The sequence below is a fragment of the Rhinolophus hipposideros genome (assembly GCF_964194185.1).
Source record: "Rhinolophus hipposideros genome assembly, chromosome: 7".
NCBI lineage: Eukaryota > Metazoa > Chordata > Mammalia > Chiroptera > Rhinolophidae > Rhinolophus > Rhinolophus hipposideros.
Window position 1 is genome coordinate 15,822,498 of NC_138053.1, and position 288,358 is coordinate 16,110,855.

Here is a 288,358-nt window from a genome sequence, read left to right on the forward strand (position 1 = left end):
TTCATTAACAATTGTCACCCCAATAAAAAATAAATAATTAAAACTTAAAAAAATAATAATAATATTTGCAGACTCTGCCCACTGCATTACTGCTAACTCCCTGTTATGTTTCCAGAAGAAAAGCAACTGAAACAATACTGCTTATTTTGGAGTGCTAGGAGCTGTGGGTTGTGTGGTAAATGATGTGCACAAGAAATATAAGACTCCATAGTTGCTCAGACAATGTGCCATTGGTTTGGAATTCAATAAAGTAGGTACGTTGGCTAAAAAATAAAATAAAATAAAATAAAATAAAATGCCTTTATATGTTTATTTTCACAGTTGAAATCAGAATTTCTATGTGATTTTGCAACTTGAGTTTTCCATTTAAAACTATAACGGGCATTTCCCCGTGCCATTACATAATCTTCCTAAACATTATTCTTAAATGTGTAAAAATTACATCCTCATCTTGAATCATCTCAGTGAGAGATCATTCGTCTTGGGGAACCGAGCCAACCCACCCAGGGGTCCGAATGTTCTGAGGGCCCTCCAAAACTTGGCTAAAGGTTTTGATGCGATTCTGGAACCTGGCAGCCGAGGCCAAGGCTACTCCGAGAGCAGTGGAGGCTACTCCGAGGGTAGCTAAGGTCACACATCTCGGCGTGCAAATGGCCTCGCAGACCCGGAGCCATGAGAGTCCTCGACTTTGCGTGGGGTTTAGCTCGCGCCTGTACGGTAAGTTCTGGAGATGCCCCGGGCGCACCCCTCGGCTCCCGGGCCCGGGCGGAGCCTGCCTGTCCCGGGGGCCGTAGCCGCGGGGCTCCCCCCGGCTGAGCCCCGCGCACCCCCTGCAGGCGCCGACCAGGCTGCGCCCTGCGCTGCGCGCTGTCGGGTCCTTAGTTGGGTCGCTGGGCTGAACTTGGGAGGAGCGCAGCCGGTTCCGGCCCAGCCGGGACGGCCCCGGCCCCACCCCCGCCCCCCTCCACGCGAGCACGCGCAGGCGCAGCCCGCCGGACTCCCACCACCCGTGCCCCAGCCTGCGGAAGCGCCGGAGTCGCTGCGGCCACCGCCACAATTCACCATGGGCCCGAGTTCCCGGCTGCTGCTGCTACCTCTTGTGCTTTGCGTGGGGCTCTGCGCGCTGGTGCCGTGTGCGAGGGCCTCGGGCGTTCGCAAGCGAGGCCCCTCGGTGACGGCCAAGGTGACCCAGTGACTGGCTGCCACTTCCCCTCGTGCGGGCCCGGGAGATGGGGGAGCTTTGGGGACGGGGACCTCGGTGAGGGGTGGCGGAGAGGGAGCCGAGGACGGGAGGCGGTGGCGGGGCTGGTGAGAGGGGCTGCCGGCGTGCCGTGGGGGGTGGCGCTCTGCGGGGTGACCTGGGGGCCCTGGCCCGGGTCCCGCCCCGCCCCCGCCGCCTGCTCTTTGAACTTAATCTCCCGGGTCCCCGGTTCGACGTGACCAGCCCAGGGGCGAGGAGGAGCTTCCGGATCCCGTGGACCTTCTCTCCAGGGAGGAGACCTTCCTTCGCGTGGCGGGGACTCGGGAACCCAAGCAGGAAGACTGCGGGAGGGACGCGCGCCGGGCCCGGGGGGCGCTGCGGGTCCGCCCGCTGCTGGCGTCACTCGGCTCGGAAGAGCCCAGGGCCAGGCGCTGTCGCGGTGCGGTCCCCGCAGGCGTTACAATCCGTGCTCCAGGGGGGGCCGTCCTCCTCTGCTGGGGAACCTCCGCCCTCCCGGGAGGGAGAAGCGCGCTTTTGGGCTTCGGCGGCTGCGGGGCAAACCCTGGGCGTGGGGTGCAGCTGGCGGGCTCCGGCCGCACCTGTATAACTGAGTGCCGGCCTGCAAGTGTGGATTGCGGGGAGGGGAAACTTCCACGGGCTGCGGCTCGACAGCGTCGCTTCTTTTTTTCGGCATATTTACCCAAGGTTCTAGAAGATAATGGCAGGGTGCTGGGAGGGAGACGGGAAGGAGGGAATGCTTTGCTACCATTAATCACCCCTTCCAGAAAACTTAACTGGCGGTACGTACTGCCTCGGAATCTGGAAGGAGGGGCAGCTGCAAGTAGTCTCAACAGCCAGTCCGGTGTGTGCCAGTGGAAATGATACTGTCCAAGTAGCAGAAGGCTGACTCCCGCAGACCCCACCCGGGAAGTGGGAGGATCAGGGTGTGGAAGGGGGAGGTTCCGCCCAACATCTAACGTAGCCTAAGAGGCAGGCTTTGCGCTGTGTGTGTGTGTGAGATAAACTTAAGTCTGACTGTTGTGAGCAGAGTCTACTGTCAGCCCCTCGATCTTTTCCACATATCATATCAGTTTGAGGAAACGGCTTGGGAGGGGGGCTTCTTTCCGTCTGCAGATTTGCGTCTCTTAGGAGATAGCCATAAACTTACAATTCGTAGAATTAGAAAATGACGAAGGAAATAAACCCTAATATAGATTGGGTGACATTAAAAAAGACTTGAAGAATAAGAAAAACCAACCTGGGAAAGACTTAGGGAGGCAAGGGAAGTGCCTAAGCGAAGGCCTCCAGACAGCAAAGCCATGTCTCCTGTTAAGAGGATGGGGTGCCTGGGACAGTCTGGCTTCAGCGCTGGCATGAGTGGGGAGGGGCCTGAATGAAGTTGGGGACTGAGCAGCCTCAAGATCAGGTAGGTCACGTAGAGGTCACTATCAGCAGTGTGGGTTTTGAGGCAATTACTTTTAGAATTTGAGGTCTGATTCTAAGTGCTGTGAGAGCCTCTGAAGGGTTTTAAGCGTGGGTTTGACACAATCTCATATATGCTTTTAAACAATTATTGTGGTCGCTCAGTGGAGAGTGAACTGGGAGTTCATTCTGGGCTCCATGCCAGAGTCCAGGTGGTGGTGGTTTAAGATTTGGGTGGTAATCCTGGAAATGGGGAGCCAGTGAAGGACTTGAAATAGATTTTGGAGGTTTAACAAGCCTTGCTGGCAGTTTAATAGGGGTTGGGGGTGAAGAACTAGGCTTGCCAGGTGAAATACAGGATGCCCAGTTAAATGTGAATTTCAGATGAACACTGAATAATTTCGCAGTGTGAGGACATCACCTGCAATATTTGAGAACAAGTTTCATCAGGGAAATGTTAAACCTACCAATGCAGAGACCCACCCCAGAGCAAGTCAATCCAACCTCTGTGGGTATGCCATCTGGGCTGGGAACCTCTAGAAGAGGAAGCCAGGACAGGAGGAAGCTGGTGGCTGCAGGAAGGGAAGAGTCTGAGCCTCTTAACCCCTAGTTTAGGGTGCTGTCACTGAGGAAGTTTTCATGCGCTCTACTCTGGGATTCTGTAGACGAGTCTTCTACAGATTCGACTCTGTTGAAGTAATTACTTTTTCACTGAACTTTTTTAAACAACAAAATCTACTGGCAAATGGAGACACTAAAAATTATTTCTCTGAGTGCAGAAAAGTAGATTAGTTGGCCGCTGCTGTAGTGTTTTGTTTTTCCCAGCTGTCTTTTCCTTTTCCTCTGATTTTGGTTAAAAATAGGAATCTAAAAGAGAGACGTGTGAGATGCTGTCCCCCTGCAGGGCCCTTTAATGGCACTCACCCAGTCCAGGCGTCCAGCTTCCAGGCCACTGCCTCAGCTTCCTGCCCAGCCAGAGGCTCAGTTCTGGGGCTCTAGCTCACTGGTCTCAAAACCGGCCGAACTGGCATTTGCAGCCCTGTTTTCCAGCAGAGTCATGGGTTCTGTACAAAGTCAGGCACCTAGCGTATAAAAAGTAATGCTGTCATATTTCCAGCTGCACTCCTCACAGCTTGCTGGCACTTTCTACACCATGGAGTGGTTGCGAGACTAAAGTGGGGTGACCTGGGGCGTGTTACGAAAGGTCTGAGGCTCTGGTTCCTCCTCCATGAAATGGAGATGGAAATAATACCTATCTGCGTGGGTTTTGCATATTAGATGTGATAAAGCAGGTAAAGTGGTTAGCTCAGATTTAAGTTCCTGATTTGAGAGGTCAATTGTTAGCTTTATTTGTGTTACGAATCCTACTGTAGCGGTGCAGCCCTGAAAAGAATCACGTTTTGCAGATGAGGAACAAGAGCTCAGAGTTTAGTGAACTTGCCCCAGGTCCCATGGCCCGTTCGTAACGGACCTGGGTTTGAGAACAGTTTCTTGACATCGCATCTCATATAAGTGGTGTCTTTCCCAGTGACTTTGGAAATCGAAGCAGGATTAACCCGACAGGGGTTTGGGTCAGGCTATGTGAGTGCCTCTTCCCTCCTCTACCACCTCTGATCACCTCCAGTGCCCCATAATTTTCAAATGACTTACAAGGGCAGTTTGAACAATGAAGGGACTGACGTGCCCACTCCTGAAGTGCAATTTGGAATCCAAGTACCACCTTTTCCAGGAAGCCCACCCTGATTTTTGCAGCTAATCGCTGCCTCTAACACTGACATTTTATCTGTACTTGTCCTCTCAGAAAACCAGATTTCCCATTATATTATAGCTACTCATATATACATGTTTTCTCTTTTGCGGGGCTTTAAACTACATGAGGCTAGGGGCTTTGTAGCTCCCGCCCGGTGTTGAACACAGGGCCTGTTCCCAAGGACACACAGCAGAGGGGCTGTACAGTGAGAGTGTGCCTGGCTGCCACGCTGGGCCACCTTCACTCTGTCTAAGTATATGTTTGCCCGGGTCCTCATTTAGTATCACGTGGCATTGAGCTATTGCGCATTTTTTGAGTCTGTGCTTGAGTCACAGAGTGCTGGGAACTGGGGATCGAAAAACACCGTTTCTACCCCACATGCGTTTCCCTACCTTGATTGAGAGAGACGTATTAATGATAAATCACAGTCTATTTGGATGCAGCTTTGGATTGAAATTTTGGTTTTCACACTCCTGGTTGGGACATGTTGTAAATCACTTAACCTGCCTACTCCTCACTTTTCTCATTTGTAAGCTCATGAGAATAGTACCTACCCCCCTCCCCCTTATTGAGATGCCCCTCCCCTTCACTCCATCCTTACTGTTCCCTCAGCCACTACCCCAGGGCAGGTCATATTGCCTCATTTGTGAACTAGTCTAAAGCCTTCAGATTCCCACCCCCCACCCCACCCCTGCCCCGCCTCCACTTGAGTAATATTCCCAAAATCTCCCCTTGGGTCCTGTTGTTTTACCTTCTCTGTTGCCTAACAAAACCCAGATCTCTTAGCCGGCTCCTCCTTCTGCTTTGTGGAACTGGTGAGAGTCTCCCTTCCCAGCCGGTGCTTCTCTGCACACAGATTACATTTCCTACTTTGGTGCTTTGGTTCCAGAAAGAACTCTGCCAGTTAGGGCTTGTGCCATTCGTGTCCTGGAGGCTGCTCTGTTCTTTCCAGGGCTGCCTCCCATCTACACCTTCTCCAGGATGCCTTCCCTCAGCCCTCAGCCTTCTTCCAGGCCTCAGGTACAGGGTTCTCGGGCACTTGTAACATGCTGCCTTGTACTACAGTGCCTTTACTTGTCCTGTCTCTGGATTTAAGCTACCTCAGGGCGGGCTCTCTCCTGTAGCTTGGAACTTCACATTGTCATTTACATAGATCTTTGAGAAATCCTTGTTGACTACATAAGATTTGACTTTATCATTTCCATTAAAGCTGGGAAAACCTTGCTATATTTCCTTGCCATCACTTACGAAGTTGAAAGACGTGGCAGTTTGGGGAAAAAAACAAACAAACCCATATTACCACATGTGCTAGGCCATGTGTAAGAAAACAAGGTTTTTATGGAAGAGTTATGCTGGCTGACGGGCACGTCTCTTTGTGTTCTCACGCAGCTCTCCCAGATTTCACTCTTTCTGCTTTCTAAACATTCACAGACTTTATTTGCCCTTCTTTATTTTAAAAGTCTGGCAGGTTTTTCTAGTACTCGTACTGCGTTTCTTTAAATTTACGATCATGATTTTTTTTTTCCCGGTGCTGCTTCATTATTGCCCATTAAAAAATTTACTCCTTGGCTTGGAAATCCCTTTGGAGAAACCAGCTCTGAGGGAACAGGCTCACACACTCGCTGCATTGCTCTATACTGCATTGCCTCATCTCATGGTCTTCCATGTATCCTATCAAGTCCTACGATATAAATAATAATATGGTTTTTGCAGCTTTGACCATGTAAAAATTGTAAAATGCCACATGAACACTAAATATCACATCACCCTATGACAGATGCAGTGATGTATTAGCAGAAGCTCTTGTCTTGAACTGAAGCTTGACAGTCTTTACTTTGTGATTTTTCTAAACTGTAAGACATCTTTTTTCGTTGACAGCCCTTCTTGTATTTTTTTAAAAGCCATCTCTTGAATGTCTTTTTTTACCCATTCAAACAGTAAATTGGTTCATATAATCTAAACTCGCGAATGGAAAGCCCTCGACTCTGTGGCCTTTTCAAGTGTTCTGTCTCAGAATCATCTTCACACAGTGATTTGTGAAGCAAAATGTATATGATTTCATTTTAGGGGAAACATTTTTTTTAAAAAAAGTCCAAGAGAACTTTTAAGGTTGGTCTGCAAAAAAGTGACTCACACTCACTTCCGGATATGTGTTTTCTTTCTTCTGTTCTAAAATGTTGTGACAGGAAAAGAACACGTTCTACTTGTATAACATGACGACTGAATCCAATGTTTAAGTTTATAGAGTGAATGGTGTTGTCAGGACCTGAGTGTAAAGGTTGCTGTCCTTTGGATGAGGCTGGGGACCTGGTGCCTTGGTGTGCTTGGAAGTGAGTGACAGGCTGTTTTTGGAGGGCTGCCTTGCCTTTTGATTGTCGTTAGCAGTCCCCTTGACAGCAGATGTCTATTGAGAACTTATTGAGAATTTGGCACTGTTCGTAGTTAGAAGAAAATAAATCTGAATGGTTAACCTATTTCTCTCTTCACCATTTTTTCCCCTCCTGTCAAGATTAGACAGTCTTACCTTTCAGAAGAGCAACAGTTTCCACTCTAATTTTCATTCACAAAGCTGGGAAAAGGGAAGGAGCAGCAGTATTTGTCTGGAGTGTGTGGGGGAGAATTCTTGAAAACTTGACTGTCTAACTCTGACAGTCCTGAGTCAAACTTTATACCCAGTACCGACCACAGTGCCTGACCCATAGTTGGTGCTCAATCAATGTGTGTTCAACGAATATTTGTGAGTGAAATGAACCCACAAAATGGTTGTAGAGCTCCTTTAACTTATGTTCCTTCGTGACCCCTTGTAAAGTACTGGTGGACAAGGCTTTCATACGTGGATCAATTCTCAGTTTTTAATTTTCACTTACCTTGTATTTGTAGCTTTTCCACATTATAACCTTCTGCTCTGCCTTTCAACCACACACAGGTTTTCTTTGATGTGAGGATTGGAGACAAAGATGTTGGCAGAATTGTGATTGGCCTCTTTGGAAAAGTTGTGCCCAAGACTGTGGATAATTTTGTCGCTCTGGCAACAGGAGAGGTGTGTCCCAGTTTTATTTCCTTTGTGCACAAATTGAATCTTCCTTCTTCCAAGCCAAGTATAAAGATGTCTTCTGGGAAAATAAGTATTAGTAGGTCAGATGAACGGGAGACACCTTATAATATTTTACTTCATTTTCCTATAAACTACGTATTGTTCAGGCACTCATTGTCCTTAGGCTTCTAGAAATTGAGAGGAAACAATCAAGTGAAAATGCAAATTGCTCTCTTTTTACTTATTCATGTTAATAGTTTACTTCCATAGTTCATTTATTTACTTATTTATTGATTTGGTCAGTTCATGATAAATTTCTATCAGTAAATATTTTGTATAATTTCCTCATTTTGTCAGTTCCAGATAAACACTGGGGTTTATCTTTCAGTATGGGTTATATCTACTTGTATATTTAATTGACATAATCTTTTTAGAAAGGATATGGATATAAAGGAAGCAAATTTCATCGCGTCATCAAAGATTTCATGATTCAAGGAGGAGACTTCACCAATGGAGATGGCACCGGCGGTAACATTGTCTTTTGCATTTTTCCTTTCCTGCTTACCAAACTGAAACCTACAATGAAGCCAATATATTCACCCAGTATATTGAATTCCCAGGTTTAAGGAACAAAATCATAAAGACCACCAAACTAAATCTTTCGGAAGGATAGAGTTTGGGCAGCCAAATCTTGGTAGATATGAATGAGTGAGGCTTCCTAATTTTGAGTCTTATTGCTTTGGTGTTCATTATCTTTCCATTGTGAAAGTACATTCATTGAGTAGACTATTTTGCAGTTATGAAAATGCTGGACTGCTAGTATGTAGCAGTAGAGAAAGATGTCTGTGATTGGAAGGAAAGGCAGAATATAACACTGTGTATGCTGGTGGAAGAGGACAGGGAAGTGGGGGGCATCCTTCTAGAATGACGAGACTGGTATTTAGGTGGCAGGATTACAGGTGAATTTGCCCTCTTTTGGAAAATTCTTTCATTTTATTGTCAGCTTTTTCAATAATAACAAATTAAGCATTAGGTGAGTTGTCAAAATTGTAATATAAATTAATTTTATAAAGAAAGTTAGAGTTCTATAAAGTACAAATAATTAAATTTATACAGTTTCAGATCACCCGAGTTTACTATTTCTTATTGGGGATCCCAGCTCCTCAGCTCCCTGAACTATTTTCCCTCAGAAATTTAGTGAGTTCTTTTTCTGAATACCCATCGCATAGATGACTACACGGAATTTCAATGTATTTCCGATTTAAGGTTTTTAATGTAGCAAGTACCAGTTTGGGTGGATATTAAATTGCTAACTTTTAAAAGAAACCTAGGCCATTTTCAACTTTATGTTTATTGCAGTGGTTTATTTATAACAAAATGACTACCATTAAATGCTTGGATGTGTCAGGCACTTCGGGAAGATGACTTTAATCCTTGCAAAAATGCTGCAAGGAGTGGGGATGCAGCATGGAGCAGGTTACTTGGGTTAATGGGGTTGGAAAGGATGTTCAGGGAAGCAACTCCAGCCGCTACAGAGCTGAGACTCACTGGGAAAGCCTGCAGCATGAGGACCGGTCCCCTTGGGAATGGCATCTCCCATCCTGCCCTGGGGCCCAGCAGAAATGATGACTGAGCTTTACTGTGCCCCCCTTTCTACATTTCTCTGTCTCTCTGCCCTCCCTGCCCAGTGTGTGTGTGCGTGCATGTCTTGAGTTAAAATTCTCCGAGTTTGGAAGCTAGGATCTTGTGGATCACTTAATTTAGCCCGGACCCCTCTGTGGACAGAGCTCTCCTGCCAAGTCAGCTCATACATCACTGACGAACCAGCTAGGAATTGTGCGCCTTTGACCACCCTGGTCCTAACCAAGGCAGGATTTTCAGGATGGCAACGATGGATAAGGAGCCCTGCGAGAGGCGCGGAGGTGGGCATGACAGGCACTCAAGGTGTTGGAGGATGCAGCGTGTACTTCTCACGGTCTGTGTTGTTGTTTTACGGGGAAGAAGCCTTCTGCCCTACCTCTGCTTTGCTAGAACTCCAGCCCACACGCCTGCTTTTGGTTCTTCTGTTCAAAGTTGGAACATTGGGTGCTCCCAATTGCCAACACCCTCCATATCCTGAGAAGCCCTGAAGTCATTGTACCTCGTGGCTTCCAGGCTGGCTGCTACTGCTCATAGTGCAGAGGCAGGAAAGGGCACCCACTTTAGAGTCGGAAAGTCGGGTGGTCAAGTTCTGTTCTGCGGTTTGCAAGTTTTGTAACCTCTGTTTCCCATTGCAAAATGGGATTACGAATACCTATTGTACATGATTGTTTTAAGAATTAGCTAGGTTCTAAAGGTGTGTATTCAGTGCTTAGCGCACTCTTGTTGGAGGCTGAGGTGGAAGTCACCCAGGACAAGTGCTGAACCTCAGGATAGAGATGAAGCCACAAGGATGGCTTCTCCACCCTTCCATCTGGCTTCACGATGCCATCCTGCCCCTCAGGTCCTTCTCATTTCAGAGGGAATCATCGACCTGCTTGGTCAGGGTTTGGCGCTGGGTTTGAGGCCAGAGGGTGTCCTACTATGTTCTGTCATATTTAAGGCTTGTGTTAGTGTGTGTGTTTGTTTCAGTCCCTGGTGCTTTAAGGAGTGAATTTTTTGCTCTCCTTATTTTTTATGTTTTACCATCTTCCCCCCCATTCTCCACCTCTTATAGGATCCTATTAACCAATTTTACTAAAACTGTATGTTTCCCTATGGAGAATTTACTTTCGTATAACATGTGTTGATTCTCTTGTTTTTGGTTTTGTCTCACCAGGTATCAGCATTTATGGTGAGACATTTCCAGATGAGAACTTCAAACTGAAGCATTATGGCATTGGGTGGGTCAGCATGGCCAATGCTGGGCCTGACACCAATGGCTCTCAGTTCTTTATCACCTTGACCAAGCCCTCCTGGTTAGATGGCAAGCATGTGGTATTTGGAAAAGTCATCGATGGAATGGTAACTTGATATATTCTTTTTTTTTTCTTGTTCAAAGCCTTATGTTTATAATGGGAGGGGTTTCAGTGATTTATTTTCATCTTAAAATGTGCTTGTTAGAGATCCGTATATGCTGCCCGGCCTCTTCAAAGATGAACAAATTATATATGGTACAGCATTTTAATTGTTAGGAACGTTGAGGCAGAAAGTGAGGACCTCACGTGGAGAAGTTGAGTACTTAAGTTAATTTATCTCACTACTTGATATAAATGGAGCTGCTTTTTAATGTAACCAAGTAAAACCAAGGCCCTGTATATGCATATAGTGGAATAACTTTCAGCCTTTAAAGGAAGGAAATCCTGTCATATGCTACGGCATGGCTAAACCTTGACAATGACAATGTTATATTAAGTGAAATAAGCCAGTCATAAAAAGACTGCATGATTCCACTTCTATGAGGCATCTAAAGTAGTCAAATACATAGCAACATAAAGTGGAATGGTGGTTGCCAGGGTTTAAGGGGAGGAGGAAATGGGGGGGTTGGTGTTCAATGGGTATAATGTTCCAGTTTTGCAAGATGGAAAAGTGCTGTAGGTCAGTTGCACAACAATGTGACTATATTTAACACTGCTGAGCTGTACTCTTAGAAACAGATAAGATGGTAAATATTATGCTATGTGTTTTTTACCACAATTAAAAATACAGAAGGTGCCAAAAAAATATATACACATTTTAAGAAAGGAAAAAACGGTATTAAAATGGTAATACTCAATATATATTGATAACAAAAGATGAATACAAGTCATGTGTATACATTTTTTGGCACCCATGGTATTAATAAAATTCCCAGAGCCCCATGCAGTTCAGTCCAGGTACAAGTTTCCTTCAAAATATAGCAATCAAAATCCTAAAGAGAATTCACATTTATGCTGGTATGTCTCAAAAAATATCAAAGGGATCCAATTCATAATACATAGGCACACGTCTTAAAATCCCCATTCTTTTCCACTTTCAATATTTCCTTTCCTTAGCAACTGCCCAAAGGTGCATTCTCAACTCCTGAAATGGCGAATGTAAGGTCTGCCCAACCCAACCCTGAACTATCCTTAACTCCCTTGCCCTCGTCCATATTTCATTTTGTCTTTTTGTTTCATGTGAGTTGCTCCCCCTCCCTCATCCAAACACAAATACACCAATCTTATTCATTACAATTCTTTTGCAACTTCCACCGGCTGTCTTGATTCTACCCAACAGAAGGCCAGGAAATGAGCCCGAGGCGGCCAACTCAGAATCTACTTTACAAGGCAAGGAAGTGTTCTACCTGAGCCATCCAAGATAGAATTCTTGTGAGCAAGTGGGATGGGATGGAAATGGGGCAAACACATATCACTTAATATATCACTTTATATCCCATCCCAATAAACGACATGCCTGTATTCTTATGAGCCATAAGGGTCAACAAGAGAATCAGTGCTTTGTCAGCCCTCCTCAGGGCTCTTACGGAAATTTGCTTTTGAAATGAGCTAAACATGGGCATGCGTATGTTAAACCAGTCTGGGTTTTTAACCACGGGGTCTAACCAGGTTTAGTTTAAATGTAGACCGATTCATTCGATGAGTATTTTTGAACACAACATCGTGCTGAGCCATAAGAAAACTGAAATTTTGGGGTTTTCTTCTTCAGATCGTGGTTTTCCTTCTAGTCCTCTAGATCACATGTCTTATTGCCCTAAAGGACAGCAGTTACTTCCTTCCACCCATTGGCACACCTCCTGGGAGACCTGCTGCCTGGTCTTAGAGGAACAGTCCTTAATGTTTTATGGCTTATAAACTTCTTTGAGAAACTAATGAAAATTATAGACTTCCTCTCCAGAAAAAAAAAAAAGTGCGTATGTTTCATACAGTTTCAGGGAATTTAGAGACTCTCCTGACTTCCATCCCTTGATTCTCCCGAGATGCCCTGGGATGCTTTGTTACCACTGCAGTTTTCTGGACCTCACCTCAGACTTACAGAAGCAGAACCTCTGGAGGTGGGCCCACAAATAAGCATTTTTAAATTGTGACAAAATATCACAGAAATTTCCATTTTAACCATTAAATGAGCATATTTTTTTTACAAGTGCCACAGGTAACTCAGATGTGGAGCCGCTGCTTTAGGTACATATGTGCATGCACACACAGTCTATTTAGAAATCTATATTATTATTAGAAGAATGCTGGCTTTTTATCTTAAATCGATCTAACGCAGCCAGAGGTTGGATTAGTTGGCACCATGTGCAAACCACTCAGACACTCTGTTGCCACTTTTGTCTCAACCCTGTTTGGGAAAACCACCAGAAGCCAACTTTCCTAATCCTTGGCCAGCCCTTCCTACTCCGGTGTGACACGAGGTGATACACAGACCTGTGAAGTCTTCCAGGGTGGAGAAAGGAGCTTTTACACCACTGTGGGGTTGGCATTACATTAGTATTAGACTCAACCTATAGGTTAATGGCTTGGGTCAATTTTAAAATGGGCAAACCCAGATGTAGCTCCATTTCTAAATCTGATTTCTGGCCTATTTTATTATGCCTAGACCTTATTATAGGGTGGAGCTGAACTTGACTCAAACTCTATGTTAACTCTTACATTGGAGTATAACAAGTGAGTAGAAATACCTTTTATTGGAGATCGGTGTTTCCAAGAATATCTGATTATTTTTTTTTAGAATATAAAATTCTAATAAAAAGAAGTGAGGAAATACACACATTTGCTCTAATTAGAAAGGGAGAGGGTACATTTTATTCTGCTACATATAAATTTCCTGAATATTCGAAGTTTTCCATAGTTAGCCTGTATGGTTTTTGTAATCATTAAGGAAAACAACAACAACTTACTTCTCACTTGGGCTTTTAGACTTGGCATTGTTTGCAGCTTTTGACGGTCATAGTTGCCGGTCAGAAGTGCATCTTGGGTCTGCTTTTCTCTCACCAGACAGTGGTCCACTCCATAGAACTTCAGGCTACTGATGGGCACGATCGTCCCCTCACCGACTGTTCCATCATCAACAGTGGCAAGATAGATGTGAAAACACCCTTTGTGGTGGAGGTCGCTGATTGGTGATACGACTGGCAGAAAACAAGGAGCATACTCTATCAAGGGTTGTGTGCGTGCGTGGGTGCGTGTATCTTGAGTCTTCAGAGTTGCTGTTTTGCTTTGTCTTTTTACCTTCTTCTGTTTTCCACTCCGTATCATAGGAAAGTTATAAAAGCAACCGCTCAGAGTTTGCTTTGCATGACTTTCGGTAAGTCACTTGTTTGGGGACTTTGCACAGAAAGACATACCCCTTTCCTTCAATGGTGCTATTTTTATACTAGAAAACTTTGTATGTGCTATTTTCTTTTGAAGAACACAGTCAATTATTTTGCTGAATTAAGTACGATCCCCAAGTTAAGTGATGCTGAAGATTTGTCAGAAAAAGATAGGGACATGAAGTTTATTATTTTATATTTAAACAGAAATTCTTTTCAGCTAAAGGGAGATTTGAGTATTATAATCTGACATATGTCATAGGGACCTTTACCTGATGAAAGGTGCTTTGGTGTTCTCTGTATTAAATACTTGTTATGTAATCAACTCTCTTTGCAAGTCTTTTTTTTAAGTTCTTTAAAAATGAATGTACGAAAATATACACACTCTAGTGTTAACAATGAACAAATTAGAGAGGATTCTGTAAGTCAAAATAATATCAGGTTGGTGCAAAAGTAATTGTGGTTTAAAAGGTTAAAAAAAATCGCAAAAACCACAATTACTTTTGCACCAACCTAATAACACAATTGGATAATTTGGAATGGGAATGCATAGAAATGATGCCCGTCCACATCCCAAGTACTTGAGCTGATTATTCACTAATTTTTACCAAATGTAACCTGTTTGGAAAGTTCCCTTGAGTCCAGTTGTAACTAAAAGAAACATTTTTTTTCATTTACATAATAGAGATGAAAAGTCAGGCTGTACTTAAACTAGATGGGGAGGTAAAATCCTGTTGGGGTCTTGTTATAACATACCTGTGCCCGATCTCTGTACAAATGGGAGTGGTATCTGTTAGAAAATGGCCTCGTTGCTTCTCCTCCAGGTGCCTTGCAATAAGGGTCAAAAAAAGTTTCATCTCTTGAGCTGTATTCTAAGAAAACTGCTTCAACAAGAGAGGAGATGAAATGAGCATTCTTACTGCTGATGGAGTGTTAATCACTACCATCTTCTTGGAGAGCAATGAAAAAAAATTTTTCCAACAAAAATGCATTAAAGGCCTTTGGTATGGCCGGTACCCGTTTTGAATTTTGGGGATGCAGCAATGGACAGCAAGAAAGGGGTCTCATGGAGCTGACATTCTAGTATGAAGGCAGAATAAATAAGGTAACCACTGAAAAGTGTGATGAGCGCTGCGAAGAAAATAGACCCGTGTTTGCCGGAGAGGCTGGGAGGTGCATACTGTTCCATGGCCAAGGAAGGCCTCCTGAGGGGACATGCAAGCCACGGCCTGAAGAAGAAAGAGTAAGCATTGGTGAGGTCTGCCACATGGGCCTTCCAGGCAGAGAGAGAAGAGAAAGTATGAGGGTCCCAAGGTGAGAAGGAGTGGGTTCCAGGACAGAATAAGGCAGCACGTGGGAGCCTGAGAGGTCAGAGAAGTAAGGCTGAGACTGGATCATTTTGGGTCTGGGGGGCCAGAGTAGGTTCTTTTATTCACAGTACAGTGGGGAACTATCAGTTTAAGCTGTGGAGGGGCATGATGTGGTCTGCACTTGAGAAAGATTATTTTGTCTACTATGAGGAGAATTTTCATAGGGGGAGCTAACGTACCTACCAAGAAACTCGATTCATATCCTTTGAAGTCCCGCTCCTGGGAATTTGCTTTAGAAAGTGATTTGACATTGTAATGGGCGTCATTGTTTTAGTCAGTCCAGCATCCAGTCCCCCACGTTCTGGGATGGCTGCCCATTTTCTTTGAGGAATCACACCATTCTCTCCAGCATTTCTTAGGTTTAGGGTAGGCTGACCCTACGGAATCGTACATACCTGGCCTGGCCAACGCATTCATTAACTTACTTGATAAATATCTACTGGGTGCTGGATAGAGCTGCAGCGTTGGACCTCATGGTTCCCACAGAAGCAGACATCATTCACACATACACCACAGGGATATATAGCAGAGCATAAGGGGGTAGTGAGCCTAGGAAAAGGAACAGAGCAGGCAGAGAGGATAGAGTGTCATGAGGTGGTCAGGGAAGTCCCTCAGTGTGAACTGAAGGAAGGGTTCAAGGGGCAGCAGAGAGTCCAGTGTGCATCAGCAGGGTGGTGCGGAGTGAGCGGGGAGAGGGAGCAGGGACGTCCTGGGGGCCAACCAGAACATGACCTTGCCCCGGTCCCTGTGACTGGCTCAGGGAGAGGTGTTTGACTGAGCTTCAACTGTGGGACTTCTGCTGGAGATATTAGGAAAGAGCTGCTGTCTTTCATCTGGGAGGATCTAAAGGAGCAGGCCCAAGAAGAAAAGCAGCACAGAGGGATACTGGTCTGGGAGACAGAAGGATGGATTCCTGTAGACACCACTGAGCCCCTGAGTCCAGCCATGCCTGAAGCCAGTTTCCACCCGTAGCTTTTTCGCTATGCAAGCTAATACATTTCCTTTTTTGCTTAAGCCAGAGTGAATTGATGTTTTTTTGTGACTTGCGATCTGAAGTCTCTGTCTAATACATCAATATTGAAAAAGTTTTATGTATAAAAGATGTGAATTGCAGAATAAATTATGATAGCAAAATACTGGAAGCAACTTGAATGTCCCCAAATGGTTATAAAATATATATCCCATAACAGAGTAGTCTGCATTCATTAGGATATGCTACAAAACTTGAGTAGCATGAGAAAATGGTTGTTTTCAAGATAAAAGTAGAAATTCTGTGTGCGGCATGCTCTCAGTTATGTAAATACAGACTGATAAAGCAAATGCAACAAATGTAAATTGACATAAAGCAAAAGCAAATGGTGGGATTTGTTTTTAAACTTGTACGTTTATGTTGTTTACTTTTTTCAGTCTTCCAATATTTCTCTAGGGTGCATTTCTTTTTAACAATTAGAAAAAGAAAGCTTACTTGAAAATTTTAAGGTAACATGGGAAGAAATTGGAAACAAATGTCTTCTTAGACCTATGACGTGCCTTAAGGCTCGAATGTCAAAGGGCACAGAAGCCACTGCTACCCCCATGCACAAGGTCTTGTACTTTATCCCCTTATGGACCACCTAGTTTTTTTCATTAGTATGAGCATGACATCTCGCTAGCGACAAATCAAAAAGTGGTTCAATTGCGAAGTGCTGATATTCTGAGCCCACTAGCACACAGGTAGTAAACTGGTGGGCTGTCTATTATATCAGATGACCAAACAGCTACCCCCTTGTAAAGGCATTTTATTTCTTGTACACTGAGGGTACATTGATTAGATATTGCTAAAGAAATTAATTAATTTGTCCCCTCTCTAGCGTGTGTTCCTCCTTTCTACTCCCTGCACCTCAGCTCATCATTACATGACTATACACTAGTGCTTTACAAAAAGTCTATGCTTTTTGCAAAAGCTTTTGAAAGAAACAGTTCACTATTTTGCCAATTGTGCTACTAAAAGGACACAGATGTAGGCAAGGGCATGTGTGGAATTGGGGAAATCACACTGGCCACCACCACCATCATGCCCAAATTATTACAATTTCGTCTTGAGTCACTTTAATAAACAGTTTAAACCATTTTGGTATCCTTAGCCATAAGTTGTTAGGCTAAATGCTAATTTAGCTCATTTTCTGGATCATCGAATAAAAATTTAGTAACGTTTATTCTTGGGTTAGATTAATTAGAATGACACTTTGAAAATTACTGTCCAGTCCATTTCTGATGAATTCTTAGGTTTTGACGAGAACTCACCAACTACATTTTTTCAGTTCAGCCGTTTTGAGTTACATCAAGGCAAAAACATGGGAAGGATTTTATAGCAGGAAAAGGATTTGTTTTTGTTTTTCAACATTCCCATAATTCAGACAGCTGAAGAAATCTTTGATCTGGAAGGGTTGGAAATTCAAAGACCCCTCAAGGCATTTTTCTTTTCTTTTTTTTTTAATTAAGAGAGAGTAAAAACAGTATCTGTAATGGAAAATTTTGGTGCTGTTAAGTACATAACAGCTTTTACTTAAGTCTGTAATTCATCTTGTAAATTTAAGATTTTTGGCCAAGCGTTAAGTCTTAGGTGCAATACAACATAACCTACTTGGAGATTTGCTAGTGTTATTGATATTCTAGAGCAATGGAAAAACAACAGGCATTAATGTAGAATCAGAGTGACTAGTCACAGGAGTCCTGTCTTTAAAAAAAAAAAAAAAGTCCATCCATCTGACAAATATTGAGTCAAAATGCATTACAGAATACACAAATGAAGTTTTAATTCCATCGCTAGTTCCATCAGAATGCTCGGGAATCACAAATTTGGAGGGTTTGGAGAGGAGCAACATGCCAAAATCCCTTCAGCTGCCTATTTCTAAAGTTTAACTAGGAGTCATATAAGTTTCCACAGCCATTAATTTTTCAGAGGGTGTGAAGGACTTCCTTCCTGAAGCACAATGGGCCTTGAAAGTGCTATGAAAACCATAGTTGTCGTCTGTCCTAGGTGGTAAATATGTCCTGTTATTTGGATAGATATCTCAATTTGAAAACTTGAACCTTTTTCTTCCAATCTGGACATTAAAGACAAGTCTGCTTCCTGTGCCTCTTCTGGACCTGCACTGTGACAATACCCTGAGGAAAGGAATAAAGCTGGTCAGCCTGGAGCAGAAAACTCAAGGCTTGATTTAACCCCATCATCCTGGAAGTACAGTTCTCTTATAAAGACCTCGGAACTTTTGATTTGGCCCCAAGCCTTGTACCAGCTGCTCTCTCTGCCTTGCAAGCTTCCCGCACCCCTGCTGCTCCGAGCCATCCTTCAGGACTCAGAACGTGGGCTCCCTCAGCGAGCCTTCACTGGAAACTTCCTCACACTATGTTCTAACTGCTTCCTGGGTGTCTCCCATCTCCTCCTTGGACAGGAAGCTACTCTAGGTCAAGGATTAGATTTTATTTCTAGTCTACCCCTGGACAGTGTTTCACGCCTAACTGCTGCTCAATAATTATGTTTGCAATTCATCACCAAAAATAATGTGTCCACATTTATACTATGAGATACTTAAAAATCTCTCAGGACTTATAAAGATGATTAAACATTGACATTTGCCTTTCAACTGTTTCTACACTTTTTCAAAGACTGTTATCTTTTTAAACAATAAACTTTTCCTCTTTATTTTTGGAGTTGAGGTTCGAAGGGCACGATAGAAGTAGACTGGCAAAACTGAGATGAGTGGCAAACAGGAAGAGGAAAGGCCCAGGTGACGTGAGGCTTGAGTGAGTATCTGTGGTGGATGGTAACTGGCTTTGGTGTCCTGCCTTGGTTGTAAGTGTGGCCTGCTGCTGGCAGTTGATGGACGCTCAGCCCTGAGCTGAACAGTTTAGATTTGACCTGAGAAGTGATGGGACACCATTCTCTTTAGTCTTAGATACTGTGGAAGTCATGGCAACCACTTACATTTGAATCCTCTTTGGCGGGGTGATTTATGTGGCCTTCCTGGGGCTCAATGAAGAAACTGTGTACAGTTACAACGCTTACCACTTGTCAACTCAGTCAGGTAGCAATATGATATGCTTTGACTGCGGTCAAAGTCACAGGTTTGCTTTTGGGGTTTTGCTTTGCTCCTGGCTACAGAGCATGTTCCTGACCCTCATGAGCTGAGCAGGAAGTTTCAGATAATTCAGCACACATCTATTACCGCAATGGGAAAAGTCTAGATTAGTTTCCTTCTGCTGGTGGGTCAGTGACTTCCAGTTTCGCCTTTAAACAACTGCAGACATAACTAGCATATGAAGAGTCAAAGTGTCTGAACTGGAGGAGAACAAAGCCCCGAAAGGATTTCTCCCACAACCTGGAGTTCCCTGAAGGGAGGGGTCTTGTCTTAGTTCAGGCTGTTACAACAAAACACCACAGACTGGGTGGCTTATGAACAACACAAATGTATTTCTCACCATTTTGGAGGCTGAGATCCAAGATGAAGGCACAGGTCGATTTGGGGTCTGGTGAGTCCTTTCTTCCTGGTTCACAGACTGCCATTTTTCCACTGTGTCCTGACGTGACAGAAGGGGTAAGGAAATTCCCTGCCCTCATGACCTAATCACATCCTTAAGGCCCATCTCCAAATACTATCACATTGGGGATTAGGTTTCTACCTATGAATTTTGGGGGGACACACATATTCAGTCAATAGCAGGTCCCAACCTCCCATACCCAATGAATGGCACCACCACCTACCCAATTATTCAAGCCAAAAACCCATTCTGGACTTCTCTCCTTTATTTGACCTCCCACATCCAAGTCCATCAGCAAGTCCACTGCTAACTCTGCAAATACATCTTGCATATCCATGTCTCATCCTCTCCACTGCTACCACCCTAAACCAGAAGGTCACCTCTCACCCACATTATTGCAGTGGCCTCCAAATAGTCTCTCTGCTTCAGGTCCTGCACCCATCCAGGCCATTCTTCGTAAGCAGTCAGGGTGATCTTTTAAAGATAAATCAGACCAAGTGTGATAAATCATATATGTTAGCCTAAATTGCATATTGTTTGCTGATGCCTGCGAGCCCTTTGGAGGGTTTTAGTTTAAATTCACGTTTTAAAAAATTTCATGCCTAATAAAGAAAAATAAATGAATATAAAAATAAAATAGATAATTACTTGTCAATTATACCTCAATAAAGCTGGGGGGAAATGAAATTATCAGATCATAGCCCTCCTGGGTAAAACCCATCAATGGTTTTCCATGGCACGTAGGCTATAAGCCAATCTCTCGAGTGCCAGCTCCTGAGGTGAACCCTGTGGGGTCTGGCCCCGAGCCCCTCACTATCCTCCACACTCACCAGGTTTCTTTGGGGACCTTGACTGCAGCTCTGTCCTGATTCAGGGCTTTGGAACCTGCTGATGTCTCTGCAATACCGTCCTTCTTCCCCCATCCTTTGCCCGGATAATTCCTCCAACATCCTTTAGATGTCAACTTCAATGTCACTACCTCAGAGAAGGTTCCTGGTCTGCCTAAATCTTCCCTGCACTTCACACAAGTAAAACCTATTTTTCCTTCATAGCACTTAGACTTTATAATTAATTACACAATTTGGGGCTATTTATCTATCCAATATCACATTATTCTGTAAATTCCATGAAGGCAGGATTCTAGTTTCCTCCAATTCAAATTTAGAAAGATACCAAAAATTTACAAAGACACCATCTTGCCTTCTGTGATAAATTACCATTATAACCAGATCCAAAAGTTCATTTTAAAGAAGAGAATTTCTAAGTGTACGTTTATTACCCTTTACTACATTTTAAAAATCTCGTTGGTTCTGTTGAGTTGCTGATGGGTTTGACTGTTGTCTTAACAGGTGTCACCAGGCTTTTGTAGTAGCCATTCTGGCCTGGTTTGTTTTTGTGCCTGTATTGAGTGGTTTATTTGTTTGTCTGTTTTTAAGTTTAAACCTTTAAATATGTGCAACATGAAAATAATTTGAAATGCCCTAGGGTTGTGGGGCATTAATCCTCAAATTTAATCCTGCTTCAGAATTACCTAGAGAGCTTGTCAGGATTCCGGGCCCCTCTCAGAGTATCTGAGTCTGTAAGTCTGGGACAAGGCCTAAGATTGTATTTCTATACAGTTCGAGGGTGATGCTGACACTGATGGTCCAGGGTCCAAACTTCAAAAACTACTGCCCTGGGATGTCACAAAATCATGGTTTGCAATCACTGAATTAGCTTCTTCATTTGCAAAGAAGGATAGACATATTAGAAATCATTCAAGTGTGTAGTTACCACATGACTACTCTGTATCAAACTGGTAAGCAAACTGTAGAAAATCCCTATTATTTTCAGAACAATCAGGATATAATGAATCACTGCAGTAATCTGGGAAGATGTTAGCAAAGCCAGATTTCAAGGTCATGTGCCTACCCTACACACATTTATGAAGCCCCTGTTGTGCCAGCACTGAGTGGGTGACAGGCACACAGGCTGCCGGCCATTTCCTCCTTCAGCAGTGGGTCCTGCCATCTACTCTGGCCTGCCCTGGAGAAACAGTGTCAGATGCTGCCCCTGCTTTTGTGGGGGAAGATAGATAGTAAACAAATAAACAAACAGGATGATTTCAGATGGTGCTGATGAAGTTTGCTATGATATAATAATGGTGCAGAGTGGGAGTTGGGAGATGGGGTGCCCGAGGACGGTCTCTTTGAGGAGGTGACATTTAGGCTGAGTCCTAATGGGTGAGAATGACCAGTTTTCTGAAGAGAAGCAAAAGGGCTGGAGGGTGGACCAACATTGGCAAGTCCTGCGAACTGAAGGGTCAGTCAGTGTTGCCAGGAAGGTAAGTACCAGCAAGAGGAGTGCGAAGGAACTTGGAGAGGGCAGTGGCAATGGAAGCTATTGGAGGATTTTGAGCAAGAGAGGGACATGATCTGATGGACATTTACAAAAGATGGCTCTGGCTCTTGTGTGGAGCATATACTAGAGTAAAAATGGAAGCCAAGAGACCTGGGAGGAGGCTACAGCTGAGAGCAGAGAACTTGGTTTAATCAAGTGAAATGGGAAAGCACTGAATAATTGTTAATGTAGTGTAGAAATATTAGCAACGTTACAGTACTAGTTCTTTCCCACTTGAGTATTCATGGGTGGTTCAAAAACGTGCATAAATACAAACAGGTCTAACATGAGGCTGATGGGGAGTGGATTAGCCAGAGCTTTGTGGATGAAAGGTTCAAATCCTGATCCCCTTTGTTAACTGGTGGCCTTGGTCAAGCTATTTTGCTTTTGTCTAACCTTCAATTTTCCTCACAGGAATAATAAGACTGCTTACCTCATAAAGATGTTGTGAGGCTTCAGTGGAACAATCTGTGAACAGAATTTAGCCCAGTACCTCTTGGCCCCCAAATTAGTGCTCAATCACTTTAGCTAATTGTTAATTATTAATCTCTCTGATCTTCAATTTGTTCTTCAATAAAAGGTCGTTAAACTTTATGAAGTTATAATGGAATAAAGTATGAAAAGCCTGGTCCAACAACACGGGGTACCCAGGAGGAGCTCAGGACGCAGGAGGATCTAAATGAACAGAATATCAAAACTGGAGACACGGTTGATGTCACTACGACCGATGTTAGGTAATGAAGTCAGAAAATGGTTCATATTTTATAGGTCACTTCTACAATTATACTCCTAGGATATAAAACAAATTTTTTCTCTAGTAAATTAGATGTACTCTGATGGCTTAATATTTCAAAGTACCCTCCATCCCCTCCCACAAAAATCGATGCCTTTTCACCCTCAGCAGAATCCCGACTGTCACTATGTATCTGCATGGACAAAAATGTTGCAGGAATTTCAGTTTTAAGTGTCTGCTATTTCCCTGGGTTTCCACTACTGAATTCAAAATCTGTTTTATCAAAGATGAAAACCAAAAGAAAGCCAACCTGAAAATGATTGTTTGTAAACTGAATAGACTGGAGAAGGTATCCTTAATCACTGAACTTTATATCCAATGCAGTTAAATTGACATTCCCAATAAATGGCCAAAAATTCTAGAAAACAAGGACAATACCTCTATTCTTTAGGTGACTAACAGTGCCTTAATCCAGTGAGGGAACTCAAGTGCATTTCATTGGATGAGTGATGAATAAATGCACATATATTCATATAGTGTGTCAAATTAAGAACACTAGTCAAACTTGTTGGCCATGATCTGAATGTCTGTGTCCCATCCCCACCTTCATATGTTGAAACTTAATCCCCAGCGTGATGGTATTTAGAGTTGGGCCTTTGGAAGGTGGTGAGGGATTAGTGCCCTTATAAACAAGGCCCCACAAAGATCCCTTGCCCCCTTTCTACCATGTGAGGACAGTGGAAAGAGAGCCCTTCACTAGACACCGAATGTGTCAGTACCCTGATTTCGGACTTCTCAGTCTCCAGGACTATGAGAAGTAAATGTGTGTTGTTTATAAATCACTCAGTCTATAGCATTTCTGTTACAGCAGCTAGAATGGCCTAAGGCAAGTCTCTCTCTGAGGCCACCTGCAGTACCTCGAGAGTTGAATCTATGTTCTCTTGATAGTGGGTTCTGCAGGAGGTAGGAAAGCCGATAATGATTAAAGAAGGTAGTTCATAAACCACCTCCCTCAAATAGTGGTTCCTAACATTGGTGTGTGTCCGAATCAATGGGTAGTTAGTCTTTCTAACAATCCAAGGACAGGCCCCCACCCAATTATTGATTTGAGGTCTAGGTAATTCTGATGCACATCTCTGGTTCAGAATGATTGTTTTAGAACCCTAGACTTTGCCAAGGACATTAAAATATTACCTGGGATGTGTGCCAACACTCTTCCTGCACCTTTGGCCACTATCACCAATTAGTGGTCATTATATCCTAACTCACTGAGCCAACACTCATTCAAAATCCTTTTTGTAAAAAAGCTTTCTTATGAAAATTGTGGTAAAATATACATGACGTAAACCTTACCATTTTAAACCACTTTTAAGTGCACAGTTTCAGTGGCATTAGGTACACTCACACTGTTATGCAACCATCACCATCATCCAGCTCTAGAACTTTTTCTTCTTCCGCAACTGAAACAAACTGAACACCACTTTCCCATTTCCCCCTCCCCCAGCCTCTGGCAATCACCATTCTCCTTCTGCTGACTATTCTAGGGACCTCATATAAGTGGAGTCATACAGCAGTTGTCCTTTTGTGACTGGCTTATTTGACTTAGCATAATGTCTTCAAGGTTGATCCATGTTGTAGCATGTATCAGGATTTCCTTCCTTTTAAGTCAATAATATTCTATTGTGTGTATACACCACATTTTGTTTATCTAGTCATTCATCAATGGACACTTGGGTTGCTTCCACCTCTTGTCTATTCTGAATAATGCTGCCAAGAACTTGGGTGTACAAATATGTCTGTGTCCCTGCTTTCATTTCTTTTGGATATATGTCCAGAAGTGGAATTGCTAGATCATAGGGTAACTTTGTTTAATTTATTGAAGATCTGCTATAGCATTTTCCACAGAAACTACATTTTGCATTCCCACCAGCCATGTATAAGGGTTTGAATGTATCCATTCATTGCCAACTTATTTTCTGTTTTTTTTTTTTGTTTTTTGATAGTTGCCACTCTAATGGGTGTGTCAGAATCCTTAATAGAGTACTTCAGGCAGCCATTATCAATAGGTCAAAGGTGAGAAGATAAAGGCTATTTGCTATTTCTAAACTGAGATCATGAGAGTTCTACACTTTTCAAAGCGTAATGACTAGAGGACTTACCAGGCAGCGAATGTTTGGTGTTATATGGGTTGTATACAAGGCTCACTATTTGAAATGGGACGAGGGGAGCAGAAAGGACACCAGGAGAAAGAAAGGACCCCTGGGCTGCCAGTATGTAAAATGGGCAGGCGAGGGAGGTGGGATCTGAGGGAGGCTCTGCATAAAATAGCACCAGGAGCCAAGATGAGATCAGTCTCAGGCAAGTCACCACATCCAAGAACTAGGGGGTTGGAGGGGTGAGAGCTGTCCCCATATCCTGGCTCAAGTGGTAACGGGATTTCTTTCACTTACTGTTTTCTTCCCTCTACTCTTTTCTTCTCTATTGCCTATGAATCCATGCTTTGAAAAATCTATGTTTTGTAAAAAAGGGGAAAATGGAACATTATTTGCTTGCATGTGGATGAAATCTCTCTGGAAGTAAACTAAGTACAGTGGTTGCCTGTGGGAGGGGAATTGGGAATATAGGAGACAGGGTGGGAGATTTTTCTTTCTGACATATCCTTTTATTAAATTTTCAACTGTGGAAATATATTCCATCATCTTACCAATGTGCATTCCTGAGCTTCAGAGACCAAGTTCCAACTCCTTCCCAGACTTCCTTGAAGCTGCGGATTGAGAATAAGTTTCTGACAATTGGACTTCCATGGGATATGGAGTGGAAGATGGAAGTGGTGAATACCACCTTCCTGCTGCTTTGGGCTGTGATTGCTGGCAAGCATGGCCATGGGTGTTGAAAGTCAATTATGGAGTCGGTCATGGCAACTGGTCACTCTGTCCCAGTACCCAGTCACGAGATTCCTGGGCACTCAGTTACTTCCTGATCCTGAGTGCTGATCCTGGATTGTAGCTCCTGGATTGCAGCTACAGTGGTAATTTTCACCTTAGTAGCTCCAGTAGCAGCCTCCTGACTTCCTGAATTCCTGCTTAAGGCAGAAGCTGTAGCTCCCCTGGCACATGGGTGCTGGAGGTTGCTGGGATGTTCTGGAAGTCATTCCTGGACACCCACCAGGAGCTCACTCCCCTCATCCTTTGAAAGATTCTGTACGTACTCAGTTTCTTATTATTCCACTCTGCTTAAAACACCTACTGTGGTTTCTATTTCCTGTAATGGAATTGAAATGGAATATAAAATTATATATCAAACATTTACATAAAAATATGAATGTCATCACTAAGATAAAAAAATAATTCTCAAAGAAACATTTTTTGAGTAGTAGGCCACCAAAGATTCTTGGTCTTTATTTTTTTTTTTTTTAATTCTCACTATTTTGGTGAATCCTAACTATTTAATGAGTATACTGGCTTTCACAGATGAAGTAATTAACACTCACCTGGTCAGATTAGAAATAAATGTCTGTATGAATCCGTGAGAAGTTGTGTGTGTGTGTGTGTGTGTGTGTGTGTGTGTGTGTGTGTAAAGAGACAAGACACAATTTGTGTATCCAATAAAATCTTAGGAGCTGAAGACAAATTCATATATTTCTTGTTCTCTGTTTTTATTTAACTCAAAATAGCTAACAACAAAAAACATTAAAAAAATATCTTCAACACTTGACCATTCAGTTATTTTTGGTTGATGACACTTGATTTAGTTCTTGTTTCCAACATGTAGTAACCCATCTATCATAAATATATCTCTGAAAGTTTGTAGCCGGCTTTAAACTTGTATAATTATATCCTAACCAAACAACATGATTCAGTAATTAGTTTTGAATCTAATTCTCCCACAGAAGCTTATTAAAACTAATAACCATAAATAGGCTACCTATTAATTAGTTTTCAATGAAATGCCCAAATACAGCACATACATACAGGTTGTATCCTCTACTACTCAAAATATGAATGTAAAATGTACAGTGGAGTCATACTATAAACACATTTAACTTACATTAATTCAACATGAGGTCCGCGAAAAGGAAACAGGAAAAATAACAGTGGCAATACCACCTATGCAATGAATGGATGCCCTTGAGTAAACCAAGTTGAGTGTTGACAACGTCAGTGCACGTTCTGTCTCTGAGAGGGCAGCATCTTCAGGGGTAAGTGTGATTCTAGTATTTGAAGTACGTGTTTTTTTAATACAAAATAGCCCCTAAATAAATCCCAACAGCTTCAGTTGGTCTTCAACCAAAGAAACAGTCATTTCTTCCAATGCTGGAGGAAAAACTGGCTGTGGTAGACGGACAGATTTCCGACATAGAGCCTTTCTAAAGGGCTTTCAAGGACAATCTTCATACTCCATTTTATCTTCGTACCGACATTAGACACTAACCCCTGGGTATTATGCCACTCCACTATTATGTAAATTACAATGCCATGATTTAAAAAGTGTCCAAATATTGCCAGTATAATTTAATTTCCAGTTTAGTTCCTTCCTCATATTTAGCAGTGTGTGTTTCTGGAACACACTCCTGGTGCCAGCACTTCAGAATATATCTATCACTGGCTGAGAAAAAAATCTCATAATGAAAAGATTAGTGTGTCACAAACTCTGAACAAAAAAAGCTACCAAAGTTGATCAGTCTCGGTATGATTCAGGATAAGATTTTCAATTAGCCAGTGGTGCGCGTGAAGGCGAGAGTCCCTTGTTTTGTCACACTCAGTGCTCCCGGAGATCCTTCTATAGTCTCCTTTTCGTGGGCTTCTAAATTGGCAGCCACGATCTACTTCTTAAACACTTGGCCTTAACCTCAGCACCGCCCTGGTTCAGTTTCTATTTTTAAAAGCACCATTCTAATGGAAATGTCCCTGCCCTGAATTAAGCTGGGACTGTGAATTTTACCACTAGCTAGAGCTGTTATGTCATAGAGTTTAGGTTAATTTGGTAGCTATCGATTTCCTTGACTGCAACTTTGAAACTTGCTTCAGCTTCTTCTGGCCAGGGAGGATTTCTACCTGGGCTGTAGATGAGGGTAAAATATCCCACGGAGAACTCCTTCAATAACCACATTTGGAAAATCTGAAAAACAAAAGGAAAAGTGTGTTTCTTGTGTGCATCAGTGAAATAGCATCGCATTTTGCAGAATGTAACAAGGGCGACTTAGGAACCTGCATCGCCATGCAGTTTGCCCTGGTTTCCAAGGAGCTATCCGTCATGCTGCTCCAGCTGGAAGCCACTTGAGTGTACCACCGGGTGCTGCAGGAATGCACGGCCAGATTTGTAGCTTATTGATTTAAAGGATGTTCTAATAGTTAATGCTGCTAGGTCCCAGTTCTTTATCTGAATGTTTTCTCACAAGGAAGATGGATTACACCGGCAATTCAATTTCTAACAAAATCTCAATATACTTGAAGGAATTCCAAGATTTCTACTGGGAATACTTTGCTGCAGTTTTTCCATTGTGGTTTACAGCACAGCGTTTCGTCCAAGTGGTCTTGAGTGTGCTTGTTCTATTACAGCAGCTTCTGGACAGCCTTTAAGACGGGGTCCTGTCTTCCTAACTTAAAAGAACAAATTTCCGACAAAAGCCATCCTGTCACATTTGAAAAACCAGCTTCATGTTTATAGGAGATACAAAGAAAACCCAGAGCTGTAGGGTATGTTGTACCACGTTCCAGTTATCAGGGCAGGTAAAAGATGAGTGTGTAACTGGAACAGGGGGCACCAATCTTCACATGGCTCAGGAGTTTATTTTCTAAACTTGAATCTGCAAATAATTATGTCCAAGATTTATGTGAAAGCCAACCACTTGAAATAAATATAGTTATTATAAGGAAATGAAGTGGTTTGGTACTTTAGGACCAAAAAAACAAAAAAGTCCATTTATTAATCCAACCTGTCTAGAGTACGTACCACGTGAAACCACTTAAAAGGGGAGTAGATCTCACCAGGGAGGCAGGAAGGCTCTTGGAGATGAGCACTAGGAAGAGAGACCTAACCAGGTGGGAAGTCTGCGAAGGTGGCAGCCTGGAGGGTTCAAAGACCTAAATAGGAGGCAAGACACCTGCGAGGTGCCTGAGGGCAGGGGGCCAATTCAAGCCTGGTAAGAACAGACAGGATTTCTAGCTTTATCTAAAAAGCAATGAGAAGCTATAGAAGGATTTTAAGCAGAGTAAGACAGAACTCAATTGTGTTTTGAAAGGATGGCTTTGGCAGCCATTCAGAGAGTAGATTGTAGCAAGTCCAAAGCGGTGATGGATTCGATGTAACTGGTGAAGGATTTCATAATAGTACTTACCTAATAGGTTGTTGTAAAAAGTGATGAATGAAACTAAGTGCTTGGACCTGAGCTTGGCACATGGTAAGTACCAGCTACTATTATTACATAGCAAGTACCAGCTAATTACAGGGAACACAAGTAAATTACATACTAGTCAGGAAGACAAGCAAATGAATAAACAAAATGTTTTAAAAATATCTCCAATACATGAGTATTCAGTTACTTTAGTTGATGACACTTGATTTCTTAGTTTTGCTTTTATCCAACATGAATGCATAAAACATATCTTTAGAAGTTTACAATAGGACTGACACCTGTATATGTATTTAGATCCCAATCAAAAGTAACAATGTAGTTAATTCTAAATGTACTGAATTAATAATTTTAAATGTACTGAATTCGTTCTAAATGTATTGAAACCAATAGCCATAAATGAACCTGCTGATTAATTTTCCATAAAATGCCCAAATAAGACATATTACATACATTAGCATATATGCATTTATCCTTTGCCACCCAAAATGTAAGTCTATTGGAAGGTTAGTAAAATTACATCATAAGCATATTTAGCTTAAGTGGATTCAAATAAGTTCAGCAAAAAAGGAAAACAACGTTAATATTGGGTGATTCTGTAGTACTGTAATAGGTCAAGCAGTGGTTTAAGGGCAAAGAAACAATAAAGCAGGGCTTGGGGTTAGAGAGTGACAGGGAAGGGCAGGTGAGGCGGAACCCTTGTGCAGAGGGGCCATTTGAATGACGTGGCGTAGCAGCTGGCTGTGAGGGTGTCTGAGCAAAGGGCATTCCTGGCAGAGGGAACAGTACATACATACATACCAGGCCCTGTATTCAAGTGCTGAGCATATGGCAGATACTAGAGATTTAGAGGGTGAACCAAACAGAAAGACAAAAGGGAACAAAGTTTGTGATCATTGATATAAAGGAAACAAATATAGTACTCTGACAAAAGTGAATGGAGTACAGGTATTTTATAACAAGGTCTACCAATTAGTGACCAACGAGGAGATAATCAGAGGTCTTCTTTCCCCCCCACCCCCATCTATTTCACTCCTCTAAACTGTGGATTTTAACTTCATCATACAATTAATACAATGTCCATTATTGCTTGAATTCCTCAGAAAATGGCCCTTGCCTTGGTTTCCCATTGATGAGGAGAAATGTGATTTCAGGTAGGTTTTGTGGTTATTTTGGTTGGTTTTCATTTATTTTTAAACATTTATTATGAACCTTTAAAAAAAGGGAATGGGGTGTAGGGGCTCGTGGAGGCTCCTTGAGAGGAGAATAGGTGGAGGCTCCTGGAAGTCGCACATGAGAGATGAGAGAACTAGTGATGTATAGGGACAGAAAAGGTGCCCAAGGAGGAAGAAACAGCAAGTGCCCTGAGGGAGAAAGGAGATCAGCACATGTGAGGCCCAGAAAGAAGTCCAGTGAGGCTAGAGCAGAATGTGTGAGGGGTCTCAGGAGGAACGTGAGCCAGGGCAAGACCACGGAGGGCCTTGGAACATAGTAAGAGTATGGAGCTGCCAGAGAAGGTTGGGATGGAAATGCAATCTTGTGACTCAGCTGTCTACACAAGGTAATCAAGGCCACAAGCAAGGGGGAGATTATTCAAAAGAAAGTGTCATCAGAAAAGGGGAGGGTCTATGACAGCCTTCAGGTAAGCTGCCAGAGATTGGAAGAAAAGTGGGAAAGCCAAGGGGAGACAGTGCTGGAGGAGGAGAAAGGGGTCAACAGTGGCTAAAATGATGACAGGGAAGTAAGATGAGGACTGAAAAATGTCCATAGAGTTTGGCCATATTGCAATCGCTGGGGACCTTGGCAGTAGTTGTTTTGAATTTCCCAGAAAAATCAAAACAAAGGACAAAAAGCATAGACTAAGAGAATATTTGATTATTATAGTAGCATTTTATAAGAGGATGGTGTTCAATTGTTAGAACTTAAAAGACAGACACTCCTCTGGTTTTGTGAGGGTCAGTATATCTGTGAAGGTATTTCCATATTCATAGCCATATCCTCTGCAATAGTAACCTCAACATTTGGTCAAGCGGCCTGAGAACACAAACATGTGATGCAAACACAATTTACGTTTAAATTATATGCTAAAGATTTACAAGGATAAATCACTAGTATAATACTTCTAGGACAACAGGAATCTGATTTATGAAATTGGGTTGGCCAAAATTCCAAGAAAATAGAAAATAGAAAATGGAAAATAGGGTGACTGGCCCTATCATACTTGGTTCCATTCTGTCCATTAAAACAGTGATTTTCATTTACTCTCAAACAAGAGACCCCTTTTTGCGCAAGTCATTCATCCACACCAACATTCTACCCATGACACATACTTCTTACTTTTTCTAACTCCAGACATTTGCTTCTGATGTCCTTTCCCAGAAAGTTCTTCCTGTTCTGTGTTGTCAAGCCAGGTGCATAGAACACTGTGTTTAATTAGCTAGATGAACTGGATTTAAGGGTCATACAATATCTTCCCTCTTGCATAAAACATCTTGGCTAGTCTAGTCTGCAGTGATCATTTCGCTCTCTACACTTCTTGAGTAATCTCAGGCAAATGCATGAAATATCTGAATATAAACAATACCATGGAAAATGTACTTGTGGAACCATTTTATAACGATAACAAAAATACTTTATAAAACATTGCCCATTTAATCTACACTAGGTTACATTATGAATATTTATTAAACATAACATTTTGTTAACATAACTGATATAACATGCATATTTGTTAACCATGGGAAGCAAATGCTAAAAGAAAGGCAATGGTTCCTATGAAGCCGTATTCTTATACAGCAAAAGCAGCTCTCTCTGGTCAGGGTGCTAGGAACGACCCCTCAAGAGAGCAGGGCTGCATGCTGCCTAGCCTTCTTTAAAGTGACAGCTCAGTGGGTGATCTGAGTACACGCATCCCTGCTAAACACAACAGTTGCCTCTCTCTTGCTAGGAATAAGGTTTTTACTATCAGAAGGTAGGAATGGTTTCAATCGGTAATTTATTGCTGTTTAGTTGCTATGCTATTACATTTAGTTACTCTCAGAAGCAAAGACTGAAAACTCATTATATGCAAAGAGCACAGAAGGAGAAATTAGGCAACAAGGGGTCCACCCATCAGGCAGGTAAGCCTGGGCAACGCAGGGGCTTCCTTGAGCCCTTATTCCATTAGCCAATGATGATACCTGCCCTGCCTATTTCATATGGTTGTTAAGGAAATTCAATGAGATACTGTCTGAGATGTACTCATGAGTAGCTGCATAACAAGGCTTTGAGAGGGACTCTGAGTAATTTAAATTTCTTGGCACAAAGAAAGGACTCAGGCTAAAATACTGATTACATTTATACTTAAATTGTTCATTATACTTAAATATACAACTTAAAAAATATACATCCAGCCATCAAAGATTCTGTAATCTCAATGGAAACGGAGGTACACAAGCAATGTACGTACACAGCTTTTGGGAAGAAGCATTTTTGAAAAGGGCGGGAGCCTTGGATTCAAATCTTAGCATCTGGATAAAAAAAAGTAGAGGACAAAATTACACTACCCCCAAAATTACAAGCGTCAATACCTTTCTCCCTTATCATTCTAATTCAAAATAGCCTGGTAAGAGAGAAAGAAAAATTATATTTCCTCCTGAAAGGCCTGCCCCAATTAAAATTCTGAATGTCCCTTACACCAAGAGCACTGGTTTATTGGCAGATTATTAAGCCCCGGACCAATGTCACTCTGTTAGACCTGCATTAAAAACGTGGTTTATGTGGTGCAGGGTCAAATCAGTAAAGAGCTGTTAGCAGATGACAGGTTTGATTACCGCTGGCTGCAGGCAAGACGTATGGATCCCTGAGGAACAGCAGCACTGGCTGGTGGGAGAGTTTGCTGGAAAGGTCAAGAACAGGCATGTCAGCATCAGGGGACGACGGTAAACAGAAAACACTACAAACTAGCTTTGAGGGGATCAAACTGCTGTGCAGGGACGTCTCAAGGTTTATGTATCTCACCGTGTGGGTGAATCACAGCAAGCAGTTAGAGGGAACAAACCAGCCCTGGGCTCATCTTCCCAACCTCTCTTTGTGGAATTTGAAGCAGATATACCATCTACACAATAAATCATGGCTGAAAAGTGTTTTTCTTTAATCTTTGAGTACGATTATTGATAAAACAGTATTCTTATTACTTGTATGAAACAATGTGAGGCCCTTCTTCTTTCACTCCTAGATGCTAACTGGTTACTTCTGTAACTTCCTATCCAGTCTTTATAATCTTAAATTCAATTTCAATAATCTTAAAATCAATCTTAAAACCAACATTTATGCAACCGTAATTAAACATTTAACAAAACCATAGCCCTAGTTTTGATTTCTATAACTCCTGATGGACTATTATGAGTTCTTACCTTGACTCTTCAGATTCTGTCTCATCAAAAGATCTAGACATTTAAAAAAAAAAAAAAAGAAAGCAAAAGAAAAAGACAATGTAAGCTGGGTCAATGTTTATACCAACAAGAAAAAGAGCCAGTATTTTTAGGGCTCTGAATTGGGAGACATTCTGAAAAGCGAGTTAGGTATTTTCATAGAGTCACAGCATGGTGGTGATTCCTCTAAGGAATCCTAAGACGGAAATATTCTTGAATTTCAATTTTCCTGAAGATCACTTAAAATCTTAAGGCATTTTTTGTTCTTTTACTTTGGGGCTTACACAATGGAGAAAAGATTTCACTCACTGTCATTCCCAACATCTCTTTTTAAAAATACACAACCACATACGAATCCCCATCGCTCAGTCAACGCACGCAAGTTGGTCAGGACACACTGATAACACATATTATTTGGTGAGCAGGGTGTATAATTCTTATTCTGCGGTGAGTGGAAAGTGAGGGAGTAAACACTACTTGTGAGGGAGCTGTGACAGGTATTTGCAGCCTCTCACTCAGCAGATAGCTGGCTTCAGCATAACTCTGGGTGTAGTTAGCTTCAACGACTTGTAGTTAGTGTGGGTCTTTCGGGCGGGTCTGGAGGCAGCTAGGAAATGGATAAAACCATCACTCCCACTGAGATTTGCAGAAAGTCTGAGATGATGTATTTCTCTGTAAATGGATCTGATATGTCAGGGATACTGGTGACTGTCCTTAGAGGCCACAACAACACAAGTCAGGTGCCCAGAGTTGGGTCAGTGGCTTGTTTTGAGTTAATTCTTCAAAAGAACTTTTCCTAATTGCTGATGAGATCAAAAGCCTGGTTCCTTAGTAGATAGAGATTAGTTTGTGCAGCCCTGCATTTAGAAGTTCCTGAGGGAGAGGCAGCAGGATAGTGGGGAAAGAGCTGTGCTAGAAGGCTTAGGTCTGCCAGCTACAAGGTGAGCAATCTTGGGAAAGGCACTTAATTCTGTGTTGGTTTGCTCAACTCCAAAACGAAGGGAGTTGGGTAAAATCATCTCTAAGGTCATTTATAACTTTGAAATTATATGAATATACATGCCAAGAAGATACAGATTTTGCTCAAGTATACACAAATAAACAGGCTATCTGGATTCAGAATTCTCACAATGTAACATTACTCCATGTAATAGCATAATTTAAAAAGTCAATTCCTAAAGTCCAAACCAGAGTTTGCAGATCATTTGGTCATTTGAGCGCAATGTGGGGATGAGGCTTTAGGAGGAATTCCTTTGACTACAAGCAGGGGACGAGCGAGTGCTGACCCAAGCCAAAAGAAGGGGTGTGGCCAGGCTGCCCCTTCTGGCACCACTGTGGGGTATTTGTAAGGCCAATAAGTGATTGATGAGTACCATAAAATACATGTCCAATATGTAAACAACAATTCTTACCCACAACTCTCCGCCTTTGGTAGAGACGGCAAGTGTCGCACGTTCAGGAAATCAAGGAAAAGTTTAGGAAGTTCTTCATTTTCCAAAATGACAGCCTGTGGAAGCAGAAAACAGAATTAGAAAGTAAAGTTTGCTAGGCAATCAATCAAATGAACTATTTCAAAAAGTCATAACCATCCATCAAAGTTCTTACCAGCATCATTCCCCACCATCAACGTTGAGGAGTGGTCCCCATTTCACCCCCCAAGAATTCAGACACATACTACTCAGTGTCAGCAAATGCTCCATTTTATCTATTCTTTCACCCCATCAGCATCTACTACTCAGATGCTGACGAGGAGCAAGACAGTGGGGAACCAGGTAGACATAGTTTCCTGTCTTCATGGAGATTCTAATCCAGAGTGAGTATTTAAAAACCTGGAAATCTCAGTAAAACTGCCATGGTATGTACGCTGAACTTTCTTTACTGAGAGATCAAGTGGTCTGGTGTGTGTGTGTATCTACAAGAAAACCACTACTGTTCAGGAAACACCACACAGGTACCCATGGCCTTTTTAACTGGAAGATTTAGTCAAGATCCCTCCGCTATCACTTGTTTTGGCATTAGAATCAACTGACATCTATTGCTATTTGGACAGCTCCACTTAAAGGGTCAGCAACAACTTTACCACGAAGTGTAAATCAGTGTAAATCCTGAAAAAAATCCATAGAGTTGTTCCACTTAGGGAGCTTTGCAAAAGAGCTGGCATAATGGCATAACCATGTCAGTTCTCGCATATCCAAATTACTCAATTTCAAGAAGAAATCTAATGGAGAATTATAGAGTGCATTTTCATAACTATCGAATTTTAAGAGTCTGTCAGAGGGAGGGAACTGCTTGTACATTTGCCTCTCTCTTTTTTATAAAGACCATGGAAAAATCATCAAATAATGAAATTAATCTCTGAAGTTAATATAACTATTTTCAAGGCTCATTTTCATAATTTACCATGGCTGTGCCCTCCCTCTCCCCAAGAAGCATGTGCTGCTTAAAGAACAATGAGAATAATAGTGACACATCATTTACACAGCTGATCAGAAACAGCTCTGCAAGGTGATGCATTAGGTACATGACAAATGACAAAACTATGGTCAAATTATGTGTGTCTTTTATATACACAATTCTATAGAATGTATTGTTTTCAGTCATAATTTACATACTGAGATGCCCCATTTCTCACAGGGCTTTGGAATACTGTTCCCCAGCTCAGGGCATGTAAATGGAATGAGCAACTACCCAGGTGGTCAGTCCTAGCAGGCTGACCTCTGTACTACACTACTGCTCAACCTTCCTGATGTTCAGTGCCTGGAGAGGGACCTATTGGAGAGCCAGCCTGCTGGGCTGTTACTATTCCTTACACAGCCCACTGTACCCACTGATGCTTAAGGAATGAAAAAGGGAAGAAAAGTATTTGGGGTTATACTTTATTCATTAAACAAATATTTATTGAGCATCTACCATATTAGGCATTGGGATATGGCAGCGAATATTATGAGTCCAGTAGAGTGTGGACTTTGGAGAAAACAAGCAATAAACAAACAAACATAATTTAACCTTGCCTTAGAATATAGTGATATGGAATTTAAAAACTCTACTACTCGCTAAATGTTTTCCCATCTACTCATCTATCCGTCCGTCCGTCCGTCCGTCCGTCCGTCCATCCATCCATCCATCCATCCATCCATCCATCCACTCACCTACCCATCTTTTCATCTATCTAAAATGTTTACTCTTTTCTTGATTATGAAAGTAGAAAGACTCATAAAATAGAGGAAAAATCTCCTCTATCCAGAGGCATACTTTCATTATGATTTCAGTAAATTTCCTTCAAATCATTTGACTTTCATCTGAATTTTTTTCTACCCGAGGGAAGTTTTGGGATGCCCAGGAGGTCATTACTTCAGTGCCCAGAACTCAAAAGTTCTAGAAATCATCATACCTACGAAGCTCCAAGGAATTTTTGCCATATTGCAATGATTACCTACTTGTTTCTAGATATCTGGTTAAGAGGCTAATGTAATCCTTATTTGAATAATAAAGCTTAATGTTGTAACAAATACAGAGTTGTTCACCCAAGCAATAGTGTTAATTATGTATACAAGTGGTAGCTTTCAGATTAAAAAAAAAATGGAAGGGGGGGTAGTAACATTCTTATCTCCACCCCACCTTTTAAAATAAATTAAATCAATAACACGTGTGGGACACTTTTAATGACCTGAACTACTTAATTTCCAGGATCTTTAGACATGTCATCCATCACAGCAGTATGGAAGAAGACATCTCTTGAGTGTTCAGGGGGGTTACTTTGGTTTTATTAATGCAAGATTTAGGGAATTTTAACAAGGTAAATTGTTTATTTGCCGTGACAGATTGGCTTACAATGCACTGGCTACATCCACGGCATGGTCATTAATGACAAAAGACAGGCAAAAAGCTGTTTACACTGCAACACCATGATAGGAATCAATCCCGCTCAGCCCCCCCACACGGAATATTCCAAACAGATGATCACATTGTTTTAGGTAAGATACATTGGCAAAAAAAAAAAAAAAATATATAGAAAGCTCCAGAAATTTGTGAGCATTTTTGTTAAATGTTCACTGGCTATCCTCAAATAGTATTTTTCCATAAGCAAGGACAGATATGGATTTCAAGATTTACAGTTATAAGAAAAAGCAGCACTGGGGGGTTAGTTAAGCATTCAGTTATGTGGTAGGAGTAGTTCTTGAACTCTGCTAGGAAGGCTTGTAAGAAAATAATTAATACTTAAGCCCAAACACAGATAGAGTATAATGTAGTAGAACTTACCCAATTTAATATAATATGTACAAGTTAAATGACTGTCATGAAATAGTATAGAGATGAGAGAAATTAAATTAGTTCAACCTCTCATTCCATGAGCGATCCAGCCGGAAGCAGGGCCTCACGGCTGTTCTATTTCCATCTTCAGTTTCTTAAAAAGATTTTGGTCAAGAAGAACCACTCCTTCTAGAAGCTGCACCCTGGGCCATCCCTCATGCTTGGGAACGCAGTCCGGTCTAAATCACCCAACTTTATTCAGTAGATAAGCTCTTAATTAAAAAAAAAAAGTAAATACATTTATGAATATCAAATCCTATTTCCCCATTGTTTTAACTTGCTTCTCAGCATTTTTGATTAATCTTCAATGGCTAGTCGTTTTCATTCTTTAGAGAGGCAGCGTGGCGTAGTAGGATGTCTGTGACTTTAGAGCAACATGCCCTGGGCTCGGACACCTCCTCTGTCTAACTGAAATGATTACTGTGAGGATTAGATGATGTCTCCAAGAGTCTGGCACACAATTAACATTCAATAAATGTTAATTCTATTTCCTTTGAATCTTTCTGTTGTATCAATTCCCAATAACCCATTGTATTGGTTTTCGAGTTTGGATTATTGTCCATTTAGCAAACTGAGTTTCTTAGTCCTCAATGATTCATGGATCCCTTTGAAACCTGAATGAAAACTGAGAATCTTGCTTGCTGAAAAATACATATACATATACAATTGTGCTGAAAGTGGCGGAGGGGGGGGCAGTCACAGGGCTCTGACTGCACTACCAAGGACACAGGCTTTTCACTCCGATGTGGCAGCACTACTGCAGGGCACACTTTTCACCTGGTCTGCTGCGCCTGTGCTGTATGCTAGTTCCCCAAAGGACACGTTGGTCTTCTTGTTTCCATTTTCTACCTTTGTCAATCAGAACCCCGCTGGAGGGTGCGTGGCCTTGCTATTAGAATTCATTAGTGTTCTCAGCTCTGAGCTGTGGTTGAAAATATCTGTCTGGCCAACAGTTTAGTGGTTTACCAGAGATAAGGGTTGGGGAGTAGTAGAAGAGGGAAAAGGGGATCGAATATATGGTGATGGAAGGAGAACTGACTCTGGGTGGTGAACATACAATGGGATTTATAGATGATGTAATACAGAATTGTACACATGAAACCTATGTAACTTTACTAACAATTATCACCCCAATAAATTTAATACAATTTTATGTATATATAAAATCTGTCTGGCAATGAGGCTAGCCTGGTGAAGGATTCTTCTCACACACCAAAATCTCCTGCTGCACTGAATTTAGAACGCTGTTCATATTCATGGCTTCTGTGTTTTCTCTATGTAACTCTAGAATTCAATCATCTGGGGTGTTGAGGGGTCCCGAAATTCGCAAAACAGGGAGACAAATATAATTTCAACTATTTTACTGTGGGGTCCGAGTGCAGCTGATGAGGCACTAGTTCGCTACACCTGTTATGAAGGGGTCATGTTGAACTGCTCGGCAGCGATGGGTCTAACTAGTAACGCTGATGGTAGACTTCTGACATTGGATACAGCTGGGAGGCGTGGCTGGGCCACTAATTGAAGCAGTAAAACATCAGAATTCAAAACATGATGAGTTGAAGACAAAGTTGGAAATATATCCCATTAAATTAAAATTTACAGGTATAAGTACTAAGTCAAAAATTATACACAGCAGGATTCATTACCCAGAAATAAGGTGGAGAGTAGCTGTTTCGTACAAGAGTTGTTGGTTTCAAGTGGTGGGTCAGCAAGAAGCGCTGCTTCCACAAGACAGAAAACGAGCTGAGTAATCTTGTCACTTCACTTAATGCACTAGTATCATCTTCCATAAGAAGAGGTCACCAAGTAGTGTGGAGCAGGCAGTGAAGGAGGGCCAAGGAGATAATGTGATCTTTAAGTTAACTAACTGTCCTGTTAAGGAGGGTGGTGATATTTCAAAGCTGCTGGAACAAGAAAGTGCTGTCCAAACCAGCAGAGAAGGAGTCTATCTCTAACTGAAGCCTGTGCAATAAAACTAGCAAAAGAGGCACATGGATGGGAAGAGCAGGCATCGAAAGAGCTTCGAAATATCCTGGGCTCTGAATGTTTTTAGTTACTCTTTGAGACACATGCAGACTGCAGATGCTATAGAATTAACAGAAAAAGGCACTAAAGAAATTTCTGTCCAATTTATCACTTAGGCAGTATGCAGACTAAAAATCAGATTATTATTAAATCAAACAGCTGTGTACCAAGTGTATGATACGCTCTGTAACAGACTTTGCTACTACTATATCCAATTCGGGTAAATATTTAAAACTGGGCAATCAAGTATATCTTGTAAGGAGCAAACAAATTATTATTCTTTACACAATGTAACTCACTTTCAGAAGAATAAATTGCTTTACTTAAAATAGACCAGATATTCGGTTAGAAATATCAGTCTAGAGAAAGAACGGAAAAAAAAAAAAAATCTTGTTCTACAAAAACATTTACAAAAACAACGCCAGAATGGGGAAGAAAAACAACAGTATTGCCATCAGTATCCCTTGCAAGCTCAATGTTTACTCCAGGAGAAATGTCTTTTTTATTGAAAAGGTGCAATTATCATCATGTAACACAAATCACAAAATCCCGATTTTTCTACCTTATCAGCTTTATAAAATCATGTTCCCAAAGGAAACCATTGATTAGTTGCACATGTTCTTTCTGTGACATCCCAAATACTTAATTGTCAGTTATCTTTTCTTCTTCGGTAAGTAAAATGTAGTCACAAAATTACAGAGGGACTTGTTCTGCCTTAACCTTCGCTAGATGCCATCATGCAGTGGAAAACACTGGTAAAATATCACAGGAGAACGCTGTTCGACAAGGGAGACATATAAACACTGTAATGATTTCCCACGAGTTTCCATTTTAGAAAATTGTCACTAAGGCGAGCATAAACGGTGACACATCTCCACTGAGGACACGAGGAAATCGAACGCTGGCATTCTAGTTAGGTCCAAACCTACCCAGCAGCCAATTATAACAGGAACGGGACATCTAGTTGAAAACTTGGACAAGACCACTTTGCTAACCTTCTAAGATCGCCGCACAAAGCTGCATTGTTTTCACCGATTTGATCCTTTTATTCTCTTTTCAAAACATTATAAAAAAAAAAAAACAACACCCACATTTCTTCCCATTGTCTATCAAGGTTGGTTACAAACTGCAAGGAACCCCTCTGTCACAAAAGCCAGGACACTGAAGTAAGTTGGGAGGTTTCTAAGAGTCCATAAAGCCCTTTCCCTAGTCCATCTAGTTTGGTTTGAAACGTCCGATGGTTGGGGTGACAAAGTTCACGACAGTTTTTCCCTCTCTTCACCAGAAAAGATGCTTCATAACACACCTACCTACCTCAGAGGTGCAGCTAAGAACAAGGAGGGAGAAAATCGATACCTGCTCACTGCAGTAAGTGGGCTGCAGTGTCAGTGTCCTCGGGGACCGAAACCTACCCGCACATGGAGGCCTTGCAGTCCTCAGTCTTCCACTTACTCGTTCCCGCAGCATTTGCTACAATTTCACAAAATGAGCCACAGGAGCGCTTTTAAAAAACCAGCCAGTAAACAGACCTAAGAAGGCTCAGGACTTCCTAAAACATAAAAATCAGATGTGCTTCTGAAGAACCTCTGTACCATGTATCCTTCTTTTTGTATGTGACACCATTCCCAAGACATATCTACTCTGTGCCTAGAAAAAAGTCGCGCTATTCCTAGAATTCAAATAGACATCTGCTGTGGTTTCACAGGCCCTCAGAGAGTATCCTGCAAGAAATCTGAGGACCTGCACTAAAAGCTGAAAGCTAATGAGGGGCTATTTAAGATGGTAAAAAATATGAGGAAAAAAAATAATAATGCAATTTGGCTTCAGAACGATTCGAAAAAATACCATTTCTGATAGTACAGCTAAAAAGACAAAACTAACAGTGGAACAATAGAAACTGGAAAACCAACCGCCTTGTGAGCTATTTTAATATCGAAATTTATGTTCTGGAATATTTATTCACATACAAATATTTATTTCACACCTGCTAAGCACTACCACTGGCACAACAGTTAGCCAAACAAACATGGTCCTGCCCTCCCAGGACTTACAAGTCTAGTGGGGAAGATGGATGGTATTCAAAGCATCACAGTAAGGAATGTGAAATTCCAAACTGAAATAAGAACCTTTAAAGCTGGCTGTTTCAAGCATTCGTAACAAATCACTCTTAATAACTTGTGGGGTAAAGGAAAGAAAGCTTCCCTGGGAAGGTGATCCTAGAGCCGAATGAGTGAATAGGGTAAAGGGAGTGGGGTATTTCAGACACAAAGCAGTGCATGCTTAAAGGCCTATGAAAGGTGGAAGCAAGGTATCAGAAAAACAGAAAGGCAGCTGGTGTGACTGTGCCTGAGAAAACAATAAAGCGGAGCACTAGAGGAGGCAGGAGAACTGAGATGGACAGGTTGGGCGGGGCTTCTGGGTCATGTGAAGGCTTTTGCTCTTTCTCTTCAGTGGCTCTGGGAGCCATTGAGCGGTGCTACCTGAGTGGGTGGTGAATGGGTTATCTAGGTACACCTGCCATGATCTGATTTCTATTTTGACTACAACTGGAACAGCAGTAGTGTTCCTCAGATCCAGTTATCACACATTAAACCTTTTTCGGCTGCCTCTAAACTTCTTAATCAAGCCATTGAGTCAACGTTAACAACTCTAATTTCGTTTCCTATTTGGTTTCTTTTTACATATCTGCCTGCTCTGTTTTTCTTAGATTCTTGATCTTTTCTTAGGCCTTCAATTGTTTTAGACATTTTCATTTTCGGTTTCCATTAAATTATCCTCGTACTTGAAGTTCTTGGGATTTAATCCTGCTGTTTTGTGTCTGCTGACACAATCCTCCCATTATAGCTGTTTATTTTCTTCTGTGTTTTACAGTTTTGGTTCATGAGCTCATTGTCCGTCATGGCTTTATTTGTGGGATAGGCCAGGCCAGATTCAAGATATGTCCTCCCTGAGTGGTTTTGCTTCTATTCCTAGGAAGCAGATTTCCACGATTTCGTTAACTTTTTAGATTGGGGGTTATGAGACCATGCAGACACTGAAAATATAAACCCTAAACTCTCACAAAACATGGTTGAGAAGCATTAGAAAAACTTTTGTCCATGATCAGAGTATTTTTTCATAGGTCAGTGGCCTCTAACAAAGTGGGTTACAGGCATGTGGGGAGTTAAGCAAGATCATTAATTGTAATTCAGGAAAACAAATATTAGAATTTCTATTTATTTTAGATTAAAATATAAAGAAATATAACTCCTAATTTTTAATGTATGGATTATAGTAGTACATGTGTATAACTTATTAAATACACATATGTTGGAGTGTTATGCACTTTTTTTTAATAAGGATACATAGTCAGTCCTAGGCCATTAGATTGCACCTCTGACCATAGTGCAGTAGTTTGTAATAGCCAGTAAGGCCCAATCTAGTCAAACTGCACTACTGAAATAGTCTACCTTAGCCTAGCTCATCCTTTCACTGAGGGTGTAGCTCTATTCCTGGAAATGCGCTTCTTTTCAACTGGCCAACTCCTCCTTATCCTTCAAGTCTCAGCTCAAGGGTTATCTCCCTTAGGAAACTTTCCCTAAACCCTCAGGTTGGGCTAAGTTATTTCTTTTTTGGTGAAATTGCAGAATTTCATGTGATGTGATGACTAATATTGGATCAAGTCATATTAACTTTCACCAATTTTAACCTACCAAATATAGCAAATTTCATGTGATCTATAACAACAATATCTATTTCATGCCTACTCTGCACCAGGTTCTTTATCTTATTTAATTTTCACAATACTGTGACACACTATCACTCCAAATTCTATATATGAGAAAGGCAAAATTACCTGTGCAAGGTTTCTCAGAGGGTAAGGGGACAGTCACAATCTTGCTAGTTCCAAAACGATTGATCAACTGATGTATCAATACAGTCATTCATTCATTCATTCATTCATTCATTCCATTAAGAACTATTGACATTTATTGCATGCACAACAGCCCTATACTATATAGTTTGGTTCTTTTCTTACTGAATTTTATTGGAATCCTTTACTTTCCTTATATGCATTTTCCCACTGTATTTATAAATTTATCCCATAGACAAATTTAAGGGAGCTATTGAAATTAAATCCTTTAAAATATATTCCTTCGAATTTAAATTTATCTTAATATCTCAACTAATTCTTACAAGTATATAAAGACTGCCAGAAAAAGAAAGGCAACAAATTCCATTAATCTCTGTCCTATATTAAAACAAACACACAAACAAACAAAAAACAGAAAACAAAGCAAGAGTAAAATCCAATAGTCTGGCTTCATAACATTTCAAAACTTATCCAACAATCTCTGACCAACTAAACTCTTGTTTGACTGGGTAAAATACTTAAAAGCCACAGTTTATACACAATTTAAATTACCTAAGTGTATGTTGAATAACAATGTGACTCAATTACATGTTATAGATAGCATCAGAATTTTTCTTGATGATCCAATAGAAAAAATTCTAAAAGCAATTATAAACTAGCTACGTATCTATAAGTCAAAACTAAGATCAGAGGATTAAAACATTTGAATAAGACTGTATTACAAAGCAAACATAAACTGATTTAGTAACACAAATAATGGAGTAAAACACTAAATTAAATACAAACCATAAAATATGCTTATGGAAGTGCTGTCTTATTACTTTTTAAAAGAAGAAATACTAATCAGAACTAGGCTTGTAAAATATTGCCTGGAGATAGTCTCAAGAGACTAGTTTTTAATGAAAGATTTGTAATTAGCCTAGCCTATGCATGGTGATGAATTGATGTTCTAAAGTTCTGGAAAATAATTTGCTCTCTCAAGTCCCTCAAACATTCCCCCAACTACCTAGCTTATTTCTCTGATTTGTTTAGCATTCCCTTTCTTTACATACTGTGCACTTTGACCCAGCTCCATCATAACTGGGTTTCACGTGGTATAGTTTAGATCAATTAGGCCTTCCTAAGTACACATGTTCTTACTGCATTATAGGGAAGACACATTGTAATGGTCAAATATCTGTTTATTTATTTTTTTTAATGAAGACCTTCAACACCATTTCATATTTGTCCAGTTACAGGTAATACACTGAATCTCCTCTTCAAATGTTATAGTTATGCAATTAATGTGTTACATGAATCAAAAAACCCTGGATGAGCAAAGCTCAAAGCACAGCACTCAGTGGGAACACTTAGAGGAAAATGGCTAGAGAGTGAGATAGAAACTTACTTGAAGATGAGGAGGAAGTCCTCAGAGTAATGATACAAAGAATGAAACGTGGCCCTTGTAGAGATGGTTCATAGATCGAAAGTTGACAACACATCTATGTAGGAAATAATAAAGAAGTGGGGGAAGAGGCCCTTGCCCTCTTGGCTGAAACAAAAAATGTAGCCAATGAAATTGTTCACGTAAAACACACAGGTGGGTTAATAACAGCCGAAAGAGACTACACTTAGGGAGATGAAACACAATGGCAAGAAAGATGAAAAAGTCGGCCTGTATATACATGGCTGTTAATCACTGAGCAGTAAGTCCAAGTAGGAACCTGTTCTCTGAGTGCATGGAAAGAAGAATGTATCTCCTCTGGTCCTTCTCCCAAATCTAACGCTGAAATAAATTCTCCCATATCTTGGAGGTAAATTATAGATGTTTATTTAGGGACCTACATTCAACGTACATTCAACACGCACCCTTTCGTGGGGGATTTCCACATTATACCAGCCTTTCTTTGATAGATTCCCATGTATCCCTGGGAGGTAGGAACAGAATGATTGTGCAGAAGACTACTCCACACTTAAGCAGAAACACTTGAATTCTCTGCCACTGGAGGTTATCGTATAGGCTGCCAGTTGCCTAACCAAGATCTATTCTTCCCTTCTTCTTTATTAATGGAACAGCAATTTTGCTGGGGGTGTAGTAAGATGCCAAGCTAAAAAGAAAAAAAGAAAAAAAGCAAATACCAATGACAGTAACAACCCCTCCCCAAACATTTCCCATATTTTCTTGCCCAGTGACACAGATCTGGCCACTACAATGTCAGTGGAAGTCACTGGATGGGAAAGATCCAAAAAGCTCCCTAAAAGTGAATAGTCAGGCTCTGTTGGCCCTCATCTTTTTGCCCATATCTCCACCCCTCCCTCCCTTTTCTTACCTGGAACATTATCATGATTTCTGAACTCAGCTGCCATCTTGTGATCATGAGGGAAAGACCAAAAGAATCAAAGAATCAAAGATTACCAATCCCTGATAATCTTGAGCCACTGAACCAAAACTCAGAAATACCTATCAATGGTAACATTTGAGAAAATAATGTGTTTGCGGAAGACGAACCCCAGCTTTAGTTAAGTCCTTTTATTTGGGCTTTACCCGTGGTAGTACACAAATGCCTATTGATACAGATGTCTTGCCTCTGTAGATCGTACAGTCCTGTTTTGGGCCCATACAGCAGAGTAGTGGGTAGAGTACTTAAAAGAAAAAGAGAGAGAGAGAGAGGGAAAAAAAACAAATCTGCTGTTCTACTTCTACTGTTTTAACATGGGGTACAATATGTTTAAAAGAAAGGAAGGAAGAAAGGAAGAAAAGGAGAAAGGGAAGGAGGGAAAAATAGAGGCAAAAACAACCAACCCTGATATTCTATTTTTAACTTACTACTTTAAAAAATACCGTAAGATAAGTAGCCTATGAAAAAGCAATTAGGTTCCCACTTTCACTGCACTATCTTTAAAAAGCAAGAAAAGGACCAACACGTGAAAAACTTGTCTGCCTAACACAGCAGGTACCAGGAACACATATTATGGAACAGTAAAGAAATCAAGCATATAGGTAATGAGATGAGATGAAACAAAGAAAAATGTAAGCTGATTATCCAGAAAAATATCCTACCAAATTGGGTCTATTATACAAATCATAGACAGTATCCCTACGGAAATGGAAAGAGTTTCATTAAACGTATTTTACAAAGGATTGTCCAAATCCTTTAGAATGAGCCATGGGGAATAATTGAACATTGGTTGGTGAAAGAGAATACAATTCTACTTTAACAGGTCTTTTTAATCACACATTTTATGATCTTTTAACAGCTTCCAATTAAGAGCAATTAAAGGGAGAGAGCAAAGATTTACACTAATATGCTAGCAACTTAAAACGACTACACACATCTTCAAGCAGAAGTGTTTTTTCTTGAAGATCTTAGCTAAGCTTGAGGGAGAAACACTAATTTCCTCCCAAAATAAATAAATAAAGAAGCAGCAGCTGTGCAACGAACCTCTGGTGTCCAAAGGTAACATACTTGCATTCATTTCTGATTCTTGCCCCTACCTGTCCCCGGTACACAGGCTGCTGAGGAACCGGACATCACTGGGGTGAGAGGACGCGCAGGGGAAACACAAAGGTATGGCCAAATATAATGGCGGGACCAATGCCTAACAACCTGGACAGCCCAGCAGGCCAACACGGTAACCACGCTAGTCAACCAGACAAGGGATCCTAAGCAGTGGTCTCCCCAACCACCCTCACCCCTAGCCTGTCCCAACTGTGCCCTGGAAAGGAGCTAGGGAGGTACCTGGGAGCAGCTGACAGGTGTGCTCGTCTTGTGTGCCAACAAATCTTTTTTGTGTACATTTCCCCAAGGTTCAGCTGGTTGTGATCACCTGCGGACAGCCAATGATCAAGTGAAAACTACAGCTATTCTGTTATAGTTACGTAGAATTAACAGGTAGGCCGTTTCAGTTGACAAGAACTGTATGCGCTCTTGAACGTTTATTTATTTAAATTGTTGAAAACTAATCTTAGGCAAGTTTCTGAGGTTCTCTGTACGTCCAAGAGGGTCACTAACATATCTACCTCAGAGGCTGTAGTCATGATGAAAGGAGATTCATGCCTATAAAGAAGCTGCTACAGTGCCTGGTATACTGTAAGCACCTAATAAATATTATTATTTATTATTATGCTTAGTAGTAGTATAACATGAACAAAAATAATCTGACTATGACAGTAGCTAAATAACTTAAATGTCCGACTTAAAGAAAGGGAACATTTTTTATATGGTTTTACTTGTGTCATTATTAACTTTTTCTTTAAAAATGCTTGTGCTTTGTATGTAATCCAATTATGTTGTAACTTCCTCACCTCTGAGTGCATGTACTAATGCATGCACACAGGCAAAAGTATTTGTTCTATAGACTTTTTACACAGAACTATTTAGTCAGATCTTCAAAGCACTATCTCTGGGGGCCAGTAAGCTCAGACATGACCTAGCTCTTTTTTGAATGGTGCTGCTTTTCTACTATCAGTGAGACCTCCAATCCATTGATTTGGAACTTTCTCCTTCCATCAGCCCCCTCTGACTCTTCTGCCCTCATTGTCCAACTTAAGATTCCATGATCTACCATCATAATCAGTTTCCTAAAATGCCTCTAACACCATCAGCCCCTCTCCCTCTGTTGAACTCAGGACCCCCCAGTTCTGGATGAATCCTGGCTTCTCGTACCCATGCCTTGACCCAAGCTACTGAACACTGCGAGAACACCACATGATACAAACAAACCGGTATCACTTTAAATCTAAGCGCTTATCCACAAAATATCGACTTGCTACTTTTTGCTAGAACAGTGGTTCTCAAACTTTAGTCAGCACCCGAGTCACCTGCAGGGCTTGTTGTAACACAGACTGCGGGGTCCCACCTCCAGTTTCTGACCTGGTAGGTCTGGGGTGGGGCCTCAGAATCTGCATTTCAAAGGAGTTTCCAAGTTCCAGGTGATGCTGCTGCTGCTGGTCCAGATACCACACTTCGAGAACCACTACTCCAAAGGAAGCACGTTACCCATTTCATACCTTCTCCTCTCTCCTTGAATCTCCCTGACGCCTTCCTCCACCCTCCCTCTCAGCTAATAACCACTGTTCACACTTCAGTGAGCATATCGAAGCCACACAGCCCAATGTTCCTCATGCTCACCACTTGTCCACTCCTCAGGTCCATCCACATCATTCTTCCCTCAAACTCTAATCCTTCCTCCTTATAGTAGAGAAAGTGCCCCTCCTTCTATCGGAAGGAAGTGCCTCTCCTATTCTAGCGATACTCTGGCTCTTAGCCCACCATTGACTTTCTCAAATATTTATTTCGTTAGTTATAGTCCTTCTCTCCTGTGCCTATTCACTATCTAATTCTGTTTCCATCCATCCATCCATCCATCCATCCATCCATCCATCCATCCATCCATCATCTTTGCTGAATCACTCCCATCACCATATAAAAATGCTCTAGTATTTCATTTGCAAACAACAGAACAAAATAAACTAACCAAAAATATCCCTCGGATGTACAGCTTATTCTCTGCTCCCTTTCATGGCAAAAATTCTCAAGAGTATTCTACAGATGTTGTTTCCATCCTCTTCAAACTGGTTTTGGACTCCACCACCGTTCTCAGTTTGTCAAGACCACAGATCATTTCATATTGCTAAATTCAATAGCTACTTTTGTCCTCACTCAACTTCTGAGCAGCCAGCACTTAACCAGATAACCGCTCTCCCACTTCCTGAAATACTCTTTTCTTTGTTTCTGCCACTCTTCTGTTTTTTCCTCCTATCTCGTTTCTACTCTCCTTTGTTGCCTCTTCTTTTTCCACCCGACCTCAAAATGTTGGGCTTTTTCAAGGCTTGTCCAGCAGCCTCTTCTCTCCTCACACCCTCTCCCCAACGGAGCCTACCAGCTGCCATGGCTTTTAAGACCTTCATGCCGATGAGGTACAAATTCACATCTCCAGGCTGGACGTGTCTTCTGGAACTAAATACCTTTCTAACATCTCCACTTGAATTTTTTACAGACATCTTCAATTCAAATGTCCAAAGCAGAACTTGGTATTTCCTTCAAAAACAAACACTCCCACCCCATCCCCCAAACTGCCACTCTCTCCTCCTCCATCACCTTCCTCACCTCAGCAAATGAGAGCACCATTCACGCAGCTGCCAAAGCTGAAAGCTTCCTTCCCTCACCTTCCACATCCAGCCTCTCATCAACATCTGGAGCTCCTCTCCACTCACTCCTAAAGCTGTGGCCACGGTGGTCTTCAGAGCCACAGAGGTGCCTTCGCTGCTTCCATCCGCAGCCTCTGCACGTGCTGTTCCCTCGCCCTTCTTCTCCTACCCCACTTGATCAACTTCCTCAGTCTTAGGTCTCAGCCTAAATGTCGCTTCAGGTGTCCTCCCTGGCGACCCGACCAGATGCGAGCATTCACTCTCACTCCCTGGTAACTTTTCCTAGCTCCTTATTTGTTTCCTTTATAGCACCTGGAATTATTTCCTTTATGTGTTTATTTGGTTTTGTCCACTCAACTCCGGCACCAAAAGGGCAGGACCGGGGCTGCCTCTTTCACCCTTTACCTCTGCACCCAAGAGAGGGCTTTGAATGCATGAGGATTGTTCCAGAGACAGAATCAGGGCCAGCAAAGGTAAATACTGAGAAGGGAAATTTTGGCTTACAGTAAAGAGAAACTTTACAACTGAAGTCTCCCATGGAATGTTATACTTTGGGAGCTAACAAGTAACCACTGTAGCAAGTTTTTGACCAAAAGCAGCTGGTGCCCCAGTTGCCACAGACTGTTGTAGCAAGGATTTATAGACAGGTAGGAAATGAAGCAAGGCATTTGCTAAGAAAAAGAGTAATATCTAATACTTACATAATATTTTATGGCTTGCTAAGTGGCTTCACATATACCCCGGTCACTTAATCCTCATAACCACCTCTGAGGTAAATAAGATCAAGAGGATTTTGTGGTTGAGAAAACTAATTCTGAGATGTTAAACGACGTGCTTCCCTTCCTAAGGACAGCAAGCTCAGATCCTCCGAGGTGGGCAGTCTGCCCCTTGGGGTGGATGAGCACTCAGGTCTTGCACCATTTCCCAGTTGCACTGTCTCTCTGAAGGGTTCTTGGGTTCCTATTCTTACAACCTTCTGGTTGTTCAGGGGACAGCTGCTCCTCCTTCATCCACCGGCTAGAGGTGGGCCCACAACCCCTCCCTTAAGCTCTGGAGCAGAGCCAAGGTGTGGCTGAATATTTAAGCCAGACTCAACCAAGGAAGATGACTGAGGCAAACAGACAGAGAGGGTTGACTACATGGTGTGGCTTACAAATTACCAACAAAATAAGCCATTGTTCATCTAAGTCTTGGGGAAAATAAACCAAACAAAACAGTGATGCTGCCATTTGGTGTCAGACTTACCCTGCTACTCCAATGAAACCCTTTTCAACCCCATTACTACAGTTCATTTTACGCTGAACATCAATAAGGATCAAAAGGGAAACTGGAAACGGCCTTTCAGTACACTTTTTAATGGCAAAATGCAGGTTGAAAAGTAACAAGTTTAATTTGTCTTTAATTTTTAAATCTTTTTATCATAAGTGCTAAAAATAATGGCTAGAATTTGAAATTTTAACTTTTTTTTTTTTTTTTTTTTTAACGTAGTACACCATGTTTTCGTTTTGGGAAGAGGAAAACTGCTGCTTGCTACTCTTGTCTGGAGTACAATTTTGCAACCAGAAAACAACTGAACCAGATAGCAAACAGAACTCTTTTAAAACAAGCCTCTGAATAATGAATGCCGCAGTGAGACGCTTCCCAACTGCGATAACTTTTCTTTGTTTTGTCTCACTGATATTTTCTTATGAGGGTTTTTGGGTCAGAGTGTACTCCTGAGGACTGATCTGACATTCCCTTTGAAACTAATTACATTAAACAGCAGGTGCCTACTCCAAGTCGGGGAATTCAGTGCACTTGGGGTTAATGCTCTCATTTTAAAGTAGCTTCTTTATGCTTAAGATATTCTCAGCTCCACTAAGTAGCTGCTCTTAGAATCCACTCCGCATGTTTTTGTGCTTAAAAATGAATTGCCTAATGAGAAAAATCTACCTTTCAAGTTAAGGCTTTTAACAGATCACTGCAATGACCAAGCACATGTACGCGGGGTATGCCGTGACGGGAGAAGGGTGATGGATCTGGACCTGTGTTTGAACTCTCTCCCTGCAACCCCAGTTTTGATAGAATAGGCATTTCTTCACCAAGAAATTTGCATGTAATGCAAATTTAATTAATGCAAATAGGGATGCCTCTGGAAAAAACAATGATGCTTATGCTATAGCAAACGAATGGATCTACAATTTTTCACTGGCTTATGTTATTATTCTGATGAATGGCGACACAATTAATATAAATATTTAGCAAACCCCAAAATAACGCTTTTTTAAATACAACAACTTGACTCGAAATAAAAATAGAAGCAATACAATCATAGTTTTAAAACAATTGCTCATTACTTTGCTGCTTGTACTTGAAGGATGTTGATGAAGTGTGAATAGGGTGCCCTGCTAACGCTGTATGCTAAACTCCTGGGCTTGGCCTGAAAGTCTGCCTTGGTCAGTAACTCAAATGGATTTGACTCTGAGATGAACAGAATAGAAAGAAAATGGCTTATATTTTATGTAGATGATATATGATAGAGCCAAACATTCAAAAATGTTTAAAAATAATAGGTTGTAATTGCAGGCAAAGAACAAAAGAGAAAAGAGACTATATTAGACACCCTTTAGTGACACAATCGTCAGCACAATATGCAAAATTTAAATAATATTCCATTTAAGAGAAAAAAGAAGGGAAGGGAAGTGAAAGTAATAACCAAAATAAAGCCTAAATTATTGCATCTGTGAACAATAATGTCAGGAAAGTTCACTTGAGCTCCTTATTAGGAACAGATAAGAATTTCATTTACTTCTGTCTTTGGGACTAATTTAATAATTATCCTTTTAAGTACTGAGGAGAAAATATTATTTATTGAAAATAGAACCTTCCTTTAGTCTGATTTCCTCAGGCAGATCAATAACTAGTGATATCTCGTGTTATTATTGTCAATACTACTACTATTACTATTGAAATAGCTTTCTAAAAAGAGTTAATATTTTTCCAAATGGAAATATCCAACGCTTAGGCAAATACTTAATGTATTATCCATTGAAGATAACATAAGAAAATCCCATGGATGGACCTAACCTTTGCTAGTTTTATTTTTAAATTTAATACCAGTTTTTATTATATTAACATGCTTTGTTGAAAACTAAGTAGCTTCTCTGAACCACCCACATTAACAAACCAAATTGATCTCCCTTTAGTATTTGGGCATTGCGGTACACATTTCTTTCAAACACACGTATTCCCTTTGAAACTCGGGATATCTAAACAACATTGTAGTTGTTTAGATATCTGAGTGGCCAAACGAAATTCCTCAAAGGCAAGGATTACGTGTCAATAATTTGCTCTGTGCCAGGCAGCTCTCACAGTCCATGCTCAAAAAACCTACTGAATACTGGCATCTTTTCCCCATTTGTTGACAGTATGCTACAAATTCTGATAAGCATAAAACTTCATTCCAGGAGAAATGCTTTTGTTATCACATATCATGTTAGATGACCCATAGGTCTTTTTTTCCAGCAGCACAAATTAAGTGGCCAATAATTCTAAATTTTTGTAATACAAAAAGCATTTTAATTTGCTACAAAATACTATTACCTTTTACACGTTAAATGAAATGTGATCAAACATGTGCTAAAATAACTGCTCAAAACAAAGGGAACTGCAATCTTTACCAGAAGATTAAGTAGCAGTGGAACATGACACAACAGCTCCTTAAGTTCAAGTCCACAAGTAGGGAAGCACTGGAGGTCCATGACACGCAGCAGATACTCAACAAACGTAAGTTTCCTTCCCTTTCCCCTTGGCACTCACTACAGTTAGGGAGTCTGGGGTAAAATTTCTATTATCAACTAAGCCATTCTTCCCTGGAAACTAAATGTGTGTCCCAAAGGAAATGACTAAGGCACAAGCAGAAGGAGTTAAATTGCTTTCTTTCTGCCTTTCCTTTTCCCCCCTTCCTACCTTCTATCTCATTCTCTTGACTGTCTGTAAATGCAGGTTCTAAAAGCCACATGTTAAGATGCAACCATAACCTTCCAGGGTGGTGTACATTTGAAAGACAAGTCACCTTCCAAAATTAAAGCAGACTGATGGGTAGAGATTCAAAAACTAATAAATAAGAAATGGGAGGCACCACCTATGGTTAACATATATTTGATTTTTCAAGTTTATAAAAAAAAGGTGCTCAAACTGTGCCAGCAAAAAATGTAGATTCTGTGAGCATGAGGGAAATTTGGGGGCAGTGATAAAAATGTTCTAAAACTGATCATGCTGATGGTCACAAAACTCCACAAATTTACTAAAAATGATTGAATTGTACATTTATAATGTATATTTTTTATGATATGTAGATTATACCTCAGTAAAGCTATTTAAAAAAGTGCTTCTTTTCTGTCTTTCCATTCTCCTATAGCTCACATTCAAGAGCCTACCAGTTGTTGTGGCTAAGTAAATATTATACGATGCTGACCAAGTTTTTCTTGGGTCAGTTAAAAAGATTGTTAAATACGGCTGCTACTTGGTGTCAGATGTTGCCAAGAGAATGGGGAGAAACAGTTTTTTCCCCTAATGAAAGACTAATTAAACATGCCGTTTTTGTATACATAATTGTATGTCTCGTAGAAAGAGTACTGATCTACTAAAAATATACTAAACGGGCCCAAATTACATCTTTCGCCTGCATTAGGACAAGTCCAAAATGAGGAATTTTAAATGGATTTCAGTAACTTAATGTCTCACTATCTAAATGAGCCAACCAATGCTCACCTTCATAATCTGCTTTAATTTTTTTTACAGTCAACACACTGGCATCACATGGAGTGCTGGCAGCTTGGTGTTGAGGCATTCTAATATTTCTCCTACAATTATCACTGTACCTTCAGTTTGCTGGTTACCTTCTGGCTTCATGGACTCAGCTCTTGTGTGAGACAAGCCATGAGCTATGTCAAGATTACCGTCCTGCCCTGACTCTCCTTTCCTAGACTTATTCTGGGAAAGACAAGGAAGGGAGAGCAGGCAAGGGAAGGGCTTCTTTTGTTCATTTCTTTTTCATTTTTTTTAGTTTGACCAACTGGATGCCAACTAGCCTTCTCTCCCTACCTTGGACCTGAGACCTCGTATTTATTTCATAGGAAAAGCACTGAGTAGGTATTCTCTGTGTCATACTAGATAGTGGAAAGAGACACGGAGTAAATAAATCGTGGTGATCGCCAATAAGGATACACCACCAACTCAACACACCAGGATTGCAGGCATGCCTCCTCTTTCCCCTTATACCCCTTCTGCTCTCCAAGCCTGTCTCTTGTGTGAAGGACTTGAGAAATTGGTTGGGTTTTCTGGGACTAGAAAAAGAGCAGAGAAAGAAATGTGAAGGGCAACTGCCTTTTGTTACAGAAGCAAACAAATTATATTCATATTCTCCTCCTAAAACTTTTATTACCAGGGTAGGAGTAGAGGGAGACGACAGACAGAGCTGAAGTGAAATGAACTTGTCCTGGTCCCCCATACACAAGGAAAACAGCCCATAACAAAATGTTTCCATTATACAGAATGACATTCATGAGAATGCTTTTAGAACAATCATTTGTAGTACCAGTTTATTTATGAGATAGAACCTAATGAGTTCTGCTACCATGGGGGAGCAGCTTCATGATAAAATTTTAAGAGTATTTTACTTATGTTTAAAATTACAAACTGCAAACAACTTAAGTGATTTAGTTGAGCTTGACTAATATGTGTATTACTGAATAACAAATACATGTTTTATTATATAAATATATGTACTATTTGTTCATAATTGGTTTTGACAAGTGGTTTGGGGTCTTTAATGAGTCTGGAAAGGAAAGAAAGCCACAATCGGTAGGTTAGCCTATCCTTCGTTTTTGAGATATAAGTCATTGTTGGATACAGCTTCAAGTCAAATATTTATAAATTCAACATCTGTAACTACCTATCATGGAAAGACATTTCAAAACCAAATGTGATTGCTGACAAAGGCTACGGGTGGACTGTTGTATAAATGGAGATGGCACAACTTGTAAATAAGAAGTGAGCTGTCAGCACAACTTATATACATTTATGTTTAAGGCCAGACGGCTCTGCGGTGGACATCACATGATATCTGAAGATTACCTAATTTTACCCCAAAGGCAGGAGGAAAGATTTTATTTAGTTTTCTTGAAATCGGACATGCTTAAAATTAGTATTCTGTGATTATTCCTCTATGTGTTACTCACTGGAGACATCTGCATAAGTGATGACCACAAATGTTCTTGTTTCAAAAGCACCCACACACATATGATCACATTAATTCAAGTTTCCATTTAAGTAGATATTCATGGCTTCCAAATAAGATTTTTCTTTTTTCCTTAGGATTTTAGGGAGGGTTCGTCAGTCCTTCCTGGCTTCCATCCTGGTCCCCAAATCTACACCCCTTTTCACAATGCAGCGGGCAAGCAGGGTCGCAGGCTGCTCCTTAACTATGGAAGCAAATCAATAGCAGCTGAATGCCATCTGCTTCGGGCCGCAGAACAGAACCAAAGTGTAAGCCATGCATCTTCCCTTATTGAAAGGTTATTTTATGCAAGTAAACAATTCATCGTCTTCTTGCACGCTTGATGCTCATTTACCACTTTGATCAATAAAATATGCAAAACAACAAAAAAATTGAATCCTAAGAGTAGTTCTGATGCCAGCGTGATAGTTAATCAATACCCGGCCTCTGTTCACTAGGGCAAGCGGTGGGGGTACTCTGACTGTACCCTGTGAAATACAGAGAGGCAGGCACAGCTCTTTCAGAGATCATTGTGCTAAGAAGGGAGCTACATTACGTTTACCCTACAGATTAAATAGGAGAACGCACTGTCATTGAATGAAATCAAAACACTAACATCAACAGGCTTGAATGTTACTGATTCAAGCCAGTACTTCTCAAAGCTCAAGAAAAAGTAATCTTGGTTTCCATGCCTTTTAGAATCTCAAAGACAAATACTGGATAAAATCACTGACATGAACCTTTGGACAGCAACCCTTTCGGCTCTTTCTATGCTCTGTCTTATTAAGTCTTGGTTTTCAATGTATTCATGTTTCAGGTGAACTCAGTTTTTCTTCTAAAAACAAACTGCTTTGGGAATTTCTTGTGCACAGTGTTTCTTTTAGTCATACCACAAACTGCCTGATTATAGTAAACCTCTTGACGATTCAGGCAGAATACTTTTCTCCCAACAAAGAAAACTGTATTATTTCACAAATGCTACCGTATAAAAGCCCCAATTTAAGCCTGTTTTTTATCAAAATACAAAGCAGTAAAACAACCTGCAATGTTTTCCCTTTTAACTAGGTCTCTTTAACTGAATTGTAAAGTTTAGCATAGCAAAAGAATAAAAAAAAATAAGATAAATTAGACATCTTTCTAGAAAATCTAAAAAGCAGTTTAATAGAAGGAAAATCATTGGCTGTGAAATAAGAATTGCCCCTGAGAAGGCTTTTGTTTTCGCATGTTTTCTGATTTTCTGTATACTATAAAAATGACAAGAGTTACCTATTAATCAAATACTGTTTAGTTTTCCAGATAACTATTATAACACAGTTTAAAATCTAACTTTTTTATTCCTTACCCTGATCTACTGAATTAATCACAATCACACACGTCTCTTTGATAGTGAGATAAAATCTGTGTATCCACAAATATATTTTGTCCTATTTTTTCACGTGTGTATCTAATGGCAATGTTAAAGATCTAAGTGATATATGGGGAAAATGTGTAATGCTATTTAATAGCATTAATAGCATTAAAGAGAAGGAAAAGAAATAAATATTAAAAGTCTTAATGGGATATCTTCAGTCTGAAAAAAAAATGAAAAATCCTAATTTCTATCCCCCACGTTTGTATTCATTTCACATCAAAGACTATTACAGATATTTTTCTTTACAAAATATTTAGCTGAGACTAACATTTCTCCAAAGTTCTCCATTATGAGACAAACTGAATTATACAGCATTGATTGTGGGAAGTAATTTCCTTGCGACATTTCTAGCTTCATAAAATAGAATTCTCTATTTCTAGCTTTTATGTTAAAATCGTCATTCTAGAACTGTAGCCAACTCATCTACTCAGATTTAAAAAAAAAACCAAAAACGCAGCATATACATAATAATTTAAATATTTATTTAAGTCAACTAACGGTGATGAAATTAATAACAACACCATGACTACAGAAGTGCAGTAGCTCTGAGTCAATGACCCAACCAGCAGCAAGGCTATAATTTAAAGGCAGAAATTTCCAGTGCATGCACCGTTAGCCACAGTGAACCTGTTACTGCTCTAAAGGGAATTGTTTGCCTCTTATTAGATTTTCTACAGCACAGCCATAAGTGATAAATGTACTGCTGTACTCACTGTCAAGTTAATCAATGCTGCCAAAGTTTTGTTGACCTAACAGTAATCCATAAAGTAAGCAGCATTTTCTCCAGCCCTATGACATCTCAGTCCACAGAAGGGCTAAGGCTCCAAAAGCAGCGTCACATCAGAAAGAGCTGGGGGTCGGGGTGGGGGAGGGGTAGAGGGAGAGGGTTGATAGGATAGACAGCTTGGGTGATGTTCAAAATTAGCAGGGATTATAGGTCCCCTGTCCTGATACAAAAAAGCCTCAAAGATCACAACCACACACACACATACAAACCCCTAAATTTGATGTTTGAAACCCTAATAAACGAATAACTCTCCTGATGAAAGCTTCCTTCCACAACCCCCATCTCTCACCTCAAAAACAAAACAAATAACGAAACACCCAAACCTTCAAGAATCTCACAGCAAAATAGCCATTTTTGGTGAATAGTCTATACCGTCTATAGTTCAATGCACTGATCAAATCCAGTACAGGGCACCCGCAAGAAGAATGGCCATGTGGACAGGAAAGAAAGCCCCAGATTTTGCTTCACTGTAAAGCACAGCATGTGAGAGACATGACCATTAGAAATGAGAAAAGAACGGAAACAACAGGAGAGGGAAAGCTGCCCTGCAAACAAACCGCTGCCGTGCTTTCACAAGCAATTATAGACATATGAAATATGAATTGCAATTGATTTTTCTTCTTGGGGTCACTCTCCTCCATGTTTTACGCACTCTAAGGCATTTATTTGGGCTGCAAACTGCCACGTTTTGTAGAATGACCTGAGCAGTGTAATCTTTGCTCAGTCACGGGCTCTTCATTGTGGCTTCTCATCCTTGACACTTGTCCCTCCCAAAAACTTACTGGCAAGGGACTCCTTGATAAAGACATGGAACAATGCAATTACCAGCGTAAAGGGCTGGCAGAACCTGACCAGGGTACGCTTAGCAACCTTTTGTGTGCCGATGAAAAATAAATAGCATCCATCTGGAAGAGTGACTGTCATCCTTATACTTCTACAGCAAATTTTCTGATTTGGCTAGTGATCACACAGCAGGATTACTAACCTCGGGTGATTTGTCTTGCCAAGAAGAAGAATAACAATAGAAGGCTGTGGTTATGAGAACAAATAATACAGATTTCTTATACTTAAATAAGGCTTTTAAAAAGTTCAAACATAAAAAGATCTTCTGTTTGCCCGTTTTCTCTAACTCTGACTGATTACAAGAGTTTCCTGTATTTTGGTCTTCACAAAGCTCGAAATTGTGAATGTTACTGATCATGAGAAAAAACATTACTTAAAAAAAGAAAATAGACAACTTCCCCTATTTCCTTTCGCATCAGTCCATAGGTCTTGGACATGTCTCCCTGTCAATATATACAGAATTACAGTATTCCTTTGAACTGCTGTGGAATATTTTGCATGGCTTTTCACTGTATGGATATTCCAATATAGTTTTAACCAATTCCCCATTGGGCGATTTTTATGATTATATTGCAATGAATTAAATGCGTTATATAACCCAATTATGAAAGAATAATTATAAGATAAACTCATAGAGAGGAAATAGCCAAATTGTTTTTCATAAAGGTTGCCACAATTGGCAGTCCCCTTAAAGGTACATGGGAAAGTTTATTCCTTACCAATGCTGAGTACAGATGTTTTCTTTTAATCTTTGCAGATCTATATGTAAACATCTCATTTCAATTTATGACTCTAATTAATAATGAAATATATTTTCCTCTTGTTTACTGACTATAATTATTTTTAAATAAATAAATTCAGCCTATTTCATATCATGGATAACTTTGTCATACATATTGAGCATATTTTTTCAGTCTATTTGTCTTATGATTTGAATTTGTGATGATTTTTTTGCTGCACAGAATTTAAAAATTTTTAGGCAGCCAAACTGTAAATGTTTCACATTTCAAATGAGACAGAAACACCACTATCAACTCAGAGAATATGTCACAATAAAATATTGCATGATGAAAGTAGACATTACTTGCATTTCATCTAAGATTATGTCTCAAACTATCAAGGAGGAATAAAAATATAACAAAATATAGGGTTAGGATAATATCAAATATCATTAAAACTAAACTATCAATCTGGCAGCCTTGGGACAGCAGTCAGGGTAGGTTGAGTTAAAGTTAGGGGACGTTGGAGGCCACGTCCAGAGGGGTGGCATGAAGGACTCTAAGAGCTATAGCAGAGGGTAAACTGTGATGGGATAATGGTCAAGTAAGGTGCACTAGGGTTAGAGAATACCACATGAGTGTGAAGAATCAAGAAAAGTCTCATGAAAGAGAGGGTACTGGAAATGACCCTTGTGGGGTGCTTTGGTAAACAGAGATGAGAAAGGGGGATGTACCAGACACAGCTTAGGACACAAGCAGGAGCCAAGACAAAGGGACAGGTAGGGAGCTAGTATGGCTGGCACATAAGATACATGTAGAATAAGGCTGGAGGTCTGAATATCCGGCCTAGGAATGTCACAGTTTGGTAGTAGTGGACAAGAAGCCATGAAATCATGTTTTGGTAGGTGGATATGATCAGAGATGAAGTTGAAAAGGAACATCCATGTCACGGGGAACTAGAGTAGCCAGAGGTGATGAGGAAACTACCATGATGATCTTGGAGAAAAGGAACAAAGCACTGAACAATGATAATGGCAGTGGAGATGACAAAAAAATGAAAGTACTCCTTTCACTAATCATGAATGGCTTTCAGGACACAACCATGGGGTCTTTTGAGTGAAGAGAGTGATTTTATAAAGAACCTAAGAATGGCCCAGAATGGCCCAGATTTTTGCAAAACAGTGCAAGAGAGGTTCTGGGAGGAAAATTTCCGACAAAGCAAAGATCAATAATACTAGAAGCAAGGAGTCTCCTGGGCTGAATTCGGTTATGTATGTGGAATATGAAAAAGGTCTCAGTAGGGCAGGAGGCGTCCAGGGATAGTCTCCTACTGTGAATGGTTTAAAACAGCAACAGAGACACATATCAGAGTTCCAACATCATATCCTCTGCTCAGATGTCATTGCCCTGCACTCCTGCCCAAGTAGATGAGGGAGAAAAAGAGAAAATTTACTTGTGTATCTGCTACAGGAAAGGCACTCTGGATTAAGAGATAATGACAAGTCATCTCAAATCCCTATGAGGGTTGGGGAACAGAAAAAATGAGATAAAAAGCCCCAATTCCTACCACGGAAGCAAATATCCTTTGCAGAAAAAGTAGAAAAGGAAAATTAAAAAAAAAAAACAATACCCCTTCTGTAAATGGGAACGAGAAAAGGCAGAGAAGGCAAAACCAGGGAATGTTTTTGAAAAGTATCGGACTTTTTTTTTCTCTTTTTCTTTTTATTTATTTATTTATTTATTTATTTATTTATTTATTTATTAGTTTCAGACCTTAACTGCTTTGCCACAACTAGAATTCACACTGGATTCAGGTATGTGCAGGTGATGCTCTTCGTTTAGCCTGAAAATAACTCACCGCTTATAGATCACAAGCAAGATGGGAGTTTGTCAAATTCTGGGTTGGGGAAGGCCTTTTAAAATCAAACATTTTGGAAACAGAGTACTTCTTTAATTAATGACAAATGAGTACCACAGGAAGAATGTCTTAAAAAAAAAAAGGTTCTAAACACACTGCATGCTCTTTTACTTACTTAAACCACACTGGCATGAATGGAACATGGCTCCACTGAAAACAGAACAATGTCTCCCAAACACTTTCCATCACAGACTTCTCCAATGAAAAAGGCTGAGCCCTCACCCTAATATATACATGTTTATTTAATTATATATATAAAGGTACTACTGTATCAATTATGTACTATAGAAAACACACAAAAGGAAATTGCAGAGTAACGTAAGATGAAAAATTTAATACAAATTTTATTTTACTGTATTTATCAATGATACAAACAACATTTCTGTTCTTACTAAAAATTACATATTTTGCCACTAGAGTAACGTGACTAAATATGCTCTCTAAGGTTGGAACACAGTGATTGCTTTTTATCGTGGTCAAAATTCCATTTCATAAATATTTGGTTTTAATGACTATCTTTGTTGAAAATGGCATCTCACAAAAACAAGTAGATCCAACAGCTGCACTTACTAAATCATAATACTAATTTTTCCAATTCCATCCTCTAATAACACAAAGACTTTTTAATGAGATTTGACCAAGAAATTCCTTCTTCTTGATGACGCACAGTTGTTCATATAGAACAACTGGAAAATGTTGCATTTAGAAAAATTTGGGTCCAAGACCCACTGAAACTTCGTGTGAAAGAGTTTTTTGAACAGGCTAGAAAATTCTGTTTCCAAGTTTTAAGAAAGATAGAGAGAATTTTAGGTTCCACACATTAATTCTGGCAACAAAATCCCATCATGATAGAAACTTCTTCAAACATCCATTTTCAAAATGCTCTCCCAGACTTGTGTTCTTTCAAAAGCCACTTACTTCCCCACTTGGTGTTCAAGGGCCTTGAGTTGGAAGGGCCAGTTTAGTGAGGATTACGAAGAATTTGGAGGAGTCAGGGCAGTGACAACACCACTGCTGCCATCTTCCTCCTGTTCACTATACAAAGGGCTGGTATTTTCCAGTTCAGTCTTTCACCTGTGGTTTCTTTACAGGACTCCTGTGAAGCCATGGGTACCTTCTGTGAGGTTTAGTTGAAAGCAGATGATACAGCCCATGAGATCACCTAATTAGGTGCCGCAAACTACAATAGGCTATGGTGAACAAACAAGCGAGGGTATCAGAGGCAGGCCCCCGATGGTGGACCCCAGGCTGTGTGAGGTTTGGACTCATGAAAGGGCCAGTATCAGTCTGAACAGCAATACCAATAAAGCTTCATGCACTTCTTTATCAGATAAAAAATGAATATCATTGAAATCGTATGGCTGCTTCCTGTACCCAGGTGTGTCACTGTGCACAGAGGGCTGCACGCATGCCTTAGGGAAAAGATTCCTTCACTGGCACTCTTCAAATCCCCTCCCTTGACGAGCAGGTTTCTTTAAAAAGTTCAAACTGATTTGCCTGCTGATTGCTATGTTGTTTACTGAGGAAAATGGAGGCAATTTACAGACAAAATGGACCATCTTTAAGCAGACTGTCTTCAAATACCAGAGGATGTTGCTGGGCTAGGATGCTTCTGAGGGCTGTGAAATAATACATGTAAAGTGTCATGCAGAGTAGCTGGCCCCAAATAGGCCCTTAAAAGATATTTATTTTATGAGTTAAAGAATATGTGAGTGAATGGACAAAAGATTCCAGCAGAACTTCCTAGTGACAACAATCTGCATTGTTTTGAAAATGTCTTCCTTGTATGTCCTCCAACAGCATTTTCAATTAGTCATGGTTTTAGCTGAATTGGTGAGATGGTTCCTGAAAGAATATTTTCTAATTGAATTTTTATGGCTAAATAATTAAGATTAGGCATTAATCCCTGTGGCTCCTTGGAGTCCTACGGATATTCTGGGATTTGGGAAAAATGAGGACAACATGTACGTGCCAAATATGGCCCCGATCTGAGGACAGAACGATAGATACTCTGTATGTCTTTCTATATCAGGAACTGGATGACGCTTCGTGTAGACTAGCTCATGTCATCTTCATTAACAACTCTCCAGAAAAGGTGACCGGTGTTAAGAGAGGTTAATTAACTACCCTAGCTTAGAGAGCAGTGGGTGGAGGTTCAGGCAAATGTAGGAATATAGATGAAATAAGATTGCCCCTGCCCTCTTCTATGGCCCATCCATCCCAATCCGCCACCAGCCTGTAGGTTTCAGGGGTCAATGAGAGCCTGAGGGCTGAATCTGGCCTGCTGCCTTGTTTTGTAAATAAAGTTTTATTGGAACACCTCTCCTTTCTTTACACATCATCTATGGCACCTTTTGTACCACAAGGGCAGAGCTGAGTAGTGTGACAGAGACCATATGGCCCGCATAACCAAAAATATTTATAGCGGGTCTTTTACAGAAAAATTTTGCTGACTTTTGCCTAGTATTAGACATGCTTATGTTTACAACTCTGTCCCTTTCTGTGTGTGGGACAATATACATTTCTCTTTAAATTTATTCACTGTCTCCTTTCTAAATTCAAGGGCCAATTTTGATTTAGACCATATCAAAAGTCCTCATATAACGTGAGATCTGAGAAAACAAACAGGATTTTTGTTGCTAAGAATCATAAGCAATATGGTAACATTTAATCAACTTCCTTTTTTGATTGGCCAGGAGGTGCGACACAGTTACCATGCTCCCAAATTGCCAAAAATCATTAATAAGGTTGGTTCACTTCACCCATTTCAAGGAATCTGGAACTAATTGCTCTCAATTAATCTGCTCCACTCTCTGATCGCTTATTTACCAGACTGGGAAAGATAGATTTAATAGTGCTTGCTTGAAACAGGTTCTTTAATTGGAAACATCACAGCATTTAGCTCACTTTGTACTACAGCAATTAAGAACAATTTGGAAGAGTGTTGTTGATTTTTTTTTTACACTATTGTCTCCTTGATTAGATTTCCGAAGATTCAGACAAAACAAATGACAATACTAGCTAGCACTATTGGTCCAAATCAAAGCCCCACAGCCAGATTACTTACTATGAGAAATGTGAGCCATCCTCATCCATTTCGTCAGTGTCTTACATTCATTTCCCTGTATCCTTGTCTCTTGTGTAGGTAAGTGGCAATACCTCTTATAAAAGGCATCGTTTTGCACCCGCCTTTACACAATTATCTTTTCTCCAAATAAGCCAAATCAACAGAAGAAATTATTTTTCTTGATTAAGCACCCACATTTCTCTTGAGAGGGAACAAAACAAACAATTAATCTTTCCTTATTTGTTCTCAGAAGTCCCTGCCTCCTTAAACGCAGGCTATCCAGGTACCTGTGGCAGCCAGTCAGCAGCAATTAGGCCTGAGCAGAAAATGAATGGACTGCAGGCTGAGGGCCTAATCTGCTGAGAGTCTGTGTGAGAGGGCAAGGTTATATCAGGAAAATTCCCTTGTTGTCGGAGCACCGTTCAAAATTACTACCTGACTTCAGCATAATTAACCAGGCTTGGGAATTTATATGAACTAAGTAATTGGAAAGAATTAGCAAGAGATATGTACATTAATCTTTACCAGTTACACAGTGTTTAATGAAATTAAGGGGCTGGTCCTCATTCTTGCCTTGCTTAGTTTGCACACTTGCTACTTCACCTGTAGAACAAGGAGACTCTGCCAGAGGAAAATTAAAACAAAACAAAAATTCTAGGGAGAAAAATAGAAGCCACCCCAAAACTCAACAGCAGGCTCTTAGTTAAGTAAACTATAATGCCTCCTTAGGATAGAACATTATGGAGCCTTATTAAAAGAGTTTTAAAAAAGAATCTTTATCTATTAGAGATGCATACTGAAATATTTACAGATGAAAATATAATATCTGGGAGTTTTTTCAAAATCATATGGGAGGGTGGGGCAAATATAGTAATACATATGAGATAAGATTGCCCCTGAAACGATAATTGTTGAAGCAGGAAGATGGTATGAAGCTGGATGGGCATCTGGGATTTTATCATTATTCAATTTTTTGTATGTTGAAAATTTCCATAATAAATAAAAGACATTTAAAAAAAATTTGTCTTAGAGGAATATTTAATACATGGTAAATGTTTGTGATATGTCTTTAAATTAAAAGAGGAGTTTATAAAGCATTATAGATGATTTAACAAATATTTAAAGATACATGATGAAAAATACACACAGGAAAAAGACACAGGAAGCACACCATAATTTTGAGCTAACTCAGTTTCTCAGCCTCACCACTATTAACATTTTGGGATAATCACTGTCTGTTGGGGACTGTCCTGTACACTGTAGGATGTTTACCAGCATCCCTACTACTAGATGCTAGTATCATCCCCATCCTGAGCTGTAACAACCAAAAATGTCTCTGTGCATCACCAAATGTCCCCTGTGAGGTAACATACCCCAGGTTCAGACCCACTGGTCCAAGTGGGAGAGTTCCTGAAAATTATTTTTATTCTTTGTAGTTTTCAAAGTTGTTGAATATGCACACATGTGTAAATCAGAACAAGAACAAAAAAATACTATAGTATTAATACTAAAAATATATTGACCTGCAGGGAAAGAAATCTTAATGGGTGTGAAGAAAGAGACTACTTATATCAGAGAATAAACCGACTATGGAATAGATAATATAGTGTTCTTCCTTTGATTAGAGTCATCTAGCTAAAAGTGAACCTCACTATAAAAGTCAGTTCTTTTAAAACTCATGAATTCATCACACACACATCTGACAAAACGCAAATCAAAAGTGTCTCAAGAATAACGTAGGGCTTCCTAAAATCTTCTCTGAATAGAAAACTGCAGTGTTAAAGAGATACTCAAGCCCACAATAGCCACCTTAAAAGAACTGATGTTCACAGAAATAAAATGCTAGCTCAAGGTGTTAAGTGTTAATCGGGCAGAACCATCTACTTTTTAAGGTAAGTTTGAACGTGAAGAAAAAGTCTTATGTGGTCTGTCTTTCTCTCCAAATACATGAAACGGCATCACTAACTACCTGTTTCTAGAAGGGGCTTTGAGCTGGCTTGCCAGATATAAGTGAGGTCTGTGTGTTCTCACCAGTACTCTTTCTAGAAACAGCATGCAGCCGGGAGCCCTGTCAACAAGCACAGCCAGCTCTTGGAAGAGGATTTAACACAAGACATTCACTTTATTAACCTGGAGCTCTAGTTTAGGTCACTGAACCTTAGTAGTGACTATTGAGGGTATTTTTTTAAATCATTACAGATGCCACACCACGTGGTCAACATTTGATAATTCAATAGGTTTAAAACTCCCAAAGTTTCAAATTTTAAATCTGATCATAGCTTTGGGGCCATAGTGAGTAGGAAGGCACATTTCTATTCCATTCCCTTCTTTCACATAGATTCCTCCCCATGAAATGATAAACACTTTTTAGGTTCCTAAAGCTTTTCAAATAGCCATTACTGGTCTCACTTCCACTGACCTGGATTACCTCTAAAGGCTCATTATCCATAGCTCTGATGGTCAGGCTTCCACCAGGCTCAGTTACCTGAGATGAGCAAGAATGCAAGGTCTGAATTTTTAAAATACTGTTTTACTTCCTTCAAAGGAAAGTGTATTGCTTTCTTTAAAGAAACAATATATACGACTGGTTTCAGAAGTTTGAAAAGCTTGTTCTGCACTAAAACTTATTTTATATGAAGTATATGTCATCTTGAGATGAACGGGTAACCCGCAAGTCACTGAGGAAAAAAAATGCATTTGAAATTAAGCAGAATTATTTATAATTAAAACACATAACTTTAAAGTATATGTAATGAGAAGTATCATACATTGTCCTAAGTGATTATTTTAGCCTTCATAAAGTGTTTTTAACTTAGCCCAGAAAAGTCTTCTAGAACTACCATAAAACTTAGGAATCTATAGGTCGCTACCTACAAGAATTAAATTTAGAAAACAGACTTGTAAAGTGCGTTTTTCTTCATATCTTGCCAATTATTTCACCAATTATGATGACAAAGTTGTCTGCCAAATCCTGGGTAAGTGGTTAGGGTTTTCCTGTAAGGAAAACCAACCACTGAAACAAGGTTATAGGATTTCTAACCAGGCACAACAGAAACATGTATGCACAACAGAATCTGAAAACACTAGCTAGCAATGATGGATTTAAGTTATTAACAGATCAAAAAGAGATGGATGGTGGTTTGCTTTTCTTCATCTACATCATCATCTAGATCTATTTAAAGATATGTGGTGCACTAACAAACTTGGTTAAGGTTTCGATAAAATCAGTAAAAATAATCTGCCCCTGTTACACTGAGTCTGTATCGATCAATAAAATCACTTGTACAAGGAAAGTACTGTTAAGTACTGACAATCCCAGCCATTAATATTATTTAACACACGGTTCACAATCTTTAACAAGAACAAAGAACAGTTTGTCGCGTTTTATAAGCAGGGCCTTCATAGATACGGTTACTTCTACAGGCTTCTATGGTGCTGTTTTGAAGTCCAAGCTAAACATCCCTCTTTCACCAATGCACACCCCCACCTCATACACTACGTCTTGCTCTTCAGTTGCAGTTTAACGGTTTAACGGTAGTCCTTTTATAAGAAGTGAAGCTGCCATTGTATCACTTCTTTTTTTTAATTAAAGTTTATTGGGGTGACGATTGTTAGTAAAGTTACATGGGTTTCAGGTGTACAATTCTGTAATACATCATCTGTATATCACATTATGTGCTCACTACCCAGAGTCAGTTCTCCTTCCATCACCACATATTTGATCCCCTTTACCCTCATCTCCCACCCCACTCATCTCTTACCCTCTGGTAACCATTAAACTATTGTCTGTGCATGAGTTTTTGTTTCCTTGTTTCTTTTTCTTGTTCTTTTGTTGTTTTCAGTTTTATATCCCACGTATCAGTGAAAGCATATGATTCTCTACTTTTTCTGTCTGACTTGTTTCGCTTAGCATAATAATCTCTTCTTAATCTGTGCTTTAAACTCAGAATTCTAAGGACCTGAACTAATGGATAAGGTGGCCATTGGGAAAGCCTGGGCCGTCTCGGCTACATTCTGAGTTTCCTCAGAGTCATCAATGTCTTTACCTCGTCAGGGGCGGATTAAATGAGAAATTTTCAATTAGTCTGCAGCCAGAGTTGGATGGCTAAGAAGAATTAGATGTGCCTGACTTAAAACCACAAAAATGGAAAGTGGAGAAAAAGAAGGAACAAAAATATTTTACACAAGAAATATTTTAACTTTGTAAATATCTATGATTATATGAGTGATACTAACAATGAGAAAATTCCTTTAAGAAATGAAACTTAATTCTAATTCTAAGTTCTTAAACAGAAACCTGTTCTAAACTTAACCTTTGCAGTTCTGACTACTCATAATCCCAGCAATGTAGGACGTGTCGTGGTTTGCAATTTTGCTGAGATAAAGCAAGACGGAGCCCCTTCTCTGGTAAGCAAACCTGGAAAATGTTGAAGACCCAAATCTCAGTTCAGTTTAATTGAGTCTATTATTCTCAGCTCAATTATGCCTACTCTACAATTCTCATGGAATGACAAAAACAAAACAACAACAACAACAAAAAACAGGTGGTTATTTAAATTCTAATTAAGATTAAATAAAACTTAAATTAAAAATTTAAAAAAAACAAAAAACAAAAAAAAAAACAAAGAAAAAAAAAACACCTTTGGGTGTCTGCACAGGACTTGGAGAAAATGTCCCCCAAAAGAATATTAATTACTAATACTCTTTAAAGAATTTGTAAAGAAAAGATGAAAATATATACCTAAAAAAATGGTTCTTGGCATAAAATAGATGTTTTCGATAATGTAAAAGTAAAATGTCAAATTTATGTGGTTATAGTCATTAAAAGTAAGTCCATGAATATACTCTACTGTAGAAGAAAATGTGATTCACAAAATGGTTTAAGAGCATGTTCCCACTAGGACAGAAACTGCCTATCACGTCAAAGAAAACCCTTCTGGGAAAACACCATGGTGGTACCAGACACACCTGCCAGACACATAATGCCCATGTGATTCTGGAGACATCTGGGACCTTGTTTAAGAATTTTCATGTAGCAACAGGTGATGAGTCAACAGTGCAAGTGTTTACCCAACAATTTTCAAAATAAAGCAGCATTCCAGCATTTTAAAAGCAGTTTCCATTGTATAATGGGGAAGGGGACCAAGTTGCTGCAGAATCTTTAGGAGAGTAAAGAAGCTAGTGGAAGAGAAAGATAACAGGCTGGAAAATATGCTCAGTGGAAATAGGAAGACAGCCTACTTTGGGAGACATGTCTTGTTAAGCACAAGAGCTGGGGAGAGGTAGTTGAAAAAGGTCAAAGCAGACAGAGAAACTTGAATATACTGTGAACCCAAAGATATTAAGCTTACATACAAGTTATGTAATAAAAAACAAAAAATACCAAAACATCTTTAGGTCTTCATAAAATCTCTTTTAGGACTATCTTGTGGGGATGTTGAAGGTCTATTTTACACCACGTGTATACAAGCACAAGAGACTGCATTTTATAAAGGTGTATGCTCCAGTTTGGCCTGAGTTGTAACACACAATAGGTATGCCCAGTCACCTACTGCCATAGGTGGACCCTCCCAGAGATTCCTGCAATACCACATTCCCACCCCTGAACGAATAGGATATACAGTCGTCTGTTAAATAAAATCTTATGGTCAGTAAAATAATTAAACTTGTTTTCCAAACCTTGCCATGTTTGAAGAATGTACTATAGGAAAGTACGTATGTCACTTCTGACAGAAGCTGTCAGAGCAGATCCTGGTAATATTTGGCTAACCAAGAACAGTGACTTAGCACTTCAACACTAACTAGGGCTCAGATTTTCGTGGAAAGGAATCCTTAGGATCCTAAAAGTGCCATTTATATATATTTACTTATATAAATATATAAATAAAGTGCTATAAATATGAATATAAAAATGCATCACTTAGGTGGTAAGAAAGTAAGAAATCTATAGCAGCCTTAAATTGAATATAAACAGAAATCCTGATAGATAAGAAAGCACCAAGGCTGGCTCTGTCCTGTGGGCAAGTCGTAAACCCTAAAAGTGAGCTCTAAATAAAGCCACTACAGGATATACACCCAGGGAGGGGAGAATGAGAAATAAACCCCTTCACAGGTTTGTAACCTAAATTAATGCCTTTTGTGAGGTCCAAAAAACCCTTCAAGCTAAGAAGTCCCAGTTGACAGTGTTCCCAAGTGATTGACAGAGGCAAATAAAAATTCTTTCTGTATAAATTCAGTTCAACCCTGGACTTAAAAGAGAGAAAAAAGAAAAAAAATGCCAAAGATAAACTGATTACCCAGCCAAAAATACAACAAAGAAAAAAAGAAACAGAAACAAAATACACATGCTCTTACGCATATACTGTGAGAAAGAACCATGAGCAAGAACCAGCAGAAACAACAGTCAGTCTAGACCAATGAACCAATGAACACATTGGTTATTACAATTATCACACTTAGAATAAAGGATAGAATCGAAAATGGAAAAGAAGCAATATTCAAAGACATGATACCTGAACATTTTCCAGAAATGTCGAAAGGCACCTGCATTCAGATACAGGAAGCACACAAACACACACACACACACACACACATACACACACATACACATACACTACTCAAAAATATAAACTTAAAAAGTCTACACCTAGATACAGAATAATTGTAGTAATAAATTTTTACAGTAAAACAGAAGAACACCAAAGATAAAAGGAAGACCCTATGAGAATCAGAGATAAATGACAGATTACTTTCAAATGGCAGAGAATTAAGCATTTCTATTTGTAAGAATTGATATTTTATGACTTTTATTCTTTCTCACCTGTTTTCCAAAAACAGAAAAAATATGTGTCTTTTAAAAATAGAATCAAGTTCTTTCTATCTGATAATTACCATATGGACTTAACTGGATTCTTTTTCAATATACATTATGGAATCTTATGTGATCTTCTTTTTCCTATACCTTGCAACATTTTACTACTTCATGATTTTAAGTATCATTTCATCATTACTCATCAACTGTTCCCAACTATGCTAAGAAAATACTAAAATAAGAAAATTGAAGAATTATGGAATCCTCTAGAAGGATAATGTTCGTTAGCCACATGTGATCAGTGGCTTCCATAATGACAGCTAAATTGGCTGCATTAGACTTCAAATGATATCATACATGAATTTTCTCCAACTCAGGAATCAATGAGGAAAACGGAAATGTCGTATTCTCTTGGAGCTGCTCATTCAACATGAAAAACTTTACGGTACATTATTTTGCATTAAGTACTTAGACTATTTTGTTTTGCTAAGAGAACATGGAACACTGTTCTTTTACTTTTTATGATTTTTGTGCACCAAGATTTATTTGACAAATGCTTCACTTTACTTGACAAAAGCAAACAGGTGACTAGAAGGAAACAGATAATGTAGAAATTTTAAAAATTCATTGATTTAGTCATTCTCGTTGTTGTTTGTAAATCTAAAAATGAAAATATTTTGTAATTATGCAGCAGATACTAGCCACTGTCTCTTCAACAAAACTATTAATCATCAGGTTTTCCAAATTATTAAATTTTAAAAATGCATGTCCAAGAAAAAAAACCACAAGCAATGATAAGCGAGAACCTATCAGAGATGAATTTAAAAACCTGGAATCAGTACTTACAAGATGGTTGATGTTTAGGTTCATGCAAAGTAGATGATGATCAGTTAGGTACTCTGTTCAAAGGATGTTACCCATTTCAAACCCAGGAAAATATGGACTAAGATTTTGAGTTTGCTATGCTGAATTTCTAATCAAAATTCTACTGAAGTTGTCTTTCACTCTCTATTTGAATTTCTGTAAATCATTATTAAAAATCTTAAATTAAAAATGGTCTACTACATTCAGTGGTTAATGGTGATGATCATTGTTTTTCTGGGAAACAGAGAGTTAATGTGCTTAAAAACAGAGGTTTGAAAATATGACCAAAAATACAGGACTATTAAAAAACAAACATGTAGTCAGATTAAAAAAAAAATAAAAAGCAAACAGAACTCCTAGAAACAAAAAAGTGTAATACTAAAATTTAAAAGTCAGTGGATGGACTTCCACTTCCAATAAGATCAACTAGCAGTACTTTTTCTTATTCTGCTAAGTACAACTAAAACCCCTGGATATTATATATAATGCAAACACGAGATGATTATGAAAGGTTGAGGGAAGAAAGGAGACCAGAAGAATGACACAGTGGTGAGTTTCATCTTTCCTGGATTTTTGTTTTGCCTCATGTATCTCTTGGAGCAGAAACAGCCAGCAACCAGTAAATGCCAAGAAATGTAGACAAATAAAGCCCCAAATAAAACCCTGTTTCCTTTAGGAAAAGGACCATAAAAGACAGCCTAGGAAGACAGAAAACTTTTAGACACTGACCACTCTACTCCTGCCAAACACCACAAAAGAAACTGTGGCCACCTCTACTCTTGCCATCAGAGGTCTAGTGGGAAGCCTAGACCTAGCGTGGAAAGCATCCTGAAGCTGTAATGAGGCACCCAATGCCTGGCTGGCATCAGAGAAGGCCAAGTAGGGAGCCAGGATTTTCATCCTTACTAGCCAGTAACGGAGTCAGCAGAGACCACACAGGGAGCTGGAATTCCCATCATCTCAGCAGTAATGAGCATCCCTCCCACCCCAGTATCAAGGAAGGCCCAGTGAGATTCTATCTTCACCCAGCAGAAATGAAGGGGAGTCCCCCACCCCCACCTTCTCTAGACTGAACAGTGTCCAAGAAAGCCAGAAAAAAAAGAATGTTTAAATAAGACCCAGAGTTACATAACATAATGCAAAAATGTCTAGGATTCAACCAGAGCCATTCATTATACCAAAAACCAAGAAGATCTCAAACTGAATGAAAAGGAAAATCAACAGATACCAATGCTGAGATGTCAGAGATGTAAGAATGATCTGACAATGATTTTTAGAGCACCCATGATAAAAATGTCTCAATGAGCAATTACGAACACATTTGAAACAAAAGAAAAGACAGAAGAACTCAACAAAGGAATGAAATATAAAGTCTTGCCAAAGAAATAAAAGTTATAAAGGAGAATCAAGTGGAAATTTTAGAACTGAAAAATACAATAACTGAAATAAAAAGCTCAGTGGATAGATTCAACAACAGAATGGAAGGAAAAAAGGAAAGAATCAGAACCAGAAGATAGGACAACAGAAATTAACCAATCTGACCAATGGAGAGTAAACAGTCTGGGGGGAGAAAAAAATGAAGAGGGCCTCAGGGCCCTGTGTGGACTATAATAAAGACTCTTAATATTCCTGTTATTGAAGTCCTGGAAGGAGAGAAGACAGAAGGAGGAACTGAAAAAGTACCTGAAGAAATAATGATTAAAAACTTCTAAATCTGGCCAGGGAGATAAACCTACAGATTCAAGAACCTGGGAGAGTTCCAAATATGAAAAACCCACAGAAGTACACACCAAGACACATCATAATTAAACTTCTGAAAACTAATGACAAAGATAAAATTTTGAAAGCAGTCATTTTTAAAACTATGCCTTACATATAGAGGGAAAACAATTAATGTGACAGTAGATTTTCTTTTTTTTTTTTTAAATCAGAAATCATGTGAGCCAGAAAGAAGTGGCACAATATTTCCAAGTATTGGGAAAAATAAAAATAAAAGAACTGTCAACCAAGAATTCTATATCCAGGGTGATCAGACTTAAAACATTCTAAGGTCTTTGTAATGTTCAGGAGGAAATTAAAGATATTAGGTAACCACTAAAAGAATATATATAAACTAATGGGGTTGCGGGGATGAAAAGAGAAAAAGGGGGAAAAAACTCTGCCACCAATTCAAAAGCAGGCATGAAAAGGAAGAAGGATGGTTGAACTAAGCCCAATTATATCAGTAAAAATGAAAATATGAGTGGGAAATTCTAATATACCTTTCTTCTTATCAGATCAAGCAACAAAGTTAAGATAGGAAATCTGAAGAGCACACTTAACAAACTTCATCTGATTGTATAAAGCTCACTGCACTCAAGAACTAGAGAATACACATTTTAAAGCATATGTGGTCAATTTTAATAAATACTGTACTTCTGAAAAAGTTAAAAACATAGTACTCTTTGATCCAGTGGAGACTACTGACCCAATGAAATACAGTATTGTATGACTTAAAGAATGAATGAGGAGCAGCTAGTCCAGGTAATAAGCTCTTCTGAAGACAGCACTTGTATCTCGTATCTAACAAACCCCAGCTGTGGAACTGTTTTCTTCAAACGAACCTTTTTTAAAGGATTTACATTAGCTTAGATTATGTTTGACCGTGATTTCTGTTTAGCTCCCAACACTCAATGTACTTTAATCATCGTTCACTCCTTATCAAAAAGGTGAAAATAAAAACAACTGTTGTTCTCAAGTAAGTGACATAAGACATGGTATCTTTCTCAGAAAGGGAAATTTGTGATTATTGCAACAAATGGAACAAGTGATGTATGCAAAATTCCCGTAAAAAGCCTTTGTCTACAAATTATGTCAGCTTGTAATTTAATGTTGCCGATGAGAAATGGAGCAGGGCCTACACATTCAATCAGCCTCAAATTAACAAACGAAGCCATGACTAAACCTCAATCTTGCCCACCACTTGCTTTTTCTTTCTGGAAGATTATGGATCTCTATCTCTGACATACTGAAATGTTGCCAGTTATGTCTAGGCACCAAAATGTTGCTGTCATTCTTTGTGCTTTGCTGTTAGATAACCTTTTCTATCTAAAGGCTCATATCCCCTAGCTTGGGGAAATTTTCAACTATTTTTCCTTGGATTATTCCCTTCCCTACTTTTTTTATTTTCCCCTTATTTCTTTCTGGGATTCTAAAAAGAAGTAAGACATTAGATCTGGAATGGTCCTCTACGTCTCTTGTCTTTTGTTCGAGAGTTTTTGTATGTGCATTTTATGAAACACTGCCCCAAATAGAGAGAACAACTACTCAATGTTTTCAGTTGGATAAGACAACTAATTCAAAAAACTCTTGTGTGTTCTCTGATTGTTCCTTTTACAGTATCCTAGTGTCATCTTTTGGATATAATGCCTTTGTGAATCTCTCTCGATTTATTAAATCAATTTTTAAGATGTATTTTGTGTCCTTTATTATCTCTTTCCTGAAGAGTCAGTGTTTTAGTTCATGTTGGTCTTTTTGTGCATGCTACTCGTTTTCCTCAAAGGCCTGGCGATCCTTGGTTATCAGATCTCACTGAAGAAAGTAGCCTGGGAGGTTTGGGTGGGTTTCTCCTGTGGGTATGTCAGTGGCAGTACCCACCACAGGCCTCCTCGTAAGTGGAAAGACAGTGTGGGTGCACCACGCTGTGTAGTCGCCTTGCCCTTGGGGTCGTCAACTTGGGGTCCCCAATAGAAGCCTTAGCTTTACGCAGTCCCCCTGTTCGATATTTGGTTGTACTGTTTTGCTTTTAAGAAAAAAGCCTTTACAATTTCTCTTTGCAATGTCATAAACATCAGACTATCAGTATTCTGTAGAGCATAAGTAGCCTGGGCAACTGTTTCAGGTATACACCCTGAACGGAACCACTTGTTTTCAGTTTCACTGCTCACCTTGACCCTACCTCACCTGCCGACTCTAAGTCGAGAAGCTCCCACCAGAGCCGTGGGCAGACGGCCTCCTGCCTCCAACACCTGCTCTCTCGGCTGAATTGGGGCGGCTGCTTTCTACTCCCTGTTGCACCCATTCACACACTCCCAGAACATTCCATCTTCCAGAAAATTGTTAAACATTTTTCTTCCTTTGATGATCCTCTCTTCTCCCTGCACATCCACTACTTAACTGTTGGGGGTCATCCCTTAAGTTTTTATACGTTCATTTGACTGGGATCTCAGGAAAGATGGCATGTCATCCCAAATGAGGCGATAAAACTATTAGATAAACATGTTTGATGGTACAATCAGTTTTGGAAACCCCGATTAACTTATTCTTCAGGTTTCTGCTTCCATGCAGATGACTTAACACAGAAAACACATGCATATTCATTGTTTTCATAGGATTCTAGGTATTCCAGTTATAGACTTAAAAGGATCACTGATCTGGTGACCTATCAAGGGAGTTGGGTTAGATTAGTCAATTAAATTGTGACAGGTTCTGATTATAAGGTCTCTTCCTTTACTAGTGTTATTATATCCCTAAGTAAAATTACATGTCAAGGCTGAAAACTTTCTTCCAATTTGGAAAATCCACAATATATAATGAAAAGAGCCTATGCTAGGCATCAAGAGACTAAAATTCTAGTCCCATCTCTTTCATTTGTATACTCCAGAAGTAAGTTTCTCCATCCGGACCTCAGTTTCTCCATCTCTAAAATAAAAGCAGTGCAGGGCCCCTTAGGAAATGTGTGTGTTACATATATCCATGGTCCAAATGTACAAGCTGTTCATTGGACAAGAAAAGAGCTGTCTTCTCTGGTCCTCTCAAGAGCCAATCTGCCTATTTTATGGATGCGAAACTGAGGCCAGAGGAATGATCATGAACATAGCTGAAAGGCAGGAGGCAAGTTGGACTAGGCTACATCTAAGTTTCCTGTGAGCTGACGATGCTACAGCTTTGGGGTATTAATACTTTCTCATTTTATTGGGCCATCCCAGGGCCACCCTCATGCCCAGATGGGTCAGCTGTAGGACGGTACCTGCTGAGAAGTACTGGTGACGCCCTGGAGTACAGTCTCAGGTGTAAGTTCTGAGGGCGAGTGGGATTCTAACGGAATTTACAATGAGTAGAAGGAACAGTAATAACTGTCTTACATCCCAAAAAGATTTAAACATCAAAAAGTTATCAAGAAATGACACGTAAGCCAGGGTTTTCATTTCACTTGGGATTCATAAAGCATTCACACTCATCCTTGCAACTTCTGTCTAGCTGCCACTGCCTTAAACAGAATCAGGTGGGAAAGAGAGAAGAGAAAGCTCCCTTGGGGACTTAATTGACAGGGGACTTAACTGACAACAAATTGAATATTAAATGCACAATAGGAAACACACCCTCTCAGTCTTTCAACCACATCTTCCAATCCCTATTTCGGAGACTAGAAAATTCCAAGCTCAATTCAAGTGTCACCGTAAACTCCTCTCTGTGCCAGATGATTTTATCTGCATATTTATACACAAAGCACAAACAACTTAAAATGTTTACACTGAGTACTAATGGAAGTCATATGTCAAATATAACGGGAGAAAAACGAGTACAGCTTTCTTCAGAACTAAAGCTTCAAGATATACAATATCTATGGAAAATCTGCCTCACAAATAAGAATGCACTGTTTACCTACACCATTTAATTATAGAGAACACGCATTTTTACCCTTTGCATACAGTGTCTGAAGTCTTGTTTTTTAGGGTTTTTTTGGGGGGAGGGGGATTGGTTTTGCTCTGCACTGTTGCCCGAAGCCCTGGAAGTCTCTTAGCTCCATATACAGAGTCTCAAAGCACATGACCACACACTTTCCTGTCATCTGTGGTCCCCATTTCCTTTAATCTCCCACTCCCAGGGAGAGACAGTGAAGGATCCACTACCACGTCGAAAAGCAGAAGAGCAAACACAGTAACAAAAGTCCTCCTCACATGTTCTCAGGGCTGCCAGCACATCAGCTTTCCTGTTTGAGACCAGGAAAACCACAGGAGTCTAGGATGGACTCCTCAGCTTCTTTTTACGGGGAGGGAGTCCCCTGAATTTATCACTAAGTACAAGCCTTTGGTGACAGCTTCTAATCATCAGTGATTCAGGCACAGCCACCCAGAAAAGCTGTACGGAGGACACACCACGTTGGCTTCACACAGTCCACAACTGCCCTCCAAAACAGAACCTACTGTGGGGGTAATGCTAAAGGGGTCAGGAAGGCGACGGTGGAAGAACACAGCCACGGCTGCTGAGTTTTCTGATGTAACATGTTTCAGGTGGATAGATCGTCATGGTGAATTCATAACTCTTAGGTGAAGTCCAGTTTTTCCCTTTGTGCTTTTTTTCCCTTCGAGAGCCAAGATTCCCCAAGCCCTCATCTCACGCCACCCTCAGTCACTGTCACTGTGTCAGCTTCGCGAGCGCACTCAGGTGTCCTGTGTGAACAAGGCTTCCGTGTACCACGCCCACTCCTCAACCTCATCTCAGCACTCGCCCTGCGAAGCGCTCTGTGGATGATGATGGCTACACCGAATATTTACGTGAGGCCTCTGGCCTTTTTCACTTTAAAACTCAGAGAAGCTGACACTGTTCTTTTGCTTTTTCTGTCTGTCCCTTTGCAGGAAGAGTACTTTGGTCTACCTTACTCAGGTTCTTTTGGCAACTGTTCAGCTGCAGAAAGAACAGCCTAATGCATTTTTTAAAAAACAAGTATTCTAATTTCCTTAGAAGTTGGAACTTCATCAGAGGCAATTTTTTTACATTCATTCTCCAGTTGATTCCATAGATGTACTCGCCAGACCCACTGAAAATTCAGTTTTTCTCACTATCTCTCCAACACCCAAAAACCTAAAGGCAGGGAATGCTATGAGGGAGCAATACGATTAAATCTTGGAGTGGGAAACAAAAGAAAACTAATTTGTAGAATTGACTAAAAAAAAGCACAGACCCTTTCTACATCTGTTTTCACCTTTAAGCTGAAATTTCACTTCTCTGGTCCACATAACCAATTTTAAATAGAACCTAATTAAAGCTAAAAGAAACAACCAACAACATATTTATAATTTTAAACTTTCTTTATTTTAATCTAGAATGCCTGGTAGCTTGATATATTCTGAATCTCACCCATAAGTTCTGAGAAAACATATTGGGATACATGATTATTTAAGCTACATTATATTAATTGAAGATATGAACACATCTTACCTGTAAATATGTTTCCAAGCCTTGTCGTCGTTGTTCCAAGACTTTTGGGACCCAGTTCCTCACATGTTTAGATGGAATTTCTGGTGTTTTAATACATTTCTTAAGCTATAAAGACAGAAACAGAAAATGTCTCTTAATTACAAAGACATTATTTTTGGGGGAAAAGCCAATAAAAGAAAGTGAATCACTACTACCTCCAGTAAAAAAATATAGGAAAATATAATAACACTAAAATTTTGTCAAAAAAATTTTTACATAGTTGTCCTAAATGTTCAGATTTTAGAAGTTTTGTGTTTTTGGTAATTATTATTGTACATCATCTAGTGTTTCAGATTGGAATTATTTTTTCTGAAAAATTGTAAGTTCAGTAAATGAATTATAAAGGAAATAAAGAAGTTTGTAATTTCTCAAATCAATTAATACAGTGAAAGTTTGGTTGGATGAAGTGCTTTTCTGATGAAATCTTTCTACATATTTTTCACATAAAAAAGCAAAACTAAATCAATTGTTTACAGTCATCATTCCTGGAAATGCCATATGAACTAGGCCACATCATTTGGAGAGTTTCTTGCAAGTTTTTTAATAGAACAAACTCAAACACAGAGAGACTCATCTTTGCAACATTCCTAAGAAGTAGGTGCAAATTCTGTTTATGAAAACTGAATGATGGCTCTCAGCTAAGCTTTTCTGGGCAGCAGTTTTCAGGGACTATATAAATGAGGAAAAGTTCTATTGCAAGTTGAATTAGAGCTGCCTGTGGAGAGGTATTCTACCATATCCACATCCTAAACCTATGAATATTAACCTTGCATAGGAAGGTACTTTGCATACCTGATTAAATTAGGAAACTTACAATGGAGAGATGAGCCTAGATTATCTACATAGATTTAATGTAATCGCAGACGTAGATTTAATGTAATTGCAGGAGGGTCAGAGGCAAGGAGAAATTGGAAGTGGATGGCTTTGATGATGGAGAAAAGGCCTTAAGTCCAGGTGACCTCTAGAAGCTGGAGATGGGAAGGGAAAGGATTCTCCCCTACAGGCTACTGACACCTGATTTTAGCTCAGTGAAATGCATTTTGGACTTCTGACCTTCAGAAATATAACAAATCTGTGTTGTTTCAGGCCACTAAATATGTACTAGTATGCTCGAATGGCAAGAAGAAGCTAACATACTGCCCCTAAGATGGAGTGCATTTTAATATTCTAATTAAAAACTTGGAAAACATCCTGAGATTGCTCCTTTACTACACATGCAAAGAAACAGCATAAAAGTCTCTAAGAAAATGCACAGAGTTAAACCCCAGCGGCTAAAACTGTAATAAGAAATTCTTCCCATACATAAGCATATATTCACCATTAACCATTTTAGGCTGAAATTTGTTGCATATCATGAAAGAGAAGGGGTCCTTGCATTTCAAAGATCAGCACTCTTAATTCAAGACAGAGGCTGAGTTTGCGGTTCACTCCTCCCTCCATACTACCTGAAGTGTCATTAAATAATAGTGTGAAAGTGCTACCTGCAACTCCGAATCTATTCTTCTTGTCTTCCTCACCAACAGAACTCCTGGATTATTCACAATAATGATATAGTCTGCTAAATTTGCCTAAAACGCTAAATTTTTCAAACTCCCTTGCAGAGAGTGGAAGCCAAAGGTAGTCAGAAGTCATTGCGAAGGGCTTTCTATAAAAACTCTTTAAGTGGTGTAAACTCAGCGGGCTTGCACTGTCTATCCTATTCCCCTTTCACCTGCTTTCTGTCTAGAATGGACCATGATGGCTGGAGCTGCCAGGACCATCTGCCACCATGAGGCAGCTCTGAGGATGGAAGCCAGATGTTCCAGATGACTGAGCAGAAAGAAAGGAGCCAGTCAGTGTGCCTGGCAGCCCCCTGGAGCTGCCACGCAGCCCCGGACTGCCCACCTCCAGACTTGTTTTTTAAGAGGGGAAAAAAAATTTTTTTTTTAAGGTTACTGGTATTTGGACTTTCTGTTTTATGTACTTGAATTTAATCCGGATAGACATTTTAAAGGGAAGAGAGACAAAGGGAATAGTGCAATGAGTAGAATAGGACAGGGAGGAAGGGATAATCACCAACTGAAAGATGAATAACTTTCCAAAAGCAGGGGCGTGCAATGAAGACCATAGAGAAGACGAAGCCCCACCCAGACCACCTCAGGAAGGGGCTCTGTGCTCAGGGTTGGCATCAAAAAGCAATAGGCAAGGCTATAGCTTGTCCCAAAGGAGAGGCTACTGTCCTAGTCCTACTCACCACAGCAGAGTGACAAGCAGCCTGGTTTTATCCCTGGAAACACAAACCCTACCCCCCTCAAATAAGAATCAGGGTCCCTGAACAAAATGAATGAGGTGTTTAGGTTGAACAAGGGTGTTTGCCATTCTAGTCATACTGGTTTTCATGGGGTCCCCAGACTAATAGCTGGCTCTGTCTCCTCATTCCCTACATACAATGAGGCCCTTTAGTAGACACAACCTACGGAAGGACCAGATTTATGTACCCAAAGCAAAAACAACAAATACCCAAAATAATTAATCTAGCTGGATGGGTCACTTTCATAGGAATCCAGGATCACTTTCATAGGAAAGCCAAAACTTTGAAAAAGAACGAGAAAAACAAATGGAACAGATAAATATCTCAAAGGAAACAGACAAATAACTGAAAAGATCTTTAAAAATTCTATTAGTGTCTGCCCAGAGATTTGTGAATATATTGCTTCTATAAAACAAGAACAGGTTGCTATGAAAAAGAGAAAATCAAACAAGAAAGATTTTATAAAGTTTAAAAATATAACAAAGAAGTAAAAAAGTTTAAAGGTAGAATATAAAACCATGGAAGTCTCTCCAAGTATAGAGTTTTTAAAATGAGAGAAAAAGTAGGTGAAAAGATAAAATACATATGCAGCAGATTTAATGTGAAATTAATAAGCCTTCCATAAAGAATAAGAGAAATACTCAAAGAACGAAAAAGTATTATATTTTTATATCACTTAATTTATACCTTCAGATTAAGAACCCATTGAGTATCAGTATAATATATTTAAAAAGACCCACACTTACTGACATTTATTTGTTGAGATTTTGGAATAACAAGGACAGGGAGAATTCAGAGGAAAAAAACATTATGGTGGCAAACAAAGGAAGCAGAACTGCAGTGGCAACTGACTTCTCATCAGCAGTAGTGCATGCTGGGAGAGCAATGCTTCAAAGATCTACTTTGAAAATGGATTTCTATAACCAGCCACACCATCAATCAAGTGTGAGAGAATAAATGCATTTTCAGACATTTAAGGACTCAAAAAATTTATCTCACATGCCTTCTTTTACGCAGAGTTGAGTATGTAATTCCAGAAAACAGATGAAAGCAAGGAAGAGGAAAACTAGGATTGGGACTCATAACTCTACCCCCATGAGCATGGGGAAGGGAAATCTAAGGACAGCTGGGCACAGCAGGCCTAGAGATCCTTCAGTCTAGACTGGAGCAAAAGTTCAGAGGATTTGCAGAGGGGAGCCTCCGGAAGAAGGTTGATCCCATGCAGTAGATAGTATGAAGAAGGTGGATAAATTTTAGGATTTGTTAAATAAAGTACATTATTCTTTTGTCTATTAGAAAAACTAAGTTCCAGGGAAAACAGAGTCCCTGGAGAAGGTCATGGGACACAAGACATTCAGTTCCTCGTATTCTGGTAGTAGAGACACTCCTGCCTCCATGGGACTTACATACCAGGAAACAGACAATGAACACATTCATAAAACAGGGTGAGGGCAGATAGCAATAGAGGAGCTGTGTGTTGGGGCAGACAGCTGGGGAAGCACTGTGTGGGGTGGGAATGTCTGAGGAGTGAGGTGAATCGCGCTGCAGGGAGCCAGGGAAGGTGCTGGAGAAGAAACGTCACAACAGAGAGCAATGGAAAGGGGGAGGGGGGAGACAAGCTTTGTGTTCAAAACACAGCAAGGAGGAGAAGGGCTTGAGAGGTGCAGCATCAGACACTGCAGGGCCTTGGACGCCAAGGTGGGAACTTGCATATTGTTTGAAATGGGAAGCAAACTGAATGTCTTCAGCAAGGGAATGACTTGATATAACTTTCAGAGATTATGCTGGGTTTTATGAGCAAGATGGACTGTAAGGGGACGAGAGTCAAAGCAAGAAGACCAGTCAGAAGCCCCTAGAGAAGTCCAGGCAAAGAATGACGGTGCATTGGGCTATGGTTCTGGAGGTGGAGGTGAGGAGAAGTAAAAGGATACAGGAGTGTGTGACAAGTAGACATGATCAGAGTGACCCCAAGACCCCTGTTTTAAGGTTTCTGACCTCATCTGGCAGCCATATTTTGGGTGACCTATTTGTTTACTGAAAGGTGGCAGAATGCTAACTTTTGCGTAAGTGGCAGAGAATACTAGTTATCGCACAAATCCACTGACTCTCTCTTCTACCGAACAGAACTCCTTATTTTCAGCTGAATAAACAGGACATTTCCCAATCTCCCTTGAAGCCATGCATAGCCATATGACTGTGAATTCTGGTCACAAACGCAGAAAACCGACACGTATGTGCAACCTTCAGGAAGTGTTCTTAAAGGGAAGGGCTCTTCCCTTCTTTCCTTTCCTCCTTTCTGCTGGCTGAATTACCCACAAAATGGCTAGACCTGGAGCCATTCACCTTCGACCATGAGGTGGAAGCTTTATATTGAGAATGCTAAAACCACAAGAGCCTGGGTCCCTGATGATCACGAAACTGCCACACCAGCTCTAGATATTATGTGAGAGAGAAACAAATTTGTGTCTGTTAATGTCACCATTATTTTGGGTCTAGTGTCACTTGCAGCCTAATCAAACCCCACGTGAGTAGGAGATATATACAGCTGATATGCTACCTGCCCACCCAATACTCACTCCCTACTTCTCGCAAAAGCACCCCAATGTCACTCAGGGTGCCACCATGCTGAGCAAAAAAAAATCTCAATTTCCCAAGTTCCCTTCCAATTAGGATGGCCATGTGACAAAGTTGGTAATGAAATGTAGTGTAAGTCTACTGGGTAGGGCTCCTGTTTTCCTCATTAAAAACAAACAAACAACAACAACAGCAAAAACTAGGCTCCTCTTCCTGGAGGAACTGCCTGGAGGAACAGCAGCTGTGTTGTAACAAAGCGTGCAAGTCACACGCTACAGTAAAGACAGTGAAGCAGAAAGAAAAGGAGCTTAGAACATGGATATTGTGGAATTGCCACATCAATGTGGACTGCCTACTCTTTGTTCTCTTGCAATATGAGAATAATTAAACTTTTACTTGTTTAAGAAACCTAGTCAGGTCTCTATGATATCCAACCAAAGGTAATCCTGACATAAAGGTATTCATTGTTCAGTTCTGGTGATTTTAAGCCAGAGATGCCCAGTAGGTACCCACATGGAGATATTGAGCAGATGGTTAGATATGAGCCTGTAAATCTGGGAGTCAGACTACATAAGTGGTATGTAGAGTCATGGGACTAGATGACATGACATTGGGAGTTAGGTACAGATTAAGAAACAAGTGCAATGTCAGAGGGATAGTGGATGGGGGGATGGGGGAGGGGGGTTCACAGTGTGAGGGATATAAATGATGAACGTCTAAGTATTACCTTGTCTTGTGCACCTGAAACTAATAAAAAACTAATAAAAAAATAAAACTGAAAAAAAAAAGAAACAGGACTGTGATGGGCAGGATCCTAAGACAGCTCCCTAGATCCCTGCCTCCTGGGGTATGTACATGCCTATATAATCCCTTCCCTTGGGTGCAGATAGGACCTGTGGCTGTGATGAAATCAGTCATCTTCTTGACTGGGTTACATTATATGACCGGTGACAAGACAGTCGCTCTCTTGATCAGATTACCCTTTATAAGACCCAGTCGTAGGAAGCTTTGAAGAAGTAAGGTACCATGTCACGATGGGGTCGCGTGGCTAGGACTAGAGGGTGCCTCAAGAAGCTGAAAGCTACCCCTGGCGGACAGCAAGAAAACAGGGACCTTGGTTCAACGACTACCAGGAACTAAATTCTGCTTATATGAGGACATGACAATATGAAGAGGACCCCAAGCTTCAGATGAATTCACAGCCTTGGCAATATCTTCATGTCAGCCTGGTGAGACCCCAGGCAGAGAACCCAGTAAACTTGTACCCAGACTCCTGACCCATGGAAAGTCTGAGAGTACATTGGTATTGTTCTAAATGGCTAAATTTGTGCTAATTTGTTATGCTGCAATAGAAAACCAATATAAAAGCCATGATCTGAGACATCAAACTCTGAGGGGCAGGGGAGAGAAGCAGGGCAAGTGAGGAGGGGGTGAATCAGTACAGCGAGTCAGGAAAGTGTTTCTAGAAGGGAAATAATCAGACTGTGTGCAAAGAGAGTAGGGAGCTGGAAAGTGGAGGCTCCTTTTTCAAGGAATTATACTAAGAGTGAAGGAGAGCAAGGGAGTGACCACGGGAGGGAAGCTTGCGTTCAAAGGTGAGTTTTACTTTGTTAAATGGCAAATATAACATCTATTGATGACATTGATTCAGTATTGAGGAGAGGGAGGAAGGAAGGGAGAGGGCGAGAGAGAAAATGAATTTATGATTGTAAGGAAACGTACACCTCATCTTTATACTATTTGAGGTATTTCTCAAACAAGAACAAGGTCAAAAATGCTAAATTATTCGAGGGTAATAAGCTTAGTGAATTTCAATTTAAACATAAAGCAACCTCCTTTAAAACTAATGAATCACAACATTTCTTATACGGTAGAAGAGAAAATCAACTCCATTATCTGTCTTTCTCTCCTTTTTTTGTTTTAATCTTGAAGATATAGTACTGAAAACATTTTTTCTTTGTATTTCTGTCAGGAGTACTGAGGAAGCCAATCATCGTAGCTGCTGGGACCTGTGACAGCATTGGTAGGTGAGTAATGAATTGCTTTAGATGAGGAGAGACAAACCCGAGACGATATGTTTCCAGAAGGGCTCAGCTGCTCACAAGATAAATACCCCTCTGCCACTCCGTGCGATGATTAACTGTTCTGGCCATGCTGCGTCCAGCCAAACGGCCTTTCTGACCCACGCAGATAGCGACCAGATTCCACGATACCACAAACACAGTCCCCTTTGCCTGGCGTGACCGCTCCTTCCCCTTTTTATACTGATAGAAGAGTTTCCACACAGCTTACTCCACACAGACCTCTGCGTACGCATTGCCTATAGAACCATTTTTCCACAGAAAGGAATACAAATACTTTGCCCAAGCACGTGAATAAAAAGATAAAAAGAGAAAAATAAAGAAGTAGGGGACATTTGGGGTAAATTCAATCTTTTACTTCCTATCACCCCTGCCTCCTTGGGGTTCCTGTTAGAGACACTACACATGGTGCTCTGTTCCTGGTTTAACTCCACGTGGCAGTTTTTTGGTTCTTTGGAAATATGTACTTCATTAAATTAAATATGAGAATGCAATATTTTATTCAAGCCAAAGACAGGCAACAAGAAGAATCAGGACAGTTAATTTAGGAATGAACCAGCAACCGTGTTTCCCGGAAACCTCTGTGAATAAAAGGGTGGGCTGGGAATGACAGGAAACAGCTGGAAAGGCATGCAAAATATGCTCAGCAGTGTTTGCAATGCAGGGGAGGCTCCTCTCTCTCAACACCCATGGCTCTGGGCCTAGGGAGGTGAATGTTTGAGGACCACCATTTAAAGTGATACATGACTTGCTGTAGAGGGGTGTGAGCAGGTGGCGCTGGGTACGGGAAAGCATTTACGAGGTTAATATTTACCCCGTGGTAGGGATAGCTTTTTTCTTTTTAAGGACAATAGGCAAAGAGTGGATGAAGACTAGGGTGGGGAGTTTGTTCTGGTTTCAGTGTGGTGGTGTTTGCCTATCTAGCACTAGCAGAGGTCCAAAGAAGTGCAAGTGCAAGCTGGGGTTAAACTTACATTGAATGAACTAAACTCCCACAGTTAAAACTGTCTTTGTGAACGAAACATTCCTCCAGTAATTCATAAGCATGCGTAACGTTCTCCAAATAGCCCAATTGCCAAATACTTATTTAATGCCTAACACGTGCCCCAAATTAATAGACAGTGAGGAAGATACAAAAGATAAGACACGGGCCCTACTTTAAAAAAAAAATGTATTCTAGTTAGTTGTCTATCTCTCAGATGCTTTTAAGTAGAAATCTCTACTCTAAATGGAACAGAAGTTCAAAGAACAAAGAGATTAGAGAATAAAAGAAACTCACATGGAAAGGGGAGAAGTTTGAAATGTTTCAGTTTGGTTTGAATAGATGTGAACACAGAGGAAGGACGTCAGGCACGGCAAAGACAGAGAAGTAGCGATTTTCACACATTGGGGTGAAAGGGGGGAGGGCTTGGCTGCCACTGACGTTTTCTTAGGAGTAGTAGTGAGAAATAAGACCGGGTTTGTGGTAGACAGAATAGGAGTCGCCCCCAAGATGTATGCGTCCCAATCTTGGAACCTGTGAATGTATTACCTACCTTCCATGACAACAGGGGCTTTGCAAGTATCATTAAGTCAAGCATCTTGAGATGGGAAAACTATGCTGGATGATCTGGGTAGGCCCAGTGTAATCTCGGGGGGAGGCAGAAGAGTCCAAGAGCAGATGTGATGATGGAAGTAGAAATTGAAGTGATGTGATTGCTGGCTTTGAAGATGGAAGAAGGGGCCATGAGCCAAGGAAGCTGGAGAAGGCAAGGCTCCAGAAGCTGGAGAAGGCAAGGAAACTGATTCCACCACCACCCCACCCCCCCCACTCCACCCCCGAGTCCCACCCCATGCTGAAGGAACATAGCCCTGCTGACACATTTAGAATAATAAATGGGTGTGTGTTTTAAAGCAAAGTGTGTAGCTGTTTGTTACAGCAATGGGAGAAAACTAATACAGGGTATAAGGTTATTGGTCTTGACTTGGTAGACAATACATATCCACTTCAGTGTATCTGAGTGAAAGAATAAAGATACAAATAGTGCTTTAGGAAAACTGACCTGTGACAGAGGATAAAAAAGGGAACATCAGAAATGACATCAGAAACAGTTAATGAAATACATAAAATGATAAGACTGGATTGGAATGGTAGGAGGAGAAAATGAAAAATGAAATGTTGCATATAATAGAAATTTAGAAGAATGAATCAACAGGGCTTGGTGACAGTCTGGAGAAAGTAGGAAAGACCTCCAAGGTTTCAAGCTTTGTGGCTTCAGCACGTGTAATGGGAGTAGGGGGCTGGGGGGAGGGGGAGGTTGTGTCTAAGAGATGCCTTTGAAAATATAACCAGTCTATAGGAATTCTTAAACATCAGTAGGCATGAAGATTATCTGGGATACTAGTTTAACATGCAGATAGATTACTGGGCTCCATCACAAAGATTCTGATTCGGCATGTCTGCATGGTATCCAAAAGTCTATATTTCAGTAAATCCTGTTCTGATTCAGGTTATCCAAACTTCACACTGAAAAATGCTAATCAAGAAAAACTAAAAAGAAATAGAATCAAACACTCATCACAGCCCTGGAGGAAACAACTAATCTTATGTAAAATATGAAGGGGTGAAAACTGACATATTAGACAACATAAAAATTTAAAACGATTGTAAATTAAAATAAATATCAAAGCCAAAATAAAAAGGTCCTTGGTGAAAAATACTTTAAGCAAATGCCTACTATTTTATTAATAGCCACACAAAACTAAGAAGCAAAAACAACAGAGACCCCAGCAGACAAATGGGAAAGCACATGAACAGAATTCTAAAATGAGGGGCTACAATCATAAACGAACTTACGAAATACCAATTAAAACAGCAGCACAGCAACACACATTGCTTGCAAAATAAACATCATTTTGGGGGGTAATATTCAAAGCTGATGAGATGCTGTGATACGTCTGTACTTGTTGGCTGCATTATACATCTACTAGAACCATGCTGGAAAAAAAAGTAATTTGACAACATACATCAGGAGCTGTAAAAATACCCATATGTTTTGACAGAGAATGCCTCTTTCAGTAATCGAGCTTGAGGGAACACTCTTGAATATGGGGAAAAAATTATATGTAATGAAGGCTATCAATTATTGGAAGTTTACCCTGTGATGTGCATGATTTACTCTAGTCTGTAAAACAATCCCGTAAAGTTAGTACTCTAATTATTCCCATATTAAAAACGGAGAACCCAAGGCACAGAAAGATGGCGTGACTTGCTCCAAGGGCGTAAAGGCAGGCTGGGGAATATTCTGCTTCCAGAGCTCTCACACTTAACTTCTACACCACAGCTATCACCATGTGGGAACACGGTCAGCACAGCAGCATACATCTTACTAAAAAAACTCAAGAAAAGAAGGAACATAGGAATTGCGTTAGGATAGTAAAACTATGTGTGGGTAACAATGGGTTATTTCCCCTGCCCCCAAACTTTCTACAAGATTTAATTTTATAATCTAAAAGTTACTGGAGGGGAGGAAAATAATGCATATTTTTTAAAAAACTGAATTTTTCAAAAGAATAGAAAGAAATCCTAAGTGTAAATAGTTAGGATATTGTTTTCATATTTTTATATCGCCACCTATAAAAAGCTTGGGAGAAATAATAATTCTTAAGAACTTTTTTCAGACAACCAGATGAACTGTCAAATGGGTGATGGTTTTGGATCTGCCTCAAAATTAGCCTGACAGTAAGTTGGGAGACATTTTTGTGTGTTTGTGTACACGGAGAAGAGCTCTGTGTATCTATTATTCTGAAGGTACACTTGTTCATACCGTTTTTCCCTGAAAATAAGACTGGGTCTTCTATTAAGTTTTACTCCAAAAGATACATTAGGGCTTATGTTATGATTAGGGTTTAAATCAAGCTAGGGCTTATTTTCCAGTTAGCTCTTATTTCTGAGGAAACACAGTAACTTATATGTTATTTTAGAATTAACTTGGGACATTGGCTAAACACTTAACAAGTTGGAAATAGAAGGTAAAGGGTAAGAACATCAGGACACTGGTAACACAGCAAATTTCATCCACTAAAGAAATAGCTGAGTATTTAAAAAAAAATTAATGAGACTAGATTTAGTTGCATTTAAAGGGAAAATATTTACCTTAAAAACGTAACAAACTACATCACAAAATTTGAATATGGAAACTGGGGTACTAAAATTCTAATAAAAGGTATAGTTGTGCCATGTGGCAGCAATAAATCAGTAAAGCTTGTGTATTCTGATTAATTTTTTTTGCTCATTTCAATCCTTCTTAACACACAATTTCACAGTCAAGATTACAGATTTATGTTTGTTTTTATACCCTACCATTATTTGGATTTAATTTTTTTTTTTTGGTATTTAATTGTCTTTTGCTATACCTCATAAAATTACAATGAGGCAAGTAAAGGAGATTTATAGCAACTGCTTTCTGCTCTTTAATACATAAAATTAGTGTCTCCCAACTAAAACTTTGCCCCACAAAGCTAATTTTTTCTCTTTATATATGTCCCTGTAAAACATGCAAAATGGAGAGATCTGAGAATTTCTATTCTTTTAACTCTAGTAGGCCTGGTGATATAATTTTAAAATAGCTAAAATTATTAACAGATTTGCAGAAATTGAGAGAAGTCCTAGAAACTTTAGGAATTTTTTCTGACTGTGGCTATCTAAGAACTGGCTACATAATCACTGGGGAAAGAGTCCTCTGACGCAGAAGAAAATAAATTGCATTAGAGAAGAGGACAGGGTGAACGACCCTCCACTCTAAGAAGCTTGGGCGGCCTCTGCTCAGGGCAGGCCTAATTGGCAGCCACCCAGCTGTGTCTCCTGTGGAGTTGGTCCCCGAGTATCTGGCGAGGACAGCTGGGCTGGGTCAGGGTCATGGGGAGCTGGGTGCTGACCTAGGAAGTTAGGAAGGAGGCTTGCATGTGACAGGCTGCCTAGTCCTGACCAGTCATCAAAGGCTGGGGAGGGGGTGGAGTTCTAGTTTTAATCTCCCTGTAAGGAATTATTTCATGAGGTATCCAGTGGATATCTCTCTAGAATCTGTTTCCTTGAAAAACAGTAAACAAAACTGAATTCCTTGAGAAGGACGTGAGACCCAGACTCCCCAGGTTTGCTTCTCTTTGGAGGCCTCTGGGTTGGTAAAATCAGCTGGCAATACAGCGCCTTAATCTGTGCTCACCTGTGTTGTTTCCTTTGGAAGTAAACCTGGATATAACAAAATTTTAACTGGAAATTTAAATGTAAATTATCCCTTGCCATCCTAACAGAAAAGTGTACAGATAATTAACTTAGAGTTCTCTTTAAAAGAAAACAGAGGGAAACAGTATCACTAATTTCTCAATAATATCCTACTAAAGTTTCTACTTCAGACACTATTCTCCTGACTAAAAAAAAAGTGGGAAAATTTAATTTTAAAAGATACTAAAGGACTTTTAATACAGAATAAGCACACTATCATATCATTTATGCACTGATGTTTCCCAGAGAATTTAAGAGGTGTTTAATGAAATTAAAATAGACTCTTTCTGAAAATACTTACTTAGTATCATCCCATTTAATTTCTTACCTAAGTCACAAAGTGAGGAAATTATGCCATACATTTTATATGTGTGCGTGTATATATATATTCACACATATAAAATATATATACACACATGTGAATACACACACACGTATCTGAAAGAAAATAGTAAAATTGCAATAACTCATACATGGTGATTTTCTGGGCAATTTCATGTGGCATTCTAGTTATTAAGGTAATTTGAGCACCTCAATGATGATTTATAACCTATAAGACATTAAATTTTGGTAGAAAATAAGGAAGTATTCACTCTTCCACTCTTTATTGACCATTTTTCCAAAAACTCAGCTATTCCTGTTGCATTCTCGTTTCTTTTATCTGAGACTTTTAATGAAACACCAGTCCTAGAACGTGGCCTTTGCAATTCAAAAGAAGGCTGTGAGCCCCCTTTTACATATTCCCCAAACAGTCCTTGACTATGTGTGACACGTGTATTATCTTTTCCAGGTATGTGTAAGTACAAGTTGATTTTAATAAATTTATTCCTGTTACGTAATCATTTGCTTTTTTCTTTTGCTTTCTGTCAAGTCCAGTAAGTATATTCTATAGACACAATAGGATCTGGGTCTTATTCTTTCTGAACCTACAATACTCAGCACAGCACCCTGCATATAGCTTGTCATTTCATATCTATTTATGTGGAAGATCTTAACAGAAAACCCACCTAGACAGCTCACCTAAATAATTTATTTTAAAAAGAAATTTACTTCATGGTAAAAGAAGTCAGACTGTTCCAAGAACTGTCAATGCTTTTAGGAACCCCAGAAAGCAGTCTTAACATTACACCATCTGCCATACAGAGAAAAGGGGGAAGAAAAAAGTTACCTTTTTGTGCAAGGCATGAAATTCGCTGTACCTTTTCTCCACAAAATGTTTTCTTCCATTCATTAGCACTTCTATCTTAAACACCTAAGGAAAAAATTAAAAAGATTAATTCCACCAGTTCGAAACACTCAATTGTCTGATGTGGTAAGTTTGTGACCATGATATATTTCATCCCGTTAATCACAGTGGCTGATCCCCCAAAACCTAGAAGGCTCTGGAGACCCGTGGCCCAACAGCACTGATTAATGAGCGCTCTAGCAAATACTAACAAACTGCAGTATCCCCGCAAACGTGACGAAAAACAAGAGAAACATAACTGCCTTAAAATGCTCCTTAACTTTTGAATCGGAAGACGATCCTCCATTAATATTATTTCACCAGATGACGGTACTGAGATAAAAGTGTGATGCTACCACAATGGTCTGGTACAAATCACAGCAGGCCCGTGACATGCCATTACGGTGGTTTCAATGGGGGCGGTGGTGCTGTGTCATCTCTAAGACGATCATGCAAACAGTAGTGCATTTTAGGTTAATTTCATCCTAACCTGCATATTCATCCCCTGTCTCAGCTGTGCTTATTCTGCTGTTTGCAAAACAGGGAAAATGTGGTAAAGGTTCATTTTCCCTGCATGATACGAGTGACAGCTTGTGCGTCTACCTCCAGAGGGCTGAAAGGCCAGATGAAAAGGCTCTCTGGGTGCACTAATTAGTAGGCACTAACATGACATTTTCTTGATTCTTAGGTCAGTGGGTCAAGACGGGGAACAAGGGATGAGAAATATTGTGAACCACTCATGAAAACACAGCGTTAAGGTGTGGTGGGGGAGGAATGCTGACAGGAACTGAAGAGAAGGTGCTGTTATTTTCAAGTTTGTCTGACTCCTCTTTCGTTGAGTGAGAGTTTGTCAACATCTAGATGAAGGAATACTATCCAATTACTTAGTAAGGCTAATTTCCTGTTTCAATTGTCCTTTTGGAAAAAAAACACAACCCAAAACTAAAGTCGAGGTCACATGACATGAAGAGAGTTAAAAGCGTGCTTACTTTATCTCTAAAAAGAATTTAAAAGTTAGCATATGAAAGACAAGGTCATACACTGTCATTATAAAAATAGAGCCCTACGGCTCTATATTTCTGCCTTATATGTAAATATGACTCTTTTGGAAAGCCAGAAATTACATCATCAAACATAAAATGAGTTTGTATCTTTGTGCATCTTTGAAGCAGAAACAAAATCTTCTGCTGCATGACTCAGTTTAAGAGACCTGCTTTTATTAAATAAGAGGTAAATTTTTTACCAATTTAACCAACATTTTATTCTAACATTTGGTTTTTCAAGCAATCTCCCTAAAAATACTTTTCTTTGGTGAATTTGTGAAAATAGTTTCTTCCAGAAACATATGCGTGTGCTTCAAATTCTCAAATACACCCACATTATTTTTTAGAAAATAATTCTGTTTACTAATTCACTAATGAAATTTCTTCTTCTTCAGAGACCCTGCCAGGAATAGAATAAGGAAAACACCCTGAGAAATACAAACCAAAGAAGCACAGCTCCAACTTGGGGGCTTGGTTATTAAGAGGATGCAGGGCCTCCTTTTTAGTGTCAGCTCCCAGATTTAAATCAGGACAATGTGGGAGCGATGAAAGAAACTGCCATCTGCTGAGCGGTGTAAAATAAATGAAGTTATGTTCTGAGTCCAGATACTTGGGCTTTCATCACAAAAACCACCACTTTAATTGGCATGTTTGCTGCAGAATCCATAGAAGAAAGTTGAAGACTTGGTAAGGTTCGACCTACTAGGTCACCCCTCAAGGTACCCCCTTTTGAAGGCCAGGATAAGACACATGACAGAGCGGAAGCCTCATGGAATGTCAACCCTTCTATCGACCAGATGGTTCCATTACCAAGTTCCAGGTACTTTTCACAATTACTAAATTCACGGGGACTTGGGGGTAGGGGAGGGGACACACACACACACACACACACACGCACACGCACAAAGTGTGTGATACATGTTATTTCTAATATTTTTATTATGTTGCCATTTTAAAAATGCACAATATACCTAATATTGTTAACATTTTTTTCTTTTAAATTCTGGGACAACATCTTGGAAAGAAAGCTGGTTAATAAGAATTTCCATGACAATGTGAAGCAAGAAATGGAGTCAATTTAATAAATCCTATTTTCCTGAATTCCACACCAGACTGATTTTTAAAAGAGTTTCTGATACATGTTGTCCCTGTGACCTGAAAGACCCTTTCCTGCTTTGCTTTCCTGGAAAACTCTTAGCAGTTATCTATCTAAGGTGGGGGCAGCATGGGGTGATGCTTGCAAAGCTCAAAGCACAGTATCTGGCACGCATTGATTTATTTTTTTAACAGATATTTCCTGAGGGCTTCCAGTGTGCCCAGGAGTTGTTCTAGGCTCTGGGTGTTCAGCGGTGAACAAAACAGGCAGGAGTGCAACCTTTATGGAGCGTACATCCTATCTAGAGAGGAAGGCCAACTATAAATACTGTGTTTCCCTGAAAATAAGACCTAGTTGAATAATCAGCTCTAATGTGTCTTTTGGAACAAAAATTTATATAAGACCTGGTATTGTATTATATTATATTATATTATACCTGGTATATTATACTATATTAATATTATATTATATATTATATATTATATTATATTTACATTACATTATATTACATTATATTATATTATATATTATATTAGACTGGGTCTTATATTATAGTAAAATAAGACCAGGTCTTACATTAATTTTTGCTCCAAAAGACGCGTTAGAGCTGATGGTACGGCTAGGTCTTATTTTCGGGGAAACACGGTATATGGACAAATATGGTGACATCAGGAAATGAGAAGAGCTGAGAAGTACAATACAGCAGGGTAATGAGACAGAACTGGAGACAGGGAATGTTGTGGACAGGATGGTCAGAGAAGGCATTCCAAGCAGAGAGGCGCTGAGAGGTATAAAATCTGAAGGGAACACTGGGGAAAAAATGAATGTGGCTGCCTCTCGAATTTTGTACTGGGAGTGGGTGGTCTTATTTTCATTCCTATTTTAAAAAACGTTTTTAAGTTAAGCCTAGGGCCAGGTAATTTGCACTTCTGGCCAAGCTAGAGTAACAGGGAGCAGATTTAACCTCCACGTGAAGCAATTAAAAAACCTGGTAAAATATGTGGGCAAAATGGCTCTCAAGGCATTGGACATGAGAAAATGAAGACAGTGAAAGATGGGAAACAAACAAGGGAAGCCCTGAGATGACCCCAGGCAGAGCCCCAAGTCCCCTGCATTGGGGAGCTGGAGGCTGAAGTAAGAGGAAGCCGACATGTTTTCTCTCCAGCATTCAGATGAATCCTCATCAGTACACAGGATTGGGGAAACTGTCCAAAGATGGGAAGAGATTAGAAAGAACAGTGCTCAGAGAATACAGACAACTGTGCATAGCACCTGCTCCCAAAAGCCAGAGCAGAAAACTTCGTGAGGCATAACTCTTACTTAGAGTTTTAAGAAGAGACTTGCCTTAGTCGTGGGCAAAGTAACTACACACTAAAAGCTCTTTCAGTGTAAAGTCCAGTGTAACAAAGCTGATTCACAAGATCCAAAAAGAGAAAACTGTTTCTGAGTAATTTAACCAAATGCCAGAACAAAGCTCAAGCATATTTTCATGAATACAAAAATATCCTGCATCCAAACGATAAAATTCAGAGCCTAGCATCCAATCAAAAAGCAGGAAAATACAACTCATAATGAGAAGAAAAACTAATCAATCAAAACTGGTCCTGAAATGATACAGATGATAAAATTAGTAAACAAGAGCATTAAATCATTACTAGAAGAGACTTTCTTACGTTCAAGAATGCAGAGGAAGGGTTGATCTTGTTAAGTGGATGCAGGGAAGATATAAAAAAGACTGAGACAACAGGTCTGGGTCCTACTTACGAAATTGATGTCTGTGATTTAACAAAATACACTGGATGAAATCAATACCTGATTAGACATTGCAGAATAAAAGATTAGTGAACTTGAAAACCTAGAAATAGAACTGTCCAAAATGAAATAGAGGAGAAAAAAAGAACTACAAAATAAATAGAATATTAATGAACGATGACACAACTTTAAATTGCAACATATATATGTAATTGGAGTCCCCAGAGTAGAGGAGAGATGGGGACAAAGACTGGCGAGAAAGACAAATATATTTGAAGAAATCATAACCAAAATTTTTCCCAACTTGGTGGATACTGTAAACCCACAGATCCAAGATCAATAAAGCCAAGCATAAAAAATCATGGAAAGAAAAACACAAAAATCCAAGGCACAGCATAATGAAATAGCCTAATGCCAAAAAGAAAATCTGAAAAGCAGAAAGACATAAAGTAATACTACATAGAAAAGGAAGAAAAGTTTGATGACAAATTTCTCAAATATTTCTGTAAGTAACCAAGCTTGTAAGAGTGATTCAATGCATATAGACTTCAGTTATGTTTTAACTTAGTGGAAAGTATGTAAAGTATCATGTTTAAAATAAAATGTACAATTAAAAGCCAGTTAACTCTTTAATCATTACTTTTAAAGTATGTAGGTAATTCTTCCCCGTCAAATGACAACAATAGCAATAACAACAAAGACTTGTACTCATTCAGTACAGTCAGTACTCTAAGCTCTTTACTCATGATAATTCATTTTATTCTCGCAATAACCCCATGAGCCGGGTACATGTAAGGAAACTGAGGCACAGATTAAGTCACTTGCCCAAAGGAACAGCTGCATTTTCCATCGAACGATTTGGTTCCTGAATCTGCCTTCTTAACCCCCACACAGACTGACTCGGGGTGGACACACTCCCCTATTCACTGGAGAAATGGACACTTGGAAGTGGGAGAAATCTGGACACTTGGAAGTAGGAAACATTCTACAGTGATAACAATCCTTTCCCTCCAGTATCCTCCCAAGGCTCTGTCCTCTGGAGGGGGCTTTGCAGGAACACAGGACACTGGCAGGGGGTGTATGTGCGGGCATGGCATGAAGTCTTGACACTCCAACTATTGGGAACCTGTGTTCTTCTCAATCAAAACCAAAACGTTGACCTATATACAAACAACATACAACTCTCTAGAGCAAAAGGGTGCTTTTTAATAAATTACTAAGTCTGTACTGTGCCAAACACTGGATTATACAATGAAAATATAAATAGACATTATATAAATATAAATATACAATAAAAATATAAATAGACATTACACACACATATATAATTATTATACAATACTGGGAACATTAATTATTGTGCTCAGTTTTTAGAATCAATCTATACAGCATAGAAGACAATTATTTTTATAGAACAGACTGTAAATATTTTAAGCCTTGTAAAAATCATGGCATAACTAGCAGAAAATAGATGAATGTGAGAGGAACTAGGTAAAAGGAAGTACACGGGGTGCAAATTTTTTCATCTTACATAACTAGTAGTCAAAGGACACTGATGAAAATTGGTGGATGAAGAAAGGGGTTAAAGTTATGGAGTAACAAATAGAAAAGGTTATACTGTCAATTTTTTAGATAAAATTAAAATCATATACATAGTGAAAATGGAGTGTGGACAGGAGGGAAATATAGCAGTGCTGTAAACTAAATTCCTATTTCAAAGTGGAGGGACAAGAGAGATTTTCTAAGACTCAGATATCAATAAATAGAGAATACAAACATTCCATTTAGAATTATGGTACTTATATTAGAAATTTATCAACTAACTTCTGGTTCTGGAAGGTACTAGACACATGTTTTTCCTGTTATATATTTAGGTAGTGTTAGAATTTTTCCCATATATATGTATTACCTTCAAACATCCTAATAATGAAATAATCCCTGCTAAATGTTTTAGTTTTAAATCTCTCTGGTTACAAACGAAGGATTTTTCTTGTGTTTATTGAGATTTATTGGATTTTAGGTTTTCAGTCTAAACCCCAGTACTGATTAATTTTAGCTGCAGCTCCTCGACTGATTATTTGATTATGAAAAGTCTCCATTTTTCTTTTCCTCTTAAACTGTATCTATATGACACAAAACCAATCAATCAATTCAGGGTGAAGGGAAAAATGCGCTCAAATACATCGGGTCATACATGTTGATTGGCTAACATTTTTTTTGTTGTCAGTTTTAACATCACAGAAGTTTGACTTAGACTTTTCCATGAAATGTACACACTGCTCCTTGGATTACCTGAGTTGTAGCAAAAAATCACATATTGTGTTAAACAACTGAGTATTCTGGAAGGTAGGCACTCTATGAACTTTATTATTCTCTTTTATGATCTGCTTTGTAAGAACGAAAACAGATAAATGAATTTTATCTGCACTACTAATTTTGGGCAAATCTACATATTGAGCCATAGCATCTTCATTAATAAAATAAGAATGATAAAACAATGTCTACTGTACCAGTTTGTTAGAAAATAAATGTCTTGGTGCTTTGTATGATGCTGTGAAGCGGAATGAATCATTATTAATTATTAATACTAGACCAAGTCTCCAGCAGGAAGCACAGTGGTTGTCATGGGTATTTGAGGACAGTCTTCCTCACAAGCTGCTTAAGGAAGGGATTTGTGGTTGAAATAGCTTGTCATGTGGAGGAACAAAAAAGTCCATCATTCTTTGCTCAAACTACTTAGCTATAGATGGCTACAGCAGAAAGGAGTGAATCTTCCATCTGCCCCCAAATTGTCCAGTATCTGCCCAACCCCTCAACACAATCTTGTTTTCCACAGCTCCCCTGGAGGAGCCAATCACAGCCAAGTCCTTCCTAAATCTTCCCACGCTAGGCACGACTTCACAGAGCATGCTCCCCGACCCCAAGGCTTCTGCTCACAGGTGAGCCTCTCTAGGCCCAGGATTCTTCTCCTATCCTCCTTGCAGCCCTCAAATGAAATTCCACCTCCATTCCAAAGCCTTCTGGAACTTCAGGCATCACTCCGTACCTCCCCTCTAAGCATTTAAATGGCACAATCATATTAAAGTGCAGTCACACTCTCTAATTTTCAGCAAATGCATCACTATTGACTATTTCATATCGATACATTTTATGCACCAAATAAACTGGAGGTTTTGAATAATTTTTTTGAGGGAAAAATAATCATCAAGAAGAATCTGCAATGATGTTTTGAGAAAGCATTTGCAATACAATACTAACTGAAAAAGCAGGATAAAATACTTTATCCATACGGTGCTACTGGCTAAAATATGCACATGCATAGAAAGATAACAAAGGAAATAGGTCACAATGATGCCTGAATGGTAGAAATTATTATAATTTTCTCTATAATCTATATTTTTCACCAGAGCATATATCATTTTTATAATTAGAGGGGAAACATTAATCAAAGTCCTGCCTTCTAAAGTTAAACTAGAGTAAACGTAACAAACGAGTATTCGTTTTTTTAATACAACTATCAAGTTCTAACGAAATTCATTTATGGATTTCCACAGATATTTACTGAGCATTTGGTATTAATAACAGCAGTAGCAGCATTTTTTGACTGCTTAGTATGTACTAGGCAGTATTCAAAGCACTTTCATTTATTAACTGATTTAATCCACACAGGACCCTATGCTATAGATACTGTTATTATGCCCACTTCATATGTGAGGAAACCACGCCATGGATAGTTACACAACAAAGGCACGGGTCTAGGAGCTGATTTATTAACCCAGGCAACCTGGCTTCTGAGTCCACAATCTTATGTCCTATAATTTTCTAACTACAGAAACAATGGTGAGCGAACTCCGAGAACCCAGAATTCTCGCCTCTATGGTGCTTACACACTAGTGAGAGTGATTGAGAAAGTAGTGAAAACAGTATCTTAATTATACGGCAGGATAAATACTATAAAGGGAAAGGATAAGAAGCTATCTGAGTGCCTAAGAGAGAATAAGATTTGCACTCAGGGATCAGGGAAGCTTTCCTTCAAGAGCCCAAGAGCCGACGTTTCAGAATAGATGTACAGTGAAAGTGAGCAAAGAGGAAGGGCAAGCAGCATGGGCAGGATGTATGCAAAGGGCCTGAAGCAGAAGGTGAGAGGCTGGAGGCAGCTGAGTGCAGCATAGCCAGCCTGTGTGGGGAGCATCTGTGTAAGAGGCTGGAGAGAAAGCAAAAGGCTCAACCAAGATTAATTACCCAGAACACAGCCAGGCTCAGTTCTAGTCACTGGAGAGGCAACCGTGAACACCACAAAGATTCCTCACCACGTTTGCTAACATTTTAATGGAAAGAGACAAAGACAATCAATCACACAAATAAATGCATATTAGCTGGCGATAAGCGCTACAGAGAAAAATAAATCAGGATAATGAGGACAGAGAGGGTCTGGATGATAGCATGGTTGGCTATTACATGGGGTGGTTGGGGAAGGTCTTACTGATAAACTCCTATGTGAGCAGAGACCTTCTGTTAGTTTTCTATTCCTCTGTAACAAGCACAACACCCAATTATTATTTCATAGTTCTCTAGATCTGAAGTCCAGTTTGCTCGGCTGGTTTCTCTGCCTCAAGTCTTACTGAGTTAAAATCAGTGCACTGGCAGAGCTGGGATCCCTTGGTGGGTCACTGGGAGAGAAGTTCCCCATTTCCTTTTGGGTGTAGGACTGTGGCCCCTGTTTACTTGCTGGCTGTCAGCTGAGTGCAGGTTCCAGCTCCCGGAGGCCATCTGCATTCCCTGGCTTGTGGTTCCCTTTCTCCATCTTCAAAGCCACCACGAGCAAATCAAGTCCTTTTTAGGTCACCTTTCTCTGACCTATTTTCCTGCTTCCTCCTCCATTTTTAAGGACTCGGGATTCTATTGGGCCACCCAGACAATCCAAAATAGTCTGTGTGATCTCAAGGTCCTTAACGATAATCACCTCTATGAAGTCCCTTCTGCATGTCAGGTAACGTATTCACAGGTTCTGAGGATTCGGGTGTGAACATTTTTGGAGGTGCATTATTCCTTTTACCACAGACTTGAAAGAAGTAAGACTGTCTGGGGGTCGGGGTGAGGGGTCCAGGCATACCGAAGATTAAATGCTTGACATGTTTATGCACCTAGAGTGATCAGGAAAGAGAAGAGTTAGAGATAAGGTCTGAATGGTGGTGGGAGAAGTGAGTGAAAGTAGAAACAACAAGATGTACTGTTAATTGGATGCGGAGTTTTTGTTTTTTTTTAAAAAAGAAATCAAACATAATGGGGAGGCTTGGGGCCTAAGCAACCTGAGGATGGTGGTGCTGGTTGATAAGCTGGGGAGACTGTGTGTCAACCAGTTTGTGGGGGCACAAAGGAACTCAGTACCGGCCTCATTAAGTTTGAGATATGGATTCGACATCAAATGGAGAAGCTGGATAGGACTGACTTTACAAGTCTGGGGCTCAGGGAGAAGTTTTTGCCAGAGATACAAATTTGGGTGTCATCAGAGCGTGAATGCAACTTAAAGGCAGAAGACTAGATCTGATCACCTAGGAAGAGAAGCGTATTTAGGGTTCTTGAGATCACATTAGAGCTTATGGTTTTACCATTTTGGCAACGAGGAGCCTTTGCTGCATTTTAAAAGCCCTCCTCTTCCAAATTAAACTTCTTTAGCTCCTCTGGCTGTCTTTCAGATAATCTGGACTTCAGGTCTTGCTCTATTGACCAACTCCTGGAAAAACTATAGTTTATCATTGTTCCCCCTAAAATGTTGAATCCAGGAGTTCAGGAAATGTAAGCATTCCCTAAGTAATTAATGGATTATGTCCCCAAAATCCATAGTGAAGGTAATTTAAAACTCAGAGTGGATTTTCTCATAACATCGGTACAAAAGATAAGATTTCAACCCAGAAGAAAACCCTGTTTAGCCCATAACATGTATAAATTACAATACTAATATTACTTCACCCACCAGATTTGCGATGTAACACAGAGGTTAAGAGTTCTGGCTCTTGAATCAAACTACTTGGGTTTGAATTCTGTATCTTCTATTGCTCTCCTCTGGGCTCTACTAACACTTCATGATTTGGGGCAAGTTATTTAAACTTTGTAAACAAACCTCAGTTTCCTCATCTACAACATGGAGCTCATAATGGTACCTCTCAAATAGGTTTGTTGTAAAGATTAAATGTAATGCTCCATGTAAATAATTTACCAAATTGTCTGCCATTTAGCAAGAATCCAAACAAAAATGTTACCTAGTAATATCATTGTTAACATCTAGTCACTGTGACAACTGTTTTCTCAGCAGTGGGGAGAGGAGACTTGCTGGTGGGAGGAGAGGGTAAAAGATGATACATGTAAGAGTAACTTACTGACAATATCCACCATCTCTACAGGAGAGAAGGTCCTTACTTCTCTCTATCACCAGACTGGCTGACCATGCAGTGCCTGGTTTCTCTGCCTCAAGCCTTACTGAGATAAAATCGATGCCCACTCACAACCCTGTATTCCTGATGAGGCTTGGCCAGCACCTGAGACCCTGTGGAACCCTGACTCCCCTTACTATTAGGTTAACATTCCACATCTGCGATCTGCATTTACCTAAACGTTTTTGGAAGCCACATCTTACTGTTGGCATGATGCCCTTGAGGTCAAACGAGCTCCCACCCCCAGGTTCTCCCCAAAGTTCTTGATGCTGAGGTCAGGCTTTATATGATCTGTTTAATACTGTCATGTCACACAAGAATGCTGGAACTTTTCCAAAAGTTGACCGTGTCCTCCACATCATGAGCTGGTGTCTTTGCTAAGCTGTTGCATTATCTGCCTATCTGAAGTGCTTTCCTTCATCAGGGCCCAAGATCTCATTTCACAAGATCCCAGCTTATCTCCCTGCTCCACTCTTGCCCTATAACCACCTACGTTTCACAGCAGCCAACGTGGCCTGGCCCTTTACAATCCTCCATCTGATCATGCAACTCCCCTGCTTAATTAAATGTTCCCAATGGAATTCCATCACTCCTAGAACAAAATTCATGCCCTCACTCTCGCCTACAAAGCCCTATGTATACTACCCAGCTCCAGAGTCCTACCTCTCCTTCATTTCCTAACACCTCTCACTCACCCTGTTCCATCCGCACCAGCTTCCTTGTTGACTGTCAAATATATGAAGCACATTCCCAACTCCAGGTTTGTGCTGTTCTACTACCTAAAAAGCTTCTCCTCACCATGCTCAACTGCTGTTCCAGGTCACCTTCTCATACAGGTATTACCTAACCACTCCATTCAAAACAGCAACTCAAACCCCCATCACCCTCCATCTCCAGACCTGGCTTAATATTTTTCTTGTTTGTATTTGCCGTGGTCTGTCTATTAACACATGTGCACACACACACATGTGTTGGTTGGTTGGTTGGTTATTGCCTGTATCTCCACTAAATTATAAGCTCCATAGGACAGAAACCTCATCTATTTTGTTCACATTATAGCCCCACTGCCTTAGACAGCACCTGGCAACAAAGCAGGATGAATCCATGAAATAAAAGAAGAAGCAAAGATGGAAGAAAAAGTGAGCAAGTAATTACCAGCAGGATAACACACTGGAAAGAACACAATGCCTCCTCAGTCCAGCTCATCAGTCTTACAGTGAAAAGCCTAAGAGTTATTTTTATTAGAAAGAACAATCAGTAAATTCAACATGATAGAGGCAGATTGTGCAGAATAAGATGGTTTCTTGTAGAAAATCTGTTGCAGTTGGTAAAATAAAAAATACTGTTCACGAGGGCCTGAAACCTATAAGAAAAACTTTGTAATACAGTCCTTTCATTAAAAAGAAACTCAGCCTTAATAACACAATTCTGGAGAAGGTACCAATGGTACAAAGTGCCAGTCTGGAGTCAGAGCCCAAATTACTAGCTATGTTGTCTTACAGACGTTGCTTATCCACTTTGAGCCTTAGTTTTCTCATGCAATATGATAATACATATTTCTCGGAGCTGGTGATGGAGTAAATAAATAAGACAAGGTATGTACAGCACTTAGCACCCAGCCAGGCATATGATTAGTGTGCAATACAGTTTAGTATCTACCTGAATATCACTGGGTTTCTCACAATTCTAAATGGAATCTGAGGCTATTAATAATCTTTATTTCTCTAACACACCATTAAGTACTATGATGTGCTATGCTTATTTTTGCTAAAAACCTATGCAAGTCAAAAGATCAAAAACTTTAAGATACCCTCCCTTCCGTCCTTTCTCCCCCCAATATAGTTACCTATGTGAGCGTGTGTGTGTATGTATATATAACATATATACATAAATATTATATATGCACACATATACATAGACATGTACACACACATACATATATATTTATAGATAGGCAGATTATTATTATTTTTTTTACCCAAAAGAAGTAAATGAGTAAGCTTGGGTGGCTGGTCTCATTCATGATGAGTCAGGATTCTTTCTATGGGCATCAAGAAGATGAGATACAAGATTCTAATGTGTTCTCCCAAGACTGAACTTATGGTCTGTATTGGACCACAAAAGGTCACTAGCAGGCGGCAATACGCCTGCCTGCTTCAAAGCTCTGCTGCTCAGCTCTGAAAGACGGGCAGAGAGCAGGTGGAGAGGGACACTCTTGTGCCCATAAAAGAATGCAGACCATTCTGTACAGTCTACAACTGAAGGTCCTCCTCATGAAGACGCACCCTACTGCAGTTGAGGGCAAAAAGCTTTTTCTGCTCTGCAGACAGGAGTTAGGGGGCATCCATCCACATCTAACATGTCCACCAAGAAGAAGAAAGGAAGCTCTTAAAGATCACAGAATTCTCAGCCTTCTTTCAAAATTCAGAATTTCAATCCTTCCTAAGAGAACCATATTTATCAAGTATTTCACTCTCCCAATACAGATTCGGTTTAACACTGTTACAGTGTGAAAAACTAATGATGCTTTATCCAAATATTTATTGAGCACTTACTATGTGTGTGCTAAACCCTGTTCAAGGCATTTGAAGTCTATTGGTTGAAATAAAGTAACAAAGAGCTCTTCCTTCATGAAATGTATATTCTAGCTGGAGAGACAGATAACAATAGACATATTTTTAAAAGTTAATTATACAGCATTTTTTAGAAAGGGATAACTTGGTATGGGGGCAGGGGGGAACAGAGCCAGGGAAAAGGAATTGGGAAAACTGGGGGAAAAGTTGCAATTTCAAGTAGAATGGTTGGAGTGGTCAGCATTGAGAAGACGGCAATTGAAGACTCTGAAGTTGTATCATAGATCATAATTTAGTAATAGCTTTTATTTACTGTGTACCTTAAATTTAAGTTAACCTACTTTTTAAAAATGCACTGATACATGACTGTTTAAAAACGAAGTTTATCTAATGAAAAATTAACATTAATTAAAAATTAAATATAGGAAAAATTAAAAACAGAAGTTTTAAATTTCTGTATTTAAACACCATTTCTAAATCTATACAATATACACCAGCGCCAAAGGCTCTCAGAGAGAAGTTTGGAGTCTAACAAGACCAGGCCTCAGCATGTATCACTGTCATTCTTCACGTAGAATCAGCATTTTTAAACCCATATATAAGAAGTTGTTTGGGGGAGGGGGGGAGGAATTCCAAGAGCTTCTCATATTGATTTCTTTTATTCCAAACAAAGAGATTCTCCTCCTTACATGATATATCATAATCACTTAATTTGTCTGACTCCTTTAAAAGAAGAACAATGGATTCAGAAAAAAGGTATTGACTTGCAGAAATATAATCATTTTGCAAGTTTTTTGTTGTTTGTATGGGCCATTTTCCTTCAGTAATATGACATGGTCTCTATAGAGAAACTGAAAATGTGAAACTCTAATTCATGCCATTCCCAAGAGCCTGGGCTAAATCTAAAGCAGCCAACATCTGAAAACTCTTACACTGCTCCCCAGGGCAGGACGGGTAAACCTCCTCTTCAAGCCTTACCTCTAGGTTTAATGTATTAGCATTCACAGTGAAATCACCTACATCGCTTGGATACAAACACTTTTTTTTTTCCCTCCATAGCGTTTCCACATGGACAGAACCAGTGCAACTGTGAACCTCCTCCCAGACATTTTTTCACAGGGACAATACACAGATTCAAAGGAAACTTTTTGATAAAGTCCTTCCATGAGGAGGAAAAAAAAAAAAAGGTTCACAAGATAGGAGACTAATACCTCCAACCACAATTAATTCGGTCCTTTTTCAAACATTTGCTCTTTAAGTGTCCGAGCACTCTACTTCTCACCATGGCTTTGCCAAGTCTATCTTTTTTCAAACTAAAATTCAGAATATCGGTCTAATAAGGCCACAGGAAAATATTGAGCCACAGGTGAGCTGCTTGTCCCTCAGAGATAAATTATATCCAATTTAAACATAGTTGAGAGTAGGAGAGCTAGTTTTATTATGTAGCTTAACATGGGATATATCACAAAAGTAAATTAATCTAAATATATATATATATAATAGAAACAGAACAAAAATGTATGAGGATGCTTATTTTTCAATATATGTACATTACTGACATGAATTATTTGTTCAACACAGCGGTACCAAATCACATCTAAAATATGAATTTCATGAGTGAAAAAGTATATTTATAATTATAAAAAAGTATATGTATAATTATAATAAATTATAAATATCCTTATTTAGAAGTAATGAATGACAGCACATTCATGTTTCAGAAGATTCATTAACATAAAATGGTATTATTAATCTTGTCAGCATTTTTATAAAATAAGAACAGGCTACAGAAAGAATACACTGTTTCACGTATAAATAAATATATGTGGATAAATAGTGTGCCCCCATATATACAAAAGAAGCTGGGAGAAGAAAAACAAAACACTGAAATGTTTTGGAGGAATCGTGGATAACTTTTTTCTTCTTTTCATATTTCATGTCCCCCCACCCCAATTTTTCTTAGCATTAAAGATGTATATCTCGTATCATTTTCTAAAATTTTGAGTGAAGACAGACTATGATGAGAAAAACTAAGCTGTAAATGAGATATTCTGTGTTCCAAGTCCCTCTTTGACACTTAGTAGCCATACAGACAAGAAAAGAACTTCTTAGCTCTGAGCCTGTTCCTTATCTATAACAGGAGGAGGTTGACCAAATGCTTTCTAACATCTTACTATGTTACTACATATCTCACATATAACATCTTACTATGTTACTACGCATCTCACGTATAACATCTTACTATGTTACTACATATCTCACGTATAACATCTTACTATGTTACTACGTATCTCAAGTATAACATCTTACTATGTTACTACGTATCTCATGTATAACATTTTACAATGTTACTAACATCTTAGTATGTTACTCACGTATAACAACTATATCGCTTTGGCACAGATACCTCTTTCCAAGTTCGCTCTAAGGTAGAGACCGTGCCATATACACATATTCTGTGCCACGCGTTACACACCAAGCAGAGCAAACAAATGTCAACTAGTTCACAACTAACCACACATGCTTACCTTACTGTTCAAAAATCACTGTCTTCAGGATTAGATTCTGTTCAGTTAGTTGTCTCACACTTCTCTCTCTCTCACCAAACAGCAAATTCAGTTCCCAAGGCAGACAAACCTGCCCCCTTCACTCTCATACCTTGTGTGCAAGTTCTGGCTGTGAAATCAGAGGGCTCTATCTAATGTAATCTAGGCCAGACAGTGTTCCTCAAAAAGACTGGACCACACACCCTCTGCTCACTTCTCATATCTTATCCCACTGACATCTTCTTCTTTTCCAAAATACTAACCCTTCTCTCTCTCTCTCCCTTGGCCTACACGGAAACACAATAGAGCCTGTGTGTGACTATTTACCTGAGTTCTCTAGTTTCTAGACATGTGCTCTTGCCTTAGAGGGACACATAAACATCTCAACGTCAGAGGAGAAAGGGTGGATGTGGCCCACTGTGCACTATAAAAAGGATCCAGCTAGCTGATACATATAATGTAACATGGAAAATCGGGCCCACGTTTCTACAGTGGTTATAACCTTGTGCCTCCATCATGAAAAGGATTCCTTGGGCCTTGATACATGTGACCTGTGTGGCCAGAGTCTGGGCCAAGAGGACAGCTGGCACATCTCTTGGCTATTGTGCAAAACCCCATCATCCCTCTGACAGCTAAAGAAGAGGTATCAGTTTTATGTTTCAGTGGACATCATTATACCTCAGTTTTAATTATTTTCCTCATATCTAAACAACCTTGAGTTAATCTACTGTTGGGATCTCTTTAATACGCTTCCCAAAATAAAACAGAAACTAAAAGACTAATTTTTATGTCCATGAAGTCAAAACATTACACAGAACACCACAGAAGCAAGTCAAATGAAGCCCTCCCGCAGTTGCAACCCCCAATGAATTTTGTACTTTTTAAAATTCAAAGATATTCCCACTTCATTAACAGAATTGTTCATTCTTTACTTGTTTGTTAGTACCACAGAGAAATTCCAGGCTTTAAAAGATTCAAATGACTTGTATCTAAATCAGACCTGGACCCTCTCCTCTCAACATGCCGATTTACATGAAATCTCTTAGAGTTTCTCTGCTTCCATAAAATGCGGATGCCACTGGCCATCAGGCCCAGGTTTGCCTCTTTGCACAAACAGTCCAAAACAGTTTTCTTGATCTGGTTCAACTTGAAGTGTTGTCAATATATGGATTGTCTTGCTTTCTAATTCAGTGAAAAATCTAGTTTTCCATTAGTCTCTGCCTTTCTATTTTTCGATACAGCTTTACTAAATGTAATTATTAAAGGCAGATTCAAGAAAGCAATTACTGAGCTACTGGTTTGTATCTCTGAAGTCTTAATAAGCGGCAAAAAGTTGTAATTGCACTAAGAGTATCATATACATTTTTCTATGGATTAGACATATACACCCTTGAACTCGGATATGCGGAGATACATTTAAAAGAGTATATCAAGCATCCTCTCTAAAAACACGTTTTAACCCTCTTTGAAAATTGATTCAAAGGTAGTGGTCTCTGTTGTAAAGAGTCAGAAACAGCACTTCAGAAAGACTATACTCTGCTTTCTCCCGGACTCTGTAACTTTGGTAAACCACTGAACTTCCTTGACTCTCCTTTTCTCTTCCACCTGTAAATATGTGAGAATGTTAAATTAGATGCCCATCAAGCACACTTTCAGCTCTAAAAGTCTATGAAATCTTCATTAAATCCCTAATCTCTCCTAGGCTCAGTTCTCCCCACAGGACAGAAAGAGGAAGAGAGTATACAAATTGTAACCCACAGCTTCCAAGGCTTTAAATGTACTAAAGAAGAAAAATATAATAGATGTACACAACATAATCATACAATGAATATAAACATATAAAAACGTTATCACAATGATATAAACCAAATTATCTTGCCAAAATGTCCTTAGATTCCTTAGCTGTACACATAAACGGGGTGTGTGTCCTCTTTGATAGTCATCTAAGTGACAGGTTTTGGCTTTCTGCTCGTATCTACGGGCAACGGTGGAGTGAGCATTCCTTTTGTGGTCACTTAACCCTGGTCTTGGGCAAACAACAAATTCTGTGAATGGAGCTGCTGTCCCCAAACCAACCTGCTTCTGAAACATTTAAGAGTCATGTAGCAATCACGTAACCTCAGCATTCATCTCAGTGTTGTAATATTATTTAATAACTCATGAGGGACACAAAAAACAGGTTACTCTCATTATTTTATAGATGAGAAGACTGAGGGTCAGAAAAGGAAATGACTTTTCAAAAGCCTCTCATCTAATCAGCGAGCTCTGTGCTCCATGATATGATCACAGGCAGACTTTCTGAAAATTAATCATGAATAAGGCCATAGGAGTTTTCGTCCCTGTGACTTTTTCACTCTCCAGAAAAATCTTCAGGGCCCTTAATGCTGTCCCATGGTTTGTCAGCATCGCTCAAAACAGTACCAATTATTCACCTTGAACACTCTAAAGCTATAGCAACCCCTTCTAGTACATATGAATTTAGTAGATATGTGAAGAACTTGACTTCTGAATTTCTAGATTCTGCGCTGATAGATTTTGGACAGTGTCCTTACGCCAAGGCCTGAAAATTTAGGATAAGCCTCATCACTACCACCAGTACCTGAAGGTCCATCTACAAACTTCAAACCATACTGCGGTGGTTTCTTCAAATCTTCCTTCATGAAAGTCTGACAACCAAATTTGAAGCCTAGAGGAACAAATAAAGAAGAAAAACGAAAAAACAGAAACAAGCATGCAAGCAAACATGCTATTCTTCTAATTCCATAATGAAGTTGAAAACCTGCATACTAAGTCTGTACTGAATCACCCTTCATTTGAAAGGTGTATTGTGCTCAGTCTGGATGCCACATTTTAAGAAGGTCATTGTCACATAAGATGAGTCTTTTCCATGGACACGCCATAGAAGCCACCAAAGATCTTTCCCTTGGGCATTTGAGGAGCAAGGAGAGATGTTTTCCCCAGGGAAGCAGACTCTTAAGTATTTGCAGAGCCAATGAGTAAAGGGATCACAGTGAAGTTTTATCGATCTCAGTAACAAAATTAAGGCCAGCTAGTAAATTTTCCGTCCGGTCCAGAGCTGAGAAAAAGGATCACAGCTTAGAGTTCACCATGCAAGAATAAGGAGCCCACATCCCAAATCGTCTACCAGATAATGCTGAACTGACAGGTTCCAGGCAGCTTCTGTGAGGAAGGATTACTATTCATCCAGTTTCTGGTCAGAGATTGCATTTTGGGAAAACAGACCACATGCCCCTGTTAAGTAAACAGCCTCCTTCTTTAAAGTGAGTCAACAGGGCAGGGGTGTCAGTAAGCCAATAGAAACAGCTAACATAGAATTTGACACGCAAAATATTAAAGATAAAAGCCTCAGGTCTACTATTCAAAGATAAAACATTTTACAAGGAAAACACCAAGATAGAGCCTCTGGAATAAAAGCTTTTCAAATACAATAGCACGAATAATTAGAAACATGAAATCTGAAATAGTCACTTTAAAGAATTAAGAAAAGTGGGTAAACATTCAACTTCTAGCCTTAAAACACCACGAGAGCATAGCAGCCTCCTGGTGAAGAACATTATGAGGAGCACAGGGAATGCACCAGAAGGAATCAACTCCACAGAAGAGCTGGAAACAAAAAGCAGAGATCCAGGTCTCCCTGGAAACAAAGTCAGGAGAACATTTTCCTCATGAGATCACAATGAACAAGCCACATGTGTGCACACAGACCACTAATGAAACGAAAACCAGATACAGTGGAAGGCGCTGTGGGTTTTGTCTTAACGCTGATTATTAAGTAGCCATGCTATGCGGGATAAATCATTTACTCTCACTTCTGGCTCTAGTTACTTCATTCAGTAAAAAAATGTATTGATCACTTCTATGTGTAAACATGTGCTAGATGTTGGGAATGTAGTGAACTAAGAACTGCACAATGCAGTTTTATAAACACTCCGAGGGAAAGGACGGACTACAGAGAGCAGAAAGCAGGACAGCCTCGTCGGGGCTAAATCGCAGAGAAAGGGGTGATGAAACTGAGGCCTAATGCTTAAGGGAAAGCCGAGGGTGATGGGGACCCGAGGCAAGGGAGAAGGTTCCTTTAACAAAAGAAGCAGATTTACTTGAGGAATGAGATTGCGAGTCTGCAGCTCAGGGAGAGGAAGGATCCACAAGAGCCATTTAGGTAGGCAGGGGCCGGACCATGCTGGGCCTCTTATGTCACACTAAGGACTGACTGCCTCGACCAAACAAGCAATAAGAAGCCAGGAGCTGACCGGATTAGATGTGCGGAAAAAATCTTTCTGAATGCAAAATAATGGATTCTAAAGAGCTCCGAGTGGATGGAGAAGACCCAATAGGAAGTTGAAAGTCTTCTCCAAAATTCCATTCTGTATCAACTGAAAAATGAACTCAGTCACATAACACAGAAGGCTGGACCTTTCAAAGTTTAAAAAGAAAGTGGATAGTTGGCATTTTAAAAAACGAACTTACCAGGACCTTTTAAGACCTCTCTCATCAAAGGCTATTCTCCTTTCTTCATCCATGCAACACCAACAGAAGGCTGTTCTGTTTGTTACCATGACAGAAAAAAACACTACAAGTCTAAGGTAGGAAATGGGCCAGCGGTCCTCCTTCTCACCCACAGTACGTGGGGCCCCCTGTAGGGCAAAGCAGGTAGTGCGACTCAGCAGTCTGGGGGAGGGGGGTTCCCATTGGAAACAAATCAAGGAGTGGGGATGAGGGAGTGGGGATGAGGGAGTGGGGGAAAGGGAGGGGAGAGGAGGGTGAGGTGGGGAGGGGGAACTATAAAGGCTGGCCTAAGGAGAAAGGCAGAAGGCATCCACAGGGCTCCATCAGTGCTGGACCAAGGATGAAGTCAGCTGCCCGATTGGGTCAAATGGAAAAGAGAACAAAGTACCGAATACAGGAAGACCAGAATCACCACCGAGGTAATACCATTGAGGGAATAGAATTTTGAAAGAGAAGCAGAACTATTTGAGTTGTCCTATGGACGATACTTTGGGGAAGAACTCTACGGTCTCGATTAACTCTATAGACTAAGGACCTGATGACAGGGATCCACATAAGGGTGGGCCATGATCTACGAACTCCAGGTTAGTAGTAACTGGAAGGAAACAATGTATTCTCTTTATAACTGGGATTACATGGTACAATGATCAACTTTGGGTTTTAGTCAAAACAGGTAATGATTAGGCTGGGGACGTGCTTCTGAAGTATAAGACGGTCTTGGTAGGTCTTGGTGCCTACCCAGCACATGACTCAGAGGAAGTGACAAGGAAATGTTGGTGCAGAAGTATCTATAGCCTGTTCCTGCATTGTGGGAAATGCTTGACGACAGACACGGCACTTGAAGTGAGGCTTAGGAAAAGGGGAACAGACTGAGAATAGCCGAAGCACAGTTTTCCCTGTATCCATTAGCAGCATTCTCTCTCACCCCCACCTCAATCTGATTAAAGGGAGAGAGGGTCAGGAACTAACCACTGTCTCCATCCTCAATAAAGCCACCCCCCGCTCCCACCTAAATTCCTTCTTCTCTGTGTCTCACTCACTCATCCAAGCCTGCCTTCCCTTGGGCTGGGCCTTGCAGGAGCAGTGGGGATGGCCTTAGTTTTGAATCCCTCTCCGTATTCTCATAACCTGAAATAAAGAGGACAAGAATTTCAAAAGTAAAAGTAAAGGCAAACCGAGGAGCAGCCTGGGCTGTAGCCCAGGGAATTAGCCCAGGAGAGCAGACGTCTCAAGACACCGAGACACACGGCAAAGTGCCTCCCATCCTCAACACCGCAGTGTTTGGATTCAAGTCCCAACTTTCCACTGGATTTTCTCATCAATTAAGTTTCTCTTTCTCAAAGTAAACTTGCTCTCTGGTGATTTTCTTACCTCCCTCATCTCCTCCTGTTACAGTCGCTACTCCTAAGAGTAAAGTGACAGTCACTATTTATAGAATACACTGTCATCTTTCTGCCTTGAACCTACAAGCTCTCAGTCTACCCTGGCCTCAGTGCTGTACTCCTCATCCGTGAAAAGCACGCACTGGAAAGAATTATTCCACTCGGTAGTTTGCAAAAGAAAACCACATCAGTGTACTTCGATCTGCCTATCAAAATAAGTCATTCCTTTAGCAAACATTTATTAAACACTTTCATGGGTGAGGCTCTGAGCTGGTGTACACTGGGCAGCAAAAAAAACCTGGTCTCTCTCCCATGGAACTTCGGGAAGAGATGGAGATTAACCAACTGTACGAAGACTAACAAGTGCACAAACTTGTTGCAATGATGTTGCTAACCTTTTTTGATATCAGAGGGATTATTTATTATGAATTTGTACCAACTGCACAAACAGTTAACTATAGTAACAAATAGTTTACTATTTGGAAGTGCTGAAAAGGCTGTGTGAAAAGTTAGACGACCTGAACTTTTCACCAACAATCCATGGCTCTTGCATCACGACAATGCACCAGCTCTCAGGGCACCCCACTGCCAGTGAGTGAGTTTTTAGCCAGTAAACAATTAACTGTATTGGAACACCATCCCTATTCACCTGATCTGGCCCCCAATGACTTCTTTCTTTACCTGAAGATAAAGGAAATATTGAAAAGAAGACATGTTGATGACATTCAGAACACATGGGTAATATGACGACCGCTCTGATGGCCATTCCAGAAAAAGAGTTCCAAAATTGCTTTGAAGTGTGGACTAGGTGCTGGCTTCCCAAGGGGAGTACTTCAAAGGTGACTATAGTGATATTCAGCAATGAGGTATATAGCACTTTTTCTAGGATGAGTTCGCTAACTTAACTGTCCGACCTCGTATGCACATAATTATGACTGAAATAGGAATGGGAAGGAAATGCAGATGGTGCAGGTGTCCCTGACGGGGGAACCTGACTCAGTCTGGGCACTGATGGACACCCCAGAGATTTAACACTGCGCTCTACGCTTGGTGACACAAAAAAGCTAAGGCAACTGTCCTCATGGTATATACACGTCCACACTGTTTACAGCTCCCTCCACTATGCTATTCAGACCCTGGACTTACCTTTGGAGATCAAAACCCTGGGTTGAAATTCCAACTTTACCACTTACTGTCTGTGTATCCTACAGAAAGTTACTGAAACTCAGGGGGTGTCAGTTTTTTTCATCTGTTAAATAGAGATAGTAATACTTTCTTTGTGAGGATTTAAATAAGTTAGTATTCATAAAGCATATAGTCTAGTGCCCAGCATATAGGGAGCACTCAACAAATCAGAGGTATTATTATTTTCATGACCTAAGTGTCCCTGAATGTTAGCCAATGGTATTAAGATCATTTAAAAGAGTATCTAACAGCCCCTCATTCTAATATATCTGAATGTCTTTTTCTAGCTTTGGGAATGAAGAATCCAAGGGCTCCTAGAATATGTGTCCTTCGTTAATATGGTACGTACTCTATTTCTTTTTGAGTATTTAAAACAATTTCATATGTGAAATAAATGTCTTTTTATAATTCAGCATTTTGAATAGGTAAAGCATTCATATGATTAAAAAAAAAAAGGTATGAAAAGATAACAGTGAGGTCTCCCTCGAAACCCAAAACACTCTGACCAGGTCACACCCTATGGTCCCTCTTTGGGAATTCATTGTTACCAGATCCTTTTGGCCTTGCTCTTGTGCACATTTGAACAATCAGTCCTACGTCCTTCCTTTCTACACAAAAGGCAGCACATTACACACTGATCTACCTCTTGGGTTTTCACTTAGCAATGGACCCTGGCAATCTTCCCATATGAGGACATAAAGACTGTCCTTTTTCTCCTTTTATTGCTACACAGAATTCTACTGCATGGAAACTGTTATTATAAATGTCTTCTTGGCTACATCTCTTTCTAGACTGACACAAACTTTCCTAATTATAGTTTTGGCAGTGGGTGATGGAGAAAATGGGTAGAAATAATCCTATTTTCATTTGCCTTAATTGTTCTTAGTCAAAAACTAACAGCAACTAATTATTTTTGGTATATTTTACATAAACAATCTACACAACTATGCCACAGTTTACAATACTAATTTTTCCCTTAAATTACTTTAAGACATCTGTTCTGTATTTTATACATACCCGGATCATTTTCCCTCATGTTTATACGGGAAAAGTGCTGCTGCTACAGTATCCAATCAGTTACCCCGAGGAGATGTCAGCTGTCAACCATGTCTCTCGCGGCGATTTCCCTCTCCTTTCTCCCTTCCCACTCTGGGTGAGCTGTCAAGTTTCTAGTTTCTGACGTACATTTACATCACTCAATGACATCTGACAGCAGTGAAAGGCCACAGAAAACTGCTTATTGATCAGAGCAAAACTAGTTGACGGAACAGATGAGGTCGTATCACAGAAAAGCAGCCACATTCCGGTGATGACATTTTGCTCCCCGTACACGAGAGCTTAATGGAATACAACTTCATTATAGCATGCCACTGTGCTTACAGCGCCAAACCCTTCTTCTGTTTTGTCTGTGTGGTGATGAGGACAATCCATTCGTGATGGCATCAACCTATCACTAACCCGATTCGTTCATGAACCCTTGCAAACTACTTGTGACTCTGTCCTGACAAATACACCAAGAGACACTGAAATCTCAATCTTACTAAAATCTAATTGTTCTGTCCTTTAGAAAAGAAAAAAAAAAATTACCACTTAGCGAGCGGTTATTGCTCAGTTTAAAACTTGTATACCACTACGTAAAGAAGTTGAAATGGGCATTTTTTAGATTCCTGGGACATGGTCAGGAAAATAAACAAACAAAAAATGATAAATTGAAATACGCTCAAAATTTACTTATAAATGGGAGAATTTAGTTACTTCTAAGAAAGAAAATACCAGATTAAGTCCCCATACATATAAATTGCTCCCTTTAGTTGTAAAGACAACAATTTTAACCTCTTCCCATTTCCGTTGCCATAGAAGATACAGGACTATAAAGTGATATATCGGTACGTGTCTTTACAGGAATGAAGAAGCCAGACAGACTCCGAATATTTTGCCACAAATAAGAAAAGGAAAAGGCAGCAAATGGGACAGAATGACGAGTCTCTCTGACTCCTAGAGGGGAAAATGCGAAAACGCTCAGGGTTGTCTGGCAGTTAGCTTTTCTCGGTAATTCCTCTCTTGAGGCAGGAGTGTTCTCCCAAATTATACATTCCCAGAGCACTTCACAAGCTGGCCACCTCTGCAGCCTATCTGGACTTAATATTTTTCTTTACATAGCCTTTTTTTACTCCAATAAAATTTAAAGAAAACTTAAGGTGAATATGAAACGAAATACTCATGTTAAAATTATGTTTCTTGTTGAAGGTTCTGAGCCTGAAGGTTGTTCTCTTTTCCACAGAAAGAGAGATCAGCAAAAGTAAAGCCAAGTTAAAAGTTTTGTTGAATTTTCTGGGGAAGTAGGGGAAATAGCATAGGATTACAGATAAGTGAAGGGAATAACTTTCTCCCTAGTGGATCAATATTATCTAAGGTAGACGCCCCTCTGAAATTATCTCCTGTAGCACCTATGGACTATATCCAAATACAGGGAATGCAGACATAGTACACTGACTGGGCAGCAGCTGGAGCTGGTACAGCGTTCAAATCCTGTCCCTCCCACCTACTATGTTGACACCCGCCAATCAAGTTATTTAACCTCTGCACACCCCACTTACTTCTCATCTATAAAAGGAGATACTAAGAGCATATAAACCTGAAGGAATTGCTCTGAGGAGTAAATGAGATTATGCATGGAAAGTGCTTTGCATAGTATCCGACACAAAGAAAATGGTTAATAAATGTTAATAAATGTTGGTTTTTGTTGGTCATTTCTTCCCAACTTTTAGGTACAGCTTCAGTTTAAAAAAATTAAAAGGATATAAACAGGAGAAACTCAAGGCAGAGGGTGCATTGAGAAAAGAAAACAATGGAGAGGAAGAGAAAGAAAAAAAAGCATAAACAAGGAGAACACGGAGACTGAGCGAGAGGGTTTTCAGACCCACTTAGCAGCCTCCTTTACGCCGATGCCAAAGCTTTCCTTCCCCACCTCACCCAGGTCCTACTTCTTTCTTTCAGGCAAAGATCACTGCTCTCCTTTGGGCTCCAGGAACACTGCTCAAGCGTGTTTACCTGCTTTGCAAGCCTCAGACCCGAGGCTCCCTGAAGACAGAGGCCCAGTCACCCCTCAGAGGGTCCCCAAGGCCCAGTGAGCGAGCACAGGCAGGAGTCAGCTCAGCGACCGCACGCCCATCTGAAGGCCATGCCAGCACTGGCCAGGCCTCATGGGCGAGGGCATGGATGTCTGAACAAGGGCTTGTCTAGCGTGGCTGCTGACTTTTTTTTTATAGCACCACTAGCATAATGAGAAAAAGTAACAGAAAAGCAGAAAGGTGTTAAGTGTGTTTACTTCAAACATGTTAGATTTGCCAAGAAGTGCTAGGTTTTGCCACTTCACAAATCACACTATGTAAAATGCTTTGGCTTCATTTTTTTCTTTTCTTTTACTTTTTTTTTTTTTTTTTGTATTTTAAGATCACTAGGATAAACTCTTTTTCGATCACCCAGACGGAAATGTATGCCTTAGGGCACTTGTAAACTCAGGGTTCCTAAACCACGGGCCACATGTGGTTTTGCAAATACCCTTTGCTTCACACATGTTGCGTCCCACGCCTAAATGGAAACAAAAAGTCGTCTCCAATCAGACCCACACTGCTGTCCTCACAGTTAATAAGTCATACAGCAACTGTTAACTGTAATCTTGTGAGGTGAACAATGGCAGACAAACCATTGGGCAGTGTGATGGAACCCAGAGGAAGCCAGGTGTGTGGTGACAGGGGGACAGAGTGGCCATGCATGCCGCTGCCCTACTGTCCCCAGACAGCCCAGGTGTCCCACTGTTATCCTGGCACAGGTATCAATGCCACCACCTTGCACTTTCACATTCAGTTTGAATAAGTTTTGTGCTCACCCTAAGAATGCAGAGGACCCCCTCCCCCCCAGCCCCACGCTGGTTCTGTGATTTAGAGCTCTTTCTATATACCTGACACGTTTGTGGGTCATTGTGTTACATGTACTTGTTTTTATATCTCTTAACTCACTCAGCTACTATCCCATCTCCAGTGCCAAATGGAGACCTCATCACATAGTAGGTGCTTCGTTGTCGTTGAATGGTTACTCCTGGGGCATTCACAACTCAGGACTAGAATATAACTGAGGGGGACTAAGTTTAAGAAGGAAGGCAGTAAATGATCAGGTAAAATTCATCACACCTTGTCTTCTTAAGCAATATCCCTGAATCTGAAAACCGTAATTACAAACACAATTTTATAGGTAGGAGTAATGGCTGAGCTGGAAAGTGAGAAGGATGTTAAACTAGTGCCCAGGAAACGCAGGCAGCTCTCCAAACAAGCATTCCCAGGGGCAAGCTGGGATGCTTTATTATAGATGGATACAGAGAACCAGGAATACCTGTTTCCCGAACCTCCTGATGAGCAGCTGAGACAGGTCCCCCCTCATCAACACAGCGAAGCTCTAGAGTCACAGGCTGCTTCTCACGTGTGGTGGGACCTCTCACGTGTACTGGGAGAAGGAACCATCTGGCAGGAACCAGCCCTCCCACACTCCTATCTCCCACTCTCCCACCTTTCTCCACTCTCCACCCACTGACGACAACTTCAGGATGAAATCAGGATTCGTGCCTAACGATGAAAAAGCAACCCTTGAAATCAAATATGCCTACTTCAGTCTTGTTTCACGTCTACACAGCCAGAGTGTGTGTGGGTTATAAAAACACAATATGTTCTAGCACTCTTCCACTGAGGACATTAAAGACTTAGAAAACTTTTCTGAACTGCAACGTCTATGTTCTTACAGATTCACTGAGAATGACTCTTGGGAGACAACACTCACACCAGGGCCCTAGCAGCCGACAGTGATGTAAGTGGGAAAATGCCCAACGGCCGCTCCAAGCATGCCTGGGGTCCAGGCTGTCTTCTTCCACATGGGCACACGACCCAAAGCAGTGGCATTTTTTCCAGTTAAGCTCCATGGCGTTTAAGCCAAAGTCAAAAGAGAAACTAATCTTGGCTTTACTATCAATGAGAAACACTGAAGTTTCTTCCCTGTGTTCCGTTGGGCATAGAACTCATTATAAAACAGCCTGTTGAACATGATTAAACACATGAAGCCAAATTCTCTGATGACTATGTAAATTACTAATAATTTCTGAGTCTATAAAATATGGACAAAAGCTGTAACTATAAGGAAATGTTTTTTAAAACCTAGGAGCATGTAAGTTTAGATTTGTAAAAATGGCACTTGGGCATTTAATGACCTTAAAATAATTTTAAAATATTATAATTTTTTTTTTTTTAAGACTAGGATTCTATTGGGTGATTGCTTTACTTCAATAACTGGTCATTCTCAAGCTTTGCTATGTTAAACTGAACCCACATAACCCAAGAATTCATAAGGGCTGCAGAAAACAAACATAAGGTCTCCTATCTCTACTGTGTCATTTAACTCTAGGACCAAATAGACACAACATTCATAAATTTGTTTTCAGTTTTAATATGCATCATATGCATATTTATACATCTCTTAATGGAGCTATTGGAAAAGATTGTATACCTAGGAAAGGAAGAGAACCAGAACATATCTGTGTACTAAATAGAGTATTTTAATTAGAAACAGTAGTCCACTACATGGAACATCATCATAAATGTAGCAGAGCCGGAAGTTATCAAAAGTATAAAAATGCAGAAACAGACTCTTTCTTCTCAGATTCACAGAGTGATGTTTTAAATTTCCGCTGCAAGGGGCAGATACACGACAGTAAACCAAAATTTAAGGATAATTAAGAAACAAAACTCAACATTAAATCCATGGCGAAAAGCTTCCCAGGTTTTAAAACTCCATTCAACATGCCTTTCTTTCATCCAACACAGATGAACTGCACACTGTGTAGGTAGGTGCCCAGTGCACAGTAGATAACTGGATGCATGAACTATAATCAGCAGGTCAGAGATCACAGACCAGAGAGCGAACGGATCTGTTTGCTGATCGTTATGACGCGGTACCTAAGTTGGCATAAAAGACATAAGCGGGCATTCTGTACATCATGTGCAGTGCATGGCAGGCGCAGAGGAGAGTACGACCAGCTCTATCTGGGGCAGTCAGGCAATGATTCCCAGAGAAGCGAGTTTCTGAGCTGGGTACTGAGTTCCCTGTTTAGAGGGCAGACATGGACCCAGAGAGGTTAAGGACACCCAAGGTGAGGAAACAGGAAGTACAGAGATCCAGAACTGATAGGATTTATCTACGCAACATTAACAAACTGGAATGAGTGGAAACTTGGCTAAGTCGTGGGGAAAAGGAGACAAAGGGAGGGGGGTGGCAGAGAGGATGTGAGAGGCAGATGGACAGGCCTGGGGAGGGGCTTTCCTCAACTATCCCTACAAGGCTGACCTGAGGACTACCATCAACCAAGAGACAGATGAAATATTCAGCAGGCAAATTCAAAACAGGTGTGGAGGGACATAGCAAGGGAAAGCCTCCTCTACAGAAGGGTGAGGTGGCACTACTGCCACGAGTACACAGGAAAGTGGAGGAGACTGAGGGCAGGGGGCAGAGACAATAGGTATTTCTGGTAAATAGGTGAATGCCCAGATGAGGGAGAGACAGTGATTAGCCTTATGCTTTATGTTAGGAATCAGGGTAAATGGGTAGACTCAAAGATACAGAGAATAGAAGAATATCATTTGTTTTGGAAGCAAGAAGGAAAAAATAGAGATAATGAAATCAGTTTTGGGCATCTGAAATAGAGGGACCTACAGGATATCCAAACACAGACACCCAGTAAGAAGCAACAGGACAGAGGGATTCTGAATGGGCCACCACGGCGGATGGGCCTGGCAGTCGGCACCATCAACTGGGCACAGAGGCCAAGGTCAGAGAGAATAGGAACAAGTGTGCAAGACACTGCGAGGGAGAGGATGGAGAGTCAGAGCCTAGAAGATAAATCTGTGATGTCCAATGGGCAATTACAGGAGACAAAGTCAAGAGTCAGAGGCCAGGCAAACTTTACTTCGTATGGGACAAAGACAGTAAGGAGAGACAAAGCCCAGAACTTGGGCAGTAATGGGGCTGGGATGCCCACACAGCTACTGCATGCCAGCCGCTCTGGACCAGGCTGATATTCCCTGAACTCCAAGACAACTTCTTATCTCTTTATTTTGTTCCTAACTATAGGCTAGTTTTCACTGTTGTAACTGAATCTCTTCAAATCGCCTGAAAATTCCTACAGGAAAGAAATTGCATTTTGTATTTCTTCTACATTCTGCTTAGCATCACCCATATACAAGGCATAAAGCAGGAACATAATAAACACTTGCTAGGTGTAAAGAAAACAAGTTACAATGCAAGAAATCCAAACCTTGGATACCATGGAATAGTTCTTTATACTAGCAATATTTTGTCCTTTTAAAATATCTAGGTCGTTTTCCCTCTAAAAAAGGGGCCATACTTATATTAGCAAAGGAATAAAATTATGGCTCCTGGTCCTTTGACAGGTCAGATTTTATCTTTCGCCAGTTACGGTTTCTAATACCACTGGTACTCATTTCCATATGGCCACACAGAAATTTAAACACACTTTCTAATGCATAGACTAAATTTAATGATAGCTAAAGAAGTTCACTCAAGCTACTGCTGCTACAGCCAGAACCAACCCTCCCCTTGGAACTTCTGTTGCCAGAACCCTCCCAACAGCAAGGGATTTACTACTCTAACTCCAAAGTCACCGCGACTCCCAGCCAGGGGGAGGCTGAAGAGTACAGCAGTGGGAAAGCACAGCAGACTGGGCTCCTCAGGTGAGGCACAGATCTCATGCTGGAGACTGGTAGCAGGTGGTGAAAGTTAACCCAACAGAAAGGACAAAAAGCAAGGCTTTCAAACCACGGGCAACAGCACGAAACAAAAAGCAGCTCTCAAAAAGGCCAGGACAGTCTGCCATCAATAAACGTAAGTCTCTAGCAGTTGTCCCACACCCACCAAGAATGGGGAACACTTACAAGTTCTCTGACTCCAGTTCTTGGACTCTGATTTGGGAACTGCCCACCAATCACATTTGGCTGGCCTGCTTCATAACAAGGAGCCCTGTCCTGTCCACCAATGGTTCTCAATCCTGGCTGCACATTCGTGTCTCGCACAACAGTTTAAAAATATCAATGCCCAGGCCTCGAACCAGATCCACTGGATCAGAGTCTCTGGATAGAAAACATTAAAAACAGATACATCTACCCAACGTCAAGCTTTCACAGATGTTTACATTTTTTCCATATTGACTTTGATCTCACTTTTTCTTTTAAGAAAATATTATTGATTCAGCTAAACCCGTATTTAACCTTCACGACAATACTTATCTTCATCTTTCTAGGCCAGGGAACTGAAAATCTGGGCTCTGCCCATAAACACACCTGGGATTGCTGGTGGACTGGCCAGAGCTCCATCCCTCCGATGCCAGGCACATGGCCCACCGCACTGGAACACTGGCTGCAGGGTTCAGATTAATTATTAATTTACAAACTGGAAATTTCTAACTGTATATAAATTTACAAATTTATAACTGGAAAGGGATTTTGAGTAAGCCCCAATGAATTCTAATTGCATATGTATTATGTCTTGCAGCCAATTTCCCCCTTACCATCAGAGAGAACTACCTCCATTTTGATTTCTGTAAATCAGGGAAAATAAGGTCAAAGACAGTTTAACTCGGACTGTGGGTGTGCCCCTATGCTCTCAAGCCTCACACAGGTACACTTCGGTCACCGTGAGGCTTCTCGAAGTCAGTACGCAAGAAAGTGAGATCAACTTTCTAAGGAATGAAAAAAATCCCACAAATATTTCAGACAACAGAACGCAATCTTCACACACAAACATACACAGAGCTTTCCAGAACATTTGTGCAACCTTGAATGATATTACTAAACTGATGAAAGCATTCTAAGATACTGTTAATCTTAATATCAAAGCCTTGTAAATGAATAAGTGAGTATCTTGGTATTCCCTCCAAAAGCAAGAGAAGACAAAAAGTCGAATACTTTCACTTTTTTGAGTACTGAGCAGAAGAATGAATCCACAGAAAAAATCTCATATATTTAAACGATCAAGGTCCAGTAATATTATTAGAAACATCATCAGTGAACAGTTTCTTCTATTACAGTAACATTTAGAAACCTGAAGAGTAGCCTAGTAAAACTATTCTGAATCTAAAAATACTTGTTAAAAAAATCTTCAGGTGGCAAACGTGTATGTGCTTGAGCACACAGATTTATTCAATGCATCTTAAGAGATTTTTAAAACTACTCACATTGTAAGAATTTAATATTTGGAGTGAAGAAATCCTACCCCTCCCTGCAAAAAAAGTTTCTAGCAACAAAGTTCTATGACGGGAGAGTGACATACACAAGTGCAAAATGAGCTACTCTTTCAATTTCATATGTTGGGCTATATATTGTCTTCTGATTCTTATGATTTCACCTCAGACAGAGAGTTTTACATGTATTTAAAAGCTCAGATAAAATAATGAGATAGTAGGATGGGGAAAAGAAAAAATGCTGTCATGTTTTCTTAAAATAGTCTAAGAAGATTATATTTTTAAATTTTAAAAAAAGGAAGAGGTAAAAATATTCTTGCTTACTGTTGGGAGCTCTCTTTTTGAAAAAAAAATTGTGGTGATGCTTAATTTTGGAAATGTGCACTTAATATTTTTGATTTCCATTTAATGTACACAGTGACACCTACTGGCATCCCGATGAGATAATGAAGACAAGATAGGAAAATTCAAACATGTGCAGAGACCTCTGACATACATATGTTCATGCGTCATATATGAAATGACACTTAAGTACAATATTCTATAATGCTATATTGATCGAATATTAGAAATAAGCTAGAAAAAAGGCCAAATCCCCTTTTTTTCAATTTCAAGTTACTGAGCACCGTGCGATTGAAACACACAGGATTTTGAAGGCTTTACTTAAGCGTTTATTTCACATTTTCCAAAAACCGTAAGCATTTATTTTTGGTGGTTGGAATCAAACCTCAGACCTCACTAAAGTCAATATGTTTGGTTGAGGGCAGTCACATAACGTGATAATTTTTAAAAATCATATAAACCAAGAAAATAGTTAGCTGCTTTATAAACAAGCTGTGGTCCATTATAAATAAGCTGTGTCTTCTTATAAATAAGCTGTGGTCTATCACAGAAACAAGGCAAGACTTACAAGGCTTTTCTTTTTCTGACTGTATACATGCTATTGTTGAATTTGGCCATGGGGATAGAAATAAATTCTAGATGAAGCAGGTGGAAAAAATATGGGTAAGTGAGTAGAGCATCAATCAGAAATCTGGTCAAATATAGGTGGTCTAAACTTGAAACAGAAATGGAAGGGTTTGGGACAGGACAGGAGGTTTCTGAGATGATAGGCCACCAAGATACGAGAGCAGACCCAGCTTTAGCCAGCAGCAACCAAATCGGCCTCAGTCAGCACGTTATGAATATGTGCGTGGTAAGCTCCATCTGCGAAGCCAACTTGTTGATAGAATGCAATTATCTTAAAAAGAGGATATGCGTTCTCACATGCCAAACAGAATTGACTAGGAGGACTATACTGTGCGCTAAGGTTTCCAAGGCTGAGCCAACAGAAAAAAGTGCTGGGATCAACTAGCAATGTCTGCACAGGTATGCAGCAGGGGAATTAAAAGATCAGCAGACTCATTATCCTAAGATTAAAAAACAAACAAACAATTCTGCTTCATAACCTCACCTATTTCTATCCTGCTGCATTTTCTGCTTGTGTATTTGGTCTTTCCCTTTGTTTTGGAGTGCGATTTATTTTGAAAACAGTCCTTTTTTGGTTCTTATAAAGAGAAGGGGAGATTTCCTTTGGCTAGCTGGAGAGGCATGGTGAGGGTGGCAAGGACAATTGCTGGGGAACACTGACATGGAAAGGGAGTAACTGCTGGTACCACGTTTCCCCAAAAATAAGACTTAGCTGGACAATCAGCTCTAATGCATCTTTTGGAGAAACATTAATATAAGAACAAGTACACATTACTATAGTATATATATTATATATTATATTATATTATATTATATTATATTATATATTAGTTAGACCGGTCTTTATAAGACCCAGTCTTATAGTAAAATAAGACTGGGTCTTATATTAATTTTTGCTCCAAAAGATGCATTAGAGCTGATTGACTGGCTAGGTTTTATTTTTGGGGAAACACGGTAGTTATGGAACACGGTTTGCAGAAGTCTCCCTTGACAAGGGTGACAGGTGATACCCCACCTAAGGGCCTTTAATACAAAGAACACAACCCAGGTGGGGCTCTGTGTCAAGTCACCAAGACCCAAAGGTGTGGGATATGAGATGGTGTGAATTATCACAGGGGGCTGACTCCTAAATGTGAACAGCAACATACTCTCCTGGCTGTAATATATTCCATTAGAGATGACATCATGTTTTGCCTAAAATTAATAAAAAGGGGATAATTTAATCATGAATAAGTTAATGGCTAAACCTACTCCCTAAGTTTTTCTCCTATATACTTTTATAACTTTTCTGTTACAAATATATATCAAAACTTTAAAAGTAATTTGTGTATATAATAACACATCAAATGTACAAACAAGTCGTTATATATTAGCTCCCTGCTCCAACCCAGAGGCAACCCCTTCTAAATGTTTCTACTTTTAGATCTTCTACTAGTTATCTCCAGAACTGGATTAATATGCATATTCTTTTACTTCTTGATTTGTCAACTTTAAAAAATATATAATGACCCCCATATGAAAGATGAGAATTTAGCTCATGATATTACTCCCCACTCTATTTACCCTTTCCCCATACGTGAGACTTATTCCATTTTTAGTTCTACTGGCTATTTTTCTAACTTTAAATAACTCTAGGTAAGATCCTAATTACTTCTAAACTTCTCCGTAAACATTTGTCACCTCCTTCTACCATCCATCAGCTACTCTTTTATTTTTATACTGCCAAAAATTTCTAACACTTACATTGTTTTGATACCTCCATGTAGTTTTCACTTGTTGTTCATAAATTGATTCTAAAAGCTGAAGAATAAACAGGATTTCTATTATTTTGAAATGTTATCTATGGAAAGCAAAGTAGCATGCTAGAGTTCCTCATAGTTACATGAACCATTAAAAATTAAGTACCATAAAAGCAAGAGAGTAATATGAAAATAATTATGAGAAAGCAATTGGGGGAGAACATTAATACGTGATGAAATAAAAGATCACCTTTCATACACAATTATTAAAAACTGTATAATCTCTAAGCTTTTCACAGGGCTGTGTGTTTTGATGCTTAATTAAAATAAAATGTAAGCTATCTTTGAAACAAGTTAATATGATTTACAAAACTGTCATTCAGATAAACGGAGCACACGTATTTATTTGAAACTTTCTCTGAAAATGAGTATCTAGAGGATTTGGGCAGTTGACCATTGCAGAATGAATGTCAAGGTGAGACTAGGCAATGGAGCAGGTTACAGGGACAGGACAAACCTACACGATGAAGAAGGAGAACTCAGAAAACAGAGGCCAAATACAGTTCAAAGTCAGCTAGAAAACTGGAACCAAGGATTCCATCTGCTCAATCTCTAAATTCCCTTTGTATAGTCCAGGTGTAACCACAAACCAAAACCAAAACAGTAATCATCACATAGGATAACACACTGCACACAATCTGCAACGAATTCCAACATATACAGAACAGGCTTCTACACCTACATCAAATATTCTGTAATACCATGCAAGGAATGCATGGAACTAAAAAGGAATTTTAATGTACTATGCGTCAAACCTGTGACTCTAAACACAGCATTTCAAAATCAAACAAATTCTCTGCAAACCAAGGTAACTAGTCCCCCCAAACCATAAATGGAAGTACAATCATATTTGTTATTATTAGGCAGGAATGAAAATTAGATAAAGTTAAAAAAGACATTAAAAAGCAGACTTATTAGTTTTGCTCAATAGTACCACTAAGAGAAAAATTTCCCTAACTATAGTTTACCTTTCAAAAGTGCTGTAAAACTAAAATGATTTCATGAAACCTAGCACTTGTAGCTCAATAAATTATTACACATTGATTTATCGAAGAGTATTGACCTTAAAAGTTTTCTTTTTATTTTCACTTGGAAGCTAGACTCTAAGATAATGTTTTCCTATATAGTTATCTCATCCTGCTTCTATGAGAATGTGCAGTCAGATACTCAGAAGTACTGAGAACATCTAGATTAAACTACTAGGTAGGTAGGGGGCCACTTCTCTTCCTAGCCCACTTCTGAAAACTTCCGTCGATTAGACTCTAAGCACTCCAAGGGCAGACAATACACCCTATTCTTCACTAAATCACCAAGCAGTACTAAAACAACGCCTTGTTCATAGCAATTGCTCATAAAAAATTTGCTGTGAAAGCATTGTTTGTAAGCACAAAACACTGAAAACAACCCAAATGCCCATCCATAGGAGACTAGTTGAATAAACTATGGTACAACCACGCAGTAAGGTACCATGTAACGATTACAAATGAGAAGGATTCTTATGAACTCATAAGGAGTGTTTTCTAGGGTATACTGACAAAAAAAGATAATCAAGGAAGAAAGATTATATATAGTATATTACTTGTTATGAAAGGAAAAATAAGAAATGGACATATAATAAGAGATGGAGATCTCTTATTATATATATATATATATATATATCTATACATATATCTATTAGGGATGAGTGTGTGTGTGTGTGTGTGTGTGTGTGTACAAAAGAGAAACACAAGAAATATAAACCAGAACCTAATAAAAATAGTTATCCATAGATATGTACATGGGACACAAGGGGAGCAAGACTTTTCCAAGAATATCTTTTTATAGAGCTTTGAACCAAATCAATTGTTCTATATATTCATAAATTTATGTTAACTAAAAATATAGAAAAAAACACCCACAAATGGAAAAGAATCGAACTGTGTGTTAAATTCCTCACATAACAACACAGAGTAAATAATTCATTGAAGTAACTTTTGCACACAGTGCTCAGACCACACAAACATAACAGGACATATTTTAAGACAAAAAGGATTCCATAAAAGTCATCAATTTTTAGTAGGTTCACTGCTGGAATAATTTTGGTCTTGAAATACATGATATGTAGTCATAATGTAAAATGTGTATATACTCATACTTCTAAATATATATACTATATATGTATGTTCACATGTATATATAATAACTATGTTATATATAATTACCGCGTTTCCCCGAAAATAAGACGTGGTCAGACCATCAGCTCTAATGTGTCTATTGGAGCAAAAATTAATATAAGACTGGGTCTAATATAATATAATACCAGGTCTTATATTAATTTTTGCTCCAAAAGATGCATTCGAGCTGATGGTCCGGCTAGGTCTTATTTTCAGGGAAACACGGTATATTATATATAATAACTACTATATATATATATATACATATATATATATATATATATATATATATATATAAATGATATATACAAATGACATATATAAACATTTGACTACATTTTTTAGTTATAGCCACTGAAAAGGTCTAGTAGCAATGATAAACCATAATATGCCTAGCATCCAGATCTTGGTTTCCAGATACCATTCACCAATAAAAGGAAGCAGAAATCCTTAGGAAAGTCTAGAACTGATGAAGTACAAGGTGACTCTGCAAATCTTTTTGATCAGAAAGCAAGAAACAGTGATCAAAGACAAATGGGATCATGTCAAAAGGACACGGGAGCCAACTTAAAGAAAGGAGTTCCATGGGACAAATTTGGGAATTTGGTCATTAAAGAGAATAATGACAACACTAAAAAAACTTTCAATTAAAAAAAAAAATCCATGAGTCTGTAGAGATATGAGGGAAGAAGCAGGAAGGGGAGAAGCTCTTCTTTATAGAAAAATGCCAGTTAATAAATGTGGAAGAAATCACAGAATTAGCAAGTCACCATTTTGCAACTATCAATGTAATAGCTACTCAGGCAAAGATCATTAGTCTAGATAATCACTGGGTCAAAGGAGTGATATGCTGTAATTTAGGGGTGAAAGTAACTGCAGCTTACTTTCAAAGGGTTCATCCAAGAAAAATAAAGAGTGTGTAGTGTTTGTGGGTGGGTGAAGGGGTGGTGTATGTAGAGTAAGAAACACAGAGAGAGAAAATATAAAGCAAAAGTGGCCAAATGTTCACAAGTGGTGAATCTGAGTGAATATAAATCTTGTACTATGCTTTCAATATTCCTGTAGTTTTAAATTTTTTCAAAATTAATCATTGGGGTAGGGAAGCAAAAAGAAGTAAGTCTGCTGCAAGGACTACTCCATTGTTTGTACATCCTCACTATGCTATGCCTTTGACCTCACAACACTCATATTCTTATACTTAAAATTCCTCTTTCATTGACAGAAGCACTGACAGAAGTCACCAGTTTCCAATGTACACACATACTTTGTTCTTAAGTTTGCTCACAAGTCAGTATCTAACACTCACAACATAGTTCTCCACAGAACCATTAATTTTCCTGGCCAGCCCCAAAAATCTATTGAAGAATAATATAGCTGAACATAACAACAAGAGTTTGAAAAAATTAGTCTATACATAAACTATTAATAAAACTTGAACATCTAGTAATAGTCTCCAGAATAATGACAGGCTTTTGGGGGGAGGATGCATTATTGCTGGGAATGCCAATAATTGTGGGAGGAGACAACTGAAACTTGGAGATAATAATGCAAAACTCATACTTTTAAAAACATGAATTGTATTTTATTAAAAAATATAAATTATCACTGTAAAAAAATGCAAGCAAAACAAAGTTAAAATTCCTGCATTTTCCCTCCCCTAAAACAGTATCTTCCCTAGAGGTAATTATAATTATCAACTTGGTGTGTACGTCCCTACAATAAAACTGATTTGGTATTTTTTCCCACAAATGGTCTACTATACATAGCATTTGGTAACTTGCTTTTTTACTTTACTCACTTTTTTACACTATGCCTTAGAGAGTTCTTAAAGTCACCACCAACCAGTATTTTTAACAATAAAACATGATAATATTAGAATAAATAAAAGAAGCACTTTAAAGTTAACATCCTTGAAAAAATTTCAACCAGAAAAAAAAAAAATCTTTACGTAGAAAGTGTTGGGGAAAGTTTCACAAAGTCAAGAATAATTGAAGTGTAAATCCACAATATGAAAAATAATTTGCAGAATAATACTTATGCTCTGATTCCACTTTTGTTTGGAAGGGCATATACCAAAATATTACCCCTGAGAAGTGAGGAAAAGGAAAGAGGCTTTTAGTTTTCATTTCACACACATCTGGATTATTTATATTTTACTTTATAATTCTTGCAGAAAGCAATTGAAGATAAAATTTTAACTAACAATGTTTCTGAATAGGTACAAAAAGGATTATACTTAAATTCACTGCTTATCTAAGGCTCATTTCCTTAAAAATAATCGGTTATTGTCAAAGAAAGGATAACTCTGGGGACTTAATGGTCAGGACAGGGCTACAAGTTCACTCTTTAATATCACAGTAAAAACTTATTCAGGCAAGAATCATCTTAGGACATAAACATTGAATAAGAAGGGGTAAAAAAGTGTAATGTATGCAACCTAGTCTCGAATGGTTCAGAAAATATATATATCAAAGATGGGGCAAGGGGAGAGAATGATAAAAGTGGCAAAATGTTAAAATTGGTAAATCTGATTGTACAGAAGTGAGAATTCTTTGTATTCTTGCAACTTTTTTGTACACTTGAAATTATTTCAAAATGAAGTTAAAAACATATCCCCTCTGGTTCCATTGCCTCTACAACTTGCTGAACTGCAAGACCAGAAGTAGCCACAGGGTGATGGTAGTTCCATTTTCTGTGCTGTAAGGGGGATCAAAAGTCCATAATGAGAGAATAGGGTTGGAGAACCAGGATCACTCACTGCTTGAAACTACACACTATTACTGTTACCAGGAGCTGCAGCTTAATAAAGCTGCACATGCAAGGCAGCAGAAGGTAACTGATGCAGTCAAGCAACCAACTATTGGACAAAAATCCTGTTGGCTGCATCTGGATCTACAATATGCCCAATATATTAGAACATTTGCATGCTTACTCTTGGCCACTCTTCTGGGCACTAATTCACTGAATCATCAAAACAATAGTTGAAGATAGATACTACCATTATCCTCATTTGAAAGATGAGAAACTGAGGCACAGAAATGTGAAATAATATGCCCCAGATAACACACGAGTGATCAACAGTACCAGAATTTGAACTCAGGCTGTCAGGCTCCAGACAACTGGAGCTATATATGTCTCTGTGCTATCACTGTGGCTCTCACTAAGTCACAGCAGCCTGGACTAAACTGGAGATAAGTAATGTGGGGCAGGACAGAGTGGATAGGAGGCCACCAAACCACTAGACCTGATGGTACAATCGGTGGAGGGAGGGTGGACTCTCTCTCAAAGTAAATCTGCAAACTAAAACTCTAACACACAAGAGAACAATCAACAAAAAAAATGATTGGGGGCAAAATGCAAAAAATAGAACAATCTGAAAAATTTAAAGAGCACTTAATCTACTCAAAGGGATAAAGGAAGAAATAACACGCATTACAAAAAATAAAAAAATTGTAAAACCAAAGCAGATTAAGTGGAACATACATAGATAGACATTAAAAAGAACCAAATATAAATCTTATCTATGAAAAACATAGTCAGTGAAATTAATTAAAACTCAGTGCCTCCGTTAAACAGATTAGACAAAGCTGAAGAGGGAATTAGTGAAGCGGAAGAGAAATCTTGGGAAATTACCCAGAACACAGCCAGACAGATAAGGATGGAAAAGTGTGAAAGAGTACCGAATGGACTTGGAGAACAGATGGAAAAGCCTCTGCATATATCTAAAAGTAGTTCCAAGTTCTGACAATTTTCCAGAGTTCAATAAAGAGATTAGACGTCAGACTAAAAAAAGCACAAAGTGATAAAAAGGATAAATGAAAATTAATTATCTCCTGGACATACTGTACTGAAAATGCTGAACAGTAAACAGAGGGAGAAAAGTTTTAAAAGCTATTAGAGAGAAAATCAGATCACTTACAGAAAAACGACCATTAGGCTTACTGCAGACTTCTTATCAGCAACAACAGATGCCAGAAGACGGTGTAGTAATATATTCAAAGTATTGATAAAATATGACTGTTAACTCAGACTTGTGAATGGAGCTAAAATGTTAAACAAGCGTATGGGCAAAATTAAGATTTTTTAAATTAATTAACTTGATTTTATTGATGTTTACCACACAGAGATTCTTGCTTAAAATTGAATAAACTATACTCAAGCAAACAAAATGTAAACTCAGACTGAAACATTGGGATTCAGGAAAAAAATAGTGAGTATAGATATTGATAAAATATGTGATAAAATAATTTTGTTTAAAAAATTGAACAAAAATTCTAGATCCTGGGGAATTATAACAGAATGCAATGATGGGTCTCTCAGAGTCCATCTTGCTCAAGCCTGCTTTATTCCCAGGGCCTTCAGGCTAATTAATAGCTTCTGTTTAGTCTTGCGTATAGACCTGCTAATCATTAGAGGAATTCTCTTTTGGGCTTAAGGAGATAAGGGAAGTATGTATTCTTTATCAAAGAATTGTAGGAAACTCATCACAACATCATTAATAAATGAAACAGTCTGCCCACATAAGGCAAATCTACATATACCCAGAAGATCCAAGTTGGGCCTTGGCACCCCTCAGTCCGAGACACACGAGGATGACAACACAGTCCAGGCAAACGTACACAATTTTGTAATTTCGCAGAACTTCTTTGGGGGCGACTTTTTCCGTTGACAGTCTGGAATTTCACCATTAGAGACTGTAATATTGAGCGTGTCGTTAATCAGGTTATACTTAAGGATTTGATCACTGGTGGAGCTGAAGGTGAGTGATGGGAATGGATTAACCCCCATGAGCCAGGTTTCATCTTATTGTCTAGGACAATGTCGTAGGTGCAGCACTCAAAGCAGGGCTTGTCATTGTCCACCCCTGCAGCACAGCCTTCAGCGACCGCCCTACGATCCAGTGCGTCTCCTCGAACCAATTGCAAGTCACCTCCTTGCCTCGGGTGCTCTCCAGGGAGAGCCGCAGGTCGTTCACAGTCCACTTGCCCCCATGGATGTGGCTGCAGTCTTCCACAGGTTTCTGAATGGCGACACTGGTGAGATGAACAAGCATGTTGTCCAGCCCGCTGGTGCTGGGGGTTTCTGTTACTGTGCAGAAGCGGCAGAACACAAGCTTATATACGCCTATGTGACAGTGCAGTGGGCTGTACATAGGCACCAGGACCTACAAGCGCAGGTCGAACTTCCTCCCACCGTTTAGTGATGGGCTGTTAATACACAGAAATATCATGTAGGCTTCCTTAGTGGATTAAGACACAAACGAAGATGTTTTGCTGTCCCGGGACCACTTTTTGATTTGTGAGCACTTGTTGATTAGATGCCTGGGCTTTGCCACAACGTTTCAGGATCCAGGTGCTAGAGGGGCTTTTCCTGAACTTCTCCACGAACAGGTTGTAGTCGACAGGCAGCATGTAGGTGAACGGAACAAAGTCCAGACAGAGGTGTTTTCCATTCTCATCTTTTTCTGCCAGAGGACTCCCTTCTTTCTCCAGCTCTTTCCTGGATCTTAATATTCTTCACCATCAGATCCTTTCAGGTCAATTTGTAGTGGCTTGGAAAACGGCTGACTGATTGTCTGAGAGCTGACGGCCAGTTGTGACACTAAAGCCATTTTGGATGGCTGGCATGCTCATCCAGGAAAAACGCCAATCCTCATTTCCTGTCACTTGGACCCATCCTCTCTTTTCTAAGTTATTTATCAGCACTGACTTCTCAGTATCAGTGACCCATTTCACTTTTCCTGCCATAATCCAGAGGTATGTATGGAGCGAACGGCAACGTCCAATTTCTCTTCAGTTTCACTGGCTCTTGCCATGGGTTCTTACTCGATGTCAGACCGTTTTCCTGTCACTCTCTCCAGCGGGCGCAGAGCAGCACCGAGGAGCGCAGGCAGATCAGGGCAGCCCTGCACCACACCGGGGGGCTGCCTCCAGCCCCACCCCGGCCAACTCTGTATTTTCTTAAGATGGATTTGAGGATTAGGCTTCCCATCTGCTCAGCTGGCGCCTCTTGATCAAAGGATCAATAAACCTTTCCTTACTCTAAAAAAGGAAGGAAGGAAGGAAAAAAGAAATCCTAGATCCCTCTCACTCCCCATAAAAGAGAAAATGGGAAGGTGGGAGAGTACAGTAGTTTAGGTGTGCTAAGGTTCTTGCCTTGCTGAGGCAATAGAAAAAAGTAATGAATAATTTTCAATATTAAAAATATATTTAGCAAAGAATAAATGTTAAATTTTAATATTAAAAATTCTAAAATTTATAACTTCCAGAACAGCTGGAGAAGTACATTCAAAGGAGAGACAAAGAAAGCCAGCCATCTAATAGAGCACAGGAAAGGAGAGAAAGAGGCAGGAATGAAGCCTGATCAACAGAAAACACAACTTAAGATGATGGAAATCTATTATTAATGAACATAAACGGACAACTTTATTAAAACTCACATTAATTTTATTTTATAAAGTATTGCATATGTATTCGCAAATTAATCACTGAAAGTTAATACTTCCCTAATGTCAATAATCAATTAAATACCTTTAATCTTCTACTGTAAATCAAGTATAAGTTATCACCACGTAGCTTTAGTGTCTCCTTGCTCTCTCTCTTGCCTGCAACCATATTCCTGATACTGCTGAGACCAACCACTTGCTCTGAACCTCCTCCCTGTCCTCAAGCACGCACTACACCTAATTCCATTTGCCCTTACTTTTCCCAAACCCAGAATCCTCCTAACCTCTCTCCTTACTCCAAATCCCCTGATTCCGTGACTTCCTACTCATCCAAGAAAGTCCAGGCCCAAAGGAAAGGAGGGGATGCTTGGTACAGGGTTAAGTTTGTGAGCTGAGTATAGGCCGGCTCCAGGCTCTCCCTCCTGCCCCGAATTCCTAGAAATGATATTAGAGATATATTTGAAAATAACAAATCTGTGTCCACATTAGAATGGGTGCTATCAGTGAACCAAAAACTGTTCCAGATAACAAGGCATTCTAAAGGACTGAAGGAGAAAAGCACCACAGTCAGCACATGCACAAAAGAGGACGCTACACAAGGTGGAGACACTGCAGGGAATGCCGAGCCCGGAGGGGCAGGACCCGGGCACAGGAGGAGCCTGGGGCATCGGATGCTTTGGGCCAGACTGTGAGCAACAGGTGTCTGCTCTGGATGGAACAGAGAACAAGCTTGAGGAGAAGAGGCGGAAACACAAGCAGGAGAGAAGCAACATACTGTGTTTTCCTGCAAAGAAGCCCCAGTTAAGATGTCAGCCAGACGGACGCATTTAGTACATTATGACGATGTTCCAGAAGAAGATGACATGACTGTATTTGAATAAATGCAGATTGTTGCACATGAAAAAAATAAGACATCCCCTAAAAATATGCCCTCATGCATCTTTTGGAGCAAAAATTAATGTAAGACTGGTCTTATTTTCGGGAAAATGGGGTATAAGACCCTGTCCTATTTTCGGGGAAACATGGGCTGGTTACTCACACCCCCCCATCCAGCCCTATAAATACAGCCTCTTTTCCTCCGTTCATGCTCACAGAGGAAGGGAACTCGTCCCCCTATTCAAGGCCAGCCCTTCACTTGTACTTTTAAAAAACTGAACCGTTTGCCCCATTTACTTCTAAACTGTTTATACCCATCTCATTTCAAATACATATGTTCTTTTCCACAAACATGTCTCTGAAATGGACAGTGGATTTTCCGGAATATATGTGCCAACCTGGTACAACTGTCAGAGGTAGAAGTGTTGGTACACTTTCTGAAATGGATGCATTTTTCTAAGAAGCTGGGTATAAGTCTTTAGCTACCCCCTTCAGAGAGGCTACATACTCATACCTTCCATGAGAACGGACTCTTCAGCAGAAAGATGATCTTCACTCTTGGTAACCACACAGCTTCCTGACGACTTGATACCTGTTATTCAATCTTCCATCTCCACTTCTCTGGTCAGAACCTTTCTCTTAATCTTCACCTGACACACTTTATATTCTCTATTATTAAAGTTTAAAGTGAGTCAACTTAGGTTGCAGCTGTACTATTGAGTACAGAGTTTATTAAGAGAAATTAATTGTCTGACATATTTTGTCAGATAAAGAAACAACTGAAGCTAATTCAATACAGCAAAAAATAGAGAAGATCCAGAATTCATGTCAAACCAACGTATTCCTATAGGAATCCAAGGAAAAATTTGAAAAAATGTTTCACATGGGAGTTAAATTCATAAGTTAATTTCATAAGTTAAATTGGATGTTTACATATTCAGTTGAATAAATCAAATAGTATTCATTAACACTGACACTAAATCTCCTTCCTCCACAGACCAATGAGATTACCATAGAAAATATATATCAATCCATCCAAGCAAAATTCTAAAGTAAGAATCAATGATGTGACAATCTCGAGTAATGTATTTCTGACAGTTTGGAAAGCTTACTGGACACATAACACTTTAACGTAATGCACTAACATTAACAAAAGTTCATCAAGCCATGGCAGAAACTAACCATCACTAAAGCCACCAATTAATCAAGTCAGTTCAAAATATGACAAAATATTACCAAAGAGAATTCAGCCATATATCAAAAAGGTCACACACCATGACCAAGTGTGATTTATTCCTGGGAGGCAAGGTTGGTTCATTATCCACAAATCATTTAATGTGATACACCACATAAACAAAATGAAGGGCAAAATTTAAAAAGAAAAAAATGTAATGGTAATATTTAGAAAGATAGGCCATTGTGCATTTCAAGACACAGCAAGAGATTTAACTAGACACTAACCATATGTAAGAAATACTGAAGGACCTTATTGTATTACTGTTAACAAAAAAGGAAAACCTTAAATATATAGAAATACAACAGAGAACAGTTTCAGCTTTGGCAGGAAGGTCATTTGGAGTTGTGATCTGAAGTAAATGATTGTCAGCTTTAGTTGGGAGTCACAGATTTACAAAGCTGGAGACCTCTGTGGAAACATACACATACGTAAAAGATGTTACATCAATTTCAAGATTAGGAACCTGTATTAAAAGACAGTCACCTCCTTCCTACCTTTTGCAACACTAATGAGCTAGTCAGCTGACATTGAACAAACCTCCTCTTGGTCTCCACACTTCCCTGCTCTGTACTCCATTCTCCTTTGTCTGTTCCCCTCCCCCTGATATACTCCATCCCATCCTGCACCCCATCCCTCTGTCTCTCTGCCCAGCTTTCCCCAATTCCTCACCCACTCCCATTCCTCCCCATATACCCTCCATTCCCATTTCCTTAACTGATCCAGATACGGAAATAAATTGTATTATTTGGGTGATTTAATTAACTAACGTTTTATGTTCTTGTTCACAATGTTAAAAGTCAGTGAGCTGAAACTTTCACATTTGTAGACAGAAATTGAGAGAATAATTGTGAGGCGGGGAAAAGAGAGAGAGGAAGGGAGGGAGGGAATCATACTGTTCCCCAAGGTGGGAGGAAAATTGTTGTTTTACACCGGGTTTTTCATTTTTGTCTCCGTATTTTTCCCACAGGTCCATACTAGGAAAAAGTCTCCGTATTTTTCCCACAGGTCCATACTAGGAAAAAGTCTGACCTACGACAATCAGGAGGTTTCGGGGACACAGCCCTGAGCACCCACAGCAGGACCAGAACACAGGGCATAGGGATGAGGGCAGGAGCTTCTTCCACGGTGGGTCAGGGCCAGAAGGCCAGGAGCCAAGGGCAGGGCTCTGGAACCAGACTCTGGTCAACACTGAGGTGGTACCCAGCCCAGTCTCTAGGAGTCAGAGGGAACACTTTCTAGACTTCTCTAGGGGGCCAGTATTGCCCATGGCTCCGCCACAGCTATGGGACAGAGGTTAATATAACAGGTGATTATGTGGGGAGGGGCAGTAACTGCTGCCATAGTCAGCTACAGTTCAGCTCTAAATTTCACAACCCCTATATTGTGGGAATTATTTGCAGTGCATTATTTCACAATGAGACAAATTTTAAGGCTCTTAAATAAAAGTCCATGAAAGCACCACGATATAGCTTTCATTTGTTGTATGCTTTCTCTATGTAGGCACTGTATCTATAGATAGAGATATAGGTAGAGATATTTATGTCTCTATGTGCTCATAATTGTATTTACTCCTCAAAAGAGCCATATGATGTAGTTATATAATCCCCACTCTATAGATGAGGAATCTGCAGTTTAGCACACTGAATGAATTGCCCCAAGTCAAACACACTAAGCCAGAAAGATGGATTCAAACACAGATCTCTCGGACTCTTGCTCTAACCCTGAGATTCTCAGCTTCTTACACTTTAATGCATGTGGGTGTCCCTGGGGATCTTGTGAGGATGAAGACTCTGATTTCTGTAGGTCTGGGGTGGGGCCTGAGAATCAGCATTTCTCACAAGCTCCCACCAATGCTCCTGATCTATGGGCCACATTTTGAGTAGAAAGGGGCTAAGTAAACTATTACATTCAACTGATTCCAAACTTACCAGCTGTGATTTCTAAAAGCTGAGACTGCTACCAGCAATACATTTCTAAAGAGGTAACTAGTTTAAAGTAGTTACTTATGTAAACAAGCAACATGCTTTACTGCTATTAAATGGGGCAGAGAATTTTTTCCCCTTAATTCAGAAAACACAACCTTATAAGCTAAAACCAATTTTTAATGAAATAAAATGAATCTCCAGTTTTTCTGCAGACACTTCTGTTGTCTTCGGCCAGAAGAGTCTCTCCCATGTCCTGTGCCCAAACCAGACGAATCCTGTGTTTCTACAAGGAAACCATCAGAATCTATTAAAATTACTGTGCACTGATAGCAGCAGGGACATGACAAATCGCAGGCCAAGAGTCAGATACCACAGAGTGTGTTTCAGGGCTTTGGGGGCAGGCCCATTTGCAACCAAATGATATTGTGTGAGGCTGGCATGCTCAGTGCATGACAAACTGATGCAATTTCAGCGCTGTCTGCGGACCAGGGGAGATTTCTCTGATGCTGGTTGTGGTTAGTTTACAGAATTGTGCAGAGTTCCCAGATTTGAATCACTTGGGGCTTCAAAGGGCTCTACTTGACAAGCTACAAATAATTACACTCTACTCTTTCCATTGTACTCTATTATTTTGCCCCCCTTATCTCCAGGATTTGAGCTTTTGTGAACAAGCAAGGTCGGCTTCTATTTTGACCACAACACAACAAAACATTGTTCTTTCCTGATATGATAAATAAAACGAGGCACTGCAGACTAAACATTTTTATCAGGCCCATTTTCCAACTTTGGGCTCAGTCAGAAGGGTTGAGCTGGACATAAGCAGGTTCCTGCATCCGTACGTAGGGAAGTGCTCCAGCTATCCGGTTATTGTAAAAGCTCATTTGATAAATGGGACATTGACTGACAGACAAAGGGCACATGCGCAGTAGCTGGTACAAGCTTTCTACTTCCCCTGCTCCCCACCCTCAGCTCCATCCTGACAGCCGCTGTATTCAGGTATTCATAACAAAAAAAAGTTTTTCCAACGTGGGATGCAATTAGAACCAAACTGCCTTATGTCAGTGGCACGCTTCTCAGAAACACCAAAGTCTTCACATTCAAGTTTGCACTTCCATTTTTTGGAAAGATTTTAAAGAGTTCACTTACCCTACGGTGGCTCCTAAGAATAATATATTCATATATTTTAATTTAGTAAATGTGAAACTTTGTTTCCATATTTTTCTGAAGAAAAACACAAGATTGAAGGAGGCCATTCGTTTGTTTAAATTCCAACTTCAAATAACATTTCATAAAGTCCTAGTCTCTAGAGAAGATTTTTTGTGTGTTATTTTAAATCTACGATGATTAACACGAACTCAGAGTAATCTAAAAACATCTTTTAAAATTTATTTGTTATGTCTTAACTGTGGGTCAGTGCTCCACATTTAATTTTTGGAACAACCCTATGACATACTGTAGAATTTCATATAATGAAATTTGTTATTCCGATCCCCATTTTAGAGATCAGAAAACTGAGGCACAGAGAGTAAAGTGACTTGCTCAGTGACTAATAGCTAATAAGTGGAAAAGCAGGAAACTGAGCCCCAAGACTGACTGGAGGCCCCCTGAATAACTACTTCCGACTCTATCTACTTAAGGCTGGGTCCACCCCAAGTGCAACACACCTACCTCTTCTGAGCCAAACGCAAGATGGAGGGTACACGGTGACAATACAAATAATAGTCAGACTAACTTCTCCACAGTGGCTGAAGAAGCTAAAACTCGGGATTTCAGCTCCCCAAAGTGGATACCCTCATTCCTGCCTCACTACAAGTGTTGCTGTCAACTGGACCCCCCCTTTTCTCTCAGTCTGCCTTGTCCAATATGGCAGCACTTGCCACATGCTGCTATTGGGCATTTAAATGTGGCTAGCCCATGTGCAGATGTCCTGTAAGTGCAAAAACAGATCAGATTTCAAAGAATTACTATAAAATATAATATGTTAAAAATCTCAATTTTTATATTGATGACACATTGAAATGATATTGTGGGTTTATTGGGCTAAATAAAAGATAACTCATATTATCTGTTTGTTTCTTTTGAATTTTTTTAATACGGCTACTAGAGAATTTTAAATCCTTATGTGGGGACGGCTGGTTGGCTCGGTGTTTAGAGTGCAGTGCTCATAACACCAAGGTCGCTGGTTCGATCCCCACCGGGGCCAGTGAGCTGCGCCCTCCACAACTAGATTGAAAACCATGACCTGACTTGCAGCTGAGCTGCGTCCCCCACAACTACACTGAAAAACGACTTGACATGGAATTGATGGGTCCTGGAAACACACACTGTTCCCCAATACTCCCCAATAAAACAAAAAACAAAACAAAACAAAAAACACTTTAAATCCCTATGTGGGTTACATCATATTTCTATGGGACACTGCTGCTCAAAACTCATCCCTTAATCCCAAACTTTATACGGCTGAATCATCAGCACAAGTCTGTAAACCGACAGGAAAAGCAACTCCAAGAACAACCCTTAGTCTCCCAGGAAGCTGCATTCCTACTTTGTGTTCTGATTTAGAAAAGGCTTTCACCTGACCCTTCTTTCCCTTCTTGCTGGAATCATCTCTCCCTCCTTTCATAGTCAAAGCATCAGGCAGGGTCCACACCCATTTCTCCCCACTTTCTATCCAACGTCCTTAATTCACTGCAATCTGACTTCCATCCCCCTCACCCCTCTTCCTCCACCCCATCCTCACAAAACCGCTTCTTGAGGTTCCACAGCATCTCCACAGGCCCTTCCTCCACCTTGTTCTCCTGACCCCGATGGGTCCCCTAACCACACACCGGGGCTCTCCTACCCACATGCTTCAACTGAACTGAACACGAACCAGGCACTTGGCAAGCGAGTGAAGAAACCTATTTATTGAGTTCTGTGAACAACAAGGGAAGTGGTACCCCCACCCCCACCCCGTTCTCTCACCCCTGGTCCCAAGTAGGATGTCCTCTCATTACCTAGGAATTCTTTCAAAGCTCAAGGCAGATGAGGCTCACTGTAGCTGTGCCATTCATGGATCCTCCCTGGTTAGCCATCATTCTGTTGTATTGCGCCCTTTTCCCCGCCTTTCCTTTCCAAGAAAAGCCGGAATCAGGCTGAGTCTCAAGAATCACCTGAACAGAATGGCGATCCAGCCAGTGAGGCAGCCGCCTTTCAGACTATGGCCTGAGGTTCTCCATGGGAGTGTCGCTCGTTGGCTTGTAGACTTGAAGATGAGAGAGCAGGAAGAAAACTCTTGGGCAAAAGTGACAATCTCACCATTGGCTATTAGAAGGAAGTGAAACTCGGCTGGTTCGGGAAGGGAAACACAAGCTAGCCAACTCTGGGTAGGGGTGGCCAGATAGGCTTCCTGCAGCCTGCAGAACTTCAGACTCAGAGGCATGAGAATCCCAAACCTCCAGCAACTGAGGGAGCAGTTCAGGCATGTAGGGCAGGGGGTAAGTGCCAAATAGGATAAGAAAAAATGAAAGGAGAGACGAAATTTTATTTTTTATTCATCCTTTTCTTTTAGCTGCCAATTCCGGACAGTTTCTAAAGCCCCCCGACTTTCTGTTTAGACTCTCCCATGTCCATTCTATGTTTCCGTGTCACTCCCGAGCTTCATCCTCGTCATCTCTCCAGACCCCGAGCCCAGCCTGGGTCACAGCAAGTCCCACAGTCGCCTCCAATCAACCCCTTTTGGAAACCTTCTGCACACCAAGTTAAGTTTAATCAACATGATTTCCCCATTTTCATGTCACTTTGCTGTTCAGAAATGTGCTACGCCACCCTGTTGGTTTCTGCACAAAGTTATGACATTTCAGAGCTTCCAATCCCACCCTTACCAGATGCCAGCGATGGGCATTTTCTCCTCTGCACCCCTCCCCCCAAAGCAACTCAGACATTCCACCTACTAGAATGTGCCCTCCACTCCCCATTCCTGGTCAAAAGTGGAATGAACTTTGACATCTTCAACACGGTCACTGTTCATCCTCCAGGAGCAAACAGAACAAAGGCATTCATTCCTCCACATGGACCTCTGCAATCTGGCCCTGCCCCTTGTACCCAAAATACTTCCATTCTCTACCCTCCATTTCACATGGGGCACTGCTCTCATCCCCTGTCATTTAATGTTCATTTATAGCTCTCTATCTTGGGGGAGTGGGTTCCTCCACAAAGATCATATCCTTTCCATCTGCTTACCTGTTTCCTACTTAGTCTTCAAAATGCACCTTGAGCACAATTTCTTGCAGGAAGTCTTCCAGGTACTTCACCCATCACTCATCTCATTCTCCAAATCTCCATTCAGTACAATATTCTTTTTTGCTATGGATTACCCTAAAGCATTCATTATTCCTTCGTGGGTACGGTTGCTTGGTGTAGAGCTAAAGTACAAACTCCTTGAGGGCTCGAATCCTGCTTTCAAGTTGTCATTTGCCTGCAGCTGGCACCAAGCAGGCATTCAAAGACTTGATTTACTACAATACGTGAATTATGCTGCTTTATAATAGATAAATGCTCCGCTTCCTTTGCATGCTAGACTAAGAGCAAAGAAGTTAAATGGCACCGATCTTTAATAATCTCCATCCATCTTTTATGGAACTATCCCTTAAAATTAACTATCATACAATGTTACAAATATATGAATTAAGTGAGCCATTCAAAATGTGTTGAGGGGCTTTCAAAAACTACTATGTCTTCATTTTTATAAACCAATGATATGGCCAATGAAAATGAATATATCCCTGACATAAAGTAAACGTTTCTTTAAAAAAAACACCCTTCAAATCTAAAATATTGTAAACTAAATGCACACTTTCAAAATGACAGCACTATCGCCACCTTAAGAACCTAGTGCCAACCTATATTCATTTAAGAATGTTCTGTATATATCACATGATGGAAATCAGTGGAACTGTTTAGAAAGACTTAAATACAAAGTAGTCCACAAGAAATTCTGGAGGAAAATTCAGTTCCTTAGAACTCCATTATACAATGCATAGGCCTAGGGCAGGCAAAGAAGCAAAAACTGAACAAACCAAACAAAAGGACTATTTAAGTCCACCTTTCACATAATCTCACGTTAAAGACACATACATACACACACACACACACACACACAGAGTTTTAAATCATTTTTAACCATTATTACTTAATAAGTCAGTTCTTGGCCTTCTGGTTCCACATACATTTCTCTATGGAGACAGTGTTTCCTATATTTTGACTCATCACATTTACTTGACATTTAAGCTTCCAATGAGTTTCTGTTTTAAGTTCCTCCCCAGTATGAATAACAATACTGGAAAACTCTCTTTGGTTGCGTAAATTAAGCCCCAGTGAATTGGGTACACGTTTCAAACATGACTTCCAAATCCCTTGCGTTTCCAGGAACATCCCGTCATGCACCAGAATGCCCGTCCCCCTCCCTCAGACCACTGAGGCTGAAGCAAGGCCTTGGGACCCAAACGGCTGAAGTGGGATCCTGGTCCCTGCAGCTCCTGGCACTTTGGTCCAGACAAGGACAACTGTGCCAGCAGAAAGGCCTCTCAGAGCACCGGCCTCACAGCAGGCTTCGTCACAATCTCCGAGCACCCTCCTTCCTTCTAAGCAGTGAATCAGAGAGTTCGAGCCCCTGGATGGGTGGCACTGAGCAAGAGAGCAGGGCCGCCCAGGCCAGAAGCAGCGATGACACAAGCAGAGGCAAAATGAGTGCTTCTTGTGCCCAGCTTGTAATAAAGAGAACCTGCTCTTCTCCTCCTGCTTTTTAGATGCAGGATTGCAACAGCCAATTGTTTTCAGTACATTCCTTACACTGTACTAGACTAGGTGCTTTTCATTTAGTATCTCAGTTACGTTTTTGTCCTCACAACTCTTGGTGCTGGCATTCTTCCCCCCATCTTACAAAGGAGGAGACTGAGGCATGAGGAGGCATGCCCAGGTGAGAATCCAGGGCTGGCTTGCCTTCAAGCCCAGACACCTCCTGCACTCCCCCTGGACTGCATAAGCTTCAAGCAAATGATGGCCAAGTATTAAAGGAAGACTTCTTTAGAAGCGCGTATTTGCCTGCGCTATCCATAAGACTTACGTACTTTTTCCCCATAAAAATTAAGTCTTACTATGCGAGCTCTCTGGAGTGCTGGGTCATCTCTCCTCACGGCACTGTATTTTTCATTTATTAAAACTATATCACGAATCATTCGTTTTGATAGAGTATGTCTACTGGACACAAGAAACAATTCTATACAGTTTGTGGGTAACATAAACACAAGTCAAACTCTAATTCCACTTCATGGACCGCACGTCCCTCTGCCATGCTGGGATTTCTATCAGATGTTTACTTGAAAGGCATGATTTCTGTTGTTTCTGTTTTGTGTTGCTGGCAAAGCGAAGGAACTACGTAGAGGGCAGTTTACAGCACCAACTGTCCTCAAATCAGAAATCCTACAGAAGCCTCACTCAGAGAACTCTCTCTATAAATCCGATAGAAAGCTTTAACGTTTTAGAAACAAATGCCAACACTAATTATTATAGTGTCCACCGGATTACACCAATTATTTCTTTTGATTAAAACCCCTATTGTTTATGAAGCAGTTACTCGTCTCCCCATTAAGGATCCAGAACTCAGAGATTTGACATCACTAGCCCATTAAACACATAGTGAGGAAGCGACCAGGTGTCATCACCTCCAAAGTCCACTCTCTAACCATATTGCTACTTCTCTTCTTATAGAATGTCCTCCCAAAGGAGCCAAGTTTACAAGAAAAACAACCTGATTCACAAGTGGCTCTGGTGCTGCATGGTCCAGTATCCGAACCAGTAAAACATGCTGCCACTGGCCAGCACCCAACGGACACGTGTTGATTTTCCTCTGCACTTGACCTCACCTATTGAACGCCACCCCCCCTCCCGCCACCGGTTCCCCAAAGTGTTAGGCAAGAAGGAGACCTGCGGAGAAACCCTTCTCCCGGCTGCCTGCCTGTCTCTCACGTTAGCTTTTGGGCTATATTCTTTATACCTGGCCTTCAGGGGATGGACTGGACCAAAGCTGTGAAGGCAGAGAGAGGCCTAATGGTAACAGCCATACTGTGTTTCCCTCAAAATAAGGCCGGGTCTTATATTAAGGTTTGCTCCAAAAGATGCATGAGGGCTTATGCTCAGGGGATGTCATCCTGAAAAATCAGGCTAGGGCTTATTTTCCGGTCAGGTCTTATTTTCGGGGAAACACGGTACCTACAGAGCTAACTAATCTGAGGCAGCATCTTGCCAGGCATCTCACACACATTATATCATTTTATCTCGAGAATGATCTTATGGGTTAGGGACTATTGTCAGCCTATGTTAAAGATAATGAGACGGAGGTTAACAGTTTATTCTTATTTAAGCTTGTTAACAGAACGGTATTCATACGTTCAGTTCTCCATGGAGTGATAGAGGATTCGTTGACTTAACTACAGCTCTCACTGTACGCTGTGTTCACAAATAGAAAGAACCACTTTGAGAGGGAAATCTGGAACGTCTCGAGGGTCTGGGAAAGAAAACTGCTTAAAGTGATGGCAACCCCAAGGACCCAGGCAGTGCCTGGTACACTGCAGGCCTTCGAGAGCTACTGGTTGAATAAATGAATGTAAGTAAATACTGCAGCTGACAAAATTGTCCCTCCCACCCCACATGTCTGTGCCTTTTCCCCAGCCCTAGTCCACTGCCCCTCTTACAGCTCCTGCCTGGCACCTCTGCCTGGCTCTCCCAGCCAGCCCCGCTTCAGGCTCTACACGGCACCCGGCACCCAGTATGCGAACATGCTCACAGCACATCCCATAAACTCTAACCTAAAGTTCCACCTAAACAGACTGTCAGCCTCTCCAGCCCGGCATTCAGGATCCTCTGGGTCACAGAAAGATGAGCTCCGCAGAACTTCTAGGCCCAGAATGCACCTAAGGAGCACACGTGACTGAAGTAACAGCTTCAAAAACAACACTCTGGGTTAAAATAACATTCGTTAAAGCTGGCCTCATCTGAACCTGCTAAACCTGAACCCTGACATGCCAGGGGTCAAAGTTCTACTTCTGCTCGGAGGAAAGCACATAGTAAAAAACGGGTCTGGATGGGAACTGGCCCCACACCCCCTGCCAGGCTAGAGCCATATACCAAGACACAAATTTAGCTTTGTTTGTCTGGCCTCTTCTCAAAAGACCTTCTCTTATCTGGTGAAAGCAGGAAACCAACGTTTTACCTGAGAACACTGTGAGGAGTCTATAAAGTAAAAAATAAAAAAAAAGCAACTGGAATTTCATCTAAGCACACTGATCAATAAAGAGTAGTCGTCAACAATTGGTTGTTTAACCACATAATCAACATTCTTCATTTGTTCTCACAGGAGGTGATTAAGACCCTTTCGATGTCATTCTCTAATTGTAAAACATTGCAAGGATCTTTTGACATTGCTTTCTAAAAAGAATCCATTGAAAGTAGTAAATTAAACACAGAATTATTCAAAGGTGAGAAAAAAAAGAAAAAAATTCATGCTAGATGAAAGGAAGGTAAAATATATGACATACTAACTCCTACTGGCAAAAATGTAATTAGAAGTATTAGAAATAACAATAGCTGCCTTACATGGAGAGTTCTTGCTATGTGCTCAGTACTTAAATTGGATCCTTGTGAAAAAAAACGAACATAGGCATTCTAGAGAAATGAGGTTCAGGGAAATTGATGACTTGCGCAATTTCCCAAAGCGAGACTGTGGAACCAAATCTGCCTAGCTCCAAAGCTTAGAAATGACCCTTCTTAGAAGTTCCTCAAACTGGGTGATGTCAGAAAAGCTTTCCAGAAGTTCATTTGTTTACGGATCCAAAGACTCCAGAGTGGTTTCTAGGCTCAGTCCTCGATGTACTTTTGCTGAATCAGAATGTGCACCAATCCTTTAAAGCTTTGTTTTATCCATTCTACAGGGCATCTTTTTCAAAACAGGGTAAGCCAACTTTCCACAGTTTGCAGGCATAGCTAAAAATCAAAATCACCGGGAGAGCTTTTCAACCATACCAAAGCCTGGGCCCCAATTATGCAAGAATCTCTGCAGGTAGAGAGAGCCTGAAAATCTGTGTCTTTAATCACTCCCCAGAACCACTGATGTGTTGGGGCAAGTTACTCGCTTGAATGAACCCCACAAGCATCGTGGGGGCATCTTAAGTTCAGTTCTTAATTTTGACTGCTTACTAGAATCAGCCAGGGACTCTGTAAAAATTCTGATGCTCAATCCATACCCCAGAACCATCAGGTTTCCTGAGGGTGGGATCCAGGCATTGACAGTTTCGAGACCTCCGGGTAATTCCCATGTGCAGCCATGGCGGAGCACCAGAGCTTTAGCCGCTGGTTAGTTATCTGCACTAGATGCCCAAACCCTCATCTGCACAGTCTTCCAATGCGCCGTTCGCTAGCAGCACCATCGCGTCAACAACTGGTCTCTTTCTCAAACTCTGCGTCTTCTCCCTTGGCATCAGGCACCCGAAGTTGATGCTGACACCCCACAGACCTCCCATTTGTCAGTCACTTCTTAAGTGCATGCCCACTGAGGAGAAACGCCGCATGACCTTCACTCTGTCCTTCAGAATCGTTCCCACTATTGAATGATTCATCTCATATGCACATATTTGTCATTCTCTCACCACTTTCCATTTTTATTACCTTCACTTCCTCTTCTCCCTTATGAGCATTTTCGACACTGCCACTTCTTTTGCCCTCATAGACAATATGGGGTCGATGCTATTTTAGGAATATGAAACCTAGGCATGAAGCTACAGGCTAAGAAAGCGCCGTGTGGCTGAAACTAAACTGACATCTAGGAATGATACCTTTCACTAGGTAGAGTTGAGGAGCTATTTTGCTCTGGAAGGTAGCTCTGTTTACATCAAAATGGTTCACATGGAAAGTGGTAAAGTAGAGGAGCTTTGCGCTGCCTTTTCATTACATGCAGCTCAGCAGGTTATCCTGAATGCCCAGAGCTCACTTTTTGATGGACAACAAAGAGCTTCATGATTGAGAAGAATAAAAAAAAAAAAAACCTTTGTACCTTTCAGTTCTAAACTTTTGAGTTATGTAAACCTTCGTACATGGGGCATAAATGAGAAAAATGCTACATAGAAAGCAAAATGCTTTTTATCCCAAAATTTTAATGTGTAAAAGCAGCAGCATTCATTGTGAAGATATTCTTTCAAAGGGCAAATCAGGTGTTGATTAAAGTGTCCCTAAAACCTATACTACTCTGGACTACTAATGAATGGCTGACAAATTGAATCCATGTCTTCACCTGCAAACCATCCTCCTTCCACATCCACACATCAACATCAATGAAAAAGTTCACAGCACTAAGAAAATGCATTTGCTTGATAAAGCACTTCCTGTACTGGGTAAGACTTTGTTCATTATTTTGCCTTTCTCAATGCTATCTTAGATTATTGCTGCAAAACTATCAATGAAAAACCCACAGACAATGAATTCAGAGTCCGTAATGAAAAAAGCAGATCTGATTTCCATACAAATTATAAAACAAAATGCAGCAATAATTTACTCCAATAATTTTTATGGGAACAATCAAGAGTATTGACTTTTAAAATAAGGTCTCCACTAATGTCCTAAACGCATTTCAATCTTCTTCCTAATAACTGGTTCTTGAGAAGGAACTTTAGGATAATATTTAAAAGTTAATTAAAAACAGTGTAAGCATTCATGTCAGTCAAACATGACCTCTGCTCTACAGTGCATTTAAATGCATGTCACCTTGACCTGTAACACAGCAATGGAAAAAATTTTGGTCAATATAAATCAAATGTACACTAATTTATTCAGCAGGTTTCCTGGTATCTGAATCAACATTAGAAATCTAACCAGTATTTGTTATTCTGTTATTGACAAAAGGAAGCATATTTAAATGATAACAAGTACTCATGGGTGTCATTTGGAAGTTAAATTGTTCCCCAAGGACAGTCTCTGTAAACGTCTACATTTAAAGGTCATTTACCACCAAATTATGAACAACTGTTGCATTTATTAGCACAGGCTCAATAGTTTGGAAGCTGCAGCCATCAATTTTTACTGACAATGAGATCTAATTGTTCACTAATAATAAACAAGGAAAACAGACCTTTTCTAAAAACTTTTATTCCCTGTGCTATGACCACTTTTTAAAAACAGAGACACACATTTTCCATAGGTGTTCATCAGAAGAAAAAAAACCTTCCAACTGCAGGAAAAACTAAACATAGTTTTAAATATACATGAGATAGTAAAATATAATGGCTTGTTTTCACAAGTTATATTCATCTGAACTAAAACAAAAGGGAGAAAAACACTAAAATATTAATTTACGAATGAAGTATATATTTCACTTTTAGAAGGAAGTATGATTGTTAATTTTACCACGGGGGTACCCAGATATTTGGTCAAACATTCTTTCTATGGGAGTGTTTTTGGAGGAAATTAATATTTAAACTTGCAGACTGAGTAAAGCCGACTGCCCTCTATAACGTGGTGGGCCTCTTGATTTTGGAGGCAACATATTCTACATGTGTTACTCCAGCCTGTTCACTGAGAGACCTGAAAAGCTGCTAGTTTTGAGTTGAGCCCAGAACAAGACAAGGCTCTGCAACAGGCCCAGGCTGATATACAGGCTGCTCTGCCACTTGGTAAAGCAGATCCAGTCAGTGGTGCTTGAAGTGGCAGTGCCAGAGAGGGATGCCGTTGGGAGCCCTTGGCAGAGCCCCTGCAGGTGAATCACAGTATCGGCCCTTAGGATTTTGGAACAAAACCCTGTCATCCCCTGTGGATTAACTGCTCTCCTTTTACGAAACAGCTCTTGGCCTACTACTGGGCCTTACCAGAAACGGAAAACTTAACCATGGGACAAGTTACCACGAAATCTGAGCTGTCCACCATGAAGTGGGTGTTATTTGACTCACCGAGCTATAAAGTTGGGTGTGCACAGTAACACTCCATCATCAAGTGGAAGTGGTACACTCATGATCGGGCCCAAGCAGGCCCTACAGGCACACATAAGTTAAGGAAGAGGCCCAAATGCCCAGGGTTCCCACCCCTGTTGCACTACCTTCTCTCTCGCGGCCTGCCTACGCCTCATGGGGAGTTCTTTTCAATCAGTTGACAGAAGAAGAAAAGACTTGGGCCCTGTTTACAGATGATTCTGTAATCACCATATGCAGGCACCACCCAAAAGTGAAAAGCGGCAGCACTACAGCCCCTTTCTGGGACCTCCGTGAAGGGCAGTAGTGAAGGGAAATCCTCCCAGTGCACAGAACTCCAGGCAGTGCACTTGCTCATTCACTATGTTTGGAAGGAGGAATGGCCAGATGTGCTCTTATACACCGATTCCTGGGCTGTGAGCAAAGGATTGGCTGGATGGTTGGGGAATTGGAAAGAACACAATTGGAAACCGGTGACAAAGAAATCTGAGTCTCCGAGGTTACATGGATAGACCTCTCCAAATGGGCAAAAAAAAAAAATGAAGATTTTATGTTCCATGTGATTGCTCACCAAAGGGTGACCTCAGAAGGGCAGAGTTTTACTAGTCAAGTGAATAGGATGACGCCTTCCGTGGATACCAGGCAGCCTCTTGCCCCAGCTACCGCTGTCATTGCCCAATGGGCTCATGAACAAAGCGGCCTTGGTGGCAGGTATGGAGGTTACACGTGGGCTCAGCAACATGGACTTCCACTCACCAAGGCCAATCTGACTACGGCCACTGATGAGCGGCTCAGTCTGCCAGCAGCAGAGACCAACACTGAGCCCTTGATATGGCACCATTCCCCAGGCCGATCAGCCGGCTACCTGGTGGCAGGTTGATTACATCAAACTGCTTTCATCATGGGAGGGGCTGTGTTTTGTTCTTACTGGAATAGACACTTACTCTGGATACGGATTTGCCTTCCCTGCATGCTATGCTTTTTCCACCAGTACCATGGATTTACGGAATCCCTTATCTACCACTGTGGCATTCCACACAGTGGAATCATTGCTTCTGATTAAGGAACTCACTTCACAGCAAATGAAGTGATCCAATGGATCCATAATCATGGAATTCACCGGTCTTACCACGTTCCCCAGCATCCTGGAGCAGATTCCTGGAAAGAATGGTGGAATGGTGGTTTGCAGACTCAGTTACAGTGCCAGCTACACGGCAATACCTTGCAGGGCTGGGACAAGGTTCTCCAGGAGTCTGTATATGCTCCAAATCAGCATCCAATGTATGGTCCTGTCTCTCCAATAGCCAGATTCCCGGGTCCAGGAATCAAGGAGTGGCAATGGGAGTGACACTGCTCACCATTACCTTTAGGACCAACTGGCAAAATTTTTGCTTCCTGTCCCCAGAGCTTTATGCTCTGTTGGTCTAGAAGTCTTAGTTCCAAAGGGAAGAGTACTTCCTCACAAGATACAACAATCATTACATTGAACTGGAAAGTAAGATGGATACCTGGCCACGTTTAGCTCCTACTGTCTCTGAATTAACAGACACAGAAGGGAGTTACTGTGCTGACTAGGGCGGCTGATCCCGACTGGGAAGGGGAAACTGGATACTGCTCCACAGCAGAAGGGAGGCAGAATACACCTGGGAATACAGGGTATTATGCTGCCCCGTGATTAAAGTCAATGGAAAACTAAAACAATCTAATTCAAGCAGGACTACTAACCACTTAGACCCTTCAGTAATAAAGGTTTGGGTCACCCCACCAGGTAAAAAACCAGGACCAGCTCTGGTGCTTGCAGAAGGCAAAGGAAATATGGAGCAGGTAGTTCAAGAAGGTAGTTATTCATACAAGCTACGGCCACGTGACCAGTTACAGAAATGAGAACTATAACTGTCATGAGTATTCCCTCCTAATTTTGTTATGAATATATTTGTGTGTGTGTGTGTATACCGGGGGGTGCCAAAAAAATGTATACACATGACTTTTATTCATCTTTTGTTATCGGTATATATTGAGTATTACGATCTTAATACAGTTTTTCCTTTCTTAAAATGTGTATAGATTTTTTGGCACCCTCTTATATGCATGTGCATATACAGTCACATATGTAAAACAAATATATTTGTTTTCTTTCCTCTCTTATCCCCTTATCATGCAACATAAGATGTAATGTCTTTATATCATAGTATTTATGTATTGTTAACTTCACATCATAGTATTTAATTTAAGTTATATAACATCAAGAAGAGAGGTAGACATGACTCAAGGATTTTATCTCCTCTTTTGGGAAAGTAGTTAGTGTGTTTTCAGTTGTATACAGGATAGTTGTATCATGTCAGACAGAATTACGACCTTCTCATTGTCTTTGCTTGGAGATTAAGTATGGTTTAAAAAGAGATATGTATGGTTGCTAAGTTGACAAGGGTTGGATTTGTGATGTTTAATTTTATGTGTCAACTTGATTGGGCCACAGGATACCCAGATATTTGGTCAAACATTTCAAGTTAAACATGTCCAAAAGTAGGACTTCTGATCTTTCCCCAAAATCTGCTCTACCTAAATTCTTACACATTTCAGTAAACAATACCACCATTCTTCTAATTGCAAATTAAGAACCTTGGAGTCATCCTGCTCCTCATTTTTTTTTCTGTTTCTTTTTTTCACTCCAAATCCCATCCATCAATGAATTCTATTGATTCCATCATCGAAATCCATCCACAATCCAACCATCTTCCACCACTTCCAACTACAGGACTGCCCTAAGCCATCATCACCTTTTACCTGGGAAACCACAATAGTTCCTAATTGAGCTCCCTGCCTACACCCAACCCTCCTAAGAGTCTATTCTCCACATCAAAATTCTCCACATCAAAATGAGACTCATCCTTTTAAAACATAACTCCTACAAACAACATGTAAGGGCAGGAATTTCCATCTGTAAAAAATGATTGAATCACATCACTCCTCTGCTTCCCTTCTCTTCGAATAAAAAAGCCTTACTATTCCCTCGCAGGCCTACTGGCTAAGCCGTCCCCACTCACCACTCCACCTCACATTATCTACCCTACCGAACTACTAAGGAGTAGAGTCAAGAAATAAAATGGAGTCACTGTAGTCAAGCTGCCAAGTTATTAAATTCAAGTGGGCTGAGGCATAAGGAAACGATGATTCTTGTTTTAACTAGCTCTGGGAACTTAAACTTTTGAACTTTCCAGTCCTACATTAATATGTGGACACACATCAGTGTGGTGTGTGTTCACACCTGGGCATATAGCAAATCTCAGTTAACCATCTGAATTACCTCATGAAGAAAAGGTTCCATTGTCTAGACCACCGGGCATATGATGAATACCACCCTGGACCAATCCAGGGGCTGAGAATGTTGAACTGATTCTTCTCAAGAAGGTACTTTTTACCACGAAACTCTCAGACTTTTCTTTCTCCTTCGGAACACTCTGGGTATTGCCTCGTAGTGTTTCCGGTTTTCAAACCCTAAGAATCTTGAATAAATCACTGACATTTCTTTTCTAGGAAAGCCTCTTGACTCTTTCTGAGTTCACTGACACTACTTATGACGTCATCTCCTATTACCCTCTATTCTCTGACTCCAGTCTAACTCCACTGGACTCCTTTCTACATCTAAAGCACACTGGGCACATTCCCATCTCACCCGCTTTGTTCCTTCTGCCTACAACACTCTCCCTCTGCATAACCTCCTAAGTTACCACTTCACCTTGCTCAGGTCTCTGTTCTAGTATCACTTTCCCAGGGAGGGCTTCTCTGATGATCCCCCAGCACTCTTTATCCCCCTTCCCTTATTTATTTTACTCAGTTGCACTCATCACTCTCTGAGAGACTATAAATAATATAATTATCCTGTTTATTTCTGCCTCTTCCCACCCATCCAACTAGAATGTAAGAGCCTAGAGGAGATGTATGACTCTTTGAGGGTAGAGGCTTGCCAGTTTCGTTCACTGCTGTATCCCAACAAGAAGGCAACTTAGGGACTACCTCTTAGCATGTAGTCAATAAACATTTGTTAAATAAGTGAATGATGTGTTTCCATTTTCTCTTGATATTATAAACAATGCTACAATGAATAACTCTATGTGTATACCCTTGTCCGTTTGTGGATACAGACAAAAAAATGGGGAGGTTGGGTCAAAAGGTATATAAATATTTTATTTAATACATACTGCCAAATTGACCTCCAAAATAGATCTTCCAAGTTAGAGTTTCACCCACAGTGTGTTAGAGACCCTGTTCCCTCTTGTCCCCATTCTCATTAGTGTGGGTTTTTTATCAATCTTTTTCATTTTGCCTATGAACTTAAAAAACAGCAACAACCCTTTTTTCAACTTTGCCTTATCTTTTCATATATTTTTGGTCATTTGTACCTCTGATGTCTCTTTCCTCTTAATAACAAACGACCAATCTCATCACTTTGTAGCTGCTACCAGAACAAAATTTTATCTGGGTATCTACAGTCCCACTAAACCACTCAACCTAACCTTCAAACTTCAGTCCCACCCCCCCCACCTACCTCTCTTTACCAACTATTCATACTTCTTCCCCTTTTCCAAGCCCTTCCTTAAATCTGAAATGATCTTCCCTTTCTCAAACAACAAACTTCTACTTGTCCTTCCGGAATAAGCTTTCATGTCAGCTACCTCTGCACCCAAATTACCAGGACAACACCTGGGAAAGGGTAAGCACAGAACAAATATAATCGTAAGAATGAATTTTTGCTCTACCTGCATTCTGTAATCCTGACAACAAGATGAATTGCCAATAATAAGTTGGAGAGAAGAGTGAAGGTGCGGAAGAGGAAGAAGTTTACAGCATCTAAAACAATTTCTAAATTCCTAAATTCATCTCCATTCAAAGAACTAGGAAAGGCAGCTGGTAAGACTCAGTTCACGTATTGGTTCTTCCTTAGAATAAGAACTATAAGAACTGAATAATCTACCTTTTTAATTAAAATCAACAGGAAGAGGATGATAGCATATTTCAAATAGCCAGCCTCCCTTTTTAAGGGGGAAAAAAGAGAAAAACAAACACCTAGAAGGAGACACTGGCATGTTATAAGTATGCGCAATCTACTAATCAGAATTTACCAGCAAACCACATAGCATCTACATTGAGATACCACTTCTTACCTATCAGATTGGCAAAAATCCAAAAGCCCAACAACATATGCAGTTGGCAAACTTGTGAGGAAACACACACTCTCATAAACTGCCCTGAGAATGCAAAATAGCACAATTGCTAAAGAAGGAACTTGACAGTATCTGGCAAAAGTAAATATGCATTTATCTTTTGATCCAGTAACCCACTGCTAGGAACCCATTCTAAAGACACACTGACAAAAATACAAAATCACATATGCACAAGGCTTGTGACTGCAGGCAACAATGGAGAACAACAGTTACAGGAAATACTGGAGCATTGCTACGTATGCCCCTGTGTAGTGGTCACCAGGGCACACTGTTAAAAAAAAAAAAAAAAAGCAGGTGGAAGAAAATATTTTAATATACTACTGCTTAAGAAAAACGTGGGGCACAAATGCATAGGAGGTGTCAAAAATATGTATACATATGACTTGTATTCATCTTTTGTTATCGGTATATATTATTACAATTTTAATACAGGTTTTTCCTTTCTTAACATGTGTATACATTCTTTTGGCACACTCTGTATTTGAATTTGTTTACATATATTTTTTAAATGGAAGGACAAACCATAACTTTTTTTTTTTAATGGTCATCCATGGGAGAGGAAGAAAACAGTGTGAAAAGGACATAACAGAAGATAGATTTCTGCAGAGGAGTCTGGTGAAGTATATGCTTTACACAAGTATAAAACAAAATTAATTTTTCAAAGCATCCCCATGAATACAACATAAAATGAGGCTGGGTCACTAATTGGTGTTATCAGCAGAGAAGAGCCAATCGCAGTGATTTTAAAACACAGTCATTTGCACACGTCTAGTGGGACAGATCAAAGAACAAAAAAACAAAACAAAAAAATGTTTGAAGCTATATTCAGTGATTATGTTGTTGCTGGAAAGACTGGTATTAAGTCAGACTGATGTGTATATTGTGAAATAAAGTAAATTGGTAACCATGTGATATTCTAATTCTATAAATCTCAGCATCTAAAATACGGAGATTTTCAGTGTGGGGGAAAGAACACATAGTTAAGGATAAAAGACGCTAAGAAGAAAATCTTGTCTTGAATTTACCAGGTATTTCATCTTTAGAAAAAAAGCTTCCTAGCTTTGGCCACTGAAAAGTTCTAGAATCCTCCACAAACACAGTGGTACTGTATGTACCTTGTGCCCAGATCGTGGTCTCTAAACACCATTTCTCACTAAAAGCAACCAAGGAACTTTAGGGAAAAATCCAATTCTGGATCTGGGGTGGCAAAGATACAGGACGTATGAGGAATATCCTGTTATATTAGAAATCAAGGAAGTTCTCAAAGACCTCTAATGTTGTGTCCAGGACACAGTAGCCAACTTGACCAACCCAAATTTGAAAGTGGCCAAAGATGGGACCAAATGTACACGAGAAAGATAAATGCAATGGTTTGAACGACATCAAATATGTTAATAGCCACACATTCATAACAATACTAATTTTTTTAAAGAAAGCCTCTGTGATCACCTTCAGTTTGTGATCTTTGGAGGCAACCAACTCATTATTTTGAAAAATAAATAATAAAAGAATCAAGCATTTATCCGAACTTTTTGTAAAATGGGCACCTCAGAGCAACTAATTTATGAGGCAAAGTTTCTCTTTATACATGTATTCAAGCCCATAAATGGAGAGAGAATGAGAAAACTAGAATGTCAATACTTAGCAACCACTAATGAGTTAGTAGATGTAAGCAATGCCCGCCAATGTCTGGCTGCCAGCATCACAAATCAAACCTGAAAATGATCAAGTTCTACCTTTTCACAACATAAGGAACAGAAGGATGTTATCAATAATGACACAGGAAAGTAATCAGCAAAACCCAGTGAGGGAAACTCTGTGGGGCCAAATGTCACAGTTTATACAACAAAATAATTATAAAAGAAAGGGTTGGGTGGGGTGGACAAAGACCCTACAGTTTAAAAGAGACTGAGGAAATGGGTTAAACAATCACAATATATGGATCTAGTTTCAATCCCAATTCAAATTGCGTTAAAAAAATGCATAGGAAAACTAATGAAATGTAAAAACAGACTGATATTTATGAATTACTGCTTATTTTTAAGTGACTGGTAATGATACTGTAATTATATTTTAAAAGGAGAAGCCTTTGTTTTCTAACCACACAAACTGAAAATATCATCCATAGTATAATGATGAGCACTCTGGACGCTGAAAATACTCTTAGACTGGTCTGAGATTTGCTTCAAACTGAAGTGGGGGAGGACGTGCCGGGAGTAGAGGGAAAGAGTAGAAAACAAAATTGGCCAGGAGTTTATCATTTTTACAGCTGAGTAAAGAGGTATCCTCTCCACTGCCATCTATGTTGAAACTTTCCATAACAAAATTACTTTTAGAAGGGAAGAGACAACAATTGAAAAATTAAAACAGAAAAGACATTTACAAAGCCAAATAACAGGAAATTCCATTAAAAATCTGAATGAGTATGCAGAAAACCAGCAAAAGAATGCAAGGTATGAGCCATAAGGCTCCTTTGTTTTGGAGGGATGCGGTGGGAGATGGACGAGAATGGAGATGGTGGGAATATGTATCTCTATGCCCTCCATAATACTATTTCCGAATCATTTATGTAAGTATATTAGCATTTATGATCTTGAAGGAAAAAAAAAATATGTAGAAAAACAGGCTAAAAAAAACTAAACCAGAATTGACATACACAGTTTAAAAGTTAGTTATATGTGATTGCTGCTTCTAAAGTACTTCAAAGTATTTGTGAAGAGTTTATTTTATATTGCATAAATATTTTTCCTGGACTTCTTTCAACATTATTAATGCTATTAAAAGAGCTTTAGAAAAAGCAAACTTCAAGGCAGTCCCTACTTGAAATAACAAGAATCAATCACAAACATAGCTAGAGACACCAGTCCTTGTACTTTGCAAGGATTATCTCATTTAATCCTCCAACATCCCTATAAGGAACAGTATTCTGTCCCCTCTTACAGGTGAGGAAAATGATAGGGCCATTAGGGAACTTGCCCAGAGTCACACTTCGGGCTAAAGGCTGGAGGCAAGATTTAATGCAGACACCACGAGTTCACAGTCTGTGCGTTTCACCTTTAGACTGTAACCGGCAGCTTTGGCTAGAATAAAATAGAAAAACAGGCTTTTCCCAAGTGGCAATAATTACCTAGGAAGCATCTGAAATAATATTTGATATGATCTATACAGGCTCATTTGTAATAACACCCCTTCCTCATTTTTGAGGCAACAGGGTGCTACAATTTGGACTACTAAGTATCCTAAGTATCACACCAAAGCAGACAAAACAATGCAACGTGGTGATATCCTGGATTGGATCCTGGAGCAGAAAAAGGACAGTGGAAAAACTGCTGAAATCTACATAAAGCCTGGAGCTTAGTTAATAGGAGTACCAATGTTAGTTTCCTCATTTTAACATTACAGCCGTAGCGCGTGGTGTTAACGATGGGGAAACTGGGTGAGGATACACAGGAACTCTGAGTCCTAACTTTGCAGCTTTTCTGTAAATCTAAACTTATTTCAAAATTAACCGTTTCTATTAAAAGAATAAATGACAAAGTAAAAACTACTTAAAAAAAAAGATTGAAATGTACTTCTAGCTCAATGAAAACACACTAATTTCTGTCCCCAAATTTCTAAGCATCATATTTACAAAATTCAATCCTCTTGGACGTATTTTGATTTTTAAATCAATGTAGCATTCTGTGTGTTAATGTTCAAGAATATTGTCCAACTATTGTTCAAGAATATTGTATTTCTCGTCCTTAAGTCCTGTAAGGATCATGTCTTACGCAAGGTGGATTGAATCACCCACCACAGTTCACGCTCGCTTATGCTGTTCACTTACTGTGAGTCACTGTGCCAGCTTTGTCCTTGCTGCACAAAGGCCTCCTTCATCACAGATGCTTACAATGAGTGACAGAAAGCTACTGTTGTGGGCATTGTGCTCTCACTGTCCTTCTGACCTTCTCCCCCTGTGGTGTCTAGAGTTACATGGCAGAAATGGACTGACCTCATTCCCAGCTCCAGGGACGCCCTTCGAGCTATTGTAACTCTATCTGGTTAACTTCTCCTGGCCATGGTGATGGGGTCCGGTAGCCCTGGCCTCAGTCATTGGGCACAGAGGATTCTCCTGGCAGCAGGACTGGCTCAGAAACCAATGGGGGATAATGAAATATGAAGGGAGATGTATGTGTTCAGAACTTCTGGGGAAAAAATGTCCACATCTCCGCCCGCCCCCCAGGTGTTGTAGCATACAAAAGAAAGTTCTTAAATCTGCAACTTGTTACCATTTTTTCACCAGGTGGAAGCTACTCTGAGGATGAAAGCAAACAGAGAGAGGAGGGCTACTCAGGCAGCCGGGCCCTCTAACGCAGCCTCCCAGTCTCAACCTCACAAATATGAAATGGCAATAATACTTCCTGCAGATCACTGTTAATTCCAAGGCAGTGTCCGCACTGTGAATAAGTTTTTTAAAAAAGAAAAATAACTAAGAATTGAGATGATATAAAGGTATTGCTGATTTTGTGGTAATATTTACCTTTTGGTCATGTTGTTTAAAAAGACTTTACCTGTCAGATAGTCATAGTGAAATATTTACAGGTGAAACTGTATCTTGGATTTGATTTAAAATATTCCAGAATTTTAAAAAACGGAAGAATGAGGGGTGGTGAATGAAATAAAAATTGTGAAATACTGAAGGTGAGTAATGGATAAATGGCGGTTCGTTATATTGTTTTTTGCATTTTAATCTATGAAATATAGAAACAATAATGATCTCTGCATATATACAGAGTGCCTCTGTCCTGAAAAGCATGATACACTAAGAAATCAGTGAGAGTCCAGATCTTAAGAGACATACATTTGCACAACAAACATAAGCACAACACTCTCAAGACATCAAGTTGAAAAACCATCTAACTGAATGCCTTAATTTTTACTGCTATGAAAAATGAAATCTAATACATTGAAACTTTTGGGTTGTTACCTAAGTAATTCTAGTTTGGTTGTTTTACCAACAATGTACCTGAAAACTGGAAACACCAGCTTATATTGGCACCTAGGACCTACTTACCCTCATGCCCAATGGAAAGTCGTCCATTCTCACCTAACAAGACTGCTCAGCCATATCGAGCATTTTCCTTCTTGTAAAGCGTCTACCATTCTTTCTCTTCCCGCCTCACACCGCTGGGTTTCTTTCTCCCTCCCGATGCTTACTAATAATTCTTCGCTCATGCACATTCTAGGGTTTTACCTTCAGTTCTCCCTCCTTCCTCACTTCACATGTTCTTCCTGAGACAAGCATCAGCTTTCATGTTTTTTCATCTTTTATGATGACTGACCTCCTAGCGCCATATTTCTTTCTGGCCCAGACCTCTCTATCTCCTGAACTCCAAAAGCAAATAGTCTCACCCCACAAAATGACTGAAACAGGTCCACAGATGAACTATCCCTCCCTCCGCTCCACTTCTTACATGGTTATTGGCACCCACACCCAAAAGTCACCCTGCGTCACATCTGGTCACCAGGCCCTGGGGATTCTTTGTAGTCAGCCCCTTTCTTTCCCAAGTTGCCTTTGACCAGTCCCTCATCCTTCTCTTTCTGGTCATTTTGCAAACTTCTCTTAAATGATTCATGCTTTAGGGTCATCTTTCTAAATGCAAAGCTAATCATGTTACTTCCTTCCTTAAAACTCCCCAGTGACTTCCAACTGTCTGAGGTTCGAAAACCATCCTGCCCTGTAGCTCTAGAGCAGGGGTGTCCAAACTGCGGCCCACGGGCCAACTGCAGCCCGCAATCCATTGTTAATTGGCCCGCAGCAAATTCCAAAAATATATTTAGTTTACTTAAATAAACCAGGTGAGGCAATATGTACTTCACCTCGAGTGAGTGGCCCGGCTGTTTGTGTATTTTACCGCATGTGGCCCTTGGTGAAAAACGTTGGAAAAAGTTTGGACACCCTGCTCTAGAAGCTAGTGAGGTCTCTCCCCCCACCTGTCAGGAATTACTCTGCATAATCCCTGCTACTTACTCGAAACTCCAGGCTGCACTCTGATGCCAGTCCAACCCACTGGGCTGCTTCCTGAATCAGGATCACTGTTCTTATACGTTTCTCCTGTTAGAAGCCTCAATCATTCATTAGCTGTTCAGCAGACAGGTACTGAATTCTTTATGTGATAGGCCCTGTACCAGGGTACAGCAGTGGAGACTGACGCTGTCCTAGCCTCAAGGAGCTTATAGTCTAGCAGGGAAACGGACTCTAAAGAAAAAAGCTATGGGGGAGAGGCAGCGAGTGGGGGGAGCTTGGCGGGTAGAGAATAACCTCCCCAAGAAGTAATATTTGAGTTCATTGGCATGTTGTTACAATATCCTTTCCTGCTTCTTTGTAAACTAAAGTGATTTAGAAGTAGCTCACCCATTTTTGCTTTTTGGTGAATCTAGGAGTTTAAAAGGCCTTTCGCCTGAGTTATTTGTCTTGCACTTCCTCTTTGCAGAATTCACCATCCTGCAAAAACCTAACCAGATTTCAAGTCAGCATTCCTAAGCACCCTCCAACCCCACCCCCAGTACACCACCCTGAGGCAGAGCAGAACTGAGTCCTTCCTCAAGACTCAGCTGACATCAGTCACCCTAACCCTTCCCTGCCTAACGCTCCCCTACGTACCCTCCTCTGCCTAACCCTCCCTTACCTTGCCCTTCCTGATGGACAAAGAAGCCTTAGGACAAGAACAGCATTCTTTCATCTTTCAATTCCCCACCCAACACAGTGCAGACTCACAGTAAATGTTTCAAGGTTAAAAGGGCAAAACTTACTTTGTACATCGAGCATAGCTTCGTATAAACTTTCTGAGTAACAATTGAGCAATATCTGTAAAAACTTCAGAAGGCCGAGAAGCACCACACCTAGTTAAACATTCTACAGAAATCCTAGAAGGCATAAAAAATCATGTACAGGGATGTCTTATTTCAACATTTGACACAGTTGCTAAAAATTAGAAGCCAATGTCAATGGCCACCCACAGCGATCTGGGTAAACAAATCTGGGTACATTCGTTCTATGGGAGATCCCTTTGCTACACTAGTTAGAAGGAGACAGATCTGTCCATATTGACACAGAAAGATATCCAAAAATTGGAGGATGACAGTGATAGTACAATCTTGTCATTTATTCTATAAAAGAAGAAACATGTTTTCATAGCATGGGGGTAGGGGGGAGTCTCTAAGAAAGTACACGTATACATTATCTCTGAGGACATAAGACTAGAAGCAGGGAGGAAGAACCACCCTTTTCTACTTTAAACTTCCCAACACGGAATTTTTTAGAACGCAATATATTTCTTAAATTTAACACACAACATAATCATTAAAGCAAAAGGTATTGTTTATACTAAGTAGACATTATTTTACCAATTTCTTGTTTAGGAAACTAAGATTAATTTTTTTGACGTTTTGTTTTTTTAAGGTGAAATATTTTTCACTGCTAAATTCCTGGGGCCTGGAAGAGACATACAGCAGACACTCAGTATCTGCTGACTATTTTATAAATGTATAGATAATCTGCTATACATTTATAAAATAGTTGCTCAGAGGGAACAAAGTATCTAACAGCCGCTTCACTAACTCACAAAGGAAAAATATCACTTGCAGAATGTGTCTTAACAATCTAGTTACCAAGTTAAGTGAGTTAGGATATTTTTAAAAAGTAAACTTTTAAAAAGCACACACACTCTCATCATATAAACTACCAAGTTTACCAGGTAAAGGGTTTCTTCCAAATCAGTTTAATTTACAACGTGGAGTCTGGCACATTCCTGGTAATAATATGAGCAATAAAAAGATATATGAAAACTTGGGAGGAAAATACAGGGCCTCTAATAGAAGAAAATCAAAAATGGCTAATAAGCCTTAATTTTGATTTATTTAAAAGTGCTTATTTGGGGGTGGTAATTAACTTTTAGCCTAGACCACTGAGACCACCTTCATCTAAAGATCAAGCCCCCCCAGTAAAGCAGCCTTTTTATTTTCAGATCCTAAAAGAATGCCCCAGGGAAGGCAGGCCCTCCATGGCTGTTGATGCTGATGGAAGGTGCAATACCTGGAAGAGTGCAAGACAGCCAAGGTTTTAGGCCTAAAAGGAGAAAGCCTTCAATAAGTTCACATTTAACTTCAATACCCTGCTCCCTGTTTTTAAAAGGAAGATATAGAGTATTTAACCAAATGTTAATTCATTGGAAAGTATTATGTATACAAATAATGGCCACTGAGGAGCTCAACTCCCATTAGTTGCAGGTTTCCCCCAAGGGAAGGCACTTTCAGTACTTGTTTTGGGACACGTGGACCCAGCAGCCTACTTAAATTCGAAAAACCTACATACTCCCTGCATTTTTTCCCCAACCACTACAGTACTCTTAATTCTAAAAATTCCTTTCAGAGGGTGATTTAATCCTATGAAAAAACAAGGTTCTAAATAGGCTGTCACCGAAACCCAGTAACATTTAGAGGACAGAGAGGTTCAAATATTTCTCTGCCAAATTAATGTAACTGATGTTTAGCAAGTCAGTGAATTAGAAGTGAATAAAATAATCCTTTGAGACTACCCTCTTAAATCTTCTCCAAAGCCCACCTGGAAATAAATTCTTCCAAGGGCTACCCAGCGGGAGGCATTTCTCCCTCTAGCCATGGCTACTGCCTAGAGAAAGTTGTCTAAATTCATTGGGAAATCAAGCACCTACTGTTTACTTTCTAAACTTGTTACCCAAAGGTCCCAGGTTCTGCCTCCGCCCTCCCCGCCCACTCCTCCCCTCCAGAGAGCAGGGGCCCAGGTTCTGGTTTCTCGGGGATTGCAGTCCGACGTAGGTATGGAACAGGTGCTTACTAAATACCTGATTACACTATCTCATGGCACGGCACAATTCGACAGAAAAAAAAAAAGAAAAACTTTGGAAACCATCTAAAAGCAGTACTCGTGTTCACCGTGGCTAATAAACAGCTACACATGAGGCTTTTTAAAAATGAGGATCTTACCCATCGGAATGAAGCCCCCAGAACTTGCAAGCCCGCATCAGCCCGCCACGAGCCGGGGGAGCAGCTGCGCCAGAAAGCACCGCAGCGCAGCCCGGGCTCCCGGGGGCGCGCGGCGGGAGAATGGCGAGCGCAGCGTCTGGGGACTCGGCTCCGGGCGCCCCTGCTCCCCAGATCGGGGGTGGGAAGGGGGGGGAAGGGACTGGACCGGGGGCCCCCGGCGCCTGCAGCCGCCGCACCGAGGTGGGGGTGCCCGTTTCCTTGACAACCGCGCCGGGGCTCAGCCTTCCCTCTGGGACGGGGGAAGGGACGCGGCGGAGGGACCCCCCGCGCGGGGGCGGCGGCGGCCGGGGCTCCTCCCGGGCTCAGCCACCCAGGGCCCCGTCCGGCCGCGGGCCGCGCCTACCGTGTATCCCCTTTCCAGGTCACTCTCCTCGTAGCGAAAGGACGGAATGTAGACCTCCATGGCTGCGCCCGGCGGCCCGCGGAGGGCGAGCAGGGGGCGGGCTCCCAGCCGCGGTCGCCGCTCCGCTCCGCCCCGGGCCGGGCCGCCCCGCCTTCCGTCCCTGCGCCCGCGGGACCCGGAGGAAGCGCGGCCCGGAGCTGGGTGTGCGGTGGACCGCGCTGCCCGCGGCGCTGTGGGGAGGGGGGGGCCGGGGCCGGACCGCGAGGCCCGCAGCGCGGGGCGCGGGGCGCGGGGCGCAGGGCGCTGGGCTCCAGGCCTGAAGGGCGGGGGAGATCAGCTGGTCCTGGCGGAGGCGGGGCCTGAAGCTGTGAGTCTGCAGAAGAGGGGTGTGCGCCTCTGCCCGGGCGCCGGGCACTGGGCCTCCCCGGGCGCTCGCTGCCCGGCGGGCTCGGGCGTGCGCTGGGCTGGCGATGTGCGCGACACCACCCCTAACAGACTGCAGGACGGCGAGGAAGAGAAAAGCACGGAGCGTCTTGATTTTGTTTTGGTTGGTGGAATTTTCATTTTACCTCTTGGCTGGCATTAGCAGTGAACCCTCCAACTTTTACCCAAACTTTCCTGTTTCCCTGGGATTCCAGGGTCAGTGTCTCGTTCTGAGTTAGCCATCGAATTTGGGAATGGTATAATTCAGGACCCGAAAGTCAACTGGTTACAGAGACAAACGCTCTGGCTATTTGCTCCAATTCTAAAATGCTGTATGGGGCTCTTTAAGAGAAAATAGAAGACGAAAAAAAAAAAAGAGGTGAGGGCCGAACCTGTCCTTAGGGCCAGGATGTAATAACCTGAAAATATCTAAAGGATGAAGTGTTCCACTGGAGAAAACTGGATTACCAGGTTACCTTTGTAAACTCTGAGTTTCTTCCTTAGGTTAGAGCACAGAGCAGAATTGAAACTTGGAGGTGACTTTTGGGGCCCTGAGAAGTGACCTCAGCCAGCGAGCTGCTGCACCTAATTCAGGGTACACTTGAGGCCAGGGAGCATTTCTATTTGGCAAACTCGAACGTTTATGACGAGACCGTAAATCATGGAAAAGAAGAAGAATCAGGCCCTTTGCTGTAAGGACTTGCCTGACGTGGACCCTGCAAAGCCTTCTCCATTCGCCTCATCTGAAGACCCATCCTCTTTACCCACGCGCTTGCAATTTCAGGATGTGTCTTCCTCTCAGAACTACATGCCTCAGCATAAGCTGTGCCCTGTGACCAGACCGCCTTTCCTGTTTTCTCCAGGCCACTACCTCCTGGTGAACCAAACAGCCCTCTGGGCTTCATGCTGAGTTCAGAGCCCAACCTGTAGTTTCCCTTAAGCCTCGGGTAACTAGACACTGTACTGTGATTCTGCTTCACCCACTGGGTTTTAGGGCAAGTACCCTTAAAAAAAATTTACTATCCCCTGCTTGGCATTTTGCCTGGCACATTATTCCTGAAAGCTTTACTCATCATTTAAATACTCATCTCTACAAAAGCAGTGGAATGCAGCAGATACTGTATACTTTGGCCAGATGCTATTACATACCGTGTCTCATTTAAGCTTCATAAAAACCCCATGGAGAAGTGCTATGTGCAATAGGATTTTCAAGGACTAAGAAGTAGTGTTTCTTTTTTTAACTGTTAAAATAATAATGGCTGCTGATGGCAAAAAAACAAAAAACAAAACAAAACAAAAAAAAACAAAAAAAAAACACCACAAAAAACACACACACACCAAAATAATTTCAAGATTGGTTGAAACAGGTTATTCAAGTCTCAGTGGCTTATGTAACCCAGGATTGTGTGGTCATAGAATCCTTGAGCTACAGCTTGCTGGTCAAGCCTTTGGTATGCTTCCTATATCATCCTTCCACAACAGCCTGCTAGTAGCCTGGCATGTATATTTTTGTCTGGCAGGGATCACCTATTTACCTGATGGATTTAAGAGGCAGAAATGTGTGGGTCCATGAAGATCTGACAGATGGTCCAAATGAGACCTATTTGCTATATTCTACTAATAGCTGATTATATAATAATTTAATTTTGCCTTGCCGAAAATGTATACAAACTCTCAACACATGAGTGTGTTCTTGAGGGTCTATCAGCTCAGCCATAAGTGGTGTTGTTATAATTTCAATTATTACAGATGGCATAACTGAGGCTCAGGGAGGATAAATAACTATAAAATTACTAGCTAATTAGAAGAGCTAAATTTCTAACCAGGTTCTATGAGTAACCACTAAGAAGGGGAGAAAAAACATAGCACTAAAGTATGAGAACGTCGCAAATGAATTATCCCATTGCTTCTATAAATCTGTTAGTCTGACTCTAAAATCTGTGACAGGCCAGCTAAATATCTTCTCAGAACATTAATAAAAACACATGGCAAATACAAATAAGACATTGAACAGTTAGTATCTGTTAATAAAAACAAAAAAAAAATTACATAAGCAAAATAAAATTCTGCTGGAACCTGGGTATAAAAGCTTACACTAAAAATACTGCATTTACCTAGTATTGGGTAGAAACATATTTTAGCAAATTTAATGATAAACTGCTCTAAATATCAACTTATGTTAGAAATTTTGACCAAAATCTATCTAGAATGTATTATACATTCCATATTCAGTTATAAGACTAACACATCATGACCAAATAAGATTTATCCTGGGAACATAAAGACGGCTAAACATTAGGAAATCTGTTGATATATTTCTCAACATTATCAGATTGGAAAAGAAAATAAATGAGTAGATCCTGAAAAGAAACAGTAATAAATCAGCACATCTCTTCCTAATTATTCTTAACAGGCTAGAAATAGCAAGAAAGGTCTTAGTTTGACAAAGGCTAACTACCGTAACTCCACAGCAAATATGCTATTTAACATCATATGAGGAAACACCATACTAGTGTCAATAACTTTTACGACTATTGTTTGACATTTTGCTGGAGGACCTAGCCAATGTAATAAAACAAGTAAAAGAAGTAAAAGATACAGATATTGACTAGAAAGATAGAAAGCTAAGGTTATTTGTAAATGAAATGATCTACATGGAACAGAATCTAAAAGTTATTAGAACTAGTAAGAGTTTCCTAGGTGCCAGATGTTAAATCGACATATGCAAATCAACAGATTTCATAGACAATAGCTTTCTTAGACACCAACATATCTAATTAGAGAATAATATAGGGAAAACCAAAAGATTTCAATAACGCATTAAAAACTTTTAATGTCTAAGGATAAACTTAACAATAAATGTGTAAGACCCACAGGAAGAAAACTAACACTAAACTAAAGTAAAATAAAAACTTTATTAAAGGACATGAAAGAAGATCTGAAAATAATTATATCATGTTTCTGGATGGGAAGAATCAATATTTTAAAGATATAATGTCTCACCAAAATGATTTATGGAGTTAATATAATCAAAGCTCTAACGAGCTAGCAAAAGATAAGCTGGTTCTAAAATTCATTTGAAAAATGAGCAGCTAGGGCAAGTTTGAATAAGAAGAAAAATTAATGAGGGGATAAATTAATCTATAGGACATCAAAATATACTATAAAGCCATTGTAATGAAATCTTGTGTGATCCTGAAGCAGAGTTAGACAATGATCAAGGGAACCAAATAATCCAGAACCAGATCACTGGACATATGGCAACATCATAGGAAATAATGTTTCAACCCTATGGAGGTAAAAAAATAAGCTATTCAATAAATGATGTTTAAATTGTTTTAATAAATGTTTAAATGTGAAAGTTTTAATAAATGTTAAAAATAGTTTAAGTAAATGGTATAATAAATATTTTGTGGATAATTGGCTATCCATCTGAGAAAAAAATAAGTTTTCATAATGAATTACAATTGTAGTAAAAAGCTCAATGAAAAGAGCAAAGCTATAAAACCTTAAGGTAGACAAAGTCTTCTTATTACAACATGCAAAATGAAAAAAGACATTCAGGGAATGATTCTATTTTAGACTAGATAAGGATTTAAAAGTAGTGTAAACCAAAGACCATAAAGTTTAAAAATATTCACTAAACTGAGAAAAATATTTGCAACATGCATAACAAAGGATTAATGTATATTTTATACGTAAAGAAAAACTACGTAATTTTTTAAATGGCACAATAGGAAATGGATACGGAGTGAACAGGCAATTCCCAGGATTCAAATGCACTAAAACAACGAAACAAAAACAAAAGAACCCTGTATTAGTTGTCTACTACCACATAACAAATTATCCCAAAATGTAGCTGCTTAAAGCAATAAACACTTATCTTTCGCAGTATCTGTGGGTCAGGAGTCTGGGAGCAGCTAAGGTTGCAGTCAAGTGTCTGCCAAGGCTGCAGTCATCTAAGACCACAGGCTGCGGGATCCATACACATGGTTCTCTCACATGTCTGGCGAGTTAATGTTGGTTGTTGGCAGGAGGTCTTAGTTCCTAGCCACTCTGACCCCTCCATAGGGCTGCTTCAATGTCCTGAAGACATTGAGGGTGGCTTCCCCCAAAGCAAGAAATCCAAAAGAGCTCAGAGCAGAGGAAACAACTTTTTCTTCACCTACCTTCAGAAATCATACTTCATCATTTCTGCAACATCCTACTGGTTACGCAGGTTAGCCCTATTCAATGGGGGAAGGAACTACATAATGGCTTATGTCTCAGGAGATAAGAATCAGTTGGGGCCATTGTGGAGGCTGACGACCAGGTAACCATGAGCAGAGATGATCAACTCCAGTAGTAATCAAAGGAATGCAAACTGAAATAGTGAGATAGAAGTTTTCATCTTTTAGATTGGCAAAAATGGCAAAGATGATTCCAGTATTAGCAAAGATGTGGGGCAATGAATACTATTGGTAAGATGGTGAACTAGGACAGCATTTTCAAATGACAAATTGGAAATAGGTATTCCAGTTGTAAAGGCACACATTCAGTTCAGAAATTTCAGTTCTAGTACTTCTGTATGTGCAGGGCAGGAAAGATATGTACAAGAGCACTACATTGTTTATGATAGCAACAATTTTGAAACAAATTCTATCATTTATGGATAAAAATGTGTTAGTGTTTCTACACTATGAATACAATGTTGCACTTAAAAAAAACTGATGTAGAGATTTCTGGTTTAAGACAGCAAATTGAACATATATAACTCATTTCACTCCTTCCAGTCCCAGTGGAATTTTTCCTTTTTAAATAAAACACATAAAGATAAGAAAAACAGGAGAAGAGAGGACTGCAACAATATTTTTTTAAGCTAGAGAGTAGATGGATGAGAAGTGTTTTAGCAAACAAGAAAAAGCCCAACTTAAACCAGCAGTGGTTAAGCTAAAAATCAACCCGATTTACATAGTACAATACCCAAAAGGCTCAGAAACAGGGAATGGTAGGTACCTCTAGAGTGGGAGGTAGTTGGCTAAAATAACGAAGACTGAGTGAAAGCTGAGAATCAGGAAGATCCCTTAATCCCCTTCTCTACCTCCACACAACTGTGGAGGACATTTCCGTGAGAGAAGGTCAAAAAAAGAGTCTGCAGTGGAAGTTGACTGGCCCAGCTGAGGGGCATGGAAACTTTTATCAAAAAATAGTTGGAGTCTGGGGGTAAGTTGACCAAATACGTATCAAATAACGAATGCTGAAACCTTACAGAGGCTGGCAGCTACAATGTTACCTTCCAGGCAGGAAACAGAAGTATTCTCTGGGAAGTCTGACCAGCCCCAGAGGAAAAATCTAGAGATACCAATATTGGAAATTCCCTACAAACGGCCCAATGAGATCACTCTTCAGTGACACTCAAATTTGACAGGACTCAGGACTACACTCAGAGCTTCCCATCAGCTTTCAATTCCCACCGCTAATCAGGAGGCATCCAAGGACCACCAGGCATCTGAAAAAAATACATCTAACACGGAAGAAAGACCAAAATAGAAAAATAATTTTAAGGAAACAGAAACAGAGGGAAAAAAAATTAAAACGTAAACTATCACTTATATCTTCAGAGGTACAGGAAGACATTGGGTCTACGAAAAAAGAACAGGAAGCTACTTAAATATAGGAACAATCAGAAAACAAAAACCTACACTCAAAAAGTAGAACAAAACGACAGAAATGGAAAATAGGAAAGAAAAATAACAGAATGAGTCCAGGACACCCAATATCCAAAATATGTGTCTTCCAGAAGGAGAAGACAGAATATAGAAGGGAGGAAATCATGAGTGAAATAACTCAAGAAAATTTCCAGAACTGCATATCATGTTTCCACATTGGAAGCACCCACAGGATGAAAACAGGTGTATATTACAGCAAATCTTTATGAGATTTCAGAACACTGGGGATAACAGATGATGTATAGTCTTGTGGGGACAGCAGGAGAGGGGGACAGCTCATATACAAAAGATCAGAAAACAGAATGGCTTTGGAAATCTCATCAGCAACACTGGAAGCCAGAAGACAATGGAGGAATGTCTTCAGAATTCTACAGAAAACGATTTTCAACATATGCCCAGTTAAATTATTTATCAAGGGTTAAGGTAAAATAGAGTCAAAAGTATAGTTTCTGTGTATCCATTTTCAGGAACCTACTCTGAATATCCACAAAAAAATGAGGGAATAAAGAGGAAAACGGGGGATAGAGAACAAGAAACACAATCCAGGAGTTGTAGCTCCTGGTCTGTAAAGAGAACCTTCTGGATCACCACTGTACACCAGGCATACAAAGGTAACCAACCAGTCCAGACAAGAGCAACCTAACGCAAGAGGCAGACAGTCTGAGGGCTGTTTGCACATTGCTTTCTGCCACATCTTTTTAACCTAAGAAACTCCTGGAGAATATACTACACCAACACGAGAATAAACCAGAAAAAGAGGAAGGCATGAGGCCCAGGATATAGGGAATAAATCCCAATAGAAAGGTAAAGGCAGTTCCAAAGTTGAGAGCAAGGGAAATCCAAGGATCAGAGTACAACAGGCACAGAGAGAAAACAAGTCCAGAGAGAGGGCCCTAAGGAAAACAGTTGGGATGGCTAGGCTACCTGATATGAGTGGGCTTGTGGTAAAATTTACTAAGAGACTATAGGAAAACACGGGGCAAATTAGCAATAGATTTTTTTTAAAATAAAGAAAAATCAAGGCATGTTTTACCTCAGGGGGGAAAAATAGGGAAGTCTGAAAAGCCGTCATGACCAAGAGGAACAGAAGGAGACTAGAAGTAGTGTGGTATACTGGATGGCATCTCGGAACAGAAAAAGGACATTAGGTAAAAACTAAGGCGATCTGAATAGACTCCAGTAGTAATAATGCATCAATATCGGTTCATTAATTATAATAAATGTATTATGCTAATGTAAGATGTTAATAAGGTGTAGAATGTATGGGAACTATATATGTATTAACTTCACAATTTCTCGGTAAACCTAACACTGTTCTAAAAGTAATTTATTTTCTTTTTAAAGAAAGAATCTTGATTATGTTTACTCAATTTTCTGTAGTGAACAATATTTGTGTAGGCATAATAATGCAAATACTGCACACTAATTTAACCAAAAATTGTAACGTAACTGCATTAGAAGTCGGGGGGGGGGGGACATGAGTTTTTGAAGCAGATGACAGAGAAAGAGAACTCTCATTTACCATTAAAAAATGTTAAGAAGATAATGTCTAAAATTGATGATTCAAAGGATAACAGTATATGCATTTTATTTAGAAATGTGAAGGTATATAAATGGCAAAAGACAGAGGTTATCTTTGAGGAAAAGGAATGAGGAAACTGGGAACCACTGTTTTTTGTTATTTAGCCTTTCTGATGAGAGTTTAGTTTTCAATATGTGCATGTATTAATTTGATGAAATAAATATTAATTTAAAACTCAGAAGACTGAAGTTGATTTTTACTTATTGACAAGCAAATCTTTTAATACTTTGGTAAATCAAAAGGTAAATTTAGGGGATCCACAGCTATTTAGGGCTCTGGTAAAGAGCCCTAAATAGCTGTTTGCCATATTAAAGGTATTCTTTTTTTAAAAAAGTGCCAATACACTAAAAATGTCATTTCTGAAACTTAGGTTTCCTCCTTTGACCACTCCTTTCTCCTCTCCAATTCCCTCACTATCAGAAAATCTATTCTTTCACTTCATGACCACACCTACACCCCCAATTAGTGCCTGTCACCTCTCTTGCCTTCATCTCATTAGTCTTTTCAATTCTTGTTTCAAAATCCCTCTCCCTTTGACTCTGTCTCGCACCCAGCCATAATTACTAATCCTGAATGAACCCATCAATATTCTAGGTTCTGCTTTCATACGAAGAAATGTATATTTGGTTGACTTACGTAAATTCATCATTTCCAAATGCATCTGCAAGTCAGTACTCATTCATCAAGACGCCTCTTACTCATCTGTTTCTGTTTTCCAAACATGTACCATTCTTCTTTGCCCTTCAATTTTCTTTGGCTTTCCTGCTGACATCACTCCCTAATGATGGCTTGATTTTCTATTTCACCAAGAAAATAAAAGCGTTCAGGCTTTATTTCCAAATACACCTATCCTTTCCTTCCTTTTTGTTCAGAGGAAGAAAACGTCCCAAGTTCTTTCTGGGGCTTTTTCCATCTACCTGACTTCCTCACTCCGCTTCATCCCTTAGACGTTAGTGTTACCCAGGATTTTGTCCTCAGCAGGCTGATTTCATTCTATTTGTTCTCTGAAGATGCCTCGTTAACAATCATGGTTTTAAGGGATAGAGCATATTTGCATTTCCAAGTTGATGATGCAGTACCTAGTCCTGACTTCTGTTTTCATACATTTTCATATGGGATGTCCAAAGGTACCTCAGAAACAACATGCCTCTATGAACATCTTTCCCCAAACCTTCACCTCTTAGATACTATCTCAGTTAATCAGAGCAGCAATATGCTAAGTCATCAAAGTCAGAAAACTGGGCATCATCCTAGACCTCTTTCTGGTCCTTCCGATACCCAGTCCATGCTTTAGTGCCTGACTCATAGTAGAAACTGAACAAATATTTATTGGAATGAATGAATGACATTTACCCATTTTTATTTCCACTTCCCAACTCTCTCCGTGCCTACTTCCACTGCAGTGGTCAGGCCCTCACCATCACTGGCTGGGTGACTGCAACTTTATCAACTGTCATGCTCTTTTAATTCTCCATGTTTTTTCTTCGTTAGTACTTCCCTTACCCTGCAACACATTCAAGATTCTTACATGTGTTTGTGTGTACAAATAAACTTCTTTCCCTAAGCAATTGCCACATTTCTATCTTCCTGTCCCCAGGCCTCTTTATAGGTCTCTAGCTCGTTTCCTGACAAGACTCAACTAGAGGATCTTTGTAGTGGGGGTATGTTGGCTGAATAGAAACTGATTTTGACTGCAAGCACTCCTTCCCTCCAGTTCGAATTCTCCGCCCAGGGCTCCAAGAGCAGATCTCAGAGGCAAAATGTTGGCAGAGGAAATCCTTCTGTTAAGCCCACTTAGACCATAGTCAAGCATACACCCAGTTTCGAAGAAGCCCTAATGGCTGGTGAAATAAACTGCAAGTAGCACTTTGAATAGTAAACACTGCATACATAATAGCTACCATGTATTAACTAAGCACTTGCTATTGCTAAGAAATTTACAATTATCTCAAGCTCAGAAAGTTACTATTTTACAGATTAGGCAAGTAAATTTTAGAGAAACAACTTGTTCCGAGTTGATGATGTAGATTTTCAGCCAGGGTTTAAACTGGCAGGCTAGATACATAACTATTCTTACTCACTCAGCCCTCCGGGCTGTGCCATACCAGGTTCTACAAGACATCACAGGACATAGTCATTGCTTAAGAAGCATACAGACCAGTCAGGCTGTAAGACGAGACAACTATAATGCAAGATAAACATCAGAAAATACAATCTGAAAGGTGCAAAGTGTTACTCGAGTCCTACTGAAAGCAAGAGAGATTCCTGGCTTCCGTCTAATTAGGAGACTAAAACGGGTACATGGGAAGACGTGGGCTTAAAAGTTTAAAGAATGGATAGGATTTAAACAATTGCTGGTAAATACGAGGAAACGGTAACTTTAGACAAGGTAATATCGACAACAGCATCGAGCCAGGAAGGCATACACCATGCTCACAAATCGGGCATTACATGCTTAAAGCAGAAGGTGGGTGAAAGTAAGGGGTTAAGACAAGAGACAAGGGAAAGTAAAGACAAGGGTGAAAGTAAGGGGTTAAGACAAGGGATTTGAGACAAGAGTCTAGATCATTTGGACTTTATTGGGAGTCTACAGGGATCTAGTGAAATTTTCCGTGCATAGAATTACAAGTTCTTCTTTAGGAAGATGATTTTAGCAGCAGGTTGTAGAACTGGCAGAGTAAGGGCACTGAAAGAATGTGTATTTCATAGGAGACTTAAGATAGTTCTGGTACATGGGCACCAGCTCTTGACCCTGGGAGAGAAAAAGAAGAAATGAGAAGAGAATAGATTTCAGAAACAAAAGCAACTCAAGTTTGTCTTGGCAAAATAATACCTAAGCAATGTAACTGAAAAGCATTTTGCTTTATGTTTCAGTTATTAGAGGCTAGCAAATACTTTTAACTGAAATTTAGAAACTAAGTTTGGTTGATAAGCCTGCTGTCATGAATGTACACACACATTTATGTACACATACAAATACACACACACTTATACACATATATAGTAAGAACATTTAAAATAAAGATCTAGGAAATAACATAGGTTAAAATCAAGGTAACTCGAGACTTGACTATAGAAGCAATAAGAAGGCAATTTATTATTTAGTTTTATTAAATTTTGTCTGATTTTAGATTAAACAGTTACATATGTATAAATTTAAAATAGAACCTTTTTTTTCTCAAAGTACTCCCTTAAAGCAGTTTATCCCATTAACTGGCTTTAATAAAAATATAGTTTTCTGTATATTAACAAGTGGGCAGCTTCACCTTAATTGGTTTTAATTACAGTTTCCATTTCACCCAGTTAAGAAAAATACTTAAAATTACTCATTCTTTAGAGAAACGAATGTGACAAGGGAAAGGAAGATGAGCATTTTTACTTCATATGCTTTAAAAGATTAGACAGCAAGACACAACTTTCCTGTTTTGAACAATCTTCTATTCTTAGCCACTTCTGAAGCAACAGTTCAAAGAAATTCTCTGTATCCCAAAGGACTTCCTAGAATTATATATACTAATGATTAGAACAGGAATCTTAAAAAGATTACCAATACATTTTCAAGGAAGAATGTTCAGTTAACACACAGATTTAAGAGGTAAAATCAGTTCTATGATAAGGATTTAAGCTCTGGATCTGCTTCTCCGTAAAATAAGGAGGTTCTACTAGACAGATTCTAAGTCTGCTGGTAATATAGCACTCCAATTTAGCCATAGCAGATACTGAGTATCCGCTATTTGCAAAGCAGTTATAAAGTCACAAATTGTATCTGCCCTTGAGAGCAACACCTACTAGTGCTTTTTATTTAGCTTTGAAAACTTCCCCGAATTTGGGATAGTCAATAACAAACTAGCTGTGGAACTTACTTTCCATTTCCACATATGCTGTCTAAACCTGCGCTGCCCAATACCACAGACACTAGCCACACATGACAACTGATTGCTTAAATGGTGGTGGCTCGTCTAGAGATGTGATGAAAGCGTAAAATACATCAGACAATACAAAAAGCAGAATGCAAAATAACAATCATTTTTAATATATTGGGTTACATGTTACAGTATTTTAGAGCTACTGGGTTATATATTAACTGTACGTTAAAAAAATCACTTTAAAAAATTTGGCTATAGAAAACTAAAATTATACATGTGGCTCCCATTATACTGTGTTTTCCCGAAAGTAAGACCTAGCTGGACAATCAGCTCTAATGCGTCTTTTGGAGCAAAAATTAGTATAAGACCCGGTCTTATTTTACTATAAAACCGGGTTAATATAATAATATAATATAATGTAACATATTATATAATACTGGGTCTTATATTAATATATTTTTGCTCCAAAGACGCATTAGAGCTGATTGTCCGGCGAGGTCTGATTTTCGGAGAAACACAGTACTTCTATTGATCTAAACTCTAAGGACATCATCCACAGATCACCATGACATCTTTTCATGACCCTAATTACAAAGACAGAGTAATCAACAATTACTCACATCACTCTTGAAATTCCCCTCATCTTGCTATTTGTGTGTCTAGCCAACCATCTATACCTTTCTTATTATTTGAAACCACATCCTTCACTGTGGTTAGGAATTATACTTATTTGTGGATTTTGGATAAGGAATGGGATTATGATTCTATTCAGTCTTTTCTTCAATACTTTGAAAGAGAGACTGTGTCACACAGAGAGATCGCATAACACACATTTCCTGACTACAGAATATTACTGTGGAAATACCTCCGAAGTTCCCTACTCATGACTGCACTTCCTTTTCACAGGTTCATCTTCCTTCCTCACTACCAGTGACCTCCCTTCCTTTTAAACAGGATGACGTTTGCCCAGCCTATCTGTAGTCACTGTCAGTGAGTTTTTGCTGTCTCCTGGACTTGTTAATCCCGTGACTATCCATGCAGGGAGCCACAAAAAAAGTGGAATAGCCATTTAGCCTTATGACTAGTCACATGCTCTATTTAAGACAGAAAAATAGAAGTCTTTATAATTCCCTTTGACAAGAAACATTTTTTAAGGGAATATAATCTTCCTTCTCTACTCATCTGACTTCCTTCCTTTAAAGAAACCTGCTTTCGAAAAGCCATTATTTTACATTTAAAAAACATTTATGAAATAATTTGTACAAGGAACTTGTAAAACTTTACTAGAGCTGGATAATAAAAATGTTTAAAGAATAGCAACAATGAAGCAAAGGTGTATATATATGTATAAAACAAGCCAAACAGTTGAAAATAGCTCATTAAAAATACAAGCAAGAAAACTTACTATTTTATGTCTTAGAAATACTTTTACATACATTTATCTTTCTCTAGCTTTATTTTACTTTATTAATAGGATGTTTGATTAGCATTTGATTTTCTAATAGAATAGTATTTATATTTTAAACAAAGTATTTTAAAGTAGAAAGGCACTTCAGAAATCAGTTTTATACTTAGGTTTAACAGATGAGATTTAGGGATATGCTCAAAGTCATATACCTACTAAGGGACAAAAGGCAAGACTGAATACATGTATGTTATCCCTAAGTTCAGTTTGTTTCACTGTATTATGCTGCCTTAGTCCTTTTTCATCTGGTTAAAGAAAAAAATATTTAAATTCAGATCTATATAACTAAAAAATTATGTTATCAGTACTACTAATGCTTTTGTTGTATGTATTTGCAATGAAAGTATTTTAGTAATATGAATAGGAGATGTGAAGATTGATGGGTGAAGACTGGCAGATGCTGAAGAAATTAAATCCTGTGAAAATTGATAGGTGTCAGAGGCTCATATAATTTACTTGAAATTTCCAATAGAGTCCTTATCTTTTAGTAAAGGTTAAGGGGAATAAAATCTGGACTGGAGTCTGGGTCTGTTACTGTCTTCAGCTTGAGCTACACTGAAAATATTATTTTATTTGGAGGTACTAAATGTTCTAATGTTCTAACTACTGTGGAATGAAAGATTTGGACTTAAATAATTATCCTATATATAAACTGTATCTTTTGGAAATAATTATGGCTATAATCCTAGGATATCATTGTAGTGAAACTATTCCCAGTAAGCCTATATTTTGCTCAATATTAATGGGTAAGGAAGATAACGTCTGATACACATTACCATGAGTTACTTGTTTCTCAAATGTGTCTAAGTTATTCCCAATAGAAGCAACAATAGAACTATTGTTGAACTATTTCTGCTTCAGTTTCTTCTTCTTAAGAGAGCAAACATTATTTTGCATTTTCCAAGATTTTGTTTTCCTGTTCTGTATTATTAATGAATTATGTGTCACGTACTCTTCTGGGTTCTAGGGCTATGAGTAATACATACAGTAGGTTGAAAATTTCAACCAAAATAAGTGGTGGACACAAACATGCCCGAGGGCAGCTGATATATGCCCTCGGGTGCCCAGGGCATATATCAGTAATAAGGAGGTTCTACTAGACAGTATCCAGTAAACTGCTATAGAGGACTCAGTTACACATAGCATATCTTACTCCTCTGGGAGATTTAGTTGTTAAGCTTGAGAAGTGAGGTATCTTTAAGAATACATCTTAAAAAATGAAAATAACTAATGCCAGTCACAACTTAAACTTTCGCCAGTATCAAGAATTAGATAACAGCTATCAAAACAGGATACAGAACAGGTGAGAATGTTGCCAAAAACAAATTTCACTTTTCTTCAAATTTGCTTTGTCATCCTTGATTATTCATCAAATCATGGGGTATTTCATCAAATCATGGGGTATTTTAGCTTGCTACCGTTTTTTGGTCAATTATGACCACAGATGATCTACCTTTAGTTTAAAATGAAAAAAATGCAAGAAATAAATATATGTAAAGTCTTGGAATTTAAAGATAACAGATGACCAAAATTCATAAGACTTGAACAGAATCATATACATTTTTTTTCCTAATTCTTAAATTGGACACGTATAATAGGGATGAATAAAAAGACAATTATTCTCTCCTTTACTCAAGACAAGGGCATTCCCTAGAGCTGGATCAAGAGATAAATGTTCTTTGGTCTGTGATGATTTCATAAGAAAACTTAAGCTTCATTGAATTATTTAATGATGAAAAGAGTTCAGTTTTTTCTGTCAATTAAAAAAATTAACGTATCATAGCATCACCTACATACATCTAGAAAGAAAATTTCTTCCTGTTAAAAATACTTTTAAAAGATCCCTAATGTTTACATACCCAAATAATTTGTTACTAATACTTCACAAGGAATATCATTTTATTACTGTAATCACAAAATCATAATTTCTGTACAGGAATGTATAACTGAACATTAATGAATGCATTGATAATTCACTTCATAGAGGGTGAACACACTACAGAACACACTGTAAAGAAAAAAACACTAAAATTTTCTGGCCTTGCAGTGCACTTTTTTAGTGCAAGTATTTAAGACACAATAGTGTTCAATTCAGCAAAGTATTGCAGAATGTCATGCCACAGTCCACTTAATTCAAAGAAGGTCAGGACATGCAGCTTGTAATAAAATGTCACAATATGTGTATGTGTGTGGTGTGTGCGTGTGTGTACCCCACATGTAATTCATAAAACATATAGTGGTTTATTTAGATGGTTTTAAATGATTTCACTGTGGAATTCAGCATAACTGGAACAAACATCCAAGATCTTCTTAACAGGAAGTAATCTTGCTAGGCAATGGCTTTGGCTTCAGGTAGGAATGCCTCCCAGTATTTTATCAGCTGTGAATGATAAAAATATCATTACTCTTTTGTCATTTATATACATATATCCTATAAAGCATTAAAAAAAAAAATCTATCCAAATAGCTAACAGTGATTCACATTAACTAAAGTCTGGTTCTTAAAGGAATCATTTTAATTTCCTTATTTGAAGTTTGTCAATATAATTCATGTATAAATTATTTAAATTACTCCTAATTTGTTTTTGATGTAAACAATATGATTTTTAAAATACCCAAAAACTTAAGATTTTTTTTGATGTATGCAAATCTGTATATAGAAACAGATTGTTGGTGTAAATTAGATTACCTTAAATAGTAAAACTGCAATGAGCTTTTCCAATATAAACTGATAACATCTCCTAATTCAGAGGATAGTCACATTTTATGTTATTGCTAACCAAACAGAATGAGTAAAAAGGAGAAAGAAAAGAAAATATTGGGCAAGAAAGGGAAAAGAGACTGGAAAGAATTAGTTGCCAGTCTTTCATGGGTAGGTCAGAGAACAGATTGAAGTATAAACTAAAGTTACGTTTATAACAATTCCTTTAAAAACAAGTTTATACAAGTTATCATATTTTTAAAAATCCTACTTTATGAACTAAGTATTTAAAATAATAACTAAATATAATGAAGATATGTCACCATCTAATACAAAAAATTATGTAGACAAGTTTATAATCCACATATTTTAAAACTGGTGTAAGAAATCCTTCGATTCAAGACATTAAATAATTTGATTAAAATACAGAGAAAAACTCAATTTTTGTTATAGATTTTTATTTAACATAACATGAAAACCATTGTCTTCTACTTGTGGCACATACCGTATTTTGCCATGTATAATGTGCTTCCGTTTTCGGCCCAAACTTTCAGGGAAAAAAAATCTTTCGTTTTAATTTTTAAATTCAAATTTATTTGTTTACATTTAGGTACTTGTTTTTGTATTATGAAGCAATTTTAGCATTTATTTTTTAACATACTATGGTACAAGAAATTTTATGTAACAAATAATTACAAAACATAAGAACAGATAACAAGGTACGAGAAATTTTATGTAGTGGTAACAAATTTACGATACTTATACATCATAGAAGACCAAGAACTCTTTGTCGCTGCAAGTCTGTGATAAGTTCAACAAAACCGATGATCATATTCCAGATTATTTTGCATATAGATATCATTATTGATTTTTAGAGTTACACTTTTAACTCATAAGCATAAATAAAAGCATTAAAAAACACTTATGTAGACAGGAATTTGTACTACCCATGTATAACGCACATCCTTATTTTTCCCTCACAAAATTGGGCATAGAGTGCGCATTATACACAGCAAAATACAGTAATCACCAACAACCCCACATCAAATCAAATCAAAATCAAAACAATACTTAAAAAACCTTAACAATTTGTTTTTGGTTTAAGTTCTGTCTTTTATGGAAGAGAACTTACTGTAAGAATTACTCAAACAGGTTTTGATCAATAGGGAAATAAAACTTGGAAGACAGGGAAAGGGAAAAATCCAGTACATTTTTCATAGCCTAGAATTGGGAAAAGTTTATCTTGCCAAGTGTTTAGAAAGAGTAGAGGCAAAAGGAGCTGAGAGTTCCCAAATCCTTTAACTACCATTTTTAAACTTTGCTGTTATTGGTTTTCTCTATTTCATGTCTTATGACTACTTAAGTTTAAAAAGCTCATTTCATTAATTATCATCTTTAAAATGAAAAAGTATACCAAAAATAACTTCTGGAAAAAGTTTGTAAGTTGTAAGTTATAAAACAAATTAGCTTACCTGTTGTTGTGTTTGTACTAATGATTCTAAGTACTTGATAATAACAGTTTTAAAATCTTTCACTCGTTCTTTCTGTTAAAATACATGAGAAAAACTCCATTAGTACAAAACTAAATTTGATATTACCACAAAAATCATAGCAAAATGTGACTACATTGTTTAGAAAAACATGAAATTATTATACTTGCCTCAAATCTTCCCACTTCTTTTCGAATTGTTTTAGAGATCTGTTCAAAATCTCTTTCTCCTTGTTGTACTTTTGCCTCCCACTAATAAAAACAAAAATACACAAATTTTTTATTCTTGTCTGAAAAAACTTACAGAAGCAGTTATCATAACCATTCATTTAATGTAATGCCTGAAAACCCTCGAAAGCCCAATATTGACAAAGCCTAAGTTAGCAACAAACTTGTATCTAACCTTCTAGTAGTAGAGATGCAATGTCAGCTTAATTTCCATTAATATTTCATTGTCAGTTTTACTCTAGATTAGGATATTTTAGTATTTACTGAACTACAATCTCCATCACTTCATTAACTATAAGATAGATGACATGATTTTGAGTATAAAATTCACTATCAAACAATTTAGCAATGTTAGACTATAATTTTCTCATTTATTCTTTATATTGTTATTTCAAAATACATCAAGTACATTCTGTTAATTTCAAGATTGCACGTTCATCACAATTTATGTGCCCATGGAAATAATTTAAATTAGGAAAACAGTATGACAAACATTTAAAATACATTTTTGTAATGGTAAAATGTGCAGATTTAAAAAAAAGTAGGTGAATTATGGTCTACTGAAGACCTACTGGTATACATTAAATTCAGTACAAAACAACAAAACATGATTAATGACCAATGGAACAGCTAAAATAAAATAACTGAAGACTTCAGTTATGAAATGATATTTTCCCACTATGTAACCAAAATACTGGTACATACTCTTCAAAGAGCAGGTACATTTACTTTTAGTAATATAAAGGTTGTCCTACCTCTTCAATTTCCTTATTGAAGCATGGCAAAAGAAGTGTATAAATTATAATAATAAACTTTTACAAATTTACTAAAATACCATATATAATACATATATATGGGGGATAATGTTGCCTGGACAGCTAAATGTGGGACAGGTCTACCTCTAGAACTATTTTTAGACACAAAATAAGTAATTATCTGAAATCAAATTAGTCATCTCAAAAGAAATGTATAATTACTAATTAAATGTAAATTTAAATCTTTTCCTTGTATGCTTCTTTATCCATTCCATAATCATGTGAAAGTAATGAAGGGCTCTGGATATTTTAATGAAGATCAAAATGTTAAAGTAATTGTAACACAGTTCACAAAATTATGGAAAAATAGCTACGTGTTAAATGGCTCAGAAAAAAATTTATGAAAAATTATGCATATATGAATGACTCATGGAAATTTTGAGTAAAGAGATAAATAAAGCATTTTGATTAATCACCTCTCTTATTTCATTTTTAGCTTGCTGTATTTTATCTGGTTTGTTAGCAAGCATCATTTTTGCCTCAGTTTCACGTTTTTTGAGCAAAGTAATTTGAGCATCTTCCCATTTCTGCCAGCACTTCATTCGATGGTCAAATACACCCTATAAGTGAATGACATAATGCTATTAAGTGACAGTTAACACTGAAATACTTTCATAATACTAGAAGTGCTGTAATACTGAAAACAATAAAACCCAATATTTGAATTCTATTCTAAAATATTTACATACTGAAAATAAACATGCCAATATCAAAGAAAATAAATTTCTATATTCTTTTGCTTAAAAACAAAAATCCTGGTGATTGGATGAAATATAAGAGCTCAAAATTAAAACAAACAAAAAAACCAAAAAAAATTATATACAAAATCCATTTAGGGTTTTAAATGTGGCGTACAGCATGATTTCTAATAGTTTTATGCTTTCAAGAAAGATTTCTTCAATAGGAAAATGCTGGTGTCATATTTACATTGGAAGTTTTCCTACTAAATAATATCAAAAGTAACTAAGTGTTGGAAACATGCCAGAAATTGAAAAAAGAAAATGAGAAAAAACTCATAAGATAACAGGAAGTAAAAATGTGATAAGATTATCAAAAGCAAATTAAAGGCAAAGCAATTAAAAAGGGTATAATAAAACAAAACAAAAACAAAGAGAGTCCTACACAAGATGAAAAGAGCAAATGAATATACATATATATCTAGTACATATAACTAAATGAAGAAACAGACAAAAGACTAACAGAACAAGTCAACCAAGTCCTCCATTTCTTTTCAAGGGATTTGGCAGGGCAAGACCAAGTTGAGTGCAGGAAAGAAATGAAATATGGACGTGAGAGAGTAATTAGAAGTCTCATGAAAAAAACTAATGGATAGGATGAGAGAATACAATAATAATCCCTTTCTAGCTTGATGGTGGGCATATATTCATATTATATTAGTATTTACTAATTGAACAAATGAAGCAAGTATTAATAAACTAGGTAAACCAGAAAGCATTATATCAGTTATTTTCATTTACTCCAAATAAAGAGGGTTTTGGATCAAGAAGCAATAAATAAACACATGTTGTCATAGGGACCTGCTGAAGAGGAAAGTATGTAAATAGTGTACTTAACAAATGTAGGCTTTAGAACAAATCAAAGTTGGATTCAAATACTAGCTTTGTAGTATATGATCTCGGGTAAATTCATTTAATTTTCATAAGTCATATCCTCCCAAATACAAAAGGGGGAAAATGAGCTCTGTATTTGTGGATTAGAAAATAAAAAGTATGTAGCACAGTGTCTTAACCTAGTGGATGCTTAGTAATTAGAAGGTACTACTATGAATTACTTCTAAATAACATACACAAATAAATGTAGTTGATTGGCTCAACATTTCTACTGAAAGTACAAATAATAATAACTTAGTAATATGAAAAAATTGGATTGCAATTATATCATACAGCATATTTTTAAAATGTGGGCAAGAACATTAAAACTCCAAATCAACCAGAAACCAAAGTATTTTTCCCCAAAGAGTTTGTATTTTAAATTAAGCAGGACAACGGGCATCCTTGGCAAACTGAAAAGTCAAAGCACCCTATCTATGGGTATATAAATCAACTTTCCTAGATTTAATTTGTCATCTCATATCATTTCTCTTCTCACGTTAGTAAGTGCATCTTACTATCCCTTTTGTCTGTTTTCTTATGTTTAGGAGACCACATTTTCCTTAAAATACTTCTTATTATGAATTAATTTTGCTTCAGCCAAATTAATTTTGGCCAAAATTTAAAAAGTAATAAATCTAACACAGATTCAGAAAAAATCACTATCATTTAAAACAAACAATTCTTACCCCTTACCCCCTATGCATACACAAACACAAAACCAAAAAGTAATTCAAGATTTTAGGCTTAGTTCCCCCTTTCTTTTTTTTTTTTTTAGTTCCCCCTTTCTTTAGGGGAACAGGGTCATATCAGCTCTTCATTTATAAATTCCTCTGTTCAATAAAAATGATTACTTAAAATATGTACCAGTACAGGGCAAAAGCTAACCAAAATGCCCTTTAATTTCAATATTTGCTTAAAATTTTAGTATGTATCAACTGGTATTTTTAGTGATATACCAGTTTACACTAATTTGGTCCCTGATCAATTTATTATCTCATAATATTCCAGAACCATCCTTGTGGTATAAATGTGGGAGCTATGGTAAAGGTTAAATTACTAAAGTCAGGTCATTTTACTTTATTTCTTTTAATTTATTTTTTTAAAAGGAATTTTTTTTTTTTTAATTGGGGAAGGGGAACAGAACTTTATTGGGGAACAGTGTGTACTTCCAGGACTCTTTCCAAGTCAAGTCGTTGTCCTTTCAATCTTGGTTGTGGAGGGCGCAGCTCAGCTCCAGGTCCAGTTGCCACTGTTAGTTGCAGGGGGCGCAGCCCACCACCCCTTGCAGGAGTCAAATCGGTAACCTTGTGGTTGAGAACCCACTGGCCCATGTGGGAATCGAACCAGTAGCCTTCAGCATTAGGAGCACGGAGCTCCAACCACCTGAGCCACCGGGCAAGGCCCAAGTCAGGTCATTTTAGGAAAAAAAAATTAATCTTAAGTCTGTAAGAATTAACTTTTTCTCCATTTGTTTTCCTACCCTTGTGATACTAGAAAATAAAAAAAGAACCAGAACCATACTTGATCTTCTAAAAATGCTATCTTAAAAATCAATGAAATCATAAAAGTGTTTGCCTTTGTATGTCAAGATAACCCATTCTAGTGGAACCAGCCTTTTCTATGAGAGAGAGAGAGAGAGAGAGAGAGAGAGAGAGAGATTTACACTGACAATCCACTTTGGATCTCCATCCCCCCACCAATTTACGGTACACATTTACATGCAAGCTGGTCTAGGCTAGACAAGGCTGCAGCTATGGTGCAGTTTTCCTGGCTTAGAAAATCTGACACTGGAATTTTAATTTAATTAACACCATATTCCAATTCTGTGCATCTGAAAAGGAGAATGCTGGCCAGGTTCCTGGAATCCTGAAAGGATGCTGATTACATACAGCCAAACAATGAAGCTTCAAAAATCCTTGGGGGAACCCATCTATTGTTTTTTGTTTTTTAAATATTTGATGTATTTTATAAATGTGGATTCCCTGTAAGACTTCTTAATGCAAAGTTTTAGTGCTAAAAACATTGGAAAGCATTACCGTCAATCCCCGACCCTACTCTAATGGTTCACAGAAGGCCAATACATGAGAACACAGGCAACGAGTTTCCTGGAAATAAGACCAGGCCTAGGCCATATTTTGAGTGGGTAAAATTTATCTCTCTTTAGGGCCCCAATATCTGATGTTCTTAGCTTCCCATTTTGGCTCTATACTTTAATTTCCAAAGTACTCCTAGTTTCAAAATTATTATCAGAAAAGTAATCTTAATATTGATAAATAAAAGGCTAAGGAGTATTAAACAAGTAAGATAAAACACAAAAGAAAACTGGACAAAGGACATGATATAGTTCATTAAAGAGAAATGCAATGGCTTATCATTTGTAAAGATGTTTAAATTCACACTAACTAAAGAAATTAAAACATATACAAAAAAAATACCTTCATCAGTGGATGGAAGAAGAAGGAACACATGTTGATGGGAGTACAAAGAAGCATAACCTCTCTGAGCAGTAGTAATATGGCAATGTTTACTGAAACTCAGATATCCTATAGCCAAGCAATTCTACTTATAGGAATTTTATATCCAAAGAGTTATTATCAAAATATTTGATATTTAAAATTGGACTAGTTCAAAGTACAGCTATATGTTATATGGAATATTATGCAACCAGTAAAAAGAATGTTACGTGCTGATAGAGAGACCTCTCTAAAATGGAGTGGGTGAAAAAAGCAAGTCAAGAACGGCACATACAGTATGCTCCTTTTTGAAAGAAGGAAGAGATTGAGGGGGAGAGACAGAATTAGCTCCATATATGCCGGAGGGTGCTAAAAAATGTATATATATGACTTATGTTCATCTTTTGTGATTGGTTTATATTATTACAATTTTAATACAGTTTTTTCCTTTCTTAAAATGTATATACATTTTTTTGGCCATATATATTTCTGTAAAATAAAAACACATTAGAATCTAACAGCATTTGACTGAGGGAAGAGAGACTAGAGATCTTAGGTAGAAAATAATTATGTGCTTGTATTACTTTTAAAAATACAAATGAATTAGTTTTAAATAAAAAACAAACCAAAAATAAAGACCACAAAAATCACCTGTCACCCTATTCCATAATTTCTCAACTCCTTTGTGCACGGTTGACCTGAACTAGGTTTCAGTAGAAAACCAACGTGAAAGAGCTTAATTTACCTCAAGTGTAACTTGACCATAGCTCTTTAACAATGAATTAGTCAATGAATCACTTATTCAGTATTCCCCAGTGTGTTGCACATATGTTAAAATATATTAAATGGAAAATGATTCCTGTTCATATGAATTTGGAAGTCTCTAGATCAAAGTTAAATGGTTTATTTTTACTCCTAGACAGTTCTAAGTCTTTTACACGCACTCTGAATGTACGAGAGGGATATTGTATACATTATCTTCCAAACTCAGTTGACTGTGGTAGGTGTCAGTGTTCTATAGAACATATTTTGGGAAATATGAATATAACAGTAATTTCACAGAAAAGTAAAAATACAGCAAAATTTAGGCTGTATGAGGAAAGCTGTTTTTTGAAGGAATCAACATTCATTTACACAGACAGGCCATCACTGCCAGGGAGGGAGTCTTTTCCCAGGTTAGCTCTTTGTAGTAGGTACCCCTTCTCACAGACACTGTCCAGCTTCCCTTTTCAGATCCACAGGTTTTTTGAAGGTTTAATGTTTTATTTATTTATTTTACAACAGCTGTCATGCTACTGGGAACTCTGAAATTGAGGCAAGTCGTGGCAGATAAAAAGGAACCATTATCTGTAAACTGCATTTATGTATATGGTAAGTTACCTGTATATAAAATGAAGTATACTCTTATAACTGCTATCTATATTAACATATCTAAATAACTGAAAAGAAAAATTAACCACAAAGAATATAAAGAGTAACATCTAAGAGTAAATACAAGTAAACTTGTATAAACTTGTAAAGTATAAACTTGTAAACTTGCTAATTTTACCAAATCTAAGATTCCCAGTTCCCCTCACCCTATGATAACTGATGTTCATAACAATAATTCAAAAACAAGATCTTAAAGTGTCTTCTGAAACATAAGACAGGAAAAAAAAGGATCATTCAGTTAAGTTTAATTGTCTGAACATTGGAGATATCTGTAGAATATTAATTTTCATTACTAAACTGGATTACTTTTCCAACTATTTAGAAATTGAAGAACGTTCATCCTTGTATCATTACCATTAGGTACACCATTTATTATTTAATCCAGTGCCATCCCATCTATACATACATGGTGACTGCACATTTTGGAAAATACACAGAACGTTTGCAGTCAAAATTCATGCTAAAGTCATCATTAAACACATTCAAACAACAATTAGTTCTGGTTTTGTCCTGTTTCTTATTATAGCTTTACTAATGATAATAAAATCTAGCGGGTGGTTTCAGTTCATGCTAGAATGAGCAAACAAATGCTACCAGTTAGTTGTAAACTTGTATATGTAAATACTAGTAAATGTATTTTATCTTATTTGGCATTCGTCACACGTCTTAAAAATATCAGTTTTGCTTATTGTATTGTCCATGTCATAGGAGGAAAAAAGTAAAGCTATTAATAATTATCTGGAAGCCACTTTAGAAGCACTAGTTATAGTATGGAATTTACACACTTAAATACATGTCTAATAGGAAACCAAATTCTTCTACAAGCAAACCACTGAACTGAGAAGAATTCAAGGAAGATTGCAAAATAAGGCTTACTTTCACTGCAGCAATAAGACGAATGTAGTCACTAAGTAGTTCTGAAAACATATAAAAGTCAGCAAAAGCTTGTTCTTGATGTAACTGGTCTATCTTCTCCTCAACCTCTGCAAGCTGAGACAAAGCTCTAGATAAAGCAGTATGATCCTCAGAATTACCTAACATGGCAGCACTTTTAGCAAAGGCAGCAGTGTTGGCTGAAAGTTCTGAAATAGAAAAGTATTCACTTTTAATGTTCACTAGTAAAGTTGTAAAATATTGCATTGATATTTTTACCTTCTCTCTAAACTTTATCTATTCACAAATTACTCAAATAATATTTTTAATTAACAGAAAACAACCAGTCATTAAAATGTCTTGCGAATAAATGCCAACTGCTCAAAGTTCTACTGAAAGTTAAGAAGAACCTTTGCCTATATTCCCAGAAGATGAACTATCTTTAGTAATTTAATACAATAATCTGCATCCCCCTTAACTCTTTCACTGTTAACTGATTTCAAGTTTTTTTTCAAAATGTGTCAGAAAGCCACAAAAAACAAGAAGTTGATATTTTGACTATTTTATGCATTTAATAATGACAATCTGAGCTACTCTGTATATAAATGACATTATTTTTATGTATAAATTTTGGATATATTCATTTGGATATATCTGACTGATGTGGCAAAAGGGTTAAAGTGCTTATTCTATTCCTAAAAGAAAGGAAGGGAGGAAGAAAGAAAGGAAGGAAGGAAACAAGGAAGAAAAAGAAATATACTTTTAATATTGAAAGCATTGGAACATTTACTATTGATTTAAACTACTTGGCCTTTAAACATTTATTTGTCATCGAAAACAAGTCTATAATTTTTAAGAGCTTATTTAGTTAAAAGGAAGAAAGCAAGGTAAAACTACATATAATTCACATAAATCTTAATTTTCTTTGTATGCAACAATGCTTAATGAAATATTAAGAAGTTCTAAAAAGATGTTTGAAGACGATCAGTTTAGATACATCAAATAAAGAAAAATAGATGCTCATGGGCTGGATACTGTCAATGACACAATTGCGTTGCCTGGAATTCCTGTCGCTCTGCATCATGTAAAGTGCTCTAAAAGAACCTTACAGCCCATTCCCTAAGAGATACAATCCAAACTGTTACAAATTACTTTCAATAATAAATGTATTAGTAGATTTCTTTAAGTATTTTATTGAAATGTATTGCTCTTATGGCACATACTGAATTACTTAAGTATTTTAGAAACCTGGTATTAAAAGCCCTTTTTACAAATAAAACCAAAAAAAAACCCAAAACAACAAAAAACACGTGATATGTAAATAGTGATTCAAAAATGAAAAAAATACTTCAGAGTTTTCTAGAAAATATAGGTACAAAACAAATATTTTAAAGAAAAATTTCAAATATCAACTTTTGAATCTCATATTTATTATAATCAAAATTACTAAGACACATTCACTCATTAAATTGTAAATATGTTTAACCAAGAGTTAATCAAGTGAGTAAGCTTAATGCAAAATTCAAAATATATTTTTATAAGATCAGGATTTTTCTACTCATATACTAGAAGTTAGATTAAATTAGAACAAAAAACATTGAAATAGAAAATTGAAAAACAAAGTTGAAATAGAAAACATTCTCTTAAACTATTTCTCCCTTCTGTAATAACTTCAAAATACTCATTTTGATGAATTTATATAATAGGTTTAAATTAACCCATGTTGTTAAATACATAAATAACAAGGCACACAGACCTTTTCTATGACAGACCAAAGCTTCAACACTGGCATGAAGTTTCCTAAGTTGCTGATCCAGATTTTCAAATTGCTGCTGCTTTTCTTCAAACCACTAAGAAAAAAAATGAAAAATGGAGCTAATTTAGCCAGAACAAACCACTGTAAATTAGGTTACCAATAGCAAGCTACACTCCTTGTTTTAAAGCAACAAATTAACCATGTATAACCATGGTGGTGAACTGACGTGGCTGAGAACTAAACTCAATAAGCAAATTAATATCCTATTTTCTACTTGTAAAGCTTTAAAATGCAATTGTTGGGCTCATTAATTCATCTCATTATTCAAGTCGAAAAATCAGCTCTTACTGCATCCGATTCATTCATCTTGATTGTCATTTTGTTGACAGCGTCCGCAGCCTTGTTCACCATCCTCAATATTCCTGCTCCACTCAGAGCCTGTGTATTAACTGCTCTAGGCAGCTGGAATTGAATGACAAATAAGGGCAAACAAACCGGTTAAAAGCCTGAAGGTTTAACTGGGCACAAAAGGGACTGTCTCCCCCCACACTCCACAAAAAAAAAAGAAAAAAAAAAAAGGAAAAAAAAGGAGGTTGTATTTTCTTCATTCTCATACATTTCAATAGTAAGATCTAATTTCTCAAACACACTACTTGTACAATCTCAAAGGAAAACTTAAAAAATAGACTTTCCATTTGTTTTCTTCTGCACGTTTACATTTAGATGGAACAACAGTCTGTTTGTCAAAATATGTTAATTTCCAAGTACCTTAACACTGGCCACCTGTTTGATAGCAGAAATAAACTTTATAAAAAGAGAAGCAGAAAGTCTTGAGAAAAAAATCCCTATGTTCAGTTAGGACTGTGTGATTTTGATTTTTAAAAAATTCTGGGATTCAAATAAATTTTTACAAGATTTCAACTGGTAGCAATTAGAATGCTAAACTGCTTAAGAGCCCAAAATGTGCCAAACATCTTGAATATAAAGACAGCACGGTTATTATAATTTAAGCTCTTTCGAGTCACAAATTTGCATTTCAAAATCTTAACAGGAACATTACAATGTAGACACACACACATTCAACTATCTTTAAAATGAGTTCTAAATAATCTGATTTGAACATGATGCGTAAGGAACAATTTTGGGCACTCAGAATTAGACTCCATAAGCCATTTTTTAAAAATCTGGTTTTAAATTTTCAAGAAAGGACTGATCATCCCATAATTATCAATGCAAAGAAGGTATTTTGCTAGTACTTTTGTTAAGTAATTAAAGCACTATTGGTAAGCAAAAAAAAAAAAAAAAATCATTGCTTTATCCCATCTATTAATCCAATTATTTATAAGCATCTCTATTCTTATGTAATTACACTGAAAAATATAAATACCGAGAACACTCATAAACAAAAATTTAAATTAGAAATAACAGACCTCTGAACTTTCCAAGAACTGCCTTAAGTCAGGATCCTGAAGTAAAGTTGGATGCTTCACTGTTCTCTGAAGATACCTAGGTTTAATAAAATTGCTCCTTTAGTTATTGGTAACATCTTATTTTAAATCCTATTTTCAACAAATTAAAAACTAGGTAAAAATATTTCCTCGAGTGTCTCCTATCATATCAGTCTGCCTTTAATTATTTAGAATCTTACAGCAATGTAATGATTAAAAATTTTTGTTCATCTTTTGAAAATTCATATTTATGTATAAAGAGACATGGCAGGGGATGAGAGTGAAAATGGGGAGAGGTTAAATAACTTACCAAACTTCTCGTTGCAAAGTATAAAAGAGTATTATGAATTTGTCAAATAACTTTATTTTTGGGTGGAGTTAATATGTTCCCCACTTATTACTTCCGAGTCCCAAGAAACCTATCGCTATACACCAGGTGTGCCAAAAACGTAGTATATAGGTGGATACTGGTCAATGTTGCTCAAGCAGTAGTTCGTAATAATCAGAAGTGTCTGGATGCTGACGGTAACCACTTTGAACACCTCTTGTAATTGCAGAAGTCAAATGTGACTTGTATTCATCTTTTGTTATTGGTGTATATTGAGTATTACAATTTTAATAGTTTTTTTCCTTTCTTAAAGTGTGTATGCAATTTTTTGGCACTATATATATGTATATAAAATAGTTATCTATAATAGTTATCACATATATGTTACCATATATACACATGTATATATGTATATGTAGAGGATGCCCAAAAAATGCATACATATTTTAAGAAAGGAAAAAACTGTATTAAAATTGTAATACTCAATATATACCGATAACAAAAGATGAATACAAGTCATGCATATACATTTTTTGGCACCCTGTATATATATATTCCAACTATTTTTTTATTACTATTATATATTACCAAAATGGAGAACAGCCTACCAATTTTTTTCCTTGTCAGCAGATTTTAAATTATCAAATCAGTTCTGGTCCTTATTTGGCAAGGACTATATTTTCTTCAATATTTCTATTTTTAAAATTTTGCAATTTTTGGTAAATGTCTTCCTTATGTGACACCACATAAAATAAAAATGAAAAGTAAAGAGAAACACCATTATTAAATCACTACTGGCCCAACTTCAGTCATTCTTACTAGAAAAGCCCACATTTCCCTGTCATCCATAATAAATTACCAATCATTCTTTCATAGAAAGAAAAAGGTCCATTATTGATCTTATTACCTAATCCCATTTTTTAAAAAACTGCTCTTTCCCCAGATTAAAGATTACTTGAATTAATATTTCAAGTATATTTCACCTCGCAGTTAATATATCTTTATTCTAATTTTTGCAGAATAAACGTAGTCAGTAATTGCTTTTACCTTTTTACAAGTTTATAAAATATGCCTAACGTTTCCGTAAAAAAAAATCATAACCTTCTCTACAGTCAAATTCTCCCCAATGGTTAAAATGACTATTTTATCACGTATTTTTGTATTTTTAAATAAACTACATGCCATATTAAACTTCATTTGAAATCATTAGCTCACATAAGAAGTCATTACATTTAAAAGATATGTGCAATACAATCTACACTGTGGTTTAAAATATTTGCTGCCTATATTATGATGTTAAAAAAGAGATGCAGCAGGACCACTTATCCAGTAAATTCAAGAAATGTTGGTATTTTCCCAGCGGAATTTTACTTACTATTAGGTAAGTTATTTAGTTGTTGAGACTGCTTACTGCTTAAAGCAGGTTGCATAAGTTGATCATCTGAGTGCACACAACAGCTGGTAAATAGCAGGCACTCAGACATTTGTAAAATGAACAAGCAAGAAAGAAGACAAAACATTAATAGTGCACAACCTTTAAGAAATGTTCCAATATTTCAAAACTAAATGCAAATACCCAATACTTCTTAAATTCTAAAATAGCTTTCCAAAGTGACTTCATATTCCTCTCTTCAAGATTAATAATGAACAGCAGCATATTTGGTGCTGTGAGAAGTCCTGCAGGAAATAAACCTGGTTTCACTTTGTTAAACCCTATGTTAACAAAACTCAACTAACTCTTCCTTTTTCAACCCTCCCACATACTAGCATTCTGAGGAATCAATTTTGGAAAATGATAGTCTAGAAAGAGACAGTAAAACTTTTCTTCTTCCTAAGGATTACATGGAAGTAAAGAGCAACTAACCATTAAAAACAAAATTATTAAACTTACATAATGTTAAAAATTAAGAACAGAAACATAAATTGAATTTTAAAATTAATACTGGTAAATATACATCAATTCATAATTAAAGTGAGATAGCGTTGTAAATATTTAAAGGAAGGATACAGAACAAAAAGAGGAAAAGAATATAGGAAGAACACATGAAAAGAGGCATCAAAAGAAAAAGGAACACTGAAGGAAGACAGAAAGACTCAATGAAATTAATGAAAAGTAAGTATTAGACTCAACAAGAGGGGGTCAGTAGTTCTTGAGATTCGTTCTAGGAAAAGGTTACTGATAATTTACAAGAATCACTTAGGGCTTTAAAGTTCCCATTCACTTACCAAAAACAAAACAAAATGAAGTAAGTTATGCAAAATGTTTGATTTCTACAAAGTTAAAAATATTTCCTTGCTTGAAACTCAAATACACATACTAATAATGAAAATAAAAAAGGCAAAAAGAGCCTGGTTCTTTGATGACATACAGTTGTTCATTTAATAAACATCTGAGCATTTTATATATATTTATGTTATTATTCTGAAAACTCAGAATATATCAGTGAACAAGATCCCTTCCCTAGTGAAACTTGCATTTTAGTAAGAGAAGACAGACAATAAACTATCAATGTAATAAACATATAAATTATGTAGTATGTGACAAGGTGGCAAATGCAGTGGATAAAAGAAAGGACAGAACAGTAAATGGGATCAGGTGTGTGAGGTATGGTTAGTGGCAATTTAAATAGGTTTGAATAAAGCCAATGATCAGAATAGGTTTCACAGGAAAGGTGATATTTCAGCATTTGAACATTGGAAGAGGTATGGGAATTAGTCATACAGATACCTGGGAACAAAAGCTTTCTAGGCAGTGGGAGCAGCCAGTGAAAAAACCCTAAGATGGAAAACTGCCTGGGATCTGTGAGGGGCAGGTGGTCAGTGTGGCCTAGAGCAGTGATCAAGGAGGACATAAGATGGAACAGGGAACAGAGTGAGCAATGCATGTCATATTAGGTTTTGTAGGCCATTAGAGACTCTGGCTTTTATTGAGTGAAATAAAGGGAGGGCGATATGATCTGACTTATGTTTTAAAAGGATGGCTATATTAAAAAAGAGTAGAGGTGCAAGGACGGAAACAGAGAGACAAACTAAGAGCCTGTTAAAGTTAATTTAGGCATTTGGACTAGTAGAGGACTGGTGAGAAATGGTTGTATTCCATATGCTAGAAGGAAGCAATAGAATTTTCTGATGAATTAGATAATCCTAAACATCTGCCTACCTCCAAGCTTCCTGATATTGAAAGAGTGGATTAATAAATCTACACTACGTTTAGGCCTTTCCAGTTGGGTGTTTAGGTACTTAGAATGAATACATTCCTAATTGATACACTTACATCTTAGAGACAAAGAAGAAAGAACTGAGGTTAAATAACTTGTCCAAGGTCAAAAGAGGATGGAGTGCACAGCGGAGTGCAGGCTTCAACAGAGAAAGGATTCTAAGTCTACACACTGTATTGTGTTACTCTGCATTTCTCAGTTCATATTTGCAGAAGTGTATTCTTACCTATAAAATAAACTCAATACGCTATCAAGGTAAGATGTGAAGTACTCTCAAAAAAATCAAGCGAGCAATCTTAGAGACACTCTTAATAGAAGTAGTTTCTGCGTAATTCAAAAGTGTGGCACAAGGAAGTACTTAACCACTCCTTTTCTCTTCTCTTCCTATATTTAATATCAGATGTTTATCCTTTCTTTCAAAAGAGTCATCTGGATTCTCTAAGTTGAACAAACAAATAAATATGTAAATAAATTATCACAGTATATACAAAGAGAAGTACTTCCCTGACTCACCGGATTCAATGAGGTTGGGGTATGCCACAGATATGTCTGTCATAATGTTTAAATTTGAAGAAATGCCATAGAAAAATCACTTTAGAAAAATCACTCCAATTCCTTTGTTTTTATACCTTTACACCTATTTTCCTTAGTCATCTTTTCTCATGCAAAATGAACTTTTCCCTCAGTACACTTTTTCTTTTTTTTCACTACTGCAGTATTCCACTAAAACAGTATTTAACAAGTAACATTTATCAGTAAAGAAACTGTCTTTACATATATACTAGGTTAGGGGTTTCAGTATTTCCTTAAAACTCTCCTTAGTGTTTCATACTGCATGAAGGTGTGGTAAGTACTATGCACTGCATTCATGTTACAAGAAAGGTGAATGCAGAATCAAATTATATGTGCTTGGTACAATAAATCTTCATTAAGTTCCTTATCAAACATGCCATCTGAAATATTTCAACTTTACTCTTAGAAAAATAGGACTTGAAAGGTTTCTCAAAGGGTCATGGTTCCACTTTCAGGAAGGACTAAGCGAAATTAAGGCAGAGCATTATCTACCTTTATTCTTAAAAATATTCAGTCTATTACCTCTTTCACAACAGAATCAATTCTAATGCCTAACCTAAACTTCTCTTGATGCAATTTAAATCCTTTTCCTGAGTAATTGCTGATTCTCACAGACATAATCTCATCTTCAAGTCTTCTCCAATATAAGATTTTAAACTATGTATCTTTTAGTTTTTCTTACTGCAAACTGTTGAAACCTGACTTTACTGTGGCATTTTCTGAAAAATTAAAACAATTTATTACTAAAATCCAGAAGTAAGTTGCCTTAAAAAACGTTTTAAAAAATAATTTGTACCCTGGAGATAGTAATATATATATATTACTCACTAAAATAATATATACTCATAATACTCATAATATATATATATATTACTCACTAAAATCTGTCCTACCCACCCCAACCACTGACTTTAAGCAGAAATAGAAAATAAAACAAAGAATAAGCAAATTTAATTAAACAACATTCAATGAAAATAACTAACAAAAAAAACACCTATAAAATTAGAAAATGTTTTAACTTTAGGTAAACATTATTTATGTTCCAACTTATGTTCTAAAAGTTGAACTTTAGGAGAGTTTCAAATTGTTTTCTCACATTTTCAGCACAGCGAGGAAAGAATAAATGTTAAAATTCTGGGAATGGGAATGCTCCCATCCATCCATTCCACTTTTAGTAGGCCACAAGGAAGACAAGACTTAAACTACAGGAAGTGTGTTGAGTCAAGCACTCTAAGGGAAGGTAGAACATACATGTCAGCCTTTAAAGGTACAATCAACTCAAGCAGTCACTAATACCGTACTTTGCGATGTATAATGCCTACTTTTTGGCCCAAATTTGTGAGGGGAAAATGAGGGTGCGCATTTTACATGGGTAGTACTAATTCTGTATCTATGTAAACGTTTTTAATTTCTTTATTCATGCTTAGGAGTTAAAAGCGTAACTCTAGAAATCAATAATGATATTCATATGCAAAATAATAGCCTGGAATACAATCATCAGTTTTGTTGACCTTACGACAAACTTGCAATCAATGAAGAGTTCTTGGTCTTCTATGATGCAGAAATATCATAAATTTGTTTCTGGTACATAAAATTTCTTGTACTGTGTATCTGTTCTTGTGTTTTGTAATTATTTGTACATAAAATTTCTATAGTATGTTAAAAATATGTATCATAATGTTAAAAAATAAATGCTAAAATTCCTTCAAAATACAAAAAACAAGTACCTAAATGTAAACAAACAAAAATTTGAGTTAAAAGATTAAAAGATTTTTTTTCCCCTGCAAGTTTGGGCCAAAAATGTGGGTTCGCATTATACACAGCAAAATATGGTACTTTTATACACTGAAGTCAAAATCAATTATACAAAATTAGAGAACACAAACCTAAGTTTTCACTGTATTTAATAATGTTCTCACCTAGCAATAATTCAAAGAAAAGATTAATGTAGATGAACTATAATTAGCCAAATTATTCAACACAATACATGTGAGTATAATGTCCTAAGAATCTAAACAATACTGAAGTATTATTTTTATCCAAATATTTTTATCAACTCTTTCCCCCACGCATAATTTGTACTTTCTTTTTATAAGCCTAATAGCTTCTTCTCTTGCTGACTACAGCTAGGACATAATAATTCTATCACCAACTAACTCATGCCTTTACATTCCTGCTTGTAAACAATGATACAAAAATAGGTGTTATTTTGATAGACAAACTAGTAGTGAGGATTAATATAAGCAGAAGCATACAGTATTGTGTTGTTTAAAGAAGCAATTTCCTTTTTTTTTTAATTGGGGAATATTGGGGAACAGTGGGTGTTTCCAGGACCCATCAGCTCCAAGTCAAGTCATTATTTTCAATCTAGTTGTGGAGGGAGCAGCTCCCTGGCCCATGTGGAAACAGAACCGCTGATGTTGGTGTCATGAGCACCGCGCTCTAACCAACTGAGCCAACCAGCCGCCCCAAGAAGCAATTTTCTTAACCTAAGTTTAAAGTACTTTTTTATTTTATCTATTTATTTTTTAATTGGGGAATACAGGGGAACAGTGTGGTTTTTCCAGGACCCATCAGCTCCAATTCATGATGTGAAGTTGTCCTTCAATCTAGTTGTGGAGTGCGCAGCTCAGCTCCAAGTCCAGTTGCCGGTTCCAAACTAGTTCAGGTTGGGTGGGGTGGGAGTGGGGGTAACGGCAACCTTGTGTTAAGAACTTGTGCTCTAACCAACCGAGCCATCTGGCCACCCCTCCAACAGCTCAGCAGCAGCTTGTTGTCTTCAATCTAGTTGCAGAGGGCGCAGCTCACTGGCCCATGTGGGAACTGAATCGGCAACCCTGTTGCTAAGAGCTCGCACTCTAACCAAATGAGCCATCCAGCAGCCCCTAAAGTACTCTTGATAAGAGTCATCAGTGGTATTTTGAAAAAAATTAATCACTGCAATATAGTTGTGCCATATAATGGAATTAGACTTATACTACTGAACTAAAAACATGAGATTAATAAAGCACAGATGTCTAGAATTACCTTTCAAGAGCTGCTCTCCGTTTTTCTACAAATTCGGTGGACGATGAATCTTCTTTACCCACTTTGACCTTGGTCATGCCTTTGAAAACATTGAATGAAGCTCATGATGATTGTATATTATTATAAAATAGTCTTTTACAATCATTTTTGCCTGTAATTTCTTTAAATTCTGTAAATTTAAAATATACTTTAAATTTGAACTTGACAAAAATCTCAATTTATAACTAGTACCATACTTTTGAAAAATTAAAACTCATGATATAGGTAGTAACAATTCTAGTTGGTAAGTAGAGCAGAGGTTGAGCTGTGTCTCTAGTTTCCTGACCTGTAACTTTTCGATTCCTTCCTAATCTGTTATATATTGCACTCCTAGTAAATTAAAATGTGATTGCATTTCAGTGAAATTCAAATTAGTAATCTGAAGCTCAATTAATATTTTCATTTCTTATGAGCAATAATTAAGGTTCTTTACTTTGGAGAGTAGAAAAATAAAAATAAGTGTAATCCATGAATTTGCTAAATATTTTCTGTGGTAGATTTTAAGAACATGTTCTTGTTTAATTATCATAGATGGTTTTGTAATAGTTGAAATAACAAGCTCTTTTATAGATATGTTTAGAATTCTTCCAATTTAAAAAATAAAAATTATGTTAATAATTTCTGTTGGCAATTTCAATTTTAACACTAATATATCAGACTGTAGATTTTTCTCTTTTCCTGTTCTTTTTCCTTTCAAAAATCAATTCTGTAGACATATGCTACAACATGGATGAACTTTGAAAATATGTTAAGTGAAAGAAACTTGTCAAAAAGGAATATATATGATTCCCTTTATATGAAATGTTCAGAATAGGCAAATTTATAGAGAAAGAAAGTAAATTTGTGATTGCCTATGACTGGGGGGATGGGAAAATTAGAGAATTATGGCTATGGGACAATAAAAATATTCTAAAATGGATATGGTTTTGTATGAGCAAATACTAAAAGCCATTGAATTATACACTTTAAATGTATGAATTGTATATCATGTTAATTATATCTTAATAAACTCATTAAAAAATGGATTATGTAAAACCACATAATTCTTACTCAGGCTGGAATATCTGGGGAATAAACATATATCACCTATAAATGTTCTGTTTAATTTAATTCCTCTAAAATACAATAGTTTGAAAAAGAAAACTCAAACACTTAAAAATTACCTACCCTGAATGGACTACACAATGTGGGATGTTCATTATTCCACATATTCTGTTTCCCTGGAAAAAACCTTACCGTGATATAGTTCTTTGCTTTTTGTTTTCTTCAAGAATCTTCTGCTTATGCTATTTCCTAGAAGTAACCATTATGGACCATTGTGGCAAATTAAAAAAACCTTACTCTAACCAGCTACCTCTTAAGACTTTCCAACTTCTTTGTTGCTCTTGTCTGAAAGCTTAGTAAAATAGTGTGTTTAAGTCAAGTAAGGTTTTATAAAAGTGGTACCAGTTACGTGCTAATAAAAACACTCCTCTCCCTTCAGTGGCAGTTAATAGCTTCCAGCACAGAAGAGAAGTTACTACTCTTATTCTACCAACCCATTATCAGTGTTTCTTATTTGAATATCACTGGCTATGTAATTAAAATAGCCCCCCATATCTTAAATTTTTCTTAATAATGTATTAATTTTTACTTTAAAAACCTGATAGACACTATGAAATTTTTAAATGACTGCTTTTCTACTTGGTTGGTTGCCAGGAAGCTCACTTACCAATTTGTTACCCACCTTTAACAACTGTTCAGACTTTATGCACACATTTTGAGGAAACTAACTTGGCTTCATCTTACTATTTGACTATAATTATTTTTCCTGCTAATTTCTTTATTTATATCTTTAAAAAACTGCATTATATGTAATTGCCTCAAATTCTTTCTAGAATAAAGTGGTATATAAATAAATAATTTAAAAAACAATTTAACCCTCTTAAATGTATATTAGACAATTCTACAATCACATAGCATTTGATTATTTTCAAAAACTGGTAAAAAATAAAAGCAAATCATAATCATATTGAAAAACTCATACCAAAATTAGAATAAGAGTGGCTAAGAGTACAATCTCTGGAGTAAGATGGCTTGCAGTCAGAGCTCAGTTCTGCCTCTTAGTAGCTACATGACAAGGGGCATGTTACATAACCTTGATGAAGCTTTGCTTCCGGAAGTTAACCTAAATTGTGAGGATTACGTGAGAACGTAGGTAGATTATTTAGCACAGTGCCTTAGCACAGTAAGCACTCAATAAATGTTAATTATTCCTATAATTTAACTGATAGTCTTACAATTTAATGGATTATCCTGGCAATGTATGTGATTAATATAAACATAACTGTGTCTCTGTCCCCTAGTACACTTTGAAGGCTGTCAGAATCAGTATCAGAAAGAATGCTCTTAGGATTTAGTTTTTTAACGTTTATTTTGAATTCATGTGCTATTTATTATACTGAATATTTGTGGAAGGTTGAAGATTATTGAGGCACAATATTAGTTTGAAACATAATGAACTTCAGCATGAAAATTTAGCTTTTAAACCTTTACTTTTTTGGTCAATGTTTAAAGACTAAAACTAGCATTATCTAGCCACCAAAATGAAAAATAATTTGCTTTTCCTGTTTTGGTATACAAAATAGTTGCACAACTTAGTCAAAGATAAAAACGATATTAATAATAAGTAATTTATGATAGATGAAACTTAATTCCCTACAGATAGCAGGATACCCAAGATATCATTGCGATAGTTCAGAGAAGAGCGAAATAAGATTACTAACCAGATCAGCAGTGTTAAAGTATGGTGAGATAACTGGAAGGTTTCAGAGACTTTTATGGGGGGCAGGGGGTGGTGCACATAAGTCTATTTTCATAATAATAAGATATTACTTGTCTTTTTTACTCTCATTCTTTCTTGAGAGCTCAGTCAAGTTTTATAAAAGGTTATTGATACGTTATACCACAACAGATTGAGTGTAGAAGCAGATGAGAATATAGCTATCTTAATAGTCAGAAATTTGCAAAAATGTAGTACAAAAACAAAAAAAGCAAGATATTCTTTTTTTGTCTTACAAAAATTACTTTTCACAAAACTTTACTTGTTAACAGGTAGTGAGCTTACTGTTTTTAAATGAATTAATAAATATAACTTTAAAATAGTCTCATACAATAAATATCGATAGGGCCCTCAAAACTAAAAGCTCTTTAAGGTTCTCAGTAAGTTTGAAGAAAATTAAGAATATCAAGAATATTAAGAATATCAAGAAGCTAAAGAACTGCACAACTAGATTTTTTAATTAAAAAAGAGGAAGAATATAACAAACCCATTCAAATATATCTGATTTCAAAATCATAAGACACTGACAAAATTGCTCTTCAAACCAAATGTTTGAAAAAGTAAAATAATAAAGATCAGCAAAATTCATCTTAAGTATTTTTCAGAATAATAATCTTATGTATAAAGAGACGTAAATAAAAACCTATGACTGCAAAAATAGGAAAAAACAATAAAAAATTTTAAGAGATGACAGACAGATGTCTTTTAATGGTTCTTCTCTTTTAATTTTCTGTATAGTCTTAACTAAACTTTTATTATTTGTGTAAGTAGAAATGTTTTAAATATTAAATTGAGGTACGAAATAAACTGAGTTTCAATAGCTCCTATCTGAGCAAGGCTCAATCAAATCTTTTTGGACAATGTACAGCTGAGAGCCAAACACCTCTACCCCTTAGAAAACACTATTCATATGCTAGTCATATTATATCCCTTCGAGTGTTTGTCAGTCATATGGTACTCTAATGACCCTAAAAGGCTAGGGCTTTCAACTTGGCAAATTCTGACCCAATATTTAACATCATTGTATTAGATAAAGCAAAATCCTCAGGTGTTAGAAAATAAAACTATTGGCTTGTACAGTCTTCTGTTGATGAATAATTGTCATAAATGGAATATTCAAATTCAGCATCTCTAGACATTATGATATGATAGTGAATGACCATGGAATCCACAAATCTATATAGTTAAAATTGAACAACGAACAGTGACAAAAGTTAATTAAGTTTTTGATTCATACTTACCTACTATACTCTTTTCTGGAGCTGGTGGCACAATATAACCCACATGTAAATACTTGCTTGCTAACTTGCTGTGCAAACCGAGAAAGTCACTAAATCTTCTTTTAACTGAAAATTCACTCTTACTGAACATGGAAAGAGAAGTCTACAAGTGAAGAAGAGGTATTTCAAATTTTGAATACTAAGCAATTATTCAGAAGTTAATGTTATACATAATTGTGAACACACACACACACACACACACACACACACACACGTCTATTTTATAAAAGAATGCAGAGGAGCTAACTAACCTGGTATACCGATCTCTAACAAATGAAAGAAAATCTAAATCACAATAATTTTTAAAGAAACTTAGGAGGACAAAAAAAAAATGTTTGCTTTACCCTATCCTTGACTCATCTCATTGACTCTGTATTTACGCTAATGATGCTTAAATCTTTACCTCTGGCCCAGATCTCCTCTGAGCTTCAATCCAACATATCAAAATGCCCAAGAGACACCTCCACTTAAATCTCACTGCCACCTCAAATTCACCATCTTTTCCCCTGCTGCATAGTAAGTTCCATAAGAGAAAGGCACTGTGTGTGTTGTTTACTATCATGTGTTAGTGCTTGGAAAACAGTATGACCCCAGAGTGTTTAATAAACATTTGTTCAATGAATTAAATCTCACCCTGGCCATACAGCATTCCTCCACTTGTGTTGCCTTTTCTCCAGGATCATTCCAAGTACCACAAAGTTCCTCTACTTAGTAACTTAGGCAATCCCTCCTTTCTCACCTCTTACGTCCAAGGCCCATCGATTCTACCTCCTACCTAACTCAAGAAGCCATTTATTTTGTTCATCCCCAGAAACAGTGCCTTAATATAAAGCATTACTTCTCACTGCGGGGTTGCTGCAGACTCTGTCTCTCCCTTTTAAGATCTGAAGGCCTCCAATCCGTTTAAGAATTGCAATAGCTTCTTAACTAGAAAGCCTGACCTCCACTTTGACTCTCCTGATTTATACTGAGTCAGAAAGATTTTTCTAAAACAAAAATCTAATTGTGCCACACTCCTGTTTGAACCTCTTCAATGATTCTCCATTATCCCCAGGAGACAGTTCAAACTCCTTAATGTGGCTGTTCATAACACAGGGAGGCACAGTGCCAAAAAATTAAATCAAATGCCACTTCTTACAGATCCTGGAAAGCAAACTACTTTCTTCACTTCCAGCTTTTACACAAGCAAATCCCTTTACCTAGAAAACCATTCTTCTTCTTTCTAGAAGAATTTTGTCTAGATTAGCTCCCTTCCTGCATACTCTCACAGAATATGCTACTCTACCTCCCAACCTACTCACAACTCACTGTAACAATTTACTTGTAATCTCTACTGGATGGTCATCTTGGTAAAGATAGGGATCCCTTCCAACTTCACCATCCCTGTATCCTCAAACCACACTTAGTGAGGGCTCAATATTTTTTTAAAGGAGCAAAAGGCTCACCTTTGTTGTTACTCTATATGCCATGTAAGCATTCATACCATCACCTATAAGAAAAAATCAAAAAGCTTAACTTAAAACTTAGAAATCATAAGCTTAACTCCCCTCACACACAAAAAGTTAATTATGTGAGGTTATGTGTTGATTAACTTGATTGTGGTAATCATCTCATAATGTGTGCATATATTAAATCATCACATTGTACATTCTAAATATATACAATTTTATTTGTCAATTATATCTCAATACAGCTAGAAAACAATAAGAAAAAAGCCACCACAAGCTTAAAAATGAAAGTACCATTTTAATACTGTAACAATGCATTTAGTAAAGAAAAACAGCACATTAACAACACAGTTCATTATGAAAAAGAAGCAAGCACAAAATCTAATAAATATCAACTCACCAACTTTCTCTGGATCTGATACACCAATTTCTATATCAAAAACATCTCCATTTGCTTCTTCTTCAATCTAGAAAAGACATGTTTTTGGTGTTAAAGATTCCAATTTATATCACTGTCATAACACTAATAACTATATTTTTTACCATCTATCTTTCACTGGGGTCACCGTCAAATCAATCAACTAAAAAAAAGCCATTCTGCACTCCATTTCTGAAAAACAATAAAAGCTTTCATATTTCCTAACTATGCACACACACATAGTTGGAACACACACACACACACACACACCCACACACACACACACACACCCACACACACACACCAGGAAAAAGATCGTTTGGAGAAGTAATACAAAATCTTGTGTGCTTACAACTCATGTGTAGAAAAAATGTTCCAGTCTTCTGTAGAAATGCTGCATTTTTTTTTTGGTTCTAATATCAAGTCTTCAGACTCAAAATATTAAAACAATTAGCTCCTTAATCATTTGTTATAGTATTTTTCAATGTTGTATCTCTATTCTTTAATAAAACAGAAGGTAGCCATTACTTCTGCTAGTAGATTCCTACATACCTGCACAATTATACTAATAAGCAACTTTAGAATCATGATTTCTCTGATTACCTGGTAAACACGTGTTCTTGAAGCCAATGAAAGCATTATAAAGCTTACTGAAAAAAAGCAGTAAGTACGAAAAATTATAATCCTATGAGACTATAAAGAAGCACTTTTTAATGCCATTTTTGAGAACCAATCCTAAAAGCAGCTCAGCAGGAAAGTTTTGTTATTCTCAAGAAGCACAGAAATTGTTAAATACTGCTAATTTTTAAAAGCTATATTAACAATCTAAGGCTATCTAAAAGAAAAGTGAGTTTTCTTCTTAACGATAATCTTTTTATTTCAAGGTTGCCCTCTTGTATAGATTTTTAAAAAAGTAAGCCTTACTTGAAATATAACATATATGAAGTATATAGATCCTAAGTTTACAGCTCAATAATTTTCACAAAGTGAATATATCTTTGCAACCAGAACCTAGGTCAAGAAACAAATACCACCATTAAACCCCCGAAGGCCCTCTTATGCTTTCTCTCCAGTCAGGTCCCATCCTCCACTCTGCCAACATAACCCCTAACATTTATTACATGCTTTCATCAAATAAAATTACTCAAAATATCACTTTGTTGTGATTAAATATTCGAAGTACTTCCATACATTATCTTATTTGACCAACACAGGACCCTGAGAGCACACATCATCATAAGATCACAAATGACAAACTCTTTGACTTAAGGAAAGTGATTTGCCCAAGTCATCAGTTTAAAAGTGATGGAGATAAAATTAGAAGCCAAATCTCCTGGCTTCTTGAGGCCAATGTGCTTTTTCCAAAATGTCTAAAAGGCTTTGATTAGAGATGACTAACAGGAGAGTGATGTTGGGTGGGAACAAAAAACGTATTATTTGCATATTAATTTAGAATACAAACATTTTTCCATACCTCCTCCCTAGATCTATCAAAGATCACAGGAGCAGACATACTCTTTGATTCAATTCTGGGAGCAATGAGTGTAGTGGGGGTCACAGGTGTGACTGCAGGAGAAGGCTCTGAGGAGAGGATAGGTTCCCTTTCTGGACTGTCCAGAGAAACTTCTTCTGTGGCTTCTAAATACAAATTAAACAAGTTAGTTAAGGACACTGGGAACAAACCCCCAATAGTCTATATATGAATTATGAAAAATATTTTATACTACCCACAAGTAAATATCAAAATATTACTTAAAAACAGTTATAATTTTATAAATCCTTCCTTAGTTGTTTATCAAAACTTTAAAACCAACAGTGACTTTGTTGATTTTAGGAAGAATTCCTGTAAGTCAGCTTTATTATCTATACTAGTTGTAGGGATAAAGCTGGTAGGAAAGCAATAATGTGAATAATTCCACATTCATTTGTGTTTGGATTTGTAATATATCTTGTACGTGCGTTAACTTACCTTCCAAAATCTTTTATTCTAACTAACATTATGATTATTGTATATATATGAACACAAATTTTATGACAGAAGGCTGCCCAGAAATATCCCAACTGGGATTAAACATTTGTTATGGAAAATTCAGGAAGTTAGTAATCTAAAGCAATTTACTGCTAAAGATTACTGGATATTAGTTGAATACACAGATGTGACACAAAGCAAATTAAATGTTTAGGTTTTAATTTTAAATGCTCATTCACTTGAAAAACCTAAAATTAAATATATTTAAAACCAAATCAAATCAATACATTGAGTGTCTACAAGCTATATAAGATTGTGCTAAATGCAATATAGAAACACAAAGAAATGTAAAATATCATACCTGCCCCCAGGAAGTTTATAATCTAGTTGGGAAAACAAGACATAAGCATGTGGAATGTTAAATAATAATAAAAGACAAATAATAGCAAAGAGAATAGTAAAAAGAATGTTAGAAGACATTTAATTGCTGTATGAACTACAGAACAAATACTACAATTTGAATTGAGATGGGAGACAAAATCAGGAATAGTTCACAAAACTGATCAGAGAAGATTTGGATGGGTAGAAAAACAATGGGGGAAGAATTTAATGAAAGTAAAATAATCACACAAGCAAAAAGCAAAACCAGAAAAGTGAAAATGACTATCAGTGGCCATAATGAAACCACAGCTCTGCTGGCTGATAGAACTGCTATCAGGATAAGGCAGGCAGGACCGGAAGGAAGGTACATAGGATCAGACCACTGGTTTCTAGCCTAAGGGTCTCAGATTCTTAGCGGTTTGGGAAGGTAATAATGGTAGTCAGTGAGCCATTTTAATTTTAACACCTCAAAAAGCATAGCAATAATAACATGTTAAATATAAACATCTTAACATTTATTTATCAATCTACTCTCACTAGTTATCTCTTATTGATGGGATCCTTACTTGGCACAGCTCTTTATTTTTTACATGAAAAATAAAAATAATTAATAACCAAAATCTTTCCAACTATGGTAACCTGAGGAAGGAAAATAGTCTAGAGACATTGAACAGACTATAGATGACCCTAAGATAGCAAATTAAAATCTTACATGCAACTTCAGACAGTTAAGATTGCTAGTATTTATTCTTGGTTATAAATTGAAATGTATTGGGGTGACAGTATTGATTTTTTTAAATGAATGAAACCAATGAGCAATAACTATAAGAATGCAGTATATCAAAGTTAGGAGGTGTGAGATCATTAACCTACAAACAAGCAAAACAAAAAGCAGCAAACAAAACAAAACAGCTCACAGTGGCCCATGCGGGGATTGAACTGGCAACCTTGGTGCTACCAACCACACTCTAACCAACTAAGCTAACTAACTGGTCACACCGCACACTGCAACTTTATTGAGATATCAGTATAAAGTTATTTTAACGTTTCAATCATTTTACTTCACTTGACAAACCAGGTTTCGTTTTCTTTGTACAGACTCAATGAACTCCTTTGTAGGAGAACTCAAAATAAGAAAAGCTAAATATGATCTAAGTAACTAATACAGAGGGGGGAAATGAAAAGAAATGCATAGAAACTTAGGTTCGGCACACTAATGCAGTCTGCCTTAAGTTCTTCTCATGACTTCTTTTAGCAAAAGTAAACTAACATACTACAAGGTCACAAAGTTTACTGTAAACCAGATCTAAAGGTTCCAGAAGATGCCCCATAGGTACTAAGTATAATGACAAACTTTTCCTTTGAAGGGATACTTTGAGGACAAGCACAAATTGATTATGATAATGCCAGCTAAGGGATATTTCACTCATATAATTGACACCAGAGAATTTTTAAACAAAGGAATACTCACTAAACTTACAGTTGGTATTATATGCTGAAAAGCTAAGTGAAATAAGCTAAGTATGCTGGCAGAAACAGGTTCCAAAAGGCTAGGACAATTTCAATATTGGCAATTTGCTCACCCTCACTTATTGCTCTAGAACCGTAACCTAAAATGTATTCAGTGAAGTCTGGTGCAGGATGTAACAAACGGTGGAGAGGGCTCTGTAATAAACATATTTGGTGAACACTCTCTAAGCTAATAAGAGTAACGTCACACTTGAACTTTTTCTGGTACCACGTCTGACATACTAGTACTTGAAATGCTACCCTAAACACATCAGCATACATACCGATACAATCTAATCCCCTTTTGGTTTTAAAATCAAAGCAGCTAGATCACTAGAGCAATAACTATATTCTCGAGCATTTGAGATTGTGCTTCCTGGTGCCTCATCAGCTTGACTCAAACTCTTACAAAAATTCAAAAAAAAAATCTATATTCTCTCCTTTGATATAGAAGAAATAAAGTACATGTCCTTATTACTGAATAACAGTTTTCACCATCCTGATAACAATGCTACTCTCTATTATGATTTCCTAGAACCATACTCCTCCATAGGTGGAACAATATAACTGCTTAAAGGAATTATAAATAAAATGCAAGTGTAATATTAATTGATTCATATAAAAATGATCACATCAGGCTTAGAATAACTAATGATGCCATTATGAAATGCAGCTGAGTTTAAGATAAAAGATAAAGCATAAAAAAGTGTTTGTAAATAACAAAGGAAACATGACTGTTTAGTGTTTCGTCCCTGTTTCTCTCTTTTCTTTTAAAACAAACACTGACATTGACCATATTTGAATCACAATATTTAGCACAGACTGCTAGGCAGACTAAAACACAAAAAAGATTTTTCTCATCATCTAAGTGTGCAAATATGACTGGTTAGTCCTCACTTGGCAAACTGCATACTATAAAAAAATCCAAAATCCTCTCCGCTTACACACATACACACACACAGAATTCTGTTGTTAGTTTCAGCATACTTCATCTATATAGAATTCTGTGACTTCAAGATGAAAGAGTCTTTAATAAAATGGATAATCCAAAACTTCTACATTAACTCTATATTATGAGAAGAATATACACAATCTTAGATTAATACCTGCTTAGCAGAGAAAGGAGTCCTCTTTTAGATTAAAACATAAATGCCATGAAAAAATTTTGAGAACTACCTGGAAAAAGCCCATGAAAGGAAACAAAAAAGAATATTACCACTTTGGTTAACTATAATTTTTATTTTAAGTTGTTAGGGGGGCAATATGATTGGTATTTGGTATCATACTTTAAAATTTTCTGACATGATAAAATACGTGAATTCATCTGCAATAAAAACTTTTCATGGAACTAATCAAGCAGGAAATTACATGGACCTTTGTGATAGAGGGCTGTATCTTAAACATAATTGTACAAAAAATTCAGAATGGTTTGAAAATTCACACACTATAAAGGCTGAGGACATATTAGTAAATTTCAACTCAATGAAAGCCAGTTCAGGTAAATTAAACTGTTACACAAAAAGTTACTATTTTGATCGTGTCATTAATTCTAAGAAAGATTTAGCTTTTTAATAAACAAACATTAAATTGTACCTAAATTTTAATCTTCAAGAAGAAAACTGTTTTTGAAGAGAGTTCAATTTTTTTAAAGGTAGGATGGACTACACCAAACCCTGACCTCATATGAAAAATAAATTCCTCAAACATAAATTTACTCACCTAAAAGTAAATCAAAATGAAACAGGTGGTAAATACTGAAGTATTAAAATAAACACATTTCAACTAAATATAGATTTCAACTAAATATAGATTGTAAATTTAGTGATTTTTAAATCCAGGGTTTAATTTTGCTTTGTGACAACTTGTAATTAATAAAGAGTACAATCACTGCTATTTCTCAAAGTATGAATGCCACAACCATTATTAGTCTTTTAAGTCTAAGTACTGATCAAATAATCAAATTATGTGATTTATTTTCAAATGCTTAAAACCAGAAAAGATCACATTTTTGTTTCTCTCAACAGCCCATTATTTTTCAGAGTTATCTAATTGGAAATTTCTTACCCTTCTAAGTTGTTAACAAGAAGAGCTACCACTAACCCTTTACAGAAAATTTTAGTTTTGCTTTACAGAATAATTTGTAACAGGATATATACTACAGTTGGCCATAATTATAAAAAAATAAAGATAGTTACAATTACCTGCAAAAAGATCTTCTCTGTCGTCATCTAGCACAACTTCTGCAGGTTTTGGACCATTGGAGTTTGTACTAACATCTTCAGTTAGAAGACTAGTTGGTTCTGGAGATGATGGACTTGACTGTTAAAAAAAACCAAACAAACAGTAATAAATGGATTGGCACATTTATCTGTTATAATCACGTCTCTATACATTACAGAAACAGAACATTCTCTTGCAGGGAAGAAAGAACAAGAACAGTTATTTATAATTCTTCCTCTGAGGGTAAGAATGAACCAAAAACACACTTTTACTCCTCTCCCTTAACAAAATGTCACTTAAGAGTGAAATAAGAAAACGTTTTCTAATCACCCCTTTTGAGATACTAATTTGTCACCTTGTGTTATGATTGACAAAAACAAAATTTAATCTTTTAAGATTATTATATAGTCAAACCCAAAATATATTGCACGTGTAAGAAGTTCAAAGTACTGCTTTACCACAGGAGGAAGGTTTAATACTAGTTGAATTAAGACTACAATTATTCTAAAATTTCTATAGTTTCAAACTAAAAATATGCCCTCTCCTCATTTACATTTTAACTAAGCTGTGGGACTATTTTGTACTTCTTAACCTTAAAGTAAAATGACCAACATAATGAAATCTAGACCACAAAGCTTTTAGCTTTATTATAGTTTTCTTATGATAGTTAAAACCAATACTTTAAAAAAAAATAACATAAAAAGGAAATTGTATCAAAATTGTGTCAAAAGTGCACAGCTAGATACTTTCACAAACCCAACATCCCTGTGTAACAAGCACTTAGATCAAGAAACAGAACATTATGAACCCCAGAAGCTTCCATTCTTTACCCTTGCCCCACCTGGCTTCTGCCAGCATCGATTCGTTTTTCCTGTTCTTCTCTTCACAAAGACGACTCATACAGAAGACAGTTTGCCAATTTCTTTTTTTTCTTAACAGGACTTTATTGGGGAACAGTGTGTATTCCAGGATTTTTTCCAAGTCAAGTTGTCCTTTCAATAGTAGTTGTGGAGGGCGCAGTTCAGCTCTAGGTCCAGCTGTCATTGTTAGTTGCAGGGGTCACTGCCCACCATCCCTTGTGGGAGTTGAACCGGCAACCTTGTGGTTGAGAGGATGTACTCCAACCAACTGAGCCATCTGGGAGCTTGGTGGCAGCTCAGCTCAAGGTGCCGTGTTCAATCTTAGTTGCAGGGGGCGTTGCCCACCGTCCCTTGCAGGACTTGAGGAGTTGAACCGGCAACCTTGTGGTTGAGAGCCCACTGGCCCATGTGGGAATCGAACCGGCAGCCTTCGGAGTTAGGAGCACGGAGCTCTAACCGCCTGAGCCACCAGGCCGGTGAACCTTGGTATTTTTTTTAAAGTAGATGTAGGGGAGAAATTTTTCCGTCTACCCTCCTAGGTTCTTTTGGCTAGTTTAGTAATTAAATTGATGAATTCACAGATGAATTCTACCAAACATTTAAAGAATACATACCTAGTCATCTTAAACTACTTCAAAAATTGCAGAGGAAGGAAAATTGCTTCCAAAAAGTTATTTTATGAAGCTAGCATAACCCTGATATTAAAACCAGATAAAACATCACACAAAAAGAAAATTATAGGCCAATATCCCTGATGAACATAGATGTAAAAATTCTCAACAAAATATTAGCAAACTGGATTCAACAACACATTAAAAGGAGTATACACTATGACGAAATGGGATTCATCTCAGGGATCCAAGAAAGGTTCAACATCTGTAAATCAATTAATGCAATACATCACATAATAAAAAAAAAGGATATGATCATCTCAATAGATGCAGAAAAAGCATTTGACAAAATTCTGCATCTTTTTATGATAAAGACTCTCAACAAAATGAGTATAGAAGGAACACATCTCAATATAATGTCCATATATGACAAACCCACAACTAATAAAATAACATACTCAATGGTGAAAAGCTGAAAGCATTTCCTTTAAGATCAGGAACAAGACAAGGGTGCTCAGTATTACCACTTCTATTCAATACAGTATTGGAAATCAGACAACACAAAGAAATAAAAAGAATCCAAATTGGAAAAAAGTGAAACTCTCATTATTTGCAGATGACGTGATACCATATATAGAAAACCCTAGTCTCCAACAAAAAACTATTAGAATAAATGACTTCCATGAAGTTTCAGGATACAGAATCAATACATAGAAACTGTAGTGTTTCTATACATTAATAATGATCAGAAGAAATTAAGAAAACAATTCCATTCACAACTGCATCAAAGAATATAAACGCCTAGCAATAAATTTCACCAGAGGTAAAAAGACCTGTACTCTGGAAACTGTTGAGACATTGAAGACAGAAACTGAACAAGATACAAATTAGTGGAAGATATACCTTGTTCATGGGTTGGAAGGATTAATATTGTTAAAATGCCTTTAATTCCTAAAGCAATACACAGATTCAATACAATCCTTATTAAAACACCAATGACATTGTTCTCAGAATTATAAATAAAAATAAAATTTATATGGAACCACGAAAGACCCCAAACAGCCAAAGAAATCTTGAGAAAGAACAAAGTAGGAGGTGTCGCGCTCCTTGACATCAAACTATACTACAAAGCTACACTATTTAAAATACACTACAATAGTACAGTATGGTACTGGCATAAAAACAGATATATAGATCAATGAAATAGAATAGAGAGCCGAGAAATAAATCCTCGTTTATATGGTCAATTAATCTACAACAAAGGAGGCAAGGATACACAAAGGGGTAAAGATAGTCTCTTCAATAAGTGACGTTGGAAAAACTAGACACATATATGCAAATAACAAAAAAATGGAACTAGACCACTTCTTGTAAATAAACAAAAATAAACTCAAAATGGATTAAAGACTTAAATATTAGACCTGAAATCATAAAACTCCTATATGAAAAGAAAGGCACTAAACTGTCTGACATCACTCTTAGTAGTATCTTTTTGTATCTATCTCCTTGAGCAAGGGAAACAAAAGAAAAAACAAACAAATGGAACTACATCAAACTAAAAAATTTTTGCACAGTGGAGGAAACCATCAACAAAATGAAAAGACAACCTACTGAATGGAAGAAGATATTCATAAACGATACATCCAATAAAGGGTTAACATCCAAAATATATATGGAACTCTTACAACGCAACACTAAAAAAACAAACAATCCAATTAAAAAATAGGCAGAGGACCTGAATATACATTTCTCTCAAGAAAACATAAAGATGGCCAACAGACATATGAAAAGATGCTTAATATCATTAATCAGGGCAATGTAAAGTAAAACCACAATGCGCTATCACCTCTTACCTGTCAGAATGGCTATCATCAATAAATCAACAAACAAGAGTTGGTGAGGATGTGAAGAAAAGGGAACCCTTGTATACTATTGATGGGATTGTAAATTAGTGCAACTACCATGGAGAACAGTATGGAGATTCCTCAAAATATTAAAAAATAGATCTGCCAAATGATCCAGCAATTTCACTTCCGGGTATTTATCAGAAGAAAACAAAAACACTAACTCAAAAAGATATATATACATCCCTACGTTCATTGTGGCATTACAAATAATAGTCAAGATATGGAAGCAACCTAGATGTCCATTAATATACAAATGGATAAAGAAGATGTAATACAAACACGCACAAACACACACACGCACGTATGCACGCACACGGAACATTATTCAGCAATAAAAAAAGAATGAAATCTTTCCATCTGCAACATCATGGATGGACCTAGAGAGTATTATTATGCTAAGCGAAACAAGTCAGAAAGAGAAAGATACTTACAAGTGGAATCTAAAAAAAGAAATACATAAAATGAATAAACAAAACAAAAGAGAAACAGTCCCATAGATACAGAGAACAAGTTGATGGTTGCCAAAGGGGAGGGCAGTGGGGGATGAGAATTGAAAACAAAAACAAAAACAAACTCAGCTGGATTGTGACTATATTAAATGTAAATGGTTCTAGACAGTCCCCAAATTCTGTATCTCCTCAAATGAAGGCTTCTTAAACATCACAAATGTACCTGAAAGTTATGTGCCTGTCACGTATTAAAAATAACATCAGTGGGGAAAAAAATAAAACCCCAAGAGAACATCTACTACTCTGGCCAGTTGAATAAAGGAAAAGAAAACCCAGTAGTATGAAGACTAGGGAACAGAAATACTTATTAGTATTTTCTCTCTCACTTCTTTCACTGCAAGGGTGGCCTAAGCTGAGCGTAAGTGTGTGACAGTGCAGGCAGCTAAAACTCTGAGAGAAGCCTATGTTTCTGGGAAACAGCCTTGGTAAAACGGTACAAGTAAGTGTCTTTTTCCCCAAGTAAAGACCAGATTTATTTACTGTCTAGTATAATAAAGATAATGTCTCCTCTGGAGCAAATAATAGGCAGACTTATTGCCTATTATAAATGACTTGGGTTCCCTAAGCTTGGGTTCTTCAAATGTGACACAAATCAAAGCGGGTGCAACACTGGCCTGGGTTCCTCTATCTCACCACCCTGGCAAGCGAGGGGCAAGGTAAATTGTCGCAAATATGATACTCATGCTGCTCGATATGTTTTGAGTAATAAAGTCCTTTATTGTGTGTCTTCTTCCAATATCCATAAAATAAGTTATTTTATTAGCTTACAAGGAGAGTAAAATTTCAGAACCTTTATAGTTCTTGAGATAAAGTCAGTGAACTTGAAGATAAAACATTAGACTATATCTAATCTGAATAGCAGAGAGGAAAAAAACACAAAAAAACAGAACTCAGAGACCTGTGAAACAATACAAAAACGTCTAACATTCATGTCATTGGAGTCCTAGAAAGAGTGCAGTGCAGAAAAATACTTCAAGAAATTGTGCCGCCAAACTGCCCAAATTTAGTGAAAGTCATAAATTTAGGTTTAGGAAAAAGCAAACTTTGAACAGGATAACTTCAGAGAAAACCAGACCCTGCTACATCATTTAAAAAGGCTGAAAACCAAAGATTAAAACTTAATAAATTTGAAGCAGCTGAAGAAAAACAAACAAACAAACAAACAATCACATTTAAAGAAACAACTAGAAGGACTGTATGTTTCTCACCAGAAATGAGAGACTAGGGGACAGTGGAACATAATCTTTAAAGTGCTGAAAGAAAAGAATTGTCAACACAGAATTCTATATCCAGTAAAATATCTTCAGGAATGAAGCTGAAATAAAGATATACTCAGATGAAAGAAAACAGGAATCCGCCATCACAGGCCAGCTCTTCAAAAAAAAAAAAGTGCTAAAAGAAGTTCTTTCGACTGAAAATGTATGAGAAAGTAAAAATGTGGACCTTCAGGAATAAAGGAAGAGCTGGTAACTGGGGAAATACAACAGACTCTTTTTCTTCTCTTAAGTTATTTAAAATGTGTATGACAACAAAAGCAAAAGTAATTTAACACTGGTAAAGTTATCAATGTATAGAGATGTAATATATGTGAAAACTGTAACATAAAAGAAAGGAGATAAATGGACGTTTATGGTGGTAAGGCTCTGTATTTTATTTGTAGAAATACAGTATTTAATTAGATTATAAATGGATAGGTATATATATTGTAATCCCTACAGCAATGACTCTCTCTTTCTCTTTCTCTCTCTCATTGGTGAAAGCCTCAGTTTAAGTGGAGACAAGACTGAAGGACTGATTATTGATCAACACACTGACTGACTTATCATCAAAGTGGACAACTCCAAGCAGCTCACAGGGGGCCATTCCTGGCCCCCCTAGAAAGGAGCCCTGATTGGGAGTTCCACATAGATACCTGTATAGATATGTAAAGATACTTATATAGATATGTATATTGATAGAGATAAGAGATAAAGTTAAAAAATCTGGTAGGTAAATTAACATGAAATACTAATAAACATTAAAGTAATACAAAAGAAGGGAGAAATGGGGAAACAAAGTGGAAAAACAGTAAACAAATAAAGTGGTAGATCTAATCCAACCATACCAAGAATTACATTAAATGTAAATAGTCTAAACATACAAATTAGAAGACAGATGTGACCAGATTGGATATAAAAATAACAATACACAAAAATATGCTGCCTACAAATTAACCTACTTTAAAGACACAGATAAGAGCTGGAGTGCTACAATAACATCAGATAATGTAAAATTCAGAATAAGAAGTAGTGCCAGCAATAAAGAGGGGCATCATATAATAAAAGGATGAATTTACCAAAAAAATCATAACACTAAACATCTATGTGTCTAACAATAGAGCTTCAAAATACATGAAAGAAAAACTGAACTGTAAGAAGTAAAGAGTAAAAAACCTACACTTATACTTGGAGACTTCAACACTCTTCCCTCAGTAATTGACAGAATAGATAGATAGATAAGACTTGGAAAACACTATCAATCAACTAGACCTACCAGTTATAGAATACTCCACTAATAACATCAGACTATATACATTCTTTTCAAGTATACACAAACTATGCACCCTAATAGACTATATCCTGGGCCATCAGACAAAACTAAACAAATTTAAAAGAATTGAAATCATTAAACATTCTCTGACCATAATCAAATTAAAGTAGAAATCAGTAACAGAAAGCTATCCATAAAATCCCCAAAATTCTGAAGTTAACATACTTCTAAATAAGTCATAAATCAAACAGGAAGTCATCACAAGGAAAACTAGAAGATAGTTGAAATCGAATGAAAAGAAAAACACTATATCAAAATACGTGTGGTGCAACTAAAGAAGTGATTACAGAGAAATATATAGCTAAATATTAATACTCAAAACAAGCCTCAAATCAATTCAAAGAAGCTAGAATAGCAAATTAAACACAAAGCAAGCAGAAGAAAATAAAAAGCGTAAATCAATGAAATTCAAAACAAACAAAAAATCAAGAAACCAAAAGTTGATTCATTGAAAAAGATCCCAAGAAAAAGATAAACCTCCAGCAAAAATAAAATAAATGAATAACATAAGCAAAAAAAAAGAAGACATAAATTATCAGTATCAGGAATGAAAAGGGAAGAGCATCACCCATATACCCCACAGACATGGTAAGGGAGTATTACAAAAAACTTACGCCCATAAATTTCTGAACTTTTAATGGACAAATCTCTTGAAAGACACATACTACACCAAAGTTCACCAAGGAGAAATAGTGCTATACGTATTAAAGATACTGAATTTGTGAGGAGCATTTGAGATCTTGCTTCCTGGCAATGTTGTCGGTTTGGCTCAAATAAACAATTGTAAAAAAAAATGGGGGGGAAAAAAGATACTGAATTTGTAGTTAAAAGTCTTCCAATGAACAAAACTACATGTTCAGAAGACTCCAATAGTGAGTTCTATCAACATTTAAAACGAGACTAATTCCATACAACCTCTTCAAGAATATACAGAATAAAATGCCCCAATTGATTTACTGAAGCCAACATTTATGATATCAATATCAGACAAACACATTACAAGTAAAAGAAAACAACACATAAATATCTGTCACACAGATACAACAGCCTAAATAAAATAATAGCAAACTAAATACAACAATATATAAAAATATATACACATTATGATGTGTGGAGTTTATTCTAGGAAAGCAAGGTTTATTCAACATCTGAAAATCAATCAATGTAATCCACTTTAACAAAAAAGTAAAAAGCCTTATGATCAGCTTATTAGATGCAAAAAAAGCATTTGCGAAAATCAACATCCATTCATGGACACAAAATTTCAGAAAACTAGAAATAGACAGGAATTTATTGAACCTGGTGAAGGTTATCTACCAAAAAAACTTACAGATAACATCATATTTAAGGAAGAAAGAATATTTTCCTCTTACAACCATGAAAGGGGAAAGGATATCCACTCTCATTATTGAACATTATCCTGGTGGTCCTTGCCGGTGCATTAAGGCAAGATCAAAAAAAAAAAAAGGTATAAAGACAAGAACTGGAAAGAAATAAAAGTCTAATCAGAGGTAACACAATTATCTACATAAAAATTCCCAAGGACTCTACAGAAAACCTACCTACTAGAACATGAGTTAGTTTGGCCCAGTTGCAGGATAAAGGGTCAATATGCTACTAGTGAGCAAATGTAAAAGGAAATAAAAGTACCATAAACCCGTGAAATACTTAAGGTATAAATTAACAAAATATGTGCTAGATCTGTATGCACAGATGAAATGATGAAAAAAATGATGAAAAAAGTCAAATAACATCTAAATAAATGGAGAGAAATCACATATTTATGGCTTAAAGGCTCAATATTGTTAATATGTCAATTCTCCCCAAACTGCACTATGGATTCATTACAACCCCAAATAAATTACTAGCAGGAATTTTTGGTATAAATCAATAGATTATAAAATTATATGGAAAGGCAAAAGAACTAGAGTAGTCAAAACAATTTTGTAAAGAACAAAGTCAGTGGATTCACACTACCTGATTCCAAGACTCAGTTACTGTCATCACGGTAGCGTAAAACTGGCAAAAGGACAGTCAACAGATCAATGAACAGAATAGAGTCCAGAAATAGACTCACACATACGTATATGCTCAATTGATTTTTGACAAAAGATGCAAAGACAGCCCAGCATAAAGGGCTTTAGCTTAGCATAAAGCACTTGAGATTCAGTGATGTTGTTGAGTGTATTGAAAAATACTATCAACCAACTTGACCTAACATTTATACAACGCTCCACCCAACATCAGACTATATACGTTCTTTTCAAGTGCAAACATAACCTTTACCATGACAGGTCATTGTCTGAGTCATAAAACAAACCTTAACAGTATGATTATTTTTCAATAAATGGTGCTAGAACAACTGTGTATCTACATGGAAAAACAAAAACAAAGAAAAGCCTTAATTCATATGAAAAGTAATTCAAAATAAATCCCAGGCCTAAATGTTAAAGCTAAAGCTGTAACACTTCTAGAAGAAAACATAAGCAAAACCTTTGTGACCCTGGGTTAGTATCAGCAAAGGATTTCACATGTACCATATAAAGTACTATAAATAAAAAAAAGGATTACTTGAACTTCACCAAAATAATAAACTTGCTTTGTGAAAGATACTGTTAATAGCATAAAAGGACAAGCCACAGACTAGGGAAAATATCTCTAAAACACTTATCTGGTAAAGGGTTTATATTGAAAATACATAAAGAAGTCTCAAAACTCAATTAAGGAAACCCAATTTTTAAAAATGTGCAAAACATCTGAAAGGAGAGTTCACCAAAGAAGATAATTTTCAGATGGTGACTTATATACATGAAAAGATACTCAACATCATTAGTCATTATGGAACATACAATAAAACCACAATGAGGTAACACACACACCAGTTAGAATGGTCAAAAAAAAAAAAATGGTGTGCGGGTAAATGTTTAGCAACCAGGTCTTTGGGAGAGAAGACCCTGATTTTTAGCTGTTGCTGATTTCTGTAACGTAAACACGCCTGCTGTGGCTGGTTACCCCTCACAAACTGTGAAGTTGGGAAAATATATACTACTTTTTACCATACAGACACAATAGACACATAACCTCAAGTAAATAGACATATAACCAACAGTAAAATGTAGTAAAGGAATTAGGAAGTGACAAGTTGAAAATATTTATTCTTTGTTTTTAATATAATATAATTATAAATTTATATAATTTAATTTTTAGCAATGGCTGTGTTTATTAACCAGCTTACAAAATTGAAAACTTAACAATCAGTTGTTTTGAGTCAGTATAAGCTGGCCTCAAGCTCACCACTGCCTAAAATAAAAACTTATACTAACAAGTGCTGACAAGGAAGTGAAACAAATGGAATTCTCATTCACTGTTGATGAGAATGCAAAATGAACACAGATGCTGTGGAAAAGAGTTTGGCAGTTGTCTCTCTCTCTCTCTCTCTCTCTCTCTCTCTCTCTCAGAATCTTTTGTAATTTTATTACATTTCAGAGATCAAATTAATGCAAACCTGATCAGAGACTGAAATAGACAAATCCAGTTTCATCAAAGGTTCCTTGGGGCTAGGTAGGTTTTCAGGATCCAAATACTCAGTAATATATACAAAGCACAACTCTTTGATTAGAAATAAAATTTGATATGAAAGTTACTTTAATGATACCAGGAAATACAGTAACATACTTTTGTGTTGAAGCATCATGCATGTGTTTGAATGAAACCACAGATAATCGATTCTCAGAACACTGTTCTATTGAATCTAGTCTCAAGTTGTAGGTATTACACTATAGACATTAACTTGTAGGACTAAAAGCAAATGACTCCACCTCCCTGTACCTTATCCCCCTTGAACCTCTTTGTAAGAAAAGTTTGGCAGTTTCTTACAAAGTTAAACATGTATTAACCATACAATCCAGCAATACTATTTCTAAGTATTTACTCAAAAGAAATAAAAACCTGGTTCATTACAAAACCTCTACATAAATATTTATATTGACTTTACTCATTAATGCCCCAAACTGGAAACAGAAATGTCCTCCAACAACAAACTGCTACATATATATGACAAATTCAGCAATAAAAAGGAATGCACTATTGGTACATGCAACAATAGCGATAAATCACATGCTTTATGCTAAGTCAAAGAAGCTAGGCTCAAAAAGTTTCATACTGTATGATTTCATTTATATGAAATTCTGGAACAGACAAAACTAAAGGCAGAAAACAGATAAGCGGTTGCCAGAGGCAGGGAGTGGGAGGGGTAACTACATGAGAGAATTTTTGGGGGGGATGTTGGAAGCGTTCTATATCTTGATTAAGGTAAGCGTGAACTTTACTAAATTGAGGTAAATTTCAACTCAACTAAAAGCTATTATATCACAGGAAAAAAACACAAGAGTTCAATTTCATAAGAAAGTGGGCACTGGTTAAATTAATATTAAAGGCAAATTTTATTCTTGTTAAGAAAAAAGTCTGCAAAAAATTGAGCATCTCTGCTTCAAGCAACTTCATAACATTTTTTACAGGAACTAAAAATTCATTCTAAAATCCTTAAATTTAACTGTTTCAAGGGAATGTGGTCAACTAGAGTTATAACTCTTCAGAAATCTCTTTCTAGTCATTTTTCCACGCTGTAACCTTTAAATAACTGGTCATAAAATGTTTATTTTTTCTCTGAAACATGGGTAATTGATAATCAAATTAAAAAAAAAACAAACAATACATTTAAAGTTGAAGGCCTGCCTTAGATTAGAAAACATAAGAAAACAAATTATGCACTGTTACATTGGGACAACAGATACTAAACTTTAGTTCCTCTTTACCAACAGTGTCTCTTACTCTACTTACTCTCTCTTGATAATGTCACCCACTTGCAGGGTTTCAGAGATCATCTCTATGCCATTAGTCACTCCAGTCTTCTATACTAGTTCTGTACTATGTGCTTATTCCATTTACATATGTATTACCTGGTATTGCAGGTGTTTGTCACACAGCTCTGTTTATTATAGTGACTCCTATTGGTTCACACTCCAAGAGGGCAGGGATTAGACTTCCACACAGAGTCTGGTTCAGTGTTATCATTCAATAAATTTATGTCACAGTCTCAAGTTTACATCTCTAGCCCATCCAGCATTTCTAACTGTCTAATGTTATTTTCATTGGTGTATTGTATCCCCAGGTGAAATAAAGTTATAATTCCTTCCCCTAAAAATTACCTGAAGAGAGGGATTATAAATCTTAAAATGTCTCTTTTTAAATCTGCTGTTGCATCAATTTCCTTCTCTCCTTTTTTATTTGTACTTTCTTCCTGAGGCCGTTAACCTCAGACTTAAAATAGCTTCCATCTCATTAACCTACCAATGATAACTCCCAATCAAATTTATCACTCAGATTGGGGGCACATTAATTTTCCTCGGTGATCATGTTACTGCCACACAAATCTCGCAGAGCTTTCATCCACCTGTATAACAAATTTCAAAGCCCTTCTCCCTCTCACCACATAGTAAACCTGTAACATCCTATATTCAGCCACTCAGAATTATTTATGGTTCCCAAGAATATGGAGAAAAACTTAAGTGATCCTTGCCATTCTTTTATTGTGCAATTTCATTCCAACCTCTCTTAAATGTTACCTCCTCACTGAGTGTTTCCCAGCCAACAGAAGCATGTACTGGTCATCTCCAACATGTCAGTAACATTGATAAGAATTAGAATCTTCCCATTTCACTGGTACTTTCAGTGAAACATGATGTATTTCCAGGTCCTATAATCACAATCTGTCTATAACAGAGTTTTCTGCACGCCTCTTTTTTCTTCACTGGAGACTGTCTGTCCTCAATGACTTGCAGCATCTTGCAATCCCATCATCACTACCATTATCATCTAAACAGTATCACAGAGAGTAAATACTCAAGTGTTTACTGAAATCAACCAAGCACAGTATTTCCTGAGCACTTACAGCATGGGGTTACATGATGGGAAAGGAATTCTAAGACCTGTCAGTCTCCGATCCGGAAATTTCACTTGAAATGCTCTATAAACTCTATCATGTGACAATGTTGGGAAAACTGTGGTCCTCATCTTAACTTCAGCTGACTCTTAGATTTGAGGTTATATGAGAACCAGGTATAAACAAACATCTATAGTCAAATGATTTTGGACAAGAGTGCCAAGACCATTCAATGGTGAAAAAATAGTCTTTTCAACAAATTTTGCTAGGAGAACTGGATTGCTACACGCAAGAGAATGAAGTTGGACCCTTACCTCATACCACATAAAAAATTAACTCAAAACAGATTAAAAACCTATATGCAGGAGTCAAAACTATTAAACTCTTAGAAGAAAACATAGGTGTAAACCTTTATAATCTTGGATTTGGCAGGGATTCTTACATAGGACACTGAAAGAATGAACAACAAAATAAAAAAATAGGTAAGTTGGACTTCATCAATTTTTCTTTTAATTTGTGCTTCAAAAGACCATCAAGAACATGAAAAAACAACCCACAAAATGGAAGAAAATATCTGCAAATCATGTATCTGATAAGAAATTTGTATTTAGAAGATATAAAGAATTCTTACAACTCAATAATAAACACAACCCAGTTAAAAATTTCACCAAAGAAGATATACAAAGGGCCAATGAAACGATGTACATCATTAGCCACCAGGAAAATGCAATCAAAACCACGCTAGAAATCCACTTCACACCCATTAGGATGGATCAAATCAAAAAGTCAGATGATAACACGTGTGGTGAGAATGTGGAAAAATTGGGACCCTCACATTCGGCTGGGAAGAATGTAAAATGATGTGACCGTTTTGATAAAACAACTCTGGCAATTCTTCCAATGATTAAATGTAGTATTACTATATGACCCAGTAATTTTATTTGTACACAAATGTTTACTGCAGCATTATTTGTGATAGCCAAACTCAGAAACAACCCAAATGTCCATCAACTAACAAATAGATAAAAAAAATGTGTTATTAGCCATATAATGGAATATTATTTGGGCATACAGAGGAATGAAGTAAACTTTGAAAACATTATGCTCAGTAAAAGAAGCCAATGACAAAAGACCACATATGATTTCATTCACATAAAATCCAGAATAGGGAAGACTATAGAGACAGAAAATAAATTAGTCGTAGCTTAAGGTTTGGAGAAGGGTTTGGGGAATAGGGACAGGAGGTAATAGTAAAGGATATGGGTTTGCTGGTTTTTATTTTTTTTATTTTTTTAATTAAAGTTTATTGGGGTGACAATTGTTAGTAAAGTTACATAGATTTCAGGTGTACAATTCTGTAATACATCACCTATATATTACATTGTGTGTTCACCACCCAGAGTCAGTTCTCTTTCCATCACCACATATTGGATGCTGGGATTTTTTTTTTTTTTTTTTGAGGTCATGAAAATGTTCTAAAACTGTGGAAACGGTGGCACATATCTGTTAATATATGAACATCCATTAAATTATTCACATTAAATGGGTGAATTGTACGGTATGTCAATTATATCTCAATAAAGTTGTTTGTAAAAAAGAAAAAGAATAGACAAAATAAAAATGTCCTGAGTTAATTTTTTTTTAAGGTGCTGTCTTACTACTCCATGTTGCTTTAGGCATCTTTTAATTTAGGGAGATATCATTTAAGGAAAAAGCAGTACTCCTAAACAGTTTAAAGCCTTGCATCTCAGATACAAAAAAAGAACACACTTTTGCCAGTTTTGTTTATCCCCTTCTCATTCCCTTCCCTGCCTCCTATGCCATCCTCTCACCACTTTGTTCCATAATCACAACAGAAACGTACACTAGGGGTTTTAAATATGCTTTGTTTACTGAATATAGCTTTATGTGACCGTTCTTAATTTTGAAAGGAAAGAAGTTTAATATTGGGTTAAAAATGTAGGGTTCATATACACTAAGCTGTATAATCATTACAAGCTTAACGATTATATTAAAGCTGTCTGTAATTTGATTTTCACTTATATAGATTTCAAGTGATTTCTTTCCTCCAAATATCCTCAAAGAAAAAAGTTTCTACATAAATAATGCAATTTTAAAAACTGACTTACTTAAGTGTTTTTTTAATTGAAAGACATTAATGTATATCTTACTTTCAATTTACAGCTTCGGTAATAACTATTCAAAGCAGATGATCTGGATCAGAATCATGCCAGGTTTTGTAACTCATGTTGTCTATGAACTAGAAGCAATGTCATGAGGAAAGCTGAATAAAAATGCAGAATATTGGGCTTACCCCAGAATAAGAATTTGCACTTTAATAATATACCAGGTAACTTTTGTATAAAGTTTGAAAATCAGTGACCTAGAGCACTTATTAAATATGCATACTCCAGTGAGACAAACGCATCTGCATTTTAAACAAGTATCCTATGGTTTCTCCTGCACACTGAAGTATGATTAAGACCTGCTTAAAAGTAAAGTGGAGGGAAAGAACATTCCTTTCGAGATGTTTTGGTATGCTAAGAAATACTGCGTATATATCCTTCCCCAAATAGTTTGAATAGACCCACAAAAAAAACCACAAAATAAACTGTGAATTTATAGTCTCAAAGTTATACCACCTTAAAATTAATAACCTGAATCAGTTTATGAAATAAGGGGTTTAGATGAACAATCAAACCAACTTTATTTACAACTTTTGCAGTGCACTAACCAAGATGAAATTTTTTCATAACTTCTGTAGACTTTTACTTAAAAAAAGTCAACTACTTTATTAAAGACTCCCATCCAAACAGAAAACAGCTTATAGTTCCAGAATCAGATTATAGAGTTTACTCAACTCTAAAAGATGTCAATTACACAGCATGCTTTGCGTTCACAGTATTCTAGGTTATACCTGGTAAGTCAACTTTGTTCTGATGCTTGCTAGAGGAAAGCCTTCGTTGCCCTCCAAGGGAATACATGTCTTAGGATCCCCACACAGACGTTACCTTTCGATACATGTTAAATTACCTATAGAGGATGTATAAACGGCTAAAAGGATAACTAAGCCCCCAAAGTAATTTGTTATGCAAAACCATTTTTATTAATTCTTAGGAGATGCTGCTTTTGACAATCCAGCAAACATTTACTAAACGCAAATATTCCAGGTTTTATGAGGAAGCCAGATGATCAAGGCACTATTTTTAGTCCCAAGTAGCATACACTCTGAGGCGGGAAGTACAGTTTGGCCTAGTACCTGCATATACAAGTAGCAGAATGTGGTGGGTCAATGCTGAAAACGTTCTCCCAAGTGCCCAGTTTCAGGGAACTAAATTTCAGATAATAGCTATTTTACAGTAATGTTCAATTCATTTGGTGTAGAGGTGAAAAAGCCAAGAAAGCTTACAAAAAAAACACAAAAACAATTTATAAGTACAGCCCGAGGGAAACAATCCTCCGGAAAATGTGCTTCCATTTTAACACACATACACACACTTAAAACTTGGGCTATGAGGTGTGTGTGCTTCTCATCAAATGCAAAGCAATTCCGACATGAGCTTGAAGCAGGACACCCACTACAGTTAAGTTCCTGGAGGGTGTTTCCTTTGACAAAAACAGGAACACTCAGTTGCAGAGATCGCTGACCATGCGAGAATAGAGGAAATGGGAGTGAGGACCTGTTTTTATTTCTCCCCTGGTAACTTAAAACAAAACAGAAAAACCAGTGTCCTGGACTACTCCCTCCCTTCAACTTTATATTTTACAAACACCGTGATCCTTAAAAAGTCGAGGAACCGCGGAAGACGAAACCGGTCACATGCATTTCCCCCTCCAGCAGTCCGACACGGAGGAACCACCCTCACGGGGAACCAGCAGCCCACGGAGGGCCGTGACCGGGAAAAGTGCATGCCCACGCTCCCTACAGAGCCCGGGGCCACGCAGGGCTCACCGCCCTGCTCGGTCCCTTTCAGGGGCACACCCTCCCTCGGGAAGGGAAAGGCAAGCAACTCTCCAAAGGTGCTGCGGAGGTCGCCGGGGAGAACGGTCACATTTACTGGGACCGCGGGTCCGGAAGAAGAAATAAATGCATCTGACACCGAGGCAGGCCAGCTGAGCGGGGCAAGGGAGCTGCGATGCTCCGCGGGGTCCATGCCGCTCTGGGCATCAGACCCCCGCCCAAGGCTCGTGTGAGGAGGCCTAGCCGCGCAGGCCAACTCCAGCCCACTGACAGGTACCCGAGGGGTGGCCCGCGTCACAGGTGTCCCCCGACCGGGTCCTTGCAAACTCGGGGGTGGGGAGGGACAGGTCGGGGCCAGGAAAAGGCACCGAAAAGAGAGACGCACGGCGGAGCGCAGCGCCCACGGTGACGCGGTCTCACCTCTAGGGTGGAGACAGTGCTCGTGAACAGGTCCTCGCCGTCCTCCTGCTCCTCAAAGTCGGTGGGCCTCCCGTCCCCCAGTGGAGGAGGCTCCCTCTCGGCCGCCATCTTCGCTCGCCCACACGACTGCGCGAGCGGGGCCGTGCGGACCCGTCACGTGAGCACGCACGGCGGGGCTGGCGCGCGGCCCCTCCCGCCTCCTGTGGCCCCGCCCAGCCGTGCGCGGCCCCGCCTCCGGTCTCGTGACAGCCCCGGCCCCGAGCGGCCGCGCTCAGCCCCGCCCCTTTGCCTCTCTTTCCCCCTGGGCGTCTGGTTTCCGGCGGCCTTTTCTCCGCCCACTGGCTGTACTGACTTTTGTGGAAGAATCTGGGACTTTCATTACCTTCTTAGCACGAGTAAGCCAGACGGTTTCTGTTGGCATCACCAGTTTTAAAATCTCCTTTTAGGAAATGGAAGCGCGTGGGGACCAGTCTCTAGACCAGGCTTGCACTATACACAGAGGGCTAGATTGAGGATTGGTAGAAAAGAGGCATCTCTCCGAAATCTCTCTAGGCTGTCCAATAGAACTTTCTGGCATGGTCGAAATGTTCTGTATCAGCTCTACTGTCCAATAGAGTAGCCACTGGCCACGTGTGACCACTGAGCGCTTGAAATGTGACTAGTAGATCTGAAGTTTCCTCCAGTTGCATCATGAGCCACACAATATTTTTTCCCCAATAATCAGAAAGGCTGGAAAAATGACAGGAAAATAAGCGGACGATTGATAAGAGCATCATACTCGCTCACCTCAGCCAGTGACCAGCTCTTCACCATGGGAAAGTCACTGGAAGACGTGCAGCTTCAATTTTAACAGTAAAATGGGCATGGTACTAACCCTCCCCTCTTATTTCACAGGATTATTATCGTCAGGATCAAATGAGAAAACAAGTGAAAATGTTCTGAAAGCTAAAGAGTGCTGTGTGTTCGTGGAAAAATAAAAGAGGGTATTGCAAATAGCAACCTGAGGTTGTACTTTTGCTGCAGAAAGCAAACAAGCGTCATTGGGATTCTGACAAAATGAAGTACAAACCCTCAACCCTCACTGGCCTGGGAGGCCTGGGTTCCACTGCCTATCTGCAAAACTTACTTAGCATCTCTGGAATTATTACTTTTTTTAAGCGCATGGGAGCAGAAGGTTTTTCTGGTGGCTAGGATTTCTTCCACCCCAGAATTTTTAAATTTCTGTGATTACTTTCAAGAAGCATCAGCCCAAACCACGACTAAGTAAGTATACCAGGATCCCACTGTTCCTTGGGTGAGTGAGATGCATGGGCAAATTGTCACTGCCATGCTACCGTCACTATTGCTTTCTAGAGCCACTGATGGAAGAATGAACTGTGTAGGTACATTCCCTGGCCTGCGTTCCACCGCTTCTGCATAGTCTGGAGTCTGTCACCGATCAGAAACTTTAACCTTTTAAAACCACACAGCTTAGCTTGAGGTGATTCTTCTCCGTATCCTTAATTTTTACCCGTGTTTCTGTTTATTACTTACTACTTTCTGTCTTATGCTAAGGTCATTTATATTCCCGGCTTATCTTTTTTACTGGACATCTGAATTGGTTGAAATATAGGTTCATCCATTTATAATGTAGGGAACTACATTAAAATTGCCTTTAAAAATGTACTTTAATTATCCTTTGTGTAGGACTATAATAGCTCTATGAGATCATCCAGGGATTACAGGCTCCTTCTGTTGTTCTGTCCTCCCTAGGATGTAATCTCTTCCTTATGGTCCAAGTTGGCTCACAACCATAACTACATTCCTGGCAGAAAAGAGTAAAAGGAAAATAGAATGAAACTCCCTCCCTTGAAGGGCACAGTCCAGAAGTTGCATACACCACTTCTGTCCACATCCCTTTGATCAGCTCGTTAGTTACATGACCATACCTAAATACAGGAAACTAGGAAATGTAGTTGTTATTCCACTCCCTATAAATTAGGGGTTCTCTTACTCTGGAAGAAATGGAGACTGTTGTAGGGGACCAACAGTCTCTGTTTTAAAGCATCCATTCACTCTTTTCATGGTACCATGATTTCCTCCTGGGTAACCACTCCTTTCTCACCCTTGACTGGAAGTCTCCTCCAACTAAGGCATGACCTAGGCTCAAACCAAACATAGCATTGACTGCTTTATCCCTAGTGATTGATGGAAGGTCAGAATCGGCTGCATTTTCCCCAAATTCTCAGCAACTTTGATTGTCTTTCTTTCCATATTCAACCTAAATTCCATGAGCTAGAATTGTCTCACTATTCATCTCAATTATTTTTTTTTTCTTCCTCGATCCTTTGCCTTTCTGTTTTATCTTGTCTGAAATCCAAAATTCAACCATCAACTTTTCTACTATATCCATATTGCTAAGAGCATTTGAAAAATAAACTCCAACTTTAACTGAAGATCCTATATGTCTACTATCTCCAAACCCAAATGCACACTAGATACCATTGTCTCTTTTCCAAATCCTTCAACTATATTTTCCAGATGTTCTCAATGTTCATTTTCTCCTCAAGTATCCCATGATCTTTTCTCCCCATTTCCAATGGCAAAATAAATCTGCTGAGTGAATCCTTCAGCCTTCAAATATGATTGATATTCTCTTCTCTCTGTGCTTCTACCACTTGCCATTTACGTTCCTATTGTACTGTACTGTGATTGTGGCCACTTTGCTATCATCCCTAATAGCCTGGAAGATCATTGAGTTCAGGGACCATTTCTTATTTGGCTTTGGACCCTGGGTAACCCTGTTTTGGTTATCTATTGCTGTAAAACAAATTATCCCAAATTTAGCAGCCTAAAAACATAAATATTTTCTCTGGATTTCTGTGAGTCAGAAATCCAGATGTAACTTAGCTGAGTTGCTCTGACTCGAGCTCTTTGCAAGACTACAATAAAGGTCTCTACCAGAGAGAGCTGCAGTCAATTCAGGACTGAACTGGGCAAAGATCTGCTTCCAAACTCACTCAAGTGACAGGTGGCAGGCAGGCTTCAGGTCCTTGCTGTTGACTACAGATGTGAGTTCCTTGCCACAGGAAGCTCTCTGTAAGGTTTCACAGGCAATATGTCAGCTTGCTTCCCCAGAGTAAGGACTCTAAGAAAGAGAGAATGAGACAGCCTTAAGAAAGGACAAGAGAGGGTGAACAAGACAAAAGCCAGAGTCTTTTTGCAACCTAATCTCATAAGTGGCATCTCATCACTTTTACTGTATTCTGTTCATTAGAAGCTCACACTCCAGGGGAGGGGTAAAACAAGGGTATGAGTAACAGGAACCAGAGATTTTGGGAGTCATTTTAGAGGTTGCCACAAACCCCCATAGTGTTTAATACTCAATAAAATAGATACACTATTAATACCTTAAATGAATAAATTAATGAATGTGTGAAACTCAGAATAGAGGGCTATCTATTGTAGATTTGGTAGTTAAAACCACTAGTACATGAGAAGATCTAGTTAGTCTGGGAAGCACAACCCTAAGTATCCTTTAAAAAGCAGGGATAGGAAGAGGTGCCATAAAGAAAATGGAAAAGCAGCAGTCAGAGAGATAGGAAGCAATCTAGCAGACAGGGCTATAAATAAAGTAAAAGGACAAAGAAGAAGACCTGATAGTATCAAATGGCTTGGGTATATTAATACAACTGAAAAGAGTTAATGAATACAAAAAATGGATTCTGCAGCAACTTGTGGTGGTTAATTTTGTGCGCTGACTTGGCTGAACCATGGTTTTCAGATATTTGGTGTGTCATTATTCTGGATGTTTCTCTACAGGTGTTTTGGAATCAAATTCACATTCAAATAGTGGACTTTTAGTAAAGCAGATTACCCAACATAATGTGGGCAGGTCTTGTGCAATCAGCTGAAGGCCTTAATAGAACAGCCCGACTTCCCATGAGCAAGAAGGAATTCTGCAAGCAGCCGGCCATGAACTTGAACTGCAGTGCTTACCTGTGTCTCCAGCTTGCTAGTCTACCCCATCAGATTTTGGACTCACCAAGCTTCTAAGATTTCATAAGCCAATTCCTTAAAATTAGGTAGGTAGACAGATAGATAGATAGATAGATAGATAGATAGATAGATAGATAGATAGATAGATGATAGATAGATAATGTCACACCCTGTTTGTTCTGTTTCTCTGGAGAACTCAAACAAATACGTCAGTATAGACTATTTTTTCAAGAAATATAAATGGAAGGAATGACAGAAAAGGTCAGTAACTTGCTGAAGACAGGTTTATTTTTATGTATGTTTGCTTTATTTTAATTAGAGAGAGTTAAACATGTTTATGTAGTAGGGTCAGAGGTGAAAAGAGAGCAACATAGAGAGATATAATCAGAAAGGATGAGATCTGAAAGCATACCAGCAGGAATGGGATAAAGAGCAAATAAAAGAATTGGCCTTAAAAAAAGAACGTTTACTTCTTTTTCTGAAAATGGGGAGAGGGAGGTTAGAGTTTGTATTAGCTGGTGTGCATACAAAGCATCCCAAACTTAGTTGTTGAAAACAACAACCATTTATTATTTATTATTATTTTGCAGGTCAACAAGGCAGTTCCACTGGACCAAATTTGGCAATTCTTGTCTTAGGGCTTGTTCATATATCTGTAGCCAGCTGAGGGATTGACCGGGGGCTAGCTGGACAAGGCTGGTCATCGCCAGGACAATTCAGCTCTGCTCCACGTATCCTCATCCTCCTAGACGCTGTGATAGGGTTCCCATAAATAATAAATAAATAAATAAATAAATAAATAAAATAAATAAATAAATAAATAAATAAAATAAAAGAAGAAGGCGGAGACACACAGTCCTTTTTCAAGCTTCACAAAAGAAAGTCATTCAGCCAAGCCCAGGGTCTACAGAACAGGAAGGGACTACAAAATTACAGGGCAAAGGGTATGGAACAGGGAAACCATTAATTTGGACCATTGATGCAATCACTTTACCAAAGGGTGGACGCATTTATAGACTTCTTTGTAGTACCTTGGTTTACGAACGTCTCTGTTGATGAAAATTTCAGTTTACAAACACCATAAACCTGGAAGTAAATGCTTTGGTTTTCGAACACGCCTCGGAAGTCAACCATGTCACGTGGCTTCCGCTGAGTGCAAGATCCCGAGTCCTAGCTGTCGGCTGTTTTTGAATGTTTCAGAACTCGAACGGTCTTCCAGAACGGATTGCTGTATAGAGGTAGGAAATGGAAAAAGTCCATACTCAAGAGCAATATTTTTTTTCCTATGGGGTAAGACAGGTTAATTTCTAAGAGAAAAGAGGTCAGTATCAGCACAGGTTGCATGAGGAAATTGAAGAATATTTTCAGTAGGTCTTGTGAAGATTTGGAGAGAACATTCACCAGACATCTCCAAGGAACTGGCAAATAGGACTGGAAGCCTAAGTGAGGTGGAGACCATATGTTTTCAGTGGCAATAATCCCGCCATTTGTGTGATTTTTCTGCTGTAGTCTAGCATTGGAGGTGTAGGAGAGGAGGTACATGGTTTGATTGATTCAAAGTTAGACATTTTTAGGATGAGTTTGGTGGAGGGACAAAAGCGCTGAAGATTTTGATGCCCCTCAATAGGGAGGAGTGACCAGAAATAGGTGGTTACCAATGACTAGGAGGGATAGCAGGTGGCATGAATCTCAAAGATTCATGTTAAAAAGTGACAGTATGAATGTGATATTTAGAACCCAATATAACCCTATATTTTTCGTGAAAAGTGACTTATTACTCAAGGCAAGGAGGTCAATGGAACTTTCTGGGAGGAAACTAATGATGTGAGAACATTTGTTTGCATTGGCATTGGGGCTCTAGAGGGTATAGTGAAAAGAGTGAAGATGGAAGTCAGCGATGGATGAAAGGGTATACAGGAGTTGAGGGGAACAGGTCAAGAAGACAACGGAAAGAACTTATCCTTGAACATAGCTTCTGGTGAATGAGGTGACATAGGAGCTATGAACAAATAAGGTCCATTATGATCTTCTTTACAATTATATGAGGAAAATACTCATTTGGTTGCTTACCCAAATAATCCTTTGTTTGCTTACTTTTAACACGAGTTAAGTGAAAATACTTAAGCTTGGTATTGAAAGGTAATGAAGGACTTCACATGTGTTGAAGGAAGGAAGGAAGGAAGGAAGTCAGTCAAGCATAGTGTTCTCTTTCTCACAGTTCATAAATGCAGACAAACTACCATGACTCTAAAAGTGGCAGCGATCCCCAAATCAGTGACATTACTAATAACTGTGAAATGGTTTTACAGTTGTGATCCCCAAGTCTCAGTCCCTCCGTGGCAGCAGAGTCCTACAGACTGGAGCATCCTTTCAAAACAACTGTTTCTTCACTTGTATTTCTTCAACACCATAAAGGGAGACATACAGATCATGACAACATTTAAAGCAAGCAAACAAACAAACACCTTTATCTTTTTTCCTCCATTTCCCCCCCTCATACTGTAAACTGTCCCCGTGCCTCACCCCAAAATGCCCCTGTTAAAACCCTCCCCCTTTGTCTCTGGGCCCTGATTTCCTGCTGCCACTTCTCTGGCCAGAGTATCCGTAAGTCAACTACTACAGTCTTGGCTGGTTTCAGGGCCATGAGACCTGTGCAGCCACAGAAGACCCTGCGTTCAGAAGCACCCCATGCTTAATCTAAAGCTCTGCTGTCACTGTCTTAAAATTCTTAACAATTTTGAACATTGGCCCCTGCATTTTCATTTTGCACTGGGCCCTGCAAATGACGCAGCTGGTCTTGACTCCAGTCTGCCAGTTATGGCAGCCCCAGGGGACAGTGGGAGGATTGTTTCTTGTCCCTCAGGGAAGACTAGCCTATACTCTCCTCTCACTGCTTTTTCTAAGAGAATTGACTGAGTGGTTTTGGTGGCTTCACCCATCTCAGCTCTCTACTTCTGAGACGAGCAGTAGTGAAAGTTGTCAAAACTTACGTATTAGTAATTTCTGTCCTATCACACATGCTTTTGAGGACAATAGGTCAATTTCAAACATAAATTATGGCAAATATGTGCGTATGGTTAACTTTACAAGGATTGGCACATGTAAAGGAAGGCTTAGAGCAATTTTTTTCAGTAAAATAGGACATCAGCAACAAAATAAGGAAGAGAATATTTGCTATTTCCAAGAGATATTTTATGAATACAGTATTCTAGGGACAGAGTTATTTACTTGGGTGAACTGAAATAGGAACGGAAACTACTAATTATTGAGGAAAGCCTTAAGGGAATAAGATACAGTGTTGGGGTCAGGTAAAGGAACTGGATCCAAACCAACACAAAATAAAACTAAAACTACTGACTGCAACCTCTCTTTTTCAATTCTCGTCGTGAACCCCATCTCTTACATCAGACATTTTCTTGTTCCAATGAAATTATATATTTTTGTCCTTCATCAGCCTTGACGTGATACCTTACATGTTGTAATCCTCAATCAGTCATTTTCTCTGATTGAAAATAAATCTAAAGCAGCAATTATTTTAGATCAAAGGAAGCAAACTGTCAGCCTGCAGGCTCGACACAGATGGGATTTATTTGGCCCACACTGTTTTTCAAAATATTTTGATCAATTGGCAATATTTAAAAATCAGTGAATTTCATGCAAAAATCCAGATTCCTGGCTCCTCTTTAAAAAAGTAAAAGACTTGGTTATATATAGCGTACGACGCTGTGGGCATCTGCTCTCCAGGTCGCCATGATCTGAATAATAAGCATCAGCTTTCAGCAGGCATCCTGGCAACCAGAATAAAGAGAACTTTTCCTCCTCCCTTATCTCCAGGGGTGGCCATGTGTCTTAGTTCTGGCCAGATTATTTAAGGTAGACAAAATTTTATGTGCAACTTCTAGAAAACATCATTGAAAAGAGAAGACATGCCCTTTCCCCACTTTCTCCGTCTCAGGCTGGAATTCAAATGTAATTGCTGGTGCTTCAATAGCCATCTTGGACCGTAGTGTAAACTTGGGACTGATACCGCAATAAAGCAGAGGAGGCCTGAGTCTCTGGCTCTGACAGTCTGCCTTAGCAGCCCAGAGATGCCTTCCTCTAGGCTTTTACATCAGACAGAAACCGTTTCTATCTTTTTTAAGCCACCATTGTTCTGGAATTTCTGTCACATACAGCCAAATCTAATCCTAAATAATACAACTACAAATCATCTCTAAGAAGCAAGATTTTTCTTCTTTCTCATGACTACCATTATTAAAAGGTAAATACTGTGAAAAGTCAAAGTCTTTGGGAAGAAGGATACATGCGGTAGATCTTACGGTTTGGGAGTGGTAGGTGTATACTCCATGAATACAAACTGCTTGAGGCACCTCTATCTTTGGTTAATATTGTGTGGTGGGAAAGCATGCAGGCTTTGGTGTTTCTGAATACTCCTACGCTTCAATTTCCTCATCTATAAAATGAGATTAATAAAAATAGTAACTTCCTTAATGGCTTCTTGGTAAGATTAGATGAGATAATGTGCTTAGCCAAAAAGAAAAGTCGCATTCCTTAAATTCTAGGCAGATGAGACAGAATGGTGACCTGGAGATGGCAAAGCCTGTGGAATTAAAGAGAGAGACTGTCCGGGTGGGTTGAGTCTCGGGGGTAAGGTGTGTGCTCCTCGGGGAGCTGGAAGATTTGTGGAGCCGAAGGCAAAGTAGACATACTTTATTCAGGCTTATGGGGCTCAATCAGCCCCATCGCTGGATATAGCCTGTAGCCCCCGTCTTGTCTCAGCTGTGAAACAGCTCCACCTTATGAAACAGCCCGACACCTTTATGCCATACAGAAACTAAGGTGGTGAACAGCCAGAGTGCTTGCATAAGAGTATATTTTTAAGTTGGATGGCGCCTGCGCTGAGTTCCATTGCGTAGGACAGGCAGGTCTCCGGTTCAGGGCCAGCAGCTGGTCAGGGAGGGAGCCTGACCAAGGCTATTTTCCCTACAGATACATTTCATTTTTTGCTTACTCTGCTCTTCGCACATCAAGAAGTAGTAAAAACTGGGCTGGCTGGATGGCTCAGTTGGTTAGAGGTGAGCTCTTAGCAACAGGGTTGCCAGTTTCATTGCCACATGGGCCAGTGAACTGCACCCTCTACAACTAGATTGAAAACTATGGCTGGCTTGAGCTTGCAGTTGGGCCGCTGGTGGGCAACTGGTTGGCTCAGTGGTTAGAGCGCGGTACTCATAACACCAAGGTCGCCTGTTCGAGTCCCACATAGGCCAATGAGCTGCACCCTCCACAACTAGATTGAAAACAATGACTTGACTTGGAGCTGAGCTGCGCCCCCCCACAACTAGATTGAAAAACAATGACTAGACATCCTAGAAAAACATACTGTTCCCCAATATTCCAAAAAAAGAAGTAGTAAAAACTGTGGAAGTAATAGTGAAAATGTTTTCACCATAAGATGAAAGAGCTCAGTATGTTGTTACTTCAAGCCATCAAGCTTAAAGCTAAGACTAGTTAAAGTTAAGACTAACAAGGGAAACTTAAATCTTAATTTTTTAAAAAATTTTTTTTTTGAGGAGGGCGCAGCTCACAGTGGCCCATGCAGGGATCAAACTGGCAACCTTGGTTTTATCAGCACCACACTCTACCAACTGAGCTCACTGGCCACCCCCAAATTTTAATGTTTTATATCACACTTAAATTATCCTGTAAAAGCAATGAATCTGATGATATTTGAACGGGAATTATGTTTTCTTTAAAAGTACCATTATTAGATAAGCACCAAATTCTCAAAAAAGCCCTGAATTTACCAAGAAACCTAATACCTGCTGTTGGAGTGAGTCAGAAGAGTTCTCATAAAATAAGAACAATACACATACAAAACTGAGACATTTCTCCTTCCATTAATAAACTTACATATATGATTTTTGTTTTGTTTTGTTTTTGTACCAAATGTACCAGCAAACAAAGATCAGAAGAAATTCCATCTATTTGATAGTTTTTATAAAATTAAAAAATTTTTCCTTCAGCCCCTATCTAACTCTTTTCTCAATCTCCAGGGAAGCCTAAAACTTTAAAAATACTTTAGTTGAAAGTAAATATAAAGCTTAGAAGAAATAAAGAAGGTGATGTCATTTAAAGGAAGTAATTTAAAAATGGTTTTATTTTGGCACATAGAACATAACTGGGAAATATCTGCATAGATGGAAAAAGAATATTATATATAGCATCAATGTTATTTACATAGAGTTAGATTGTGGTATTTTTGTTCATTACTCATAATGTCCGTAGTGAGAACACCTTATTCTTCAGTGCTTTTTTTTATTATTAAAGTAGTCATTTTACCAATGAAGAAACAGCCCTTACATATCATTCCCTTTTTTCCCTCCAGATTTAAAGAAATATTCTAATTAAATAAAAAACCTAAGTCACCTTTATATTTAATTATGATATATTGCTTCATGAATGTTACACAAAATGTCCCTAAAAATGATTCTGAGAAACCATATTATAATTGGTAGAGATTATACTGATAATATTTTTCAAACAAGTTTTTAAGCTCCACGAAGGTACAATTGTGGGAACATTTTAAAATTATAGCCCTCAGTTTGTTTTTGTGATAATTCCCCAGGAAGATCACTTTGGATGGGACCAAGGCCCTCTAGGTAAATACCAATTACAAAGAGCCTTTTTATCTTTGATGCCAGAATCTCAAAGTATTTGAATCCTTTCAATATGAAACAGGCTGATGGAACTTGGTTAAGTATAGCAGTTTAAGTTTGGGTACCAATGTTCTGTTTAAAATGTTTATGCATGATTGACTTTTTGACATATGTTTTAGAAGACTTGGAGAATCCCTTTTGCCTGGCAGCCCCTTCTCTGAATGCCTGGCTTCCCTTGGCATAACTGGGCAGTCCTACCCCTGTCAAAATGAGGATACATGCAGGCAGCCCGGGGGAGTGAGGGCCCCATGAGCATCTCTCTGAAATCGCAAGATGCATGAGAACACACACCCAGTTCATGCTGCCAGTGTCACAAGGTCAAACTCAGTTTCCCTAAAGGCTTGTTGGATGTATGCATGCCTTCACCCACCCAGCTCCTCCACCTGCCTACAGTGGCTAGAGAAACTGACCCTTAGCGACATCTTGCCTAAAGATCCTTTCCTTTCTCCCCGATTTGGTCATGAGAGCATGGGGATGATGAAAATCAATTTGTTCATGCTTTTTTCACACTCTGTGGGACTGTGTCTTTGTGTAAAAGTTGACTTAGGGGAACAGAGATGCTAAAACTCTAGTGTGCACCAGTATCCCCTGGGGAGCTTGACCAAACACAGATTTCTGGACTGTGGACCTCAGAATTTCTGATTCAAATTGTCTGAGGTGGGGATAAAATTTTGCTTTTCTAAGAAGGTCTCCATAATGTTGATGCTATTGGTTGGAGTATCACACTTTCAGAATCATTGAACCAGAGGAAAAAAGAGCCTTTTTTTTTTTTTTTTTGCCTCTACAAAGTTAGTTCTTTAATCAGCTGATATGTAGTTTTATGTCTTCTAGATTTGGGGGTATTTAAGTATCATTTTGTTTGTTGTCATAATACACATCAAATGGATTCCTTTATGTTATTCAAATAAGTGTTCTTTGATATTATTCAAAACCAAAGGCTGTGGATAGAGATCTAAGTTTACCGGTAGTGGAAACAAACAGCCACCCTCATGATTTGCCTCTTTCTTCATTGACTTCTCATTTGGTTGCCTGCCCAGCCAGTATGACCTGAAATTTCTGCTGCCATTCTCAAGTTTAAATAATAAAGTCCAGGGTATTGTCTCCAGAAGGACCAGTTAAAAAGAGAGAATGAAAAATGGAAGGAAGAAAAGCAGGCAGGCAGGCAGGCAGGAAGGAAGGAAGGAAGGAAGGAAGGAAGGAAGGAAGGAAGGAAGGAAGGAAGGAAGGAAGGAAAGAAAGAAGAAAGGAAAGGAAGGAAGGAAGGAAGGAAGGAAGGAAGGAAGGAAGGAAGGAAGGAAAGAAAGAAGAAAGGAAAGGAAGGAAGGAAGGAAGGAAGGAAGAGGAGAAGAAAAGAAAAAAGCTTTAATGATTTTTACAAACATGTTTTTAAAATAATGCATTTAGAGAATGCCAGGAAGAAACTGTATTATTGACTTAATGATAAATAAAATGTAATAACAACTAATTTTTATTGAATGCTTACTAGTGCCAGGTAATTGTGAAATGTTTTATGTTATATCATTTAATCTTCACAAGAATCTTATGAAGTAGGTACTACTATTATCCCCATTGAAAATGTTTTTAGCGATGTTGTCATATTTAGAACCAGATTTTAATTTAAAAATTTCAATGTATTATATCAAAGCATAAAGAGTGTTTATATTTAACATAAGCTGGTACCCTGTTTATTGTTCCCTGATCTTGCTTTTTTTTACTGCTGTGTTTTTGTTCCTTCTTGGGACACATTTTCTATTCCTTTACCTCTTAGCTGAAATTCTGCCCTCTCTTCTGGTCAAACTCAATGACACTTCTTCCATGTTTTCTATTCTTACTTCATCTTCTTTAGAACAGCCCCTTATAATGAAGAGATGAATGTGTTTGGATATGAAATATCAGGGTATCATTTTCATTTTTGCTACACATGAGCCATGGAACTTTGAGCCATTAATGTCTATTTCTCTACTTGAAAAATGGGACAAATAATACATGAGTAAACTGAGCTGTTTTTATCTTAAGGATCTTATGAATTAGTAATTAATTGAGTTTCCTCTATGCTGGCTGGCTTTTTCAAAGCTCAGAGATTAATTGGCAGGCTCCCTTTAGAAAAGGAACTGGATCTTATGGCATATTTTCTCTATATTACTCACTTTCTCTGTGTACTATTTTCCTGAAAATAATAGTTAAAAATTAATTTACAAATATAATTCAAATCTGTGCACACAAATTAGAAAATATATACTCCCCCCACCCACTAGGGGGTAATCACTACTGATACACAGTTGACCCTTGACCCTTTCCCCTTTGTGCAGTTAAAAAAATCCACATATAACTTTTGACTCCCCCAAAGCTTAACTACTAATATATTGTTGATCAGAAGTCTTACCAATAAAAATCCCAGTTAATTAATACATATTTTGTATGTTATGCATATTATATATTATATTCTTAGAATAAAGTAAGCTAGAGAAAAATGTTATTAAGAAAATCATAAGGAAGAGAAAATACATATACAGTGTTTACTGAAAAAAATCCCTGTATAAGAGGAGACCCGTGTGGTTCAAACTCGTGTTGCTTAAGGGTCAACTGTATTGTTTGTCATTCTTTGTCTATTTCTATCTATCTATCTATCTATCTATCTATCTATCTATCTATCTTCTATCTATCTATCTATCTATCTATCTATCTATCTATCTATCTATGTATCTATCATCTATCTATAATCTATCAATTTTAAATGGTATTCAAACATACATACTGTTGTAAAGTTGTTTTTTTCATTTAGAAATATATTGTGAACATTTCCTATGTCAATAGTTTTCTATAAATGAATATTTATCACCTGTGGAGTCTTCCAACCTAAGGCTGTACCACAGTTACTTAAAATCTGAATAGGTGGAAGGGGATAGAACACACAGAGGAGGGATTAAATTTATACACTGGGTGTGCCAAAAAATGTACACATTTTAAGAGATGTTATCAAAGTATTACTTTTCAAAGTTGAATTGAATTATGGTAGCAATGTGTAGTGTGATATTTGCTCAAAAGATGGAGTTAATTAAATCAATGCTTGCATCATTCATTGTATTACCATTTTAATACAGTTTTTTCCTTTCTTAAAATGTGTATACATTTTTTTTTTGGCACCCTCTGTATTTTTTCTCCTTGAGATAAGAAGCATAGAGAAGGCAAATAAGATCTTTCTTTGGTAACTTGAAAGCAGAAAGTAGTTTGGCACAGCCTCTATGGAAAACAATATGAAAGTTACTCAAAAAGATTAGAAATAGACCTACTGTATGATCTAGCAATCCTACCTCTGGCTATATACCCTAAGGAAATGAAAACAAGCTATCAAGAGATATCTGCACTCCCATGTTTATTGCAGCATTTTTCACAATAGCCAAATATAGAAACAACCTAAGTACCCATCAATGGATAAATGGATAAAAGAAGATATGGTGTATATATATATATATATAGGTAGATATATATATATATATATATACATATGGCATATATATATACATATATATATATATATACATACATATATACACACAATGGAATATTATTCAGCCATGAGAAAGGACATCCTGCCATTTGCAACAACATGGAAAGAACTTGAGCACAGTATGCTAACTGAGAAAGACAAAGACAAGTACTATATGTATCATTTACAGTGGAATCTCAAAAAGCCAACCTCAAAAACAGAGTAAAGTGGTGGTTACCAGGAGTTGGGCAGCAGGGCAGGGTGTGCCAGGGTAGGACAGATATTAAGGGTAAAAATTGCAACAAATACTGGTAGTAAATACGCCCTAGAGATGTAAGGCACAGTATAATAAATATAGACAAAAATATTATTTCATAATTATCAAACATGCTAAGAGACTGAAACTTGATTATTCCAATCACTAAAAAGAAATGATGATTATGTACCATGATAGAGGTGCTAATTATTATTACAATGGCAATCACGTGACAATATATAAATGTATGAAATTAACTTGTTGTACACCTTAAATTTACAGAATGTTATATATCAAGTATATTTTAATAATGATTGGAAAAAAAATAAGCAGAGAGTAGTCTAATCTTCTTTGCCAGAGGTACCGTGTTTCCCCAAAAATAAGATATAGCCAGACAATCAGCTTTAACGCATCTTTTGGAGTGAAAATTAATATAAGACCCAGTATTGTATTACATTATGTTATATTATATATTATAGTATTATATTATATTATATCATATTATATTATATTATTTTAGACGGGGTCTTATAGTAAAATAAGACTGGGTCTTATATTAATTTTCGCTCCAAAAGATTCATTAGAACTGATTGTCCAGTTAGGTCTTATTTTCCGGGAAACAGTAAGTTCAAAGGAAAAAATGCCAGTAGCTTAAATGGAATTTTGTGAATACACTTAATCAAAATCCTGGTAATCATTTTATTTTTTGAACCGTGTGTCCTACACACACCTGAAATTAAACTGGATTTAAAATAAACACTTACTTAGGACAGTTATAATGAGTGAAGCACCTAATTGCATCTAGGAGTATCTAGTGTGTTTCCCCGAAAATAAGATCTAACCGGAAAATAAGCCCTAGCATGATTTTTCAGGATGACACCCTCTGAACATAAGCCCTAATGCGTCTTTTGGAGCACAACTTAATATAAGACCCTGTCTTATTTTCGGGGAAATACGGTATACTGCTGTAATCACGTATAGTATTTAAAAATAATCCCATTTAAAAGTAATGCTTCCTGATTTTAACGAATTTGTGTTAATGCCTTACTGAGTGGGTAGCATGCTATACATTTTTACTCAGGTAAATACTTGCATGAGAAATACCAGTTCTCTATCCTACTTCTAACTCCATCCTAGATGTTTGCTCTAAGGACACAGTCATTTGCGGATTGCTTTCCCCTTTCCAGTAACTAAGGATGATTAAGCATTAGATTTTTCCCTCCTAATAAGAAATGAGAAAAGTTGCTCCTCAATGGAATTTTGAAGCCCTAAGCATTTTGTGCTATTCTCGGCTGTCAGCCATGTTGTCAGTCCCTTAATTACTTCTGGGGAGATGGCCTGAAGATTGTTGGCTTCTTTATGCCCAGAGCTCATGTTTGTTCTTGACCTTTCCCCAAAGTGGAAACTCACCTTGAACCTCTGCTAGCTGGTGTGGAAGAAGAAGGAGTTGGTTCTATGGGAAGTAACCTCACAGGGTGATCTGATCATAAATTTTTCACTGGGCAGGTCATGGTGAGTAGTCATGCCCCAAGAATATAATTCCTTCACTAAAAGGCTTATCTTTGCCTTAAGCAAGCCCTGTCCATTGTTTCTGTGCATCTAGGTTAACGCGTCTTTGCAATGTCCCCTTTGAGACCCTTCCTTCTAAAGTATGAGAGCGTATAATCTTAACTAGTTTGTAATTCAATCCTGGCCTTTCTTTCTCCTACCTCCTTGTAATCTTCCTTACCTTGTTTACTTAATTTCAAATGCATATAAGAAATTGCAAAACGATTATTCTGTGGAGCATTTGAGATCTTGCTCTCTGGCATATGTCATCAGTCCGGTTCAAACAGTCATAAAAACTCTCTACAAGTTTGGACATTTTTTACACGGACTACTCCAGCTTTCCGTGTCATTCTTGCCAGCCATTTTCTGAGGACTGAGGCCTGATCAATCTCTTTTACTTAGTGGTTCTTTTTCTTGCCTGGCTCTGTATGATCTTCCAGCATCCTCACTGTAACCCCCTGAAGGTGTACATCTTATCTGATCCTAAATCAGACACTCTGCTCCCTACCCTTCCGCTGGTTTCCCCATCACCTCCCAGCCTTCAGATCGCTCCAATCACTCCCAAACCACTCCAAGACATTTTGCTAAATGGATCAAGAGACTGTGCCGAAATGGCCTGACAAATACCCATTAGCAAGTCATCCCTGGAGCAAAAATTTAGAGACTCAGAAGTACAAAGAAGAGCAAAAACACTAGACATATCAGATCTGTGAAGTGTCAAAGAACAAACAGAAGCCACCAGGTTATGTTACTGTGTTCAGTTTTTGACCAGGGAATCTATTCAGAAGTATTGGGAACAGTGCAGAGACTTGTGAAACACAACGTTCTTGAGTTGCATCAGAAAGGAAGATTAACAGGTTTATGTTTATGTAAAATGCAGTCTCTTCAAGTTAATGTTTAAATGACAAAGGAAAATTTCCAGCTGAGTGAGGAAAGTCTACAAGAATAATATGCACCCCCGTTCTGTTTCTATTACATCCTGTATTCTAGGTGGAGGCTTTCCGCAGATAATATCTACATTACTTGTTTATTTGACTTTACAATTAGTTTGCAAGTGTCAACATATGGGATAAACACTCACGTGGTTCAAGGTCTAAATAATAATTAATAATAATAATAAATAACTCCCTAATGCCATTACATTTGTCAAATTGTATGATTAAAAAAACAAATGAACTAACAGATAGTGACGCAAAAGGTAAAACCAGTTTCTATGTTTATATACGCCAGTCCTTACCTAAATGAACTTGTTTATTTCCTAATGAAAGGTTTATTTTTGACATGTAGAAATGTAGGAAGTATCATCAATTATAATGTATATGTATAATTAATTTAAAATTGTATAGATGCAATCAATTAAAAAGGCTACAATGTGTAGTAGGTACTTGGAATAAACCAACAAACAAAATGTATGGTCCTTGCCCTCAAGGAATTTACAATATGTGAAGACCTAAACAAATGTATGAAAATGTTGGAAGTGCTGGGAAGTCAGCTTTATGAGATAAGGGCTTGTCCGGGAAGAAGAAATGATGGTGGGGTGTGGGAGGGAGTAGTCAGCAAAAGCCTTTAGGGTGACAGAGAGAGGAATGACAAACACAAACCCATGTGAGTAGTAAAAGATGGTAGATAAGCAAGCAAAGGCAAGTTAATAATGTTTTCATCTAAGAGTCACAAAACCCAAGGATTTATATCTAGGCAAGAATAGGAATTTTGAAAGAGTCCAAAGGTCAAGTTACAAGACCCCAAGAGGGACCCAGCCTTTCTGTGGCATTCTCTAGTATCCAGAAAATATATTACATTTCTAATAATGTCATTATTCATTAAGCTCTGTAACCAACTAGGGGTCAGAAGTACAGCTATGTCTGATTAGATTATTCAGTCAGAATTTTACAATGATTATGTTAATGGTATAATTTTGGAGAAAAAAAAGAAGTGCAAACACTTACAGTGTTTCCCCAAAAATAAGACCTAGCCGGATTATCAGCTCTAATGCATCTTTTGGAGCAAAAATTAATATAAGACCTGGTCTTATATAGTAGACCCAGTATTATATGATATTATATGATATTATATGACATTATATGATATTATATCCGGTCTTATCTAAGACCCAATCTTATAAAATTATAGTAAAATAAGACCGGGTCTTTACTAATTTTTGCTCCAAAAGATGCATTAGAACTGATGGTCTGGCCAGGTCTTATTTTCAGAGAACACGGTAGTAGCCACTGTCCCACACCATCTTTAGAGGGAAAAAGCACTGGACAGAAGGCAGAGGCACACCTTGGCCATCAAAACATGTGCTATGTGCTTCTGAGTGGACCTCTTGTGGGGAATGAATTCCTCAGAAAGGACAGCAAATCCTTCCTAGATGTACTTGGGCAAGGGATCATTTCTACTTCCTTCTACTACTTACTCTGTGCCCATTCACAGAGGGAGCTGGGAATTTAATCCTAACTCGTATTTTTTCTCTTCCTCAAGATTGAGGGAGGAGGTTGGAACGGTACACCCTGATTTTCTATCTTACTACAAGGCAACTTTTTCTGTCTCTTTTCTTGTTCTCTCTTTCATGGTCAGAGTCAAGGAGAAGTATCCCTTGTGTAGAGCTTGTAATTTTCTTCACAGGCCAGATCCTTGCCTTTGTCAGATTAAACATGACCTCTTAAATTGTCAAGTCAAGTATGTACCTCCAAGGTTGTTCTGGAAGGAGATGAGAATAAAAAGAAGACATCTCAGATAGTTGCCAATCTCAGCACAGCAGTGACGTATTTCATTTCTATTGGTGACATCCCATGGGTCGGAACTACTCACCTACTTGCAGGGAGGCTTGGAAATGAAGTCCTGGGCTGAAATGAAGTTCCCAGATTGCTGTCCGACTCTGAGAACATCCTGTGTAATCTCTCCTCAAAATGCTATTAGACTGTGGGCTGACTTGGGCCTCAAACGAATTTTATTTGGCCCATGTGGTGTTTGGTCAGAACAATATTTAAATATTTTTTAATTAGTAGTCAATATTTAAAAATAGGGAGATTTTTAATACATTTTTTTAAAAATCTGCATTTTGGATTTCTGTGAAAAAAGTGAGATTATTTGACAACGCTAGGCCTATAATTCTGCATGGCAACCACTGGCTGGAGCCGGTTTCTGTCTACTTTCTGGTTTGCTTCAATCCCCTTTAACAAACCTGGTTAGTCCCTGCAGCTAGATTCACTGCTTTGTCTCACCTGCTTGGGCACTGCTGGCATTTGAGCTTGTGATTCTGGAGCAGAAACCTAAATTACGGACTGTCTTGACTGGGGTGAAGGAAAGCTTATTGTTTGGCCATAGGTATTAGTTTGTTAGCACCGCTGGAACAAAGTACCACAAACTGCGTGACTTAGAAATGTATTGTCTCACAGTTCTGGAGAAGCCTCACATCAAGGTGTTGGCAGGATAGGGTCTTTTTGAAGGTTGTGAGGGAAAGATGTGTCCCAGGCCTCTCTCCCTGGCTTATAGATGGCTATCTTCATGTTTACATGGCATTTGCTGTATGTGCACGTCTGTGTCTAAATATCCCCCTTTCACAAGGACACTAGTCATATTGAGTTCGAGCCTACCTTCATAGGCTGACTTTAACCTGATCACCTCTGGAAAGACCCCATCTCCAAATAAGGTCACATTTTGAGGAACTGGGCATTAGGATTTCAACATATGAATTTGGAGGGCACACAAAATCCAACTCACAACACCATATTTACTTACTTGGTTTCACAATTATATAAAGATAGGGAAAAAAAATTCAAAATGTTTTCAAGTAGAAAGCCTACTATTGTTTTGGGGAAAAATTTGGTATATTTTATACAAGAGTTGAGATGCGCTATTGAAATGAATTTCCTTTCTTTTGCAAGGAATGCCACATTCTTGGTTGTCCCTGTGCAGCTGACATGCTATGTGCTGAGGCCCAGAAGGATTTCTCCATCCTGTGGGGAAAGGCTTTTTCATATGAGAATGGGCAATGTGGAGGACTCTGTGTTCCTTGACAAAAGAAAGAAGCAAACTTACTACTATAGCTCTGCTCAAATTTGTGTGAACGTTTCTTCTTTCTCCCGCAGAAAAAACGTGTTTCTTTTCATGTAAGTGTCCACCCACGTGCCCTAGGCCCAAAGTAGTTGTGAAGGTACACATATGTTCAGTGAGTTGTCCAGTCTATCAGTAATAGGAATCCCACCACAGAGCAAGCTATAAAATGTCGCCATAGTTTAAATTGTGGTCAACTGAACTGTTGACTGATGTTAAGGGGAAGAGTTCCAGCTGCCATTTAGGTTTTTAAAATTTCTCTCGCCAAAGAGTTTGCTGACTTTTCTGAGAGGGCCTGACGGCCTTTCTGGCTACAGACACTTGTCAGGGACAGCCAGGACCAGCCCTGGTGGTTTGAATGAAAGAGCTCGCAGCAGCCAGGGCACAATGGCATGAAACATGCCACGCTCTTTCTCTTTCTCATCCCTTTACTAATTATACACCTGGGCAAGGGGGAAATAGAAGGCAGTTTAGAAACACTAATGCTCAAAACTCTGTTTATATGCACTCTGGGGCTCAAAGTGCTGGCCTGACTTAGATACAAAGGGGTAATGAACAGTTATTAAAAGTGGGAAATAAGGCCCGATGTTTGAGTCTTCACGATGGCGGTAGCCAGTTTAACTGTTTCCTGTTTTCTTTTAGCCGGTGACTTGACTTAACGTCACCAAACAGATCTCATGTTTGGGGACATTTAAGCATTGTTCTACATAACATTCTTTCTAAATCTTTGAATAAAGTCAAATCAAAGGATTATGAAGCCAAACAAGCAACCCTGATGAAAAAATTAGGAAAACAGTCTGTGTACTTAGAAAGACCGAAATTCAAAATTCTTGGAGTTACTGAGACAATTCCAGGGCACTTGGTACTAGAACAGTTAAACGAGTCATTTCTCCATTAATGATATGAGAAGCTGCACCTTCTTTCATTAGCTTTGGTTGAAAAAGAGGATGGAAAGCCTACTTTGGATGCTGAGGTGCTGAGTAGCGGAATGCAACTATAGAATTCTGGAACTCAGCACAAATGAGATATTCAGTGACTTAGCCTTCTTAGGAACAATGACAGGAAATAACCCATCATCTCTTTTCCTGAGTAGAGTTTTTCTTAAGAAGCATTGAGCCACATCCTCTTTTAATCTAAGCTTCTGCTATCTGGGGTTTCTTTAAGCCTTCTGTCCTCCTGGAATCACCGTTTCCTTTCATATCCAAATTACATGGCCCAAGCCTATCCCACTTATTGCAGTCCAGAGCTCCCCTCAACAACCCTTACTGGCTGCTTCTGCATCCACTCCCACTACTCTCATCTACTCTCATCTACAGCCTCCTGGTTCCCTACATCACTCTTGGCTATCCCAGTTGTCCTGCTTCAATATTGCAAATATAACACTATCAGACTTCCACTGAAGGCTGGGACACAACAGAGGGTAATCACAGCTCAGGGTATTAAACATTCCTGTCCTAAAATTCCTCAGCTACCTTTACCATATAAAATCTCTATTTGTACAACTTTCTCTCCAGCCTCTGCCTGCCACCATATTGCTTGGGCCTTTCTCTCCACTAGGTTATCCCACACTCCCGTCCTTTAGCTGCCACTAAGGTACCAACAGCCAATTCTCTTGATACAGTATCTATAAAAGTTGGCTTAGCTTGTCACTCATGGTTATGAGAAAAGTTGTTTGAGGTGTCTCTGATTCTAGATCTCAAATCCTGGCCAAAATCTCTTGTTGATATGCAACTTCATTTAGCTGGAAAAATATTTCCCCACGCTTACCTTAGAAAGCAAACACCAAATTAGGTTTGTACAATTTTTCTTTAGTGGACTGGGAAGATTTGGAATTAAATATAGAAATGATGAAATAGATAATTGATATTATTACTTGTTTGATAATCAATATTATTAATATATTTTTTGTTAAGGAATAACCTAGAGTTAGATATTTATAGTGTTTAGATAATTTGGCCTGCTAGAAGGGCCTCATGATTCCTATTTAAAGTTAGTAATTGAATAACTGTTTTATATTTGTGATTTCAATTAAAATCTTACTAAGTTTACGAAGAGTACAATTAGAACAGTTAAAAGAACTTAAAATTGATCTTATCTGTACATTTAACATATTTGATGTATAAAGATTACCTGATTAAGAAGTGTGGGGTTTCTTTATGGGGTACTGTAAACGTTCTAAAATTGATTTGTGATGATGGTTGCACCACTCTGTGAATATGCTAAAGGTGCTGAATTACAGATGTTCCTCAACTTACAGTGGGGTTAGATCCTGATAAACCTATCATAAGTTGGAAAATGTCATAAGTCGAAAATGCATTTACTACACCTGACTTAGCAAACATAACAGCTTAACCTAGCCTACCTTAAATGTGCTCAGAACACGTATATGATCCTATAGTTGGGCAAAATTATCTCACTGTCACTGCCCAGCATCACAAGAGAGTATCATATTGCATTTTGCTAGCCTGGGCTAAGATCAAAATTCAAACTTCAGAGTACAGTTTCTACTGAATGCATAGCTGTTTAGCAACATCATAAAGTCAAAAAATCGTTAAGTCAGGGACTTATCTGTATACATTTTAAATTGTACACTTTAATTGTACACTTTAAATGAGTGAATTGTATGACATGTGAATCACATCTCAATAAAGCTGTTAAAAAATCCAGTTGAGTTCTTGAGGTTTGTTTATGAGTCCATTGTAATATTGAAAAATAAAATATAGTACACTTATAAGTTCAACGTAAGAATATTAAAAAAACATTAGATTAACTAAATTGTAAAAATTCCCTTAAAAGCGATTGTTAAAATTGGCTAAAAGGAACAATAGGATTTATAAATTATAATTAAACCTTGAGGCAAAAGTAGATTTTTAAAATGTAATCTTAATAAACTGAATAATAATAACAAAATAGAATACTTCATGCATGCATAGGACTTTTCTGTGGAGTGAAAGAATGAGAGTTATATGATATAGTTAGTCATTACAATGTAAATTAACAGTACTGAGTTCACTGTAAAGTGAATTAACCAAAATTCCAGCAACATTGAAAATCTAGTAGTTTTGAAATTAGAATCAAAACTTTTAAACAATTTCAGCTTAGGCCGTTATAATTTACAGGATGGAAGCTGGCAAAATGCCAACTTTATCTGTTTTCTTCACTGTAAAATAAAGAAAAGTACCTGTGTCCTTTGACTGCTGTGAAGATTAAATAAGATAGTACATGTAAATGGCTGAGTTACAACATAGAGAGGTCCTAAATAAATATTATCTATTATTACTAGTTGGTCAATGATAGAACTTTCTGGATAAATGCATATAGTGGACACCTCATGTCCCTGTTGTTGTTTTTGGCCATTTAATATCCATTCTCCCTTCCCAAGCCTTGATTTCTTTTTCCAAGAAGTTACCTATTTCCCAATGTGCAGTACCCATGGTGAAACTATCTGGGGGCATGTCCTGATGGGCGGGCAAGTAATACAAGCCAATCTGACTGGATCCCTGACTTCTGCCTCGGGGAAATTTGATTCTTGAGTGAGGTGGTGCAAGAAAGGAAAATACTTTCTTATCCAAGATATGGGCAGTGTTCGTCGACAGCCAGGCATTGCGTAGTGATCCTGGGGCCACAGTGGATCAACAGGGCCAACAACTGGAAAGATGAGTAGGACACAGCACGGGGGACAGTGACGACAAGCTGAGACATGCTGCATTGTCCATTACTATCTCAGACCACCTCCCAAGAGGTTCTTCTTTGCCCAACTCTAATTGAGAACAATAAAGAGGAAGGGATTCTGAGACAGATAGCAGTCAAATCAATCAAGTGGACAACTACACATTCCAGCACAGTTTTTAAGAAAATAAGTGGAAATGATCTCTGTGAATATGTCAGCATGGAGCCTGGCCCATCGTTACTGTTTACTAAAAACTCATTTATCATAGTGTTTCATAAATCAAGTGACGGGTGTTAATAGTATTTAGACTTGAAGTCATTGTTTATGACCATTTTAAACATGTGAATTGCTGACGCACATTTTATTAAAGTGAAAGCGTTGCTGGTCCACTGTATCTCATCCTATGAACATATCTGGACGTTGTTTACATGGATAACTGCTCATTTTGTTAAATATCAAACACAATAAATACAAGTTGTGCATTTCTTATATTGAAATTTTCACTAGCCTTGTCGTTGTATCCTTAGTTTTAAAAATAAGGAAACAATGACCTTTTTCTCATTTTCCAATCAAAATTTGGATTTGGATTTGTTAACTCAAGACCTTTTTCTTATGATATGCTTTCTTCAACCTAATTTCTTTCCTTCACCTTCCTAGCATAGACCTCATTGTTTATTAGACTGTGCAAATTTGCCACACAGATAACTGTGTTCTTTTTGCCCATATTTTTCTTACAAAAGAGGTATTTTATTAGTTCTTAGATAAGAATCTCAGTAAGTGTAATTATATCAGAAGTGTTCTGGTAGGAAACAGAAGGCAAGCTCAGCTGGGATTTTGAAGATAATTCAATGAAGGGGGAATTTACAGAGGTATAAGCAGGGGTAAGAAAACAACAAGGAATGTCAGGGCACCCAGGGACCAGCCACAATTGAAAGCTATGACTTTCCCTAGGTGTCTAGGGCTCTGCACTTGAGCACCTAGTGCTCTGGCCAGGGGAGGAAATGGCCTGGTAGGTTTAGGTTCTGGGAGCCAAGCAAGAGGGTTTACCCAAAAGAGCTATAGTTGTAAAGGGACAGATTCTCCTTCAGAAATGTCCACTGAAGCAAAGTAGGAGTGAAGGAAGAAATGTCTTCTTTTTCTGCTGCCAATGCCTCTCATTGGCTAAATCCAATTAGCAGCGAGAGGGTGTCAGGGTGTAGGTGAAGCAGTCTACAAAGGGTGGCTTCCTTGGGGAGCAGAAGACTCACACATGTGCAATTGCATATGTGTGAGCTCTACGCAGGTTTTGCAGGTATCTCGTGGAACAGTGTCCAAGAAGCCTCAGACTAGGGAGCAAGAGGCACTTAGAAAAGGCTCAGGTGAGGTGCTGTCCCTAAAGGCAAAGCAGGTGCTGTCCCTAAAGAACTGTCACCGGTCACAACTGTGGCAGGTTTAAGAGGTGAGGCTAAGAGGCTGAGGAAGTGGTACATGGAAGGTGTCTGATACAATTCTAACAGCACTGATGATAAGCTATGGTCTTACTTCCCGATTAGACTACTGTAGGTTGCATGAGTAAAGGGAACCTGTCTGTTTTATTTACCAGAGATTCCTTCATTTATCTTTTCATGATCTCTTGCATTGAATGAAAATCACAAATAATCCAAAAAAAACCCTTTTTTCCTAATAAAATAGTTTTAAGCTTTACCCTATAAACTATTGTTACTAAACCAGTCCTCAATTAGCAAAAAAACATAAATTTGTTGTGCTTCATCTCCAAAGAGTGAACCTCAGCAACAAAAAGGAAGAAAGAAAAGCAGTAATGGATAGGATTTCTCTACAACTGATTCATGAGCTGAAAAATCCAAGGTTATCTTTTTATAATCTTTAGACAAACCAGTTCTGTTTCATATATTAATTAATCCAAACATTTTTTGTGGAACAGCTTTGAGGTTCTTCTGTCTTTATTTTAAAATTATTATTATTATTATTATAAGCAATTATTATTATTTTGAAGCTATTTTTAGGTTTAAGGTAATGTATCAAGTACTTGGGAGATGAAAAGGACCAGACATGGCAGTTGTGTACAGTTTTGTGAGAGAACTAGCTAGTAGGAGCCCATGAATGACCTGTAAAAGGCAATAAATGAGTGGGGTCCCAGCCTTCCAAACTTCCCTGTCTGGGCACTGGACATGTGAATGAATCATCTTGCACGTTCCAGTCTCAGCTATTATCTGAGTGCAGCTGCAAGACAGATGCCGAGGAAAATGAGCAGAAGCACTATTGAAGTGAGACCAGTCAAACCAAAGAATCATGTTGTTTAAGCTGTTCAATTCTGGAGTCGTTTGTTAGAAAGCCATAGGTAACTGAAACATGCTGGTGTAATGGTAGCTGTCTTCTGGATGAGGGAGCCTTCTGTGTCTCCCCACGTATCCAGGGCCATATACTTGAGCACCTAGTACTGCGGCCTGGGGGTAAATACCTCAAAGTCGAAGGGGGGCATTTCATATCCAGCAGATCTGAATATGAGTCTCTAACCGTTCACTCTGGTTGTTACTCTGGTGGCTAATGCTTCCTCTTTAATTTGGTAATTTTTGCCTCTGGGGTTAGCGTGACTGAGAACCACACCCAATTTTCTGAGCAGTCCTCTTTAGCACAGATTTCCGTATGGGTATCCTTTGAATTTTACAGTCTACTCTCTTCCTTAAGGGGAATTGTAAATATTTCATTGTAAGCAATTAATCTTGTTTTCCACTTTTCATAAAGATATATTATTTCCTGTATATGTAATTCTGTTCTTTTCCAGGGTATTCTTTTGGAGAAGGAGATAATTTCTTGTTGTTCAGTAGGTAGTCAACAGCGTCTGCTACACAAGCAAAAACACAGCATTCCTAAATCTTGAATTTTAATGAAAATGTTATTTACAATTAAATTTGTAGCAATACTCTTGATTGCTCTGTTAGAATGTAGGAGGACAATTATTTCTGAAATAATTAAGATGTTGTAGTCTCCTTAACACATAAACACACACACACACACACACACACACACACACACACACACACACACACACACACACAAACTCATACACACAGTTCTGACCCATGAGACTTGAGGAGACCTGTTAGATGCCTAAGGTGTGGATTCTGGGGAACTTTTCCTTGATTTTAAAAAGAGACTCAGAGAAGAAAAAGTTCTCTCCACCGCCCCCACCCCCATCTCTGCATATTGTATTAATTTCTGGAATTATCCTTGGGGGTAGTAAGCCTGAGGGTGAGGCTGATGTACTGAGGAGACAAAACAGAAAAATGGAAAGAATCAGGGTTCTTGGAAATGTTATTGAGCTGGTAACTTTACTAATCATAAACCCATCCTCTCATGACTTCTTATCACATGGAAATCAATTTTCCTATTGTTTTGGACACTTAAGATAAAGCTTTCTGTTCAGGCATCATTCCAAGTATTTTGGAGTAAGCCATGTGTGTAGTATACACGTTTGATAATTCATAGAGAATAATTTTTAATGACAATAGAGGTAGATAGCTATATATTTAGCACATATGCCATATAGTTGGTTAAAACATTTATAAAGCTCTTATCATATTCTAGGCATTAGCTTAAGCTTTGGGAACCCAAAGGAAAATAAAACAGGTCCTGTGGTCCCTTTCCCTTTGGGAGAAAAACATGACTGTTTTCCAATAATTTTTATTTTTATCATGTTTTCAGAAATAAAAAAAATAAGCTTTGTTTAATATATTTATAAAGTTTGTTTCTTTCTTTAAAATCTTAAAATGATCATAGGAAATTATGCTATTTTTAAAACCCTGGAAAGTGAACTAAAACATATGTGAAAGACTCAAGGACAAACTCTTATTTCTGAAAATTGCTCTCTCTAGCTCTCTCTGTAAATATATATATATATATATATATATATATATATGTAAATATATATATATATGTATGCCAGAAAAAATGTATACAAGTGGACATACCTTGGCCAACGTTGCTCAAGCAGTAGTTCACCATAATCAGAAGTGTCTGGACGCTGATACACTTTGAGCATTGTAATTCTTGTAATTGCAGAAGTCAAAAGTGACTTATATTCATCTTTTGTTATTGGTATATATTGAGTATTACAATTTTAATACAGTTTTCCTTTCTTAAAATCTGTATACATGTTTTTGGCTTGCTTTCTCTTTCTCTTCTTCTCTTATATATATTTTCTGCAGTTCTGTATGGGAATGCTACCTTTGAAAAGATCAAAGGAATCATTGTTTTGAATTCATAGCACATCCCACTAGAGAGGTGAATTTGTATATTAATGTCCTAGTAAATTTTTAGCACATATTTTATGAGAAAGATGAAATATAATATTTTCGACAGCTGATCAATAAGGTAGACATTTAGTTTTACTACTTTCCAGGTTATTAGGATGTTGAGTGAAAGCAATACAGCTAAAAGATATATATTTTTAGTAAAAGGCACCTATTAATAAAAGAATGCTAATTGATCTTTGCCAAGATGTATGCCATGTTCTTAGTTGCCCTCTCTGATTTCTTTAGCTTGACATCTAAAAATTAAGCTTCAAAGTTCTCAGGCACCTTTCTCCTTCCTTTATTGAGCTTCCTCTATATCTGTCACTGACCAACATTTAAATGTAACACATAAATTATACATATAAAATTATGAGACTAAAAGAGTAAAATAACCAGACTATGATGGAGCTGAAAAATTCCTATCACCTAGTGACACTGCAGCCATTGTGACAACGTAGTGCAACAGTACTTCTGTGTTTGTGGTGATGCCGGTGGAAACCAACCTACTGTGGTGGAAAACAACCTACTGTGGTGGAAACCAACCTACTGTGGTGGAAAACAACCTACTGTGCTGTCAGCCATATAAAAGTATAGCACGTACAATTATATACAGTACATGGTACTTGATAATGATAATAAACAACTATGTGATTGGTTTATGTTCTGCCCAACTCTTTCGAGACAGGCTGGTAGACCTCACAGGTATACTCAGTGAATATAAAATGTATACACCATGTACTTTGTGAAAGCTGACTAGCTTCCCTGTGTCATTCTAGGTTTATTCCACATTTTTCTCTACCCTTCTATCTGTCCAAGGAAGGTGACTATGGTTCCTATGGTTCCTGGCTTCTGGTTGGAGTTGTCCTGACAAGAAATTATGGGAAAGGAGAATGAGGTCAGGGTATTTATGACCCTGGTGATCTCTCTGCAAAATCACCTTAAGTTGGCTGTTACAAAAACTCTCAGCTCCTCTCAGGGAGGCCCACTGTCCACAACTCTCTCCTTCTGATAAACACTTCCTCCTTTTGTGCCTAGGGTGGTGACAGCACCCCTTAGGTAACCTGGATTCCTAGACAACCTCTTGTGGTTCGTATACATTCTGCTTAGACACATGTAACAAGTCAATTGTGAATTATCCCAGCGTGTGTGTGCCATCTGTTTTGCATTGGGACCCTGACTATTATATTGGATTTGTAACACATACACAAAGATAGTCATAAAGAGATAAATTTTGTTTTAGATAAACCAATATAATAGGATTCCATAAAATGGAATAATTCATACTACCACTGGGTGATGGAGGAGTTCTCTTTGAGGAGGAAGGTTTGAACAAAGTGCAGGGAAAATGAAACACTGATCTCTAGTTCTCATAATCATGTTTGAGCCCAGGTCTCCATCTACTGTGCATATTTTGAAGAAAAAGAGTGGATGATAAGATATAAGGTTAAACATGCTCATCAGTATCAGCCAAGTATATTTATCAAGTGACTAATTAAATGTGCAAAATCTGGTGACAAGCATTCTCCTTTTCCCATTAACAAACTCTTACCCTCACTATTCCATATTACCTGAAACATGCTACAAAACATCTTCTTGCTCCCTCACTATTTTGTATAAATTTGTTCCCTGCTCTAAAGGATACGGAATGAGACTTAGTTACAGGCCCTTAGTTCTTTAGCTCTCTCACTATTTCACAGGTTGTGAATTCATCACCTCTAATTCTCATTGCTTCAGTTTGAAAGTCTGACTGTCCTAGAGACAAATAATCATAATTATACATTTATTAAAAAATGTTCATCAGAATGCTTACATAATTCATTTATTCAACAAATATTTACAGAGGGCTTACTATGTGCCAGGCACTCTTTTGGGCCCTAGAACACTGAACAACAACAACAGAAAATCCATGTCCTTGCTCAAAAACTCACCAATAGCTCCTCATCTCACTCAGAGTAAAAGCCAATGCATTCAGTGGTGTACAAGGCCCTACATAGTCTAGCATGGCCTCCCACCCTCACCTTGACCTCTCTGAACTCATCTCCAACTCCTCTCCCCCTCATTTACTGTGATCCAGCTTCACTGGCTTCCTTGCTCCTGCTTCCCAACATGCTCCTGCTTTAGGGCCTTTGCTTTTGTTGTTCAGTCTGCCTTGGAGCTAGACAGACAGACAGACAGACAGACAGATAGACATTTTATAACATATATATATGTTATATATATAAGCTTATATTATATAAACTTATAACTATATATATATATTGCATAAAGTCAAATCTTGTAACAGATCTATCTATATGTATCATATATAGAGATAGAAATGGATTTATATGTAATACGTAGGTTTACATATCATATAATTTATATATAAATTTATTTATTGATTGAGACAGATTGAGAGATTGATTTCTTACAGAGATTTGACTTTACACAATGGTGGGAGTTTGTTAAGTAGTTTCTATAAGGCTTGTTTTTTTCTTTTTCGTTCTTTTTTTTTTTTTACACATCTGATGCTGGAGCTTGAAGTCCACAGATCAGAGAATCGGAAGGAAAGATGGATACAAAATTGGGGTAAACAAGCTGGAAATTAACAGGACACATTAAAACCCATATAAGTTCTCACTGCCTCCAACTTGTTGCCTCTGCCTGAAATGCTCTTATGTCAGATATTAATTTATCTGCAAAGCTTGCTCCCTCACTTTCTTTAGGTCTTTACTCAGAAATTTCCTTTTCATTTAGGTCATTTATTTCATACAGCGTTCAATAAAAGGAGCAGAATCACTTGAAATTTTAGCAGGATGCCTCTGGCAGTTGTGTGGAGAATCAACTGTAAGGGAGAAAGAATGGAAACAGGGAGACCAGCTAAGAGGCGATTGAAGGATTTGGCTAAGAGATAATGGAGGTTATAGCAGTGTGAGCATTGGTGGTAATAAGTGTTGGATTTTGGATATTATTTAAAAGTGGAGTCAGCAGGCTTTGCTGGTGAATTTCATGAAGAACGTAAGATAAAGAGAAGAATTAAGGATAATTTAGGGGTTTTGGCCTAGAGCAACTTGGTGAATAGTAAGATGAGAGAATGGTCATGGAGGAGAGCTTGTAGGAGAAAATTGAAGATTCAGTTTTAGATATGATAATTTTTAAATATTTATTTTACATTCAAGTGGATGATCTGGAGTTCAGAAGAGGGAAAATCCAGGCTGGAGAAGTAAATTTGTGGGATGTTACAATGGAATTTAAACCATAAGGGAGGCTGAGATTATCTAGGGAGCTGGTGCCTTTGACAAGGGCTGTTTCAGTGGAGTCACAGATTGGCTGGCATGTGTTCACGATTAAGTGGGGGAAGAGAAATGGAAGACAGCAAACCTAGCCAATACTCTTGAGGAATTTTCCTGTCATCAATATTGATTTATAACCATAGTCAAAGTATACTTAAAGCACCACCAATCATTTGTATCTTATACACAGGTTCATTAGCGAATCAATGATGACATTTTGTCTAATTTTGGTTCATCTATGTGCCTTTCCCACTAGCCAACCAGCTCCTAGAGAGAAGAATCTGTTATTCTCATCTTTCTATTCTTGCCAAGTACAATCATGAAATAGATGTTTATTGAATAAGAACCATTTTTTCATTAAGTGTTTCTCTGAGTTAAATGCTCTGTCTATTTCTATATAGTTCTTGGGAATATTTAAGAGTTCAACTGGCATGGTTTTCATATCATCACAACAGTCAATGAACACATGAGCCTCTAGGGACTGGGTGAAAAGCCTGTCCATTTAAAACATAAATGTTGTCAATCACAGGTGGAAAGCGGGCTCTTTTTAAAGGATTATATGTTCCTTTAGAGCAGAACAAGGAAGTAGAGGAAGTCAAAGATGAATTCAGAAAGTAAAGGAGGGATGCAAGTTTGTATAATCTTGTTGAAAGTAATTTTTAGATTTTTCTTAATTATAAATTTAACCTCTTTTTATTTTGATGTCGTATAGGAAAATGCTTGTAACTATTACTTGCATTTCCGACAACTTATTTATTTAATCCAAGGTTTAAATATAGAACTGTGTTATTAGAACTCTGAGGAACCTAGAAAAAATGGTTAAGTATTAGAGAAGAAATCCAAATAAGACGCTATAAGTACGATGGATAGACAACACCAAGGAAACACAAAAGTTGGAATGAGGGAACATTAAGATATTACAGGGCCAAACAGAAATAGTGTTCCTATAATCAATGTAGATGTGTCTAACAGAAAATATTTGCTATAATTGTGCATACAGTGATGCCATGTATTGGGGATGCTATGGACTGAATTGTGTTTATTCCCCCCATTCATATCTTGAACCCCTAAACACTAATGTAACTGCATTTGGAGAAGGGGCCTTTAAGAGGTAATTCAGGTTACTGAGGTCATACAGGTGGGTTCCTTATCTGATGGGATTAGTATTCCCATAAAAGGAGGAGGAGACACCAGGGGACTCTCTCTCTCTCCACCATGTGAGCACATGGTGAGAAGGGAATTGTCTGTGATCCAGGAAGAGAGTTCTCACCAGAAACCAAATCCTGCTGGAATCTTGGTCTTGGACTTTCCAGCCTCCAGAACCGTGAGAAAATAAATGTCTGTTGTTTAAGCCACCCAGTCTGTGGTATTTTTTAATGGCAACCTGATTAAGACTGGAGAAAACAATTAAAAAGTTGAAAAAATATAGTACTATTGTATTAATATATGAAAACAACAACTCAGAACCATTAGAATGGAATGTGTACGTTATGCCAGATACATTTAGTTTCATTTAACCCTCACAAGAATTCTTTGAGATAGAAACCTAATTCCCATTTTAGTGAGGCTCAGAGAAAATAAGTAAATTATACAAGGTCACACAGCTAGTACACGGAGGGGTCAGGCTTCATTTACCTTTATTCGATATCAAAGGCCATGTTAGCCATCCATTTTATTCACTTTTCAAATGGTACTTGATTTCTATTATGGCAGGAACTGGAATGGATGTAAACAAGATTTTTGACCTGTTTCCTGCTCTCAAAGGGCTTACAACTTGAGGTGGTAGGGCCAGGATGCTAAATCTGATATCCTGAAAGTCCGGGCCAGATATATGGAGGAAATAGCTCAGAGACTGAGATGAAAACGAGCAGTAAGATTTGTAGCGAAAAGTGGCAATAGGAATCTGAATCATTCTTACATATTCTAGAGCAGCCCTTCTTAACATATCCTGCCCAAAGGAATCACCTGGGGATCCTGTTAAAATACAGTTTCTGATTCAGTAGGTGTGGAGTGGGGCTTGACAGTCTGCTTGTGTAACAAGCTGCTCAGTTGGAAGGGAAGATTCTGGTCAAGGGGCCACACTGGAAATATTAAGAGACTAGAGAGCAGAAGCATCATTAGTTTCAGGTGGTGTCTCCAACCCAGATAAAGACAGTGGTCTTGCATGAACACATATATTAGAGCTCACTAATGGGTTAGGAAACAGGGCCCCTTTGGTAAGGAAACACGTGTTCTTTTACTGAATTATTCCTTATTGAACACGATGTTTTAATTAAATCAAGTCTTATGGTTCTATATAACCCCAAGTGATCAGTTTGACAGAATTTTAAATTTTAAAACGAATGTGTTTTATTTTTCATTAGAGGTCCACGTTTTGACTCCTTTATTTGAAATCATTGTGACATCTCTATGTGGAGGATATAGAAATAAATTAAACAAATTCCCCAAGCAAAAGCATTCTAAACACAATGAAGTATTTTTATATGTTCTGAACACTCAGTTATGTAATTAACTCTATTTCAGTTAAGGAAACTGAAACTTGCTGTTTTTCCTCTTTCTTTCTCCCCCCTTGCCCCCGCAGAATTATTGAGCTATAATCGACTATCTTTTCTTTTTCTTAACTACCACGTCCAATGACAAATCATATCTGAGGTTGACCAACAAAATGATTTGTTTCTCACCCGTGTGCTCACATGGTAGAGAGAGAGAGAGAGTCCTCTGGCGTCTCCTCCTCCTTTTGTGGGAATACTAATCCCATCAGATAAGAACCCATCTGTATGACCTCATGTAACCTGAATTACCTCTTAAAGGCCCCTTCTACAAATGCGGTTACATTAGTGTTTAGAGGTTCAACATATGAATGGGGGGGATGAACACAATTCAGTCCATGGCATCCCCAATACGTGGCGTCACTGTATGCACAATTACAGCAAATATTTTCTGTTAGACACATCTACATTGATTATAGGAACACTATTTCTGTTTGGCCCTGTAATATCTTAATGTTCCCTCATTCCAACTTTTGTGTTTCCTTGGTGTTGTCTATCCATCGTACTTATAGCGTCTCATTTGGATTTCTTCTCTAATACTTAACCATTTTTTCTAGGTTCCTCAGAGTTCTAATAACACAGTTCTATATTTAAACCTTGGATTAAATAAATAAGTTGTCGGAAATGCAAGTAATAGTTACAAGCATTTTCCTATACGACATCAAAATAAAAAGAGGTTAAATTTATAATTAAGAAAAATCTAAAAATTACTTTCAACAAGATTATACAAACTTGCATTCCTCCTTTATCCATTCCATTTTGGGATAAAATACAATCTTTTAGTAGCAAGGATTTGATAAAACCATTTCTGATGATTTGAGTCTGAGGTTTTCCACTCCCTTGGACAATACATTTTTCTTTCTCATGAAGTTAGAATTTTCTAATTGTTAATGTTTCCATCCATGAAGACGGGAATAGATATAAAAACTTTAAATAACCTCTAACTGAGCCTGTTCATTCAAGTCAAATACAGATATATTTTAAATATGAGGATTCAAAATATAAGAAATAAAAGTCTTTCTTAGTTTTCTTTTGTGACAGCCAATTTATCCTTGTGATATTATCACTTGATATTTACATAGTGGCTTTTCCCAAGTTTCTCAATATGGATCACACACTTAAAAATATTGTCACAATATTCCTATGAGAGATATAGGTTGAAAGGAAGAGTAAAAGCAACTATTATATTTTCATCTTGAAAACACATCTTAAACTGTAAACAGAACGAAAACTTTCATAAAGAGTAGGGAAATCTGAGTTGAAATGATAAGAGATTTACTTTAGGTAAAAATAAAGCATTACTCAAGAAAGGGAAGTTACACAGGAAATAGTGGCTATTGGACAGGAAGCAACTGCAGATTATTGGAGGATATAGTCATCCATGAGTACAGAATTTTTTCCTTCCTTTCTGGTCTTACTGTAACTTCCCTAGAAGAAACCATTAGCACCAGTAAGTGCAGGTTTTTGCATTGATTCAGAATTGACATTCCTGCCTCCCCTCCCCTTTCCTTGCATTCCAGTCCATCTCCTCTCCTGCTACAGACTCCAAGGTCATAGAAGTGTAGAACAACAAACAACTACAGACCCACCCGTGTCTCCCAATTCAGCTAAAAATCCTGCATCGCACCTCTGGGTACCTTAGGTAATGCTTGCTGCTTGTAATGCTTGTAACTAACCCCAAACCTTCAGTGTCTTAAAACTGTAGAGATCTTTCAAACATACGCAGAACTAGAGAGAATATAAAATGTGCTACCATAACCCCATCAGCCAGTTTTATCTATCTATCCTATTTCATCTATCTCCCCAACTTTTTGTTACTTCTATTGAATTATTTTAAAACAAATCCAAGACACCATAACATTTCAATTGTAAATACTTCAGCAGATAACTATAAGAAATAAGGACATTTAGACCCACCCACCTACAATGCCATTATCCTACCAAGAATGCCTAAACTAACAGTTCTTTAATATAATCTAATAGCCAGTCCTTGAGATTTCACAGCTGTGGGGAATAAAGTCTTTTTGTAATTGATATCTTAGAATCATAACAATTCCCCCACATTATTTATTGGCTAAAGAAAGAAATCAGATCTTGTTCTTTAGATTGTCCCACATTCTGGAATTGACTGATTGTTTCCCAGTTGTGTTGTTTAATTTCTTCCTCTACCCATTCCTTATCCCTCCCCTATTTCTCGTAAATTGGTAGTTAGACCTAGATGTGTAATTACATCCTGGAATGGTTTTTTTGGGAGAGGGGACAAGAATGCTTCGTAGGTTTGCTTCCCATCTGTGGTAGCTGACCACCAAGATGGCCCCCAGTGACCCCTGCTTTCTTTTTTTTTTTTTTTTTTATTAATTAATTTATTTATTAGTTTCAGGTGTACAAAACAAGGTAATACTTAGACGTTCATCATTTATATCCCTCATACTGTGAACCCCCCTCCCCCCATCCACTATCCCTCCGACCTCACACTGAACCATCACATTATATATATAAAATTATAGTTGGCATTCATTAATGTTTAGCTTCTGATGTACAATGCCATGATCAGGTATCCACAGTATCCCTGAGGTGGTCTCCCAAATAGGACGCATGTCCATCGGATACCCAACAAAATCTTTACAACATTATAGAATACCTTCCCCAAATTAATTTTCAAAAGAAAAACCCTGAGGCCATCTTGTGGTTACCAGCTGCTTCCAAATCCCTTCACCTTTCCCCTTATCCCCAACCCCCTCCCACACACCCATCTAACCACTCTCGGTTTTTTCTCTGCGTCCCCAAAACTGACTCTGATTAGTTCATTCACATAGTCTTTTCTTTAGATTCCATATATAAGTGAGATCATATGGTACTTGTCTTTCTCTTTCTGACTTATTTCACTTAACATAATGTTCTCTAGATCCATCCATGTTGCTGCAAATGATAAGATTTCTTTCTTCTTTATGGCTGCGTAATACTCCATTGTATAAATGTACCACAGCTTCTTAATCCAGTCATCTACCGATGGGCATTTTGGTTGTTTCCATATCTTGGCTATTGTGTAAAGTGCTGCAATAAACATAGGAGTGCATACAGATTTTTGAATTGGAGTTTTGGATTTCTTATATTCATCCTTTTTTTTTGTAGTCCCTCCCACATGGAATAGAAGGACTGACTTGTGAACCAATAGGCTGTAGCAGAAATGATGATATTTATAAGGCTAAGTTATAAAAGACATTGTAGTTTCTTCTTCTCTCCCTATTTGATCACTCCATCTAGAGGAAGCCCCATGGCAAGGCAGGTGCAAACTCAAGCTGTCCTACAGAGAAGGCCATGTGATGAAGAACTACGGCCTCCTGCCAAGAGCCATGTGAATGACCCATCTTGGAAGTGGATCCTCCAGTCCCAATCAGCCCTCAGATGATCGTTATTGTTGCTGACATCTTGACTTCAGTTTCAAGATTCCTTGAACTAGAATTGTCCAGTTAAACCACTCCTGAATTCCTAATCAGAGAAACTGTATGAGATGATACATTTTTACTGTTGTTTTAAGCCAGTAAGACACTATGTTAAGCAACAATAAAAAAATTACCAGTGTATCACAAACTATTTGTCTGACGTAATTTTAAAGATGCTAAGATTGATCGATGGGTGCAGGTATGGTCAACCTGACCCATCCATTATAAAGTTCTCCATAAATGTTTCATCTAATGCTGTTAAGAACCATTGCTGTTCATTGACTAAATTTATTATTTTTTTGGGGGTTGCATATCATTTTTTTGTACATTTATTAATCACGATTCTCCTATAAAGAACAATATTCCCTTATCAACTACCTAGTATCACTGAAATACTATTTGTAAAGATAAAAAGCACGAAAATACCCTATTTAAAAGCTTCTTAGTGATGAATGTAAAAAAAAAAATTACCAAAGTAATTATTTGATGTTAAAAAGTGATCAAAAATTAGAAGTATTAGGCTAAATACAGGCTAAATTAAGAGATACCTTACATTTTAAAAATTTTAGTTTGTTTTTACATCCCCTTCATTGATTGGCCTAACTGAATTCAAAGTCAGTATCTTCAAATCAGAGAATTTTAAATTAAAGTGACATGAGGGTGAGGTGAGGGGGCATTTATGACATGATACTAAATAAATAATCTGTTCTGTTTTTCAAGGATGTGACTGGCAGTTTTAATGTCAAGTGGTGAATAAGACATGAGATTCAGAGCAAGTGGTGCTGGTTGTAGTTGCCAGAGAGTGCTTACTTTTACTGGAGGGACAAATCTAACATGACTACTAGCATTTTTTTTTCTAGTCAGCTTTAAAGAGTCTCCTGGGCTGAGTGTTTTGCAAAGCAGCAAACATTACTGCCTATGTACTTCTTATTATAATCACTTTAACACAACTTTATGTAATCACTTCTGGGCTATAAAATGGTGCAATTCCCAATGCTATAAGGTCATCTAAAATTATGCCTAAAAATATACACAGTAATTGTCTGCAATTCCAGAAATTATTCCCCAACCAGATCTGGTTATGAGGATGGATTCCTGCCCTCCCTCTGCCCCCTTTCAAATACATCACCTAGCACATATTATATTTTCTAAATAAATGAATCTGTTAAAATATTTTATTTCTCGGGATTAAATGCCAGTATTTGCTTTAAATGACTTTCAGTCATTTCCTCAGGGAAAGCTTTTATATAAAGATTTTATTTTACACTTTGTGAAAACACTTTTTTGGAGAAAGGAAACTGTGTTGTCACATTTTTAAACGTTCACGTCAGAAATATGTATCCTTAATTCATGATTAGCTTTAACTAGTTACCACTGTCATTAACTTACTTTTAGGTTTTGCCCACCATTTAATTAAGTTCGACTTCTGAAACATTTATTGAATATTTTCTAAAGGCAAAGCTTTATGCTCATAAGATATATGCTATTATGGTTACAAATGTAAAAGAGTGAGGATATAGTGCCCAGTGTTCATCCAAAATGGCCAGTAGCTTTCACTTTATGAGAAAACTTTGATTGGTTATTTGGGACCTTTCAGGAGTTGCTATGTGGAGAAGAAACCTACGCACAAGGTCAGCAGGCAAGACTGCCACCATCAAAGTGACATCTTGCATTGACTAGAGAAGGAATTGGTGGAAATTGCAAATTTTAACCTAAAAAGTATAAGAAAAGTTAGGAGAAAGGATCATTATTTCTCAGTGTTTTAATAGAGGAAGGAATTATGAATTAGGCCTTAGAAAGAAGAATTTAGACATCAGAGAATGAAGAGGGGAAGGGACATCCTAGGCAATAGGAATCTGGAACATAAAGATGTAGACATAAGCCATCCAGAACTGCCAATAGGTGAGGCTGGAGCAAAGTTTTCATGGACAGATGTTGTGGGAGACAAAGTTGGAAAGAAAATAAAGTGATTTCAAGAGGAAATAGAAATCATTATCCCATTAGGTATCAAAGTGGTTGCGTTCGGTGATTTATATACTTGTATATCAGACCACTGGTGCTTGTGAGCCTCAATGATTCTACTTCCTATTTAAAAAATAAAAACAATACTCAAAATGTCTCTTCCATATTGTCTCTTCCAAATTGTCTCTTCCAAAATGTCTCTTCCAATATTATAACAGTACTATTATAGTAGACACTTATTGCTGCCCAACAGACTCTTTCTAGTATCTAAATTTCCTTTGAGAAACCACTTCCTTCTGCTCAGCCATATTTATATTGGAGTGATGGTTTCTCCTATTCCAGGAGAAAACCAATTAGTACATCCCATTTCTCTGGCCAAGTAATAGGGTCAGTGATATGCCCTTCACTCAGTTACAGCCAAGGAGACATGGAGACATTGACTAGGCTTTTGAGAAAGAAGAGTATTCACATGTCCACAGAATTTGGTGGTGCAAGGATATGAGGCTTGACAATGCTGCTGCCATTTTGGTATCAGAATGGGAGACAGTCTCAGGATGAAGCCAAAATACAGAGTAGAAATTTGGAGATAAACTGAGCTCATAGAACATTCCATAAACGCCTGCAACAAGTTATGCCTAAAGCTAGAGTAATCCCTGAGCCTGTGGATATATAAACCAACAAATTCCTTTTAGTAATTAATCAATTTGAGTTAGATTTTCCATCATTTGCAACAGAAAAATCCTAACTTATAGAATGACTTAAATCATCACAGTTTTAAGTTCTTTTTGGAGTCCGACAAAAATCCTTCCTGTGATTCAAGTGTGTCCTTTATTAATTTGCTCCTGAAACCATTCTGATGGGCAGGTTCTAGGGAAACAGAGGCTAGTTACTCAGCACCCCGTCACTTTTACACTTGTGTATTGATAGGTTTCCCCAACTGTTCTTGAAATGCATTGTTTTCTTTGACTTTCTTAATGAAGCCTCGTTTCAAATTCCCTTTTTGTTGGATTTTCAGTGGACATTCTCTCAATTCTCCTCATTTACTAAAATTGCTGGAACAAAAACATTCAACTCAGTTTATAGAGAAATAAGTTCATGTTTGCTCTATATTTGAGTAATGTTTTAAATATACATTTAAAAACCATGTTTATATTTTTAACAAATAGTGCAATGTGTCACATTATATTTCACCTGCTATCTCATGGCCAAACTTTTGGTAGTACTACAGGAATTTGAAGCTGTGAATCAAAAGCTACTTGGTTCATTTTATCCTAAAGTTGTCTATGGTTTCACCAGATCTGTATCTGGATTGGTAGAGTGAGTTGAGTTTCTCTGGGATCTGAAACTGCTCTCACTGGTTTCACTCAGGAGAAATTGATGTTCTTTAAATCATACAAATACCATGGATATTTAAAAACATCAAAAGATGGTCTTCAACCAAAGAGAAGAAAAGAGAAGAAATTATTTTCTAATAATTCTCTCTTTACTTTGGACGTTTTTTGGGGGAACATTTACTTGAAAGTTTCTTTTGAAGAACTTATGTGTCTCTTTCTTGTCTGAAAAACATAACTTTTCTAATCTAATTTTTTCTAATAATTTTCTACATTAATGGCCAGTAAAGAGTGTTATTTAAGCTGTAAAACTTAATCACTAAATAGAATTATCTCCAGGATAACTATTTTCATTACCACTAATTTAAAATGGCATTTATGGCTCCATTGAAAAAAGATACTTAAACAGAGAAAATTAAATTTGTAACGAATCTTCAAATAGGTAAATTAAAAAAACCTAGGCATTAATAAAAATGTTGAATAGTCTAATAAAAAGGCATTAGGTTTTCTTTTTTGTACTATTAACTTTTTAAATAGTCATCATTTTTAAAAGAAATGGTGTATTTTAATTTAAATATGTTGACCTTGAAGTAATGGTGTAAGAACCTCTTCTTGGAGAAAAAGAAGTGGTGGTCAGAAATGTCATCACTGAGAATGAGGACAGAGAAAGGCCACTGGTTTTGGCACAAGGAGAAAACTTGTGATCCCTGGGAGATCAGATTCAGAGAGTGGCAAGGAGAAAAGTGATGCCCAGGGAGTCTGGAGGAGGATATAGCTGGTGAAATTTTGGCAGTGGATGTGTTTGAGAATTTTCACAGCAAAAAAAAAAAAAAAAATAGAAGTAATACCAGGGCTGGATGATTGAACTTTTTGGGTCACTTGGAGAGATTATTTAATCATTCTAGCCTTACTTTTCTTGTTTCAATTATCTAGAGCTGAGGAACAAAGCAGCTCAAACTGTAGTGGTTTAAAACAACAATAATTGGGTGGCTGGTTGGCTTAATTGGTTAGAGCACAGTGCTCATAACACCAAAATTGCCGGTTTGATTTCCACGTGGGCCAGTGAGCTGCACCCTCCACAACTAGATTGAAAATGACTTGACTTGGAGCTGAGCTGTGCCCTCTACAACTAGATTGAAAACAATAACTTGGCTTGGAGCTGATGGGTCCTGGAAAAACACACTGTTCTTCAATATTCCCCAATTAAAAAAAAATAAAACAATAATGTAGTTTGCTCACAAATATGAAATTTGGGAGGGATTCTGTATTAATTTCCTATTGCTGCTGTAACAAATTGTAACAAATTTAGTGGCTTAAAACAATACAAATATATTATCTTACAGTTCTGTAGGTTAGAAATGCAACACAGTTCTCACTGGGCTAAAATCAAGGTGTCACAGAGCTATGTTCTTTTTTGGAAACTCTAGGAGGGAATCCGTTTCCTTGCCTTTCCAGCTTCTAGAGGCCGTCTGCATTCCTTGGCTCATGGCCCCTTCCTCCATCTTCAAAGTCAGCAACAACAGGTCAAATCATTCTCCCACTAAATCACTCTGACCTTCCCTGTTCCCTCTCCCACTTTTAAGGATCCTTGTGATTACATTGTACCCACCTAGATAATCTAGGATAAATCTCCCTAGTTTAATCAGCTGATTAGCAATGTTAATTCCATCTGCAACCTTCATTCCCCTTTGCCACGTAAGGTATACTCACAGGTTGTGGGGATTAGGCTGTGGACACTTTTCCAGTATTCTGCTGACTATAGGCTCAGTGGAGATGATGGCTTAACTCTGTTTCACACAGCATTAGCTGGGGCAGTTGGACTGGGTCTGAAGGATCCCGTTCCATGACAGCTCACTCATGTAGCTGGCCGGGTGGTGCTGATTGTCACCTGGGTGCTCAGTTCCTCTCCATGTGGTCATCTCCATGGGGCTGCACTAGTTTCCTCACAATGTGATGGCTGGCTTACAAGAGCTAGTATGCCAAAGGACAGGAAATGCAAGCTGCTGTCTCTTAAGGCCTGGGCCTGGCTATTGACACATTGTCACATCGTATTCAATTGGTCAAAGTAGCACAGTGTCCATCTAGATTCAAGGGGAAGGAGCACAGACCCCCATCTTTCAATGTGAGGGGTATCAAAGAATTTGTGACCATCTTTAATTCTCCATATTCCTCATTGGTAAAAGAGGGATACTGTTTACTTGCAGTATTGCTGTGAGAATTAGAAAGGATGCCTGTAAGGTGGCTAATAACATCCCTACTATATGTATAACAATAAATTGAGGGGTAAAAACTCTTGAATCTTTGTTGACTCTTTGGATATGTATGAATACATGAATTCTGAGTGTTCTTAATATTGGTGGGTGTGGATTTGTATAAAGATCACTTTGCAAATCTTATGAAGGTTATAATCCTTCTCCCCCCAAAAATGTACCCAAGTGCTTTTGCACTCTTTGGTTGACCACTTTAGGGGATTTCCACACTAGCTAAAGATCTGTCCGGGAGGATGAAACTTTCCACCACCCTCAAAGTTTCCTTTGGCTGGTCTAATAATTAAATCTACCCGAGTCAGAGTAACAAGAGAAAAGAACCAAATTTAATTACATACATACTCATGGGAACCCCACGTACAGGAGAGAGTCAGAGACCTCACATACATGAGAGCTTCAAAGACAGAAAGGTTAAATGAGTATATGTGACATTCTGAGCTAAGGATGAGGTAAGGTGCCTGGGGCTTCAGAGGGGAGCAAGTTCATTGCAGGTCAGTAAGAAGAGCAGATGTTTATTAATGAGTAGTGTGTTTGCCCTGCCATATGGATAAGTTAAAAATGCTATTTCTGGTGATAACTCTTTTCATGAGCAAGGCCCCTAATTTAAATTCTTTAAGGGAAAGGTACAAATTCCTTGTGAGCCTGCAGGGTCTTGATTGCCTTCAGCTCAAAATAACTCACTTGCCAAAGTGGCACATTTTGGGGAGGCCTGTCCTGAACCCTGACATCCTTAACACTAAGACGTACAGTAACAGTAGGTGAAAGCAATGCAGGGTGGTGTGCATGAACTGTGGGGCATAATTTGGATTTATTTCTTCTTAAGACTGGGGCCAGGGAGAGTTTTCACATCTATTTCCAAGATGGCCTGCTTTGCTTTTTTTGTGTTTGTTAAGTCAGAGATGTGGGGAGAAGATGTACCGTGAAAAGTATTAAAAGTGCCTTCATATATTGTTTAATTTTTTTTTCCTGCTCATGTAAAAGAAATGCAATTAGATAACAAACATCCCTAAGAAAAAAGAGTCTGATTATTTCCATTATTCTTGTCAAAGCTCTTAATCTTTCATTGTACTTTCACTTTTTTCTTTTAGGGGGTGGGGGATGAAACCATTTTATTGAGGGCCTTCGAGGGAGGGTTGAAGAGCAGGGAGGACAATCAGATCTGACCTCCTTGTTTGGTCTGGACCTCCCAGCTTCACAGCTGCCGAAAGCCCTTTTCTATTTTTATTTTTATATTTGGTTCTTATTTCTACTCTTGTAGAGTAGGAAGCCTACACCTGTAGGCTTCCAGTGTACACGGATAATGGCACTTTTATGCAATTCATCATTAATTGTTTCAATAGCATTTTTTATTTTTCAAAAAAACCTCTATTTTCCCCTAATAATTAAAGTCATAGATACTCCTGAGAATTTAAACAATACAGACATTAAAAAAAGGGGGGAAATCTTCAAAATGTGGAAGTCTAACCACTGCTAATGGTCTGGATGGAAGATGTCCTTCCAGACTCATTACCATGTCTATATACACATAAAACAAAAATAGGACCATAATATAGATACCATGCAGCTGTTTTCATCCTTCCCTATATCAGGCACATCTTTCTATGCTAGTGCTTGTTGATCAACCTCCTTCTTTTTAATGGCTGGATACTATTTCTCTATGTGGGTGTATTAGAATATATTTTACCAGAAAATAAAACCTTAATTAGAAGATTTGTGTAGGATGGGGGCTATCATAGTTCACTGAATACACTGGAAAAGCAGATTATTTCATGTCTTTCCTCCACCCTCCTCAGTTATTCTCATACTAGTTTCACTAGAAGACTCCATTAGGACATTTGCCTTGATGATTGTCCCCTTGTCATTTATTTGCCAGTCTGCAAGGGCTTGCTGCTGTGGAAAGAGCTCTGAGAGTTCAGAGACCAGGGCGTGAATCTAAATCTGATGCACAGTGTGTAATAATAATGGGGAAAATAAAATAGAACAAGCATTGCTAAGAGAGTCACTTAAAACAGAGGCAGGAGGCCAACTGAGGAAGTGGGCCAATGCACATCTTATGTCTCAGTTCTTAGAACTATGGTTAAGTTTCTGACCTGTTAAACTCAGCTCAAGGCCAAACAAAAATCCTGAATCCAGGATTGCCACATGGACATATACGGATTTTACTTCCTCTTCATCAGGATGACCCGACCATTTGCATTCTTCACCCTGAAAGGAACTAATCCATTTTGACAACCAGCATCTTCCATTTACATAATGGGGCTAACCAGTCCCAACTGACCTACCCAACATCCTTCATTTACATGGAGGACCTAAATGAGAATAACTCTTAAGGTTTTATCCTTCACAAATCTTGCCTTTCTCTGTTCCCTAAGAGCACAATTTAAATTGCTACCTGAATCTGGTCTCTGGATTGCTAATCCCTTCATATAAACACTTTTTATTCTTACAGCCCACTTTTTTTGTTGTTGTTAACAGTAACTCTGGGTAATTTTCTTACTTCTCTGGACTCCAGTTTTCTCATGTGCAAAAGAGATACATGAATTAGATGGTCTCTGAGATTCTTGTCCATCCTACTCGGGTTTCCTGAGTCTATCATGTGCTAAGCACTGCAGCAGGGGCTCTCCAGATTGTCTGTATACCAGTTCCAAAAGGTAGATAATATAATCCCCAGTTTCACACAGACAGAGTGGGGGTAAAGAGAATGTAAGAACTCAGAAGTGTTAAAGATAAAACCACAGCCCCAAATGGCATCACTCGTGCTAAAGCCCATGATGCCAAACCTAGATTTAATACCTGGCCTAATTTCTGTTTCAGCGTCTCCCAGACTGATAATCTTAGTTAACTTGTCTGGAATTTTCTGGGCAACACCAATGGGGTAATCTGTCACATGGGGCCTCTTCATCCCCCATAGAAAGAAGAGGCGATCTGCATATAAAATCCCTTGCTCTTGTCTCCCCCCCCCACCCCAAAGTAGAGGTTATGGTCTAAAAAGAACTCTTTTGTTAATAGCTCCCTTGCCCCATTCTTCTTCCTATAAAACCTTCCATTTTATACAATTCCTGGGAGCACACTTCTAGTTGCTAGAAGCAATGCTGCCAGATTCATGAATCGCTTAATAAAGCCAATTAGATCTTCAAATTTACTTGGTTGAATTTTGTTCTTTAACAGGATGCAGAGAGGGAGATTGGCATTCGTAGAACAGGACTGAGCAGGAAGTAGAGTTGGAGATGTGAGCTCTAGAAGCTGAAACCCTGGAGTGACAGTTTACGATATATTATAGTTTCACCAATATTCCAGCTGTGCTTCCCCTAATCCTGTGTATAGATACAAAAGAAAATTTTAAAGGTGATAAAGCAGAGAGGTTAAGTGGTTTGTACAAGTCAGATAGATCGGAAGAGGTGTTAGAGAGAATTAATTTCTTGGTTAGCAAATCACAAAACCAGGCCTCCCGGCCTGTGGACGAAAAAAGGGCCACATAATAAACCTGACAAGCTCAGGGGAGGCAATCATTGCAGGTCCTACAAACCCAGAGACCAAAATTAACTACATAGGATGGTCTGAATAGAAAAATGCCTAACTAAAATCGGGTCATTGAGGGTAGTCCCATCCTTGGCCTGGTGCTTCCTTGACAAAGGTCAGTCGTACCTTAAGTGAGCTTGTCTGCTGCCTTTGTGCATCTGAGATAACATACCCTTGGAATGTCAGAGTCATCTTTTTTCTGGACGCTCAGGGCACAACCCACCCTACTACAGCATGAAACCATAGAACCCCTCATTGTTATCTTGTTTCCCTGAATACCATCTCTATGTGCTGTAAAATGTTAATGATTAACTATCCTGTACCCACCAATGTACAAGAAGTATGTGCCTCTGCATTTTACTTTTTATCCAATCCCAGGGTTTTCCTCGCTTTGCTTTCTCCCTCTGCCTATATCTACTACCAATGGATTTCATGGAACCCTCCTTACATCTTCTCCTTTGATTCTAATGTATAAAATAAACTGCAAAACTGTCGTTCTCCTGGACATTTTCTTAATCTGTTGAGATTTTGCTTCCTGGCAATTGTTGCCAGTTTGGGTTGATAAACTCATTAAAAGTTCTCTACACGTTTGGACATTTGTTACATCGACAGACCTAATTATAATGCTCATTTTTCATAACTCATATTGCATTACTTAAATTCACTGCACTAATTTCCCAGTTATTATAAATAGGCAAAAGGACACTGAAACTCATAATTGAGAAGTGTACATTTGAAAGAAGATATTTTTAGAAATCAGTATACAATATTTGTATAGACTATTCCATTTTACATTCTTAAAATTTAGTTAACATTTTATTTTCTAACCATTCTTTTTATTTATTGCCTCTTTTTATCTTCAAATAATATGATATTTAGGAAACCAGAAGTAAGAATATCCTTTAATGAGCAATGAACTCTCTTGAGCAGGTAAAGATTTTTCAAGGAAATAAGAAGAAAGGAATATTTACCAATACAGTGAATATCTACTTTTACTTCAGTTTGTGAAAAGTTGACAGGCGACGAGCCCCTGAAAGACTGTCTTACTTTCTGAGTACTAAATATGAATTGTTACAGAAAAAGAGGGTTCTTCGCCTTGCTTTGAAAAGAATTCAAATGTGAACTGCAGAGAGTTTAAAGTAAAGGTAAGTTTATTTAGTCGAGGGTAACTAAGAAAAGAAAGGCCATCTCTCAGATAGAGTGGAGGTTTCTAATCACTAGTGGAAGAGAGACACTTTCCATCCCCCAGGCTAAGGTTTATAAGTGTTTTCTGCCTTCATGGAAAATTCACTGGTGTGGGGGGAAATGAAGATAGAAGAACGATGGTAAGTTTATCTTTAACTTCTGTAAGATGCAAGACAAATATGGACAGGTTTGTTTTTAACTCTCGTAAAGCACAACCTGTGTTTTCTTTCCACAGGCTTAACTACAGGGATGGTTCCAATAGAATCTCTAATCTTTGAAGAGTTTGCTCTATGTAATTGATTAACGTCTGAATTTTGTGTCTTTGGAGCTCTTACACAGCAGGCTTGGAATCCAACTTCTTAGTTCCTTCTGCAAAAATAGTCCTCATGCCCCTTCCCTATATTCAAATCATATTATTTAAACAAACTCTCTAGTTAAGTATAATAGAACTTATGTTTCTATTGCAAGACTTTTAATACTTGCCCTTAACCTTAATTTTATTTCCATTGCTGTATTTCAAAAGAAAGCTTCAACATATACAAAGCACCCAGGAATCTCCCATCTAATAGGGCTATCAAATGGGAATGTGCCTACCCATTGCCTTAGAGCAGGGGTGTCCAAACTGCGGCCCGCGGGCCAACTGCGGCCCATGATCCATTGTGAATTGGCACACAGCAAATTCCAAAAATATATTTAGTTTACTTAAATAAACCAGGTGAGGCAATATGTACTTCACCTCGAGTGAATGGCCCGGCTGTTTGTGTATTTTACCGCATATGGCCCTTGGTGAAAAACGTTGAAAAAAGTTTGGACACCCCTGCCCTAAAGTGTCCCTTCTGGGCATTGCATCTGACTGAGTCTTGTTTAGAAAACAGGCAAGAGATCTCTGAAGTCTCTCAGGACCTATTGCATCTCTGTGTATGAACACTGTGCCTATTTGGAATTGGTTTTATGATCTCACTTTCTAAACTTCTACTTTCGTCTCAACCAGTTCTGTTTTCAATTACGTATCTGGCTCAGCTCTCTTAATCAGCTCTCACCACAACTCTCAGTAACAGCCTTACTCTCCTTTTCCTCTCTCTTCCCGCCCCGCAATCACCAGTCATTTTGCAAGATTCTTTTGTTGAACCAGGCTACACACCATTATTCTAGTCTTATCAAGTACTCGTTCTCATTTCCCTGTAAATGTTTTCCTACCTCTATGCTGCTCTTTTTATACCATAGAGAATTTGTTTTCTTTTTTTACTTTTTGTCTCCTCAAAGGGAGATTTTGCTGTTTGCCAGTCATTCTTTCTTCATTCCAGCTTTACTGACATGTGACATACATAAGTTTAAGATATACAATGTAATAATTTGATACTGGTGTATGTTGCAAAATGTTTACCACAATAAGATTAGCCCCCACATCCGTCACCCCGCATAATTATCATCTAGTGTTGTTGTTATAGTGGCACTATTAAAACATTACTCTCATGGCAACTTTATGGTATACAATACAGTATTATTAATTATAGTCACCATCCATACATTAGATCCCCCAAATTTATTTATCTTACACCTGGAAGTCTGTACTTTTTGACAAACATTTCTCTATTTCCCCTACCCCGTAGCCCCCAGCAAATCATCGCTCCATTCTCTGTTTCTGAATTTAATGATTTTAGATTCCACTTGTAAGTGGGCTCCTACAGTATTTGTCTTTCTCTGTGCTGATTTAGCATAATGTTAAGGTTGTTGCAAATGGCAGGATGTCCTTCTTTGCTTATGGCCGAATAATAGTACATTGTATATAATACTGCATCGTCTTTATCCATTCATCCATTGAGGGATACCTAAATTGTTACCATGTTTTGGCTATTGTGAATAATGCTGCAATGAACACATGAGTACAGATATTTCTTCAAGATAGTGATTTCATGTCCTTTAGAGATATACCAGAAGATATACAAAAGTAGGATTGCCGGATTATACAGTAGTTCTATTTTTACTTTTTTTCAGGAAGCTCCATACTGTTTTTCATAGTGGCTGCACCAGTGTACATTCCCACCAATAGTGTACCAGTGTTCCCTGGTCTTCATATCCTCCCCAACACTTCTTATCTATTATTGGTTTGAAAATAGCCATTCAAATAGCTGTGAGGTAACATCTCATTGGGTTTTAATTTACATTTCCCTGATGACTAGTGATGTTGAGCACCTTTTCATTAGAACCTAATGGTCCTATGTGTATGCCCTCTTTGGAAAAATGTCTATTCAAGTCTCTGATCGTTTTTTAATTGGATTTTTCTTTTTTGCTATTGAGTTCTATGAGTTCTTTGTATACTGAGGGTGCCAAAAAATGTATACACATTTTAAGAAACTAAAAAACTGTATTAAAATTATGCTGATAGTAACCACTTTGAGCACTCTTGTAATTGTGGAAGTCAAACATGACTTGAATTCATCTTTTGTTACCAGTAGATATTATTATAATTTTAATACAAGTTTTTCCTTGCTTAAAATGCGTATACATTTTTTTTAGCACCCTCTCTATATGTTGCTTTTTCTATTTCTGTGGAAGAGGCCACTGAAATTTTGATAGGGATTGCATTGAATCTATATATGGCTTTGAGTAGTATGGACATTTTAATAATATTAATTCTTCCAATCCATGAACATGCACTATCTTTCCATTTACTTGTATCTTCTTCCATTTCTTTAATCAACATCTCATAGTTTTCTGTGTATAGATCTTTAACCTTCTCTGTTAAATTTATTCCTAAGTATTTTATTGTTTGTGATGCTATTGTAAATGGTATTTTTTCTTTTTCTGTATTTTGTAAATGGTATTGTTTTTATTTCTTTTTCAGATAGTTCATTGTTAGTGTATAGAAACACAAGTGATTTTTGTATGTCAATTTTGTATCCTGAAACTTTACTGAATCTGCTTATTAGTTCTAACAGTTTTTTGGTGGAGGCTTTAGGATTTTCTCTATACAGTTATGTGCTGCATAATGACGTTTTGGTCAATGATGGACCTCATGGGTGGTCCCATAAGATTATAACGGAGTTGAAAAACTCCTATCACCTAGTGATACAGCCATTGTAAGGTCATAGCACAATGCGTTACTCATGCGTTTGTGGTGATGCTGGTGTAAACAAATCCACTGTGCTGCTCGTTGTATAAAAGTACAGCACATATAGCTACAGTAAAAGGCTATAGCATTTAGGTTTGTATAAGTACATACTGCGGTGTTTGCGCAATGATGAAATTGCTTAACAGCACATTTCTCAGAATGTATCCATGTCATTAAGTAGTGCATGACTGCACGAGCTCATGTTACTAGCAAACAGGCTATTTTACTGATTTGGATGTCTTTTATTTCTTTTTCTTACATAGTTGCTCTGGCTAGGACATCCAATGCTAAGTTGAATAGAAGTGGACACCCTCGTCTTGTTTCTGATCTTAGAGGAAAAACTTTTAAGCTTTCCCCACTGAGTATGAATGTTAGCTGTGGGTTTGTCACATATGGCCTTTATTATGTTAAGGTACATTCCTCCTTTACCTAATGTGATGAGTGTTTTTTAAAATCATGAAATAATGTTGAATTTTGTCAAATGTTTTTTTTCCTGCATCTGTTGAGACAATCATAAGATTTTTGTCTTTCATTCTATTAACAAGGCACACCACATTGATTTGCGTATGTTGAAGAATCCTTGAATCCCAGGGGTAAACCCTACTTGACCATGGTGCATGATTCTTTTAATATGCTGTTGAATTTGGTTTGTTAGTCTTTTGTTGAGAATTTTTGCAGTTATATTCATCAGGAATATTGGCCTGCAATTTTCTTTTCTTGTGGTATCCTTACCTGGCTTGGTATCAGGGTAATGCTGGCCTCATAAAATGAATGTAAATTCCTATGATGTGAAAAACCAGTGAAATCTGCAGGAGGTCCAAAAGGATTGTGCTGGCTGTTGGTTTCTCCAGTGGTAAAAGCTGCTGGGGTCATTGGTAGAGCATGTCACTGGGAACTGAACTGTAGTGGCTTCCCCTGTGAGGCCGAGATTGGTATCTACTGCTCTGGTATATTGGTATATACTTGTTCTGAGCTGTTTCTGTATATCTCAGCTTTGTGGGTCTCTGAGGGTGGTGAAACTGAATCGGATCCTTTGTGCAGTGTCTTCAAATGCTGAGAAAGCCAGTTGCTCATTCCTCTCTCCCTTTCCTGATGAGGGGAACTCTTTCTCGCTGAGGAGCAGTGCTGATCTGGGGAATGAGAAGATGCAGACAAATGAAGTTGTTCTTTCTTCCCTTTTTGTGAGATTGTTCTCAGATTTGTTCTTTCCACTGTGTTGTTGGATTTTCTAAAGTATCTTACTGAGCTTTCTCAGAGCCGTTTTGGTTCATGGATCGCTGACTAATTATTGCCTTTTGTGAGGAGATGGAGGCTGGGGTCTCCTACTTTGCCCTCTTGTTGATATCACCGCATGCCCAAGTAATTCTTAATTTTAGGGCCAAGTTGGATCCTTTTTACATAGGGGCTACCTAAGCTTGGGGGCAGAAGAAAAATGCTAAGTATCTGGACTTAGTATCTGATAGGTACTTTCCATATGTAGTTCCAATGAGGAAATACTTAGGCTCTGATATCAATATATATTTTCAATTTTCTTCAAAAGTATTATAAACACAGAGATTGTTCTGGGTGTGCATATGAGAGAAGGCATAGTGGTCTCTAACCTATGAGTAGGCTCTTTTCTCTTGGCTACCCCCAGAGCGACTGCATTTTCTGTTTTTCTCTCTGATTATGTTCCTGTTTAAATATTTGTCAGTATGGAAGTTTGGCTTCTGCAACATATGGTCATAATAACAGATACTAAATTTTTTTAGTCTCACATAATATCCAAGAATATGTAGTCCAGGGATGATATGGTGGTTTCGTGGTATTGGGAAGCTTTGTTCCATCCAACTTATTCTTCTGCCATTTTCAACACGTGGCTTCTACATGTAGTCCAACATGGTTACTCTAGCTATTGCCACCATGTCCACATTGCAGCCACCAGGTGGGACGAATGAGGGAAGCAGAGATCATTTCCTTTTCTTTAAGGGAGCAATAGAGAATTTCAACATCACTTTTGCCTAAATGCTATTGGCCAGAACTTAGTCAAATGGCCAAAGCTGAGTGTAAAGGAGACTGATGGCCATCTTCTGGCCATCATCTATAATTTGGGGATTTATTGCTAAAGGAAGATGTGGAGAATAGATATTAGAGGACAATTAATAATCTCTGCCACAGTCTACTACTCTAACCACCCAAATATCTGTGCACATGCTTTTTCTCACTAATAAAGCATATTTATTTCCATTCCAAAAAGGCTACAACTCAAAAGTCTTATGTACTCACTATATCTCAAAGTCCAGGATTTTTGGGTGATGTGTAATCTTCTCATTATGTCTTGATGTGGTTCTTTGTGGCCCAGCAACCTACGAACTAAAAGACCAGTAATCTCTTCTCAACAACATAATAACCACAATTAGAACTCCCACTTAGAAGGGAAAGAAGGCTGTTACCAGTGCAGATGAGCAAGAACTGTGCGGACCCCTTTCCTGGGAGTGGATGTAGCTCCTTGCTGAGGCCACATGGCAGCTTCTTGTTCTACTTTCTGGGAGATATTCTCTGTCCATTGTTCTCTGTGCCCTCATCTAGAGTCCACATTGAAGAATAAACCTGTCTTGGAACCAGTATAGTTTTTGAAGCCCATTTTCCTGCTGGGGTAGGTTTAGGGATATGTGGCATATTTTTCATTTGTCCCTCTAGATCACAGATGTTTCTCCTTCTCTGTCATGATCTATTTCCTGGAAGACTGGCTTGTGTGGATTTCATCATTAGAGCTTTCTTTGTTCTTTGTTTTCTAATTGGCTTCAGCCAGTATGGAACCCAGAGAAATTAATCAGAGTAAGAGAAGAAAGAGAGAGGTTGGGATACTTCTTTCCCTGCCTCTTTCCTTGCAGGCTTGCCATAGGCTGGTGGTGTCACTCAAGGAAAGCCACAGCTTCTATCAGGCAACTCTTATTATCTCCTAGCTTCAGTAACTGCTTTATCTCCTTAGCTGAGGTTTAAGGGTGGTAACAGCACCTCCTTGTTCCTAGCCAAATGGATGCTCTACTTTTTTTTGTGGGCACTACCTACTTCCCATAATTTATAAATAATTCCTTTATTAAACTCTCCTTAAATCACACAATTTGAGAATTTCCTGATGGACCCTACCTAACACAGGGAACAGAAGCAAAAAACAACAAACCGACAAAACAAACGGCTTATGATTTCCTTAGAAATAAAATTACCCCCCAAATTCATTTTCTAGTTTACTTGCTTCATATCGGTTTTAGGTACAAGTAACCACTAACATAGATCTCATTTTGACACAGTTTTAAGACTGTAATATCTGATCTTATATTTACTGGCTTCTGTACTTTGTCCTTTTGTCCTCTCAGTTTTATGCTGGCTCAAGATGAGGCCATTTAACACAGTGGATTGTTTGGAAAGTCCACAGCTGTCATATGGTATTTGGATTGAGTTGGATCTCATTGTCTTCCAGGGACTTGTTTATCAGTTGTTAAGAAAGGTTGGGGACTGCATCCTAATTTCCTCTTGTCGCTGCTCTTTGGAGCTACCTCTTAATATTGTTTCAGTGTTTAGTACAGAAGAGGTGGTTTATCCTACACTTTGAGAGCCCACATTACTGCCCTCTCACTCAATTTAGATTTGAGGTGAAATAGAAAGCCTCTTTTAACAAAATTCAAAGTAGCAAGATGCAGCCAATATGCACAAAGATTCTGAGTTTTTCCAACTAGTTTCCATATCATAATAGGCTGTGACAGTTTGTGGCTTATCTCTAAACTGCAGGTAATAGTTCAACCAAATTCTTGTCCCGGCATAACAAGAATCACAGGTTTCCACCCTTGATTATCTGGGTAATTACTGTTCTCTGTCCAATTGATAAGCTAGCATCATATATATCTTTTGTTACAGCAATCTCACTTCCAGATACTATGTCTATATAACTAATATAACAAAGATACCCAAATACCAGTGGCTTAAGAAAGATAGACGCTTATTTCTTTCTCATGTTGCAGCCTGTGTAAGCTGACCAGACTTAATATGGCAGCTCCATGATGTCCTGATCCTGGTAAGATGGAGTGAACGCATATCAACCTTTCTCTTCCACTGATTACAACTTAACACCTGCCCAGAACGTATGCTGGAACTATTTGAGGTCTGTGAAAAGTAAACAGCAGGTGGATTGGGAAGAATACCGAATGCAAAGTACCACTGAACAGATGGTGACTTTTCCCCCTTTGGTATCACCTGGCTTGAACGCAACACAGTATGAACCCCAAACCAAGCATTGCGCTATACACACAGAGAAGTCTTCAGAACCCTCTAGTTCTGGCTCAAAGAAAAAGAAAGAAGAACTAAATCTCAGGGAGAATGAAATACATTTCCCAGGTCTTTTTCACTCTTTCCTTTTTCTTCATTTTCTCCCACCCGGGTCAGCAGCCAATCCTGTGGGGAAAGTGGCGGCAACAGCAGCAAAGGCAGCAAAAGCAGCTGGCGTGGGAAACGGGAATCAAAAATGTGAAGGAAAGGAATTTCCTCTCTGTGCAGTTGGCTGCAGCTCCAAGAGGGGCCCCACTGATATATTTTCTTTCTTTTTCTATCCTGCTGCCATTATGGCACAACTGCAGAAGTGGCAGTTTCTGTTCAGAGGACAGAAAAGGGCAGCCCAAAGTAGCCAGAAATTACAAGGATGTTAGCAGAGTAGAAGGTGAGGAAAGGAACCCCATATAGGTGTTTATGAAATACAGGGATCTTCTCCAACCTGCACATTCAGGAATCTGATCTTAATTAGCATACCATTGACTTTGGAAACTAAGCTAATGGACAGTCCTGCATCTCTGCTCCAGACTGACCAGTGGGAGGCACACACATGGTAGAGACCTGAGTTGCACTGAAAAAAATTTGAAAACTGAACTGATGTTAGAACCATAGCCACTAAAAAGTGGATAGAAACTTGTAGACTAAACCTAACCAAGTCAAGTGCCTGCTAAAACAAAAACAAATCAATATTTTCTATAAGATTTAAAAAAGACACAAGGTCTTATAACGTAATGTTAAAAATGTCCAAAAAGCAATGTAAAATTCTTTGTCAAACAGAGAACCATGAAAAATCTTAATTCGTGAGGGAAAAGACAATCAACAGATGCCAATGACAACATGACACAGATCTTGGAGTAATCTGACAGCCTTTAAAGCAACTATTTAAGAAATGCTCACATGAACTATCATAAACACTCTTGAAACTAAAATTAAAATATGAAGAATCAGCAGAGAAACAAGATATAAAGAAAAAAAACAAATGAAAATGTTATAATTGAAATACATAATAATGGGGGGGGGCAAAATGTCACTGGATGGACTCAACAGTAGATGGAGATGAAAGAGGAAGGAGCCAGTAAACTTTATATAGATCAAACAGAAATAAACCAATCTGAACAACAGACAAAAGTTTTTTTGTTTTTTTTTTTTAAGAAAGATTCAGGGACTTGGCAGACAAAAACAAAAGGTTTAACATTTCATCATGCCATCAGAATCCCAGAGGAGAACAGAAAGAGTGTGGTGATGTGGTGTAAAAATAATACATGAAGACATAGTGGTTGAAAACTTACCAAGTTTGGTGAAATACATATATCTACAAATTCAATAAGGCGGGGATCAGCAAAGTTTTTCTTAAAGGACTAAAAAAATAAATATTTCAGGTTTGCAGGCCGTATGATGTCTGTCACAACTACTCAATATTTCCATTGCCTTGTAAAAGCAGCCACAGACAATATGTAGACAAATGCGGGTGGTGTTGTTAAAATTTAAGTAGAAGATAAACAGGCAGTCAGTCCACAGGCCAGTTTGCAGCTTCTGTTGGGGGAACAAAGACACAACTTACTGTGGATTTCTCATCAGAAACTATGGATGCCAGGAAACAGTGGAACAACGTTTTTTAAAGTGTTATTTGAAGAAAGAAAAGACTGTCAACCCAGAATTTAACATTGAGAGAATATATCTTTCAGAAATTAAAGAAAACTAAGAAAATCTGTAGCCAGCATACATGTTTTAAAAGAATTGCCAAAGGAATTTCTACAGAAAGAAGGAACTGATTCCAGAAGGCAACTGGAAACATTCAAGTGAAGGAACAGTAATAGAAAAGATGCTAGAATAAATAACGCAATTTCACACAATTTCTACCAGAAAATACAAAAGAACATCTTTCAATTCATTTTAAAAGGCCAGTAATATCCTGATACCAAAATTAGACAGACAGTACAAACACAAACAATATCCTTCATAAACACAGATACAAAAATCCTCAAAAACAACAAACAAAATCTTGAACAAAATCTTGTAAATTGAACCCAGCAATATATATATAAAAACCCTAGAAACAAAAGTTTATCCCAGGAATGTAAGGTAATTCAACACTTGAAAATTAATCAATATAATCCAGCATATTAACAACCTAAAGAAAAAACAACAACAACAACAAAAACAACGGGCCCAGGTCCCTTCTATTTGTTGACTTTAATGTGTGACTTGTTTAACATGCGACTTCCATGCTTTTGTCTAAGATGGCTTCTCTAGTTGCTGCTACAATGTCTGTGTCCCAGACATCAGGAAGAAGAAAAAGGGGAAGTGGAGAGCATGAACCATTAAAAAAAATATATATATATATAACCAGGCTGTTGTAAATGTCACTTTTACTCATAACCCATTGGCCAGAGCTTGATCACAGTGTCATACCTAGCATGAAAGAAGCTTGGAAAGTATAGCTTTACTCTGGGTGGCTATATGCCCAGCTAAAATTTTAGAGCTCCAGCAATTAAGAAAGAAGAGGAGAACAAATATTGGAAAGGGCTAGCAATTTTCCCCACATTATTTGACTCTAAATCATGTTTCTTTTAAAAGTCAGATGTCTGTAACC

General features: G+C 38.3%; 3 protein-coding genes and 1 pseudogene across 14 annotated transcripts; 1 reads left to right on the plus strand and 3 right to left on the minus strand.

The window, feature by feature from the left end:
* The first annotated feature begins 980 nt into the window (after positions 1-980).
* Positions 981-14,023, plus strand: PPIC (peptidylprolyl isomerase C). 2 transcript variants are annotated; one of them, XM_081054346.1, is made up of 6 exons: positions 981-1,183; positions 7,300-7,413; positions 7,842-7,935; positions 10,205-10,389; positions 12,323-12,397; positions 13,341-14,023. In XM_081054346.1, exons 1-6 carry the CDS (start codon positions 1,064-1,066, stop codon positions 13,467-13,469), a joined length of 717 nt encoding a protein of 238 aa, XP_080910472.1. In that variant the 5' UTR covers positions 981-1,063; the 3' UTR covers positions 13,470-14,023. The 2 variants fall into 2 exon arrangements, with proteins under 2 accessions (XP_080910472.1, XP_080910473.1); XM_081054347.1 differs by lacking the exon at positions 12,323-12,397 and having other exon boundaries at positions 987-1,183.
* Positions 14,024-24,664: 10,641 nt separating this feature from the next.
* Positions 24,665-167,204, minus strand: SNX24 (sorting nexin 24). 4 transcript variants are annotated; one of them, XR_013993688.1, is made up of 8 exons: positions 166,941-167,126; positions 93,035-93,118; positions 79,623-79,727; positions 34,837-34,931; positions 33,407-33,439; positions 32,825-32,889; positions 26,708-27,778; positions 24,665-25,921 (listed from the first exon to the last, which is right to left on the minus strand). XR_013993688.1 is itself a non-coding variant. In XM_081054350.1 (8 exons), exons 1-8 carry the CDS (start codon positions 166,998-167,000, stop codon positions 25,915-25,917), a joined length of 513 nt encoding a protein of 170 aa, XP_080910476.1. In that variant the 5' UTR covers positions 167,001-167,204; the 3' UTR covers positions 24,665-25,914. The 4 variants fall into 4 exon arrangements, 3 of the variants coding, with proteins under 3 accessions (XP_080910476.1, XP_080910475.1, XP_080910474.1); XM_081054350.1 differs by having other exon boundaries at positions 27,715-27,778; positions 166,941-167,204; XM_081054349.1 differs by lacking the exon at positions 24,665-25,921 and adding an exon at positions 29,814-29,850 and having other exon boundaries at positions 26,295-27,778.
* LOC308500161 (polyglutamylase complex subunit TTLL1-like) lies at positions 134,374-135,589 on the minus strand (annotated as a pseudogene). The gene has a single exon. The product of its transcript is annotated as a polyglutamylase complex subunit TTLL1-like (transcript).
* Positions 167,205-177,724: 10,520 nt separating the features above from the next.
* Positions 177,725-231,024, minus strand: SNX2 (sorting nexin 2). Of its 7 annotated transcripts, XM_081053313.1 has the most exons (17): positions 230,821-230,956; positions 214,004-214,121; positions 212,909-212,978; positions 210,274-210,295; positions 209,418-209,581; positions 207,926-207,992; positions 207,523-207,566; positions 206,039-206,180; positions 201,938-202,016; positions 194,774-194,849; positions 193,692-193,805; positions 193,344-193,437; positions 191,591-191,796; positions 185,634-185,777; positions 184,346-184,426; positions 184,158-184,229; positions 181,866-182,364 (listed from the first exon to the last, which is right to left on the minus strand). In XM_081053313.1, the coding sequence occupies exons 5-17, from the start codon at positions 209,454-209,456 to the stop codon at positions 182,314-182,316; spliced, it is 1,209 nt and encodes a 402-aa protein (XP_080909439.1). In that variant the 5' UTR covers positions 209,457-209,581; positions 210,274-210,295; positions 212,909-212,978; positions 214,004-214,121; positions 230,821-230,956; the 3' UTR covers positions 181,866-182,313. The 7 variants fall into 7 exon arrangements, 6 of the variants coding, with proteins under 6 accessions (XP_080909434.1, XP_080909439.1, XP_080909437.1 ...); XR_013993618.1 differs by lacking the exons at positions 210,274-210,295; positions 212,909-212,978 and adding an exon at positions 177,725-178,851 and having other exon boundaries at positions 180,568-182,364; positions 230,821-231,024; XM_081053311.1 differs by lacking the exon at positions 212,909-212,978 and having other exon boundaries at positions 230,821-230,961.
* Between the last annotated feature and the right edge of the window lie 57,334 nt (positions 231,025-288,358).

What these genes read in the sequence shown, in the direction of transcription:
- PPIC (XM_081054346.1), top strand. Translation starts at nt 1,064, where the DNA reads ATGGGCCCGAGTTCCCGGCTGCTGCTGCTACCTCTTGTGCTTTGCGTG. An exon ending in GCCCCTCGGTGACGGCCAAG is followed by an intron (nt 1,184 to 7,299) that starts GTGACCCAGTGA and finishes AACCACACACAG; the next exon opens with GTTTTCTTTGATGTGAGGAT. An exon ending in CAATGGAGATGGCACCGGCG is followed by an intron (nt 7,936 to 10,204) that starts GTAACATTGTCT and finishes TTGTCTCACCAG; the next exon opens with GTATCAGCATTTATGGTGAG.
- SNX24 (XM_081054350.1), bottom strand. Translation starts at nt 167,000, where the DNA reads ATGGAGGTCTACATTCCGTCCTTTCGCTACGAGGAGAGTGACCTGGAA. An exon ending in ACCTGGAAAGGGGATACACG is followed by an intron (nt 93,119 to 166,940) that starts GTAGGCGCGGCC and finishes TTTTTTCCTTAG; the next exon opens with GTGTTTAAGATAGAAGTGCT. An exon ending in CCAAAGGCGGAGAGTTGTGG is followed by an intron (nt 33,440 to 34,836) that starts GTAAGAATTGTT and finishes TTAAATGTCTAG; the next exon opens with ATCTTTTGATGAGACAGAAT.
- SNX2 (XM_081053308.1), bottom strand. Translation starts at nt 230,928, where the DNA reads ATGGCGGCCGAGAGGGAGCCTCCTCCACTGGGGGACGGGAGGCCCACC. An exon ending in CTAAAAATGAAATAAGAGAG is followed by an intron (nt 184,427 to 185,633) that starts GTGATTAATCAA and finishes TGTTTTTATTAG; the next exon opens with TGGGAGGCAAAAGTACAACA. An exon ending in AAGAAGTGGGAAGATTTGAG is followed by an intron (nt 184,230 to 184,345) that starts GCAAGTATAATA and finishes GTATTTTAACAG; the next exon opens with AAAGAACGAGTGAAAGATTT.